General features: G+C 38.3%; 2 protein-coding genes across 7 annotated transcripts; one reads left to right on the top strand and one right to left on the bottom strand.

The window, feature by feature from the left end:
• Window positions 1-95,280: 95,280 nt before the first annotated feature.
• On the top strand, window positions 95,281-224,627 carry SPHKAP (SPHK1 interactor, AKAP domain containing; the record flags this gene model as incomplete). Of its 3 annotated transcripts, none has more annotated exons than XM_082841137.1 (12): window positions 95,281-95,312; window positions 128,593-128,698; window positions 147,575-147,682; window positions 183,479-183,538; window positions 185,512-185,646; window positions 189,746-190,001; window positions 191,941-195,709; window positions 210,226-210,411; window positions 212,222-212,308; window positions 214,575-214,627; window positions 214,715-214,899; window positions 224,484-224,627. In XM_082841137.1, the coding sequence occupies 12 exons, from the start codon at window positions 95,281-95,283 to the stop codon at window positions 224,625-224,627; spliced, it is 5,121 nt and encodes a 1,706-aa protein (XP_082697263.1). The 3 variants fall into 3 exon arrangements, with proteins under 3 accessions (XP_082697263.1, XP_082697264.1, XP_082697262.1); XM_082841136.1 differs by lacking the exon at window positions 95,281-95,312 and adding an exon at window positions 115,348-115,424; XM_082841138.1 differs by lacking the exon at window positions 212,222-212,308.
• Window positions 224,628-256,461: 31,834 nt separating this feature from the next.
• On the bottom strand, window positions 256,462-287,546 carry DAW1 (dynein assembly factor with WD repeats 1; the record flags this gene model as incomplete). 4 transcript variants are annotated; one of them, XM_082841132.1, is made up of 13 exons in its annotated part: window positions 256,462-256,529; window positions 258,725-258,887; window positions 260,964-261,040; window positions 268,421-268,535; window positions 269,327-269,429; window positions 270,340-270,446; window positions 271,966-272,073; window positions 275,881-275,980; window positions 276,607-276,729; window positions 279,052-279,110; window positions 280,479-280,623; window positions 282,404-282,476; window positions 287,492-287,546. In XM_082841132.1, the coding sequence occupies 13 exons, from the start codon at window positions 287,529-287,531 to the stop codon at window positions 256,495-256,497; spliced, it is 1,248 nt and encodes a 415-aa protein (XP_082697258.1). In that variant the 3' UTR covers window positions 256,462-256,494. The 4 variants fall into 4 exon arrangements, with proteins under 4 accessions (XP_082697258.1, XP_082697259.1, XP_082697260.1 ...); XM_082841133.1 differs by having other exon boundaries at window positions 280,479-280,662; window positions 287,492-287,531; XM_082841134.1 differs by lacking the exons at window positions 270,340-270,446; window positions 271,966-272,073; window positions 275,881-275,980 and having other exon boundaries at window positions 280,479-280,662; window positions 287,492-287,531.
• Between the last annotated feature and the right edge of the window lie 812 nt (window positions 287,547-288,358).

The raw sequence follows: 288,358 nt of genomic DNA, 5'->3' as shown, positions 1-288,358 counted from the left end.
TCTGAAATGTGCTAGAAGCTTGGCTCAGGATGGAATTACAAGTAGGGGCTTTACCGCTGTTTGAGCCAAATTCATTAAGCTCCTTTGAATCATCAGGGACTCACCTTGCAAAGAAGCACTGGGCACCCTGACTGAGCTTTGTGGGGACCCTATCCATGATGCATACAAATTCTGGGCACATTGGTTAAGGACATTTTGTGGATGGCAGCTTTACAATCCTGAGATCGTCCCATTAAAATTATAGTAAGATTATTTATACACAAACCTGCCAGCCAGATGGGTCTGATTTGGTTACACTGGGAGAGCCATTCCACCTGGGATATAATTTGAGGCATAGTATAAGGAGAAAGAGACTCATTTAAGCATCACTTCCATTGGCATCATTTCATGTAAAGGGATGTGAGCTCTGGTTCAGAATCCAAGCCTGGTGGCACTCTAGCTGAAACCCTTGTGATAGAGCCCGCCAGCACCTGGTGCTCAGTTACCCTGGGTGCATTTGTGCACCTGGCTGAATTTGTTCCAGCACATCTCCTGGGACAGGGGTAAGCCTGAGAGGTCTACTAGCAACCTTGTTATCCAGGCTGTACACCATAACAGCAATAGCCACACGAAAGGAGTACATTTGCATTTGCATTCGTTTTCAGGGGCCTCCTTTAGGGCAAGAAATCTGGATACTGACCCAAGAAGGAGTGTGTTTGCTTTGGAGCTTGTTCACTTCCTTGTGTAAACTGGGGTAGGGACCTGGCTCAAACCTGCTGATAGGACCACTGGATTCTGGTGTTCCTTTGTGGTGTAGGGGAGGAAAAATCATTTTCTCTCCATCCTTCTGTGTTTTGACTGAGACCCCTGTAATAATAGACAAATTAACAGAAGCAAAATAAGCAAAAGTTTAATAACATGTATACCTCCTGTATACATGAGAGATGTTACCAAACCAAACTTGGGTCTGCTCACCTGACACACAGCAAAGGCAAACTACTGACACCGAGCTGTGCTGAAGGAAAGTACAGCATTTACTGCAGGGCACCAAGCAAGAAAAAGGGGTAGCTAATGCGAAAAACCAGAACTCCCTAATGGCTCTCAGGGAACGGTTTTTAAAAGTAACATTTAGAGTGAGGGTTCCAGGGTGTGTGATTTTCTTCTCACTGGTTGGTGATGAGGTAATAGAGTGATGTTTTGGGAAGCTTAATCATCAGCTTTCTGCTTCCAACCACTCTGGGGTCTGTGTGCTTGTGGTCAGCGTATAGTCACCATCCTTCACCTGGGTGGCCGGGGGTGGGGTATCTTAGTTTCTACAGAAAAACTCTAAGATATGTGTCAGATTGTCATGTATATCACTTGAGGAGGAACTAAGACTCTGTCTTATTGTTAAACTATTATTTAAGCTATTATTACTTTTCTTACTTGACTGCTTTCCTTTGTTTCTGCATTCCCTCACTTCTCTAGTTAGTATCTGCTTGAGTTTGCTCTTTGGAACTCAGGGAGGGCCTAGGAGACTAAAGGCTTTTTCTATAAACATGAGTCAGGGGACACAGAGGGGCTTTTGTACCCGGGAGGACTCTGCAGGGTCCTGCTCAGTTTCAATCCCTCCTTTTCATTGATACTCCTCAATCCTGAGGGGAACAGGGGAGGGACAAGAAAAGGAATACAGTTTTGGATAGACAGGTTATTCATAAACTTGGCAGGAGAACTCAGTTTTAGAAAGACTCAGCTTCAGAGATACTCAGTTACTCCCAAGACGGGTCAAGACACCACCTGATAGCTGAGTAACTCCCAAGATGGGTCAAACCACCATCTTAAAGACTGTCTCCAGCTAAAAACACAAAATATGGGCATGAGAGAGGCCAGTTTGGGGAGGTAACCAGGAAAAGCACAATGAGCAAGTACATGGTTATTATGCAGACGTAAATCCTAGCTTTCTCCATTAGTAAGAGTTTCTAGAGATGTGGTCACCCTCCTCTTCCAGGTACAGAGAGCAAGACTCCCTTACAAACAGAGATTTCTCTTATAAATGTACATATCTCTTACAAAAGAGTAACTTCTTGGTTTCCACAGCTTTCCCTGTGTTTGCCATTTCCAAAACATAACCTTTTAAAATAATTCTTTTGCCAAAGGGGCATATTTTGGGGTAGCAATTTCTGCTCCTTTTAGTGGATTTTATTTTCTAATGTGACTGGCATCCACTCGGCAAAAGGCCTCTTTTCCTCTCTCTCTGAGATCCACACAGTTTCACTAGTGGATCCTGGGGCTATAAAAAATTCCAATCGCTTGCAAAAGTTTTAATGAATATGGTTTAATTAACTGATGTTTATAAACCAACAGTGAGGCAAAGCTGGTTGCCTTAGCTTTGCAGCTGGTATTGAGCTATTGTCTGAGCCAATAAAATCTGTATAATCATGATCTCTGAGAAATTTAGTAGGCATTCATCTCGGGCTATTATAAGAGGGTCATATTGCACAAGGACAAAAGTCATAAATACCTTGCATATTAGTTTCCTGTTAATGCTATAAAAAATTACAACAAAATTTAGTGGCTTAACAAAACGCAATTTTACTGTCTTACAGTTCTGTAGGTTGGAAGTCCTAAAATCAAAGGGTCAGCAGGACTGTTTGTTCTGGAGGTTGTAGAGGAGAATCCAGTTTCTTGCCTTTTCCAGCTTCTGCATTCCTTGGCCTTACAGAGGCTATCTGCATTCCTTGGCTCACAAATGCTTCTACTCATCACACCAAGTTTGCTTTTACCTTGACATTTCCTACTCTGCCTCTAACACTACTGCCTTCCTCTTATAGAGATCCTTGTGATTATAATGGAGATAATCTGGATAAACCAGGAAAATCCCCCATCTCAACATCCTTAATTTATTCACATCTGCAAAGTCCCTTTCACTTATTCACACACTTACTGGTTCTGGAGATTTGGACATGGACATCTATTGTTTGGTGGGGAGGGAATTATTCAGCCTACTGCACCTGGTAAGTTGAACAAGAGACACAAATAATAGTTCAAAACAACAATCAACAAGTGATAAAACGTGGCAACCTGGAATATACCATTAGGATTTCCCTTCAAGAAAGAACTTGCAAGATGCGCACTTTGCTGACAGCCTTTAGTTGCAGTACTTTCTGTAGCCACCACAGCTTTGGAGCAAATGTGAGGCTCTTCCTGGAAGATCTCCAGCCAATGACTGAACACAACAAGGCTACTAGAGCTTCTAGAGACATTTCTGCCCAACACAAGACTCTTCTAATAGGCAATCTTTGCTCTCAATTCCCTTTTCCACTGAGTGTGACTGTCAGACCTGCATCAAAGCTGAGAGTTTCCTTGTCTACTTCTGCTTTCTTCCTTCTTTCCTTTCACAGATGTCACATATACATCACAATCTGAAGGCTTTTCCTGCACCATCTTGAGTCCTTTGTCATGATCTTTCCCAGGCACCCCCTCCCCAATAAACCTCTCTATTCCTAACCCCATCTCAGTGTCTTCGTGTTGAACTGGCACAAGACAGTATATTAGGAGTGCCTGAGTGACCACTGGACTTTATGTGGTTTAGAAGTAGAGAAAAGTGTAGAATAGAGAAATTAGGTAGAACTTCATGGAAGGAGAAAGAAGTTGGATGTGTATTCAGAGGCTGTGTAAAATTTACATAAGCAGCAGAAAAAAGACAGGGCAATTTTGGCAAGAGGAACACAAGAAAGGGTGAGGGCAAACATAAGATATCCTTGAAGGACCAGAGATAGATCCCTCTTCCTTGGGGAGTTCCATTGCTGAAAGTTAGAAATGAAAATTCTTCATAATAAGCGATATGTGAACCCTGATGCCAGTGTCTGAGATGTCTATCAAGACATCTTGGTCTAAGCGCATCATTACGGGCTCACCTTAAGTTCTAAATATATAAGATTTACTTCCTTTGTATTTATTGCAGATTTTTATTTTCTTTGTTAATTCAAAAGAGGAAGCACACCTAAGGGGTTTTTTCAGGCAAAAGTGAGGCAATGTTTGTTACCTTGAGTGGAGTACAGAATATAGTGTTCTTTGAACCCCCTTTTCTAAATAATCTTAGAATGAGTCTTCACTCTTATAGACTTACACACTTCACGCTTACAGGGAGCAGGCAAAACATTATTTTGTTCCTCTCTTTTTACTGAAACAAAACCATGGCTGATCTAACTTCTAGGCTCCTCAGCTGTGAGGGAAAAAAAAGGTCATTGGGCCAAGAATTCACTCCTTGAATATTCCTTTTAAGATTCAGGAATTAGGTTCACAGTGACTTTATAAATATGGTGAAAACCTTTAGTTTTGAGTCTGGACTTTCCTATTCATGGATTATTCTCAGATTACATTTTCAAGTTAGTGTGTTCCTTGCAGAAGGCATGATACACTCAGTCCTCTTTTCAATTACTTTTATTTTGCATTAATGTCAAATTTTAATATCCTACCATCCCCTCCAAGCACACTCTTCCCCCCGTGTATATTTATCTTCCCACCCCAATAATTCTTACTTCTAGTGAAAAAGAGAAGGAATTCAGTGGCTAAAAGGAAGTCTTGGTGAGTTACAGGTTTCATTTTAACCTTAAGAGCAAGCCTGAAAATGATTCTCCCAGTGTATAAATTGAGTCCCAAAATAGTAACACACTTGTGCTGACAGATGGAGGTACGGATAGAGGAATGTGTACGGCGATTGCTGCCTGAAGCACTTCCATCTGTCACCAGGTCTCTGCTGCGTCTGTACATTCAAAACTACTCTGTCCACTAACAGGCAATTATACCTGCTTTCTTTCTTCACTCATTTTGCTATGAAGTGGACTAAATGGCCCACAAGGATCTCTGAAGCAATAATAATTAAAAATATAACCAGAGTTCTATCTCTCTGGAACTAAAAGTTAACCATTTTAAAATAACCTCTCATGATTTTCTCCAGATAACAAATCTAGGGGAAAAAAAGGTGATGAGTGGAATGGGGAGGGGGAGGGGAAGGAGGACAAAGAGAGAACAATTTCCCACTCAAGTGTCAAGAAACTATGCTTTCTTTCCTTAAAAATTCTTTTCTTTTTCTTCCCATCTATATAATAAAGAATAGCCATATGAATGTTAAAAATCTAATTTATTATTCTTATATGTAGGTAACATAGCAAATATGAATACAGAGTCTGCAACCAGATTATCTGGGCTAAATCCAGGCACCCACCACTACCAGCATCAGGACCTTGGGCAAATTTCTGAACTTTCTATGTGTCAATTTTCTCACTTGTGAGATGAAGCTTAATAAAAAGAGCTATTCCATTGGTCTGATGAGGGTCAAATCAATAAATATATGTAAAGCTCTCAGAGAAGTGCCTGGCACATGATCATCCCTGACAAACCTGGGCCAGGGCATCTAGCCTGTTGACACCAGTGCAGACCTGCCTGGGCCCCATAACACTTACTGAGACATGATGTGAATGCAGCAGTGGCTTCTGGTCACCACAACCCCAGGGAGGCTCCCCTAGACGACAGCACAGCATCTCCAGCCAGCCACAGCCTATCTGACCACAGCCCAAAGATGGCCGGCTAATTGTCAGTGCCCAGAATTTCTGTTTTCCTAATATAAGAAGTTTGTGATATTTTGGCTTTAAAAGACCTCCCTTGGTGGGATGGAGACACAGTATAGTCAAGATCCACACTGTTGGGTAGGCAATCCACACATGGGAGGATAATCACAATTGCAGAGATTCTCGCCAAGGAGTGAAGGGTCTGAGCCCCACATCAGACTCCCTAGCTCAGGGGTCCTGCACTAAGAAGACAAGCCCAAGAATATCTGACTTTGAAGGTCAGCAGGGAGAACAGGAAAGTTGTAGGAAACAGTGACTCCACTCCTAAAGGGTGCATGCAAAATCTCACATGCTCTGAGACCCAGCACAGAAGCAGTAATTTGAAAGGAGCCTGGGTCACACCCATTTACTGACCTTGGAGAGCTTCCCAGGGAAGCAGGAGGCAATTGGGACTCCCCCTGGGGACATAGTAATTGGCGGCAGCTATGTTGAGGAGCTCATTTTACCATGAGGATGTTGGTGCTGACAAGTGCCAATTTGTACTCCTCCCTCTAGCCTTTTAGTGCTGGGGGTTTACCTATCCACCAGTGGGCTTGCAGCCACTGCATGAGGCAGGTCCTGACAGCCAAATGGGCCAGGAGTCAATCATACCTACCAGCATGTCCACAGTAGTTGATCCCACCACAACAGAAGAGTCCAAGCAGTACATATAGAGACACACCTCCAGAGCATACAGCTTTGATGACCAAAGAGGAGAGTGCTGCTTGGTCCATAAGACATATCCTATATAGGTCACTTCTCAAAGATGGGGAAATGCAACTGAACTAACTAATGCATAGAAATAAATATAGAAAAGTATACAGAATGGCGAGACAAAGGAATATGTTTCAAATGAAGGAACAAGAAAAAAACTCAGAAAAAGAACTAAACAAAGTAGAGACAGGCAATCTACCCAGTAAAGAGCTCAAAGTAATGATCATAAAGCTGCCCAATGAACTATGGAGAAGAATGGATGGACACAGTAAGAAGTTTAACAAAGAAAAAATATAAATAAGAACCAAACAGAGTTGAAGAACATAAGACTGATAAATAAAATATGCTAGAAGGAATCAACAGTAAATTAGATGATACAGAGGAGTGGATCGGTCACCTGGAAGATAGAGTAGTAGAAATCACCCAAGGTAAGCAGAAAAAAGAAAAAAGAATGGTTAAAAATGAGGATAGTTTAAGAGACTTCTGTGACCACACCAAGTTTACTAATATTTGCATTACAGGGTCCCAGAAGGAGAAGAGAGAAAGTTAAAGGTGCAGAGAACTTATTTGAAAAAATAATAGCTGAAAAACTCCTTAATCTGAGAAAGGAAACAGACATTCAGGTCCAGAAAGCACAGAGTCCCAAATAAGATGAACCCAAAAAGTTCACACCAGGACACATTCATTAAATTTGCAAAAATTTAAGATAGAGACTTAAAAGAAGCAAAAGGAAAAGCAACTAATTACATACAATATAACTCCCTTAAGACAATCAGCTGAATTTAGGCAGATATCTGGGGGCCAGAAGGGAATAGCATAAAATACACAAAGTAATGAAAGGAAAAAAAAAAAAAAACTACAACCAAGAATACTCTACCTAGCAAGGATATCATTCAGGTTTGAAGGAGAGATAGAGTTTTACAGACAGGCAGAAGCTAAAAGAGTTCAACACCACTAAACCAGCTTTCTAAGAAATGTTACAAGGATTTTTCAAAGCAGAAGAGAAAAGACACCAACTAGAAACATAACAATTGCTAAAGGAAAAACCTCATTGGTAAAGGCAAACATATGGAAAAGAGAAGGGAGTTCCTTCAAAAAATTAAAAATAGAACTGCTGTATGATACAGCAATTTCACTTTGGGTATTTAGTCTGAAAAAAGAATAAACACTAATTTGAGAAGATATATGTACCCCCTTGTTCATTGCAGCACTGTATATAATACCTACGATATGGAAACAACCTAAGTGTCCATCAGTAGATGAATGGATAAAGATATATATATCAATGTTAGTCAAAAAAAAAAAAAAAGAAATCTTGCCATTTGTGACAAAATAGATGGATGGATCTAGAGGGTATTATGCTAAGTGAAATAAGTGAGTCAGAGAAAGACAAATATCCCATGATCTCACTAATATATGGAATCTAAAAAACAAAACAAACAAAAAATAATGAGAACAGATTCACAGAAACAGAGAACATATGGGGTGTTGCCAGAAGGGAGGAGGTTGGGGGTTGAGCAAAATAGGTGAGGGGATTGAGAGGTTCAGACCTCCAGTTATATAATAAGTCACAGGGATGTAGTATGCAGCCTAAGTAATATGTCCAATAAATTGTGATAATACAAAAGTATGGGAACTGATGGTTATTAGACTCACCATGCTGATCAGTTCATAACGGATGCAAATGTGAAATCATTATGTAGTTCACCTAAAACTAACATAATATAGTATGTCAACTATATTTCAAGGAAAAAAAAAATTGACCTCCCTCATTTCTCCTAACCTGAACTTCATCCCCAGATTCTGGACTCTTGTTCCAGACTTGGAAGTAAAACCCCTCTACTCAGTGAAGTCTTTGATCACTTGGTATGTGTGTATATATGTATGTATGTATGTATGTATGTATTTTAAAACTATGTAAAGTTTCAGCTTTTATTATTTGACAATCCATGATAAAAATTACGAGGATAAACAAAATTAAATATAATTGGAGTAGGTAAGTTTGAATTTCTCATCTGGAAAACAAACTTAATGAGTTGGTGATGGAGAAAATACCCAGGTGTTTGTACAGTTCTACCACACAGCTTATTCATTTCCATACAATTCAGCAGGGGAGGCAGAATGGGAAGGTAAGCCTTGATTAGGGGACCCATTGTTCTTCTGCTTTTTACTTATAAAATTTAGCTGCTCAATAGGAATATCAGTGCCTTGCATAGTTCTTAATTCTATGGAACACCCAATATGTTAGGCTTATTTGACATTCTGTATGGTAAGTACTATGTCCCTGAACAGTAAGAGTACATGGACAGGAACTTGATAAAAATAGATTTAAGAGGACTTTACAAAAAGTGTGTTGGGCCCATTAGAGGGAAGGAGAATGATATGATAACTAATGTTGTCACTTTCTTTCTGTGTCTCTTCAAAGCTCTCAAGCTTTCTGGGTACAATTATTCAACTTGGGAATTTGTTCACCTGTCCCCATCCAGACTGAAACACCTAGATGGATTGAGGGTGGTTGACAAATAACTGCTACTCGCTGTGAGAAAGTAACCACTGTGAAAAGATAAACAGTAACTCTCTTTCCTCTCTCACATATTCTATTTTCTCATTTTCCTTGAAGAGTTTTAGATCAATAGAACCCAAATGCCTTGGAATCATCCAAACAAGCAAACCAGAAACAGAAAATCCAGACAACCGTGGCTATAGCTATAAATTTACCTTTCTGTTTTTCGATTTCAAAAAACAAAAATAAAAATTTACCTGCAGAAGGCAGGACATTTCTAGATGTTGTTTGAAGTCATGCAAGCAATTCATAATGGTTTTTCCTACTAAGAGTAGGAGCAAGGCATAAAACTCTCTGGGTTGTGCAGAATGCGGAACAGTAAGCTAAATGCCCTCCTAATTCTAAAATTCAGTTATCTTATAAATGTACTCATTTGGCTTGTAGGTTGCGGGAGGCGGACCAAATCATTTAGCACAGGGTGGCCCTCCCTCCAGGCAGTCCTACTTCGCATCCTTCTAGCTTCTCCCCTCCATCCAAGGTCTTCTCCATAATTTCTGATCTCCCCAGTCCCAGCCACAGCCCTGCTGCTGCATGGGTCTGAGGCCCCTTCTTGTGCAGGTCAGCACTGCCAGGAAAGGGTCCTGTTTGAGCTCCCTTTGTGTATCACATACTTTTCCAGAAAAATTCAATTTCTTAGTTCTATATACACCCATTATGGATCAATATATGAAAGATGAGACATTTGAGAGGACACAACACATAGATTTCTAAATAAGCAACCTTCTCTTCTTATTCTAAAGACACAGGTAATATTTATGTCCCTAGAATTAGAAATACCTTTACAGTTTTTCAGAAAAATAAGTCCCCGAGTATAAATAGCCATTGACAACACTAGTGATGGAATAAGAGCTTCCTTTAAGAAGGTTAAAGACTCATATTTTAATATAAAACATATATAAAATATTTTTTCTTACAGTGTGTCAAACCATCTATATCTGAGTGTTCCCCTTGTATGTATATTAACTACTGAGACAAGTAAAAGCTAACCTTTGTTTTTGCAAAGGCTTATTGTGTAGCATAATGACCAACACATTCTAAGACTGCAATAAATACTGATAGAATAGATAAAGGGTTGGGATGAGCAACTTTCCAGCATCTTGCAAATATTTGACTTCACATTTTGACATACACTTTCATATTTACTTCTGATGCTTATGAATGTATACATTCTAGTTTATGTTAAAGGGCTTTAATAAATATACTTGTTTAAAGTATAAAACTAGTTTTAATTTTCACCAGTTATTTAAGATGTCATAATCATTATATGTAAAATCTTCATATCACAGTCAGAAGTCTCTATTCAGTTCCATTGACTTGTTTCACTTTCTTCTTTCCAAATAATTAATATACAATTTTAATACTCTAATGTGTAGTCAAAACAGAGTCCTGCTCCTATTACTTCTCATTTTCAGAACAACCCTGGATATTTCTGCATGATTATTTTTCCAAAAACTTTTAGCTACAATTTTTCTTTATGAAATCCCACAGAACAAATTCCTATAGACACTTTAACTGGAGGGCTTTGAATTTATAGACTAGCATAGGGAAAACTTCATCTTTACAAAAGTGAATTTTTCATTCTGTGGTCAAATATGTTTTTCCAGTGACTTTCATAACTTAATAAAAATGCCATCAGACTGAAGCCAAAATAGGACCCACCCTAGTCCAATCTTGACTATGTTTGGGGATGGATTTAGGAATGACAGTCTGAAAATCTACCTTAGACAATCCATTCTGTGAAAATTAGGTTGGTCAAAGACTTCTCAAATAATACTTCTGATAATAAAGGGTAAGCAAAATAATTTATAAAAATAGATTGCCATTTCATGCATCAGAGAAATATTTCAAAGATAAATTGTACCATAGGAAGATATTGCTTCTCTTCATGCGTGAAGCAATTACTGATTTCCATCCCTAATGTGCAGGGGGCTATTTTCTCCACAGTTGATTGAGATTTCACTGAACCATCCACATTTTGTCACTTGATTCCCATTAAGAACAACGACATGCCTTTGTCAAGAGGCTGTCTGGGGCTTATCTGGGCAGGCAGCTTGAGCCTTGGATCTGATCATAAGTAAAAGGCCACTAAGGGATTAAGCTGATCCCCTGGCCAGTAGTAACTCTGTTTTCTAACCAGCTGAGCTAACCAGCCGTGGGTATCTTCTACACAAGTCCCTCCTCACTCGTTTTGTGCCACCTAGAACTTTCTGAAATAAGAATGGATGCTGAATTCCTTTGATACATATTAATATTCGTTCAGAAATGTGAAATTCGACAGATTCAACAGGATGCAGTGAAACATTTTTTAAATGCCAGTTGTTGGAATTAGAAAACTAACACATGCTTATTTTAACAACTCAAACAATAATTGCTTGAATAATTTATATAGAAGCATTCAACTTAATGCCAACCTTCTGAAGTAAGCACTGCTATCTACTTGGTTTAGAAGCAAAAGCACATACACATATGAAGACATGGACTTTCCATGGATTTCACTTCAGGAAGGCCGAGGAGGAGCCACAAAATACGTATTTAAAGGGAGAGCAATTGTGGTGCATCCTGCATTGCAACGGATGAAGCCCATTGCCTCAGCTTTGGAAGTATTGGAAGTATTTTACGGCATTTTCCAAGTTCTGAGAAAAGGTTTGCTTTCTCTGTTTTAAAAGAAATGATATAGTCAACCAACAGGCTTTTTAAATTCTAGAATCATACCTCCAGAATGAGGAAATCCCTCTGTTATCCTCTCTGAGGAGCCAGAAGCCCTTAGCAAGTCTTTCTTCTCTTAGGTTGACTAGGTCCTCCCAAAACTCCCCTTAATCTTCCCACCCACAGGAACCCATGACATTTATTATCTCTCTCATTCATTTGACGCTTGTTCTCAGTCTTTTGAAACTGCTTGCATTATCTATTGTCAATGTTATTTAACATTCTGTAGGTCTTGTCTCATTAACTAGGACACAAATTTCCTGAGAAAAGGGACCTTGTATTTTACTTATTTATATTTGTCATAAAGTCCAAGACACCATTATGCTCATAACAAGCACTTGATAAGAAGTGATCTCAAAGTTCAGTGCACACACACACACACACACACACACACACACATATTTGGGTTTGAGTTTCACTTGGGCCAATCAAGAGCTGTGGAATTTTGGAAAAGTCACCCAGTTTCCTTCCGTTTTCTTCTTGATAATATCGGGATAAAATACCCATTTACAGAATTGTTGTCAAGGCTAAGTATTGCCTATAAATGCTTCACTATTTACTATAGAGAAGCCAGGTACAGATATAGTTGATAAATATTTATTGAAAAAAATATACCTAAGTTCCAGTTTATAATCACTAACATAATTAGGGCATAAGATTTGAAAATGATCTTAGAGATTACCTATCCTAATCTTGTTTGACAGATGAGAAAAAACCACGGAAATGACTTGTTTCAAACTACACAGCTAGTGTACTGCTATACATGTTTAATAGATTTTTTGTTAAATAAAACCTCACACCTTCCAATGTATTTACTGTTAGAATAATCTGCTTCAAGTCAAAAAATATTTTATTGGTAACTAACCTAGAGTTGATTATAATCATTTTAGTAGTCCCCTTGGTTGAGAATAAAAGAAGTATGAATAGACCATAAGTGATGAATTTGCTCAATATCCTTACCTGTTGAAGATGTCAGGTTGATGTTTTATCTTTGAGCTGTTACATAAATATCTAGGGCTAGGAAATGTGAATGTACCTGATGGTGAATTGAAAATTGTATTCACGTAACATCTAATGTATGCAGATTTTAAATATACATATGGTGAAATCATATCTCCCTGATGCTGAGGAAAAAATACACTTAAAAATGAACAATACCGTAGAGAGTTCCCATCTCCTTGTTATGTAATATTTATATAACTAGCTATAATACTGAAATATTTTTAAAAAGGAAAGAAAATGTGTGTCCGGTTTCTTCTGAATTTGTGATCGAGAGCCCTGGGCAAGGTATGTAGGGCAAGTGTGGAGTTGCTGGGGCCCCTGAAAGGAGAGGTGACTGTCCACCCATCTTGACAATTATCTACTTTTGCTTGCTTAGTCTTTATTTAAATCTGCATGATTAAAATACAGGCCTGCCAATGGAAAAGTGTTGGCTGAGATTTCTGACAACTGCATATTTAACTAGCCAGCAGTGATGATGAATATGCCACAATATCTGTCAGCACTTTCGCATTTGCCAGGAGGAAGAGCAAGAAAACTGCACTTTAAATATCAGGCTCAGAAAATCATTAGGCCATGGGTTCATTTTAATAAAGAACAAATAAGCTTTTCTGAAGGGAAAAAAAAAGGCTTCATCTTAGGATTTGCCTTTTAAAACTCTTTAATAGAATCATTGTAGGGAATCTTCATTATATCACCTCATAAATGCTGGCCTCTGAAATCAGATGGAAGATAATTACTGAAAGACTTACTACCATTTCAATAATTTTACAGAAACAATCTCTGTTTCCATGCCCAGTCTTCCTGGACAGGTAGACTATATTGTTTTCATTAGGGGTTTGGACAGTTCAGACACAAGAGGCACAAATGAAAATACATACCATCAAAGGATGACCCCAGGAAGATTCTCCCAACAAAACTATTAATTCCTATCTTAGATTCCTGCCACATGGCTGCTAAATATTTTTTTCATTTTCTTTTCTTTGTTTTTATAATTCAACATGAGTATAACATAAGTGATCTTTGGAGAAAAAAATCAAAGTGTTGAATGAAATTGGATTGAAGGTATAGACGAATGATACCAAATCCATCTTTCCCTCCCTCCCTCCCTCCCCCCTTTTTTTGGAAGACAGTTGGGGCAGGAAAGAAACCATTTAGTGCTTGAAGGCTGGCATGCAGGTAATGGCTTCTCAGATGGGAGAAACAGCTACTATAAAAGAGCTGCTGACAATGCCAGCACCAAACTTTGCCTGCTTCACAATTTTTCTCAGACCTAACAGTTAATAATATTTCTTTCCCAATAGAACATTCTATTCTCTTTTGAACTGCAGCTTGAGACAGTCTGGAAAATATAGATTCATTTAAAAGGGATAAAGGCAGCTATATTTTGTTTTAATGCTATAATTTTCTTTTCAAAAACAGGTGATAGTTACTAACGGCAGCACTCTCTATTTTCCTAGACAAAAAATGAATCCTAAATTCAACAGCCAAATTTAATTGAAAAACATAAGCTTCATTACATTATGAATTTGAGAGATTTATTACATAAACAGGTAATCTTTTCTCTATTTGCAGTTAAAGACATGACTATCCAGATGTTGTAGAATTCCAAGGCTGATATTGGGGGACTTTCAAATCAGGAGTTCATGGGGTTATTTCATATGGAAATAAGAGCACACTCTTTTCTTTTTGCATTTTTTAACTGTATGTGAATTATTCATAAGTATTAAATACTGAGATTTATTTTTCAGCATGAATGCACAAAAAAAGAGGGAGGAGAATGTGTCATAATCTGCTGAATTTACATCTTTACAAATAGCTTGAATTCTCAAAGAATTCTTGACTAAGAAAAGCATGACAATTTTAACATGTTTTTTTACTGAGTATTTCTGCGGAAACTCCTGGGCAGCTCATCAGCGTAAACAGATTCACAGAGGAAATTAGGTCTTTGTACCAAAAGTGAGATCTGACAAGTGTCAGAAACCACAGCACAGCTTTTCGTGTTTGTGTGGATGAAAGAAACAGAGAGAAATGCAGTGTCTGACCCTTTCTGCTAATCATTAAGCCAAACTCTTCTTTTTCCTGTTATTCCTCAGAGTTTTGGTGCCCGTGGAAATATATTTTAAATATCGGGGAGGTCACGTAAAAAAACCCTGCTCACCTGTCTCACCCCTGGAGATCCTACCTCAATAGATCTGTAGCTGTGCCTGGCAATCTGTGTTTCCCAAAGGCCACAAAAAATTTTGATGCAAGGGATCCCTAGACCAAATTGTCAACATCTCAAAAGCATAGTAAAAGCCTGAGATTTGAACATCATAGTCACAGGTGGAGAGGCGGGAGAAAAAAAAAATACCCTTTGTTAATTTTAACAAAGGCCTTCCGTGGGGGTTAGCATAGGTGGCATATCCTTGGATTGTAGGCAAAGAGCCGGAATCAGCTCCAACCGAAGTGACGAGTGCTCAGCACCGAAAAGCTCTCTCTGCTGATTGCAGTGACAGAGCTGGCAAAGATGCTAAAGTGCTGGTTGGGTTGGGAAGGGGGAACGGGAAAGCGGGGTGTGTGTGTGAGGGGGGGGGGTGCATCACTGAAGACAGCCACTGTGAATTGAAACTCCTCTCTTTCTCCCTCTCAGTACTCTGTAACTCTGGCCAGTGGCAAACGTTACCTTATTAGTAGTAATGCTTACATCGGTATAAAAATCTTTAAAAATGCAAAGTATTGTAAAGTCATTTCTAATCCTTGGTGTCTCCAAAGTACAAAGGTCAAGGACTCAAGCCCTAAGAATGTCAATATTCTGTAATTCAGAAGTCAATCAGAAATGAATTAGTTTGTGCAGAGTAAACACTTGGAGATTTTTTGATGGTGGCCATTCTGACTGATGTGAGGTGATACCTCACTGTAGATCTGATTTGCATTTCTCTAATGATTAGTGATGGTGAGCATCCTTTCATGTGTTTGTTGGCAATCTGTATATCTTTGGAGAAATGTCTATTTAGGTCTTCTGCCCATTTTTGGATTGGGTTTTTTGATTTTTTGATATTGAGCTGCATGAGCTGCTTGTAAATTTTGGAGATTACTTCTTTGTCAGTTTCTTCATTAGCAAATATTTTCTCCCACTCTGAGGACTTTTTGTCTTGTTTATGGTTTCTTTGCTGTGCAAATGCTTTTAAGTTTCATTGGGTCCCATTTGTTTATTTTTGTTTTTATTTCCATTGCTCTAGGAGGTGGGTCAAAAAAGATCTTGCTGTGATTTATGTCATAGCATGTTCTGCCTATGTTTTCCTCTGAGTTTTATTGTCTGGCCTTACATTTACACAAATAATTTAATAAAAATGAGTTGTTCCAACTAAAAAAAACAAAAAACACTTGGAGAGCTTGTCATGTAAGGTGGCAGGATTAACTTTCCTGGAGATTAAAAAGCCAGAGACACACTTAGTTATATGCCTTAAGATACACTAAATAGACCTCTATTCGCTGTTAAGGCAGTGAATCTGCCTAGAAGGTGCTGATACTTTCCTAAAGTTTTCCTTTCCTCTAGCTTCCTTGGACCATTTCTGTCCACCTAGCCCGCCCACAAGGATTACTCAACATCCGAAATAAGCAGGTGAAACTTAAGATTAGAATTTCTCTGCCTGAGTTGTTTCTTCTTAGAAAGAAATAAAGAATGTACTACGTGTGGTCCAGAAGTCAATTGATGATCAGATGGTGGTATTTCTGTCTTTGCGTTTCTTACTCAGGATACATGTGGAGTAGTTTTCCCCTTAGGAAAATTATAGGGAACAAAACATGGTGTTTTATTATGAGGGCACTTGAAAAATTCAAAAAGTTTCTGTTTAGCAGAATAAAAAGAGAACAGTGGAGGTGACTCTTGTGTGAGGCTGTGTAGAAGGGAAGGAATAATTGATGCAGATTTAGTTTTACAGTGGTTACATAGAAATTTCTCTCCTCTCCCCTACAGTCTAACTTCTTGGATAAAAGTTGATATGTAAGGTGGTGAAATAACACCAACTGTATTAATTGATTAATTCAATAAATGTGCATTGAAGGCTGGGTATGAGCCAAGCCCTTTTCTAAGAACTAAGATTACGTCAGTGAAGAAAACAAGAAAATAAGAAACGCCTGCTTTTGTGAAACTTACGTGCTAGTATAAGGATACAGAAAATAAATATAGTAAGTAGGTAAATAATACACTATGTGAGAATGTGATAAGTACTATGGAAAAAATAAGACAGAGTTACAGAGGATCAAATGAACAATAACTGCCTTTTGACCACATCCTCAGTCGGATGCTGTGTTAGATGTAAGGGATTCAGCAGCGTCCAAGAGTGAATCCTGACCCCTAAGGGGGGAGAGCCCTGGGCTGTGACTGTCATAATCCAGAGTTGGTCAAGATGAGTACATGGGTTGCCGCTCAGCCTTACCTGGCCATGGAGGGTATTCATCATGGATCATAGCACTGTTTCCCACTGGGCTGCCTAGCTCATCTCAGTACAGGGTTTCAGGCAGTTTTGACCCATGAGTCAGAGTGACACTTGAGAGTAACACGGTTTACAACCTACGTACAATCAGTGTAAGGCTAGAAGTTGATCAGTGCATGAATATATCAAAACAGGAGGTCATACCTGACAGAGAGAATGGACTTTATCCTATTATCCCATGCACAAAAATTAACCCTTGTTAACCTGCATTAATATTTTATAACATTTATTCAATACAGCTTTCTTTCAGTTATGTTGTTAACGTGGTTTATTACATTTTCTCTTGAGTGATGAATACTATCCCAGGGATAAATTATTTTCCCAAATAATACATATCTCATTAAAATATAATGCACCATGAATAAGTATAATCAAGTTTAGCAAAAATTCAACATAAAAAAAACTCTGTAAGTGTATACTATATGCCATAGAAGAAGGGCATCAGTTTGTCATATGATAAACTCTCTGACATCTTTTCCTCTGTTACTAAGAATACTGATGTCACTCCTTCATGTCAGATATTGTGTGATTCAGAGAAGGCATTGCATATATACATATACATAATAGGGAGGGGGAGAGAGTTAAAAGAATTAAGAGGCTATTATCACCAATCAATTAACAAGAGAATGGGACCTGGTTCCTCTTAGAGAAAAAAGAAAAAGAACAATAAACCATACTATCAAATAGTCAGTGGTGCATATCTGGGGCATACCCAGTTTTGTGAGGCTTAAAATTTATACAATTGTAGAGCCCTTTTTACAAAAAGAATACAAAATTATAAATACAAAGTTATGTTAGAAAGTGAGTTGTTATTAAGAATGAAAAAAGAAAATACAACAAAATTGCATATTTTATAAAGCTGACACATATCACAAATGTCCTAAAATTCATAAAAATAATATATTGTTATCAATTATGTAAAAGTGTAGTCACCAAAGGTCATCTCCTGGCAAGTAGAGCTGGACACAGAATTGTGAAATTAACAGCCACAAATACAGCATCATTGGCAGAGTTCTACTCCAAAATGTCTATCACCTTCCAATTAGTCATTGCCATGGTAATGTACAATGTTGAAGTTCATATTAAATATTTAATATTTTGACCTAGAAGGGAAGCATTTTTAAATGACTCTTGCCCACTAACAAGTTTAAACGAAATTTGAGGCCACTCAAATTATGGTAATCAGACTGACTAAGCCCAAATCCCAAATTTCTAATTTATTTGGGTCACAGAATATTGAAATTCTGTGTGGCATTTTAAGTTAATCTTCCACGGTTACTTTAATTTGTACAGTTTTCAAAGAGGATGTGACCTCTATGATTCTAATTTTAAAATAATCTTCACAGATATACAGATTTATTTTATTAGAGCTAGATTATGGAGTACATAATGAGTTAATTTTCAGAAGGTTTATGGATACAATCAAACTTATTTGGAAAATATAGTTTACAACTTTGAGTAAACAAATTTTAACAAATGCAGTTTTCTTTAAAAAGTATTTTCAGGGGCTTCCCTGGTGGCACAGTGGTTGAGAGTCCACTTGCTGATGCAGAGGACACGGGTTCGTGCCCCAGTCCGGGAAGATCCGACATGCTGCAGAGCGGCTGGGCCCATGAGCCATGGCCGCTGAGCCTGCACGTCTGGAGCCTGTGCTCCGTAATGGAAGAGGCCAAAACAGTGACAGGCCCGCGTACCAAAAAAAAAAAAAAAAAAAGTATTTTCAATTTTACTAATAGAATAAACAGTCTTTAAAACTTTTAAAACTAACCTGTAATTATACAAAAAAATTCTTCTCTCTTCTTGGAAAAGAAAACTTAGGTAGCAACTGAAATTTGTGGTTAAACAAAATAAATATAGATTAAAATAATTGCTGTGGTAATTTTATGTAAATATTCACTGACATTTTCCTTATCTGTTTAAACAAGCTATGATGGCTGAATATTTGTCTCCTGGAAGCACCTGTACCAAAAATCTTCCTTTGCTTTGAATTATACAAAGGCTTATGTTCAAGACTGAATTTTAAAATGCAGAGTTTATAATTTTCTATTTTTTGTTTTAATATTAGTATGTGACCCTCTACAAGTTACTTGAATTTTCTAATTCTCAATTTCCTTTCCTCTAAAATGTGATACTAGCAGTACTTATACTATACAAGTATTGAGAGAATTAAATGAGAAAGTAATTCATGTGAAGCATTTAACTCAGTGTTTTGAACATATAAAGTGCTCAGTAAAAGTTTGCTTTAAAAGTTAATTACGTATGGCTTCCCTGATGGCGCAGTGGTTGAGAGTCCACCTGCTGATGCAGGGGACACAGGTTCGTGCCCCGGTCCGGGAAGATCCCACATGCCGCGGAGTGGCTGGGCCCATGAGCCATGGCCGCTGGGCCTGCACGTCTGGAGCCTGTGCTCCACAACGGGAGAGGCCACAACCGTGAGAGGCCCGCGTACCACAAAAAAATAAATAAAAAGTTAATTACTTAACGATATAAATGAAATGTGAGGAGGATGATGCTTGAAATTAAAGGATGTAAAAATTGAGAGATTAATACAAAAAAGTAACTGAACAAGGAAGATAGTATAATATAGTGAAAAGATACACTGAAAGTAAAAAACCTGATGTTCCATTGCAACTAAGAGCCCTGAATTGTGTGAAATTAGAAATGTTACCGAACTACTCTGCAGCCCAGTTTGCTCCTCTTTAAAGGAAGGGACACTCGATATTTTCAAAATTCCTGCTAGTTCTGAAATTTAGCATCTCTCAGGAAGCATATAATATGTACCAAATGAATTTTATGGACCTTCTTGTTCTAGTACACCATCATTGAATATGGGCTGGTTGTATTTACTTATATTTTTGCATATTCTTTTTTCTTCCCTGAGGTATCAAGTTGCTTTGTTTTATAATTTCCTTTCTGTTTACAGAACTTCATTTAGCTATTCTTTTAGAATGAGTCTGCAGATGACAAATCCTCTTAGTTATTTTTCATCTGAGGATGTTTTAATTTCCTCCTCTGGAAGAATAATTTCATGAGGCATAAGGTTCTAGGGTGACAGTTCTTTCTTTCAGTTTTTGAAAAATATTGACCTCCATGGTTTCTGATGAGAAATCTGCTATCATTCAAATTATTTTCCACTACAGATAAGTAATTTTTCTACGGCCACTTTTACAATTTTATCATTGTCTTTTTTTTTTCTTGTTGTGGGGGGTTATTTTTTTTTAACATCTTTATTGGAGTATAATTGCTTTACAATGGTGTGTTAGGTTTTGCTTTATGACAAAGTGAATCAGCTATACACATACATATATCCCCATATCTCCTCCCTCTTGCGTCTCCCTCTCACCCTCCCTATCCCACCCCTCTAGGTGGTCACAAAGCACTGAGCTGATCTCCCTGTGCCATGCGGCTGCTTCCCACTAGCTATCTATTTTACATTTGGTAGTGTATATATGTCCATGCCACTCTCTCATTCATCCCAACTTAAAATTCCCCCTCCCCGTGTCCTCAAGTCCATTCTATACATCTGTGTCTTTATTCCTGTCCTGCCACTAGGTTCTTCAGAACCAGTTTATTTTTTTAGACTCCATATATATGTGTTAGTAAACAGTATTTGTTTTTCTTTTTCTGACTTACTTCACTCTGTGTGACACACTCTAGGTCCAACCACCTCACTACAAATAACTCAATTTTGTTTCTTTTTATGGCTAATATTCCATTGTATATATATGCCACATCTTCTTTATCCATTCATCGGTTGATGGACACTTAGGTTGCTTCCATGTCCTGGCTATTGTAAATAGTGCGGCAATGAACATTGTGATACATGACTCTTTTCGAATTATGGTTTTCTCACAGTATATGCCCAGAAGTGGGATCACTGGGTTGTATGGTTAGTTCCATTTTTAGTTTTTTAAGGAACCTCCATACTGTTCTCCATAATGGCTGTATCAGTTTACATTCCCACCAACAGTGCAAGAGGGTTCCCTTTTCTCCACACCCTCTCCAGCGTTTATTCTTTCTTTATTTATTTTTTTTTTGCAGTACACGGGCCTCTCACAACCGTGGCATCTCCCATTGCGGAGCACAGGCTCCGGACGTGCAGGCCCAGCGGCCATGGCTCACGGGCCCAGCCGCTCCACGGCATGTGGGATCCTCCCAGACCAGGGCACGAACCCATGTCCCCTGCACTGGCTGGCAGACTCTCAACCACTGCGCCACCAGGGAAGCCCTCCAGCGTTTATTCTTTCTAGGTTTTTTGATGATGGCCATTGTGACCAGTGTGAGATGATACCTCATTGTATTGTTGATTTACATTTCTCTAATAATTAGTGATGTTGAGCATCCTTTCATGTGTTTGTTTGCAATCTTATATCTTCTTTGGAGAAATGTCTATTTAGGTCTTCTGCCCATTTTTGGATTGGGTTGTTTGTTTTTTTGATATTGAGCTGCATGAGCTGCTTGTATATTTTGGAGATTAATCCTTTGTCAGTTGCTTCATTTGCAAATATTTTCTCCCATTCTGAGGGTTGTCTTTTTGTCTTGTTTATGGCTTCCTTTGTTGTGCAAAAGCTTTTAAGTTTCATTAGGGTCCATTTGTTTATTTTTGTTTTTATTTCCATTTCTCTAGGAGGTGGGTCAAAAAGTATCTTGCTGTGATTTATCTCATAGAGTGTTCTTCTTATGTTTTCCTCTAAGAGTTTTATAGTGTCTGGCCTTACAGTTAGGTCTTTAATCCATTTTGACTTTACTTTTGTGAATGGTGTTAGGGAGTGTTTTAATTTCATTCTTCTACATGTAGCTGTCGAGTTTTCCCAGCACCACTTATTGAAAAGGCTGTCTTTTCTCCACTGTATATTCTTGCCTCCTTTATCAAAGATAAGGTGACCATATGTGTGTGGGTTTATCTCTGGGCTTTCTATCCTGTTCCATTGATCTATATTTCTGTTTTTGTGCCAGTACCATACTGTCTTGATGACTGTAGCTTTGTAGTATAATCTGAAGTCAGGAAGCCTGATTTCTTGAGCTCCGATTTTCTTTCTCAAGATTGCTTTGGCTATTCGGGGTGTTTTGTGTTTCCATACAAATTGTGAAATTTTTTGTTCTAGTTCTGTGAAAAATGGTATTGGTGGTTTGATAAGGATTACACTGAAACTGTAGATTGCTTTGGGTAGTAGAGTCATTTTAACAAGGTTGATTCTTCCAATCCAAGAACATGGTATATCCCTCCATCTGTTGGGATCATCTTTAATTTATTTCATCAGTGTCTTATAGTTTCCTGCATACAGGTCTTTTGTCTCCTTAGGTAGGTTTATTCCTAGGTATCTTATTCTTTTTGTTGCAATGGTAAATGGGAGTATTTCCTGGCTGCACAGCCTCCCAGGATGGCAGGTGTGGATAGTGACCTGTGCTTGCCCACAGGATTCTTGGTGCCTGCAGCATCAGCCTTAGCATTTCATGCCCATCCCATCTCTGGTGTCCGCGGGGAGACAGCAGAGGAGATGGGGAGATGGCCATGGTTCACGCCAGTCTCTGAAGCTCATTTAGGTGGTGCTCTGAATCTCCTCTCCTTGCGCACTCTGAAACAATGGTCTCTTGCCTCTTAGTCAGGTACAGAGGTTTTCCCAGACTCCCTCTTGGCTAGTTGTGTGCACTAGCCCCCTCAGGCTGTGTTCACGCAGCCAACACCAGTCCTCTCCCTAGGATTTGACCTCCAAAGCCTGAATCTCAGCTCTCAGCACCCTCCCACCCTGGAAGGTGAGCAGACAAACCTCTCAGGTTGGTGAGTGCTGGTCAGCAATGATCCTCTGTGCCAGAAGCTCTCTGCTTTGCTCTTTGAACCCCTGTTGCTCTGCTCTCCTCCATGGCTCCAAAGCTTCCCCCCGGCCCACCCCCTGTTTCCACCAGTGAAAGGGTTTCCTAGTGTGTGGAAACCTTTCCTCCTTCACAGCTTCCTCCCAGAGGTGCAGGTCTTGTCCCTATTCTTTTGTCTCTGTTTTTTCTTTTGCCTTACCCAGGTACATGGGGAATTTCTTGCCTTTTGGGGAGTCTGAGGTCTACTGCCAGCATTCAGTATGTGTTCTGTAGCAGTTGTTCCACATGAAGATGTATTTTTGATGTATTTGTGGGGAGGAAGGTGATCTCCATGCCTTGCTCTTCTGCCATCTTAATGGTCCTCTCTATCATTGTGTTTAGCTTTAGAAATTTCATTTGTATTTGTCTTGCTGTAGATTTATTTGTTTGTTCATTTGTTTATTCTGTTTGAGGTTTGCCCTACTTCTTGAATATGAAGGTTTATATCTCTTGCCAAATTTTGAAAGCTTTCAGAAAATATGTCTTCAAGCACTTTTTCAGCTGAGACTTCATCTGGAGGCTTGACTAGGGAGATATCTGCTCTAAGGCACCCTCTGACTGAAACCTCTAGGCAACATCATACTTAATAGTGAAAGATTAAATCCTTCCTCCTAATATCAGGAACTAGCTAAGAATGACTGCTCTCTACACTTCTATTCAAAAGTGTATTAGGGGCTCTAGCCAGTGCAACAAGGTAAGAAAACAAAACAAAACAAATACACAAATTCGAAAAGGAGGAAATTAGGCTGTATTTATTTGTAGGAAACATGATCCTTTATATAGAAAACTCTACAGAATTTACACACAAAAAATGCTAATACAATAAATGACTAGTAAATTAAGTTTAGGAAAATTGCAGGATACTAAGTAAATATACAAGAAGCAAATGTATTTCTATATAAAGCAACTAATATTTGGAAATTTAAATAAATATTACTATTTACAATGGCATCAGACCATTTGAAATACTTGGGAATAAACTGGACAAAAGATTTGCAAGGACTGTACAATAAAAAGTACAAAATATTACTAAGAGAAATTATACAGGACCTAAATTAATGGGGAGATATTTTTTTTATGTGTCACAAAATTTATTATTATTAATACACTAATTTTACATGGACCCATAGATTCAATGGAATCCTAATCAGTATCCCAGCTAACATTTTTGAGGAAATTGATAAGCTGATTCTAATACTTGTATAGAAACTCAAAAGAACTAGGATCATTAAAACAATATTTAAAAGGTAGAGAAAAATTGGAGAGCTAAAATAACCTAATTTTAAGACTTCTTATAAAACTATAATAATCCATCATTTTGTCATTGATGTAAAAATAGAAAAATAGATCAATGGAATCTATTAGAGAATCCAGAGATAGACCCACATGAATATGGTCAATTTATTTTTAATAGAAATCTCAACATAATTCATTGAACATAATATAATCTTTTCACCAAATGATGTTGAACACTTGTGTAGCCATATGCAAAATGGCTTGGCCCTTATTTCACACCACATACAGATATTTAGTTGAAATGCATAATAAGAACTAAAACTATGCAAATTCTAGAAGGCAATAAAGGAGAGAATATTAGTGATTTAAGTTTAGCAAAGATTTCATAATAGGATGCAAAAAGCACAAATTATAGATTCATCAAAAGAAAAAATAACAAAAACTTTTGCCCTTCCAAAGACACTGTTATGAAAATGTAAAGACTAGTCAGAGACTGGGAGAAAATATTTGCAAAATATATCCAACAATAGACTTATATCTAAGCAATATAATAACACAAATGATTAATAGAAAGGTAAAGAAACTAATAAAAATAAATCTTCAAAATATCTGAACACTTCACCAAAGAACAGATATTCCACCAAACACATGAAATGGTGTTTAATATTTTTAGTCATTAAAGAAATGTAAATTTAAACCATGATGAGATATCATTTCACCCTTAGTATGTTGGCTAAAGTTAAAAAAAAAGACTGATTATACCAATTATTGGTGAGAATATGGAGGAGTTGAGGAACTGGGACACTCATATATATAGTGAAAATATAGAATGATACAACTACTTTAGAAAACATTTTGGTAGTTTCTTACACCATATGACCCAATCATTCCACTTCTAGGTATTTACCCATGAAAAATGAAAGAATATATCCACACAAAAACTTTCATGCAAATATCATTGCATTTTTTGTGTGTAGTAGCTAAAAGCAACTCAAATAGTCATCAATAGGTGAGTAACAAACATACTGTAGTATAATCCACACATTGGAATGTTACTCAACAATAATAAAAAATGAGCTACTAATCCATGCACCAATAAGAATGCATTTCAATATAATTATACTGAGTGAAAGAACCCAGCCAAAAATAAAAGCACATACTGTATGATATCATTTATATAAAATTCTATAAAATGTAAACTAATATCTGATGACTGAAAATATATCAATGGATGCCTGGGGACAGTGGCAGGGAGTGAAAGGAATTTAGGGGTGATGACTATGTTTATTAACGTGACTGTGATAATTATTTCATGGGTGTATGCATATGTAAAAATTTATCAAAGTGTACACTTTCAATATGTGCAATTTATTGTATTTCAATTATACTTTAATAAATCTGTCTTAAAAAACGTTAAAAAATACTACTTTAGGAGGTATATATTAGGAGGTGTATATCAATTTGCCTGGTAGTTCTTCTTAGCCAGATCTATCCCTCACAGAAAATTTTTGTAAATTTGGAGCTAACAAAATTCCAGGTAAAAACAAGCCTAATAAAATGCAGGTGTTCATCTCTAAATATTAACACCCTAGTTACTATACTTAAGAAAAAATACCACCTACAGATGAGAGGCTGATCATACTTCTTTTATTTGGCGTTGTAGTATTTACTTTGCTTTTTTTTTTAACTTGGCTAGTAGCAAGACGCAAATAGGAGGATGGAGGTCTTGAAGGAAACTTTTACATAAGATTTTTTTTACAGTCTGGCATCAGATTTTGACACGTGTTGTCTGTTAGCAATTTTCAAAGTTTGTGACATTCTTGAAATACAATAAGGACGCTGTCAATCTGTGCTTCAAAGTATAGAGAAGCCTGAAATATTTCAGATAAAATAGATAAAAATGCAACTGAACTTGTGAAAGTAGAATTACCATATTTTTATTTCAAAGATAAGCCATGAAAAAAGCTACTATTTATCCAAGGGGTTTCTATCAACCAGGACTCAAAATTATGTACATATATATTAGTTATATGTATATATTTTGTATATATATATATATATGCACACACACACATTTAATATCCTTTAAAATTACTACCTGAGTGACTATTTTAAGGGGATTCCATCTTACATTTCTACAGGGAATAATTTTCCTTTAAAAAGAAAATTATTTTCATATTTATTAGATATCAAACAGTTAACTGAAAACATGAACTAATATTTTAATTTTGAGGACCCTTAAAATAAATAGGTGAAAACCCTGTTAAAATTTTAAAATCATTATCCAAGCTTAATACCATAATCCATTTGAAGATAGAATTTAGACTAAAGTTCTACCAAATTTGTGTAAAATAAACTGATTGCTTCTTTAGACTATCAGCTGACACCATATTCTCCCATCGTGCATTTCACTGGCCTGTATACTAAAGCTGCCTAATGAATGCCTTCCCTTCAGTTATCAACAACTATGCTTTCTTCCACAAATAGTTTTGTAAGCCCCAGCATCATTGTCCTTACCTAGTGGCTCATCTTATCCATATCTAGATGATCTCCTTGCCAGGCAGGAGGATTGGGACACTAGCAAATTAAATAGATCTTGGTGCTTGTAGAAGTGATTTTGTACATATCAGGACATTTATAGAATCCCATAATCCCTTCTCAAAGTGTTTACCCTGCTCAAGCAACAATGATTTAGTAGAATTTTAAGTCTCTCTGTCTGGGTTAAACCTCTTCTCTAACTTTTGATAGCTCATTTCTCTAACACAATATTTCTCAAAGTATAGCCCAATCATATACATTAGACTTGACCAATCACGTACATCAGACTTGATCAGTGCTACTCAAAAAATGCAGATTTCTAGATCTACCACTAGTATCAATTTGAATATTCATTTTTTTTTTTTTAGTGTGTTACCTGTCTTCTCTTTATTTTTTTTTTAACATCTTTATTGGAGTATAATTGCTTTACAATGGTATGTTAGTTTCAGCTTCACAACAAAATGAATCAGTTATATATATACATATATTCCCATATCTCTTCCCGCTTGCGTCTCCCTCCCTCCCACCCTCCCTATCCCACCCCTCCAGGCGGTCACAAAGCACCGAGCTGATCTCCCTGTGCTATGCGGCTGCTTCCCACTAGCTATCTACCTTACGTTTGGTAGTGTATATATGTCCATGCCTCTTTATCGCTTTGTCACCGTTTACCCTTCCCCCTCCCCATAGCCTCAAGTCCATTCTCTAGTAAGTCTGTGTCTTTATTCCTGTTTCACCCCTAGGTTTTTCATGACATTTTTTTTTAAATTCCATATATATGTGTTAGCATACGGTATTTGTCTCTCTCTTTCTGACTTACTTCACTCTGTATGACAGACTCTAGGTCTATCCACCTCATTACAAATAGCTCAATTTCGTCTCTTTTTATGGCTGAGTAATATTCCATTGTATATATGTGCCACATCTTCTTTATCCATTCATCCGATGATGGACACTTAGGTTGTTTCCATCTCTGGGCTATTGTAAATAGAGCTGCAATGAACATTTTGGTACATGACTCTTTTTGAATTATGGTTTTCTCAGGGTATATGCCCAGTAGTGGGATTGCTGGGTCATATGGTAGTTCTATTTGTAGCTTTTTAAGGAAACTCCATACTGTTCTCCACAGTGGCTGTATCAATTTACATTCCCACCAACAGTGTAAGAGGGTTCCCTTTTCTCCACACCCTCTCCAGCATTTATTGTTTCTAGATTTTTTGATGATGGCCATTCTGACTGGTGTGAGATGATATCTCATTGTAGTTTTGATTTGCATTTCTCTCATGATTAGTGATGTTGAGCATTCTTTCATGTGTTTGTTGGCACTCTGTATATCTTCTTTGGAGAAATGTCTATTTAGGTCTTCTGCCCATTTTTGGATTGGGTTGTTTGTTTTTTTGTTATTAAGCTGCATGAGCTGCTTATAAATTTTGGAGATCAATCCTTTGTCAGTTGCTTCATTTGCAAATATTTTCTCCCATTCTGAGGGTTGTCTTTTGGTCTTCTTTATGGTTTCCTCTGCTGCGCAAAAGCTTTTAAGTTTCATTAGGTCCCATTTGTTTACTCTTGTTTTTATTTCCATTTCTCTAGGAGGTGGGTCAAAAAGGACCTTGCTGTGATTTATGTCATAGAGTGTTCTGCCTATGTTTTCCTCTAAGAGTTTGATAGTTTCTGGCCTTACATTTAGGTCTTTAATCCATTTTGAGCTTATTTTTGTGTACGGTGTTAGGGAGTGATCTAATTTCATACTTTTACATGTAGCTGTCCAGTTTTCCCAGCACCACTTATTGAATAGGCTGTCCTTTCTCCACTGTACATTTCTGCCTCCTTTGTCAAAGATAAGGTGACCATATGTGCGTGGGTTTATCTCTGGGCTTTCTATCCTGTTCCATTGATCTATCTTTCTGTTTTTGTGCCAGTACCATACCGTCTTGATAACTGTAGCTTTGTAGTATAGTCTGAAGTCTGGGAGCCTGATTCCTCCAGTTCCTTCTTTCGTTCTCAAGATTGCTTTGGCTATTCGGGGTCTTTTGTGTTTCCATACAAATTGCAAAATTTTTCGTTCTAGTTCTGTGAAAAATGCCAGTGGTAGTTTGATAGGGATTGCATTGAATCTATAGATTGTTTTGGGTAGGAGAGTCATTTTCACAATGTTGATTCTTCCAATCCAATGAATATTCATTTTTAATTAGGATGTAGGTGATTATTTGGCGTGCTGAAGGACTGAAGTCCTGTCCTAGGGTGCTGGATTCAGTTCCTCACTGTCTCACTCATACCTCATTCTACCGACGGTCTCAGTTATTAAGAGCACTTTAATATCAGAGAGACCACTGACATTTTTCAGTTCTAAGGAAATTAATTTAATTTAAAATAAAAAATGAGAGCAGGGAAGGAAATTCGTAATTCAGAACTTAGGGGTTTTTTGGAAAGAATATGTAATAGAAATCTAAGTCTTCTCAGTATAGGATTTGATTAATATTGCCAAATAAATAGCTTTTAAAAGTGTGTGAGAGAGAGAAAAACAGAAAAAGAAACTGAAGAGATCACCCTTTAGAGACAAGAACAGAATCAAAATTGGCTCTGTTGGTCTTTCAGTGAAAATTGAAATCCCAAATATGACCCCTTATATTAGGGTGCTACTAGTAGGCCTCTCAGAAGACATCAATCTTATTTCTTGAGGCATTTCTTTTTTAACAGCAGAAGTATATTTTTAGCCTTTTTCTATATTTACATTTAAAAAATATTTCTATGGACTCAAATATTGGTGTTGCACACTAGAATAGTATTCAGAGTTGAAATCTCACATGCGAACATTTGATATTTTTGGTTTTCAAAAGTCGAGAAAGTTCATCACATTCATTCCCCATTGGACCATCATGCTATCGTGAGTAAGATAATGCTATGAAAGATAATGACATCTTGGTTGGAAGATCACGACAGAAAGGTCACTCCAAAGAAAATAGTGGAATCTCCAAAACTGTGTACCCTTTGTACACTCTTGAAAAATCTGGTTGCTGTCTTTTGTTTTATTTTTAATCAAGAAAACACATTTTCTTCTTAGTTTTGATTATACTGTTTATCTAGTACTTAGCTTTGAATGAAGTAAAATGAGAACATAATTCTCTTCTCCCCATAAAATTATTGAATGTGAAATGATAGTAAAACAGTGCTGGATTATTTGTTGTCTCATATATGAATATCAAGGGAATGATAGGATAGTAAAGGAAAGAAAAATGTGATAGAGTGTGGAAAAATAGCACAGAATACTTCAAGACTTCCAAAATGGCAAATTTTCTGAGATTTAAAATGTCTTTTATTTCTGTCTTATTCTGAAGAGTAATTTTAACCTTCATATTCATGTTTTATTGAATAAAAATTCTGTTTCGCTCATATAAATGCCAGGTCTCTGTACTCAGCCATTGTAGTAAACAAAAGCTTAAATTATGGACCAGGATAGATAATGACTCAGGTCCAGTTCTTCCACTTAAAGCCATATGAACTTGAGACAATTACTTCAACCACTTTAGATCTAATTTTTTCTGAATAATAAAATAAGACTGTGCACTATTTCCTAGAGTCATGGTGAGGACTAAAGTGGGTTACATATAAAAATAACTACCACAGGCCCTGGCACATGGTAGGTACCACAGCTGTAAGTCTCTATCACTCTTAGTTCTTTGTAGGCTGCCCTCCTCTACTGATGCACAGCATCCTATAAAGATGGCAGAGAAAGCCATTTCATAATGATAGTTTTTACCTTTTATAAAAATATATTGTTTTAACTAGATTTCAAACGGTTAACTGAAGTAATGGCCTTTTTTCTCCCCATGATGATGTTGAATATGCTGGAGGTAAATGTGGCGCTACAGAAAAACTGTGCTTTACTATTAGCTGCCATTTGAGTAGGTACCATGTGGACAATGGTGTGTCTGTTTAACTTGTGTTCAACATTCCAGGATCACAATTAGAGCTTAGGCTGAATATTTTCATTGAAGGACTGAGAGCTTGTTCAGACTCTTTCCATGATTCAATATGTAAAGATACATTAAAAAATATCATGGGTTTAGGGCATGCTACTACATTGCCCAGTTCAACCAGGGAGTTAGAGTTTGTCTTTGTACCATAATCTCATACTTGGCGCCTGACAGTAATAGCTTTTCCTTCCACTGAATACAGAGAAAAGCTATTTTTCTTTGAAGTGTCTGTGATCCAAAACCTGGGCCTTGGCTAGAAATTATAGAAAGGATGTAATAATTCAGAGAATGCCTACGTGACCAGCTTCCAATGGGCTTCCCTGGGTAGAAACGTCTCATACGTGTGGCTGCATTTTGCTGCCGGAGAAAGTGCTCTGTGTGACCACTTGCAGGAAGGAGAGAGCAGAGAAAGGTGAATGCATATTTATCCACGCTCCTCCTGTATTGTTTTTTCCCTTGCAGATCCAGCTATGTATGTTTGCTGTGTTAATGTATAGAAGGATGTAATCTGGAAAGCAGATTACATTAATTTAATTTTGTAACCACTTAGTAAAATCTATTCTCTGCTTCTTAGATATATCTATTACTTCTCCAAATTGAGCAAACCCAAGGAACATAAAGAAAAGGAGACATAGTCCCCTTTCCAACTTAAAAGTGAGGAGTCCTTGCTCCACTTTATAGTATCCACATAACCAGCTTTGCTTTACAAAGTTCCAAATTTAAATGTACATTATTGGCTTCCATCCATATCACCAGCTCCCTTCTTCTCTAGCACTTTCCTCAAGTCTGACAGTTAATTACATCCACCTTTCATGTTAATTCTTTATTTTCCATCAACCTCTTCTTAAATACAATTTCCCACCTAAATGCCATGACCATTACCCTTTGTGCTGATGCGGGCTAAAATCATGTTTTAAAAATAGCAAAACGAATGTCACTCAGTAAAGTTAAATATATTATTCTAATTTTATTGTGCTTTTCTAGTGTCTCATAGAAATGTTAAAATTTTGTCAATTTTTTTCTTGTTTACTATACAAGTCATACTTCGGTTACTAAACAAGTCATATACAACATCAAACTGAAATCATTACAAAATAAACTTGAAATATTTTGACCAACTAAATATGTAATGAATGAGAATGACCCTGCCTAATTTTATTATGTAAATGAAAATGGACTGTGCAGAAAATAGTTGACATAGCAGGTCTTAGGTTGCTATCTTTAGAAGATTCTGCTTTCAAGGTTGGCTCTAGGCTTCTGACACTTTCCATAACTGATAGGGGTGTTTCCTTTGCCTAGACAGTTTGTACATACAATGTGACTTATGTTTAACATCTGCTGGGAGTCTGGAATTTTTCTAGTTGCTAGGCAGAGAATGCCTATGTGACCACCTTCCAATGGGCTTTCCTGGGCAGAAACATCAGAAACACGTGTGGCTGCATTTTGCTGCCAGAGGGAGAATATGCTCTGTGTGGCCACTTACAGGAAGGAGAGAGAAGAGAAAGGTGAATGCATATTTACCCAGATGCCTCCTATATTGTTCTTTCCCTTACAGACCCAGCTGTGTATGTTTGCTGTGTGGATGTAATAAATCTTAGGTAAAACATGACTTGGTGTTGAGACCCTGAGTTCTTTTAGCAAATCACTGAACATATGGAGGTCTTGGCGACCCCTGAAATAATGACCGCATTAAATAAAATACTCATTAGTATAAAATAAAACAATAAAATTTGCCCTTTTCAATCTCTTGAGACAGAGCCAATAATTTTTCCTCTCTTCTCCCATAATACATATGTTACTTCCCTGCTTAAAAACCTGCCTTTATTTGTAAATATTTTCTCCCATTCTGTGGGTTGTCTTTTCCTCTTGTTTATGGTTTCCTTTGCTGTGCAAAAGCTTTTAAGTTTCAGTAAGTCCCATTTCTTTACTTTTGCTTTTAGTGCCATTTCTATAGGAGGTGGGTCAAAAAGGATCTGCTGTGATTTATGTCAAAGAGTATTCTTCCTATGTTTTCCTCTAAGGGTTTAATAGTGTCTGGCCTTACATTTAGGTCTTTAACCCATTTTGAGTTTATTTTTGTGTATGGTGTTAGGAAGTGTTCTAATTTCATTCTTTTACATGTAGCTGTCCAGTTTTCCCAGCACCACTTATTGAAGAGGCTGTCTTTTCTCCATTGTATATTCTTGTCTCTTTTATTAAAGATAAGGTGACCATATGTGCGTGGGTTTATCTCTGGGCTTTCTAACTGAAAAAGGATTAACCTCTAAAATATACAAGCAACTCAAACAGCTCAGTATCAAAGAAACAAACAACCCAATCCAAAAGTGGGCAGAAGACCTAAATAGACATTTCTCCAAAGAAGACATATAGATTGCCAAAAAACACATGAAAGGATGTTCAACATCACTAATCATTAGAGAAATGCAAATCAAAACTACAATGAGGTATCACCTCACACCAGTCAGAATGGCCATCATCAAAAATCTAGGGCTTCCCTGGTGGCGCAGTGGTTGAGAATCTGCCTGCCGATGCAGGGGACACGGGTTCGTGCCCCGGTCCGGGAAGATCCCACATGCCACGGAGCGGCTGGGCCCGTGAGCCATGGCCGCTGAGTCTGTGTGTCCGGAGCCTGTGCTCAGCAACGGGAGAGGCCACAACAGTGAGAGGCCCATGTACCACAAAAATAAATAAATAAAAATCTAGAAACAGTAAATGCTGGAGAGGGTGTGGAGAAAAGAGAACCCTCTTGCACTGTTGGTGGGAATGTAAATTGATACAGCCACTACGGAGAACAGTATGGAGGTTCCTTAAAAAGCTAAAAATAGAACTACCATATGACCCAGGAATCCCACTACTGAGCATATACCCTGAGAAAACCATAGTTCAAAAAGAGTCATGTACTACAATGTTCATTGCAGCACTATTTACAATAGCCAGGACATGGAAGCAACCTAAGTGTTCATCGACAGGTGAATGGATAAAGAAGATGTGGCACATATATACAATGGAGTATTACTCAACCATAAAAAGAAACGAAGTTGAGTTATTTGTAGTGAGGTGGTTGGACCTAGAGTCTGTCATGCAGAGTGAAGTAAGTCAGAAAGAGAAAAACAAATGCCCTATGCTAACATATATATATGGAATCTAAAAAAAAAAAGGTTCTGATGAACCTAGGAACAGGACAGGAATAAAGATGCAGATGCAGAGAATGGACTTGAGGAAATGGGGAAGGGGAAGGGGAAGTTGGGACGAAGTGAGAGAGTTACATTGACATGTATACACTACCAAATGTAAAATAGCTAGTGGGAAGCAGCTGCATAGCACAGGGAGATCAGCTCAATGCTTTGTGACCACCTAGAGGGGTGGGATAGGGAGCAGGGGAGGGAGGGAGATGCAAGATGGAGGAAATATGGGGATATATGTATATGTATCACTGATTCACTTTGTTACACAGCAGAAACTAACACACCATTGTAAAGCAATTATACTCCAATAAAGGTGTTTAAAAAAAAAAAAACCTGCCTTTACAACCCACTGCACTTAAGATTCCACTGCCTCATGAATACCTACCTAGTCCCTCGCCAACCTCATCTCAGTTCCCTTGTTCCCTTGCCCACTGGAATTCAACCATATTCTCCATCCCAGAAGAGAGTCATGCATTACATCTACTCACCAGATGGGCCTGCTTCTCTCCTCCATTCTCCTATTGCCTTCACAAACGTACTGCTCTGCCACAGCCCTAAAATTTGTTTAATCTGAAGCACAGTTAGAAAAGGTGGGCATTGAATATTAAAATTAATCTCCAAATCTGGATGCTTTCTTCATAATTATTTATGAGCCATAAGAGATCTAAAACTAAATTCAGCTGGCAATCCCTTTATGAACTGCTGCCATTGGTATGATGTCTGCCAAAATGTCAGCATTCACAGTTTTTATCAGTTAAGATTTGTTGACTGAAAATGAAGGAACACCTGACTCTCCGTGGCTTAAACCATAAGGAGAGTATATCTTACCTACCATGAACTCTGGACCAGGTGGTTTCCAGGTTTCTGAGGAGCTCTACAGTATCAGACCACTGAGCTGGTACTTCTGCATTTCTCTTAGCCTTCCCTTTTTAGCTGCAATTAGGCAGCTGCTATCCCAGACACAACTATATTCATGCAGAAAGCAGGGGGTAGGTGATGTGTTGGTGGTTAAAATAGCTTTTTCTTCACAGGGCTGACTCTCGCTTTTATCAGGGAGTAGAGTCTTTCGCACAAGAGAACAGTCAGCTTATTTTATAATGCATTGGCTAAAAGTAGTTAGTCCCCTACGACAATCCTGCCAAAGATAAGTAGCATGCACAAGAGTGGCTTAGACCAGTCAGGACTTGTCTCAATGCCTGGAGGAAAGGCCTGAGCCTGTTGCTACTGAACAAAGTAGGAATTACATTAGCAGTAAATGTTGGGCAGGTCAGTTGTTCGGACACCATTTGCTTCATGATAGTCATCTGGAGTACTGATTAAAATACAGATCTTGGGCCTTAATCCCCAGAGTTTCTGCTTCAGAAGGTCTGATGTGGAACCAGAGAACCTGCATTTCTACTTCCCAGGTGATGCTGCTGTGGCTGCTCTGGGGACCACACTTTGAGAACTACCGAAGAAGACGAACATCAGCTTCTACCACAAAACTCCATACGTTCCAGGTGACGTCAAGTTTGACTGCTGGCTTATTGACAGTCATAGGTAAGCATTAATGCTGATCTCATTTGTAGATGTAGACAAGGTTTATCACTGGCCTCACCTACAGTTGTAGACAAGGGTTGATACTGGCCTCACATGCAGAGTAGAAACATGCATTGAATCAATGTCAATCTTCATAATTTTAAAATCAATTTTTTGATGTGTTTCATCATGTCAAATGTATAGGGAAACAAATTATAAAGTAACAAACACTTTATTTGTGTAAAACACATCAACTTTAACTCAAAATGCTGGCCAGCCCAGATCATTCAAAAAATCAAGAATTACTTTAAGAAATGTAAATGCAATAAAATATTGCATTTTCCCAAACTCCTGAATATGTAAAATGAGAAGGATAATAATGTTTTACATTTTCTAAAAATATTACATCCTGGAAAATAGAATCTTAGCATGGATTAACAATCTCAAAGCAATTACAGGAGTAGAAAAATCAGTTTACTGAATATACTTTTATGGGTAGAGTTTAGGGAAATTGAGAGAACATGTCTAAGAGACTATATAACCTATGCAAATAATGATTTGGATAAGTTTTTTTATTATAATAGGCAGATATGAAAGTGGTAGGTAACACTATTAACAAATGTCTATTAATACCATAGACTATCATCATGTATTTGTTGATTATGTATTATGTATTATCCAGTGTGGCAATAATGTCCTGTTATGTGTGTGTCTGGACAGTCTATAGAGGCAAGAAGGTTTACCCACATGAAGTGTCTAAGCAACAAGCAAAGTTACAACAAATAGATATTTCAATGGCCATAGGCCCAAGTATTATGATAAAGGGTATGCACATCCCTTGTAGTAGATGGAGAAGTCTTCACAGAGGAAAATTCTGCCTTAGATGGGATAGAATATTTAGAGTTAAGGGCAAGAGAGGAAATACCAAGTTAGGACAACAGAGAGGCGTAAAAATATGCCCAAAAAAATGCAAGAAGAAACCACTTTCTCTGGATAATAAGGATGAAGTTTGGCTGATTCGAGGATGAGAATTATAGTTATTAAGAGCACACTGGTTTTTGAACGCAGTGCTTATCATGGTGAACTACATATGTGAGTAAACAAACCTATGGTGAAAATCTATTCAACTAAGCGTTGTCACAGAGTAAATTTCTAAGGTTAAAATTCACAATGAAGGAGCAATTAAATGTGAAAATAAGTTCTATATAAAATAGAGATATTCTTTTCCGTGCCATAAGGGATTATCTTATAAACACACATCACATTTTACATGGGTTATAGGAGCCAAGTAGTCCCATCTGTGCTCCAGATATTATTAACCATGTTAGAAAGAACTCAAGTTCTGCCTGAGCCCTATATTTGGATAAACACTTATGATCCCATGTAACTAATTGCTCTTTTGTCATGGATACTTTTATCTTCCTCCTTATAAGTCCCATATTTTTGTTAATTTTTACTAGCACTTCCTACACATTGCCTGTATTCTTTACTTAAGAAATCTAGGCTAATATTATAAAATTGGTTTACATCTTATCATTTCAAAAGTAAAGAATCGTTGGAGGAGTGAGAGCAAGGGAAGTAGGGCTTTCTCTTTTCACTTTATGCATCTCTGTATTGTTGGGAAATTTTAACAAGCATTTACTATTTTTGAAATTTTTTAAAATATTATCTTTTTAACTGTGGTAAAATGTACATAACATAAAATTTATTATTTAACCATTTTTCATAGTACGATTCATTGCCATTAAGTACATTCACATTGTTGTGCAACCATCATTATTCTCCATATCCAGAACTTTTTCATCACTGCATACTGAAACGCTATACCCATTAAACAACAACACTTCATCCCCTTTCCCCTCACCTGTTAGAAACCATTATTCTACTTTCTGTCTCTATGACTTTGACCACTCTAGGTACCACAGATAAGTGGAATTGTACTGTATTTCTATTTTTGTGTCTGGTTTATTTCTCTTATCATAGTACTTTCAAGATTCATCTATGTTGTAGCATGTATCAGAATTTCACTCCCTTTTAAGGTTGAATATTCCATTTTATTCCTACACCACATTTTGTCTATCAATTCTTCCATCAATGGACACTTGGGCTGCTTCCACCTCTTTAGCTATTGTAAATAATGTTATTAAGATGGGTATACAAATATATGTTTACATCCTTGCTTTCAATTCCTTTGAGTATATATATTTAGCAGTGGAATATCTGGATCATATGGTAATTCTATGTTTAATTTTTTTCAGGAACCACCATACTGTTTTCCATAACAGACATACCATTTTACATCCCCACCAGTAGTGCCAAGGGTTCCAATTTTTCCACATCCTTCCTCATCAACACGTGTTATTTTCTGTTTTATTTTTTTTAAATAGTAGCCTTTCTTTTGGGTGTGAGGTGATTTTATTGTGGGTTTGATTTTCACTTTCCTAACCATTAGTGATGTTGAGCATCTTTTCAAGTGTGTATAGAGCCATTTATACACCTTCTTTGGAAAAATGTCTATTTAAATTCTTTGTAAAATTTTTAATTGGATTGTTATTTTGTTGGTCTTCATTCTTTTGCGTATGGATATCCAGTTTTCTCAACACTGTTTGTTGAAAAGATTGCCCTTTCCTCACTGATTGGTCTTGACAGCCTTGTCAAAAAACATTTGACCACACATGCAAAGGTTTATTTCTGTTCTCTCTATTCTATTGTGCTATATATCTTTCCTCATGCCATTATCACACCATTGTGATTACTGTAGTTTTGTAGTAAATTTTGAAATCAGGAAGTTTGAGTCCTCTTACTTTATCCTTTTTCAAGATTGTTTTGGAAAGTAATTACTTCTGTATTTTGCTATTTATTTTCTATATACCTTACAGACTTTTTGTCCCTCATTTCTTGCATTACTGTCTTATTAGTGTTTATTCGATTTTTTATCATGAAATTTTAGAATTCTCATCTCATTTCCTTTTTCTGTATCTTCTCTAGCTATTTTCTTTGTGGTTACTATGGGAATGACACAACATCTTAAAGTTTTAACACTCTTATTTGAATTTATACCAGCTTGATGTCAATCACATACAAAAGAACTGTACTCCTGTACAGCTCTATCCCAACTCCCTTTCAGCTGTCAAAGTCATAAGATTCCACCTTTATGCTTTGTGTGTCTAAAACATATACAGTAATTTTTTTAATGTATTAAGTCTCTTTAATTATGTATAAAACAAAAAGTAGTTAAACCAGAATTACAATAATTCTAGGGATGTACTAGTTGACCCTAATATTTATGCTGAGGATAAATATGTCAGCATTTATAAACTTTTTGACCTAGAAAATATGGTATGCGTATTTATGTTACAGTTAAATATGAAATGGCAGCTGAAATTTACAGTTATTTAAACATTGAATTATTCCCTCACTTGAAATCACATACTTAGTCAAAAATTTTTTAAATGTATTTAGAGGGCTCCCCTGGTGGCACAGTGGTTAAGAATCTGCCTGCCAAGATAGGAGACACGGGTTCGAGCCCCGGTCTGGGAAGATCTCACATGCCGCGGAGCAACTAAGCCCATGCACCACAACTACTGAGCCTGTGCTCTAGAGCACACGAGCCACAGCTACTGAAGCCTGCGCGCCTAGAGCCAGTGCTCTGAAACAAGAGAAGCCACCGCAATGAGAAGCCCATGCACCACAACGAAGAGTAGCCCCGGCTCGCCACAACTAGAGAAAGCCCGAGCACAGAAATGAAGACCCAAAGCAGCCAAAAAAGAAAAAAATGTATTTAGAATATTTCCTTAGAAAAATGTACTTTTATTTCCATACAAATAATGGTTGGGTCAAGTCACTCTAGCAAAGTAAATAGCTATACCTTAGTTTTAAATCTCTTCTCATAAAATGATTAGATTTTATCTTTAAAATTCAATAGTAATTTAAGACTTGCAAAATGTTTTCAATTTTATGATAAATGTTTTCAATATGTCTTGTGGTCTTAAGATCAAATTATAGGAAAATATATTAAATAAAAGTCACACACTGAAATATATATCACATTTGGGCTAGAATTCAGAAGGACAGTCCTGCTTCAAATGAATATTCTTCCACCTAAGTGTTACAGTGAGCAGTTCTTTTTTCATCAGTCTCCAGCTTTAATTACTTGCACCTGTTAAAAAGCTAATTCATTTCACAGTTTCCTTCTTCACTGTATTTCAAAACACAGGACAATATCAATAACTTAAGATGTTTTTATGAGACTTCTGGTTTAAATATGTTCATTTACACAGTTTTTATTTCAGAAAATTGCATATTTTGGGGGCAAGTAGAGAATCGCGTCCTGATTTTTAATTTAAGCATTCCTTACATGAGTATAAATGGAAAGTAGACTAGGAAGAAAAATCCTAAACCAGGATTAAAGAGTATTGTGTCCTAAAGGGAAATGCATCACTAAATCGAAATACAAAAGTCAAAAAGCAGCTACCAAAGTCACATAATTTTCATAGATAATATTGAAACATAATAAGATTAATTTCAAAAACTCTTGCATTCCAAAAAAATTTAGATCAGCAACACTGATGGCACATAAAAGAGATTGTTTTCAAGGCCCACCATTATAGACAGTAATGGTATGCCAGCCATAGCCACAACCCCTTTTCTTCTGAAAGCTGTGTTATACATGGAGGGGGAGATTCACAAAGGTGGTACTGCATAGTGATGAAGAGCAAGCACCAGGAGCCAATGTCAGGTATGAGCCTTTCTTGCTCTATGACCTTGATAAAACTTCTTAACCTCTCTGTGCCTTAGTTTTCTCCTTTGTCAACTGAGCATAACAATAGCGCCTACCTCAATGGCGGTAACAGTTAATTGGTCGCCATATGTAACACACTTACAAGAGTGCTTATTACATAATAGGTATTTTTTAAATGTAAGTTATTGTTATAGTTATTTTTACTGCAGATATAATTAACGAAGTTGAGTTCGTATTGGAGTGGAGTTGGCCCCTAATTCACTGTAACTAGAGTCATGAAAAGGAGAAATTTGGACACACATATGCATACAGGGAGAATGGCATGTGAAGGTGGAGGCAGAGATTCAGTGATGATCTACAGGCCAAGTCAGGCCAAAAATTGCCAGCAAAGCATCAGAAGCCGGGAGAGAGACATGGAACACATTCTCTCCCACAGCCCTGCCAACATCTTGACCTTAGACTTTTGGCCTCCAAAACTGCGAGACAATAAATTTATGTAGTTTAAGCCATCGAGTTTGTAGCACTGTGTTATGACAGTTCTAGCAAACTAATATGCTGTTCTAAAACTAGTAATATATAAATCCATCCATATTCTTAATTTTCAAAAGTAGAGGTATAGTGGAAAAAGGAAGATGTTCCCTGCTGTACTCCTGCAGTTTTACTGTTTGGTAAGTGGTTGCACATGCCATTTTGCTTTGTGAACCTTACCCAAGCTAGTGAGATGGCCTCCAAGTGAACCCTTGAGGGAGACTGGGGTTACCACTGGGCATGGAAGAGGAGACTTTGTCCACCAGGTGGAATCTTGAAGGGCTCCAGAAACTCATATCTACCACTTGAGGCTACCATGGACAGAGCCCTGGGTGTGAGCCCTTCTGAAAAGTCCATACGCACCTCCTGGGGTTTGAGGATGCTCATGAGCTCTACACTGGCACCTTCCTCTCTGGAGAATCCCCAGATGTTTGACTACTTTGACTTGTTTCTTAGGAAATGTATAACAATGTTTTTAAAAAGCTGGCTCTGGAGTCACATTACCCAGGTTGAAACAATTGTTTCACTTCACCCCACTTACTAGAGATGTCCTTTGGGCAAGATATTTAATGTTACTGTGTATCATTTTCCACATTTTGTTAAAGTTGGAATGATAATAATTGCACTTCTTTTATAAGTTTGCTGGAGAAATTAACTATAATGAAACATGTGTAGGATAGTGTCTGGCATACAGGAAGCATTCAGTAAATTCTAATTATTATTATTATACTGTAATATAATTTTCTAAACAAACCTGTATTCACTGAAATGTGGAAAAACCATCGAAGCTTGCTCAAATAATTCTCATGTAGATCTTCTGTGTTCAATAGTATGGCTGAATAGAGATATAGTCTTATGGCAGAAAATATATGTCTACATAGTTTCAAAAGAAGTAAGGAATTTCACCCCCAATCCTTCTCCTCATTTTATCACACAAGATTTATTTTTCTAATGTGATCTGGAATCAGATCAAGTAGCTGGGACTGAGCAGTGAACAGTGAGGGAAGAAGGGTTCTATTTAGGGCAGAGGCCAGCAGTGACTCAGTTAAGGAAGATGAAAACTGAGCCTTCACAGGCAGGTTGTAAAAAATCTGAGCCTGAGAATCCCATAATGAGTCACAGTGGGGAGGGAGGTGGAAAAAGACCCATATTGGGGATGTTCCTTGGCTATTGACAAAGCTGGGGCAAACCCTCTTTAGAAAAAAGTTATCCCAATTAAAGCATAATGATCTTCCACAAATGAGGTCCAAGCAATAAGTCTGCAAACGTCAACAAGCACCAAAAAAACCATGAGACCCAATACATGAGAAAGCCAACAGCAATATAAAATGATATTCTTATTTCTTCAAGGGTCAAAGGTATTGGAATTGTCAGGTCCAGGATATCAAACAGTTATGTGTGCAAGTATTACAGAAATAAAGGGTTTGAAGATGAGCATGCAATAAGAGATCATAAGAACAGATAGAATTACTTAAAAATAGAATATTTAGTAACATAAAAAATAAATGTTTGAATTAAAAAATTCAGTAGATATCCTAAATATCAGTTTAGAAATAGTTGAACCATTTAGTGAAATAGAGGATATAGAAGATATATCAGAAATTACAGAGAGAAAGATTAACATTGTATAATCTCTCTTATATATGAAATCTAAACAAACAAAAACTCATGGATACAGACAACAAATTGGTGGTTGCCAGAAGTGTGGGGTGGGAGTGAGAGAAATGGATTAAGAGGGTCAAAAGGTAAAAAGAAAAAAAAACCGTAGTAGATGGAATAGAAACTTAACTACGGACAGCACACAGCAAACATGATATTTACTGATGTAAAAGTAGTATTTCCACAAAGACAGGGAAAACAGGGCATTATCTTCTACCTCTGCTATCATTCTAAGGTATACTAAAAGTCTTACTAAATCAATAAAGTAGTATAGAGACTGAAAGGAAGGACTCAACTGTCATTATTTTTAAACAATATGATCATCTGAATAGAAAATGCAAGAAAGTCAAATGAAAAATTGTCAGAAATTACTAGACTTATAAGAAAGATACAAAATCAATTCACCAGGATTCTATTCATTATTGCCACACATACAAAAATAATAGTATACTTAGACATAAATATTATCAGAAATATGTAAGATATAAATAAAATTGTAAAAGTTTATCGAAGGACACAAAAGAAGAACAAAAGAAGTGGAAAGACATTCTAGCTGTTGAGAAGGTTTGTTACTGTATAGATGTCAATTTTGCCTCAAATTAATCTATAAATTCAACTCAATATTAATCAAATTTTTATTGAATTATTTGATTATTAATTGAATTCTTAATAAACTTATTTTAAACTTCATATGTATGGACTATTTCTAGAAGGGCAGAAGAAGCTGGTAACATCAGTCACTTCTTGAGACAGAACTGAATGATAGGTTATAGGAGAGACTTATTTACTCATTGTGTACCTTCCTGTGTCTTTTGCATATAGCACCAAGCGTATTTGTTCCCTAGACAACAAACTAAATAAAATTAAAACATAGGTTTCATATGGGGAAGGTCTACTTAAAAAAAAAAAGATGTTTTTTAAAAAAAGTGTAATGATATCAAATAGAAAAATATCCAATAAAAAAATTCATAACAAAGGTTTTGGTATTGAGGCAGAAATAGTTGACACATAAGTGGAGCAGAATAGAGAGTTAAAAACAGAACTGATGTATATATGGAAATTCAGTTTATGTTAAAGGTGGCATTTTAAATCAATGGGTTAAAGAATGGACTATTGAATAAATACTGAGCAGCATTCTTGGGATGATTAATTGAAACAATGTTTAAAAAAAACAGAAATTATACAGAATGTATCACATACAGAGTGGGGAAAATGGCAAATGTGAACAAACTTTAAGAGATATGAAGGCTAGAATGAGAATGGGGTATGTATATCTGAGGTTTCTTAAGAAAAGAGAAAAATGAGGCAGTATTTGAAAATATAAAAACTGCAAATATTCTAAACTGATGAAAAACATGACATATATATATATATATATATATATATATATATATATACATATATATATATGTTAAACCCACCCATGAAGATAAATTAAATCCTCAAACTAAAAGCATAAACATTGGAAAAAACAATTGGAAGCTAAGTAAACTTTTAATCTGCAGATGATATGATTATGTACATAAAACCCCACAAAAATCTACAAATTAGTAAAATAGTAAAGATAATTTAGAAACGTGGCTGGACATAGGATGGATATACAAAATTCAATTGCATTTCTAAATGCAGCAACAAACAGAAATTTTAAAAAATATATAGCCTTTATAATAAACAAATATTGAAGTATGTCAAAGCATTCATCTAATAAAAGATAAGTATCACCTATATCAAGAAAGTTATACGGTACTGATGAACCTAGTGACAGGACAGGAATAAAGACACAGACATAGAGAAAGGACTTGAGAACACAGCGGGAGAAGGGGAAGCTGGGATGAAGTGAGAAAGTAGCATTGATATACATACACTACCAAATGTAAAATGGATGGCTAGTGGGAAACTGCTGCATAGCACAGGGAGATCAACTCAATGCTTTGTGATGACCTAGAGGGGTGGGATAGGGATGGTGGGAGGGAGGCTCAAGAGGGAGGGATATGGGGATATATGTATGCGTATGGCTGATTCACTTTGTTGTATAGCAGAAACTAACACAACATTGTAAAGCAATTATACTCCAATAAAGATGTGAAAAAAAGTTATATAGTTTTATTTAAATATATTGTGAGACCTTAACAAATAGATATTTTATTTTATTAGAGAGGTAGAATCATTTTTCCATTCTCCATAATTTGATCTGAATATGCAATATAATTTCAATAAAAATCCCAATAGTATTTTATGTGAAATTTGACAAAATTATTTGAAAATTTATTTGGAAAAGCAAAGGGCAAAAGTATACTCAAAACATTCCTAAATTAAAAAAAAAAGAATAAAATGTGGCTCTGTCTATCAGAAATAAAAGCTTATAAAACTATAATAATTAATGTAGTTAATTTTAGTATAGGAATTCCCAAATAGTTCAAACACAGAGTCCAGAAACAATAATTATGATATATGATAGAAATAGCTTTGAAGATCATTAAGAAATGGAACAATTATTCAACACATGAAAATTAGATAATAGGTTGCACAACAGAAAAATGCACAAAGGACATGAAAAAAGCTTTATACAGAAGAGTAAATAGATATGGCTGACATATGAAAAGACATTCAATCTCATTAGTACACTAAGAAACGTGAGTCAAGATCACAATGAGATATGGTTTTACGTTCATTAGATTGACAAATACTTAGAAACCTGACAATGCTGATAAGGACAATGGAGCAGCAAAAACACAAGTACTCATGGAGATTGTAATCAGTACGACCACTTTGGAAAACACCTCATTTTCCATTTTGTAGCTGTGAAGACATGTATATACATGGCCCAGGAAATTCCTATCCTAAGGAAAATCCTGAATATGTTCGCCATAAGAAGGGTACAAAAGTGCTCCAAATGCTTAGGTGGCAAAAGCCCATCCACAGGAAAAAGAAGCAAATAAATTTTGTATAATCACCATGGAGTACTACACGGTGGTAAAAATGAATGGGTCTCATGTACAAATGACTTAGAGGAATTTTAGAAATATCATACTGAGTTAAAAATGCAAATCATGGGAGACTACATATGGCTCATTAAAAAAAGAAAAATTAATTGTTATATTGTTAGGCATAATTATATATATGATAAAATTATTTTGAAAAGCTGGGAACGGATAAACGTAAAATTAACGATATTGCTTACAGCTAAGAAAGAGGCAGGGGGAGAAGAGGAGGAACCCATGCACAGGTGAAAGTTGTTGTTCAAGGAGCTAAATTATATAATTACAAGGAAAGAAACTCTCTCACTTAAGAAACCTACATATTGGATTCCCATCCCTAAACATAGAAAAATTGAGCTAGTGGTTGGTTTCCATTAGGCATACTGGTAAACTCAGCTAAATGCTATAAAAATAAGAAATTATCCCTGGAAGTAGACATATCTGACTAGCCTCATGCTCTACCACATGACATAACAGCATAAAAATGCCAGTAAAATTCAGGGAAAAAAAAGACTTGCCTTCCCAGAAAACCTACTTAAAACGATAGTATTTTCCTAGTGTTTTAGCTGGCTTTTTAATGGAAGGCCACATGGTTTCAAAGGGCAGCTAGTCCACTAAAAGTATGCTGGCTCAAGGCTGCCATTATAAAGGATTGCTTTAGAATATGCACACTGTGATGAAAGTCAAATACAAAAAAGCATGTGATGACTCACTGGGTTGGCTAGAAACATCTGTCACTGAAATAATAGAATGTGGAAAGATGGAGTTCCTCCAAAGATAAAATAAAACTTTCTGTGGCCTTAAACAGGAATGTGTTCAGAATGCAATTGAAATGTCAGAATTTTTATGAGCAAATCTGCTAAAGCAACCTATAAATCATTTCCCAGGTTCAAGATTAACATTAAAAAACTTGGACTGCAGAAAGAGAAAGGGAACAAGGGAGTAAGTATTTACTTGCTAGGGGTCACTGGTTAAACTATCTTCTTTGTTATTTCTCTCATATTTAGGTCAATGTTTTTTCTCCTGTTTTTGCTCAGAAAATCATAGGAAATTATTCTTAATCTACCAGACCTGGGATCATGACTATTCTTTTCTCCAAAAATATTTATTTTAAATCACTTAGTGAAAATCCAGGCAGATATTTTGTTAGGCAAATAAGCATGATAAAAAAGTATTATTAGTCTCAAAAAAAGCACAAAATTCTGAACAAAAGTCAGAAGTCATTTTAATTTTTAACTGTATATATATATATATATATATATATATAATTTAAATCTTTTATGTTATCAATTAGCTCCAGTGAGAGTTCCAGTGCGCTCAATGCTACTAAAAGACCATCCAGAATCTGTGATGGAAATCTCTGCAGAAAATACATCAATTTCCTTCCAATTTTAAAAGTCAGCAGGTTATGGATATTTATTGACTTCATAGGTCAAAACATAACCATGAACATAGAGACCACATTTTGAGAAGTTATTTATGTTAGGCAGTCTACATAGGCTGATTTTTTGTCTATAAAACAACCCTTAAGGATCATTGTTATTAAGCCCACTTACAGATTAGGAAGCCCAAGCTCAGAAAGCTAAACAATTTACATGTACAGAATCTATGAGTATAAGCATGTAGATTCAAACCAAGACTGGCCTTATCTCAAGGCCAATACCAACTGAAGGGGTAAGAGGTGGCTCTGGAGTTATAACGGTTGGGTTTGGAATCAGAGCTCTGCCATTCACGAGCTGTGCAAACTTGAACAATTAGCTGAACCTTTGCATGTTTGTTTCCTCAACTCTAAAACAAGACAATAATAATAACACTCAATTTCTTGTAAAAATTAGAAAAAATCATATAAAGTGTCAGACATACAGGAGATATGCAAACAGTACGACTACTACTATTATTTTTACTCTCCCTAATCTTTCCAGTCATGTACCTAAAACTTCCTCTAACATAGCAGAACATCATTATCCACTCAGGTAAAGGAAGAAAATCATAACACAACAAAATAGTTTCAATACAGAATTTTCATCTGGAGGAATGTAGATCTAAAAGGAATTTAAATTATAAATAAACGTTTCCTGAACATTTTTCCTTTTACATGCTGAAAAACGTGATAAATACTTTTGAAGTCAGTTATTATATTTTGAAAAATGTAAGAGCTCAAGTTAAGTGGATTTTGTTCTTTTATTTGGTTAGTCATTAGTCTCCACTGGGTCACCTTCAAACTATGTGGAGCCTAGACCTCCCTCTTTGCTCTTGCCAGGAATCCTCACAACTGGATTCTCACTGAAATCACCCACAGAGCTTTAAAAACTACTGGTGTCTGGGTCCTCATTCCCAGAGATTCTGTTTAATTGTCTGAGATGAAACCCTAAAATCAGAATTTATAAAGAGGTTGTATGTGCAGTCAGGGTTGAGATTCACCACCTTGCCCATCCCTAAATAGCTTCATGATACACTTGCCATTGACTAATTAAAATTCCATGTGTATGTTAGAGTAGAAAAGAAAATTAGTCAACTGTACACTATAACTGAGGAAATTAACAGAATGTAGCACAAAAAGAGAGAAGGAAAAAATGAATGCAAGACTAAGAAACACAAAGGATAGAATGACAGGTTCGACATGCTCTATATTTCAGAATAAAAAGAAAAAGATGTTAAGGCAGGCATCAATATGGTTAAGAATTGTTGATTCTTGAAAGAAAATTAAAAATCTGCAGTTTGAAGAAGCACATCAAGTTGGGAGGGAGAATATGCTCTAAAGGACAGGATTTGACATCCTAAGATACATGTATACCCCAAAGGGGTCAAGATTTAGATAATAGATGGAATTTAAAAATATATATAGTTAACTTACAATATTTAGTTTCAGGTGTACTACATATAAATGGAATATGTTTGCAGTTTAGTTACAAATAGATAAAATACCATTAAATGCAGTAATAAAATGGTAACATCTGTACCAACCACTACATTAGGTATTTATATTTTCACGTCTGTTAAAAACCCTACAATAATATCATTGTTATCCCCATTTACAGTTGAGGGCACTGAGATTAAGCAGCATTAAGTGTAGGTGATAGAGGTTGAACATGGCCGAGGCATAATTTGAACCTAGATATATATGGCTACTGCAGCAAATGAGCCAAAGAATTAACTTTACTCTGAGTCAATGAGTGAAGAATGTCCTTTGAGAGATCACTGGTTATATAAAACAAAGAGAAATTGGATTTCTCTTTAAGTCACCAGTGCAACTCTTTGTTAAACTAGTAGAAAAGCAAACTTCTGCTCTTCTTTTCACGTGTGCTAATCTCACATATGATTGCTTAAAAGCTCTTTCATGGAAGAGCACACATCAGGCAGATAATTTCGGGAGAGAGTAAAGTTGAGATTACGTCATCCTACTCTGCTTATTTACTAGAAAGTTACATAACATTCAGGAAACACATGTGGGTTTTATTATGATTTTTTGGCAATATTTGTAAGGAAGGTGAGAGGCAATAAAATGGTTTCATTTTAATAGACCAAAAAGAGTTGAAAGTGAAGCGTGAAAAAATATTCTCAACAAAAAAATACAAAAAATAATTCAAAACATTACTGGGAGCCTTGCCATTAGTTTGTAGCAGTGCGTGTAGAATGGTTTTATTTAGTTAGTTACTTTTGAGAATTCATTGCACCTGGACACTTGGCATCTTGTAGTCCTGAAAACTGGATGGCATACATAAACGCTTCTGTAGATGTTAAAGTAAATTACATGTGTTGACGTTTACTGGCAGTAGCAATTGCTGATTATGTGTGCATTCAGAATGGATAAATGGGTCAATGGCAAACAATGATGGGTATGGAAAAGATGCCCTCAGTAGCCAGATGAGATTTCCCTTGCAACAAAGATCTCTCTGCCTCATTTCCTAGGGTCTGGAAGTAACCTGGTGCTCTTCCCCCTTCTTCATCCCCTGTCCCAGGTAGGCTGCATTACACAGCCCAGAGGGCGCCATTCACAGTTGAGTTGTGCACCAGGGGTGCCATTTATATAAACCATAATGTGGAAGGTCCTTCCTGCAATCACGCCACTTTGTGACCCTGACCGGGCTTCCTGCTTACCTTCCCAGTCTCTTCTGGCACCACACTGGCTCTTCACATTCTCACCATATTGGCCTCTTTTCAGGTCCCCAAACGTGCCATGCTTGCTCTGCCCTAGAAGCTCTGCATTTAAGCTCCTAACTTCATTCATTCAACAAACATTTAAAACAGGTGGTTGCTGGAGGGTAGGAGGGGTGGGGAGGATAAGAGCAACAGGTGAGGGAGATTAAGAGGTGCAAACTTCGTTATAAAATAAATGAGTAACGGGGATGAAATGAACAGTGTGGGGAATACAGTCAAGAATAATGTAATATCTTTGTATGTTGACAGACGGTAACTAGATTTATTGTGGTGAACATTTTGTAATGTTATAGAATTAGTGAATCCGTATGTGGTGCACCAGGAACTAACATAATGTTGTAGGTAAATTGTACTTCAAAATTAAGCAAACAAACTTGTAGAAAAAGAGATTAGATTTGTGGTTACCAGAAGCAGGGCATGATGGGAGGGGAAATTGGATAAAGGTATTCAAGGGGTACAGACTTTCAGTTGTAAGATAAATAAGTACTGGGATGTAATGTACACCATGATAATATATTTGACACTACTGTATGTTATATAAGAAAGTTGTTGAGAGTAAATTCTGAGTTCTCATCACAAGAAAAAAATTTTTTTCTATTCCTTTAATTTTGTATTGTGTGTCCAGATGTCATCATCCACATCTGTGGTAGCTCAGCTGCTGAAGGTCCTGCTGGGGGCTTATCATCGACAGATGAATTGATAAAGAAGATGTCGTATGTATACACAGTGGAATATTACTCAGCCATAAAAAAGAATGAAATAATGCCATTTGCAGCAACATGGAAGGACCTAGAGATTATCATACTAAGTCAAGTAAATCAGTAAGAGAAAGACAAATACCATATGATATCACTTATATGTGGAATCTAAAAAAATGATACAAATGAACTTATTTATAAAATGGAAATAGAATCACTGACATAGAAAACAAACTTATGGTTACCAAAGGGGAAAAAGGGGAGGGATAAATTAGGTGTTTCGGATTAACAGACACATACTACTATATGTAAAATAGATAAACAACAAGGACTTACTGTATAGTACAGGGAACTATATCATATATGCATATATATAACTGAATCACTTTGCTGTAAACCTGAAACTAACACAACACTGTAAATCAACTATACTTCAATAAAAAAATAAATATATATATATTTTTACCAAAAATAACATGAAGAAGCAACTATGGTAAGGAGACCCAGCATATTTTATATTTATTTATAATAGAAATATTATTTAAATTAGGCTATAAATAATTTTATTTATATATACAATAAATATACATCATTCTTTCCTATAAATACCCAGAGTTGTTAGGACAATCTGAGAGTGGCCAATCTGGGCAAGGCCACCCTTTGTTGATCTAAACAGCTCTCTAAAAACCTTGCATTAGCTCCCACCGTGGTAAAAGTGACTCTTTTACCAGCAGTGGTGAAAGCTGTGCAGCAGCCCCATGAACCATGAAGATCACCTTGCCAGTCAATGCCCATGTCATTGTTCCTTAGCAACTTTCTCTAGCGACAGAAGGCTCTTCACTTTCCTTTCCCGACAGCTGGATGTCAGCTTTTAGGTGGTTAAGCTGCCTCTCCCTAGTCTCAACTCATATAAAGATACACCTCGAATTCAATTTGGGCTGTATTCCTTTCATCTTCCTTTGCCTGGAACAATAATAGCATAATTCATCTATTATTTGTTTGGAGTATGTTATTTCATTATGGCTTAAGAACCATCATTCTGTATGCTACTGGCTTGTGAAATTATTATAATTCCTTCAGTGAACCTGTGTTAAATAAATTATTGGCAAGAACAATCTCAGTCTCTGAGAATGTGTGTGTGTGTGTGTGTGTGTATGTGTGTGTGCGTGTGTGCGTGTTTAGGTTCAGACGTTCAGCACCTGGTACGAACTATAGTCTGATCCTTGCCATTTTTTGATATGAAAATTAAACTATTTGACTTTATAAACATTAAATATATCATAATGAAATACAACTTTGTTTTTTCATTTAATTCTATTTCAAAGTTATCTCAGAACTCAGACCAGTAGCTAGATAAAGTGAATTCTTGTTAAAAAGAATGCTTTGTCTTAGAAAAGGAATCTCATAAACAAATGCTCTGCATCTATTTATGTATATAATATAATTGTTGATTCATCAAGTCTCAGTAACAGGTAGATTAAAATAATCAGAAGGTGATTAAAATAATCAACAAAATGAAAAAATACTGAAGTACTTGCATTAAAGAATTTTTTTGTACATCTCAAACTTACAATTAGAAAAGCACATATGAATATAGGTTGAAGAAAGATAAGAACTAAAAAGGAAGTGAGGAGGAACAAGCAGTAAGGAAAATTTATTGGAAGATAGGTAATTATTTTCTGATTCTTCCAAAATATATTCAAATATGTTCAGCTGCAGCATTAAAAAAATTTGCATTTCAAATTTGAAAATCTATGAAAGGAAATATATTTCTTTTTTCATACACAATTTTTGATTAGTTCAAATACAGGTGTTTTCATTAACCATGAGACAAGACTTAATGGGCATTTAATGGAACTGTGATGACCCAGAATTGGTACTCAGTAGCATTAAGTGAGCTGAAATGAGAGCAATCTAATGGTCATAATAAATAAAAATACTCAGAGGAAAATTCAAAAGAATATGACTGCCTTTGGACAAATGTTTAAAATCTTAAATATTTGCTTAATAATTAGACAAATGTTTATCATCATTCACAAATAGGAGCAGTGATAGCTATAGTTTCAACAATCAGCTCTATTCTCAAATCAACATGTGTCTAAAACTATTATATTTGGATATTCAAACTACATTTTACAAGCTTTCTTACTGTGCAATGAAACTGTGTATTCAGATACCCCTAATTTTTGTCTTTAAAATGATGGTCATTGCTTAAATGTCAAGAACAACATTTTAAATCCCCTAGTAGAAATATAGACGAATATCTTTTAGATTTTGGGTAAAGAAAGATTTTTTTAAACATGACACAATAACATTCACTGAGTGGGAATAGTAGTCAATTGTTTGCATTAAAATTAATTTTGTGCATCAAAAATGCTTTAAAGAAAATAAAAAACATGACTTACAAGCTTGTACACACAACCAAAAAAGGACTAACTCCAAGAACTTTAAGAACACTAAAACTCAATTTTAAAAGCACAAATAACACAATAAAAAGAAAAGTATTTCTAAAAAAATCAGTTCCAGGAAAAAATAATTCCATTAAGCTAAGAAACATCTCTAAGAAAAGATGTTTAACATCATTAGTGAAAAACTACATTATGAACACAATGACTTGTTATCATTTCATGAGATATAAGTACATACCATTCAGTTGGTAAATTTTAAGGCTGACAAAACCAAAGATTGAATGGGATTTTGAATCACAGAATCTTCTGTGCATTGCTACTAGAAGTGATAAATGGTGCAAGTACTTTGGAAAATATCATGTCAATATCTCCTAAAGTTGAATATTCATATACCTGAGGCCCAGTAATTTCACTTGGGAATATCCCAAGAGAAATTCTTGCACAAGAACCAGAGGAGTCAATAATGGTATATCAATAACATTACTGTTCACAACGATAAAAACTTCGAGACAACCCAAGTGTCCACCCAAAGAGAGTAAATGAATTAACTGTTCATACTCTGGAACACTGCATAATGGTCAACATTTATGAACTGTAATGACATGCGACAACAAGGAAGAATCTTAGAAAAATAAAAGTAAGTGAAAAAAAGAATCTGAAAAGATCAAAAGATTACATACCACATACTATTTTTATAAATTAAAAACAACTAAAATAAAATATACTAACTTTTTCAGAAGTATATATAGATGTACTAAATCTAGACAAAAGTGGAAGCAAAGGAATGATGGATTTTAGACTCAAGATGATGTTCATATCAGGTGGGTGGAAGCAGGATGGACTAGAAGGTTAGATGTATCAACCATTACATCAAGAACTTCACTTTTGAGTGATCAGCTTAAGGGTGCTTATTATACCATTAGAAGTAACTGATTAAATAAATACAAGGAGGCCATACATTGGCCAAATGAAGACAGTGTGCCATGACCATGAAATTTATAATTACCCAATTCTTGTGTACCTCAATTCCAAAGAATAAACACTATGATCCTTGTAGGGGCGGAGGGAACTAAGACTCAAAACAAAGAAATGGAGTAGGGCGTTTCAAACTGAGGACAACGTAAGGTATTGAAGATGGTTCTTTGGGATTTTCTACAGTAACATTACCAGCTAGCTTTCCTCCACCCCCAGGACCTCTGAGGTACCAGACACACTGATAGATGTGTTTACATGCATTATCCGATTTAATCCTTGTTACTTGATACATATCACTTTTTCCATTGGACAGACTAGAAAACTGACATTCAAAGAGTTTATTTTGCCTAAGGATCCAGCCCAGAATGTAGCAGAGATGACATCTAAGGGGAAGACAGAATAGCTATAACTGAGAGACCTTCAGGCAGTCAGATCAGGGGTCTTATAAAGGGATTGCTGAAAGGGAACAAAAGGCATTGCATTAATCAGAGTCCCAGCAGGAGACAGAAGATGTTTTCAGCTGAGATCGTGGCTCAGCCTTAAGGAATGGAGTATTAAAAGAGTTATGGGCAAGCTCAAAGAAATCAACGTGGGATGCTGAGAAAGCTCCCTGGGTCAAAGCAGGGTCATGGGATCTGGATAAGTTGATATGTTTGGGTCAGTCTCCTTGGGCTACTGACCAGGGCAGAGAAGGATGGAGAATAGATCTCAGGGAGGGGGGACAACAAATGGAGAGTAAACAGCACAGGCACCTTTAAAAGTTGCTGAAGACAACTTGGTTAGAGATTCCTTATCAGATAACTATTATACAAATACATATTGTTTACCCAGTCATTGGTCAATCAATCTTGCTTCTTCTCTCCTTTTTTTCTCCCAGGCACATACATAAATATTATGGTTCATTATTTGAAAATACATACTCAGTTTATGGTGCACATTAAGCAATACTTTCCCCTTTTACTTTTGATCCTGACCCTAAAGATCTAGAGAGCTCTCTAAGTTCTGTACTTATATCTTGTTATTAGGCAACCATACGATGATGATTTAATAGTATGGAATTAAGAATGGGAATACTAACATTCCAGTTAACATTATTGATGTTTTAATTTTGACATTTATTTTATGCTTCATGTGGGTAGAATAATTGATATAGGATTAGAAAATATTTTGTAACTCTAGAAAATAGTATAGTTTTGTAATCATTTTACTGAATAATAATAATTCACAGGAAAAGCCTTCATTTTTTCCCTTTCACTACATGCATCACTGCTCTATTGTAACTTTCTTCTTTATCTCTTGAATACATCTCAGGTAGATGTTATAGCTTTTTGATCACTCTAAGTTACAGTAGTCTCATTTTTGTGCTAATGCCAAATCTCAGATATAAAAGGTGCATTTATTTAAGTCAAAACTTCCTTTACACATCCAGTCCAAATCCTCCACCACCTGCAGCTCAAGCTCAGTCCAGCATTGGGACCAGTAGTGAGCTGAGGCAGTGAAATACTTTGATCAAGGAGATGAGAACAGTATGCCCAGGATGCAGGCAATAATACAACCAATGAAAATTCAGTTTTCTAATCACCGTCAATAAGCAATTTTAAACAATACCAGTAATTAAATATTCCTGTCCCCAAAAACTCTTCCAACATGTAAACACTCGCCAAGGTCACTGGCAAGTTTTAATAATACACATATAAGCTTCAAATGAGCACACGTGTCTTACTTTCCTTTAGTGAATATGGTATTAATAAATGTAGTATTCTACGTGGAAGCTAACTTGGGGAACTTCCAGTTATGGCGTCGACTCCTAACACACACAGCCTCAGAGACACACATTCGTTACAAGAGTAAGTTAGGGAAGTTTTGCCAGCTCGGTTAGGCACAGTTCACGTCTCCAAACCCTACATATTCTTGGGTGTGAGCAGGAGATTCAGTATAGTGGTAGCTGTATACTACCATAAGTGGTAGCTTGGATTTTTTTCTAAGTTATTTTTTCTTCCAATGTGAAGTTTTAGATGAGGCTATTCAGACACAAATTTGCAAACAGCCAGAATCAAACTTGAACAATGTACAGTGATACATTGGGCTTTAAAAATGTTCCTTGTGGAGAATGTCACTGACTATGTAACAATAAAATGTAAGGAAACAGAATTCATATACAGAAAATAATTTCCAAAAATGCCTGGAGAAATGACAAAAGGTGCTGGCCTTGCATTGCCAGAGATATCAAAAAGACAATGTTTAAATGCTTTGATCATTTCCACTAAAACTGGTCACTTGTTCTCAATCAATGAACCAAGTAAAGTCATTTAGCCATTTATTCTGCCTTTGCAGAAGAAAGAACAGGTGGAGGTTTCTTCCAAATATAACAGAAGTGTAAAACAAATTTTTGGCTAAGATATTTTAGTGGAAATGTTTCAACTATAGAGATATTCGATTGCTTCTAGAATTGACTCTGATGAAATAAAGATCTAAATAGTGTTGCGATTTCTGGAATTTTTATGAATTTCTGTCAAACATACTTATGTTTAAGACTTTTGTTAACTATTTTTAGATCTGTTGCTATGTGTGAAAGAAACATTTCATAATTAAAGTGATAAAATGCATTCATCAATCAGATATGAGCATATCTATGCAAAGAATAATTTTAACAGTCATTGAAAATTTGGAGAAAACTGAAATTATAATATTATTCATTACGGTGATAGACTAACATATTGGTGTAGGTTTTTTTCTTTTTAAAAATACAGTAATGTAATTTAAATGTATCAATCCATTACTTTTTCCTCTTTTGTATCTTAACATTTATTTTATTAATTTTTAATTTCTTTATTTTTTTTAATTGGCATGATTATGTACATATATATGAAATTCAATTAAAGAGTATTTTCACTTTCTGCATTTCTTTTCTTGCCATATAATTTTTTTCAAAAGTATTATTACTGAAAACAACGTTTTCATATGGAGGATGGTGTTAAAAAACGGATCTGGTCCAAGTGTCACTATCAGTTATATCATAGACAAAAATGTGCCTCTTTTTTCTTGAATTATTCCTCCTTGTTCTGTACTTCTTCTTCCATCTCATTACTCCTAGTACCTCCAAGGGGCGAAAAACAAGGTTAAAGAAAAGGACCAAAGTTCCCTGCTTCCTGTCTGCCTGTTGGAGTCTGTGCTTGATGTTTGATATCCTCTGGGAAACAGTGATGTTTCATGGGCTCCAGGACTAAGTTCCCTTGAGAAGCTCTTCTGGAGCTCTGATCTGGACAATTTCCTGATGTGGCCAACGTGATCTGTGACCATTATTTTATCACTCTCCCACCTTGACTTGTATTTGGAAGTATATACCACAGCCTTCCAAGCTGGAGTCTCCTTATGCTGGCAGACAACCCTCTTGGGTAGGGAACCAGCTGTAATTTTTGTGTCCACTAAGACCAAGGAAAATCCATGAATTCTTGCCATCACACATAGCAGGAATATGGGCTTCCTGAATGCTACTTGCTCTTCCTCTCCTGCTTACAGAATTCTCCAGAGTATCAGGTACCTGTCTTGGTGTTCATGTACGCCCCAACTCCAGGATGTGCCTATGAGGCTCTCCCCAAATTCCATGCACAGCGCTTTGCCCCACAGCAGGCCCATATATGCATGGGTGATTTTCTACAGCACGTTTCTATCCAGTAGTACAGGACTGGTCTCTTATTCTTGCTTGGAATCTCAGTCTTGCTCGGGGTTTTTTCGTTTTTTTAGGGGGGTTCATCATTAGGCTGTTTGTTCTCTACTGGTTAAGTCTACTGGTTAGGCCAGTAGGGTGGCGAGTCTCAGAACTGGTATGATCAACTTGTAGTATGCCGTGGGGTGAGCTCTTATATGGTCACATTAGCAGAGAGGAAAACTTCTCCCCTTTTTTAGCGTTGGAAGGAGGAGAGAGGCTTGTCCCATAGGGACAAGAGTGGCAGTGACTGTTGGACAAGTATGAACTCAGGAAGACCTTTAGGATGTTTAGGCAGGAATGGAGAGAGCTCCAGTTTCATGATTTCTGTTCTCTCTGTGGAGTAAAAGATGAGACTTTCTATGAAGGGTACAAGTGGAGAAGGAAATGGGTGGTAGATTTAAGAAGAATGAAGAAGTTTTGAAAAAGTTTTTTTTTTTTTTTTGGTAAAATGTGTAAAGATTGGGAGAGCAAGTTTATATGGGAGAACACATCTAATTATACAACTTGCTGAGCATCTATTTGCTGAGTACAAAATACTACCCCCAAAGAAGGAGGGTGCACAGGCTGAAGGGCTGACAAAGACGAACCTCAATTACCCAACAATGTCACTTTAGCTGGGCTGAGTGTTTATAGTTAGATACATGAAATTCCTGAGATTTTTCATTCAAATTATCCCAGACACTTCATTTTTGAAATTAGAAGGGTAGAAAAGAACATGATATGGACAATAAAATGAAGATATAGTTGCTTGTATTTAATAATGCACGTGTTCTTTATATTTTGATAATAATATGGCCTCTTAGACATCTTTATATATGTATGTGTGTATATATATATATACACATATATTCATATATATTTGTGCGTTAATATATGTTTATATATATATATTTATTTATATTTATATATGGTTTTCCTATACTGCTTTTAAAAACTAAAGCTATCAATTATGGTTTAAGGAGCCTATTAAGTCTCTTGAAAACATAGGTTAAGTATATCTCAGGTAGATAATTTGAAGGAAATGTTCTAATTTTTCAAGTCCAAGTAATCAATTTTCAGACAGACCTTCCTTTCTATTGTTTCTATTTAAAGAACACATCATGATCTCTTCTTAAATGCAGAGCATCACCTCTGCTATTTTTAATCTCCTAATTCTCGTTTCAATTGCTCAGTCCACAGCTTGACACATCTTTGGAAATGATCCCCTTGGTGGGCTTAGTATATTTTATAAAGGAGCAAAAAAAAAAGGCCTTTTATTTTCACACTTCATGTGTGTTTCCTACTCCTAGCTTCACAGTAAATAACAACCACTTCGTGTGCTATGAATGTAATCGATAGTCAAAGTTTTCCTCGTTTGCTTTTCATCAACAAGCAGCAGTGCACGTTTGCAACAGCAGAAATATCTGATTTTCACGCATAGGGAGGACAGGCAGAACTTTTATGTTGCTTGCTTTAGTGACATGCTACTATTATAGAAAATCTATTTGTTTCTGGTTGACTTCATTTGGTTTGCGGGGAGAATTTTCCTTTGTGAGTCATCTAATATGTCTCGCACATTACTTTCATTTGACATCTCATGTAAGACTGTAATTCCCATTTTCATGGAGGAATAATTTGCAGAGCAGCTTCCTGATGGTAGCTCAGCAGTTACATTCTAACCCTCCTGCCTACAGGTATATTTTCGTTTATGTTTGGCAGAAATATCACCTCAATTACCTATCGCTGCCCTATCTAAACTTGTCTGTTATATGTGTCTCCAAACAAAAAAAGATAAAATGAGGGAGCTCATCTCCTTTTTTAATTTTTTTTATTTATTTATTTTTTTGGTGCGTGGGCCTCTCACTGTTGGGGCCTCTCCCGTTGCAGAGCACAGGCTCTGGACACGCAGGCTCAGCGGCCATGGTCACGGGCCCAGCCACTCCGCGGCATGTGGGATCTTCCCGGACCGGGTTATGAACCCGCGTCCCCTGCATCAGCAGGTGGACTCTCAACCACTGAGCCACAAGGGAAGCACGGGAGCTCACCTCCTTTTAAGCAATAGGGTAACCAGAGTTATTACTCCATGTGGTTCTCAGAAACCTACATTCAAGCACTGAGTTCAAGTCCAAGGGAGGACAGTGGGAAAGCTCAAAGATTAAAATGTGTCCTATATTTTACACCGCGATTTGAGAGGTGGTTAGATGGGTGTGTATACATTTGCCAAAATCCATTGAATTTTACCCTTTAAAGGAGTGTTATATTATCTATGTGTTAGATCTCAATAAAGATAAGTTTTAAAGTTAAGAAAATTATTAGCTATAAAGATGACAGATTCTATGGAATATGCTTGTGTTATTTTATGAAATTTTTTGGGGTTTTTTTACCTTTAAAATAAAAAAGTGTGGCTGAAAATAATTGTGCCTGAAAAAATACCACATTCCTGATGTAACATAGAGTAATATAATTATCTTTTTGTAATTAAAAGAATTAATATTAAGAATTTTTTTTAAAAAAGAAAAACTAATGCTTGGCTCCAGTTCTGGTATCACCATTAAGGTTAATTTCTCTTTCTTTCCTCATCCATAAAATAGGAATTATATCTGTTTTACTAAGATCGCAAAATGGTAGTGAACATCACAAGAAATCATATGTATGAAACAACTTTATAAAATGACTCATAAATGTTCAAATCTGTAACTCATTTAATGATCTAATTAGATTATAAACCCTTTCTTGTCTTGGACTGTATCTTGTTCACATTGTAGTTTCCAGCAACTCTAATAACACAGTGAGTATATACTAGATGCTCAATAAATATCTGTTGACTGAATAAAGAAACTGACTCCCCCATCTTTTTACCACAGAATGCAATTTGAAGGAACCCCTTAGTTACATCTGCCTTTAGAAATGTATAAATTTTTTTATTAAAGTTTGCATATCAATCAGAATTTTTTTCTGTAAACCAGTGGGAACGTTTGTTCATTTCTCTGACTTCTTTCTATATAAAGTAAAATGTATCCTTATTACCAAGAAAATATCTAGCATCAGTGCCCAGGCTTAGCTGTGATATGAGCAGACCTTTCAATGTGGAGCACAAATGTTTGTATGCTGGTCTTCCAACAAAGAAGTACAGGGTATGAAGTTTTATCACTGTTGACTCAACAGACTACCATCTGTGCTAAAAGCTATTTTATGTTGGTCAGCAGGTTGTATTCTTGAGACATCCTATTCATGTCACCACAGATATTAGGAATATCTCAGACAGCTATTGAAAAATCTGAAACTGCATTCAAGATAAGGATGGATCCACCTGCCTCATGGAAATCAGCCTCCTGTGTCATCTTGTTCTTTAGCCGTAGAAGACAGTTTGATGCCCTGGTGAGTATTGCTTTGCCAAAAAAAAAAAAATCTAAATCCGGGATTTTACACGTTGTTCTTCAAGCAAAACTAGGTTGTGAATTAGGGAATGAAAGTAGTTTACAAATATACTAGAGCTGGCATTGACCTTCAAGTTTCCAGTCTGGGACACTGGGCTTTATGTTTCCCATGGGTGCATCTGCACATCTTCAGTAAACATAAATGGCTCAGTTAAAATGCTCCCCAGTCAGTGCTTAGACTAACAAGAGTTTCTGCTTGAGTGAAGTAGCGCAACGTCTACAGACCTCTACTCCCATGTAACCCTGCTATTCATGGAGATTAATTCCTGCATTTTGTAAAGAAATCTGGCATGATCAGTCAGAGGATGTTTTAAAGTGTCAAATGTGGTGATTTACAAGCACTATCCACTTAAAATCTCCTCTTCATCACCCCCAAATCCCCAACAAAAGACACGATGGCAAAAGTGAATGCTTATTGGCCATGTGACAATTTCCTGGGAGTAAATTTGTTTTGGTTAAAAGCTCATGAAGCTGAAAGTTGCACACAATGAAATATTTTTTCAAACTAGGCCAGAAATCTTTCAAGGACAGGTTTTTGGAAAGGTCTCTCACATTTCCAGATTTGAATGAATTGGGAAAATCTTGACAGGCAACCCTTAAGCTCAGCATCATATGTAAGAACAGTGCATTGTACTCTTTCCTCCCCTGTGGAGTCCAGGTTGGTTTATAGACAAGTATACGAATTTCAGAGTGAGCAACACATCCTGCTACCTTCACTGTCTGAGAATAATGCTTTCACTCAGTGTTCCAGTCTGAAGACTTGAACTGCTTAATAGATGATATCTCATCAATTTCCTTTGAGGGGGAAACCATTTAAAGGAATTTGTGGGTAGTGCCTATTGTACTAATTTGAGGGGGAGAAAGAGTTGAAAAAGAGTATTGTACTAAGTGTTCCCTGAGACTCTTGTTGTCTCCATGCCTCTTTCTAGTCTATTCCTGTGCTGGATAGTCTAACAATAATCCCAGCTCAAGCATTTATCTCACAGGAATGTCTCTAAACTCTTTCAGATCATCCTCACGTCACTGACCCCTTAGCTATACACTACAGTGTCATGGAAATAGCATTAGAATTAAGGTGAAAAGAGTTATTTTCTTATCCCCACCATTTACCAGATGCCAGACCCTATGCTGTTCACCTAAATGCTCTGGTATCCAGTATTCTCATTTATTCACTTATTGAACAAATATTCTTTGAGTGTCTTCTCCAGGCTCCGTACAGTGCTGGGTACTAACAATACAATGATTACCCTAAACAGATTATGGTAGCTGGTCTTCAAGATAGCTGTCATCAGTCTCTTCCCTCCCCACACGTTCATTTTCCCCATTGCAAGATGGAATCAATTTCCCCTCCCCTTGAATATAAATAAGCTCTAAATAATTGCCCAACAGAATATAATAAAATTGATATGGTGACAGATTCTGGGCCCAGGCTTTAAGAGACTGAAGACTTCTACTTCCTGCCTGTTGGACCACTGGCTTGTGGAAACTTGAGCCCATCATGTAAGAATTCCAACTATCCTGAGGTTCCCATTCTTGAGGAAGCCCAAAGCTAGCCATGTGTAGAAACTATGGGAAGAGAGAAGGGCAGGGATGGGGGTGGCAGGGGTCGGCCTTGGTCAGTCTCTGGCTACCCTAGCACCAGCACCATACTGTGTGAAGGTGTCTTCAGATGAGTCTGTCTCACATGACATTTGACTTCAACTATACGAAGGGCCCAAAGCATGACTTTCCCAGTGGAGTCCATCAATTCCCCAGACTACAGGGAATAGTAGTAAATTGGTCTTCTAAGCAACTAAGCTTTCAGAGGATATTTCCACAGCAATAGATGATGGAATACATACTTGCTGCCCTCCTGGAGCTTAAAGTTTAGTGAGGACAGTGGGAGACCAAGCAAATGATCGCAAAAATGAGTGTCATTGAGGGAAGGTGTATGGGCCTGGAACATACAAGAGAGGATCGGGACCAAGTTTGGGGTAAAATGTGTTACAGAAAAAGTAAAGCAACACTACAAGTAAAAACATTTTCTTTAATAATGTTTTCTATTTGGCATGGTATAGCCAAAAGCATAGGGAATTAGAGGTCAGAAATTGTGAGTTGTTGCGTCACTAATTAGCCCTGTAACCCTGGGCCCATCTTTTGGACTCTATAGATGTCAGTTTCCCATCTGAAAATGAAGAGATTATACTAACTGGTCTCTTTCCAGTTCTATGATTTAAATTGTATTTATTGCCTATAAAATTATTCCATGTTTAAGGATATGTGAATATATGAAGGGAAAAGGTATGTATCATATTTTTTAAGTTTATGAAAAATATTAAGCCAAAATTGTATATTCATGACATTCTTTGCAGTAATTTATCGCTCATGAACTATGTGTCTTTCAAAGACTAACAGACCATTCTTGGCAAAGTTACCAGGTATTTTGTTCTTTAATTTTCTAGGAAATATGTAAGAACAACTGATCACTCTGAGTCTTATCAGAATAAACTGTTAATACATTCTATAAAAGGTTGATTAGTTCCATTGAAACTAACTCACTGTCAGTTTCTGAGCTTCATTTCAAAAAAGGGCCTTAAAGTAATTATTGTTTTACACCTACTTATATGTAACTTCTATCCATCCTATTTAGAGATTTTTTCCTGAAGGAAGATGAATGTTATCAAGCCATATTATGTAAGGTTTTGTAGCCTCAGTTTAGGTAAAATTTCAGGCTCACCTAGATCCATCCATTATTAGAATTTACACGGATACGTATGAATAAATAGAAATGGATTTCTGCAGCACCATCTAATTTAAAGTCTTCTTGCTAGATGAAAGTGAGATACATATGAATAACACTTGGTGTCTATCTCAAGTAGTCTGCAGTTCACTGAAAATTCAAAACACTTATTCAAATAAGTATTTTGTAAATCTGGTAGTATTATATCATGAAAAGAATGAAGTGGGTTTCCCAGCAAGATGGCATAGTAATGGTAAAGTTCCAAACCCCATTTCCCAGGCATCAACTCTGAGACATAGCTTCAGGTTTAAACAAATGAAATCAGATTGAAGGAAATTATCAGAGGGGATAAAACAGCATATCAAGGTGGTAAAAAAAAAAGCACACAAGTTTTGTATTCATATACAATTAGGTTAGTGTTCACATTTTATATCCGTGATAATAATAGCAAGTTATATAAATATTCTGTGTCTGGTCCACATCTGTAAAATGAGAATGATATATACCTTCTTCACTGAGTTATTTGCAAATAGTGTTGTTGAGAAAATATCTGTATCATAGTTATCCTAATGCCTAGAATGTAGTACTATATAGATATTACCTACCAGGAAGATAATGTTGGTAACATTTCTAAATGATGAAAATTAACCTATGGTGGTGTCTGCAGCATTACACATAGGCAGCTACACATAAATAATCATGTCTTACGGACAAACCCAACGTCTCTGTTCATTGGACAGAAGAGACCTCTTGAAGTAGAAATTCACCAGTAAATTATGAAATAGTGAAGATTGCATTCTGGAGTCATCACCTGACTGATCTGGTAAAAAATTTTCTTCCAGTAGTCAGAGAACTAGTCCACCATTCTCTGATGTCCAGTATCTTCACACTAGTTCTCCTTTTCTCCAATTAAAGCTTACTCTCAGGTACAAAATAAAGAATTTTAGCACATATAGAGCTACCTTCCCACAGAGATTTCCATTTTAAATATCCCAAAATTCTAAAAGAAATGAGCAAATCTCATGTAGGCACCAGTTATTGAGCGAATAAAGAATTGTCAATGCTGAGAGGAAGGGAGATTCTTCCCCACACACCCTGAAAATTACATCTAATCATCTATAACTAAAAGCAAACTTACTTTGAGACTTGTGTTTACAATAACTAAAAAATAAACTGTCAATATAGTATGAAATATAAAGACCACTTAAGTTAATTAATGTGTAGTTAATGTATAATATTGTCTAGTTAATAAATTTTCATTGATAATGCTTCTGTTATTACAAGGTGAGTTCTTAGTTGAAGGGAAACAATTATGCAAGTAGTACAGGTTTCCTGATTCTAAAACTAATCTAAAGATAGAAATTCCAAAGCCTTCTGGAACTTTTTTCTTATAGTACATATTTCGCATCATTAAAGAGATGAAGTCCAAAAAGCTATACAATAGGTGTTGGATTTCACATCTCTCCTCTTTTTAAAAGCCTAACTTTTATAGAAATGAGAACTGTGTCTTCAAGTGTTGGAAAGAAGATGTAAATGTGTGTACATGCATGCTAAGTCATTGATCTCATGAAGAACAAAACCTGAGTGTTGATATGTGTGTGTGCATGCACACAGAGCTGCGAGTAAATGTGTACAAGTGATTGCTAACCTGATGGTTATAACAATAGGAAACATGCCATTTATCCATTCCCTAGTGGTTAACTGCACTACGTTAGCTTTTTTGCACACATTCTTTCTCTACTTTACAAACCACCTGGAGAGGCAGATACTATCTAGAAGGAAACTGAGAATAAGAGAAATTAATGAACTCCCCCAGAATCACACAGTAATGAGTTGCATATCTATGACTTAAATCCAGTGTCTGAGTTAGGGCTGCTATAAGAAATACCATAGACCAGGTGGCTTAAGCAACAAACACTTATTTCTCACAGTCGTAGAAGATGGGAAGTCCAAGATCAAGGCACTGGCAGATTCAGTTTCTGGTGAAGACTCTCTTCCTCGTTTGCAAGGGGCCACCTTCTCACTATGTCCTCACATGGTCAGGGGTAGAGGGGCTCAAGGTAGTGTCTCTTCTTATAAAGGCATTAGTCCCATTCATGAGGGCTCAACCCTCATGACGTACCTAGAGGGCTCACCTCCAAATAGTTCACGTTGGGGATTAGGGCTTCAGCATATGAATTTTCAGGAGTGGGGGGAGACATAAACATTCAGTCCATAGCATGCAGGTTTGACTAATTCCACAGACATCCTTCTCACTCTGCCATACCCTTTCACATTATTCCCTTCTGTTAATTAGTTTGATTATAACAAAAACAATTATTTTTTTTCATTTAGAAAAATATACATTCCTCATAATTGTTTTTTGATATCTTAATGATAAGATTTCACCTTGCTGTAGTTTTAAAAAGCCAAGTATGATTTCCATTCATCTAGAAACCATGCTAAGGCTGACATTAAGAATCTGCCTTATATTCCCAGTTAACTTTCAGTACTTTGTATTTTGCCATTAAAGATCAGTCTGAAAACCATTGCATGGGGAAAAAAATGCAAAAGTAGACTTATTGACTTAATACAGTGAGAGAGGACTCTCCAGGAGAACCTCAGTGTTACCCAAGACAAAAGAGAGAAGGAGGTGTTTTTTGTAAAGTTTGAGTTCCCCTGAAAGAGCCAGAAGGAGAGCAAGATCCATTCTTGATTCATTGTTTTTTTCACTCATTAAGTCCAACATTGATTAAGTGCCCACTGCATGCTTTAATATTGGATGAGACTTAAATTTGTTAAAGGCAAAGTTAGAGCAGCAATTGCATAATGTCTCATCTCAAATATGATAGCAATTTCAATCACACCATATAATTTTAAATTTTTCTACTCTGTTTTGGGAATATCATTGCTATATATCACATTGGATTAGTTTTAGATGTACAACATAATGAATTGATACATGTATATATTGAGAAATTTCAATATATACAATATGGCAATAAGTCTAGTTACCATCCATCACCACACATAGTTAGAATTTTTTTTTCTTGTGATAAGAACTTTTAAGATCTGCTCTCTTAGCAACTTTCAAATATACAATAAAGCATGGCTAGCTATAGTCACCATGCTGCACATCACAACTCCAGGGCTTATTTACCTTATAACTGGAAGTTTGTGATTTTTGATTTTTGCTGGTTACTATTTCTGAGGCAGCAATAGATGCGGTTCTAATTAGGAATTGGATACCGACATGTGAGAGAAGTTTAGCAATGGTATTCTAGTAATTATGGGAAAGCGAAGCAGGTCTGGGGGTATCATTGACAAGAAAATAGACCCCAAGAGGGGGTCATCATGGCATTTCACAGTTGATGAATGACCCGTGAGAAACGATGTTTCTTGTTAACTTTGCAGCTGGCTTTATCTACATCTGTCCTGGGGTCTGATTTATGAGCTGCTGTGTTTTCTTCCTCCATCCAACCTGATTTTCACTCTTTTAATCTAGGATAAGTATTTGTTCTTTCTGATTGTTGAGGTTATAGACTGTTTCTATTATATTGCTCTATACCATTTTTAGCATGTTCCATATTTTGTACAATTGCTTTTAGGATCGGGAGAAATCCAGAAAGTCTTTGTGAAGGAATAGTTAACCAGCAGTAATGAGCATAAAATGAATTTTCAATCAGCACTCCAGAAAAATAACTGTATTCATATTTATTAGTTATTCAGGTCTGCTGTTTGCACTATTAAGTAATAAATTTACATTTTAAATAATGTTTGATATGAACTGAATGGTTCATATATTTCGATCAGAACATTTTTCTAGGTTATTTTATTCAAAGAATCCAAATATTTTAAAAGGAAGACGAAAAAGAGGAAAGAATGGGAAAATAATAAGGTATAATGCTTTGCTTATTAGCACAGAGATGGTGTGACTCAAGAGCCATCATGGTGTATTTTGTCAATAAGTCCAACGTAAAAGACTTCTGCATAGCACAGTCCACAATCCACCTCTTGTTACTCGTGACAATCAGTAACCTTATGTATTTAGCAGCACATTCCAAATCTCAGGGTGACTGCAACTACATTTTGAGGAATTCCCAAAAGATGTATAATCCAACTTTCTTTCTGGATGTTAAAAGAAATGGACAGAAGCAAATCTGTTTTCTGTATTAGTGACTAATAAATTGACTTAAAATTCAATTTGGTTTTTTTAGGTCCTGAACAGAGCACTGAAATGTCTGAGGTATCTGGTGTGCCCATGTGCTGAGTAGACCTGTGGGTTCTGGTGGGCAATTCTTCTCATGCTATGTGTGGTGTCAGCAGGCAAAACTCTGCACCATCAACTGCTTGATGTCACCAACACCATCACGGATTTAATACCACCAGCTAAAAGACAGGACCCCGTTTGTTTTCCATGACAAAGGAAAGCTAAAATTGCCCTCTTTAGTGTGTTAAACCATCACTCTCTTTTCTTTCATCTATTTTCTCAAATGTTTGATGTATGAAGTAAATTCTGACTGCGGGGCTTTCAAGAGTTAAGAAAATGACACAAATCTTGTTACCAAGATATTTATCTAACTGGCAACTTGGCAGGAATACATAAAGTCCCAGTTCTTTAACTCCAAGATTTAGGACGAGGAAACGTAAACTTAACTATTTTTTATTACAAACTTCAGAGATGGACTCAGGCTTATTTTCTTCATAATATAATATTATATTCCTCTTTATATTTATATGCCTATCAATAATGAAGACTTCTTTCATACTAATCCATTTAACTTTGAATCTTTGTTTCAAGAAGTTATTTATCTTATGGGTTCCTGTGTTAGAAATTTCTTGCTCTCTTCATCTTCATAAATGCATTCTGTGTTTTCTAACACTATAGAATATATACAGAGGTCTTGCCATTCTGAAATCTTTTATTTACTTTGCATGTTTCAGAAACAACTCCTAATATCAGTCTTCCAAAAATAACAAAAAAGAATTATTCTCCCTTTCATGTCAATCTGCTGCATCTTCCTTAGAATCATATTTAAAGTTTGCATCCATTCTAGAAATTCTAGTTCACCGTTGAAAGTCACCTTCAAGTATTTCCTATTTCCACTATTGTTTTTGTTCTGTTTCATGTTCTATTCAGTTTTTATTCTTCCTAGAGACAGTCTTAGAATGCTATTTTTCTCTCACCATTTTCTGTACCTTAAGGAATTAGATTTGAGTTAGAGAAACTTCCAAGCTTTATCAAATGAGTTGTTTTGGAGATAGATAAGAATTTTAAACATTAACTTCCTATTCCTTTCATGGCATCACCTTAGACTCCTTTAGCTATTAATAGCAGAAGGTTTATTTGTACTTAGCCGATCCACACACTAGTGCAAGCAAACTCAAGTCATTCCAATGGTACCCTGTCTTCTTTCACTAGCTAGCACACTCACTACTGGTTTCAGAGAAAAGAAAATTGAAATCCTAGATAAGGAAAAGCATTGAGTTTTTACCTAAGCTATCTCCTTCATTTAAAGCTATTTGTTAAAACCCCAATTTTTTACTTCAAAGTTAAACTGGCATGGGCTCAATATTTTAAAATATATTGTCATAGTTGTTAATTCACTATCTAACAGAACTTCAGCCTGTTCTCCATTGTCTTCACTTTAGAAGGAGCGATAGAGGCAGCTAAGAGTAGAGGTAAAAGAAATGCAGAATAGCTAGAAAGGTGGAGGAAATAATAAGAACAAGAGGTGAGAATGGGAAAACCAAACATGACTTATCCACAATTTGCCCTAGACTGATTGGAAGGTGTTAACTGCAAAAAAATGACTTACTTTATACACTTTTATAAAGTAGTGAAACCATCAAAACATTTTCTTTGAGCAGAGAAACAACAACAAATCATTTCTCCGGAGCAACCCTGATTTTCCTGCTGTCATATATTGATACAAAATGATTTAATCCTATTCACATCAGTTGTTCCTGGTCAAGCACCTCCTCCACTAGGAGCCTTGAGGAGAGGAAGAAACACAAAATAGGGGCTGCAAAATCCCACTTGCTCTGTGGGATTTTGAGGATTTAACTATCTCTAATGTCTCTTTTTCATACTTAATCTTTTACTGTCTGATTTGTTGGGTTTGACCAGCATGCTTTGACTCCCACCTATTAACAGTAAAACAGTCAATGATCTTATTCTACTTCTCCCTTCACTTCCCCTTTTCCTCCTATGTTTTACTTGCATTCATTCCACTTTTTCAGAACGTGTATTTACCTGGCTGTCTCCCAAACATGTCACCAGCCTCACTGTAGTCATAATTCTACAACTATGTATATTAAATCCTTTCCATTTGTCTTTTAGCTGAAGTTTCTCCAGTTATTTCTTGGTAGGATGAAACTCACCATATAGTAGAATCCTTGGAAAAGGCTGATGTGTTTAGTATTCCTTGAGTTACTGAATATTTAAAGCTGCCTTTCTATAGCCTCAGTATTTCAAATACAGCTTTACTGGTATGACATTCTTGGCTCATGCTCTTTTTCTCTGTGTATCTTAAAAATGCTGCTCAGGGCTTCCCTGGTGGTGCAGTGGTTGGGAGTCTGCCTGCCGATGCAGGGGACGCGGGTTCGTGCCCCGGTCAGGGAGGATCCCACGTGCCGCGGAGCGGCTGGGCCCGTGAGCCATGGCTGCTAAGCCTGCGCCTCCGGAACCTGTGCTCTGCAACGGGAGAGGCCGCAACAGTGAGAGGCCCGCGTATCGCAAAAAAAAAAAAAAAAAAAAAAATGCTGCTCTACTGTTCCTTTGTCTTGTATTCAGTTCTTGAGAAATCTAATGCCAGCCTAATTTTTTTTTTTTTTACTTTATGAGTAGTTTGATCATTCTGTCTTAGGCCCTGAGGATTCTTTATGCTTTGTTCTTAAAGACTATGAGCTTTACTAAGGAAAGTCTTAGAGTTTATTTTCTCCAAGTCAATTTTCTCAAATGAGCTCTTTCAATATCTTATTTCCAAAACAAGTTTTATTGGATTATAGTTTTGAGTATTAGTTCTGGTTTTTTTTTTTATTTATTTATTTGCTTGCTTTTTTTCCTCAAGGATTCCAATTTCATGTATGTTGGAACTTCTTTTCCTGGCTTCCATTTTAACCACTTTTTTTCTGAACTTTTTTGTTTCTCTCTTTAATTTTCATTCTTCCGGCTCTTTTTCTATGTTTCTTTGATATACCTTATTAAATTTTCCTTGGAACCTGTTTTTCTTTGAGCCTTATGTTTCTGATATAGTTTGCTTTCTTTTAATCTTTTTTCAAATTATTCCTTACAGGCACTCTAAGTGATAGGGACAGAGTAAAGGGACAAAGTTGGTGATTAAATAGTTAACCCCACTAAGGCATCATAAGTAAAGGAAAAAGTATGGGAGACCCCTGTAAGTTAATGATCACTCAAGAAAGCAGGTTTGCTGAACCACAACACCAAGCAGGCTTGCTTAGCAACAAAACCATGCAACAGAAGCATGAGACATGCCCCAGAACATATTGTTCCATGTGGTGGAATGAGACACACATCCTGCCCAGTGAGCTCAGTAAGTTAGTTTCCCAGGACATGCTCCTCTGTGCACAATAAAAACAAAAATATAAGGAAAATGTGACATTGTACTGAAACCTGAAATGATTTACCATATTTTACTATATGTTGCCACCTTTTTGCTCATTTCCATCGTGCCATGACAGTCCCAGTTTGACCATGTAGGGACAGGAAAACTCCCAGGCCTGACTTGGAGGAGGAACTAATGATGTAAGCCTTGATGTCTACTCAAGAATGAGGACGAAGGCGGTCTTCCCCTCCCCACTTTTCCTTTGATCATAAAACTGTAGCCCTTGGGGCTTCCCTGGTGGTGTCTTGGTTGAGGGTCCGCCTGCCGATGCAGGGGACGCGGGTTCGTGCCCCGGTCCGGGAGGGTCCCACGTGCCGCAGAGCGGCTGGGCCCGTGAGCCATGGCCGCTGAGCCTGCGCGTCCAGAGCCTGTTGCTCCGCAACGGGAGAGGCCACAACAGTGAGAGGCCCGCGTACCACAAAAAAAAAAAAAGGAAAAAACTGTAGCCCACTAAGTTCTTGGGATGACACTTCCTTGTCCGCCCACTTGTAAGCCTCACAGCATCCTATTCTAATAAATCACTTCTTATCTATCACTTTACCTCTTGTTGGATTCTTTCTGCACAGAGATAAAAAGAACCAGAGCTCCTTGGAGCACCCCCACCGTGAGACGCATTTCTGTGGCTTCATAAGGACCCCCTGAAACAGAGGGAAATGTAAAAGAAAGGTAGCTAGAGTGGAGAGAAATAGAAGGCAATACATTGCAGTTAAATATTTTACTTTTACTTATTTTATCCCAAATATGACGTCATAAATCTCTACAAGGATGTGAAGAGGACCACTAATTAGAGGAGACCTGAAGGCTAAGATTTACTAACACCACAGTAATTCCACCTCTGGTGACAGCTGGTTGTCAACCACATGCAAAGTGCTTTGCATACATTCTCTCATCCGATAATTCTACACAAGAGAACAATCGTTTGGATACATAGGGTTATAATCCTCATTTTAGGATGAGGAAAATGAGGCAACTAGTGGTAAATCCCAAGTGCTAAACTTTGGCTTAGAATGCAATACCCCATTACTGGAAGGTATGTGTGTCTTCAGCCACTCTTCTCTGATGCCTCCCTGAAGTAGACACGAAATCACCCCCACTATATCCATTTATACCTCATTCAGCTTTTTCTGCCCTATTTGTTTCCAACTTTCACAGATTCTCCATCAATACTTTTTTTAAAAAAATCCTTTCTAGATACATGCATTGATTGGTCTGCCTCTGGTTCTAGTTCAATGTCTTGCTTACACATTTCGTTGCAATACATTAGAACGGAAAACACATAGGACTTTTTCCACCTTCACAGCCTTCATCGTCATATTAAATATTCCTAGAACACATAGCAGAGCTGTAAGAGATTATTAAAATAGCATAGGAACCAGCAACTCTTCAGCATCTCTCCCTGTCCTGAACCACCTTGCCAACTTACTGCCCCCTCTCCATGAATATAGAGGCTAAAAAATTAGAGGGAGAGGGAAAAGGATCAAGGATGATGATTAAATTGTTATTTCAAACTACTGGGTAACTTTAGTATTATTTTCTGAGAAGTGGAAGTTTGGAGAAGGTGACTGGGGTGTTGGAAATCTCTTAATGCCAGCACCTTCTCTTTAAAATGGAAACATCAAAAAGGAAGCTAAAAGTTAAGACAGGTATCTTGCAAGAATTAATACTTACAGCAAGAATTAATTTCATGCTTAATGGATGAAAAAAAAGAATTAAGGGAATTTTAATGCTTTCAATAATCCTAGCAACTTAATATTTTTTAACCAGGGAGAACATGGCAAAGGAATTTTAATCATATGACTTTTATCAATATATTTATTTGTACATAGAGACACTTATTTGATCATAATTGGTGTTGGTTTGTTTGTTTGTCTGCCTCCCAAACTAGGACATATGTTCCATAGAGAAATGAATCATGATTTCTTTGTTTACTGATGTATCCACAATACTAACTGCAATGCATCTGCATGTATTAGTCACTGTTAACTTATATTGAATGAGACTAAAACAATAACTTCAGCTATTAAATGTTATAATGAATATAAAATGTTTGTCAAAAATATATTGGATTCTGGATTATTTTAATATTGAGATCAGTAAGCACTTTTTTTAAATTAAATTTTATTTTTTTAATATCTTTATTGGGGTATAATTGCTTTACAATGGTGTGTTAGTTTCTGCTTTATAACAAAGTGAATCAGTTATACATATACATATATCCCCACATCTCCTCCCTCTTGCATCTCCCTCCCACCTTCACTATCTGACCCCTAGTAAGCACTTTTATTGCTGAAATTAACATTTAAATTTAAAAGTCCATTTTTCAGAAAAAAGTTATTCTTTTCTATGTCTCCCTTTATACTTACATAAAATGCAAATTAAGAGAGGCTTCTGAACTGCTTGGTGACTAGAGTGAGCAAAGGTCTATTTACAGGTGAGGGTTGAAAAATTACTTTCTTAGCATTATAGAATATGTGTTTGTACCACTTATTTCTACCTCTTGAAAAATCTGTGAGCCATCCTGGGCTGGGAAGTGGATTTATTCAACCAATGGCTCTACAACAGTGAAAAGTTGCCAGCTTCTCAGTGGTATTTCAAGTGTTCACCATACTTCTCTCTTCTTCAAACACATATCCTATAATGCCAAGAAAGTAATTTTTCAACCCTCACCTGGTACTTTTTTCCTGAGAATGTCCTGTAAGTAGACCTTTGCTCACTTAGCCTACCATTAATTTCTAGCAGTATCTAATTTCCTTTCCTTACAGTATGTATTTCTTCTATAGTTGTATTATACATATATATTATATATTACATTATATACACATATATATTATAGTTGTATTATACACATATATATACCTATAAAATCTATAGCAACGTTGCTATGTTTTTATATGAAGTACTTATGTCCAGAGAAAATGTAGCCCTTTTAATACATTAATGCAACAGTTTACAAATTCGTTCAGATAGTGTATGGGCTATTTCTAGGCACCATAGTCCCCTTTTCTAGAACTTCTAAAAATACCTTAAATATTATATATATACATACACTCTTAATCTAAATTTATTATATTTTTAAGTTACAAAAAATCTCTATATGAATAATCTCCTGTGGTAGGCTAAATAATGGCCCCCAAGAAGCTCTTGTCCTAATCCTCAAAACTTATATATATATGTTCCTTTATGTGGCAAAAGGGACTTTACAGATATGAGTAAGTTAAGGACTTGATATGGAAAGGTTACCTTAAATATCTGGGTGGGCTTAAAAAGTAACCACTGGGTTCTTATGAGAAAGGCAAGAAGGTCAAATGAAGGAGAAAGCAATGTCAAACAGAAGCAGAGATTAATCATGTGGCCACAAGCCAAGGAAAGCTGGCAGCCTCTAGTATTTGGAAGAGGCAAGGAATGGATTCAGATTCTTCCCTGGAGCCTCCAGAAAGAACAAGCCCTGCTGACACCATGATTTTAGACTTATGAGATTCTTATCTGACTTTTGACTTTGAAAATTATAAAATAATAAAAGTGTGTTGTTTTAAGCCACTAAATTTGTGGTCATGTGTTACAGCAGCAATAAGAAGCTAATACACTTGCAATATAAATTGTAAACTTTTGATGAAACCTGACAGCTGCCTTCTCATCTTTGAAGCCAAACTACCTTCTCTCTTTGCTCTACTAGCCCACCTCCTGGGTTCTTGCACCACTTATTTCTACCTCTTGAAAAATCTGTGAGCCATCCTGGGCTGAGAAGTGGGTTTATTCAACCAATGGCTCTACAACAGTGAAAAGTTGCCAGCTTCTTAGTGGTATTTCAGGTGTTCACCATACTCCTCTCTTCTTCAAACACATATCCTATAATGCCGAGAAAGCAATTTTTCCACCCTCACCTGGTACTTTTTTCCTGAGAATGTCCTGTAAGTAGACCTTTGCTCACTTAGCCTACCATTAATTTCTAGCAGTATCTAATTTCTTTTTCTTACAGTATTTATTTCTTCATCAGTTGTGTTATACACACAATTGGGATGAAAATTAAAACCTATCCTGACAGTTATATCTAAGAAAGAAGTACACTCAGCTTACCAGATCACAATAACTTTTAAACATTAAAGTTCCTGAATCTGAAGTGTTTCAGGCAATATTGTGATTTATTGGTATATTATATTCCTACGACTACAGTAACAAACAACATGAATTTATCTTACAGTCTGGGAGTCAGAAGTCCAAAATGGGTCTCACTGGGCTAAAATCAAGACCTTGAAGGGCTATATTCCTTCTGGAGGCTTTAGGGGAGAATCCATTTGCTTGCCTTTTCCAGATTCTAGAGGGCACCTTCATTCCTTGGCTCAAGACCCCTTCCCCCACCTTCAAACCAGCATTTTAGCATCTTCCAGTCTCTCTCTTTCCTTTCTGCCTCCCTCTTCCACTTGCAAGGATCCATGTGATTACACTGGACCCACTGGGATAATCCAGGGTAATTTATCCATCTCAAAGTTAGATTATTAGCAACCTTAATTCCATGGCAAACTTAATTCTCCTTTGATGTATAACCTAACATATTCACTGTTTCAAGGGATTAAGACATGGGCATCTTCTCTGAGGAGGGGATCATTATTCTGCCTATCAGAATTGATAAGAATATTTACTGGAATTTTAGTCATATCCTGACATTACTTAGCTGTAGAAACTTTGAAAAGCTAGTCCTTTTTTGTCCCATATGGGAAATTAAGAGTTCTGAACTAGCAACTCTTCTGGATGAAGCAGTGAAAGAACTATTTGTATTTGAAAGATGTAAAAAATCTAAAATAGATTCCATGCTATAAGCAAAATCTGTTTGGGGGAAAAGTGAGTTTCCAAAATATTCTGAAGTCCTACAAGGGACATTTTACTTACAACTAAAAGTCTAGAAGAATTCTCTTCTGAATAAAGGCTTCTCTGAAAATGTGAAAAACACATCCGTTCATACTAATAGCCAATATCTTTTAAGCTATGTTATTTCAAGTAGTCAACAATAAAAACAATAACTAAATTATTCACAAGTTACAGTCATTGTTCATTTGTCAGCATGCAAATTATTTTCCAAATCAGAGGGGGTTAAAAACACTACACAGAGTCTTTTTCAGAACTACTCCATAAAAGCAAACAGCAAGGCTATATAAATTTCTTTCTCTCTCTGTCTCTCTATAAAATCTCTCTGAATACCTACCTCAGAGTATTGTTACCAGGGTTATATTTGTCCAAGGTCACCCAGCTAGCAAGCAGTGAAGGAATGAAGCTCGAGCTTCGACCTTCAGAACAACACTGTTTTCCCCACAACAACGTCCCAAACATATTTCACTCTTTCATTAAAAAATGGAGAGAAAAAATCTAAAAGAATAAAAACAGGTGTCTATTGCCTTGATCAGTTAGGAGGGGGCCTCATCTGACCATTTCATTGATTATGAATCTTCATTTTGTTTATGGATTTCTGCCTCTATTTTAAGCCTTAGTCACTCATTTCTATCATCTGCACAACTTGTACAAAAAGGCTGGTAAGGGGCTTCCCTGGTGGCGCAGTGGTTGAGAGTCCGCCTGCCAATGCAGGGGACGCGGGTTCGTGCCCCGGTCCGGGAAGATTCCACATGCCGCGGAGCGGCTGGGCCTGTGAGACATGGCCGCTGAGCCTGCGCGTCCGGAGCCTGTGCTCCGCAACGGGAGAGGCCACAACAGTGAGAGGCCTACATACCGCAAAAAAAAAAAAAAAAAAAAAAAAAGGCTGGTAAGGAATGATGAGAATATAGTTCACCAAGAGCTTTTTATGGGTTGAGAGGTTCTTTGATTCACATCCGCAAGTGAGTTTGTGTTGATATGAGAACTCAATTTACTAGGCCAATATATAAAGTTGTATAAAAAGATAGAAAGAAAATAAACTAGGGAATAACTTTTAAAGAAGTTATTTGCTTCCTGAAATTTATTTTATTGTAAATCAGTACATAAGAGTTGCTAGCCAAATTTTATAATAATGGTATATTATGTTAATTAATCTTAATTTTATCAATTAATAGTAAATAATAATTAAATTAAGCATACATTAAGTACATGAGGATCTCTGAGTAATGGCTTTATTTGTCTGAACATGGAGAAGGTATTCCAGAGATGTTGGGTCTTAGACCTGAATAATGACAGAAGTGATGCCTGGTAAAAACAAAAGAGGTAGAGGATGGGAGGGTCACAGAGGCATGGAAGTAAATGAAAAAATTGACAGACACGTATTATTTTGTGTCATCTTGGCCTGCTGTGCTTGTCGATCAAGCATCTCCCAATTTGCTGCCTCCCAAGTTGGCCTCCAGGGCTTAACTCAACTTAACCAGGAGGAAACTGACCCAAGTACAACCCATGCTTCCAGGGCATGGCAATCACTAGCCTTGGGGTAGGGAGAAGACAGCTGCTCAGTTTTAAAACACCCAGACTGCATGGTTAGCTAACCAGTACATCTAGGAGCCAAAATTTGACTCATCCTATAAAATAAATTCACAATCTCTTAATTTTCTTTATTTTTGCATTAAAATAATGTTTCTTAGTCTTTTCTGATTAGAAAAAAATTTAGAATGTACAGATCAACACATAGTAAAATAAGTTGCCTATAATCCCACTACCCAGAAACAACCATTGTTAGCATTTGTATATAAATCATTCTAGTTTTCAGACATATTATTTCTTTAGAAAATAATAGTAGGTTTTGTTTTTTTTCACCTTGGGATGTAGCAAGCTGAAAATGTCCTCATTCCCACTATAAAGACAACAACAAAAGCAGTGAAATAACAAGTTTATAACTTTCATTAAACCCATCAGAGATCTAGAGCATTGGGTAACCAACTAGCCTAAAATTTAGGAAGAGACAGGTGCCTCAGAAATATACAGGGAAAAAGTATTTGTTTACCTGAGGCAGAAGCTGCCAGACACTAGTAGGAAAAATCCAGCTGGAATAGTTAAGGCATTGGTGGAGGCCAAGTGAGGTCTGGCAAGAGAGTGTATAGCCCCAAGAATTGTAGCTGTGTTGAGAGTTCTCACCCTCTTGCAGGCTATTCTCTATGGATCCCACAAAAATGTTTCGTAAGAGTCTGGAAAAATGTCCCTGTGGTACAGGCCTGGGGGAGAGGAACAACAGATGTCTGCAGAAAAGGCATGAAACCCACCACACCTGACTCAGAGAACAAAAATCTTAATATTGGGGGGAAGGAGGGAGGACAAACCTGCTATAACCTTATGCCCTATTGTAACCCATTGCAGCTGGAGAAATGAACAGAAAAAGTTTCCACCCCTGAGGAAGGAGCAGGAATATCATGATGGGTCTCAGAACTACAGCTGGGGGAGGGAGCCATGACAAAGTCACAGCCAGGAGACCCAGGGCCACAATGCGTGCTTGAGTCTGAGGCTTAATCAGAAGTGAAAGAACACCCCCTGCCCCTCCCTTCACCACCAGAATAACAAGTGTAGAGTACCAGGGAATGTGAAATACTGCTGGGGTAATTGCAGTAGCAAAGAAGCAGATCGGTAGGAAGACAGAACAAAGGGAAGATGTAAAGGTGAAGGTGGAAGAGGCACCAATAAAGCCATCTGATAAACCAGCCCTCGCCCTAGACACAAGGCATCATCACAGGCATTTGAAGATGGATTCTACCGCAAGCAGGGTGCAGAGGAAGGGGTAGGGTCTGCAGGACAGGGCCAGCTCTCTCTTCACCTGACAAGTTCCCTCATGGAACTTGGAGGCATATAAGAACCTGGCCTCCAAGGCATTATGAAAATACTTTAATCAAATATAGAGATAAAAACCTGTTTTATTTAAAGCTTCTTAAGTTACTTACTATTGGAACACAGGGCCTGGGGGCCTCCATTGGGGCACTGTCACAGGTACAGCATATGTCAGCAGTGTGCCTGGGCGGAAGGTGGCCTTACATAGGCTCATTCATCATGTTAGACAGAGAAAGACAAGATCTCCCAGCTTTGATCTTTTGGTTTTTGTTCTGTACTTTTTCTACAACACCATTCACTCTCCCAAAATTCACCTCATCTATTTTCAATACAAGTAGAATGCATGGTTTTCTTTCAAGGGGTCTTTCCAAAGGGAAGATTTGAAAAATCAATAAACGCCAATATTTTTCACATGACATATGAAACTTCTGTAAAATAGTGCACTAAATCTAACAAAGAGACGATAAAAGACAAGTGTCCAATTGTTGAACTTTCACCAGAGCAGTTTTAATTCTTTTGTATAAATAAAAAATACGATTTCATAAACACACAAGTATTTTTCACCATATTTTCTGTGTATATCAATATGAAGCCTGCACATTTTTTCTGAGTTGGTCCATAATATCACGTGGTAATTACTTCACAGGTATGGGGGTTTTGTTACTCACTGCCAAAAGCCACCTTAGCTATTCCACATGTATATGTTTTTCTAATACTTGGAAGTTATAAAGAATTAAACATTCAAAGTACATTTAACTCTGGTATAAGAAATACAATATTCCAGAAGGTAAGAAAACAACATCTTCCTTATGAGAATGAGTAATTCAAAACCACATTCCCCAAACTGATTTATAAATTCAGTGCAATCCTAATTATAATTCCAGCAAAATTTCTTATAGATATCTGTTATGGACTGAGTGCATACGTCTTCTCAAAATTTATATGTTGAATCGCCAGTCCCAATGTGACTATTTGGAGATATGGGTCTTTGTGCAGGTAATTAAGGTTACATGAGGTCATAAGAGTTGGACTTTGATTCAACAGAACTAGTGTCCTTACAAGAAGAGATAAGAGATATCGCTCTCCTTTTCTCTCTCATGCCATATAAGAACACAAATGAGTCGGCACCTTGATCTGGACTTTCTCGTCTCCAGAACTGTGATAAATAAATTTCCATTGTTTAAACCATGCAGTTTTTGATACTTTGTTATGGCAGCCTGAGCTGACTAACATACGAGTAATAGCTGACTCTAAAAATTTGTATGGAAAGCAAAGAAACTAGAATAGAATAGCCAAAGCACTTTTGATAATGAAAAGCAGTGTTAGAGGGTACACATTATACTTATTATTTTAAGACTTATTATGACTTACAGTAATCCAGACTGTATAGTACTGACAAAAGTATAGATACATAGATCAATGGAGCAGAACAGAAAGTACAAACATAGATGTACACAAATATGGTCAACTGTTGACAAATGTACAAAGGCAACTCAATGGAGAAAGGACAATCTTTCAAACATATTGTGTTGGAACAATTAGATATCATTTTTGAAAAACTTAACATTGACCAATAGCTTATTCTTTATACAAAAATTAACTCAAAATATGGTTATAGACCTAAATGTAAAACATTTAATTATGAAACTTTCAGGAAAAAAAATTTTTAAATTGGGTTAGGGAAACTGTTCTTAAATATGACTCCAAAATCATGGCTCATCAAATTTAAAAGATTGATAAATTATACTTTATGAAAATGAAAAACTCTGTATCTGTAAAAGATTCTGTTAAAAGAACAAAATACAACCTATAAACTGGGATAAAATATTCATTAATCATACCTCTAACAAAGTATTACATCCAGAATGTGTGTATGTGTTTATACAAATGCAACAATATTCCAATAAAAAATAAACCAACAAACAAAAATGGGCCAAGATTTGAACAGACACTTCATTAAAGTGGTGTGGACGGCAGTGAAGCATAGGAAAGCTGTTTAACACCACTTCACTAGTTAAATGCAAATTAAAACCGTGTTGACATAACATTACACACTCATTAGAATGGCTAAAATAAAGCAAAACTGACCCCACCAAGTATTGATGAGAATGTGGAGAAATAGAACTCTCAAACATTTCTGGTAGGCATGCAAAATGGTGTGATGGGTCTGAAAAACAGTTTTCAGTTGCTTATAAGGTTAAACATAAGCACACCCATGTGATCCAGAAATCCCCCTCCCAGGTATTTACTCTAGAGAGATGAAAACTTATATTCACAGAAAAAGTGGTGTGCCCATTTTATAACAGCACTATTCTTATTCTTCAAAAAAAGGGAAACAGACTAAATGTTCCTAAGTGAGTAAATAAACTGTGGTACATTCATACAATGGAATATTACTCAGCAATAAAAAGGAGTGAATTAATGATACATGCAATCACATGGATGAACCTCAAGTACATAATGCTAAGAGAAGGAAGTCAGACAAGTGATTAACATACCACTTCCATTTATGTGACATTCTGGAAAAAGAAAAACTTGGGAGATAGAGACGAGGTCAGTGGTTGCCAGGCATTCGGTTTGGGAGGAAGGTTTGACTACAAAGGTCTGAAGTAAAGGAAGTTTGGGGGTGGGGGTAGGAAAATGTTCTGTATCCTGATCGAGGTGGTTGTTACCTGACTTGATACATTTGTCAAAACTCATGGAACTGTACATCCTCAAAAGAAAGGGAATTTTACTGTATATACATTTAAAAAACAAATTTTAGAACTGTACCTAAAATCAAACCAACCAAATCACAAAATATAGTCAGAATCCCCCTATTTCTCACCATTGCATTGCTACCACCATAAATCAGGCAACTGCTTTCTTTCTTGCCCCTCTAGACTCTATTCCCACATCACAGACAGAATAAACTTTCGGAAACATAAGTCAGAAGTCACGCTTCTGCTCAAAACCCTCCAAAGACTCCCCATTTCATTCAGACTAAAACCAAAGTACCTAAAATGGCCTAGGAGGGACTTTTTATGATTTGCTCTTCCACATTTCCTCTCCTAAGATGCTCCTGTGTCCTATCCTACTCAGGTTTCACTGACTTCCTTATTGACTTGTCTTCAACACACACATTCTCTGGCCATGGGGCCTTTGCCCTTTTTCCTCCAAATATTCACTCTCCAAATATTCACTCCCATTCAGGCTTTCTTCAATGATCACCATCTCAATAAGGCCAAATTTGAACACTTATTTAATGCTAGAAGGTGCCCCTACCCAGTAATTGCAATTCCCCTGTTCAATGATTTTTCCCCTAGCACTTATCATCTTCCATTAAACTAATTTATTTCCTTCTAAACTAATTTATTTCTAAACTAATTTATTGATTTCTGTTTATTTCTATGTGTCAATCGTCTGTATCCTAATACTAAAATGTAAGCACCAAGAGGCAAGAGTTTGGGTACTTTTTATTTACTGACGTAACCTAAGTATCTAAAAAAGATTCTGCCATTTCATAGGAGCTTCATAAATATCTGTGGAGCAAATAAATAATTGAAAGCTATGGAAGTTTATAAGACTTACTGGGAACTCTTAAGAATGTATAAAAGAATATGACCCATTATACTATGTAATGACTTACATGGGAAAATAATCTTAAAAAGAGTGGATATATGTACATGTATAACTGATGCACTTTGCTGTACAGCAGAAACTAACACAACATTGTAAATCAACTCTACTCCAATAAAAATTAAAAAAAAATATGACCCATTAAAAGCAAAATTATATTTGTTCTACATGACCTAGCACTTTCACTAGCACTATCATGGCTTTCTCAAATGACAAGCTTTAGAACAATTCTATTCTAAGCCTGGCTGTATATCTAACTCATTATGAAACCTTAAGCAAGTCATTTTCTCCCTAGACCTGTTTTCTGTTCTACAAAATAAGGTGTTTGGAAAAAAGCTTTTCAAGAGCTGCTGTAGAGTTAGTAAAAATTCTTATAGACTTAGCACATTAGAATCATATCAGAAACTTCTATAAAATGCAGATGCCTGGGAAGGCGTCATCTACAAATGTTCTAATATAATTGATCTTTGTAGAGTTTAAGCATAGAGGTACAGCCAGGATTGGAAGCCACTGACCCAAAGCTCATGGTTCAACCATGTTCAAGAACAGTATTCCATGGATATGTTAGTGTGTTCAGGTTAAAGTTAAATGTGCATCACATTAAGTTGATCATATTGAGATGTATCTTGCTGAGTTGATCAATATCACCAATGCTGCTGCAGACACCAGGGAGGGATACTAAGAGGCTGCACAGACAAGAGTGACTGAAGCTGGGCTCTATGGGGGTGTCTTCCCATTTTACTGCTGCCTCTCCAAACTCCTTAAGCTGCTAAATACACCTCACATCTCACTTGCTTCCCTTCTAAACCTATATCCTTAAAGCTAAGTAGGTTGCTTGCTTATGCCAACACAGGTGGATATTCGTTATTTTCATGCACTCTTAGGAACGGTGCAGAACTTGAACAAAATCCTTTCAAGTTCTATGACTACCATTGATCGAATCTTGAATCTGAAACTTCAGAATCCTCACAATTAGCTGCTCAGACTTGTTGCAGAAATCTGAACCAAACCAACTGATTTCTGAATGTGTTTTGAGACCACGTTAAAAGAACAGCACCTGGCGCCCTCCTACACCCTCAGGAGCTCAAATTCTGATAGCCATCATCCAGCATCATATGCCTAATTGCACCCCGTTTTTCTTGCTCTCAAAATTGGTAGAAGCCTACATTTTGGAGAGCAGTGCCTCAGGCACCAGAATTGAGAACACTGGCAAAGCTAAGAAACTGGAAATGAAAATTTCAGCCAAACTAATGTTTTTGAGGTTTCCATGATGCCATATCTTCCATTTACATTTTTTTTAATATAAACTTCCCAACTATTTATTTTAACAGGATGCACAAAAAGTTACAAATATCCCCCATTAATTATTTTGGAACTTCATTGCTTAGTTGTTGTTGTTGTTTAATTGCTTTACAATGGTGTGTAAGTTTCTGCTTTATAACAAAGTGAATCAGTTATACATATACATATGTTCCCATATCTCTTCCCTCTTGCGTGTCCCTCCCTCCCACCCTCCCTAGCTCACCCCTCCAGGCGGTCACAAAGCACGGAGCTGATCTCCCTGTGCTATGCGGCTGCTTCCCACTAGCTATCTACCTTACGTTTGGTAGTGTATATATGTCCATGCCACTCTCTCGCTTTGTCACAGCTTACCCTTCCCCCCCCCATATCCTCAAGTCCATTCTCTAGTAGGTCTGTGTCTTTATTCCTTTCTTACCCCTAGGTTCTTCATGACATTTTTTTTTCTTAAATTCCATATATATGTGTTAGCATACGGTATTCGTCTTTCTCTTTCTGACTTACTTCACTCTGTATGACAGACTCTAGGTCCATCCACCTCATTACAAATATCCCAATTTCATTTCTTTTTATGGCCGAGTAATATTCCATTGTATATATGTACCACATCTTCTTTATCCATTCATCTATTGTTGGACATTTAGGTTGCTTCCATGTCCTTGCTATTGTAAATAGAGCTGCAATGAACATTTTGGTACATGACTCTTTTTGAATTATGATTTTCTCAGGGTATATGCCCAGTAGTGGGATTGTTGGGTCATATGGTAGTTCTATTTGTAGTTTTTTAAGGAACCTCCATACTGTTCTCCATAGTGGCTGTACCAATTCACATTCCCACCAGCAGTGCAAGAGTGTTCCCTTTTCTCCACACCCTCTCCAGCATTTATTGTTTCTAGATTTTTTTGATGATGGCCATTCTGACTGGTGTGAGATGATATCTCATTGTAGTTTTGATTTACATTTCTCTAATGATAATGATGTTGAGCATTCTTTCATGTGTTTGTTCGCAGTCTGTATATCTCCTTTGGAGAAATGTCTATTTAGGTCTGCCCATTTTTGGATTGGATTGTCAGATGCCATGATCACTTGCAATTGCAAAGCAGGAGAATGATGTTCTCCTTTGTTTTACAAATTAAGACTCTGAGTCTCAGTAATCAAGAAATTTTTAGGACTTTGAATGCACATAGATATTTTCTTTGTCTCTGAACAAGTTCTATACCCTAATGTGGGACATACAAATTACACACTGAACCACTTCCCTACAACAGTGATCTCTTTCCTGATACTTTAACTTTTTCTTTTCTCTTTATTTTTAAATGGAGAAATGTATATCATGCCTGTCACGTATCTTGGAAGAAAAGCCTCAATGTTAGTCAGTCAGTAATAAGTACAATCATTACAGATATTCATGCAGACGTGAGGAGACTCAGAGGAGAGTGGGGGGAAGAGGATGCTCACTTCTCAGATTTTGCCTTTGCCTTTGTACTCAACCTGGGAATGAATTGTGAAGTGCAAGATTTAGTGGGGCAAATCCTGCCTAGGGAAGAGGGAAAGTCATCACAATGAAGAAAATGTGCTCCAACTTTCTTTGTACTCCCAAGCCACTAAGTTCATTGTCACATTGGGACTGGGTCAGGGACAATGTCAGTAACAGTTCCCTCTGCCTCTTGCCCAAGCTCTTCCCCCTAGATCTCTGTACGTCTGACTCCTTCTGGTCTTGTATAAGCTTAATTGTTCCCTTTTTAGAATTATGTTCTCCAACCATTCAATCCAAAATTACCTTGATTAATTTATGCTGTGTATCATTATCTAAAAGTTTCTCATTTAGTCTGCCTCCTCCTTCAGAATATAACCTCCACAAGAGCAAGCAGTAACCTTGATATTCCTGTTACTCCTGAAGACGTACATTACCTATAATAGTACCTGGGTCACAGGGTATGCACGGTGGGTTTTTACTGATTAATGGGAACATGAATAGTCAGAGGAAAGAGTGAAAGTATGTCAATAAGTACAGTCCCTTAGAATCTCCATAATAGGGAGGGGCGGGGGCAGAGACAACTTGGGGATCACTGTAATAGTAAATCATGTCTCAGAAAGGAAGAACCTGGCAAGCCACTGCATTTGAGATGCATTTCCCGACCCACCACTCCAGCCTACCAAAATAGCTGATTATGGTAGGCAGAATAACAACCTTCCAAAGATGTTCGTGCCCCAATCCCCAAAAACCTGTGAATGTGTTACCTTACAAGGTCAAAAAGACTTTAGAGATGTGATTATGTTGAGGGTTTTGAGTTGAGATTATCCTGGGTTATCCACATGGCCCGATCTAATCGTGTGTGTCCTTAGAATTGGAAGAGCAGTGCAGAAGAGTGGGCCAGAGAGACGGCATGTAAGAAACACTTGACCCAGCATTACTGGCTTTTACCCTCCTTTTATGATGGAGGGACAGAGCCACAAGCCAAGAAATGTGGCAACCTCTAGAATTAGAAACACGCTTGAGTTTCCAGCAGAAAGAAAATGGGGACATTGGCCCTCTGACCATAAGGAACTGAATAACTGAATTCTACAAATAAGCTGAATCACCAGGAAATAGATTCTCCCTTAGAATCTCCAGAAAGGAGCAAAGCCTGCCAACACTTTAACTTTAGTTTAGCCTGATGAGATCAATATCTAACCTCTAACCTCCAGAACCGTGAACAGGTTTTTTGTTGTTTTGTGATATTTTGTGATAATATTTTACAGCAGCAATAGAAAGCTGATCACAACAGCCCTAAATCCGAAAAATATGGCAGAATGAGATGCAAGTAAAATAAGTGTACGCATGTGGTGGTGGAGTGCAGACACTTAGCCCCTCATCCATTCCTCTGATGTGTCCTTTGATCTGTGTTTCAAATTACATGGAGCTGATCTTTCAGAGACCTTCTTCAACAAAATATTCCAAAATTATTTTATTCAAGTTTTATTTTAAAGCATTGAAAGAATTTAAAGAGCAAAGCCATGATAGCACATCTCTTTATTCCACTGTGGTTAAGAGGGTCTCTCTCTCTCTCATCTCTATCTCTTTCTGTCTCTTACTCTTGCATTGCCATTGATTATGGACACTGAGAAGGCAATTTTTTTCTTTCTTTAATGGAGACAGTAAAATCTAGAGGAAAAGTCTAAATTTCCCTGTAGGATCTATAGTAGTTACTCCATGTAATGTACCAGTTGATAATATTAAAACAATATTTTCTAGAATTACCATACGACCCAGCAGTCCCACTACTGGGCATATATCCTGAGAAAACCATAATTCAAAATGACACATGCACCCCAGTGTTCATAGCAGCACTATTTACAATAGCCAGGACATAGAAACAACCTAAATGTCCATCAGCAGAGGAATGGATAAAGAAGATGTGGTACATATATACAATGAAATATTACTCAGCCATAAAAAGGAATGAAATTGGGTCATTTGTAGAGATGTGGATGGACCTAGAGAGTGTCATACAGAGTGACATAAATCAGAAAGGGAAAAACAAATATAGTATATTAATGCATATATGTGGAATCTAGAAAAATGGTATAGATGACCTTATTTGCAAAGCAGAAATAAGAGACACAGATGTAGAGAACAAATGTATGGATACCAAGGGGAAAAGGGGGGTGGTGGGATGAATTGGGAGCTTGGGATTGACATATATACACTACTGATACTATGTATAAAATAAACAACTGAGGGGAACATACTGTATAGCACAGGGAACTCTACTTAATACACTGTGGTGTCCTAAATGGGAGGGAACTCCAAAATAGAGGGGATATATGTATATGTATGGCTGATTCATTTTGCTGTGCATTAGAAGCTAACACAGCATTGTAAAGCAACTATATTCCAATAAAAATTAATTTAAAAAAACAATATTTTCTTTTCTTAATTAAACTTTTATGTTTATATAACTGTAGCTTCACATAGAGTGGTAAGAAAGAAAAGAGAGTTATCCCATATACTCTTTATCCAATGTTTGGTTCACATCCTCCAGAGCTTCCCAAATGAAATCTGAAACTGGCCCCTACACACAGGGCAAGGAGAGACAGAGGAAGGAGGCAGACCGTTATAGATTGGTAGGTGGCAGTGTTAATAAGCAAAGGAACTTACATATGAGAATTGTTTTGGGTGGGCTCAAGACTAGATCTCTGCACCTTACCTCCAGAATCTTAAAACTTTATACAGAAGCCTTAACTGGGTTCATTCACATATTCAGTCCAGATGGTCTCAACAATACCTTTCTCTCTCAAGGCCACATCCTTCAAAGGCTTTCACTGTGGCATCAGTGGGCAGAGTATACATTCCAAGGACAGGGGAGGGGGTGAGGAGGGTTCGATTGCCCAGGTCAAGTTCTCAGGTTAACCGGAGGTCAGGTCTTTTTGATAACCTCCTCCAACACCAATTTACTCCAATGGTAACATCTTGTAAAAATTATTGTTGGATATCACAGCTAGAATATTGACATATATACAGTAAAGATATACAATATTTCCATAATATCAAGGATCTCTCATGTTGCCTTTTTATATCCACACCCACTTCCCTACTGCTCCCATCTCCTCCCTGGCAACCATTAACCCACTCTCCATTTCTACAGTTTTGTTATTTCAAGTATGTTATATAAATACAGTCATACAAAAATGTAACCATTGTGATCGCTTTATTCACTCAGCATAATTCTCTGGAGTTTTATCCAGGTTATTGCCTATATTGATAGATTGTCCTTTTTTAATTTCTAAGTATTATTTCACGGTATGGATATACCAGTTTGTTTAGCCATTTACCCACTGAAGGACATCCGTGTTGTTTCTAGTTTTCAATTATTATGAACAAAGCTGCTACAAACATTCAAGTAAGGATGTTGTGTGAACCTAAGCCTTCATTTCTCTGAGATGAATGCTCAGGACTAAAATTGCTGGGTCCTGTGACTCTAGCATGTTTAGTTTTTCTGAGAAGCTGCCAGACTTCTTCCAGAGTGATTTCTTACAATTTGCATTCCTACCAGTAACGGATGAGTGATGAGTGACTCGCTTTGTCTGCATCCTCACCAACACTTTGTCTTGTCACTCTTTTTTATTTTAGTCATTCTGATAGGTATATAGTGAAATATCATTGTGGTTTTAAATTGCATTTCTTTAACAGATAGTAAGATTGAACATCTTTTCATGAGCTCATTTGTTATCTGTAAATTCTCTTCAGTGAAACGCCTGCTTCTGTTTTTTGCCCATGTTCTAGTTGAATTGTTTATTTTTTTTAAAGTTGAATTTTGAGAGATTTAAAAATGTATTCTAGACACTAGTCTTTTGTCTGATATCTGGTTTGAAAATATTTTCTTCCAATGTGTAGCTGATCTTTGTATCCTCTTAACAGGGTCATTCACAGAACAAAAAGTTTTAAAAGTCTAAGAACTTTTGCCTAGCCCTAGATCCCAAAAATTTCCTCTGATGTTTTGTACTAAAAGTGTTATAGTTTTATATTTTACATGTCAGTCTGAGATTTGTTATGAGTTAATTTTTCCATGTTGTGTGAAACTTGGTCAAGGTCCATTTTTTTTTAACATACAAATGTCCAATTGCTCCAACATTATTTGTTGAAAAGTCAGTCTTTCCCCTATTGAATTACTTTTGCAGCTTTTTTAAACATCATTTGGGCATATTTGTGTGGGTATATTTCTGGGTTCTCTATTCTATTCCATTGATTTATCTATCTATTTTTCCACCCATACTACAGTCTTAATTAATATAGTAACATGCTAATTCTTGAAATCAAGTAGACTGATTTCTACCATTTTATTCTTCTTTCTCTAAATTGTTATAGCTGTTTAATTCCTTTCCCTTTCTATATAAATTAGAATAATTTTGTCTATATCTACAAAAAGAAACCTGCTGGGATTTTGATAGGAATTGTGTTAAGCTTACATATGAATTTGGGGTGAATTGACCTTTTTACTATATTGAGTCTTCTAATTCATGAGCAAAGTATGTCTCTCAATTTATTTAGAGTTCTCCTGATTTCTTTCATCTGTATTTTGACTTTTCAGCTACTATTCCTGTATATGTTTTGTTAGATTTATAGCTCAGTGTTCCATTTTTTTGAGTAAATTTAAATGGCATTGCATTTTTAATTTCAATGTCCATGTGCTCATTACCAGTAAACAGAAATATAATTTGTTTCTGCATGTATCCTGCAACCTTGCAAGTTTTTATCTCTAGGCTTTTCAAATTTTATTATCATAAATTGCTTGAGATTTTTTACATAGACAAATTAGATATTCTCCAAGTAGGATCAGTTTTATTTCTTCCTTTCCAATCTATATGCCTTTTATCTCCTTTTCCTGTCTATTGCACTGGCCAGAATTTTCAGTGCTATGTTGAATAGGTATGGCAAGAGTTGACATCTTTGCCTTGTTTTTTTATCTTAGGGAGAAAGAATTCAATCTCCCATCATTAGACATAGGGTTTTGGCATTCATTTTTATTCAAGTTGAGGAAGTCCCTCTCTATTCCTATTTCTCTCCAATATTTTTTATCATAAATGGGTGCTCAATTTTGTCCAATGCTTTTTCTGCATCTGTTGATATGATCATGTGTTTTTTCTTTTTACTTGTTAATATGGTGGATTACATTGATTGATTTTCCAATACTGAACCACCCTTGCATCCCTGAAATAATCCCCACTTGGTCATCAGTGTGTAATTCTGTTTACTTGTTGCTGAATTCTGTTTGCTAATATTTTGTTAAGGATTTCCACATCTATATTCATGTGCTATGTTAGTTCATAGTTTTATTTGTGTCCCTCTGATATGGGTATCAAGGCATACCAACCTCATAAAATAAATTGAGACATATTTACTCCTCTCCTATTTTCTGGGAGAGATTATGTTTAATTAGTGTTAATTTTTTTTTCTTTAAGTGTTTGTAGAATTCTTCAGTGAAACCATCTGGGCCTGGAGATTTTTTAGGGAGGGATTTCTTTTATTATAAATTCAATTTCCTTAACATTTATAGGGCTATTCAAATTATTTGTTTCATATTGGGTCAGTTTAGGTAATGTATCAGTTTCCTATGCCCCCCATAAAAGAATACCATGAACTGGGTGGCTTAGAATCACAGAATTATTGCCTTCAGGTTCTGGAAACTAGAAGTCCAAAATTAAGGTGTCGGCAAAGTCATGTTCCTTCTAAAACCTGTAGGAGAAGGATCCTTGACTTTCTCAGCCTCTGGTAGTCCCAGACATTCCTTGGCTTGTGACCATGTAATTCCAGTCTCTGTTCCCATCATCACATGGCATTCTTCCTGTGTCTGTTCACATCATCTTCGCTCTGTGTGTCTGTGTCCACATTTCTCATTGTTATAGGGACATCAGTTATATTGGATTAGGACCCACCCCAATGACCTTATCTTAACTTGCTTAAACCCACTAAGACTCTATTCCCTAATAAATTCATATTGTGAAACACTGGGGTTAGCACTTCAACATATCTTTTTGGAGAGGACGCAATTCAAACATAATAAGTAGTTTCAGTTTGGGGAGGAATTAGTCAATTTCATCTAAGCTGTCAAATAAAGTGTGTGCAGAGTTTTTCATAGTATTTCCTTATTAATCTTTTGATGATTGCAGGATCTGTGGTGATATTCCATATTGTGACTGGGATTGGTAATTTGTACTGTCTCCATTTTTCTGTCTATCTTGCTATAAATTTGTCAATTTACTGATCTTTTCAAAGATGTAACTCTTCATTTCACTGATTTTTTCTACATTTTGTTTCAATTTCGTCAATTTGTACTCTTATCTTTATTATTTCCTTCCTTTTTCTTACTCTAGGTTTATTCTGCCATTTTTTTTCTAAGTGTTTGAAGTGGGAGCTTAGATTATTGACTTGAGAATTTTCTACTTTTCTAATATATACATTTATCATGATAAGTTTTCCCATCAGGACTGGTTAATTATCTCTCACAAATACTGATATGTTGTATTTTCATCTTCATTGAATTCATTGTGTTTTTTAACTTTCCTTGAGGCTTCCTCTTTGAGCCATGGATTATTTAAAAGTATCCTGTTTAGTTTCCAAAGGTTTGGATGTTTTCCTTTTATCTTTCTGTTCTTGATATCTTTGTTTCCATTTTGGTTAGGGAACGCTCTGTGTGTGATTTCAATTCTTTTACATTTGTTGAGGTTTGCTTTTTGCTTCAGATCTATCTTGGTATATGTTTAATGAACACTTTAAAAAATATATATTCTGCTGCTTTTAGGTGGAGTGTTCTATAAATGTTCATTAGATCCTGTTGGTTTATGGTGTTGTTTAGTCATTCTATATCCTTTATGGTTTTCTGTCTAGTTGTTTTATCAGTTGTTGAGAAAAAGTGGTTAAAGTCTGCAACTATAACTGTAGATTTGTCTATTTCTCCAGTCTGTTCTATGAGTTTGTTTCTTCACAGGTTTTGAAGCTGTTTTTTGTCATGTACACATTTAGAGTACCTATGTCATCTTGGTAGATTGACCTTTTTATCACTGTGTAACCTCCCTCTCTGTCTCTAGTAATTTTCTTTGCTCTGAGGTCTACTGTATCTGATATTAATATAGCCACTCATGATTTCTTTTGAATAATACTAGCATGATATATCCTTTTCTAACTTTCTTATATAGCTATATTTGAAATGAAGTTCTTATATACAGCATATAATTGAGTCATGTTTTTAATCCACTCTGCCTATTTTTGTCTCTTAACTGTTGTATTTAGACCATTTAAATTTAACGTAATCATTGATATATTAGAACTTAAAACTGACTTTTTTTGTTTTTTATTTATCTTTTTTGTTTCTATTTCCTTTCTCCCTGCCCTACCGTGTGTTACTTAACATTATTTATTTCAATTTGATTTATCTATAATATTTTGAGCATATCTATTTGTATAGCTTTTCTTAGTGATTTTTCTACATATTGCATTAAATACATGTAACTTATCAAAGTCTTCTGGTGGTATTAATTTACCAGTTTGAGCAAAGTGCAGAAACTTCATGTCTCTTATGTCCCTGTATCTTCTGTCCTTTATAATACAACTGTCTTAAATATTTCCTCTACATATATTTAGAAGTACATCAGACAATGTTATAATTTTTACTTTAACTGTCAAATATGATTTAGAAAACTCAAGAGGAGAAAGGAAACCTATTGTTTTATCATATTATTGCTCATCGTGTTTTGTTTTGTTTTGTTCCTGATATTCCAAGATTCCTTCCTTATAGTTTCTTTTCTGTTTGGAGAACCACCTTTAGCCATTCTTTTAGGGTAAGTTTACTGACGACAAATTTTCTTACTTTCCCTTCATCTGAGAATGTCTTGATTTCACCTCCATTTCTGAACAATATTCTCACTGGATACTTGATTCTGTGTTGATAGTTCTTTTCCTCAGCAATGTAAAAATGTTACATCACTTCTTGCCTCCATGGTTTCTGATGAGAAATCTGCTATTATTTGTACTGCTTTCCCTTATAGGTAAGGTGATGTTTCTCTACAATTGCTTTCAGCATTTTGTCTTTGTCTTTAATTTTTAGACGTTTGACTATGATATGTCTTTGTGTGGATTTCTTTGGGTTTATTATGTTGGGATTTTGCTCAGCTTCTTGAACCTATAGCTTTAAGTCTTTTGCCAAATTTGGGGATTTTTTTCAGCCATTTTTCTTCACATGTTCTTGGGACTGCGTTCTTTTCCTTTCCTACTCTTTTTTTTCTTTCTAGCATATATTCTCTCCTTTGTTCATATTGGATTATCTATATTGCTTATATTCCAGTTCACTGATTTTTCTTCTCTGTTCACTTTATTATGTTATTGAAATCATCCATTAGTGTTGTATTTTGATTACTGTATTTTCCAGTTCTAAAATTTCCATTTTTTTCTTTATGCATTCTATTTACTTGTTAAGACTTTTTTCTTCCTTTTTTCCTTCTTCCCTTTCTTTCTTTCTTTTTCTATTTCACATTTGTTTCAAGTGTGCTTTTAATTGCTCATTGAAGCATTTTTATTATGACTACTTTAAAATCTTTGTCAGAAATTTGTGACATCTTTGTCATCTTAGTTTATTGATTTTTTAAAAATTCCATTTGAAATCTTCCTTGTTCTTGGTAGGATAAGTAATTTTCTGTAAAACCTGCACATTTAGGGTACTATGTTAGGAGACTGTGAATCACATTTGTTTTTGTTGGCTTTGGTGACACCAAGGTAGGGAGGGAAGGCTGATACTTCCTGCTGGAGTTTTCACTGATACCACCTGGGCTGGGGGTTTGGGATACCTCCTAAGAGCCTAGAAATGGTATTAATAGAATGAATCTAGGTACCTCACTTGGCCTTTGATGGCATGGGTTGAGTGGGGCCACAAGACTTTTTTATTTAATGTTCTGCCAGACTGAAGCTGTTATTTTCTGCAGAGTGTCTATCTTTCTGAGCTGTCCCTTTCCTGGTCCTTTGGCTAAAGAGAAGAGGCTTTTTTTGTCTGCATTCTCAGACATTTCTGGTTTTGTCAGCTCCAAGTCTGGGACATCTGAGGCCAAACGAAAACCCCAGGAACTCACTATCTTGTCACTCTTGGGTCCCAAGGTCTCTAGTTTGCCCACCTTCTTCTGTCCATCCTTCTGTCTTCTTATGCTTGTTTTACAATCTCCAGAGCTTTTTACCAGGAGGAATTACCAGGAGGAATAGGGCCAAGTGCATGTCCTCCATCTTCCCATTTGTGGAAGTCCCGTAGTTTTCTTTAAATTTTATTTTTATTGAATAAAAAAAGATCATAATCAACAGCACCCTCATCTTAACAGTCATTTGCTATTATCAATGTCTTCCTTCTAAAAACAATTGTCATTTTTGCCCAAGGAGACACTGAAGCAGAAAATACAGATATTTTTGTGACAGCCCTTCCTTCCAGGGCCTGGTGCTGGCCTCTGATGGATGACCACTGTCATAGGTTCTGAAATCTCTGTGCACACAGGCTTCTAACAGATGAGGTATGAGTGAGTCACAATTAAGCAAAATGAGTTTGTTGCAGAATTGTGAGAACAGAATCTAGTCCAAGCAAAGGCAAAATAGTTGGCAGATCAAAGAGCATTGCTCTGAGTGATGAACCATTACATGGTAGAAGACAAATAAAAATAAAATTGAGGGAGGCAGCCAAAGGGGTGGTGCACGACCAGTGGGGAATGTAGGCATTGCCAGGAGTAGAGCCTCAATGTGGGAAAGTGGGTGAACAACTTCAGGGTTCAGACTGCTTTCCCAGAGAGAGAGACAGAGATAGAGAGAAGGGAACGAGACTTTGAGGCGGGGAGAGAGAAATTCTGTCGGAGTCACCTCTGCTGGGCACCGGGAGAAACAAGGAAAACTCAGAAGGGGCCACTGGCAACGAAGACTGGAGTTGCCTTGGAGGAGGGCAGGAGCCGGGTAGAAGGGTTGGAGCTTTGGCCAAGCGCACTCGCAAGATCAGAGCGGACTCCTGGGAGGAGACTATCTGGCGGTCGCAGGGTGCAACGCTTCCCCGCCCGGGAGGAGCGAGGCTCAGACAGCACCTTGCCGCGGTGGTCCCAGCCTGCGCGCCTCCGCGCCCGCGCGCGTCTGTCTCTGCGCTCTGGGAACCGGGTCCTAGCACCGAAGACTTCCCATCCCTCGCCCGCACTTTCAGTCTTTCTTCTCAACGCGCCCATAGACAATGGATGGCAACTCCCTGCTCTCTACACCCAGGTAAGACCTGCTTCCCCCTCTGCCCAACCCAATGCCCATCAATCTCCGTTCTCTGCTATCAGTCGCTCGCGAACTTGCCCTGCGGGCGCCGCGGTCTGTGCGGTGCTCGCGAGGAAACCGAGGACTCTGAACTTACAATTAAGTCCGGCCGCGGCTGTGCAAGGAGCTCTAGGGAGATCGAGGGCCCTGTCAACTGGCCCACAGGGAGCGGTGCTGGGTGAGCCTGCGAGCCAGAGCAGCACAGGGTGGGAGAGAGCTCGTGTCGGTCTCTAGGGCGGGGGCGCTGGGGAAGCCTGGAGCTTGGACTTTCTGTGGACCCAGCCTGGAGAGGTTTCGCGCCTTGTAGAGAGACAGGTTCCAAGGTAGGGATGAAAATAGGAGGGAGCAGGACCAGGGTAAAGTACCCCTACATCCCGTCCCTCTGGACCCGGGCGAGTGTCTGCGGTTGCTGGGCTGGGGAGACAGAGATGAGAGCGATTGCCCCTAACGCCCTACCGACCGGAGACCCTGGATAGAAAAGACCTCTGTCTGCCCCAGTCCCACCCGCCTCAGCTGCCCCCAACCTCCTGCCAGGCTGCGAGTTCCTCCTTAGCATCTCTGGCCTCCAGCGTTCCCTGACCACACCAGCCCTGGGGTCCGCACACGGGGGAGTCAGGCCCGCCACCTTAGACGCTGCCAGGGGGCAGCAACATGTTTTCCCTGCTTTGCGTTTCGTCCTGTCTCCTCTCCCTTTGCCTCTACTCCGCGGTCCTTCCAACTCAGTCCTTTGCGAATTGAAGAAACAGATTTTAATATTTCTACCCGCATAAACCTCAGGGGTGAATTGAGGCGATCACTGGTTGGGTTCCGCCAGCCGGGCAGGTGGCTTTTGCGCCCTTTGTGCTCTGCGCGGAGCGTGCGCACCTGAGAGCACAGGATGCTGCTGCCCAGGGGTGAAGGTGTCTCACTGCCGCCTGCACAGCCCCACCTTTCCTAGGCAAAAGGGACTTCGTGTTGGCCGTTCTTTTCCCCAAGCAAATGTTTAGGCAGCTTCCAGCCGCGAATCAGGCACTGGGATAAACATATGAAGCTCGAATTCTTGGAGAGCACTTAAATCCAACATCCACAGGCTGAAGCACACATGGAGCTGATACTATTCTGCCGAGTAGTCGAGCTGGCGGTGGGACTGAAGTGGGGAGTGGTAGAGGAGGATGGACACCGCTTATCAACCCTGTTAAAGACTGCCATCTAGAGGCTTGAAGTATTTATACTCCGTAAGGAAATAGAGCTTTCCCAACTCCACAGGCATTTCCTCTTTGAGCATCCCTTCCCTGGCGGGCTAGCAAAGGGCTCTAAAAAGATTTCTAAGCATGGCCTGAAGCTGCTTAAATCTCTGTGAAGCCAAACACGGTCAAACTACCACTAAGTCATTCCATTCCATCCTAATGTATGAAAAGGACAATAAGAAGCACAGGAATACTTCTTAAAACTTCAGATAGATGGATAGATAGATGATAGATATAGATAGACAGTCATTATTTTTAGTTTAAAGTGTGAGGCATTTGAAAGTCAAGCAAACTGGGGGTTCACTTTCTGCACTGTCTGTTCTACAGCCTGAGGTCTTTAGTATTGAAATGGTGAGCTGTGTGGTTCCAACATCCCAACAGAGACATTTTCGATAGGAGAGTGCTTGCTCTAAATCCAGTTTTGCTGATCAATACTGTCGTGCTCAAATCGGGATTATATATCTATTCAAATGCTGAGACATTTTCTAAAATATTAGAAACACATTATGCCAATAACTCCTTAAAATTATTTCTATTGCAGTACTCTAAAATGACCTTCTAAGGAGAAAACCAACGGCAATAAATTGCTCTGTATCTTGGAGTAGCCTGTAAAAATGTTAATATAGAATTAACATCAGCTGCAGCAAATTAAACCTTTTGAATGTTACTATTTATTCACCAAGACATGTCACATTTCTACAGCTCAGTGTAATAATTCAGCTACTTTATTAGGGTCCTTATTCATATAAAACGATTCAGTTCATTTTATCGCCTATTTCATTGACTACAAGAAATCCAATTTTCTTTCTATAATATTTAATTGATATGCCAAAAATGAACTAGAATTTTAAAGAAGTAGAAATATTATATTCATTGTACCACTTGTCCACAAAACTTTGAAATTTAGATAATTGATGACGATACTTTATACAAACTTTTCAAGAAAATGGCCGTCAAGGGGAAAATCAAATTGTTATGAATCAATATCTGTGCTGTGTCTAAATCTGAAATGTTTTCAGTATCTAATACAATTAAGCTGGTGATGATAGATCACTGCTTCTCTTGAGAATTATAAAATAATTTGACACTCTAACAATTGGGCAGATATAAAAAATGATTTTGTAATATATCAAGTTAATTATGGAATATACTTTTGTGTTGGATTTTAGATTTTAAATTTTTTAATGAATCAAAGATATAAATTACTGAAATTTTAATCACAGTATTCTGTGGAGATTGATCTTATAATTTTATTTGATTCATATACTTTAGAAATTTTGAAGGATGGTTTTTTAAAAAGGAATTATTTATGTTTTTTTGAGTTATCCCACTATATTACCTTACCTCTGTGAAAGCTCCAATGAGGTTTTACTTTGAATATTTTCATCTTTAAATGTGCAATGTTATGTGGATTACATTACAGATTTCTTAAAACCACTGTTTATCAAAGCTGGAAGGTGTCTCAAAGAAGGAAGCTGAGCTGTGGAAGGATGAAATTTTCCTGTGTTAGTTGCACTGTAGACCCAGAACCCAAATGTTTTCTGACTAGTAGTCTAGTTCAAGGAAGAAAAAAAAAAAAAAAGGGATGTTTTTGTTTTGTTTTGTTTTTTTAGATCTAAAAGTTTGGGTAAAGATTCTTTAGTCATCTCTTTTACAAAAAAGTTTATTTGATTTGCTAAGGTTACATAACTGGGAATTATGAAAATAAAACAGAATCCAGGATTCTCACCCAGTGTGTTCTATTGCTGTAGTACATTGTACTACAATACATAGTTACCTCTTACAAAAGGAAAGTCGATCTCACTTACGTTGGTAACTAGTGTGTGGATAGTAAAGTTGGTATTTTATTAAGTGTTATACAGTATATTAAATTATTTGATCATCACATCCCTGTGAGTTAATTATGACAGACATAATTGTCTCCACTTCCTTGTTGAAAAAACTTGAGGAAATTAAATGAAGAAAATAATTAGATTTAAATCTACACAGTAGTATGCAGCAGAGCTAGGTTGTCTACAAAGTTCTTCTGACTTCAAGTTCAGTTTTCTTTTTTGTATTGATTGAAAATCCACACTTTATTTTAAATGGGGGTAGAGGGGAAGAGATCCTGGTGCACAGTTTGGACAAACACTGATATCATTAGAACACATGGGGGCAGTCTAAAAGCCAGATCTTCGTTTAAAGCCAGCAAATGCTGAAAATACCATTTTTGCAAACAGAAATAATTTGTCACCTTGACCATATCTAAGCTTGAATTTGAAATTTAAGAAAGAAGTGATTTATTTTCTAAATCACTTGCATTTTTTATAATTTAGTTTTGTTCTTTTTATTCTGTTTGGCTTACTGGATTCTATTTCAGTAATAATGTCAGGTTTTTTATTGGAGTATAGGTGATTTACAACGTTGTGTTAGTTTCAGGTGTACAGCAAAGTGATTCAGTTATACATATACATATATCCATTCTTTTTCAGATACTTTTCCCACTTAGGTTATTGCAGAATATTGAGTAGAATTCCCTGTGCTATACAGTAAGTCCTTGTTGATTATCTATTTTATATATAGTAGTGTGTATATATGCTAATCCCAAACTCCTAATTTCCCCCCTCCATGGCACTCTGAATGAAAAACACATCAAAGACAGACTTTTGAAAAATAGCTATTTTGATTTAAATTTCCCATCAGTTGATTTTAACCAAGCCTAAGTTTAACCTGGCAATAAAGCTAAAGCCCACCAGAATCAAAATTTTGTCTCTAAGAATGTTAGTTTATGGGAAAAAAACAAACAATTTGTTTAATGGGGCGAGAAAGCCAATGCTATAAACTAGACTAAAGTCCTCCATCAACAACTTTTTATTGAAAGATTATCTGTTTTCAAGTTTAAATAAACAGAGAAATTCAAGAGTACATTTACATTTCTATTTATCAGAAACTCTCAGAAAAAAATTAATCTATCACTCTTAGCAAGTTGGGGATCAGGGACAAATATCAGATTCTGTCTTAAATCTAAACTTGAGATTATCCTCTATCTTGGAATGCATGTTCTTTACAAACTCAGGGCTGATGTGGCCACATTCCCCAATTTCTAATTCTCAGGGCAACACTGCCCAGGAGGTGCTATTTATTATAGAGAAAGAAACTAGAAATTAGAAAGTCCTGGCGCTCAGGACTCTGAGATCCTACATTGCTGAAGGGTAATAAACATCTGAAGAAGAGATGGAAACTGTAAAGGCAGTTTCCCATAGAAACATTATAAGAAGTCTTGAAACCCACCATGTATGCTACTTTTCACACCCTGACACTTTTAGGGGAACCACAGGATCTCCATCCCTGTGGTTCCTTTAGTAAAGTGTGTATCTGCTGCCAGACACTCAATTTGCAAATGAACTGTTAGAACTCATCTCATTAACAAAGGGCACCTTCATCTCATACTATTCATTTGAAGGGAGTTTTACTCTGTGATTGAAGGTTATGGCTATAAGGAATTGTAAAGAGGGGAAGAGGAAAAACTGGTGTATTGGATGTTCGGAGACCATTGGGAGATGTAGTGATTAATTCTGTTCTGAACTTAACGGTTGTGACTGTGGAATTAATTGCTTAACTTGTTGATTCTCCACCTCCTCCTGTTTACAATAACGTATGCCCTACACATACTGACCTTCTGGGTCCCTTTCACTTCTAACCGCCTATAATGCCATGACCTTTATTGTAGCAGTGACTCTCAACTGGGCATGATACGGATGAGCATCTCATTTTCCTGAAATATACAGGCAAAATCAAGGTATTAAAAAAAAAAAACAAAAAAAAAACGGGGCTTCCCTGGTGGCGCAGTGGTTGAGAGTCCACCTGCCGATGCAGGGGACACGGGTTCGTGCCCCGGTCCGGGAAGATCCCACATGCCGCGGAGAGGCTGGGCCCGTGAGCCATGGCCGCTGAGCCTGCGCGTCCGGAGCCTGTGCTCCGCAACGGGAGAGGCCACAACAGTGAGAGGCCCTCATACCGCAAAAAAAAAAACCAAAAACGAAGCAACACTCACCCATCCAAAAGAAAGTCCCGTTCAGAGAATGGGTTAGTTTGTTTTTAAATCCCCATCAACCTGAGTTTCAGAATGAACACAGCGTGGAGCACAGCCCTCAGCCAATCCATGATGGACACATTGATTGAGAAAGAAATAGACCTTTGTCATTTTAATCCCCTGGGAGTTTGGAGTTGTTTGATTCTGCTGCATCACCTAGCCCACTGTGCCTTACCCTGTCACCTTCAGGGTTGAAATGGTAGGTGGTCTGATGGGCTGCTGACTCGCTTGTGAAGGTTTCCAAAGGATCTCACAGCTTCTCTTCTTGCTCTGAACTTCAAAAATCCTCATCACTATCTAACAGTATGTTCCTGGTATAGTGATATAAGGATGGGGTTGGAGAAAGGGAGGAATGGAATTCACCCTAATTGTTGAATCAGTCAGGAACCAGGCCTTATAGACCAGTTCTAGGCAATAACAATAAATACAGTGACCTGTAGGTCTCCCCTCCTAAGGACATGGAGTGTGAATCTCCATCATCCTGATATCAATTCACACACCGCCCAGTTCACAGCCTCACACAGCTGGTGTTATTTAAGCACATAGTAGGGCATCATCTACACATTTAACTCGTGCAAATTCAATACTACATGTTCAATTTCCTTTTTTATTCTTCCATTTCTCTGCCTCTATTTCATTATTAAAAATATGGTAAGCTTACGTTTAACTTGTATTTCTATCACATATTGTATAGAAATCTATATAGTATGCACACACCAAAAAACAAAACTTTATTAGACTTTTTCGCAAAATCCAACATGCCATGATTTCTAAGCTTCTTAAAGGATTTTCAAAGGTTATTTTGACTCCACACAATTTTCAAGATAGACTATGACATTAGACCTGAAATCCCACATTAGCTGCTTCTCTGTTTCATAGTGATTGTCAAAACACTGGTTTTGGTAATATGTCTCCATGAGAAGAGGAGGACTGGAGAGTCAGGCAGGCAGCACTCTCTCCTGACACCTTCATGATTCTGGGATAGAGGAAGACCCAGTTCCTGCCCTCCTTGCATATCATCTTGGTGGCAGTTGGGCTTTGTGAGGAAGGAGACATACTAGGAAGTTGATACCCAGCACCCCACGACTAGATTCTCTTTTCATTTCCTGAGTGACCTCTTTCAGGCTAACCAAACAGATCAGTTCTCTTTCTGATTCTCAGCGCATTGACATGAAGGAGAGTTGACCCCTAACTTCTTAAAACAAGTTTTCCTTAATGAGAAATTTGCCTACAAGATACGCCCTTTGAAATATCACATCCCTTCCTCTCTGTGCTGAGGAAATGGGAATCCATCGAGCATGGGATGTTGGAGCTCCAGAGGACATTGGTAACGGTCACCTTGCTCAGCCCTTTTCCTTTACAGATTAAAAAACTGAAGTCAAAAAAAGTTAAATGAATTAATCAAATCATACACATATTTATAGAAGGGGCCAAGAATGAAATCCTGACCTCCTGATTCCTATACTTACCACTGCATTGGGTTTATTTAAAATAATAATAATAGTTAGCTCCAAAAAGTAGTTGGAAGCTCTTGGAATTTGGGGGTACAATAGAACTCGTTAATCACCTATGTCTAAATACCTTCCTTATTTTTCCTTAAGAAAAATAATATTTTTATGATTGCTCATGTCTCCATTTCACTTCAGCTGCCAGAAATGCCAGAAACAAGTTAAAAGTTTAATTATGACAACAGTGTAGGGGTTTACAACTTAAATATCTATGCTGTTTTTCACCATGATACTAACCTCTTGCCATAATGTCTATTTTCCTTAGCCCTGAGTTTTTTTTTTTTTTTTTTTTTTTTTTGCAGTACGCGGGCCTCTCACTGTTGTGGCCTCTCCCGTTGCGGAGCACAGGCTCCGGACGCGCAGGCTCAGCGGCCATGGCTCACGGGCCCAGCCGCTCCGCGGCATGTGGGATCTTCCCAGACCGGGGCACGAACCCGTGTCCCCTGCATCGGCAGGCAGACTCTCAACCACTGCGCCACCAGGGAAGCCCCTAGCCCTGAGTTTTAACTTACGTTCGACCATTTTATTGTGTTTGTATTTTCTGTCAGCTGTCATAATTTTTTAGTGGAACAAGATGGATATCCATTATTAAACCCATCATGCAGTCAATCAATCAGTTTCTTTATAAGCAATGCAAAAGAATAATGTTCCTCTGTATTAGAAGAATTAAATCGATTGTGACAAATTGGAACTCATAGGGATCAATGGTCTATTCATATTTAATTAGACTTTCTTTGATGACAGACTGTATCTGAAAAGTCATAAGCAGTTTCTTCAAAGTGATTATTAAATTACTAACATTAAAGTAAAACCAGCTGTTTTAGAATAAATGTAAAATAAAATGTGAACGTTTTGAGGGATGTAATTCTCAATTACTTATTAAACATGATGTTACACATTTATTTTAAATGTATGTGGATCCGTCATGAATATCAATTTGTATCAAGGGTATTATTACCTAAAAGTGCCATTTTTCGTTTGTACATTTTACATTTCGGACTACTTTGCTCAGGTATTAAAATGCATTAAATAAAATAATAGGAATTTTAAAATATTTAGTTTTGCTTCCAAAGATACAAGGAGAATTGATCATTTTCTCCCATACTTCAGTATTAACATAAGTTAAACAACACACTTAGTTGTTTCTGTCCTAAAAATCTATAATTTTGAACATAATGAAAAGAACAGAATAAGAATTCAATAAATGACTTCTGATACATTGTGCCTATGGATAGATTTATCTGTTCAATTACAGTTTGATCAGCCAGTTCTTCCACTTAATTTATGCAGACAAAAAAATTCAATCATTTATCTGGGTAATTCAGACCAAAAATCATATAAAAATAAAAAGTACTTGTTTACTTGAAAGGAAAGAATGAAACCTAGTGACTTGAATGCCATTTCATCATGTGAGGATAATTGGAACCTGGAAAAGGGCACATAAATTTCCTACAAAGAAGACTAAATGTCATTAAATAGTGAACAAAATATGTTTGATTAGAAATTTATCTTTAAGAATAATAAAATTTATAAAAATCAGTTCAATTTATCAATATTTTAAAAATAGAAAGTGTGAATTATGTAGCAAACAAATAATGAATCTGGTGTTGATCGGATTGGAAGATCATAATTTTTCCTTTAAAGTTGTATGTTAACGGGGCATTTTCTGTCACAATATCATAAAGAATGTCAGTTCTGTAAATATATTCAGTAGTCTCATCAGTTGTGCCAATTGTTTTTTTGTTTTTTTTTGTTTTTTTTTTTTTGCGGTACGCAGGCCTCTCACTGTTGTGGCCTCTCCCGTTGCGGAGCAACAGGCTCCGGATGCGCAGGCTCAGCGGCCATGGCTCACGGGCCCAGCCTCTCCGCGGCATGTGGGATCTTCCCGGACCGGGGCACGAACCCGTGTCCCCTGCATCGGCAGGCGGACTCTCAACCACCGCGCCACCAGGGAAGCCCCCAATTGTTCTTTTAAGTCTGATTCTCAAATCAGTCCCCTGTGAACTATCTGTCATGTCACGAACCTCACTGATTTTCTCTTCTTCCGATTTTAACTGATCTCGCTCAGACAAACTCTCCTCTGACGACAGTTTGATATGTGATAAAGAGTTCTCCCACATCATATTCTTCTCCTTTCTGAAATCCTGCATTTTATGCGAGATTTGCCATTTTGATTTATTAATGTTTTATTTAAATAAAACTCACAACATCTTAAATCACCAACAGGCAACTACCAAAGGCGTTGATGCCATGGGCAGAGATAAACACTCATGTTAGGCGGGGAGGGATCCTCTCTGGAGAGTAATTGTGAGCTGTCAGTCCATTCGTTAATGAAACTTTTGCTTTCTTATACAACGTTTTAACTGAAAAGACTGGAAAATGAATAACAAGGACACCTGATCTTCGGGGGGACAATTTCCAATGACTTTAAATTTACCAGATTTTCTCCAGTGAAGGCACTGCTGAAAATCTTTTCCATTTTTCCAAACATTATCTTATAGATGAGTAAATTTTCTAATGAAGCAATGCAGGTACAACTGACTATTTCAAAAACCTCAAACAATCTGCTGGAAAATTATCCACTGTAGTTAAGACTAAAGAGGTCTTTCTGTTTTCCAAAATATCTCACAATTATTAGTCCATTTTTACTACACAAGAAGTAATTTGAGTTGAATGAATGAAAAACACCAAACAGTGTTCCAAGATAAATGTCAATCCTTTTCTTCTCCCTTTCTATAAGACTACCGTGTTGATTAAAGTCTAAAAGGCAACAAGTATATCAATTGGATTAAAACCGTGTGGTAGGTCTTCTGATGGTGTCTGTGGTGACCAAGGCCTGGATGAAACAGATCCACATCTAATCCCTCACAGTCACCGAATCACTAATCCCTATAATGGGTCCCTTTATGCCTCTGAGGAGGGCAAAAAATGCTACCACAGAAACAAGCTTTTTTTGTGGAGGATTAGAGTCAAATGTAAGACAGATATAAGCCTTTAAAAACAAAATACATTCATTAATGTATTTATTTAGTACAGACAGTCCACTGTCTGCATCTGTGGCTACTGCACCCTCAAATTCAATCAACGGCACATCCTGTACTATGTTTATGATCCAAAGCTTGTTGAATCTGTGGATGCAGAACCCACAGATAAGGAAGACCAACCTTGGGACCTGAGCATCTGTGGATTTTGGTATCTGAAGTGGGTCTTGTAACCATTCCCCCCTCGGATAACGAGAGACAACTGTGTTGTATATTTGAAAATTGCTGAAAGAGTAGATTTTAAAAGTTCTCGCCACACACACACACACACACACACACACACACACACACACACAAAATGGTAAATGTAGACTGACGGACGTGTTAACTAACCTTATGGTGGTAACTATTTGTCAACATGTGCATATATCAAATCATATTACATTGTACATCTTAAATTTACACATTGTTATATACCAATTATATTTCAGAAAAGCTGGAAAAAAATACTGCCCACATTTGAAAACACTCATGTTGACTGATTATACGCATTATAATTAGGTACAGTTGTCTGTTCCGTATCTCTTATTCAATAAAGGAAGTAGAGGGGTATAAACAGAGAGAGAGAAGAAACAAATGTAAAAAATGGGGAGGGGCAGTTAGAATATGTCACTTAGGTACCTTAAGCTGCATCTTACATGGTGGGCACAAAAGCTGATGGAATTCAATCAAAAATATTTTGCCCCTAACATGTGCTAAGTATACAATAAATATAATTTTCTTTGTTTTTTAAAAAATTCAATCCCTATCTATCTAGTCTCCATATGACTCAATCAGCTTAATAATCAATCTCAGTCATTAAAGGGACTCTCTTCCCCTCTCTATGATCTCACAAGAATCCAAACCTACCAGAAAAAATTGGGTAGTGTCTGTAATTCCCCAATCTCTCATTGTTTCTGATGATATCTTGTTTTCCACTGACATGCAATCACTTTCTGTGCATTTTAAAAGTGGGACAACAGGATCTTTGCTTTATCTCTGAGCCCTAATACTTAATGACTCAGCTTCTGTCAGCTCAACATAGCCATTCCTTCCAGAGTTCTACCACCTTCTCATGACACTTACTCTAAGAAAGGCTGGGTTCCCTCTCTCTGTGGTTTCTACCAACCTCTATACCCTTCCTAACTCCTGTTGCTTCTCAAAGTCAAGTTAGTATAGAAACACATGATATATGTGTGCAACACAATCCCCGTTGTCAATATTAACAGTAAACAACTATTTTATTGAATTCTTTCCACTAAATATTGACTTTTGAGTGGATGCATGAATATAATTTATTAAAAATGGCCCATTTAGTGGTCTTGTTCAAGCTTAAACTAAGATAAAACTTACCAGTAGATAATCAAGGGGAAGAATCTGACTGATTTGGTCAATTGGTATAATTCAAATCTAAGAGACTTTTCCATAAAGTAGTACCTATGTCATAATTAATTACTGAAATTCACCTAAATTCTCCAACTGAACTCTTCTGATTCTCAAATGCAATTTTTAAAAGGCAACAAGCATGAAAAGAGTTTCTCATTCTGGGGACCTACTTTTTTTCCCCTAACCTCATCTGTTTGGAATGAAAGTGCATAGAAACAGCCAATCCCAGGCTCTGAAGCGTCTGATGCCTGACCCTACGTGGCTCAAGAGTAATTTCTTAAAGAAAGAATATGAATGGTTTACAACCAAAGTCTATCAAAAATAAAAACAGAGAGAATTCTGAGTAATTTTTAAACATCTTTCATCTGCTACTGACTCCTTCCCCTGGCTCACCATTTTTGTTCACGGATTGTACTTCTGAAGGAATATGAGTTTGAACCATGCTCTGATTTAATACAACACAGTAAATAGCAAACCCAGAATCATTTCTGCCTATGGTACTCACTACCCTACAAACAAGACATTGCAACTGATGAACACATACTTAATAGAAGGGCACAAAAGCTTGGAGGTAAAGGTGGCAAGAACAAAGAATCAAAGGTTCTAATCAGGTGAAGTTTGTAAAATTGGATTAGGTGCCATGAGGATTTGTGCTTCTGAGCAAATATCTCATAAACCTTTTTTTTTTTCTCATTGATGGCTGAAATTCATGTAGCAGGTGACAATTCAATCACTATCATTCGGAAGCAAAATAGCATTGTTTCTAGATTGGACCAATTCAGTAGCCTCTCACTTATATCTACTGAGAGTGCCGACCGTGTCTCACATAGACTCACCCTTACCTTCCTATCCAATCTTTCCTTGGCTTACATTCTCCCTCACTGTCTAAGCACCAGCTGCGTTGATCTACTTCTGGTCATTCCTACACGCCAGGTCTCTTTGCCTGGATGCCTTCCTCTTCTTTACCTGATTAATTCCTAGTCATTCTTTAGAAGCCAGATTCTCAGTGAAGCTTTCCCTGGGCTACCTTTACTAACTCAAAGCTTCCTCTAAAGATCACAGTTTACACTATAGTCTATTAATCGTGCAGTAGCATTATGTCTAAAAAAACAATGTACACACCTTAATTTAAAAACACTATTGCTAAAAATGCTAACCATCATCTGAGGCTTCATTGAGTCATCATCTTTGTGCAAGAGTAAAATCAAAGATCACTGATCATAGATCACCATAACAAATATATTAATCATTTAAAAGTTTGGAAGATTGCAAGAATTACCAAAATTTTACAGAGACAAGAAGCGAGCAAGTGCTGTTAGAAAAATGACACCAATAGACTAGCTTGACATAGGACTGTCACAAACCTTCAATTTGTAAAAGAAATAAATAAAATAAAATAAAAAGCAATATATGCAAAGTGCAATAAAATGAGTATGCCTGTATATTACAATATATCATTTAGAAGGTTCACACAGATCCAGCTAAAGACCAGTTGAATGTCATGATTATGGAGAAAACTAACATGATTAATACAGTATTCCACCTCCCCTACTTCCAAGCCCACAGATTCCACTGACAGTATCAACTCTCAGATTCATTCAAAACATCACACTAAGCTGAATTTCCTCCTCTCCAATCTATATTTTGACTCATTTCTGTCTTCCCTAAAATGATGGCTTTTATTAAAAGCCTTATCTTGCAGCTGAAGGTAGTGAATGTCACTTCCCTTTGCTTCCTTTCCTAATGAACAGGACTCTAATGGCTTCAGGCTCCTAGCTCCAGAACACATTCCCAGCAGCAGTCTCGAGAGAGATTTTAAATGCACAATTATTTGGAAATTATTTCCTCAGATATAGTGAGGATGGCATAGAAGTGAGGCACATGGTCTGTGATGAGAAATAAGGATAGAGAAGAAACCAAGAGCTTGACGATGAAAGACCCACAGTCCATTGACCAAGATGGACTTAACATTTCCCTCATCTTGACTAAACTTTAGTCATCATCTTTCTGACTCCAAGACCAGACTTATCTTTCCTTAGAGGTTTTTTTTTCTAGATAAATTATACTTTTAAATTCTTTCTCTGCCCCTCTGAGATATAAATCTTTTCAAAAGCCTCTTGCCAGTTTTACAACCCAGGAATGTCTTTCTTAAGGACCTGGAAGACTTCTGTTTGAAATATAAACTTCATGGGACATAACATGTCTATCTTCCAATTTCTTTGGGAGGGTAGGAGCCTGAATTCTGTGGGTACCTTGCTCCAAGTTATAAAACTATCCCACGTCACGGAGATATGAGAGTTTCTTTTTCCTTTGGGTAAGGACGATTAACAAAAATTATGGCTATGCTCCCACCACCAACCACCACCATCCCTGTTCTTAAAAAATTTCCACCCTTTCCTTCAATGGAATTGAGTACACACTGAATTCTGGTCTCTCTCCCCTATTGTAATCACCTTGAATAAAGTCTTTCTTACCTGTTTAACTTTGGTACAAATTTGCTTTGCGATTATGTTTAGGAATCTTGATTATGTCTAAGTTGTTAGTAGGACAGTGGTGGAGAGCTCAGACTTGGCGGTCCTACAACCTAGACTAGAATTCTGACTCTTCCACTGCTCATTTGTAAATTACTTCACCCCTCAGTCTGTTTCTTCATCTATGACACACGAGAAGGCATTGAATTCTTTCAGAGATAATAAGACTGGAAAGAAGGGAATAGGATGCAAGATGTATCTAGAGAGTAAAATTGGAAGGATTTGATAATCGATTAGATATGAGGGGTGAGAGGAAAAGGATTCAAAGATAAATTCCAGGTTGTTTTAGCTTGGAAATTTGGGGTTGATTGTAACAGAAAAAGCTGAGCTGAAAATTCATGGGGAAAGGCAGATCAGGTAGAAATAAGTTGACCTTGAGATAGGTGCAGAACGTATCGATGGAGATATCCCACAGGCTGCTGAGTATTCAAATCTGAAGCTCGAGGAGAAGTCTGGAGCGAGAGAATGAATCTAGACCAAGGTATCAGAGGCATGAGATCTCTTGGGTGAATTGGTTAGGTAAGAATAGCTCTCCTTTTCTCACTCCCAATTCTCATCCTCCTGAATTTTGAATATCTTGTTAAATATATATACTTTAATTTTCCTGGTGGGCCCCAGTTTCACTCTATAGAAATGGCAATAGAATTCAGTCTCTTGGACTTGGACTTTTCATGTTACTTAGGACACACCTTAAATTGGCCTCTGGTTCTTCCCACTCCTGGCTGCTCTCGCCACCTCCAGACCGGGACTGACTGTGGTTGGTCTCTTGGTCCTATTTTAAAGGGTAAAATAATACAAACTATGCTGGAAAAGAAGGAAGTAAAATACAATCACAATGATCTTACTTGTGCACATTTTATTTCCACATAGCCATCTGAGGTCTGAAAAAGAAGAAAGTAGGTGAAGAATGTAGTTAGTGGACAATCTGGACAATAAATAGGAAGTTGCTTGGTGATCAAGACTGAACATTAGCACTGATGAACAGTCTCCCTGTTGCTTTGCCCTTGTGCAGTCACAGACAAATCCGTGAGTGTGTTCTCCATTCTATCGCATAATTCCTGACCTCTTGCAAGCACATCAGTCATAATTAGTTTCAGTAAGCTTGGCATTTTGTTGTGCCCTTGGCATTTCCACATCAGTCTTGTGCATTTTGCAGCAGATTAATAACTATGGCTTAATAAAAAGCAGCTCTATTTAAAATTTGGTTTCTCGTTTTTCTTGGCAATTTTACTTTCCTTTCAAGAATCGTAACTATTCAACCTAGACAAAACAACTACTGCCCATCTGTGACCATCTAAAGAGTCTGTGAAAATGTTTCAGCCTATGTGTTTATTTCCACGTCTACCCAATGAAGCTGTCCTAGCAATTGTAAAACAACCAAACTCACCCAAATTCCAGGGGTCTCTGTTGGCTATCCCTGTCCTGACATACATATACTCCTTCTGAACTTTCTTCCATTGCCTTCCCCCCAAATAATACCTCCTTATCCCCCATATTAATAGGCCTATGTAATAGAAGCACATGCAATGAGGCAAATAAACTCAGAAATCCTCTGAAAGCAATTTCCATTAAAAAAATGTGAAAAGAGGATAACAGGTGTTTTATTGCAAGTTATCCAGCTGCTTTATTCTTTTCTCATTGTCCAGCTTTCTTTGAGACAGTGAGTGGAGAGCCCTGAAATATTCAGATATATATTCAATTGTTCAGTTCATTTGGCTATTCTCTTTCCATGATATTCAGTACACAACTCTTTGTGAACATTTAATTTACTTTTTTGTTGTTGTTGCTGTGTAGACAATGCTTCATAATGGAAAAATCCCAAGGTGTGGAATTGGAAGACTTGGAGTTAAGAGCATAGTCTTTGATATACTGTGTGACTTTGGCAAAATTGTTTAACTATCCTGAACTTGCATATTAATGTTTCCTGAATCACTTCTCATTATTTGTGTGCAGAAAAAAAAAAAAAACTAGGCAAGCTGTGTGAAAATATTCACTATATAAAAGTAATATTCAAGTGTGATTTTTTTCAGTCTCTTACATATTTTTACTTCTATATATTGCTTTTTTTTTTTTTTTGTCTTTCTCCTCCAATACAGCATAAACCCCAAGGTGGTGAGGAGTCTTGTATGTTTTATTCACTGCTGTATCTTGAGCTCTTCTCACAATTCTTGGTGCTCAGCAGCTATTTGTTGAAAGAATAAAAACAAGCGAATGCAGATTTGTACTTAGTTTTTTAATTGTTCAGAATGAATATGTTCCTTCTGCTTTTTCTGCTTACAAAGTGGCTAATGGAACTGTTAACATATCATTAGAAAGAAATCTCATTTTGATTGAATTTCAGAAGAAATTAAATGTTTGTGTGTTTCTAGAAGATCTTACCTTAGAAAATGAGAACTTCTGAAGTAAATCTGAGTCAATGACCAGAAGGTCTAGAATAGATAACTGTAAGTGTTTATTGATGTTAATTAGCTCTTGCACTTGTAATTTTGGTTGGTGGGATAAGCTTAAGTCCATCTGCAGTGGAGAAGAATATATCAGGAATACCAATATAAGTAAAGCTTCTTCATAATTCCTATTTGTGGTTCTCTCACAATCGACATGTAGCTACATTTGAGACATGCGTGTCAGATTCTTTGGGAAATCATACTGTAGACTCTATGACAGTACAGATAAAAGAGAGTAATCTTATTTCAAAGTAGGTCTTGAGGGGGAAAAAGAAGTCTTATTCTCTTAGCATATCTTAGCTTAATTCTTTCACAAGGGAAGACATTCCTCGCCATGGTGATCTTCTATATAGGACACGCTCAGTTCTGCTCTGTCAGGAAACTGACTGATGAACTAGATGGCTCGCTGAGTTCCCTCCCTGAGCTACAATGAACAAGTGCTCTTAAACTTTGAGTCTTTGCTTTGCCCTCTTTGTGTGTACCACACAGAAGTCCTATTTCCTGTCTGCAACTAGAATTTGCTATGAATATTAAATTTACAGGATTTCTCTCAGAAATATGTTTATAGCACTCTTGAGCACTTTAGAAATAGGGACTAATTGTGTTAAGCCCCTAAGCAGCCTGGACGTCTCTTTGCATAACCTCTCTAGCTGGATTTGCTCACTGTCTGCTCTCAGCTCACTTTTCTCAGTGGCATCTAACGAAGCAATAGTATAAATCTACTGTGCCAATGGCTATATTGTCCTAATAATGAGGAAACCTGTTCATCTGCTCAGCTTCACTAGAATTCTGTGCTCCACTTCCCCTAGAAAGGATGAAATGTGATTTCTAAGAACAAGCCACGCTTTCTTGAATCTTGGCTATTTGAGCATCTACAGAGTTATAAAATCTGAAATGCATATTTGTATATATATCATATTTTATGGTCTTTTTAGTGAACAACCTTTTTATGCTGCTATAATTCATATGTGGCCTAATATTTGAGGTTCTCATTAATAATAGTTGCATATAGGTTATAGCTATTGAATAATTTGTGTTCCAACTGCTTTATTCTCATCATCTACTTTTAGAAAGCAAAAAATTTTACTCTTATCAAGTTTTATCTCAGAAATAGCTACCGCTGAATGAGTGAGAAGAGTATTCACTGCTAACCTTCAAACAGAGATGCTGGTATAATTGGCTTCAAATTTTATCTATAAATTGTGCAAAGATATAATTTAGCCAGTAATATCTGTTATTACAATTTCTGAATTGTTGCTCAAATTAAAACTTTAACTAAAAATTTCCTCTTAAATATAAAAGCTTAGAGGTATACTATCAAAATCTCCCTAATATTCTTTGCACATTGAGAATGGTTTACATGTCGCTTGGCTCACATACTATTTTTCGTGAAGTGGAAAATGTAGACATATTTTTTTCTCTTGAAAGCCCAATGTATATAAGCATTATAGCTTGGGACCTAATATAATGAGCTTCATTTTTCTGTTTATATTAATTCATTCACTATTATTTTAGTTGAATGAACCCGTGAGAAAAGAGAAAATAGATGTTTGATTATTTCCTCCATTTTTACATCTCATTCTAAAACCTGATCATTTTAAAGTTGCTTTTTTTAAACTGAACTAGAGTGAAGAGCCATCTCTAATATGCTGGACTGTGCTACTCAACTTCAATTCGGGTAAAAATGTTTTTGTGGGGAAAGCAATTCAGATCTGGTAGGGAGGCCTTATGCATGCTACTTGAATTTTGTATGTGAGTCACTTTATTTAAGGTTTTTCTGCAAAAAGAAATCTACAAACACAATGACAAAGTATTGTTATAATGAATTTATAACACAAAAAAATAAGATTTAATAAGATTATTAATAAATTCACATACTGTGTTTTCTCTGCCTGAGCAGTTTGATATATCGTGTAGAAGTAAACCTCTAAAGTATGCTTGCTTTCCAAGAAAGAGATTGTGTGCTATTCATAACTATATATAAGTACCATGTTTTTCAAACTAAGAATCAAGACACCTACTCTACCAAGTATGTGGTTTTGAAGTACAGTTCAGCAAATGATTTGAAATCAGGTCCATCTTGAAAAACAGAAGTCATTTTAGCTAGACACAACTTTATTTTAAAATGAAGATGGTTTTATTTAACTTCTGAGGGGAACATATAATTATTATTACCTAATTATAGTATTATATAATAATTATCCGTGGTAATAATTATTACCATTGTTGTTATTTTTTTTGCTACAGCTTGTTGCTATCGCGAGAAATGTTTAACTGAGTAAGTAGGTACATTTGGGTCACTTAATTATCTACTTCCTTCTCCATCCAACTGCTTCTAATTCTTTATGAAAAGCTTTTCAGGAGATAGGTCAGTTTTTCCTAATTTGATCTTCTCGTCTGCTCACAAACATTATTAGATCTCTCTTGTCCCACCCTCATGTTTCTCAACCTTGAAATCTGTTGGTAATACTTTTCTTTCTCTGTGTCTTTCCCAACACCATGAGATAATTTTCAAGGCCTATCAGTTTTAACTCCAGTGATATTTTTAAAATTATTCATCATTGCTCTTGCTTAAAATGACTAAAATTGCTTTAAAATTTATTAAAGAATTGAAGAGTAGATAACTTAATAAATTATTAGCTAAATATCAACAGGCCATCAAAGATAGACAGAAAATCTTAAAAGCAGGCAGAAAAGAAGATACAATGCCTTTAAATGAAATTGACAATTAGATTGACAGCTGACTTCACAAAAGCATAACTGGGATGCCCAAGATAATGAAGTAATATCTTTGATATATAAAGGAAAATAATGACCAGTTTAGAATTCTATATTCAGTGAAAATATCCTGCAAGAATAAATACAAATATTTTCTTACAGACAAAAACTGGTAATGGTATTTCTCACTAAAAGGAAAATTGTAGTGCATTTTAAATATATCAAGCGGTTACATTAAAAGCGGGATGGGGGCGTCCAAGAGGGAGGGCGTAACTCATTCACGCCTTTTACCCCATGCTCCCAAATCAGGTGTCTCCTGCTGTGATATCTTTGATGTTTTACTGCCTTTGTTCTCTGGCATCCTCATCCACACAGTAAAATTTCCTTGAATTCTAATTAGGTACCAGTAACTACCAGCAATGGAGATGTGACGATAATTTCACCAACTCCTTCTGGTTTATTTTGTGCTCCAACATATAGTGATATTATTGGTTTTTTCATAGTTATAATGGCTTTATAGCCTTTGAGATTTGAGGTAATATACTATTCATTTTGACTGAAAAACAAAGAGCTAGAGCATGCCTACAGGTAAGCATTGTACAGAAAATTAATTACAAGGCTTTCAATGAAGCTGTAACAAATGTCCATAAAAATCTGTTGCCCCACTATTCTCTTAATATTAAAATAATAAGTTTGAGTAGCACAAACTGAGCTCCTCACCTATAGATACCCATAAACCAGGTTGGAAGTCTCTGAAAGTCTTATCTACAAGATTAATTTACCTTTTGATTCATCCAAGATGTGGAGCCCAATCTCAGACACACATCCAGGGTATTACCCAGGACAGACACTACCTGAAAATATGCATGCAATCTTTGAACCCTTTTCTGAGTTTCTAAAAATTATTACAACTTCATCGTCTAGCTATTTTTGTTCTTTTTAAAGACAGCTTGCTCTGCTGTGTCTTTCCCCTTCAATGATACTACAACTGGCTTCTTTTTTCCCCCCCACCCTTCTCCTCTCCTGCTTCCTCTCCAAATCTGCTCCTGTTTGTAACTCCTTTATTGTGGGTGTGGTCCTCTCCATCAGCCATGTGGGTAGTTGAACTAAACTCACCCACCTACCTCTCTGCTGCCTTGTCTGCCAGGAGACACTTCCAGGAATCCAGGTTGGTTGTGGGGGGTGGTGTCCAGGAGGACATACAGCCAAGTCATGACCGGGGCCTCTTCTTTCATGCCAGCATTCCATCTACCCCCTGGGCTCCCAGCCCTCAGATTTTGACCAGTACTTTGCAGGCTTCCTGGTTCATGGTGCCAAACTGCAAATTGTGCTGTGCACCTGACCTCTTTTTTAACATCAAATTTCACCCTTTCTGTGCCCCATCCCCTTGGGTTCCTGCTACGCTCTTCTAGTTTAAATGACTGACTCCAAGTCATTAGTAGGGATTCCATCATGAAGATTAGACAGGTGGTGGATATTTTCAGTTGGACAGTTTTCCTCATCCCTCCACTCACAAAAGGGGGATGTTTTTCTATTTCATTTTCAGGGAGGTCTAGGCCTGGTAGTGTGTTTGGTGATGTTCTCTATGATTCAAGTCCCCCTCTTCCCTCAAGAGGACCGTCCATCCAGTCTGGTGCAGCAGCACATCTCCTCCTGCAAACCCTCACCCTTGTCCGCATTGCTCTTCTCTGGACCCCAGGGTCCCCATGAAATGAGAGCACCCTGAAAAAACACAGTTCTTAAGAAAGTTAGCATGTGACCAAAGCAAGTGGCACCATGTGAAGACATCAGGCCTCGGGGAAAGAGCACAGACTGGGGTCAGGTTCATCTAGGCTTGGATCCCAAATTATGCCACTTAACTGTGTAACTCTGAGCAAACTCCGAACCTCTTTGTCTCAGTCTTCTTATGAATACAATAGGGTAATAACACTTCCCCTACTCTGAAGATATGAAGTGACAAATGTAAAGGTCCTGTCACAACAACTGGGATAGAATGGGTGCTCAGACAAGTGTACCTATTAATATTGACTGAGATTTTCTCCTTTCATTAATAGCAAACCTTGTACAGTAAAGTAAATAATATTAGTCCCATTTAACAGGTGAGAAAACTGAGGCTCAGCGAGATTAAGTAACTTTCCCAAGATAAAGCTAGTAAAGTGACAGCTGAGACCCAAATTCAAGTCTTCCAACTTCCAGCACATAGTAGTATTTTCACTACATCACATGTCATAAGGATATTTTTTTTAATTTTGACATATATATTTATATTAATCACAAATCTTCTCATATGGCATATTGTTTAGTGTGTAGATGTTCTTATATGTTTCTTCATTCTCTTGGTTTCAGATGTTGCAATTATAATTTACATGAATTTTTTCTTGATAAAAATATGACAGTTCCACTTATGGTTTATATCCATTATTTCTAGCTAAATGTTAGTTTTACTAACATTTGTATTTCAGGACTATAGACTCTCACAGACAAAAGCATAGAGATAGAATTAAAAGATCATGTTCACCTTTATCTGACAATTGGGGATAAATCACCAAAATTTTGGGGGTGCGTTTATTGATCCTGTCATATTATTGAGTGCTGACTAATTGGCAGACATGGTGCTAAGTATTTTGTAGGGTTCCATAGTGACTTAGATGTATAAATCCTAATGTGCTTACCACATGTCCGAGAGCAGGAATGATCCGGGAAATGTTATCCCCTCTGCCCCTTTGAAAGGAATATTATTCAACCTCATTCTAACACATGAGATGCTTCCTACAGGCTTTGGATATTTTAAAAGATAATCTAATATACCCAAAAAAGACCTCAATAAAAATTCTTTAAACTATTAAGATAGTTTCAGAAAGATGAAGCCATTAGCATTGGCTGTCCTTACCCATTAGGAGAGCAGGAGCTACTCCTTTTGAGGTGATCGGTATTTTGGCGTGATGATGCTATTTTAAACTGTGCAGGTAATGCCATCCAGCAGCTTCCAGGATCTTCTGCTCCTGATCTAAGTGAAATCTCATTATCCAGCACTTGCTCCATAGGACTGTCGAAGTTTAATTTCATTTGGCCAGTTACTTATACAGCCAACTATGAAGCCGTTCAACAGCCTTATCCCCCAGAGATATAAGGAAAACCAGATGTAGGCTCATATACAGCAGACCATGACAAAGGACTCTTCAGCATAAAAGCTTTGCCATGGAGGTTACCTTTGGTTAAAGGCAGCATTTGCTTGTTTTGTTGTTTTATTACTTCTAACAGTCAAATTAATCCATTTTCACTGTAGTAGCTTTGGTGGAACCCATGAGAACTCATCACTAAAATGGTAACCTATATGTTAAGATGGCAAATTTCATTTGACTTTGAAGGAAAAAAATTATTTAATAATCGGGGAAATTCCTTATGACTGTAAGTATAATAGATTTTGCATTTCCAATTTTTTTCATAAGCGCTAGATTTTCAGAGTTTACAGAGATCACACATTTTAAAATAAAGAATTCTTTTGAGTCACACACACACACACACACACACACACACACACACACACGTGTGAAGAATGTAAAGAATTTAGAAAATGTAGAAAAGAACAAGAAAGAAAATGTCACAAGTAATCCCTTTACCCAAAGATAAGTTCTGTTAACATTTTCATATGTTTCTATGCATATGAAACTATGTATACATTTGTTTTAATTAGCTCATTGATTTAACAAACATTTACTGAGCTCCTACTATATGCCAGGTATTATGTTTGGCCTGAGAATGCCTCATGAAAAACCGAAAAAGATCCCCACGTTTTTGGAGTTTATACCCAGCAGGTAATAAACCTGCAGGGGAGCGCAGGGAGGAGAGACCCACAATAAATAATAAACATAGTAAATAAATACATCCTATAGAATGTTAGAAGATGATGCTGATAATGAGAAAAATAAGGCAGGTAGGAGAGATGGAAACGCCAGGGATGGGGGGCCTGGCTGACAACAGGATGATCAGTAAAAGCCGCAGTGAGAAGGGGCATTTGGGAAAGACCTGAAGGAGGTAATACGAAGGGATTTTGCAGACAAAGAGCAGAGGGGCAGCAGTGTGCCTGTCCTGTTCTAGGACTAGCAAGAAGGCCAGCGTAGCCAGAGTGGAGAGAGGCAGGAAGAGTGTGAAGGGCACAAGGTCTCAGAGGTCATGGGATTTCAAGCATGTAGAGCCTTGTAGTCCATGGCAACGACTTACAATTGTACTCGAAGTGAAATGCAAACCTATGGCAAGGTTTTAAGCATAGAAATGACCGGATTAATCTTACATTTTAAAAGGATGCCACCTACGTCAGGAGTCATATTGTATAACATTTTGTGTTCAACTGTATTCATTCAACAGGGGAGCATTTTCCCAAGTCATTTTGTATTTATGAGGCATCATCTTAATATCTGCATACTAATTCCACCAATGTACCTATTAGTGAATGTATTATTTTCAGTTTTTCTCTACTCATGATATTGAGTTGAACATCCGGTACGTGAGTCTTTATCTCAGTGTCTGTTCTTTAGAATAGATTCTTGTAAGGGGCGGTACTGAGTAACATGTATGAATAAGAGTTGTGAAACGTATGTCCAGATTGTTTTTCAAAAAAGCCACGTACACTTATACCCTCAGAAGCAACATGTAAAATATGACATATTATCTTGATTGGCAGAATAGTATGCAAGTTTTCCTAACTTAGGAGACGAACAAAACTCATTCACTCACTTATTTATCAACAAAGACTTCTTAAAATCTATACTGTACAACAATCATTAGACACATCAGAATGACACAGGCCCATATTTTTCACACACAGCTACATTTCTTATCTTTCTTCTTTCACTCCTTTTTTCTTCATTAACCCACTTTCATACAACCGACTTTGAATGTAAATGACGAACATGCATGGCTCAAGCCAGGATACATCCCTTTTCCTCCCTCTCCTAATTTCTTATATCAGTTCCTCAATGTGATTTTTGATGATACCTGAAGCAGAGGCTTCACAGAAGCCTAACTCCCAGCATCTCAGAAGAAAGGGTTTGCCAAGCAAATGAAGGGGGCAAACAGAAACACAGAGGAAAAAATATATTAAACGCTTTAGAAAAATCATTCTTATGTATTTATTAGTCTTATTAAATTTTTTCAATTAAAGTAGCATTTAAGCAATACAACTTCTTTCCTCAAGAAACACTTTCAATTCAAATTTTCACTTAAGTCAGACTAGTCCTCTGTAAGCTTTGGGGCTTTGCTTCAATGATCTGAATATTTCCCCATGTTGACAAACATAAGACTGTGTGTCTGAACAGGCCATATATTTGTACAGCTTTAGACTAATTGAATGAATTTTATGTTCTCTTGGATTTAAAAAAGTTTCATCATTCTTTATTTTATAACCTCATGGTAATAGTCAAGAGTCAGCATAAGTATATATATATTTTAGAAACTCAGAACTGAGAACAGAAAAATGTCACTATAACAAGTATTTATGCATTTATTCAAAAGGCCTGCATGTATTATGTTTAATTTACCATCAAAATGTACTTAAAATCTAATAAGGAGACTCTTAAGAGTAAGTAAATGTACAGGGCTTAACACGGTATCATTTCCCAATTTAATATTGAGTGCTTTCCCTATGCCAACACTATGCTACTGCTTTACAAGAATAACCCCATTTAACTACCAGAACAGTTCCATGATACAGCTTGTATTATAATCTGCATCTTACAGATGAGGAAACGAATGCTCAGAGAGGTTTAAGTCACATGTCTAATTTCATCCAGCTAACAAGTGGTAAAAATAGAAACTTGAACCTATGTTTCTCGAATACCAAAGCACTAGGATTTGGCTACTTCGGGACTCATTTAGAGGTCATGGTCATAGAAGCAAAGGATTAGAAGGAAAATTAGAAGTTACAATGGAAAAAGCATGGTGTAGAGATAAGAGAAGAAGGACAAGTCTCAGATCACTTATTTACCAGTGAAATAAACTTGGATTACATTAACCTCTAATCCTTGATTTCCCATCTATAAAACAGATATAATTAAAAGACTGTGTAAAACACTCCATAGATGCTAACCTGCTATGCATTAAATGATGGTAATATGTTCAGAAGTAATACAGAGAAGATTGCATAACAGAACGAGGCACTTGCCCAGGTGGTTTGGTGGAAGAACAGAAATTAGCTGGGAGTGGAGGTGGTTACTGTAGCATATATTATTAAGTATCTGAACTAAAATCTAAATGCAGTGACATATATGATGTGTTTTGACCCTCCAAACAAATATCACCTAAATCATTTTTTTAGAAATAAAGCACTTTGGGATAAATATATACATAGTAAGCATCTAATGGTCTTCATGTATAAATGCATGTTCATGCAACACTAACTTAGCAACACTTTTTGTCTGACATTAAAATAATATTTTTGCACACACCATTTGTAGGGCATATGTTTTCAAAAGTCTCCCCCTAGCCCTCATTAACAGAAGGGGGGAAAAAGCTAAGCTATCTTGCTCTTTCACTTGGCTTGATCCTCTTTTCTGAACAAGGAGTTATATTTCAAAATTATTTCTTGGGCGTCTTGGTGAAGGCTGAGATTGTGAAACCACCTTTTAAGGTACAAAAATAAGCTCCTAAGGTAGTGATTAAATTCTTGAGGCCAGGGTCTCCCTGGTGGCGCAGTGGTTGAGAGTCCGCCTGCCGATGCAGGGGACACGGGTTCGTGCCCCGGTCCACATGCCGTGGAGCGTCGGGGCCCATGAGCCATGGCCGCTGAGCCTGCACGTCCGGAGCCTGTGCTCTGCAACGGGAGAGGCCACAACAGTGAGAGGCCCGCGGTACCGCAAAAAAAAAAAAAAAAAAAAAATTCTTGAGGCCATTATTTATTGTCACCTATTTACTCAGAGATAATATATGAATTTGCAAAGCACAGTATTCTGACCCACAGAATATTGTTCAGTTGAGCCCCTTGTTTTATGATTAATAATAAATGATCTGTTTATACTCTTTTTATTGTCATTTTTTAATAGTACCTCACAAAAAGTACACAAACTCAGGTCTGCCACATTTTCACTGATCTGAGGACAAAAAAATTAGAGTGAAGTTTGTCAACCATCTTTTCTTAAAAAGAAATATTCTTCATTCTTAATGTATCATAGTATCGTTACATTGTTTAAATGTCCCTTCTTTGAAGAATGAATGTGAGAGAGAGGTAGTAAAGGATTTTCTTTAAAGGTCCTTATTTGGGAAAATAAAAGCTTGGTTGCTTTATAATATTATTGTTGTTATTGTTATTTTACTGGTCCAGGAGATCAAAAAAGTCTGGAATTCACCATTCTACAGTTCTTTGGTCACCTTTAAAAATTAAAACAGGGCATAATGGTGGTTTTTAAATATTTTCAGGGTTGAATAGTCCTTTCTTGTAATACTTTTAGTAAAATCCTACAAAATTAATGAGGAGTTTATAGGTCTGCTAGTCACTGATAAGCTGGTGACATATTTAATTCTCATGGATGACATGATGAGAAAGCCATGCTCTGATGTCTCCAACCCAGAAAAGAAAAACATGAGTACAGAAGGAAAAACATGTGAATTTCTTACCAGAGATGGAACAGAAGGTTACACGGTGTAGAAGAAAAGCCTTGCACCAGACACTTGTTAGAAATGCAAGACATTTTATTTGAGCTACTGCAGTAAGCGAGAGAGATAACTCTTTATAGAACTGAGCTCAGCTCCAAATACAATGGGGACAATTGGGGATTTATAACCATTGGGCAGGGTGGGGGTTCAGTGGATAGAAAATTACTAAGAGGAGATATCAAGGGGAGGGGGATCCTTGCTAAAATGGCCTGACAGGATTCTTGCTAGCATCTGACCAAGGACTTAGATATTAAGGGTGAAGGATGAGGAACTTAAGTAGATATCAAGGGTGGAGAATTTTACTAAACTGACTTAGCAGGATTCTTTGCTAAAACTGGGCTCGGCAGACTAAGGTCAAAATCTAGTTGAAAAGATGGTTCAGAGGAACTTGACTAGAGTTTGGTCAAGGAGGGAGTGTTTGTCAATAGATTGGTCAGAAGATGAAGGTAAAAGAAACTAACATATCATGTGATTTTTAATACAAATCATTTTTTAATTAAATTTATTTAAAATTTAAAAAACAAAACAAAAACAGTTCACCTATTTCTCCCACCTACCTCTCCCTCTTGTTTTATAAAGATATAAATATAGATATAGATATATAGATATACACGCACATATGTATATGTTTTTAGATTCCACATATAAGAGAGATTGTACAGTATGTGTCTTTCTTTGTCTCACTTATTTCACTTAGCACAATGCCCTCAAGGTCCAGCCATGTTGTTGCAAATGGCAAGATTTCATTCATTTCTATGGCTGAATAATATTCCAGTGTGTGTGTGTGTGTGTGAGTGTGTGTATCCACCCATCCATTGATGGACATTTAGGATGTTTCTATATCTTAGCTATTGTAAATAATGCTGCAATGAACATGGGGTGCACATATCTTTTCAAACGAGTGGTTTTGGTTTCTTTGGAGAAATACCCAGAAGTGGAATTGCTGGATTGTATGATAGTTGTATTTTTAATTTTTGAGGAGCCAACAAACTGTTTTCCATAGTGACTGCACTAATTTACATTCCCACCAACAGTGCACAAGTGTTCCCTTTTCTCCACATCCTCTCCAACACTTGTTATCTTGTCTGTTTACTAATAGTCATTCTAACAGGCATGTGGTTATAGCTCATCATTGTTTTGATTTGCATTTCCCTGATGATTAATGATGTAGCGTATCTTTTCATGTACTGTCTTTTCATTGGCCATCAGTATTCAGATCTTCTGCCCACTTTTTAATTGGGTTGTTCAGTTTCTTACTATTGAGTTGTATGGGTTCTTTGCATACTTAGGATATTAGCCCCTTATCAGATACATGATTTGAAAATATTTTCTCGCATTCAGTAGTTTGTCTTTCCATTCTGTTGATGGTTTCCTTTGCTGTGCAGAATCATTTTAGTTTGACGCAGTCTCATTTGTTTGTTTTTGCTTTTTTTGCTTTTGTTTTCGGTGTCAAATTTTTAAAATTATCTGTGAGCTTACTGCCTATATTTTCTTCTAGGAGTTTTATGGTTTCAGGTCTTACGTTCAAGCCTTTAATCTATTTTGAGTTAATTTTTGTGTATGGTGGAAGGTTGTGGTCCAGTTTCATTCTTTGGCATGTGGCTGCTCAATTTTCCCAACACCATTTACTGAAGAGACTGTCTTTTCCCCATTGTATATTCTTGGCTCCTTTGTCATAAATTAATTGACCCTATATGTGTGCATTTATTTCTGACTCTATTCTATTCCAATGATCTATGCGTCTGTTTTTATGCCAGTATCACACGATTTTGTAGGTTTGTAATATAGTTTGAAATCAGGGAGTGTGATGCCTCCAGCTTTGTTCTTCTTTCTCAAGATTCTTGTGGGTTTTCAGAGTTCTTTTATGTTTCCAAAAACAAATCAGTTTTTGAAAGACTAACCTAAACCCCTGAGCTTCATCTAACAAGTTAATCCCTTTAGCTGAGGGTAAAAGAAGGACATTCACTTTAGCAAATTTTCATTTTGAACCACACAAATGTGTATTTTAAAATCCTCTAAATTCTAGGTTGTGACACATTGTTAAACTGGCTTTAACAAGAGCAACTTGATTCTTTGCTCAAAATTCCTTCTGATAGATGCGAACTTTTATTTTTTTTCCGAGTGTCGCAATTAGAGGATTTAGTATTAAAGCTCAAGAGTGGATATCCTTAACAGAACTGAGACAGTCAAACCAATTACTATATTTCACTGAAAGCATTCTTTAACTGGGGAAGAAGATAAGAAATCTTACCTTTTAGAATCTTAAAATTGTCTAACTTTCACTATGTTTATTAGACTCTCGCAACAATAGCAGCAGGACCCCTTTTCGTTAGAATTATCCTGGGAAATACTTTAGGTTATCTTCTCAGATGTGGCTTATCTCACCATATGTCACCACTGCAGAAAATTAAGCATTGAATTCAAACACTCTTTTGTGCATAATCTTTTGAGGTCAAACAGGATGCTCAGAAAGATAAGAAAAAACAACATTAATAAATACTAATTGAGCACCCATCACTGCACCAGACACTTGTTAGAAATGCAAGACATTTGCAACGTCCTAGGTTGTAAGGGGTCCCTAATCTTTCAGTATTTACAGCCTAAAGGGGGATACAGACAAACATTACATAATTATATATCATTTTGACAAAGGCTAAAACAGGATAAGGTTCAGGGTGCTGTTGGAACACACAAGAAGAGTGTCGATCTCATTTCTTGGGTTGGGTTGAGTGTTGGGAAGAGGGTGGGAAGAGGTGAGAGTGTATGTTTGTGTTTGTGCATTGGACAATGGAGGTTGGAGAGGAGTAGTGGCCTCTTTGGCAGAAAGAGGGAAGGGAGAAAGTACAAGAAGTGATTTATAGACTGAGACCCAAAGGATAGAGAAGGAATTATCCAGGAAGAAGAAAGGGGACTAAGAAGAGTGTTTCTAAAAGAAGTAACATCATATGCAACGGCTCAAGGGCAAAAAAGAATGTATATTTAACTTAATACATTAGATAAATGTTTCTCAAGCTTTAATGAGAATACGAATCACCTGAGTTTAATGTCAAAATACAGATCTTATTCAGAAGTTCTAGGGCAGGACCTGAGCTCCTGGGTATCTAACAAGCTTCCAAGAGATATCAATGCTGCTGGTTCATAGACCAAACTTTGAGTAGCAGCATATAAACAACTCAGTTTCCAGTAACTGGACACTTCACTCTGGTGAAATAACTGAATATTCCTTAAGCTATTTTCTGATGTGACCTACTTATTCACACTGCATGAATCATTAATGATTGCAGTGTGGTGACAGCTCAGGACTCGGGCAATTCATATATAACATTGCTCTACAAAGGAGTCTGCTTCTCTTCCTATAATATTTTTAAAGTCACTACTTTAAATTCTGCTTTTGTTCCTTCTTTCCTACCTTCGTCTCCCTCCTCACTGAAATGTATTTAGCAGTTTCAGCATGAAACCAGTCTGAAAGGATGTGTTTAATAAATACTGTCAACACTTGTCAAAATCAAATGAAAATGTCCCAGGAAAGTATTTGCAGCCATACCCATTAGGAGCAAGTTATAAGGCTGTACTGTATCTTGATAGCAGTTCTTTTAATGTCAGTTTGAACTCATTTTAATAAATGCATGAGTTTCATGTTCTTGCCATCTCTGTCTCATCCTGTAGCAGCAAATGTTCTGCTTCTCTAGAGACAACATTTTTGCAAATACTCTAAAAATTCCATTTCCATTCCAAAGACATGGGAACAGATTGGGCTGTGTTGTAGCCACCTACTGGAAATTTACATCCATGTCACATGATTTAAAAGATATGCCTCTCTAGATATATTTTGGATATAGGTATCAATAAATTGATTCATAATGTGTTTCAGGAGAGTGAAAGATGCATTGGCTTTGGTGCAAGGAGTTGCCTCACAGTTATTGTGAAGTAATGCACAGATTTTAGTCCCACTATGTGACTCTATTGCCTCATTTAATTCTTATAACAATAAACAAATATATATATATATATTTTTTTTTAATGCTATACATGCTTAGCCTTAGAACAAATGGAGTGAACCCTACAGGCAAGCAACAGTTTCAAATTCCCTTCTTCACCTTCATCTCAGACCAGGATCTCACAATCATCTTAAAGGCAGAAGGGCTTGCAGGATACATGTGGGTAGACTTGTCATTTCTTCTTCCCATTAGACTAGCTCAGCAGTTAAACTTTTATGTACATAGTAATTACTATAGCACCCGTGGCTACTTGCAGTCATATACATTGTGCTTCATGGGAAAACAAGGAACTTCCATGGGTGATCTTTCACTTTTCCCGATGTTCCCATTACTCCCTGATTTTGGAGCTACTCTCCCTAAGTTAGATGTGATTCCCCTTTAGAACGATCACAGATTGTTGAAGCTCTGTTTCTACTCTGTTTTATATCAGGCTTGTCTCCACCTTACTTCTCAGTCTGCCTACTTCCCACTCTCAGGACCGATAACCCTGCAAAGAGACATGGGAGGTGTCCTAACAGTGAACCTAAGTCCTTTGGTGGCCTGGATGGAGGTGATCCACCAGCTCACCAGAGTTGCCTAAGGGACACAGTAGCAAACAGGACATGTAGCTTTGTAGATTCTTCAGCCTGAACTCCTGCACATGGAGCTTTGGCTCCTAGAAGAAATAACATACAATTTCTCTGACTTGTGGGCCAAGTTATTACAGCCCAAAGTTAGCTTGGTCTGTGGTCCTGTCTTCCACGTGAAAATGATTTGGAACCTCACCTGTTTGGTGTTTGTGTAAAAGCCAAACTTTCCTGTGGCCAAGAAAGCATTCAGAGGGACATCTGCAGTTGCGTTTGAGGGAGAATCACACTTAATAGCGTAAAAAGCTATAACCTCACGTGTGGGAAGCCTGTAAAAATATGGCTGAAAACTCAGACTCTCTATGATATTTTGAAAGTGATGTCCATAGCTAGCAGGGACCACAGACTTTACTCCAAACATGTCATCTATAAAAGAAGAGACAGACCCTGAAAAGCTAGGCAGTATCCTGGCTAAGAAGTTATAGCCGGTATCGGGAGCCAGTTAGCTTTTGCATCCTTTCCCCCTCCCTCCCTCCCCTCACCTTCCTTCCTTTCCTTCCTTCCTTCCTTTTGCAACCTTTCACCAGTTCAACAAAAATAACATGGGTGCTATCTTTTCATTTAAATTATACTCATTCTATTCCTCAAGGTGGCAATTTCTCAGAAAATAATACATAAAGTTTAAAATAAAGCAGATCTTACTTGAATTATTCTTTGAAATTTTTACCCAAATATCTGATCTGTTACACAGCACCATCAGCAGTCATGTAAAAATGTTATTCTTATAATTAATAATAGAAATACAAACAGACTACATACATGCAATATTTGACTTATGGTTAATTGCAATGCAGTGAAAGTTGACTAATTCAGAACTTAAAGCATGAGGGTTATGTGTTATTCAGAAATACATTGTTTATTTAACTGATTTTCTATTGTGCTTCTCTTAAGAAAAAATTCTATATTTTGGGTTGATAATTGCATAAAGAATCATTAGACAGTATTCCAAAAAATGTATTTCAATGAATTGTATATATTCTATGTGGCAAACAACCATGAAAATAAAATGTGTAGACTTGAGATAACAGTACATTTTTTTAAAAACCCAAATTTGCATATTTTCAGAAGAAAAATATTTAGCCTAATTTAAATACAAAACAACCCTCTGAATCTTAATATTTCTAAATATTCTAAAAATATTTTCTAAAAATAATTTCAATTTATATCACATCTTGAGGCTGCAGAAATAATTTCAAATCTTTTAAAATATTTATACAGCCCCGTATATAGTCAAGCCCACCAAGATTTGACAGAAATAGGGGAAAAGGATATAAGTCTAGAATAATGGAGACAGAGAAGTTAAGATACCATCCCCAGCCACAGAGATTATAAAGAGATGACCTGTGTTTTCTAAAGCTCATGTTCGTTTCATAGTACCACCCTGCCTCCCAGTTAAAATTATGTTTTTCCCTCATTTTAAAAAATAAAATGAGTTGGGTTTGTTTTTTGTTTTGTTTTGTTTGTTTGTTTTGGTTTTGGTTTTTTTTGCGGTGCGCGGGCCTCTCACTGTTGTGGCCTCTCCCGTTGCGGAGCACAGGCTCCGGACGCACAGGCTCAGCGGCCATGGCTCATGGGCCCAGCCGCTCCACGGCATGTGGGATCTTCCTGGACCGGGGCATGAACCCGTGTCCCCTGCAACGGCAGGCGGACTCTCAACCGCTGCGCCACCAGGGACGCCCAAAATAAGTAATTTTTATGTGTCCATTTTGGCCGAGCAGAATTAATGTGAAAATTGAAAGGATATTACTTGGGTTTTAAAACTGCTTGCTTAAGAAAAGATGTCAACCCTGTTAGAAGTCATGCAGATGCACTGTGTCCATCCACCTACACTGGAAGGTGATGGGTCGCAATTTTATATTCACAACGGAATAGGTCATAGTGCTTCCACCAATTACAAAAGTGAAACCAACAAAGAGGCAAACATCAATGTCAGCAGGAGGGTTTGCAGTGTTCAGCACAATCTGAAAAGATGATTTTCCATAAAACCACATCATGCTTCTTTCTTTCTGAATATGGAGATGATTCACCAGAATGTGTTCTCTTTTGTGTTTTGGGGCACAAACAGCGAGTTGGAGTCACCCCTGATGTATGAGGTTCCGGAACTGCAGCAGGGCAGCGCCAGCGGCAGCTCGGGAAGTAGCTTGGGTAGCTCCATCACTGCGTGTAAGAAGGTAACACTGCCTAACACCACTCTCCTCTCACCGATTGAACTTGAACACTACTTTAGTTTGACTTTTCAAGCACTTCTTCTAAAGCAGGAACAGCAACAAAAACACACCACAAAATCACCCACAATTTGCTCCCCAGGACAACCCCCTGATGACATTCAAAAATCTAATTCATGGAAATGATCAGAAAACTCAAGCATTTCAGAAACGTCTGATTTAAAAATTCTAAGCCTCCAGTGCTTCACCACACCTCCAACTTTTTCTAGTAACTCTTTCCAAACATAGCCATGATTGACGGCTTCTTGGATCCCCTTGTAGAAAAATCTTCACAGGTTTTGAATGGCCCAACTTATTATATTAAGCTCCTAAGTCTATATCTAAGAAAAATTCATGGCTCCTCTCTTTTTGCTGTTTTCTTAAAGGGAAGGGTATGCCTGATTATTTTATTAGGAACAGAATTGCATTTCCTGGAGTATAGATTTTAGAACTGATAAACAAGTCTTGCTTTAAGACACTTGCAGAAAGTTGTCATTTGAACAACATAAAATCATCTAATTTAATTGTCCGATTTTTCCAGCCAATCCAACTTCAGGCCCAGAGATTTAAAGCCAAATGCCCACTTCCTCATCTAATGCTTTTATCACTATTTGATGCTGAATTCCAGAGAAAAGTGTGTTCCTTTTCATGAAAACTTAGAGGAAATCACACTGGATTAGTTCATTTATTGTTAAAACAAAGTTCAATTATAAAAAGTACTTATAGCTATAAATTAAGATAAATTCTTTTACTAATCATATTGTATAAGTATATATAATTACGTATACATAATGTGCATTATATATGTATATATATTTCAATTTATTGATTACTGTACCCAGTTAAGCAGCCTTATGTATTCTCTGCTTGTGTGATTTTGTATAGTTTTTAAGTACCAAAGAAAACAAATATCTTCATTAGAAAACATATATTGATTATAAAAAAAGTGGCATTAAACATAATTTTACAAAATATTTTTATGCATATATTCATAACCAAATATAAAAATATACCTGCCTGATTAATTAAGGATTCTTATTATCATGTGTTATATGATCCTCATAAAATTCTTATAGAGGATTCTGTACTATGAATTTCAGTTTTTAATGTAGAAAACTGAGGCACTACAATTCAAAATGACTTTGAATTACTTATGAAAGAACTAAAGCAGCAGGTTTTCAAGCCCTAGGTATGGTCTATTCAACTCTGTAACTCTATAAAGTCTTCACTGGATGCTATGTCTTTCATAAGGCTAAATGATTTTTAATTTATTCTAATTTTTAAATAACTCTATTTCTATTGATTAGAATTCCAGCGGCATTTAAAAGAAAGATTGAAGCCAGACTGCCTGAATTTGACACCCAGTTCTATAATTACTAGTTGTGTGATTTCAAGCAAATTACCTCTTCATGACTCAATTTGCTCATCTGAAAAAAGATAATATTACCCACTTCACAGAGTTGAGGTGCAGAGTCAATGAGTTTATAGACGTGAAATGTTTAGAACAGTGCCTGGCATATTGTAAGCACTCAAAATAATGATTACCTACAACTAATAGTATTCTAAAGAATGATTTTATCAACAAGTAAGCAGTGCCAGAAAAAAAATTCAATATTGGCATTACTGTGCTGAGAGAGTTAGTACTTTATTATCTGTTATCTCAATTATGCTTATTTCCCTAGAAAATAGGTAGTCATATTCATTTTTTTAAAATCTTGTCTGGAAGTTAATGAACTAATAGAACTGTTTGGGACTGGGCAGCTACTAGAAAAAGTAAAATAAAAATTCAGTCACCTATTCTAAATGATTTCATATATATATACATATATACATATATATATATGAATTTAAAGTTTTAAATATAATTCTACTCATTCCACAATTATTTCTAGAACAACTAGTATTAGGTTGAACCATATGAAACTGACTTTTTTATGGATCAAAAATGATCAAATAGGGGCTTCCCTGGTGGCACAGTGGTTGAGAGTCCACCTGCCGATGCAGGGGACACGGGTTCGTGCCCCGGTCCGGGAGGATCCCACATGCCGCGGAGCGGCTGGACCCGTGAGCCATGGCCGCTGAGCCTGTGCGTCCGGAGCTTGTGCTCCGCAACGGGAGAGGCCACAAAAGTGAGAGGCCCGTGTACCACAAAGAAAAAAAAAACCAAATATGGGTAATTCCATACAGTCCAACCCAAATACTTTTAAAACTTTGTTACATCCTGAGGAAAGATACAAGGATAGATCACAAATGGCCCCTGGTCTGGAAGAATTTACAGTCTAGTGTGGGAGATAATACTGGTTTCTCATGTGAAAAGTCAAACAGTAATTAATAAGTTAAATAATTATGTGAGGTAACTACACAGGCATATCTCAAGATAGACAAGTGCATCTTAATTTGGACTTTGAGGTATGATTAAGATTTGAATGAGTAAAGACATTATCCAACTAAATTTAGGAAGGACTGTTACAAATTAATGCAGGAGAAGTCAATACTTTTGAGTACTGGCAATATTTTTCTAATATTCATAGCACATTCCTTTCATTTTAAATATTCTCTTAAGCTTACATACTAATTGCATTTTAAGACAATTTAGTAGCCATATATGCCACGTGTTATACACCATGTGGGCTATAGCTGTTTTCCTTGCCTTCAAAAAAGTAGCTCACCTGTGTTTCTTCACTTCTTTGTATCAGGAACATGGGCCCTCAGTGAAAGGCATGAATATTGAGACTTAATTCCTTTATTTTATTATTATATATTACTGCAAGCTGATTTAAGTGATCATGATTATATTTTTAATTGCATTAATCACAGATAATGGGATTGGGGAAGTGAGGATCTATATGTTCACAAATGCACTATACAAAAGTGACAAAAAGAATAAGGGCAGCTCTGTCTTAGAAATAGCAAGGCTGTCCAGCTGAATCACCACTCTTCACAGTCAGTCAACCTTCTATAAGAGTAACATGGATAATTGAAGTCTATTGGTAATTCCCCAAACTCATTTCATGTAATAGCTTCATCTTCTTCCCCATCAAACCTTCTTATCAGAACTGATATATTGTTAAATTAATCAGTGGAAGAAATGAAACAAGGCTCCAGAAGATAATGCATTAGTTGAATAATCAGCCTCTGAAAAATTGCAAATTGACCGAATGTATTTCATGTGCCGTGTGCTTCACAGTGAATCTCTAAGGTTTTTGGGAATCCTACCCAGGTGCAATTTTCTTGTTAGGGAAAAATGGTCACTGGACACCATAGGAGTGAAAAAGCCATATCATCAGGAAAAAGACTTTGGTGGTCTTATTTGAAGGACTTATTAACTCCTTAATATATGTTTTTATCAGTAAGTCTTTCCCCAGAGCTAAGATTACCATATCATCTAGTCACAGTCTATATATACTCTCCTGGAATTTTGTGGATAGACTCCCCTTTTGCTCTCAAAATTTCCCTGGTATGCACAATGTTATACCATTATCCCAGCTCTAGCTTCAGAATTATTCTTTCTCTTCCTTCTCCCCTTCCTCTAAGCGCTAAGAAAGTTATCAGATAAATTCACACTGAGGTGTTAGTGATTGCTTAAAATAAAGCAAAAAAATTGCAATCACAATAAAATAGTGACTGCAAAAATAAGATCTATTTTTACTTAACTACTACTACTGCTAAACTAGTTCGATTGCCCCCTCCCTTAACTGACATTGACAACTGAGCTCATTGAGCCTGGACATGATTTCAGAATTCCATTTATCACAAAGCATCAATCCATCCAAGTTGGGATGTAAGCTAACCCCTATGTCACCCTAATTTAATGAGCACCAAGACCCAGGGGAAGTTTTAATATATGTAAAATAATGCATTTAAATGATAGTATTCCAAATATTGCCAGAAAAAAATTGAGAGAAAGAAAGAGAGCTGCTGGTGGAGAGGGAATACTGGAGCTCTCCGTGGCATCTCTTAAAATTGTATCTCACACGGACATTCCCTGATGTTTCCTCCTCTCATAGGACAATTCTTCCTTACAAGACAAATGCAACCACCTTTGTGAAACTGAATCATAGGGACTTTCCATTAAATGAGCTAAATTATTATAAATGTTATCCTTTTATGTCTGTTAAACACTAAGTGAAAGGTCCCTATATTGTCTCTATAATAAATCAAACTCTGTTATCTAAAGGGAGGTAGTGAAATGTTGTGTAACAAAGCTGGACTTGGAATCCAAAGTCCTGAGTTAAATTCCAGGTTTCTCTTTTTACTGTGTGATCTTAGGCCAGTGATGTAACTTCTCTGAGTCAGATGTCTTAGGGTTGGTGTGACGTTTATATACAGAAAGTTTTGTGTAAGTCCTTGGCACATAGTTGGTGCTCAATAATTACTAGTTCCAAGTAAATAATCTTTATACAAGGGCAAAATTTATATAAGTAAAATTTAGAAACGAATCTGGACGTAACATGCATTGTGCCTTCATTGTGTTGAGTATCTGTTAGAGTTTCCTCTAGTTTGAAAGAATTATAGTCAATGCCATATTTCCACAATAGCTGGACATTTTCAATGCATGTTTTACTTGATGGACTGAAGATTTGTAACTTGGGATATAGTGGAACCAAGTCTCTGAATAGGATTCATGTGAGGAAAGAATTGTTGGAGAAGAATCAATACCTCAAAAGCCTTCTATTTTTATGTCATGTTAATTAAATCCACCTTAAACTTTGACTTATCAAAGGCAGCAGGCTGATAACATTTCAGTTTCCCAGAGGCAAAGTTTGATCTTAATATGACATCTGATCAGCTCTCTGAAGTTTCAAGAGCATTCTTTGGTGTGACTGACCTCCTTTAAACTGACTTAAATTTGCTGTCGGGCTTCCCTGGTGGCGCAGTGGTTGAGAGTCCGCCTGCCGATGCAGGGGACACGGGTTCGTGCCCCGGTCCGGGAAGATCCCACATGCCGTGGAGCGGCTGGGCCCGTGAGCCATGGCCGCTGAGCCTGCGCGTCCGGAGCCTGTGCTCCGCAACGGGAGAGGCCACAGCAGTGAGAGGCCTGCGTACCACAAAAAAAAAAAAAAAATTTGCTGTCAACAGTGGCACAGATACATCTGAAGAACAGAATGGAAGCTCCTTGATGTTTCATCCTACTCTGTAATATACATTTTCATCTAAGCCCATATCATTTTGATGACATGTAATTAACAAAAGCAATTCAATTAATGTGTGCAGGCATGGGCATACAAACTGAGAAGCTTTTTCAGAATCTGATCCATATCTCTAAAGACATTTTTATTAGTCAGAATTATACTGCTCTTGGCCAAAAGGCTCAGTATTAATTCTAGGAAGTACATGATGGAAAATAGCTATAATATTCTGTATTTGTAGAAACTGTTTCTTTCTTTTTTTTTTTTTTTTTTTTGCGGTACGCGGGCCTCACTGTTGTGGCCTCTCCCGTTGCAGAGCACAGGCTCCAGACGCGCAGGCTCAGCGGCCATGGCTCACGGGTCCAGCTGCTCCGCGGCATGTGGGATCTTCCCGGACCGGGGCACGAACCCGTGTCCCCTGCATCGGCAGGCGGACTCAACCACTGCGCCACCAGGGAAGCCCTAGAAACTGTTTCTTTAAAGGAAGGAAGGGCTTTTAAAAATACATAACTAAATAAATAAAATTTAATACAAAGCCAGCATAATTGAGCCATAGCCACCTTTCTATAGAAGGAAGACACAAGGCTTTTCCCTCTGAAGTGTAAACTACTCAGAACTCTGTAAATACTCTCTTCTGATCAAGCAACCTGGTAGTGATTTTCAGGCTCAGATTTTTTTGTTTGTTTGTTTTGTTTTGTTTTTGTTTTTTTTGCTGTACGCGGGCCTGCCTCTCACTGCTGTGGCCTCTCCCGCTGCGGAGCACAGGCTCTGGACGCGCAGGCTCAGCAGCCATGGCTCACGGTCCCAGCCGCTCCGCGGCATGTGGGATCCTCCCGGACCCGGGCACGAAACCGCGTCCCCTGCATCGGCGGGCGGACTCTCAACCACTTCGCCACCAGGGAAGCCCCAGGCTCAGATTTTGATACCAGAGAATGGCCTATCCAAATATTGTTAAACTGCTAGGTGTCTTGTTTTATTGCCCTCCTGCAGGAGTAATCAGGGGCATTGAATAAACAGGGAGATTTTTAAGAAAAGAATTAGACAGTATGGACTTCCCTGGAGGTCCAGTGGTTAAGACTCTGCACTTCCAATTCAGGGGTCGTGGGTTCGATCCCTGGTCACGGAACTGGGATCCCACATGCCACGTGGTGCTGGGGAAAAAAAATATGTATCTATTATATAATATGTATATATAATACATATATATACGTTTTTTAGAAAGAAAAGTGTGCATTGTCCAGCAATAAAACGACCTAAAAAAAAAAAGAAATAGTTGTCTTACTAAAAGTGATATTTGAAGATGGTTAATATAGTAGTTCTAAAGATAATTCCTTAGAGCAAAGGGAGAGTGGAGTCTGGGATGCCAGGGGAAGCATAGCTGAAGTGGATAGGGAAGCAGGGAACAGAGAGGCAGAATCTGTATACAGGCAGTGGGAGGAGGGAAAAACGAACTCTGATGAGACACATTTGGAAGTCAAGGTCAATAGGTCTCCATGACATTGAGAGTTGAACAGAACCACGAACTCTGACTATTTGAACCAAGACATCCATGAGTGGTGGTGTCATTGAGGTCATTAGGAAGAAGAGCTAAGAGACAAGGTAGTGAGTTCACAGGTTCAGATTCAGCCAAGCTGCATCTAAAGAGCCAGCCACAGAATTCCCTCTGGGGGCCATTTCGCTGACTGCCTAAGGAAACTTCCTCATGTGCTGAGCCACACTGACATCCTGGAGGCTTCAAGGTTGCACTGAGGCCAGAACAAAGATGCTGCGGGCTCTGGTGGAGACTAATTTCCTCTGCCTTCACCAAAAGCAGGTTGAAATGATGAATGTCTTCTCTTGCCTTTAAAGCAGGCTGGTCCACACTGAACTTTAGAGAGGTGGGGCTATATGTGCTACATGGCGAGTTTATTCTTTGGAAAATGTCAATTCAGTAATCTTACATGGGAAACTTTGTTGCAAACCAGCAATTATGGCTCACTTTGCAGTTTGAATATGATTCAGCTTCTTACTTCAAAAGTCAAGACTTCTATTCAGGACTCCACACCACCTCTCCTTCCTGCCAACAATTGCTATATAGAGTACTTGAGACTCCAATATGCTAGTCTTATTCTGTTCTCTACAGCTCCGTTCCTTGAGCGTCCTTTTTGCTGTGTGTGAAGAACTCCTGGAAGGATTTTGCAGTGCCTTTCCTTTTCTTTCTTTTTTTTTTTTAACCAAAAAGTAGGACTCTGAAAACCCAGAATAGCTTAAAACATTTTGTGGAATTGAGAGTGATGTTGCACTATTGAAACTAGGCAAGTGATCTTTTTTCCTGAATTATTGCAATTACATCAAACCTTTATATTAGGTATTCAATATCTCTATCCAAAACTGAGAGGGGGTCTAAATTCTTTTAAATATCTAATCTGGCATTCAAAACTCTCTTTTCTCTCTGTGGGCCTTTAGAATATCTTACCATCCCAGGGTTCCCCATCACTAGCCTTAAGGTTCTCATCTCTTTCCCTCCAGTCCTCCATGTAAGCAACCCTCTCAGCCTTGTAGCCGGCAGTAAACACCATGTTCCCCACCAGTCCTAACAGCATCCACCTTCCCTGTATCTGGCCAGGCTCACCCTTCTGATAAAAGTGCCCACTTTTCAATTCTGCCAGAATGGGACGGAAAGATTTGGCTCAGATGAACTTGAAGAGTCCTCCATAGGGGCCTTCTGGCTCATGAATCTCTGGAAATGAGCCCTGTCATGTGCATGACCACATTTACCAGGCTTATCTCTACATGTTGAGACGGAGACCTGCCCTAAAAGATCCAGATGAGGGCTCACACTCTCCAGAATGAGGACTATCCAAGAAGCAGGTGTGAACCTTAGCAAATTATGTGTCCATATGCTGACATCTTAGAAGGTAGTTGTTCCCAGCAGCTTCTTCCAAGGAAGAGTCAAGACATGAGAAATGCCACTTTCTTATAATTGCCAAAGGCCAAAGGTACACATCAGTACTCAAGGGATAGGTGGCCAAATCCGCTGTCCCTTTGATGAACAGCAAAATCCGCGCTACTTACACTTTGCAGAAAAATCATACAAAGTCAATGGTAGGTCTAGATACACATCATGTGTTTTCCTACACGTGCGTTTTTTCTTATCTTTTGCTTCTCCTAACATTAAAAATCACATTTCCATCACTGGTCATATCAACATGACAGCATTATACTGCATCTAAATAGCAATTAAATAGCAATTAATCAGCTGTCCTCCATGTAGGTCTAATTTGACTCTCTTTAAATCAGACCATTCATAAATTATACTATAATAGCATTTCCTGAGTATATCTGTGTTTGAAACTCTTGTATTTTATACTTGAGACTCAAACTTGGTTTTCATTTTCATGTGGAGAAAGCTCTGATCAACTTTCAAAGCATTCTTCAGCCAGCCGACTGGCTGAAGTGTGATGTGGCAGAAGTAAACAAGCATGGCTTGATACTGCTGAATTGCCCTCTGTGCTCTTATACCTTTCTTGTGATTGCATTGATATACAATGTAGCTTCCAGGACAGAGTAATTGTGTGGCACAAGAAAAGCAGGGAGAGATCTGAAACTGTCTACCTAGTTCATTTCTTGCCACATTAGGATAAACTCTGTGCCTGGTTAATATACAAAGTCTCCAGATTACATACATGGGGACATTAATTTCAAAGAAGAGAGCCCTTTTGTTCGTGAAACATTTCCATTTTATACTCAGTTACTTGCATGTGTGACATTTGTCAGAAATATTTATAAATCAGTATATTTCATATTTATTTCCCAGAGGCAAGCTTAGTTCGATCAGGATTGCTAAAAGCATCCCATAGATAAGGACTCTCTCGCTATAAGAGTACAGTTTATCTTGAGGTTAGTATGTTTATAACGAGATATGAGAATGTCACCTTCTTTCTTCTCTGGGGGTATTCCCTCCCACCATTCTCCACAGTAAAGAGAGAAAGAATTGCAGATCCGCTGCTAAGCATTTCCTTCCCAAATTTCCAAACCATCTATGCCTTTGATCTGCTCCTTGACAGTGGAGAATTGCTAGTTCCAAGACCTTAAAAGAACTCCATTGTTTTCCAATACTTTTGTAATAATCAATTACAAGATTTCCAAACTGTACTAGGTGTCAGTCGTGTAATGCAAGAATGTTTCACATCCAACCAGATGATCATTGCAGAATATGTCCTATGAATAATCAAACATGATTATTCATACTTTGGAAACAGTTTCCCCCTTTTGTCAAAGGAGGCTAAATACATAAAACGTCAGGCAGTCAGCCAGAAGAATCATCATTAAAAGGAAAATGTTATCTTAACATTTAATTCAACCTTCTGAGAAACTGAGACGAAACCACTGAGTTTTCTATGCCACTTTTTTCCCTCCACACAATAATTTAATTTCCAGTTTGTTTTCTTGTCTCTTTTTAGGAGTTCAGTGTGCTTTAAATAAGCAATAGAGTTTCGCTGTGAGGTAATGAAAAGGTATCATATCCCAGAGTGGAAAACAAAAGATTACAGAGTTCTCCAAAAAGTTCGCTAAGGCACAGATTAACTCAACATAAAATAAGTGTGTAAAATTACACAAAATTATCCTTTGTATTTCTGCAGTGTCAGTTGTTACTTTTGAAAACGAAATGAAAAATGTTACTTTTTCATTTCTAATTCTGTTGATTTGAGTGTTCTCCCTTTTTTTCTTGATGAGTCTGGCTAATGGTTTGTCAATTTTGTTTACCTTCTCAAAGAACCAGCTTTTAGTTTTATTGATCTTTGCTATTGTTTCTTTCATTTTTTTTCATTTATTTCTGATCTGATTTTTATGATTTCTTTCCTTCTGCTAACTTTGGGGTTTTTTTTTTTGTTCTTCTTTCTCTGATTGCTTTACATGTAAGGTTAGGTTGTTTATTTGAGATGTTTCTTGTTTCTTGAGGTAGGATTGTATTGCTATAAACTTCCTTCTCAGAACTGCTTTTGCTGCATCCCATAGATTTTGGGTCGTCGTATTTTCATTGTCATTTGTGTCTAGGTATTTTCTGATTTCCTCTTTGATTTCTTCAGTGATCTCTTGGTTATTTAGCAGCGTATTATTTAGCCTCCATGTGTTTGTATTTTTTACAGATTTTTTCCTGTAATTGATAAAAGAGTGAATTTTATAGGGATGTGATATCTCTATGAAGAAAATGTTACCAGCAGTAGAGATGCCACTGTTTATTGCAGAGCAAATAGGTAATAATAGCTGATGAATAGCTGCCTTCGTTCTTCCCTAACATCATTCTTATCAACTCTCTGCCATCTTTACCACTCACTATGCAAATCTAATTGCCCTGCTCACATTACAATCTCTTTGTGTAAGAAAAATTTAATTGAGTTTCCTAGAAAACGGCTAGAACAGCAATAAGGGCCTGGAGATTCTTCTCTGAGGGATGCTCAGAACTCTATTAATGCACTTATCTGGCTTCCTTCATTTTATCGCTCCTCTTGCTTTTTCTTTCCTCATCTCCAGCGCACATTCATGAAAATGAAGTGCACCATTTGAAAGGATGATTTCTTTAGACGGTGTTTCCAAATCTTTTCCACATTATTATACATATTTTTTAAAATAATATTTGTTTGGAACTCTTGAATAAGCAGATGGCCAGAGGCGCTTGCCCTGGAATGGACAACCCAGGTTCTCTCCAGCCTCCAGACAGCTGAGAGAGTCAATGTCTCAAAATCCCAACACATCTTAACTTCTCTGAGTCTACCTGTTTGGGGTTGGGGGAACGATAAATCTCTGCTTTTGAAGAATGAGTTCATTGTTCTGATGACATTATTCAATTAATTTTAAGCACCATTCCATCATTAATCATGATACATACATTAGGTAAATGTAGCATTTTGTGTTTGAAATTTTTCTCTTTAAGGGCTTTGATGCTTCTTAACATCGTTATACTTACAATTATCAGAAAATAAAATCTGACAATATTTGATAGTACAGAAGTAGAAAATGGAAATTTGCTCAACATAAAAATTCTTTGTAACCTTTCCATAAAATCTCTGAGGAAAACAAAAGCCTTGCAGAAATAATACTCATATCATATAGTGGGAAGGACAAGACATGCGTGCGCATTCCAAAATTCTGAGATAAAAAATTGTTTTCATCATGAAGAAGAAACATTTGATAGGGAAAAGGGGTTGGTTTCAATTATATCTTGATAGCTGGGAAGGAACTTCTGGGAAAAAGTTCAGGGAGCTGGTGGAAAGATATGAGGAAAAGCATGTGCATTATAAAGTCTAGAAGTTGGAGCTCTTTTAGTAAGTGGGAGATTCTAGCAGAGGGTGTGTGCAGAGAAAGTATTGGCGACAAAGCCGGGAAAACACCTAAACTGGGCATAGTTCAGTATCCTGAACATTGGCGCTTAATACCTATTCATGAAATGATTAACAGGTGGGAGCTGAATTAGGTTCTGTCTTGAATACTAGGCCATAGTTTGACAATAAGCCCATAAAATTTGGGGCTCACTGAGCAAATATGTCCTTCCTTGTTCCCCAGGGCCTGGTCTGGTTTCCAGTAGGAATAGATGGTACAATGCTAATGTTTATTGGGTCAATTAATCAACTGAGGTTAAAGGCTTGGGAGAGAATTACATAACATCAGTAATCATATTTGTGACAATAATAGCTATTTATTATTCACTATTCAGTGTTTGTGAACACCTAGAGTAGTCAGATACTGTGTGTGTTTCGTATTTTTAATGTCTACTAAAAAAATTCCTCATTGTGGGTGCAACACCGACCTCATTTTGTAGGTGGAAAAACTGAGCCTCAAAGAGGTTAAGTGACCGCCTTAGGTTGCACAGTTAATTAATGGAAAAACCGGAATTTGAAACCAGGTTTGTCTTCAAAGGCTAGAACTTATCTCTGATTCTGGTTTCAGTAAGCTAAATGGATTTGAGAGGCAAGGGGTGAAGGAGATAGAAGAGACAGACCATTACAACGTTAACAATTGTAATTGTTAAGGACCCTGTGGGTGTCCAGCCTTCCCTAATTGCCCTTCCCAAGTATCATCCCATCTCTTCACTGCACCGTGTTGAATTTCTTTATACTACCTACCACGATTTATAATTAGAAGTGTATGAAGTGTATTTCAGTGCTCCTTTATTTACTGCTGGGTTTCCATGCCAGATTTTAAGTTCCATAAATGTGGAGATCGGGTCTGCATTATTCACTATTGTATTACCCAGAGACTAGTCTAGAGCATGTACTTAAATGTTAAGTGAATTAAAGAAAAAATTAGAGCAAAATATAAGACTAGAAACAGATAAAGAGGCGTTCCAGATGGCACAGACGTTTCAAGCCAGGGTAGGAGAGAATTGTTCTTCCATTAACCGCAAATACAGAAGTCAGGGAGTCAGGTTTCTTTTAAGGGCCGGAATTGGGGAGGGAAGGCTTTGGGTTTAGACACAAAGAGTCCAAGGTGACAGCAGGAGATCCAAGAAAAATAACTAACAGCTAGAACTGTGAAAAGCCAAGCTCTAGAGAAAGGTCAAAGATGAAGTCGTAGACCAGTGAGTCATCCCCCCAGGCGGGAATTAGTACCCAGAGAGTCAATAAGATCTCCGAGGAAAAGGGTTGTGAGGGGTGGAAAGAGCAACACGCTGAGGCCCTATGCAGAGGGGATACTCCCTTTTAGGGCATCAGAGAGGAAAGCTAGTTAGAAAGAGAGACATGTTCTCCCAACCTTCTCCAACATCCCCAGACAACTCAGACGCATCTTTCCACTTGACATGAGGGTCAAGTGCACAGTCTCAACCTTCCGCAGGTTGAACTGGCTACTCCATCCTGGGTGATCTCTGGCACGGATCGTCCTGATCATAGCACCTGCTTTCTCTATCACGGGCCAGTCAGCGCTTGTTCTCCCCTCTTAGAGTTTAATTCCCAAGGCACAGCAGTCATTTCGTTCATCTTAATATTCCCAGTGTCAAACATCAAAACAGTTCAATGAACCTCTGTTGACCGAATATTGAGTGAAGGAGGAGATGAGAGAAGCGAGAGGGGTAAAATACGAATGCAGCCCCACAAATAGAAATAAAGAGAAACCGCCAGGTGCTGTGCGGAGATCAAGACACTGCTAAGATGGAAAATGTGTTTTCTAAACTTCACTGCATTCTCATAATAAAAGCCATCCCCTATCAATTGCCTACTCGGTTAAGAGGGTAGTCCTTCATGAACCTTCTCTTATTTGAGCCTTGGAATAACTTCTTGAAGTGCCTGTAATCATCCTCCTGTAATAAATGCAAAAACTAAGTCCTGCAGAAGCTTAATGACTTGCCCAAGATCACTCAGTAAGTGATGAGATGGAAGAGAATATCAGCTCTGCCTCCAAACCTCTGTGACTAACCTTAAATTACTGTCTTCTCCAATCTAATTACTATTATTTTTTTCTGCCCAGCAATGTTTAGAGCTGTGTCCAGGTTACCAGGAGTCCATTTTCCCCTCCCCATGCCATATCAATACTAAATTCCTACAACTTGCTTCTCTAGATAAAAGAGGAAAGTCACTGTGCAAGAGAGCAGAACACTCTTTCTCCATTGCTTAGGACGCTCATGAAATTTTAAGAGAAAATGTGCCCTTGTTATTTCAAACTATTGAATGCACAGCATGTTTGTTATTAGCTCTTCATCTGAAATAATTGAACCTGCAGCTAAAAATAGCAGATAAATGAATGAGCCATTGAGAGCCTGGTGAGTTTTTCTCTTTCCCTCCCCGCCATCAGAAAGTGACTGTCTCAGCAGGGAGATTAGATTCATAAAGCTTCAAAATCATTAAATTCTCAAGCACATATTCTTCTTTCAAGCATTCCTCTTTTTCTAATGGCTTGGCTAAACCATTACACCAAAAGCTTTTCACGGGTTAAAATTGCTTAACGTATGATTCTAAGTGGTTTATTGAAACCTGCATTTTTATTTTCTTTGCTTATTTGGCTCTTAATGTATTTGGGAGTTGGAACAGCAGAAGGAATGAAAGGAGGAGGAAGGCAGAGAATTACTGAAGTTCCGTGTAGAATATGGCCCTTCAGATCACAGGATTTAATTGTATACAAAGGACAAACGGAGGCTGGGAGCTGCTGGGTAGCCTGACCACACAGACAGTAGGGTCAGGCTGGAGCTCAAAGCTCCTGACCACCCAGACCAGGCCTGTGAGGGAGAGATGGATAAATACATAGACATGTGTTTGGTAGAATCCAAGGATGAGAAATTATGTGATTTCACCAGCTTGCAATGGAGCCATGCCTAATGGGGGCTTTGGGACCAGAGAGCCTGGCTCAAATGCTAGCTCTCCACTAACAAGAAAATTATTGACCCCTCTAAGTCTGGGCAAACAGAATAATAATTTTTATAATAGCAAATGTTTATTGAACACTTGCTATATGCCAAGCACTGTTTTAAGCGCATTTCACATGTTAGCCCTCAAATTCTACCTCGTAAGTCTAGAAGTTTAATTCAGATAACATCTATTAGGGCCTTAGCCCAGAGAGTTCTCAATTAAATGTATTATTTTTTGGTCAATCATGAACGAATATAAGTATTAAATAATTAATAATCTCTAAATATCAATGAAATGTATTTTAATTATTGATAAGATCAAATAAACTATTTTTTAAATTATGATGAATAAAATTCACATTTTAAAATTACACCGTGAATGAATATTCTCATGAAAGATGTTCTCCTCAAAACATTTGTTCTTAAGCAATTGAAAGATTTAGGTGGCACTTTAAATTTCACTTCCTCGCTCTGACATTTCTGTTTCCTCTAAAGCAAAGATGGACCTTTGAGAAGACACTTAGGATCCAAAGGATATGGAATAGCCAAATGGGAAGTCTTTCTAGCATTTTCCACTGAGTAAGCAGGTCCATAAAGCTGTCGACTTTTTCCCCCCTCTTAGGATAGGGCAGAACAAGATCTTTGTATATGTTTAGTTATTATTTATGTTTAAAATAGGTGCAAAAAATGCCCTTATAGTAGAAGACTCAACATATTAATCTTTCTGTGCTATTTCCCTATATCAGAGAAGATCAACACGGGAGAAATCTGTTAGGTAGCTGACAATTCTCTCAGTCAGCCTCACCATGAGACAGTCTTTTTCATGGCCTTGGGAATCTTGCAGTGTGGAAGTGTCAGGGTGATGCCTTTCGGCATTTGCATCTCTGACTCTCTGCGTTTCACCTGGAAAATATGCCAGTCCAGCCCACCACTTTTCTGGAAGACCTAAGTGAATTGTGTCTGAACTCTGCCCCCGCTTAGGGCTGACTTAAGACAGGAATAATTCATAAGCTCCGATCAGGGGCAGTTGTTTTCTCCTGTTGACACACAGTTTGTTGCAACCATGATACATGTGCTTTGAATACGTTAGAATACAGAAAAGGTCCAGGGCCTAATTTCTGTGGAGTGAGCTTTGAAATGGCTAAGAAGGGATTTTTAGTCAGAGGAGTTATTAAACTGCATTGCAAAGTATTCTTAACTGGTATGTTCATTTGATGCTTCCATTTAAAATCTCTAACATTATTATGATGCAGAGTAAACGTAGTTATGTTTACAAAAATTAGAGGCACAAAACGCTTCAGAAACATACCCCAAATCACACCCATCTGCAGGGGTTATGCAAGGCAACATTGTTAAATGAGTTCACTCACAGACTTGGTACCTTCAAAACCAAATTCAAAGTCCAGCTCTGAGCAGCTTGGGGCAGGAACTCAAATCTCTCTGAACCTCAAGGTCTTCATCTGCAAAATGACAATTGCCATGAAGATCCTTCTCTTTAATTCCTACCTTATAGTACTGCACTAAGGACTAAATTTAAAAGTAATAGATAAATATATGAAAAATGTAACACATTTCCCAGCACATTCTAAGCACGCAAAAAAATAGTTGCTGCAACCAGTAATACTACAAAATGTTGAACTGAAGTTACACCTTAGGTCAGAATATTTGCTGAAGAAAATTTGTCTTCATCCATCTGAAATGCTTTCAATCCACTAATTTCAGGCAAAGGCTTCCAATTTTCTATTTTCCTTTGAAGTTCGTATCAAATAGTAACAACGAGAACCATGTATTGAGAGGATGACTTGTCATCTTGCATGCTGAAGTGTTTGACACTTGTCATCTCACTGAATACCCCAATGATCCCACCACCAGGTGGGTGTTACTCTCTCCATTCACGGGTGTAGAAACCTAGACTCAAGATTTTAGGCAACCACCTAAGGTCTTCCTGCTACTAATGACCAGGTTTAGATTTCAATGCAGTTAGATCACTAATGTCCAGTCTCTTAAATTCTATTCTAAATATGCTGAAAGTAGAAGTGAATGGCAGTGGAGGAGGTGGACTGAGAAGCTTTTTCTTCTTTAAATAAAGTTAGTCTAGATCAATGGTTCTCAATTTTATTTTTTTGGACTCAAAATTCCTTTGCACTCTAAAAATGTTGGGGACCTCATGAAGCTTCTGATTGTAGGGTTTATACTTATTGATATTTTCCATATTATAAATTAAAGCTAAGAAAATTTCAACACGTAAGCGATATCATATGATATTTGTCTTTGTCTGACTTACTTGCAGAATCAAAAAAAAATGATACAAATGAACTTATTTGCAAAACAGAAACAGACTTAGAGAACAAACTTATGGTTACCAAAGGGGAAAGGTGGCAGGGAAGGATAAATTGGGAGTTTGGGGTTGACATATCAATACTCTGTAATAACATAAATGGGAAAATAAGTTGAAAAAGAATAGATACATGTAAACTGAATCACTTTTTTGTACACCTGAAACTAACACAACATTGTTAATCAACTATACGTCAATATAAAATAAAAATTATAAAAAACAGCTTTTGCTATATACTAAATTGTATTTTCAGCATGTTTTGATGAAGTCTGATGCCACATAGAAAGAAATGAAAATACTGAAACTTAAAGAAGCTATATAAAGTTATAATTCATAGAAAAAAAGCTAAGAAAATTCTAAATATGTGTAATTTTAAAATAACAGTAACAATTTAAATAACCATAATTTAAAATTAATTAAAAATTAATTAAATTAAAATTAAAATAATTTAAAATTATTTTAAAATAATAACAAACACATTACATGTTAACATACATATTTTTATGGAAAATATCTATGTTTTCCAAAACAAAACACTTTAATGAGAAGAGTAATTTCATCTTACATTTTTAGCAAATCTTCTTAATATCTGACTTAAAAGAAGACAGCTAGACTCTCCTATTTGCTTCTGCAGTCAGCCTGTTACACCATCACACCTCGTGTGGACCCTGGAGAACCCCACTGAGTACTCGTGAGATAATTCGAATGAAAAGGGTGAATAAAATCTTAGTATTATAATAAGCATAGTTTGACTTCTGGACTCTCTGAAAGATCTCAGTGACCCCTAGGGGGTCCCAGCTCACACTTTAAGAACCACAGTTTAGATAAAATCTTGGCATTGCCAACTTGAGTCTGCAGTGATAACTGAAGTTCGTCATTCAATTACCTTCTCATCAAAGTGTCTCTTTGTACTGTTCTGGAAAAGAATGATGAAAATTTGTCATCTCCAGGAATAATAAACATTGAGTGGGAAAAATGTTTTAAAAGTAATAATATCACTTAGCTGAAACAAAAATGTTATAGAAAAATGTGTCAGACATATTTGGTTAACTCAACATGCAGAGACAAAAATTAATGTACTTTTATCTTTATAGAACAAAACAAGACAATCCTTCACTGTGCAAATGAAATGTAATTGAAGTGTCATTCTATTTTTGTGGCATTAACCAAACTGATTAAATGTGTTATATTAATTAAGTGAAGGTAGTTGTCAAATAGTAGCGGACATGTACCTTAATAAAGCAGAGGGTACCAGGAGAGCATTGGAGATCTTATATAAGATGAGAAAAATCCTATACAATATTTGAATAGAGTTAAGGCACATCAGAAGTTGAGTCATTTGTTTGTTTATGAGATTGAATCTTCAGAATGTTTTGGCTCAGAAATGCAATTTTTCTTCATTGCTTTAAAATCAAAGCCCAGAGACAAGGCATTTGTAAATCACAGTCGGTGTTGTTCATTTACGTATTGAAATTGATTTTGCTTTACCATACTGCTTCTACAAGGGAAAGGGTTGTTGTAAGACACTTACTTATTCCTAATCATTTTAAAATTTAATATAGTATCCTAAGTGTTCTAGAAGAGCTGTGCCCTATTTCACAGATATATTATCAAAGCTGAAGAACTAAAGAATCATAATTTCAGTAACAGTATTGCACCAAATGGAGAAACTGCATTTTTTTAATCGAAAATGTTCATATTGTAGAATGTAAAAGAGTTCCAACACTTCAATGAAGTTTGATTCCCTATTGCCAATTGAACCATACCCCAAAAAAATCACTTCAATGCAAATTATGCAAAAGTCACAGGTACACTGAAGTTTCCAGATGTTGAATTAGATGAGAGAAGAAACAACAGTATTCACTTCAATGTATCCCTCTAAAGTGGATTCCTGGTGGAATATTTTACACCTTCTAGAGGTGCTGTTATCCTGGAAGTTTTTTCTGATATCCAGATGCTCTGAGGCAAACAAAACACTTACGGATTCTTCAGAAAAGAGTTCCTCGTTTAAATAGAAAATCTTGCCAATAACACTGAGGAGTTTGTCTTGGTTCCCTCAGGTTCTCCGCAGCAACAGCCTGCTGGAATCTACAGACTACTGGCTGCAGAATCAGAGGACGCCGTGCCAGATTGGTTTTGTGGAAGACAAGTCTGAAAACTGCGCTTCTGTAAGTAAACACAACTCTGGGGATGCGGGCTGAGAAAGTGGGAAGTCGGGCGTATGTACTCCTACCAAGGACATAATCATTAAGTACAAGATTTGGAAAGCATCCTTTTGAAAATACATAACTGGTTTATACAGTGTTAACAAAATAACAGGCAGAAGCTCATGATTCTTCTGCTTTGCTCATTTCAACAGGTAAATTAATCTTATCATTTCTCTGAAAAGGAAAAACAATGTTTTCATTTTCAAAACTGACTGTGTAAAAGATTCAGAAATAGCATCATATGATGAGAAATAAAGCCTATTCAAGAGTGCTCTTGGATTCTTTTCAATATATTTTATAACTCCTACTAGTAGGTATTTTTCAACATGAAAACTGTGTAAAAATGTTCTACCATTCTTATAAGTTATAGTCATTATTTGAAAACATTTTCAACATAAGAAATATACAGGCATGCTTTTTAATGTTATATACTGGATCTGAGCTTTACGTATAAAACCCTCCTTTTCAAGGGAAGAGACGTCCTTATAGATAAATATTTCTTGTGGCTTAGAATGTAAGGGCGTATTGTTGATACGAGAAATCAACAACGCGATTTCTCCTTCCTATATGAAGTAGTCTGCTTCCTATATGTTCTACAAAACTATATGTTTCATTTTAACTGCAATCGCCTAGCTCTTATGGGGTCATGATTACAGAGACTGGGGGAGAATATTTCCAAAGAGGAGAGAAATGTAATTCTCATGACTAAGTTGAGAGCATCAGCTCTGAGCTATTCCTGGAGTAAGTTGCATGCCAGCATTTCTGTTAAAAGGAAAAAAAAGAGGGCTTCCATGGTGGCGCAGTGGTTGAGAGTCCGCCTGCCGATGCAGGGGATGCGGGTTCGTGCCCCGGTCTGGGAAGATCCCACAGGCCACGGAGCGGCTGGGCCCGTGAGCCATGGCCGCCGAGCCTGCGCGTCCGGAGCCTGTGCTCCGCAACGGGAGAGGCCACAACAGTGAGAGGCCCACGTACCGCAAAAAAAAAAAAAAAGAAAAAGAAAAAGAAAAAAAAGGAAGCTGAAAATGCGATGGAGGAGCTTTTTATATATAATGAGCAGAACCAGAACTGGCAGACAGAGGATGTAAAACATTTCACACTGCAGTCTCATAGCACAAGGAAAGCAGAGTCCATTCAACAGACTTAATTCAATCTCTTTGTTTAGGCAAAATGATTTTGATCCTGCTATTTTGGGGACTTTTCAATCCCTTGTCCAGAAAACCAGTTGATGCTTAAAAATCTTTGGCGAAAAACGAAAAAGGATTTAGGTGGCAAATAATTTAACAGCGATACCTTCTTTGCAAATTCAATTCTGAGACGAGGTGGAAAATTCAGGCATTTGCTGATATGGATCTCTAATCACACAGCTTTGAATTGTAAAAGGAAGAGAAATGGAGAGTAAAAGCTCTCAGCATCTACACTCTAGTCAAAGTTGTCATCAAAGCGGCTCCTGTATTAAGGAGTCTGCCATTTGGAGAAGGCACCAAAGTTGGGGCACAAAAAATGGTGTAATAAAGGGCAAAGAGGTCTTTTCTAAACTTTTTATTTTTGGAATCTATATTGCAGATCTACAATTAGAAATGGTAAATTTATAGCCAAATTTAAGATTACCATTGGATTTTCTTTCCTAAGTGTAAGAAAACTCTACTCACACGCCCCCAATCCCAATGAACTCAAATTTGAACTTAAAACTGTATGACTTTCTTCCTTAATTCTTTGTCCCTTTATAGTTTCAGATGACATCAGTGAGCTTGAGCGAGCTGATTCATACTGCCCTTATGGTTCTTTCTCTACTTCCCCAAAGGGGAAAAATCTAAACACAAGTAAAAGGCATACTGGAAGGTTAGTTTTCCTGCAAGAGTTTATAATAAATGAAACTGACACAAATGTTAAAAATTGTCTATGACTTTAAACTAAAAAAATTTCAGAATCCCTATGAAAAATGAACACCAATCTCTCAAAAAGTATCTTGTAGTTACTTTTTCTTAGTTTCTGAGTCATTTCTCTTTCTTACTTGGCACAGATTTCTAGGGTGAGGAGAAGAAACAGAATCCAGAGCTGGACATTGCTGAGGGGAAGCTATTATCTAGAGGAAAATAGAGTTGATCAACAGCAATGCTTGACAGGACAAGGATCTCTTGATCAAAATAGCCATACACAAGGAAGGAGTCACTAAAATGGTCAGGGGAAAAGGACTTAATTCCTTTTCAAAACAAATTATCCACAAAAGGATAACAATGAAGTTGTAATTTAAATTAAAAAAATAGAAATGTATTTTAAAATAATATCTTCATTAAAGTTTAATTTAAAAAATTAGTCTTATGAAATAATCCCAAATCTAAATCTGTTAACAAATAATCACAACAGATTCTGAGGAAACTGTAGCAAAGCTTTCCCATATTTTATTGCTTTATACTCTATTCATAACTCTGGGGTACCCCACCCTATGTTCATTGTTGCTTCTTTAACTCATTTCTTCCTGATCAAACTTAGTAGCCAACTTTTTTATATCCAGTTTTGATTGGCTTGGTATCCATCATGCTGAACTCCAAGTATCTGGATTTGCAGTTTCTTAGAACTAAGTGCCTCCGAGGACCAATGTTTTCTGATTTCAAGATGTTCATTTAGAATTTTTATTGAGGGACAATCTCAGGCATAGAAACCCTTCAGGGTGTTATGGGCATGGGTCAGTACAGCTGTTTGTTCTCAAACATCAAACAAGCTTCAAAAATAACTTTTGGTCGTTATCTCAATAAAGAACTGCTTTCATTTCACAGGTAAAATGAGGTGTCTTAGTGAAGAGCAGTTTGAAGCTGTCAGAAATGGGCACTCTGTAATGGCCTATATGGGAAAGAATCTAAAAGAGCGTGGATATATGTATACGTATAACTGATTCACTTTGCTGCACAGCAGAGACTAACACAACATTTTTACGCGGGCCCCTCACTGCTGTGGCCTCTCCCGCTGCGGAGCACAGGCTCCGGACGCGCAGGCTCAGCGGCCATGGCTCACGGGCCCAGCCACTCCACGGCACGTGGGATCCTCCCAGACCGGGGCACGAACCCGCATCCCCTGCATCGGCAGGCGGACTCTCAACCACTGCGTCACCAGGGAAGCCCTAACACAACATTTTTAATCAAGTATACTCCTATAAAAAGTTTTTTAAAATAATAAAATTTTTAAAAAAGAAATGCTATAGGCCAGCCAAACATGAAGTCTGACTTAGAAGGCCCCTGAAATTTACCCTTAAATTTTTTTCAAAAGATATCAAATATGAAAACTGTGGTTTTGTTTTTGTAAATAGAGTTCTCCAATCAAACTATACAATTTTAATTCTGATTTGCCATTCTGAGAAAAAAATCATATACCAACCTTCACCGTGTTCTTTTTTTAACCTAATTATTTAAAAGGGAAATGTGGAGGAGGATAATGAAATTGGAAGCCATTGTTCAAACCCAACAGCAGAAGCATTATCTTAGTAGAGGTCCTTAACATGAGTGGTAGGATTTGGACTTTTCAGAACCCTTGACTTTTTTAAATTAAGAACTAATTTAGGGCTTCCCTGGTGGTGCAGCGGTTGAGAATCCGCCTGCCGATGCAGGGGATATGGGTTCGTGCCCCAGTCCGGGAAGATCCCACATGACGCGGAGTGGCCGGGCCCGTGAGCCACGCCCGCTGAGCCTGCGCGTGCGGAGCCTGTGCTCCGCAACGGGAGAAGCCACAACAGAGAGAGGCGTGTATACCGCAAGAAGAAAAAAAAAAAAAAAACTAATATAATTACTTTTTAAGCCCCTATTGCTCTTTACTAGAATTTAATTTTTTATATTTCAAGAACCATCTTTTGGTTTAATGCTTCATTAAAATTACCTTGACAATTCACATTCTTTTTTTTTTTAATTTGAACAGACATATTTTAAAAAGAAATTGAACATATAGTTTTCTTTTTTTTTAAATTGGGGTATAGTTACTATTCATAGTTACAGTCAGACTCTTTCCTTACTGATCATTTTAAGACTTTTGGCTATCATCACCCCACAAGTAAATTATAGCCTCTAGACTGCATTTTAATCGATGAATCATGGCATTTGAAAATGTGTTACATTTACCATAAATTTGTAAGTAAATGAATCAGATTCTCAAGCAGCCTTCAACATTCCATACATGATATTGTAAAACTATGAAGATATTTGACAGCTGTTCAGTGGGACCTAGTCTATTCTGAAACTTAATAGAAAAGTTAAAGAAGAGACAAACACCCCACTTGATAAGCTGGTCTATGGAAAAATTTAGATTTACATGATTAAGGAAATATATAATTATAGAACTGTGAAGAGACATTTACATTATCTAGTCCAGATATTTACCAAGTTTTCAAACAACTTTTAAAGTTTTTTTTCCTTAAAAAATCAACTTTTCTACTTATTTTTTAATTCTTTAGACTTACAGAAAAATTGCATGAAGAGGGCAAAGAATTCCCAGATTCCCTAAATGCTCAAATATTACTGCATTAGCTTTACCCTCTCCTTTGTGCATGCATTCATTGATACATCTGTGTGTAAACACACATATATGATTCCTCTCTAAAACTTTTGAGAATGACATGATGCCCCTTTATCTCTACATACTTCAGTGTGAAATGTAAATATTTTAAACTCAGGTTGAGCCCAGAGTTGCAGAAACCCTTGTTTAGGCTACTAATTCAGTTCATTGACTTTGTTTACTGCCTCAAGGAATTACAGTGTAGATCTAAGCAATATTCTTTAAATATCTATTCAACGATTTTCAAAGAGAAGCTAAATGCTGCCTGCATTAAAGTGAAAAATCAAACAATGGTGGCAGAGTCAGCCAGACTGAACAAAACAGAAGCTCTAGATAAAACAGACAAAGCAAGTCTGCACTGAGGCAGTAGAGCTGGTCCATGTGACCTCATCTCACCCTGGGCAGTAGCTCTGGACACATTTTAAAAATCCAAGAGTCCCAGAGAAAACTTTTGAGTCTCAGTCAATGAGAGTTCCACTGAACCTTCCCAAGCTTCTAGAAGCCAATAAATTAGAAAGGACACTTTATTGGGAAGCATGACACAGAGGGATGGTAGAGAAAAGAGTCTGCCACCAAAGAAACTAGGTGGCTCTATATCCACGAAAGCCATATGGGAGAAACCAAAACCTAGAAAAGTGATCAATAAAACTGAGAAGGAGCTTTTGATAAATAATTTGAGGGCTGAACCTAAAGTGTGTGGACAAATAATACAGTAGTAATTTGGAGGTAGGTCTTCGACCTAGTCCATAACATTTATCAATGTCTTAGATCCTGAAACTATTAAAGAGAAATATTTTATAAGTTTATTTTGATTGAAAATTGAGTCTAAATTCTCTCTTATAAGTTGTGGGTAAAATGTTACATAATAAAAATTAAGATCATTGACTTTGTTTACTGTCTCAAGGAATTACAATGTATATCTAAGCATTAAGTAAGTGGATTGAGACTTCCAACAATTTATAATAGAAATGAAAGCTCACAATGTAATTATTAATTTAAAATATGCTTCAAAACTGTACATATTGTATGTTAAACAGGACATGTTCTTAGAGGAAAACATAGGCAGAACACTCTATGACATAAATCACAGCAAGATCCTTTTTGACCCACCTCCTAGAAAAATGGAAATAGAACCAAAAATAAACAAATGGGACCTAATGAAATTTAAAAGCTTTTGCACAGCAAAGGAAACCATAAACAAGACAAAGACAACCCTCAGAATGGGAGAAAATATTTGCAAACAAAGCAACTGACAAAGGATTAATCTCCAAAATATACAAGTGGCTCATGTAGCTAAATATCAAAAAACAAAAACCCAATCCAAAAATGGGCAGTAGACCTAAACAGACATTTCTCAAAAGAAGATATACAGATTGCCAAGAGGCATATGAAAGGATGCTCAACATCACTAATAATTAGAGGAATGCAAATCAAAACTACAATGAGGTATCACCTCACACCAGTCAGAATGGCCATCATGAAAAAATCTAGAAACAATAAATGCTGGAGAAGGTGCGGAGAAAAGGGAACACTCTTGCACTGTTGGTGGGAATGTAAATTGATACAGCTACTATGGAGAGCAGTATGAAGGTTCCTTAAAAAACTAAAAGTAGCACTACCATATGACCCAGCAATCCCACTACTGGGTATATACCCAGAGAAAACCATAATTCAAAAAGTCATGTACTGCAATGTTCATTGCAGCTCTATTTACAACAGCCAGGACATGGAAGCAAGCAACCTAAGTGTCCGTCGACAGATGAATGGATAAAGAAGACGTGGCACATATATACAATGGAATATTACTCAGCCATAAAAAGAAACAAAATTGAGTTATTTGTAGTGAAGTGGATGGACCTAGAGTCTGTCATACAGAGTGAAGTAACTCAGAAAGAGAAAAACAAATACTGTATGCTAACGCATATATATGGAATCTAAAAAAAAAAAAAAAAAAAAAAAGCGGTTCTAATGAACCTAGGGGCAGGACAAGAATAAAGACACAGACATAGAGAATGGACTTGAGGACATGGGGAGGGGGAAGGGTAAGCTGGGACGAAGTGAGAGAGTGGCATGGACATATATACACCACCAAATATAAAATAGGTAGCTAGTGGGAAGCAGCTGCACAGCACAGGGAGATGAGCTCGGTGCTTTGTGACAACCTAGAGGGGTGGGATGGGGGGGTGGGATAGGGAGGGTGGGAGGGAGATGCAAGAGGGAGGGGATATAGGGATATATGTATATGTATAGCTGATTCACTTTGTTGTACAGCAGAAACTAACACCATTGGAAAGCAATTATACTCCAATAAAGATGTTTAAAAAAACAAAACAAAACAGGACATGTTAATGGATTGAATGAAGGAAAGATAAGTCAAGGATAAGTCCTACGATTTTGGCATAAGCTCCTAGGTGGATGGAAGTTTCATTTACTGTGATGGGGAAGACTGAGGAGCAGGGGAACTGGTTGGAGGTAGGAGGAGGTGGTGATGCTGGGTGTCTCTCACTCATTCAAGTGGAAATCCAGCCTGGTAGTTGGATTACAAGTGGGAGTTTTTGGCAAGATCAGGAGGAGAGAGAAGAGATTTGAGGGTCTTCAGGGTGACCCTTAGAAAGTAGAGAAGATCAGTCACACCAGGAAGAATGTGTGGATGAAGAAAGGAGCTTCGGTGCTTTGTGACCGCCTGGAGGGGTGCGATAGGGAGGGTGGGAGGGAGGGAGACGCAAGAGGGAAGAGATATGGGAACATATGTGTATATATAACTGATTCATTTTGTTGTAAAGCAGAAACTAACACACCATTGTAAAGCAATTATACTCCAATAAAGATGTTAAAAATATATATATTATTAGAAAAAAAATTATACTTCAATTTTTTTTAATTTAAATAAATAAATAAATATTTAGTAAATACATGTATATCTTTGCACATTTTCAGGTTAACATTTTATCAAATGTTTGATTATTTTTGCAAGAGGTAGGATTTCTAGTATATTGCAAAAATTGGCATTAAAACAATCTCCTATTTCAAATGTTTAAAAAAAAAAAAAGAAAGGAGCTTATAACTGAGAGCTGGGGTTCTGATAAGCGCACATACAGGGATCTCTATCTTTCAGGGTCCCCTCAAAAGCAAGAGATTATTTGTTAAGCGTGTGAGCCGAGTTTCAAGTACACAATGAAGTATTTTAGTGGTATTTTTGCCACTAGAAATACAGACAGATGAATAGACCTGAGTGTAATTTTAAACCTGGGTGTTCAAACCATTTTTCAAATTTTTTAAAATTCCTTTTGACAGAAGAATGCATTATTATAATAGCTCAGATTTGGTTTGAGTTTCCATTTTCATACAATTTCTGCAATTACGGCAAATTTCCTTTGAGTTGAAAGCCAATCAGTCGAGAAAAACCAACAGCAATAAACAGTGTTTCTCATTAAAATACCTTTAAGCTTCAAGGATGTTGACTACATAATTTAGATATCTTTTTAGCAGAATTGTTTGGTTTAACTTGTCTTTCTTAATCCATTTTTCCAAAGTCCCAGGAAAACTAGTTAGAAGTAATAGCATTAATTTTTTTTTCACAACTTAGAGACTGAAGTTTAAAAACAAATAAATAAATAAATAAGAGGAAGAAATACAAAAGTGGGCCTGGCTAATGACCACCATAGGATGTCTGTTTTCAGTTCCAAGCCTCTGGAGTACTATTTCCTCTCTTTTATAACAATGAGACAAGCTCACCCTAGGCCTTTATTAGGAAATGAGACAGTGCTGCAGGCAGAATTCCTGCCCTTCCATCCTTGGATATTACCCTCTTTTTAAGGCCAGAGACAGCCCTCACTGTATATTCCAGACAGTACCTGGCATGTCTGCTGGCCCATAGCATCTGTGATGTTGGTGGAATTTAATTGGATTATCTGGAGTCATTCAATGTACTTGCCAGAAGCATCTGAATTGGCTGAAACGAGTGAAGGAAAGTTTGCCCATTGCTAAGTTATGCCTCAGGCTTGCTTTAATAGTATACAATGAGTTTAGCAGACAGTCTGTCAGCAGTGAGTAGGATAGTTTTGCTAAGTACCCAGGGATGAATTCTTCTGGGAGGGTTTCTCAACCTTCAGCACCATTGCCCTATTAAGCTGGATAATTCTTTGTCGCAGGGGCTTTCCTGTTCATCATAGGCTATTTAGCAACATCCCTGGCCTCTACCCACTAGATGCCAGTAGCACCTACTCTCCAGTTGTAACAACCAAAAATGTCTCCAGGTATCATCAACTTCCCCTGGGTGGGGAAGGTGGGCAAGGGGCAGCATCACACCCAGTTGCAACTGCTGCTCTCAAGTTTCTGAAATTTTAATCTCTAGTCTCCCCGAAGGTACCTCCTATTCATGTGTTTCAAACTGAGCTGCCGCCTCACTCTTGCACAGACGTGGAAAGGAAACAGCCTCTGCTTCCCCCAAAAGATCCCAGTCCTCTTGTAGCTCTCATCAAAGGCCATGGGCACTAGGAGGAAGGACTGAAAGTGAAAGGCTCACGAGACAGTCAAAGCCGCTTCAGGACACCTGCCTGTAGGTCAAGATCAATTAGTTTATGGCCCTAGCTTCTACCACAAAACAGAATTCAGTCCCACTTGGACGTCCCAGGCAACCAGTTTTTAGACTGAAATGTATCATTTTTACTTATAACTTATTTTCTTTCTTTTATCAAATATAATGCAATTTCAAAACAGAACATTTGAAAGCAGTAAGAAAGAAAAGCTCCCTAACTCTACTAGTTAAAGGATCTACTCTTGACACTGGTTATTTCCTTCCACACTTTTCCCCACAAGCTAAAAAGAGCAGGCATGTCAATTCACCTTGATTCCAAATGCTAATACAGGTCTTGGGTTGAAGATCTTCTAATATTTCAAAAGAAGTCAGAAATCTAGTTTTCTACATGAAATCTGATTTCTAAATGTTGGCCAGCAATAAAATTTTCTTTCTAAACAGACCACCCGTATCAGATGGAATCAGCTGGTGGGACTCGTTTGTGACACCTGTCATTTCACCTTGTGTCCACCTGGCCTCATTCTTGTTACCTGCTAACTTCTATTTGCATTTGAATTTAGGATCCCTGTCACTAAACAATCTCTTAAGTGCTTTCCAGCTCAAAAATTGTATGAGTCCAGGACCAAGTACATTACTAGAACTTCCTTTCTCATTACCTGAATTAGCTTATCCAAAATGTTACCACTCTCCACAAGCAGACAATACCACCCTCTGTGGCCTTATTCTCAGAGGATGATTTAGAAAATACAGTCTTACCTAACCTGGAATATAAAGGATAGTGGACATGAATTATACCAATTTATTTATATGTGTATATAAATATATAACGTGTATTCTATTGAAATATAGTATATATACAAATACATATTACATATATACACTATATACACATTATATATATATATATATTTCTGTTGAAATGTTGTTCTGGTAAGTAAGCAATTGACTTCATGAAGACCTAACAAAGAAAAAATGGTCCAAAAGATAAAAATCAATCCTGTAAGTACATTTGCCCCCAAACATCCAATTCAAGGTCCTCCACCGTCTGCCCTTTCCAAATTTGCCTCTCAGTCAGCCCTCACTTTCCCTCACCACCCTTTCCCTGGGTTCATTAGAATACTTGCCATTCTTCAAACACCTATGTCCCTTTGCCCATTGTGTTTCTGTACCCCAGGCTGCCCTGGAACCAGCCTGCTGCCTCAAAAATTCTTACAGACTTGTCAGCCAATCTGTGTTTATACAAAACAGTCATTTCAACTTTTTTGTCAACTTTTAATCTTTACTTATTCAGGACAAGTTGGGGAAAAATATTCCATTATTTCTTTCAGATTAATTCCTGGGGGACTTAACTGTAATTTCCTGCATTACTGACTTCACTGGGAACTGACAGCTAGTTTGTCAATTATTTCAATATTGTATTCCTTCAAAATTGCTTTGTCTCAAAAGAGAACAAATGTCATCATTCTTAATGAAAGTACTCTTCATCATAGCATTCTTACATGTACACATATATTTACATATATACTTCTCCTCCTTCCTTATAAATACGTATGTTATTCCGAATCCTCTTTAAAAAGCAAATATTAAAACAAGCAAAACACTTCCTTTGACCCTAGCTCCCTGTGAAACCACTCACCCCACCAGACTTAAAAACTAACAAAAAGTGTATTGTCTCTGGCTACTATCTGGCTACTATCTGGCTATCTTACCTTTCTGCTGAAATTGCTCTTATTTGTGACAGCAAATCCACTAACATGTTGTCACTGCTTATGTTCCTAAGCTTTGAGCAGAACACTAACTAAACATATACCCCACCCAGCTTCTGAAGACTGGCTATTTTTTCCATGGCTTCAGGAACATCATTCTCTCTTTTAATTATTTCCTTACCTCTAGGATCATTTCTTCTTTGTCCTATTCCTGGACTTCTGCTCCCCACAACCTTGCACTTAAATGTGGCTTTTCCCAAAGGTCTTTGCAAAAGCCTCTCACTGGATCGTTCATCCTTACCTCATGGCTTCAGCCACATCTTTATACCAATGACCACCATCTGAGGACTACAGACTTATTTCTAAGTGCCTGTTAGATACACCCACCTGAAAATCTAAAAAATAACCCATAGTCAACATAACTTGGGTATTATCCAAAAATATGTTCCTCCTCCCAAAATTTCTATTGATGGTTTTGTAATCTACACATTTTCCCAAGCTATAATCCTCCGAATCACACTCATCTTATTTTTCTCCCTCACGCTTCATCTCTAACTGGTTATCAAAAGTTGCTTTTGGGCTTCCCTGGTGGCGCAGTGGTTGAGAGTCCGCCTGCCGATGCAGGGGACATGGGTTCGTGCCCCAGTCCGGGAAGATCCCACATGCCGCGGAGCGGCTGGGCCGGTGAGCCATGGCCGCTGAGCCTGCGCGTCCGGAGCCTGTGCTCCGCAACGGGAGAGGCCACAACAGTGAGAGGCTCGCGTACCACAAAAAAAAAAGTTGCTTTTATTTTTCAGTTCTGGCTGTGCCTTTTCAGCCCCACTGTCACTATTTTATTGTTTAATGCCCCACATATTTCTTCTAAATATTTAATGTGCAAGAATCTAAAGGAAACACAGAAAGTAAAAATCAAAAAAACAAAGAAGTTCTTAGCAACCTTAAAAGTCCACTGATACCTTGGTATCTTTTTCTCCTGAATTCCTTTGTAGCATCAAATGTCTAGACTTACTTTAAGGTTCCAGTGGTACAAATAATTACATTACCAGTCCCCTACTACCACCCTCAGCGTCATATAATTCCTCCAGGCACTGCTGAGTCAATTCAGTAGCTAATTCAAGACCATGACTCTAATTTTTAATTGAATTAAAGATGAATTCCAAGGGAATCTGAATATGATTCACCACTGTTATCCTAGTTTTTAAAGTACTATGCTAAATGACAGGCCAATGAAGAAGCACTTTGACATTGGTACTATTTGACTCTGGGAACACAATCACAGTATGGATTTGACAGAGCCTCGTGGTAGCACCAAAATAAAATAGCTCTTGGTGAGTGTATTTACATCACATGTTAAACAAACAAAATGTACTAGAGTTCTCCTATTCTGCCAAGCTAAATGACTAAAGTACCATTGGTGAAATTGCAGAGCCCAAGAGCTGGAATAAACCTGAGAGGATATATTGTTCACTCCATTCACTTTTCAGGTGAGAAAACAAAATAGCAATGAGGAGGAAGATTGCTTAAAGCCACAGATTAAATTAATAGCAAAGCCAGGGCTTCCCTGGTGGCGCAGTGGTTGAGAGTCCGCCTGCCGATGCAGGGGACACGGGTTCATGCCCTGGTCCGGGAAGATCCCACATGCCGCGGAGCGGCTGGGCCCGTGAGCCATGGCCGCTGAACCTGCGCGTCCGGAGCCTGTGCTCCGCGACGGGAGAGGCCACAACAGTGAGAGGCCCGCGTACAGCAAAAAAAAAAAAAAAAAAGCTTGTTAAATAGCATTGATTTTTCAACTTTAAGGAATATAATTTCATCATCAGCCCACAAAATAGACCGTGAAATGTTCCCCTTGATACTGCATGAATTGATTCACAATATAGTTGCTGGCTGGAAGCTACTTAGACATTAAATGAGGTCTGGCAAAGGATGATAAATGTCAAATAGCTAAAACTGAGTCGTTCTCTCTAGTGCTGACTGCATAGCAAACCCAGTTGTCTATTTATGTCACTCATTTGTTCCAATAAATTATATTATCAACCTACAAGAGAATTTAGTCATGTATCCTTGAAATCACCAGCATGTTGTGTATTTTCTGTCATGGATAGATATATCTATATCAAAGAAAATTCTCTGGTCACTGCAATTTTCATCTAATAACATTAATAATATGAGGCTGGTGCAGGCTACAAAAACTGATATTAAAATTAAGGGCCATACTTTACTTATCACAACAAATTCTCAAGTGACTTGGCCTATGTGACCTCAAAGGTTCCTTCCAATTTTGAAGCCTCTTTTCAAATGCTTATTCATTGTTCTTGACAGTCCAGTATTGGAAGAAAGTGATATTTTGCTTGATTAGTGAAAGCAGCATAATTTTCCTACCTTTACTTTTTTGCACTGACCGTCAGTGTGGTGTTCTATTAACTCAGCAGACTGTTGTTGTTCTAATGTTTTAGTCTGAAAGCACATTCCGGCTGAATTTCTTAAGAGGCAAAGAACTAGGGATATATATTTGGTTTACGTTAGTAGCTGCAAAGGGAATTCATCAATCAGTGTCACAGGCTTTGAGCTATTCTTATGACAACTCAATTTTACTATTTTTTTTTTCCTTCAGTAACTTTGTCTTAAAGATGCCCTCTTCCCTCTATCCATCACAACCCTTTCTCACGCTTCATATGGGCAGAGATCTCTTTGATCTAAAGAGAAGTTATTCGAAAGCGGGAAAGCAAAGAATTAGACTTGAGCCCTGTTCATGTGCCTGGAAACTGAAGGGAGAATTGATTTGCTTAGGCAAAGTCCACTTGGGTTTTTAGTTTATGAAAGCACTTTTCACAACTAATCAATGGTGAACATTTTAGAAACTCCCTAAAATGAAGCCCCACAAGACATTTCAGATGACACAAAAATATGAATTCCTGTGGTGCATGAAAATTTACATCACATCATTTGTTTGAAAACAAAACCAAAAATATGAGTAGCTTATAATTAATAATATTTATGTATGAGTATTTTAAAAATGTGATACTAACAGACTGATGTTTTCTTTTTTTATTTTATTTTATTTATTTTTTAATTTTTTTAATAGATCTTTACTGGAGTATAATTGCTTCACAATACTGTGTTAGCTTCTGTTGTACAACAAAGTGAATCAGCCATATGCATACACACCTCCCCATATCCCCTCCTCGTGAGCCTCCCTCCCAGCCTCCCTATCCCAACCCCGTAGGTCAAAGACTGACATTTTCTTAGTGTGTTGATGGTTACAGGAAAAATTCATGCAGGCTTTAAGCCCCTTTCAAATTAGCTGTGCAGACATTTACTTGCCTTCTTATTTGTAGTCCTACTATTATTAACATCATCTCTTGTTTAAATTTTTTTTATTTTTAATACTAATTATCCATGCCAGGAAGCCATTAATAATACACGCTGCCCATGCAAGATGAAAAGGGCAAATAATAATATTTCACTGAGTTTTTACAGAAACCCTATGAAATAGCCAGCGTAGGTATTATAAGTAAAGAGATGTGTGTGAGTGTTGAAAGGTTAAATGTTTGTCCAGGAACATAGAGTGATGGAGTTATTGCCTGAAATCAGGTCTTCCAATTACATTTGCCAAGCAACAATTAACTGGGAAAGTAAAGTCTTATGATTTCACATCCTTAATTTTCTAGAGAAGCAATTGACAAAATACAGTCCTCAAGCCAAATCTGGCCCACTGTCTGTTTTTGTAAATAATTTTATTGAGACACAGTCACGTCCATTCTTTTATGTACTGTCTGTGGCTGCTTCCCCACCATCACAGAAGAGGTGAGGAAATGCAGCAAAGACTTTTGCAGGATAAATACTCTGCTTTGCATTATTGGTTTAGTACGGATAAAAACAAGACTATTTCTGTTCTATCTGAGGAATCTCTCAGGTCTGTTATACATCAAGTATTTGAAGGATATTACTTTTCACCATCAAGACTTTAATTCATTGATCTCTGCTTCCCATTACTTAAAACCATGAAATGTTCTGAAATTTTTATCAAAATGACATTTCCATGACTGTTTCCCACAAACTCGCTTATTCTTGTTTCACTTTAGTGTAGCCTTTTTGTGCCTTACCTCTTAGTGGCTTCCAACTTAACTACTCAAAGTGTCCTAAGAAATTACATGTTTCATAGCATTTTCTCCTGACTTACATTTGAGAATTAGACAGAAATATTGCCTTTTCTTTTCCCTCTGAAGAGTAATCTGGCATCTTTTAGGAGAACAATATTGCTTCCTGCATAAATCCAGCTTTTGTTTTTCTCAAAGCTGTAGTTACTGATCGTATTTTTAGTTCTGTAAACATTAATTTACCATCCTATTTTACTGTAGCCTGTTAATCACAACATACCACAGTCACAAAAGCCATGGTCATGGTCTTTGAGAAATATTTGATGTGTGCTGGGCAATTCAGAAAAAAGGACAAACACTTGTCAGCTCTTTAGAAAAGGAAAGCAAGTCCTTGGTAATTCAAAGAGGGTGTGATCAGAGGATACATTTCCCTATTTCTGGGCCTCAGATTTCATGAAGTAAGTTAGCAGGGGCATACGCATACACACCTGAGCCCTACCTAACTCATTATTAATTTGAAAACCAGACATATCTGTGTATACCAAAAGACAATGTACTAAAAGGTTACTACAGCCATGGCATAAGAGAAAAAATGCAGGTGTTATAGAAACCTTTTCATCTTTGAGGTCCATTTTATCGATGATATTCTGTTATTTGAATTTACTTCCATAATTATGTGCTTCCTCCCTTAATGAACGTTGTGCTACTCCCTGGAACCACAGTGGAGACTGGGATAGACATAGTCTCTGGCCTCCTGGATCCAAAATTTTCTTGGCTTTGGAATAGAATGGCCTCATTTTTTATGATAACATTTGTTATAACATGCTGAACAGAAACTGACTGGCAGGAATACTTGTTGAAAGAAAGAGAAAGAGAGAAAGAGAAGGAAGGAAAGAAGGAGGGTTGGAAAGAAGGAAGGGAGGGAGGGAGGGAGAGAGAAAGGAAATAAAGCAGTCAGGCAGGCTCAAATAAAATGAAGGCAAAGTCATATACTATAGGGGGTACTTCTGAAGACGTCAATAACTCAAGATTAACTTCTCATGGACATTAACATAGAATATAGATAATGGATGTGAGATTATATCAATTACCCCATTATAGAACATTTTTTACATTTAAATACACTTTTTAATCACAACATGTATGTACAGTAATTTTTGCATTGCTAACACCTCTTTCCAAATGGCCAAAAAATACCACCTGCCTCAGTGCAGACCGTTGCTTGGCTTGAGGTCATAGGGGCACATTATAGAAATTTCAGCCTTAAGGTTAATCTCCAGAAGTTTATCTTTGTCCAGCTGTAGCGTCATTTTTGCAAACTGAACAAGATGTCTGCCTTGATTTTTTTCCCTAGTTTTCTTAACATTGTCTCTACTATTTCATAGAGCTGTTCTCTCCTAAGTTAACTATACGTCACTGGAAATGGTCCTCTGGTCTTTCCCATGACACCACATCACTGTTAACTTCAGATTCAAAGGTATTAATTTTATGCAAAAAAAGAAAAAGATTTTAGATGATGGTAGGAGTACCTGCTAAAGTAACATATATCAGAATCACTCCCAGAGTGGTTGAGGATTACCTTCTCTGGTCGGTTTGTGTTATCATGAGAATTCATCATGGCAGAACGGATCATTCTGTCGCTCCAGACAGCTCTACTAGCCGAGAAACATGCTCTTTTTTGCAAGGGTGCAGAAATGAGTGTGATTTGTCTCTGTCAGAGCAATGTGCAACATAGAAACTAGAAATGGTGTGCTTATCACAGCCCTGGGATCTGAGTCTGCTGCCCGTGCACAATGTGGGACTCAGGGTGGCACCAGCTGGCCTGGAAGGCATTTTCTCTGGAAGGTGAAGGGGAACTTTGCATGGACAGATTCAAACAGGTTGACTGTGGTTTTAAGGGGACAGAGGGTCCCCTTGGATAACCTTTTTAAAAAAGGATAAACTTCCAAGAGACACAAATGATCATTTTCTAGAAAATGAATTACCTTGTGTCAAGGTGAGACCCATGGGAGAGAGACAAGAATGGAAGGTGCAAAAAGGATGCAACCTCTGCATGATGACGAGGTCAGCTGTGAGCACTGGGATCACAGTCTTGGAAGTTTCTGGACACAGGCATATTTCAGCTGGAGGTTAAACCGTATTTCATTAGAAAATCAATTGGGGACAAAATGCAAGGGAAAACATGAGATAAATGAAAAAGAACCACTTGGAGCTTCTCTGGATTTTATTTAATTGCCTAATTACTAGGAAAAAAAAGTTAAGCATACTTCTTTCCTTCTTTCTGGCACTACTACAGGTTTTTTTTTGTTCTTAGCCTCTAAAGGCATATTTAAGTTCTGCTGTGAATTATGCCCTTCCAACCTAAGCAGCAGGGGCCTCCTGGGATAAAGGATGCTATCCGAAGCTTCACGCCTCTGCTCCTGAGCCCCTCCCGCATGTATCATTCTGACTCAAAAGTCTTTACACAAACTATTCACACTTCTCCAAACCCTCTCTCCCCTACTTTGGTGGCTAATAAGCTCTTCATTATTCATGTCTCAGCTTAGTCAGCGTCTATCTGTCTCTCCCTCAAAGGCTTCTGGAACTTTGAGGTCTGCAACTGTACCTTCTACACCCATGTATCGTCACCCAGTACTATTCCTGGTACTTAGTTGACTCACAGTGAGAATTTTGAGTGCAAGTAAGGAAGTCATCTCTATAGTCTGGGGTTGGTTTACTCAGGGACAGATTCCTCCTGAGGGTCCCCTGAGGCAGCTTTGCCACAGATCCAAAGAGCATTCCTTCCTCAAATCAATATACTGCCTCTCTCCGGAGAACTATTATAATAACCCTACTGGGCTTCCCTGGTGGCGCAGTGGTTGAGAGTCCGCCTGCCGATGTGGGGGACACGGGTTCGTGCCCCGGTCCGGGAAGATCCCACATGCCGCGGAGCGGCTGGGCCCGTGAGCCGTGGTCGCTGAACCTGCGCGTCCGGAGCCTGTGCTCCGTGACGGGAGAGGCCACAACAGTGAGAGGCCCGCGTACCGCAAAAAATAATAATAATAATAAAAATAACCCTACAACTACGCTATAACTAGAAAGTAAATGGTATCCCTTGGAATTATACTGCAGGACACACTTGCACAACTATATCAACAGTCTTAACAGGAATCACAAACAAAATTAGGGGAGGGGGGCAAAATGAAATAACTGAAAAATCACTGCCAGAAATTAGAATTCTCCTTTGATCATATTTCTTCTTTTGGCAGTTAACCTCTGTACTCCCATTTGTAGCCAAACTTTTGAAATAGTTTAGACTCATCTCTTCAGCCCTGAGCACTCTATGGATACCGTTCTTTGCCAAGTTTATCAAGGACCAATAGACCATTTTCAGTATTTACCTTTCTTGAACTCTTGGCAATGCTGGTACCTCCTTTCTTGAATGAGTGTCTGTAAGGACTGTGAAAGCTGAGATTTTGTCCTACTTTCAAGCTGACTGTTACTGTTAAATGAATGCTTAGAAAAGACATGAGATTTCTGGGTCAGAGAAAAAGTACTTTATTACTCACAGCACAGCAGTAGCCAGAGTCAGTATGTTTATGTTTGTGTCAGTTTTTCTTTCTTTTTTTTTTTTGCGGTACGCGGGCTTCTCACTGTTGTGGCCTCTCCCGTTGAGGAGCACAGGCTCCGGACGCGCAGGCTCAGCGGCCATGGCTCACGGGCCCAGCCGCTCCAAGGCATGTGGGATCTTCCCGGACCAGGGCACGAACCCATGTCCCCTGCATCAGCAGGCGCACTCTCAACCACTGCGCCACCAGGAAAGCCCTGTGTCAGTTTTTCTTGCCTCCCAAGAACCACAGGGACGACACAGGTGGGTCCCAGGTATATGCCATGCACACAGTGAGTTTGCATCACAACCAAGGTATGCTGAGCGTGGAGAATCCGCTGATTTTATAGTGAGCCGCAAGCAAGCTTACTCTTTGTTGGTGGGGAAGGGAGACATTACTTCGTCTTTTGAGATTGCTTTCTGCAAACACAAGCCTGTGAAATGGCCCTGGGAAAGAGCATTCGGGGCCTTGCATTTTTGGTGTAGCCAACAGGAGCGCACAAGGATGCTCAGGGCTCATGGCGGATCACCTCTGCCAACACTGTCTTCTGTCAAGCTCTGTAGCCCCACACTTTCCTGGTTCTCAGGCGACCCAGTTCTCTTACTCTGCCCCTATGTGAGCATTTTAATGAGTTCTCTGTTGGTCCCTCCTTTCTTCTTGTTCTGCATACTCTTCCTCTTCATGATTTCGTGCTTTAATTAACATCTGTATCAGGGAACACAAACCCAAATGCCTACAGGGGTGAGGCAGGTAATGTAAATGAGTGACACACACCAGGAGGAAAGCCAGCATCTGCCAGAAATAGAATCACCTGCCATTCATTTTTACTGAACAGAGAGAAAGATACTTAATACAAACAGGATTGATACTGAAAATAACTTTAAAGTCAAAAATTTTTAACTATATACTCTAAAAATAGAAACATCACATTACTACATTTTTATATCGTAACTTACTAGAATTTAATCTGAAACTAAAAATCTGAAACTTTTTCTTCTACACAAGATGTCAATGGCAGGCTTTACATTTCAGTTTACAATGTGCAAGACCAAGTTCAGTCATGGTTCCTCTAGCTGGGTGTGATATTTACTTTTATTGCTTTCCATAATGGAAAACAACTGTTCCCAAACACAGGTACTGCCAAGGCTGGATACACCTGTGCTTCTTATACTTTAGGTAATTCCATCTTGGAAAGATAGAATTACTGTGTCCCAAAGTCATCATTTTTAGATTCCAGTACTTATGATTTTATGATTCTGTATTTCAGTAATATCCAATTCTTCCTTCACAATTGGAAATATTAAGAAAGAGAAATTGAGCAAAATTAATTAAATTTACTTGCAGCTTAACATCAACCAGAGAAATCTTTTTAAACATCAGCCTTCAAAACCATGGTGTGAAGAATGTGGTTCCGTTTCATTTGGGAAACTGATTTTAGCATATAAAAGTGGGCCAGGGCTTCCCTGGTGGCGCAGTGGCTGAGAGTCCGCCTGCCGATGAAGGGGACACGGGTTCGTGCCCCGGTCTGGGAAGATCCCACATGCCGCGGAGCGGCTGGGCCCATGAGCCATGGCCACTGAGCCTGCACGTCCGGAGCCTGTGCTCCGCAGCGGGAGAGGCCACAACAGTGAGAGTCCCGCGTACCGCAAAAAAAAAAAAAAAAGTGGGCCAGGTTATTCCTTCCCAAATGGCATCTGCAAATACCTACTTTCAGGATTACTGGAGCAGTGAAATCGTGCATTTTGGTAGCTATCCAGTGATTGGAAGAGTTGTACTGGCAACTTAAATGGCCAAATCTTTAACACAGTCATGAACCCATGAATAAGTCGATGTTTTGAACAGTTAAACTTCTCAGCACTTTGTCATATGAAGCCATCAGAACCATGTAGTATTGCATGTCCAGTTCATTCAGAAATCTCATCTTGACTCAAGCAATGGGAGCTTATTGAGTTGATGGAGTTAATTGCAATGTTCATAATGTCATCTAGTGTTAACTTCTTAACCAAAACAGACAAACAAAAACTAGTTCATAATGTACTACATGAACTAAAATTCTACATTCTTGAAAAAGGTTACCACCTGGTATGTTAGTTTTCTAATGTCTCACCAGTTTTGACTAGTCTACAATAAGCTGTTCAAATTCTCTCAGTAAAGTAGCTCATTTCCTGGTATTATGCCATCAGGAGAACTATATCCAAAAGTTCTCCGTAAAATCAAAATGATCAATACCGAGAACAAATAGAATTAACTGGTTGGTACTACATAGACAGATAGATAGATACATAGACAGATAGATAGATAGATAGATAGATAGATAGATAGATAGATAGATAGAAATCAATCTGTGCTTTGAGCAGATGCCACAAATAACTTTTTCCATGTAAATTATATAGTAAAATATCTGTCCTTCAGCATGCCAAGCAACATTATTTCCAGCTAGACTTCTGTTTGTAAAACCTGTTTCTGTTCAGAACACATGATTTCTGCTACACTCAATAGACTATTTAATAAACCTGTCATCTGTAAAAAGCAATTGCCCAGACAAGTTATTTCCCCTAATGCGTAACTAATTCCACAGAAGCATCAGTTATTTTACTCACATCCAAAACAAATGCCTTTAAAATTTCAGTCCGTTTTAACAGATCACAGTTGTTTCATCATGCATCTTTTTTTTATACCTGTGTAGTTCTTTATGATGGATGTTTCATAATATTATTTTATCATTTTGTTTTGTTTCTTTTAAACACAGATATACTCTGCATATCAAACATGGATCTAGCACTAACTTTCACAAAGAAATGGGCTCTCTACCATTTTTCTTAAAACTCACAGTCTTGGCATTTTTATTTCCCCACTTTTAATAAAGACGTGGGTACAGAGATAATTTTCTCTACTCTTAAAAAAATTACCATGCAAAAACCAATGACATGGCGTTTACCATGCTACCTCACTGTTCAGGATACAATAGGAAGTGATGGAAGACTCGCCACACTTAAAAGGATCTGGGGGAGACTGTCATATGGAAATGAAAGCTTTTGTCCCAGAGATTCTCTAGAGGTTGGAAATCCAGAGTTTTTATGAGAAATCACTCAATTGTTTCATGTTACCTTGAGTTCACTTAAAATACTACCAGTGCACACTGAACACATTTCCTGGCTATATTGTCTAATTCTGGAGTGAAAGTACCAGTTTGCAACGTGTGAACGGAACTGGGTGACACTCATTATACCAGGGCCAATAAGGCCAGAGTCTAGATTTGGTCACTATGAGATCCATTAGTTTTTCAAGGAAAATATTTTTTTTCTTTTCTTTTTCTTTTTTATAGAGCCACAGCTAATACTCTTTTCCAAAAAATTCATGCCTTGGATATTCAGAATGTAAATACCTTGACCCAAATATCACAGCTATCGCCAAGCAAAAATCCTTGTTTGGATCACATATTGTAAACTTCTGTTTACCAGGTCAATGGTAAAATTGAGACTCCAACTAGAAGTACTAATATTAATAAATAATAATAACACAATAATAAAGCTAATTGACTTAAGCTTTTATCCATGGAAATGTCTGCGTGAGAAGCTGCATAATGCAAGTGTCTGCTACCGCATTAGCTCTGAAGGTCTCAGCTGGACACCTGTATAAATTGCTTAAAAAACTCTTTTTCTAATTAAGTTATGTCTAACTATCAATGTTTGAAGCTCTGTAGAAATTTAATTCACCTTCTTCCTAAGAACTATTTTTATCATCAAAAAGGAAAACAGAAACCTTGGATGGGAGCAGTTTATCCCAGTGTCTCATACTATGTTGAATTAAAGTGGTGAGAGTGGGCATCCTTGTCTCATTCCTGATCCTAAAGGAAGTGCTCTCAGCTTTTTTCTTCATGGAGTATAATGTTGGCTGTGTGTTTGCCACATATGGTCTTTATTATGTTGAGGTATGTTCCCTCTATAACCACTTTGTTGAGAGTTTTTACCATAAGTAGATATTAAATAACATCAAAAGCTTTTTCCACATCTTTTGAGATGATCATATGATTTTTATTCTGCAGTGTGTTAATGTGGTATAGAGCATTGACGCCAGTAAGCTGTGGTCAGCATGCATTTAACTTCTTCTACCTGGTGGGGTTTCAGTATCTGCAGAACAACTCAAGGATATGCTCAGAAAATTACCTATAGACCTTGAGGAGGAACTAAAGGTCCTTGACTTTGTTTTATGACTAAACTATTATTATTTTGTCTTGCTTGACTGTTTTCCTTTGTTTCTGCATTTTCTCACTTTTCTGATTAAATTTGCTCTTTGGAACTATGGGAAGTTGTAAAAGGCTAAAGGTTTTCTACACACAGGATGCAGGGGACAAGGGGGTGGGTGGTTCCTGCTCAGTTTCTATAAGATAAAATTTACCATCCAGTCCATATGGTAGCACCTGAATGAATGTTCTTTGCTGTATTTTAAGTTTCATCACATCTAACAACAAGAATTGGAGGATAAAGTAGCTAATAATGAACCCATGTTTCAGATTCTGCTTTTCACAAGAAAAAACTTTTCTTTTCTCTCCCAGCCTTTGCACTCACTGGCTGGAATACGTAGCCAGCACATGCAGTTTCTTTTGCAACACCATGATGGCAGTTCAGTCTTGCCACTTGTATAAATCAGTTTAGAAAACGCTTGGAGAAGATCATTTTTTCAGTCACATTAAAAAATTGCAGAAGTGAATAAGCAAGGAATAAAATATGTTATAGTCACTGTGGAAAACAGTTTGGCCTCTTCTTAGAAGTTAAACATACACTTACCAGACAACCAAGTAATCCTGGACCTAGAGTCTGTCATACAGAGTGAAGTAAGTCAGAAAGAGAAAGACAAATACCGTAGGCTAACACATATATATGGAATTTAAGAAAAAAAAATGTCATGAAGAACCTAGGGGTAAGACAGGAATAAAGACACAGACCTACTAGAGAATGGACTTGAGGATATGGGGAGGGGGAAGGGTAAGCTGTGACAAAGTGAGAGAGTGGCATGGACGTATATACACTACCAGACGTAAAATAGATAGCTAGTGGGAAGCAGCCACATAGCACAGGGAGATCAGCTCGGTGCTTTGTGACCACCTAGAGGGGTGAGATAGGGAGGGTGGGAGGGAGATGCAAGAGGGAGGGGATATGGGGATATATGTATATGTATAACTGATTCACTTTATTATAAAACAGAAACTAACACACAACTGTAAAGCAATTATACTCCAATAAAGATGTAAAAAAAAAAAATAGTATCCCTGAAGTATCTTGGAGAGGTAAAGTTTGGAGTTATTTATTAGTTTGGTTTAATTATTTGCATTTTAAAATTAGGTTCACTATCATTTATTCCCAGTGATTTTAAGTGTTTAAATTACTTTTCATCTACTCTAAAATAATTGAGCTACTAAGACTACAAACATCAATTTCTACACTTTTTACATTTTCTTTGTGCAAATATGTATGACTTTAAGAAGAGGAAAAAGGTAACTTTATTACTTTAAAGGTGAAAAATGAGAAATAATTTTATGGAAGTTTAGTTGAAGAGTTAAAACATAAAATTCTACAAAATTTAAAACCATGCAATATTTCAGTATGCAATTCATGTTCAGTTTATCAAATCTATAGCATTTCATTCTAATGCCATAGTCAAAGTTGAACTGTCTCGTCATGCCTGGAGGAAGATTTTTGTCAATTAACTGATTAACGTTTCAATACTGATGAAAAGCACATTCTCAACTGACTTTTTAAATGTTTTAAAATAAAGCTAAGCCACGTATCCTTTTATACGCTGTACTGAGAAATTGAAATCATGCATTGGCTTCAAATGGTTGATCTGTATGTGTAAAAGTTTGTGTTTACTCATTCTCATTAAAGATCTTTACTTCTAAGAATAGAGGCTGTTTTCTCTCTAGATCTATAAGTTCTCTCAAACAGCACTATTCTTATTAAGGAACTAAATAAGCGATGATGATTAAGCAGTGGTTAATGTTTTTAACATGTCTACATTTCTGCTGTAAATTATAATTTTTTTTACTTGCATATTCATGAAATGGTTCCCTGTTTCATGTCTGTTGCAATCATCTACTGGTTTTATGACACATGATAACAACATCACCATAACAGTTACAGGTATTCAGATGAATTAAGTCATAAACACCTCTGGGAACAAGAATGAAGGCATTTCTTAATTAAATGTTTTATAGCCCTGAAAAATAAGGTAACACACTGTACTTGTATATATTTGGTTCCAAACATAAGAAATAAAGGTTTAGAAAAAATAATTTAATGTTTTTCATCAATAAATGTTTACATAATCGAACTAAAACAAATATTTATATCAAGTAAATAAGATTTGGGTAGCAGAGGAAGTAGCTACAAGGAACCAAATTTTAATTGCTTTACACTCATAAATAGCTGTTTTTTATAAGTATTCTACCTCAAATTATTTAGGTTATTTAGGTTAGACCTTATGAAATTTTTTTTGTATGAAAAAAATTAAAGAGCAACAATTTCAAATAGTTCACCCTTACAGACTATAACACAGAAAGCAATAAAGTGTCATCCAGTTTGCTCCGACATTGTTTATTTTGTATTTCATCTAATCTTCACAGAAATTCTGCAAATCAGATATATTTTATTATCCCCATTTTTTCTATGGCTTATTAAGACCACAAACTGTTAAGGGGTGAAGCCAGGATTTGAAGCTAAGCTTGTCTGTAGGCAGAGCACATCCTCCTGTCATTTCTGCACTACTGTGCCTCAAAGATGAGAGAATGGTCCAGCCAGATATGGGGAGCACATTGTCCCATTTACTGTGTCTGGAATTTCCTCCATTGTTATTTGGTGAAACCTATAAAATTTTAATATTCTGAACAATGACTGTGTCCTCTACATGAAAACAGGATTGTTTTGAAAGCTTTGAAAATTAGGTGGCTTTCTGCTGCATAGCTTACTTATTTCTTCAGTTCTTTGTTGTTAGTTCTTTTATTATGGCTGTTCATAGACTTTGAGGAACTGGTTTATTCCTGGCTTCCATGATTCAGGAACTGTCCTGCTCCCTCGATCATTCTTTTGCTTAGAGGATGCTTATCCAGATTAAGTAGAGTTAACCTTTTGAACTGAAGGCATCCAAGAGAGTGGTAAGAACTTATTAAACAAAAAAACAGCAGTTTGAGCACAATGAATTTCAAAGAGTGAGATGTGTAGAACCATCATATTTAACTTGATTACAGGTAAGAATTTCATGTTCTAGTCATGTTTTAGGATCAGCAAACAGATCTCATCTCCCACCTCCTGAGGTGCTGTTCATCTATCAGAAGACATAAATCCTCTGACTACTCCCCTCCCCTACACATGCTCCATGTACCCCAGAAAAAAAGATTTTCCCTATTAAACATGCTAGTGATTGCTGTGTGACTCTCTGAAACTTGGCTTAATTACGGTAGGCAAAGTGAAGACTTGAGAAATCATCTTGATCAGAAAGAAAACAGAAGTGTGCTGATGAGTAGAAGATACACCACCATCAACCAAGATGTCTATAATAATTCATCTACTTGATAGTTGATCAGCATTTGACTCTTCCTTGCCTGCATTATCCCAGGGCATGACTCCTGAGACTTCAGGAATGTATCTCAGCTCTTTGTGTATTAATAATCTAAATAAACTCTGTGAAAGAAGACGTAAGCAAGATGGAACCAAGTCTAATGTATTCTTTGTCCTTTCAATCTGACATAAAAAAAGATAAAACTTCCAGATAAACCCTGTTCTAAGGGAAAGTTGACTCATCCCTGCCCCCACCATCTTTGGGCATCATTTTTCCTTAAGATCACTCCTTTTTATTCGGAAGATGTGACAGGAGAAAGTTCTCATCGCCAAGATGAGAGATGAAAAAATTACAGTCAAAAATCATCTTATCTTATGATTCCCAAGTCCTCAGTTACCAGGGGAGATTGTGAAAAATTCGTATTTCCTTGGAAACAACCCAAATATCCATAAACTGATAAATTAATAAATAAAATGCAATATATATATGTGTATATATGTATATATACACACAATGGAATATTATCCAACAATAAAAAACAAACTATTTTTACATACTATGACATGAATGGACTTTAAAAACATTATGTTGCTCAGTCACCAACAAATATATATTTTGTTTCTAAAGCACATGATTCTTGTTACACTAAATGTCCAAAACAGGCAAATATATAGAAATAGAAAGTAGATGACTGGTTGTCTAGGGCTAGAGAGAGGGTATTCGGGGAGAAATAGAGATTGACTGCTAATAATACATTTTCTTTTGCGGATGATAAAAATATTCTAAAATCTATTGTGGTGGTGGTTGCACAACTCTGTTGATATATTAAAAACTATAGAAGTGGGACTTCCCTGGTGGTAGTGGTTAAGAATCCGCCTGCCAATGCAGGGGACACGGGTTCAATCCCTGGTCTGGGAAGATCCCACATGCCGCGGAGCAACTAAGCCTGTGCGTCACAACTACTGAGCCTGCTCTCTAGAGTCCACGAGCCACAACTACTGGAGCCCCCATGCCACAACTACTGAAGCCCGTGGGTCTAAAGCACATGCTCCACAACAAAGAGAAGCCACTGCAATGAGAAGCCTGTTCACTGCAACGAAGAGTAGCCCCCTCTCGCCACAACTAGAGAAAGCCCGCGTGCAGCAACGAAGACCCAACACAACCAAAAATAAATTAATTAATTTAAAAAAAACATAGAAGCATACACTTTAAATGGGTAAGTCATATGGTATATGAATTTTATCTCAATAAAGAGTATCTTTAAAATGGAAATTTAAAACACATGTTCTTTATCTGGTAAATGTATATGGTAAATGTATATCAGATATTGCATATAAGTTTATCCTCTTGCTCCAAAAGAAATGTCAAAAAACAAAAAAAATTGTGGGAAAATAAACAATTAATCTTGAGTAGCATCCTTATTTTTAATTTTTTAGGTTAGCAATAAAATTGGCTTGATGTATGGCTAGTTAAAATATCTGTCACTGTTCAGAAATCTCTATGCCTTTTCCTGTGTCTCTTATCACAAACTGCTTGAATAGCTACCCCCAAACAGCATTTCAAAGTTATTTTTAAAAAATATTGACAATGAAAAAAGCAGAAAGGTTTGACTGTCTCAAGTGTAAATAAAACTTCATATTTCACTTTGTGTGATTACTTCAATCATTTCAAAGCAATAATAACTGGATAACAAAGCAGTATCATTCTAAATAGTCAAGTCTGTCCCAAAATGTCTGACAGCTCTGTGACATAACAACATTGATGTATAAATTGTCATTTTAGTTATCATCAGCCTAAAGTACTAATAGGGAAAAAGCCATATTCTTAAAAAGATGCTTTTGGTCCTGGATCTAGCTGAAGACTTTTGGTTGGGGGAAGAAAGGAAGCAATTTTTACTTTGAAAGATTTGTGGATCAGCATTTTAATACCACCAAATTAAGAGATCTTATCATTGCCACATGGCCAGATGGTTGCATTGTTAGAAGCTGCAGAAATAAGGAATTGGATTTCTTCTAAGATAATACATATGTATGTATTGGTCATAGTAAACATTCAAATGCCTAGATGCCAAAGGCAATTTGACATCATGTTTTTTAACATTTTCTAAGCAGGATCTCCATAAGAATGATTTCCTTAATAGATTTTAGCTGAATTCAGGAGAGATGAAAACATACCTGGGAAAGAAAATCAAAGGTCCCACATCCTGGGCTAAAACTCCATTGTCATATATCCTTTTGCACAGGATTTGCCTTTAGTGAGTGCACCATGCAATGGCATTTCTCGACTGTTGCATTTGACTCTCTGAACAATCCAAAATGTTGACTGAAATGAATACATGATAAAATAAAACTGTCCACATACAATGTAAGTTTGAGTCTGACAATCATCACCAGTTCTTTTTCTGTGGGTCAATTCAAAGAGTCAAACATGAATTTTTTACGTTACGTATAGTATTGTTTTTGTTTGACTTAATTTGTATTGAAACAAAACCATTAAATACAGTTAACTTACAAAAGTTGTTATGAATTACAATCCACTTAAAATTATTGTTTCTTATTTTAATAAGGTTTAAGGTTAACCTCTTTCTCATAGTATTTTTTTACCAAAATATATCTTATATCAGTAATAAACCGTCATAGTAAAATTTTATTTTTAAACAGGTCTACGTGGTCCTCCATTTATGAAACTAGACTTATAGGTAAAATAAACAATTGAGATTCCTTGACTAAATAATCTATAAAAACTAAACAGAGAAAACAATGTATTGCCTACAAACATTAAAATGGTAACTATTTATGAATACCTTTGAAGAATATTTTATTAGATTATTTAAAAGTCAAAATTATAAAGTGGCATCATTTTCTCAGTGATTCTTATTCCGATAACATTTCATTTTAAAACCATAATAATGACAGAAGAGAGGCTTTGAATTTAAAAGTTATGGACAGCCACAAAATTAGCCTTTAGGCAAGAAAAGAGATGTTTGTGCTCTCTCGGTGATGATGTTGTGTTTTCATCTGCTACGGCTGAATATGTTTGCAGATGCTCTAAACAAGGGCATGTGCAGACACAGAGTGGAATGTACTTTATATGAAGAGAAAGGAACTTTCAGTCCAAGAAAAACGTTACTATCTTTTATGTGTATTTAGTACCAATTATGGTTCTCAACTTTTTGCCTATTTCTATTTTTTTTAGCAAATCCTTATTCACGGGATAAAGAAGCCAATTTAAGCACTTTAAACAATATCAATAACTGGATTAATATTAGCCCAGTTAATTATCCGATAACTTCTCTATTTAATCCCTTGCATACTTGTTGGAAGAAAACTATGTAATAAATAAGGAAAGTATTTATTTAAAATAACTTATTACTTATGTAATAAAATTATTACACCTATCACCTGTGACAGTGCTTTCACTTCATTCATGCATGTACATTTATCAGCAAGGATTTATTGAGCATCTATCAAGTGCCAAGCTATGCTAAGCACTAAGAATACAGTAATGACCAGGACCTGCCCTCATGAGCTAATAATCCAGTCAAGGCTGAAGGAAATGAACTGTGTTTAAAAGCAAAGGTAATTAAACAAACATGCCTACTTTAAAAAAAAAAAATCTTTCCCTGTATCATTTGACACATTTGGATTTGCACATTCAGGCATTTTACAGTTAACTCAGTAACATCACTCCAGATTGAGACAGAGTCAACACAGAGTAGTTACATCTTATTCATAATTGGCTGATGTCTCAGACATACAGCCTCAACCTCCCTGTCCACGGTGCTCTTTCCAGACCCTGAGGGACCCCTTTCAATACTCAGCCCATTAAACCGTAATGAATAATGTCCCAGGCTTTAATATTTTAATCACACATAACACTCACCCTAAGCCTCTAGAAATCTTAACTTCCCGTTACCAAGTTTCCTTATATCCTCCTGTAATAACATGGAAGCGGCCTCGTTCGTAAGAAAGGAAATACCTAACTCTAACCCACAGGTCTCCCTCAATTCTTACTGCACAGGAACTGTATCACAAAATTATGACTTCCTCTTTCATTTGACTCTTTTTAAAAAGTCTGCTATTATTACCAGAGTCTTTTATTGTGCTGAAAGAAAAGCATTTTGTCCACCCACTTTGATCTCACTCTGGAGTTTCTCAAGAAAGCTTCTCTCGCCTTGGACTTCACAGCCTCTGTCTTCTCCCTCTACTCAGCCTGTGCTTAAAACAGAGCCTCTTAGCATTACTCAACAGGTGCTGATCGGGGAAAACCATCCATGCACTGTTTGTGTCATTTTCCCTCTTCTGCTTTTAAATGTGTCCTGCCTGCCTTCCAAGCTTACTTCAAATCCAGCTTCTCTGAGATGCCGTTTGTGATGGGTCCCCTTTTCCCAACTTCCTTTACCAGCACACAAGCCTGTCACTTCTGTACCACTTCATGTTCATCGTGTTAGGGATGTGTTCTGCTTTCAGCAGACCATAACTCCCTGAGAGAAAGAAAAATACTTGTTTGTCTTCTCAGCACCTGACACCAAGCCATAAACCTCGGAGACGTAGAGCACGTAGTCCCCTCATCAACCTACACAACAGCTACCCCATACCCACCATTCCCCAGCCTTTCTGGACAGAGTCTTGTCTTATACTCTCCACTTGGAGTTCAGCAACGGAAGATGGCTAAATCTCAAGTAAACAGCCCACGGTCATAGAGGGTGAGCATAAGCTAAGAGCATTCTCATCACAGAGAACATTTCACCATGAAGCGCACTTACTGTAAAACTATCAAAGCTTAAAATTTAGGACTCCTTGGTTGCATAGAACCCACTCCCAGGTACTCACATGGTTGTATGTTTGTGTGATTTTCAAAGTGAAGACATTTTAACTGCAATTGTCTCCTTCCATTCAGACTCTCACTACATCTTATCTCTTCTCGTGTGGAGGGTCATCAGAGTGACCACAGACATGTGTGTGGTCTAGCTTAAGGAAAATTGAGTAGATTAGTGTCTACATGAGATATATTTATGTTGCTTGAGATCACTTTCATGTATAGTTAAATGACTGCTAGCCATCCACATGTAGGAATGGCTTCCTGAATGCCCCCATCATGGACTCAGCCAGACGTTGCTGCTTGAAGATTTTAGATCAGAGACAGTTTCACAATATGAGGTGTCCTACCATCCCCAATACCAGAAACATAAAATAGTAAAGAGAAAAGAAGGTTTATGTGCCAGAAGCTAGTCTGTGGAGAACTCTTCCAGTCACCAAACATGTAAAATTATAAATACGAGACGGGCTTCTCTTTGGTGCCTAGAAAACACAGAAGTCCTTTCCTGGTGGGAAATTGGATAATACAGCATTGAAAATTATAAATGAACCATGAACTTTTTTTTTTCTTTTTTAACAGGAATCAAACAAAAGAGAATTTATCCAAATTTTTATGTTTGTAGAGCACAAACTTGTAATGGTATTAAAATGAATGAATATATAACAAGCCATATAGGAAAGAAATTATGTAGTGGTTTCTCACTAAATTTGACAACACCTGGAAAATGTATAAGATATTATCAATAAAAGTTTGCGAAGTTGAAAAAACTTAAATCAACAGCATTAAAGAGTGAATTATCTTTCGATTCTCTTTAGAGAAAATGATGTCGCAAAACTGCTTTTATATGAAGAGATGATCAGAGTATGGGGCCAAAAATGTAGAGAAAAAGGATCATGGAAGTGCACTGGGCAGTTTACTAATTAAAATATCATTTTTCTGAAAGCTCTCATGTTTGTGGTATTTGTCAGTCTATTTTTATTTTTTAATTAAATTTTTATTGGAGTATAGTTGCTTTACAATTTTTTTAACGTTTTTATTGGAGTATAATTGCTTTACAATGGTGTGTTAGTTTCTGCTTTATACTGAAGTGAATCTGCTATACATATACATATATCTGCATATCTCTTCCCTCTTGCGTCTCCCTCTCACCCTCCCTATTCTACCCCTCTAGCTGGTCACAAAGCACCGAGCTGATCTCCCTGTGCTATGCGACTGCTTCCCACTAGCTGTTTTACATCTGGTAGTGTATATACGTCCATGCAACTCTCTCACTTCGTCCCAGCTTACCCTTCCCCCTCCCTGTGTCCTCAAGTCCATTTTCTAGTAGGTCTGCATGTTTATTCCTGTCTTGCCCCTAGGTTCTTCGTGACTTTTTTTCTTTTTTTTAGATTCCATATATATGTCTTAGCATATGGTATTTGTTTTTCTCCTTCTGACTTACTTCAATCTTTTTGACAGACTCTAGGTCCATCCACCTCACTACAAAGAACTCAATTTCGTTCCTTTTTATGGCTGAGTAATATTCCATTGTATATATGTGCCGCATCTTCTTTATCCATTCATCTGTCGATGGACACTTAGGTTGCTTCCATGTCCTGGCTATTGTAAATAGAGCTGCAATGAACATTTCGGTACATGACTCTTTTTGAATTATCATTTTCTCAGGGTATATGCCCAGTAGTGGGATTGCTGGGTCATATGGTAGTTCTATTTTTAGTTTTTTAAGGAACCTCCAAACTGTTCTCCACAGTGGCTGTATCGATTTACATTCCCACCAACAGTGCAAGAGGGTTCCCTTTTCTCCACACCCTCTCCAGAATTTATTGTTTGTAGATTTTTTGATGATGGCCATTCTGACTGGTGTGAGGTGATACCTCATTGTCGTTTTGATTTGCATTTCTCTAATGATTAATGATGCTGAGCATCCTTTCATGTGTTTGTTGGCAATCCGTATATCTTCTTTGGAGAAATGTCTGTTTAGGTCTTCTGCCCATTTTTGGATTGGGTTGTTTGTTTTTTTGATATTGAGCTGCATGAGCTGCTTGTAAATTTTGGAGATTAAGCCTTTGTCAGTTGCTTCATTGGCAAATATTTTCTACCATTTTGAGGGTTGTCTTTTGGTCTTGTTTATGGTTTCCTTTGCTGCGCAAAACTTTTTTAAGTTTCATTAGGTCCCATTTGTTTATTTTTGTTTTTATTTCCATTACTTTAGGGGGTGGGTCCAAAAGGATCTTGCTGTGATTTATGTCATAGAGTGTTCTGCCTATGTTTTCCTCTAAGAGTTTGATAGTGTCTGGCCTTACATTTAGGTCTTTAATCCATTTTGAGTTTATTTTTGTGTATGGTGTTAGGGAGTGTTCTAATTTCATTCTTCTACATGTAACTGTCCAGTTTTCCCAGCACCACTTATTGAAGAGGCTATCTTTTCTCCATTGTATATTCTTGCCTCCTTTATCAAAGATAAAGTGACCATTATGTGTGTGGGTTTATCTCTGGGCTTTCTATTGTCAGTCTTTTTAAATTTGAGATTTTTTTGTGATTTCTTTTCTCCTTCTAAATAAATAAATATTCACTTTCACATCTAATTTAGAATTTTGAATTTCATCATTCTTTTTCTAAAAGAAGGTCTCCTAAAATTGGATGTACATCAGGCCCTAAAAACCTCCCCTACCACTGAGCTGCAGAAATATATACAGACTAAATAATAAGCAAGTGGTTGCTTTATGTCTTGCTTTGTTTTGGTCTTGGCCCAGCTAGCAAGTATGGACGGTTTCCTCCAAATATACGTAGAGTTTCACATTGTAGCAGAAAATTAATGAAAAAATTGTTCATCTTCAGAAACTAAAGACAATATTGGAGGGCAGATAAGTGGTTATTATAGATGCTTTTCTTTGGTCTCTCTGCTTTGCCCTCTCCCACTGGGAAATAAGATAATAGAGCTTTGTGATGCCCAGGGGCCAGGTAATGCAATTTTCTTTAAGGTGAACGGAAAATTGTCTAATCAATTCAATAACTGTCATCCCAGCTGCATGTGAAGAAAAGTCCCTGAGTACTAAAGGATATTGAACCAATTTTCCAAGGGCAAAGTAACTATCATTATATGAATATTCTCAAACTCCTCTAGATCATGAATCCCTTCCAAGCATCACCTACTATTTATGCTTCCATTTGCATTGTCTGCAAAAGGACTCAGGCCTGAATCTTCCCTGTGTACCCATCTTATTAACCCAAAAGAAGAGAACCTCTAAATGAGAGTGAGGGTGGCATTTCATGCCCTTCCTTGCCCCAAATGCCCATCGAGTTATCTTAAGAAGAAATACTGTAGGATGCACTGCAAAGATATTTTGAGCCCAGGAAACTTGAAGAAATCTCCCAATACTTGGGATAAAGACAGTAGAGATCTTTACACTTCAGCAGTATATAACCATTTTAGTTTTTAAGGCCTTTCCCAAAATCTTTCAATTATAGTTCTTTTTCCCTCAAAAAGAAAAAGAATGGACTCTAAGAAACCATGACCTCAAAGGACTAACTGAAATCAGAAACCCCCATATGCTTGCAGGCATCTACTTAAGTCCAAACGTCTGACTAAATACCCAGATAATTAATGTTCTCATCCAGTTTTGTATGATCAAATCGACATGTTAGGAATAAAAACCTTTGAATGATTTTTAGTAAAATATTGTAAAACTTCATTTGCATGACCTCATTTAACATGAACCTTCCAGGACCTTATTTCTAACACTTTTCTTTCTCCAGGACTTTGCTGCAACCAGACTCTCTCCCTGCTTCTGTACAGGGCATTGCTCTTTCCTCCAAATATTACTCATACTATCTGACCTCCCAGGGACGTCAGCCTCTTTCCTTACCCACCAAAATCCTATTCACCTCTCAATAACGTATCTCGTCTCTTTGCAAATTTTCTTAAAATTTTCTTCTCACCGTTCCCATCTGAATGCCCATGGTGGTTTGTTTAATCTATGTGATGTGTTTAAATTGTACAATTCTTTTACTGTTGCTCTGAATTATTATTTAATCTTGTAGCTGTTGTTTTCATACTCTTACGTATTCAAACACTTATTTAAGATAGCTACAGAAGAGGTAAACTCTACAACAAGATGAAATACATTAAAATTAACTAAAACAATGAGACAGAGAAATCCATTGATCGTACATGATATGAAAAGTGGTGGAGAAAGGGAGCAGGAAATAAGAGGAAAGAGGGAAACAGCAAGAAGTGTTTGTTGCAATTATAAACAGAGGTTGAGAGTATTACAAATCTTTTTCCTATTTCATGAGATCTGACAACACTTTATAAACCTGAAGATTTTCCTGAGACTGTTACACTGGTTCCATACAAAGGGGCTTTGTTTTGTTTGTCGGGCCATGAAAGACGGAGGGCATTTGGTGGGATCAGTTGGAACTATGAGTAGGAATTGGGTGCAGACGCCCAAAGGTAAGATGGCTGTTTCTAGGCCAGATCAACTACACAAGATATGTACGACTCTCTAATCATTTGCCCCAAACTAATTCCTGCTTTCTTCAAAAATGACTGTCATGGGGCTTCCCTGGTGGTGCAGTGGTTGAGAATCTGCCTGCTAATGCAGGGGACACGGGTTCGAGCTCTGGTCTGGGAGGATCTCACATGCTGCGGAGCAACTAGGCTCGTGAGCCACAACTACTGAGCCTGCGCGTCTGGAGCCTGTGCTCCACAACAAGAGAGGCCCCCATAGTGAGAGGTCCGTGCACCACGATGAAGAGTGGCCTCCGCTTGCCACGACTAGAGAGAGCTCTCTCACAGAAACGAAGATGCAGCACAGCAAAAATAAATTAATTAATTAATAAACTCCTACCCCCAACATCTTTAAAAAAAAAATGACTGTCATGTTTTTCACTTAATTGACAATATTTGCCCTCTTTCCCAGGTCTGCTTTGTGAACCTGGATGTGAACAAGGATGCATGCAGTACAGAGCACCTGCAGCAGGTAGCACTGGGAACTGGGCTCTCTGGGAACTCACTTCAAGGACTGGCTGTACTGATGAGAGAACTAACATGACTCCACTTACATGATGCTCACTTTGTAGGAGACTCTTTAATTAGGTGGTTTCATCACAGCCCATCTCCCTGACCCCTTTCCTGCCACTTTCCTACACAGCTTGCCCTCCTTATATTTGTGAAACTTGCTTTCCCCAGTAGACAGATGCTTTCTCCTGCCTGCCAGTGCCTAGGAGTGGCTTTTCTACTCTTCCCTTCTCCACTCTCAAACACTCTGTCAGTGATGACTTTTCCAAGGTTTTTGCAAAACCCACTTGATACCAGCTAGCTCTTCCCTCTGCTTTGTCATTCCTGCTGCTTTCATCAAATGTTTTATATCTAACCTCAGTTTCCTAGCCCTACACTCATCTAGGACTCAAACTTTTTGCACTCTGCAGCAGCTAAATGTTCCAAGCTCATCCAAGGTTGTAAGATCCTGATGTAAATCCTTGACAGCATGCAACAACTTGAAGGCCCACTCAATCCTTCGGAACTAGAGCCTGTGATTACAGTGGGAAGGATTCATTCCCAAAGCTGAAGATGGTTTGATTTCACTATTTGGTGTAACGCTCTTTAATGAATAAAAGCACACCATTTGCCACTTGATTATCACACTATGGTAGACCTGCAGTTACTCAGTTACTCCCACAATGTTCTCTTCTTGATGATGCTGCACCGGAAGTTCTCCAGCTCAATTGCCCATACAGCTTATTTATTATTGACTTCCACTGAGCTCCAAAATATCACTCATCAGTGTAGTACTGGAGAGATCTTCAAAAGAAATTGTACATATAATTTCATTTGATGGAATTATGGTGCAGAGTACATCAAAGAGAGAGCAGGAAGGACCAAAGCAATTGACATCTTAAGAACTGTGTTTCCATCAAACTTTATGACATAGAAAAGACGCATTATAACTTAACAGCATTTTTTCCTACTCATTTCTCTGATTAATGTGATCTTCATGAAAACAAAACTGTTTCAGCAGTGATCTTTGGGACAGCTATTACAGTATTTAAATATGCAAATAGATTACAGATATTAATTTTTAAATATATGTGAAATGGAAATTTGGTAATATTATGGAAATCACATTTTTAGAATCTATAAAATGCATATGTAGATGTGTATTTCTAATTAATCTGTGCTGTGTATGAATCTCTTAGTATTCCCTGCTTGTGTTCTCAGGTTTTGATATTCTTTTGTTTGATATGTAAAAGAAAATTAAGTATATATGTCTACCACAATAAAAGACTAAAGCAAAAAGAAATAAAAAGAACATTGTATTTAACAAACTTAGGTGTGATTTGAGACCACCTTCTGCTATGCCTAAGGGTATACATAAACTGAATAAGCTACATAAAGGTGTTCAAGGAACTCATCTCATCTTCTCTGGATCTGAGGCTACTTATGAGTGAAAGGAAAGTAATAGTGGTACAATCCATATAGGGGTGTTGCAGTGATTGAAGATAGTGATGTAACATATGTACAGTCCTTAATGGTGCCTTGTAATCAATACATACAGAAAAATCAATGTTAGTAATTATTTTATTATTAATATTATTGTTGACTTTATTAGAACACATCATTATTAGTTAACGGGTTTCTTATTCAAGGATTTAAAGGAAAAAGTTCCCAAACTATCATATATAACTGTGGTGTCACAATAATCATTAAGTGTTTACTTTGGAAAGCTTAGAAGTAAAAATGTTTAAATCTTTATGTTTAGGAAATTTTCTATTCCCGTCTAAACCTTATGCTTCAATTTTATACAATCTCTTCTAGTAATAATCTTAATAGATTAAGTAATCTATATTATGAATTGTTACTGAGTATATTATTTTTGCAAGTAAAATAATTTTGGGGTAGTATTTTGGAAGTGAAAATAGAACATCTAAGCTAATAAAGATTCTTGTTCTACAGAAATTGGTCAATGTCTCACCAGATCTTCCAAAACTTATAAGCTCCATGAACGTCCAAAAGCCAAAAGAAAATGAAATTGTCCTCCTAAGTGGGTTAACATCTGGAAATCTCCAGGCAGATTTTGAAGTTTCGCAGGTAAGAAATATAAGCTCTTGATAACCTATTCACTAGTAATAAGTTATCTGTGGTCAGCTCTTGACACAAATCAGTACAAGGCCCAAATAGATGCTATACATAGACTCCCATAGCATAAGAATCAAAAATGTCCTTGTATTCAAGAATAGGCTTTACTTGTATTTCTCTTAAATATTGCCCCTCATAGCTTGACAGAGTTTCCCTTACATCAACTCCTGACATGTGTTATCTTCTCAAGTTTATGGTGCTGAGTTGCACTTAAACTAAAGCAGACACACTAGGCATTGGTTGGTTAGCTTGGTTTTCTACAAATCTACCGGATAATCAAAAACAGAATTGTCGTCTGTTTCAGGAACAATAGCCAAATTCTAATTCATACCTTGTGGTCCTAGAATCGCACAATTTCTTCTTTCCGGATACTATTTATTTCTTAGGATATATCAAACCAGCCAAGCTAATAAATATAGGATAGGGCTTCCCTGGTGGCGCAGTGGTTGAGAGTCCGCCTGCCGATGCAGGGGATGCGGGTTCGTGCCCCTGTCCGGCAGGATCCCACATGCCGCGGAGCGGCTGGGCCCGTGAGCCATGGCCGCTGAGCCTGCGCGTCCGGAGCCTGTGCTCCGCAACGGGAGAGGCCACAGCAGTGAGAGGCCCGCGTACCGCAAAAAAAAAAAAAAAAAAAAAAAAGGATAGCAGCCCCAAAGATGGAAATGGAGTTTCCTAGGCCCAAAAATGAAGTTCCCAGAATAAAAGAAGATTACTGAAAATAAAGTAGAATTTAAAATACTATTATTATCATTCAATCTACTAATGTTCATTATTATTAGATATATCATTATAACACTGAAGAAAACTTTAAAATTTTAAATTGTTTAACCAATTTACAGAAAAACACATGAAAGATTTCTAAAGACATACTATATAGAAGATCGCAAATTTTCTCAAATAAGATATGTTGATAGTGATAGTTCCAGTTTAAAATAATGAGCATGTGTTTTCCTCTAACAAATTTCTCTTCCTTGTGTTTTAGTTTTGCTGGAACGTTTTTAAATCTTCTTTTATTCTTTAATCCTTCAAAATATCAAAAAATTCAGAGGTCCACCCACTATTTCTTGCCGTACTCCAGATACTTAATGAAAATCTACACACAGCCTGTTACAATTTGCTCATCAAGCCTAGAACAAAATTCTTCCTCTTCAATCTAATGACACATTTCCTTAGTGAGAAAATGAATTGTTGGAAAAGAGAATAAACAGCTCTAAGTATCCTCTCTTTGTACTAGGCAAAACCATGATAACCAAAAGCAATTTTCAAAGCTTAGTTTTAAGAGTGGTTTCGGCTCCAGGCCTGTCAGTAACGATTTCTAATTAAACTCTCCATGAGGAGAGTTGGAAAGAACACAGGAATTGGAGTCCAGCAGACCTGGATTGCATTGCTGGCTCTTCCACGTTATATTTCTGTGACTTTGAAAGGATCGGTCAGCCCTTCTGTGCTTCTGATTTCTCATCTGTAACAGAGCAGTAGCAACAGACACCTCATAGAAAATTGTTTGCATTAAAGGTCATAAGGTATGCAGACACCTAGTAGACTATCATAAAAATTATATAATAATATCCGCCATTATTTTACAGGCTCCATTGTTTGCCATCATTTACCCAAGACTCTCAGGATGGTTATTTACTTTCAAGAAGATTGTAAAGAAAATATATTTTCTTCCTAAGGGTACCACAGCGGTGTAACATTGAATGTTTAATAACAACCTCCTTTCCCTAAGCCTATCTTGAAGTATTATTTAACTGCTCATCTTGCTTTCTTAACATTTCTTTTGATTCCTACCCCATTTCACTTTGTTATTTATATTTAGGCTAAATGATAGGAAATGACAATATGCAATAATCTTGACCTGCAAATCTGACAACTTCTTACGGTTCAACTTTATTTTTATTCATGTCTGATCTACTGGGAGTATGCTCCAACCTCTAGAGTAATTATTTGATTCATGTTTGTACTTCCCAGCATACCTTGCATATAATAGGCACTCAGAAAGTATCTATCAAATTTCACTTTAGTATATTATGTCTGAATTCAGTGGAAAGAAAATTAATCAAGCCAGCTCTCATTACTCTATAGCAGTGGGTCCTCACCATTTAGGGGAGCACAGATCCTTCGTGAATTTCATAAAATATATAGACCAATACTTCTCAAATGTTAATGCATGTTGGAATCACCAAAAGATTCCTTGAAAATGCAGATTCTGATTTAGTAGGTCTGGGGTGGAGTCTGAGATTATACATTTGTAACAAGCTCCCATGTGATGCTGAGGCTGCTAGTACACTACCCACACTTTGAACAGCAAGATTATGGACCACCTTCCTTGAGAACAGACCTAAGCACATAAGCACAGAGATAAGTTCTATTTCTGAGCCCCCTAGGGATCCCTGGACCCTTAGAGAATTTCTGAATTTTTCATTTTATAATCATCTGTCCTAGAATTACTCTAATTTTAATAGGCAATCAAAGAGATTGATAAATGATATTTATGTCAGAAAAAGATAAACTCCAGAAATACAGTATAAATGTCTATGTGTATGTGTTCTTCTGCATATACACAACCTCACCACTCACACACACACATACATTCAGACTCAAGGATTCTAAAATGTCAAGTTAACTAGGATGAGACCTAAGTAACTCCAACCACAGTCAGCATGTTTTAAATAATCCCATTTAGGACATAAAATATTTCCAAACATTTTGAATTCCATTTGAGATAAGTTTATTTCGCTTCCCTTTGTCCACTAACTGTTGTTTCCATTCAAATAATTTTCTCTTAAAAATTACTATAAATAAGCATATTGTTCCTCTTACAAGAATGTTTTCATTTTTGTAATGCACAAGACATGTCTGTGATTTACTATTAATCTGTGCGTGGGCAATCGAAACTTTTTTTTACTGCTATTCTAATGAATAACACTATGAAGAGTGAAAATGTGTAGCAGAGAATAGGGAGAGGGTCTGTAACCCTGGAACTGAACAGAATTAACAGGTCTCGGTGGGACACCAGCCAATGATTTGACCTCCTTCACTGCTGTCCCCATATGCCCATCCTTTAGACAGAATTCGTTCACTTCCGGGGGATTTCTTTAAATCTCATTTTGGCTACTTCTTCAAATGAACAATACAAATTATAAAGTTTAACTGTAATTGAGAAAATACTTGCTATCCATCTGAAATACTGGCAGAAATTGTATTGAATATCACCAAGGCAGAAAAAGATATTGATCTGAGAACCTGGGACTCAATTTAATCAAGAGGGGTGCCCAAGACAGCCTGAACTTTCCCCTCAGCTTGGTTAAACTTTAGATAGCCTTCCTCCTGACTCCAGGCCCTAAACCTCCCTTTTCTCAGAACATTTACTTTAGAAAACATCGTTATAAATTATTTCTCTGCCCCATTGAGATGTAAATTGTTTTAAAAGCCTTTTGCCAGTTTTACAACCCAAGAATGTCTTTCTGAAGGACCTAGGACCCATCTCTTTGAAATGTAACCATCAGCAAAGCTGGTGTCCCTGTCTCTGTGGAAGGGTGGGAGCCTGACTTCTGAGGGCACTTTGCTCCAATTTGCAAGACTACTTTCAGCAATGAAGATACAAGAAAGTTTACTTTTCCTTACCAAACGCAGATGGATGTCAATCCTCCTATGCCAGCTCTTAAAAACCCAATTGCCTTTTGTTTCAGGGGAGTTGTGGTCCAACTCTGTTCTGGCCTCTCTCTCCTATTTTAATAACTTTGAGTAAGGTCTTCAGTTCCTGGTAAATGTTGCCCAGGGCAATTTTTGCTTTGACAGGAGAGAACAAAAATATGTGATATAATTAGTCTATTTTCCACTAAGTCAAACTTTCCCCCGGGTACCCTGTGTTCCCCAAGCACCACTTGAATTTTTTTCAAGCAGTTCATCAATAAAAGCCCAGAAAATATTCCAAATATTTTAAAGGTCCCCATTCCTTCTAACAGGAGAGATTGATAGAAGAAGAAAGGTCAGAGGGAATGGTTTTATATTTTCTCTTTTAACAAATGCCTTTTTCTCTCTCTGCTTTCAGTGTCCTTGGTTGTCAGATATCTGTTTGGTCCAGTGTGCAAGAGGGAACAGACCAAACAGTACCAACTGCATCATCTTTGAAATCAACAAATTTTTGATTGGTCTGGAACTGGTGCAGGAGCGGCAGCTCCACCTGGAAACAAACATCTTAAAAGTGGAGGATGACACAAACTGTTCCTTGTCTTCAATTGAAGAAGACTTTCTTACCGCATCCGAGCACTTGGAGGAGGAAAGCGATGTGGAAGAATATAGGAATGGTGAGAACTTTCCAATAAAACGAATGTGCATCCTGAAATTAGTCACCCTATAAAAATGTCTGGGTTAAATTTCAGAAAAGTTTCAGGCCATATCAGTTTGGCTGACACATCACAACCTTCACTTAAGGAGTTTAAAGAGGGAGAGAGAGTAAGAAAACACTAGTGGGGATGCTGACAGAGGCACTTTAACAGATTTAATGGTTAGATGGCCCCATTCTCCCTAAAGATGCCTTAGGGATGCTGAAGGAAATCTATGTGTTTTAAAACAAAATCCTCCTGCCTGCCAAGAGATGGAGACTATCACTTGGAGGAAAGTTAACGTCCCTAAATTTTCCATTAAAACCATGTATTAGTTGAAACTGAGTTCGATTGACCTAAATCCTAGCACTGCCTCTTTGAGGCTGTGAAACCTGGGGCCAGTTACCCAGTCTTTTTGAGTCCCTGTTTCCTTGTCCACAATTTGGGAGTATAGCAGTGCTCTTAGCACTATTATATTTAACCATATGTTTGTTATATATATATCATTTAACCATACATATTTATTATATTTAACTATTATTGTTGTCAGTACAGAAGGAAATAACCCAGGAAAGTGCTTAGCTTTCATTTATTCATTCTTTTTTTTTAATTAGAGTATAATTGCTTTACAATGTTGTATTAGTTTCTGCTGTACAATGAAATGAATCAGCTATATGTATACACGTGTACCCTCCTTTTTGGACCTCCCTCCCACCCACCCCATCCCACTCATTTAGGTGGTCACAGAGCACCAAGCTGAGCTCCCTGTGCTTTATAGCATGTTCCCACTAGCTATCTATTTTACACATGGTAGTGTAATATGTCAATCCTAATCTCTCAATTCGTCCTACCCTCCCCTTCCCCTCCGTGTCCACAGGTCCATTCTCTACGTCTATGTCTGTAGCTCAGTGAACAATGGGTTCCTCTTCCCACAGAGGAAGGGATACCCCATATGCTGTTGCCACTGTCCTTGGGGCAAATCCTGTGCCAACTTTAGAATAACTCTTTCAACAAGGCCATGATTTAGGAGACCTGAACGTCCTCCCTTCTCCTCCTGTACCCACTGGGAAGCTTCAAGACACAATTGTCTGTGTTACTTTCTCCCTGAAACATGGTGACCAGTCCTCAGCTCCCAAATGCCCTCCCGCACTCTAGCTAGCACTTGCATTTGTAGCCCGCATTGAAAGCGACTTTGTTGAGTGGCAGTCCACAATGAAACTCAAAAGACTTTTCAGATTCATTTTTCTTAAAGAAACATTCAAAATGCTATTTAAAAAAAATAAAGATACCTGATTCTGTAAAGCATCTTTAGGAATTAAATGTTATTTTAGACTCATGGAAACCTGCTATCTAAAATATAATAGCAGGTATATTATACAGCACTTAAAAGAAACAAGCTATTCATGAAAAGATAGGAAGGAAAATTAAATGCATATTAGTAAATGAAGTAAGCCAATCTGAAAAGCCTGTATTCTAGAAAAAGCAAAACTATGGATACAGTAAAAAAGATCAGTGGTTGCCAGGAGTTTGGCAAGGGTGCAGATGGTAGTCGAAGGGATGAATCGGTGGAGCACAGAGGATTTTTTGGCCAGTGAAACCAGTACAACACCGTAATGATGGATATATGCCATCATACATGTCTAAACCCATAGAATGTACAGCAGCAAGAATGAACCCTAAGGTAACTGTGGACTCTGGGTGATTCTGATGTGTTATTATGGGTTTTTCAATTGTAACAAATGTACCACTCTTGCGGGTGGAGCTCATAATAGAGAAATCTACACATGTGTGGAGGCAGGGGATATATGAGAAATCTCTGTATATTGTCTCAATTTTAACCTAAAACTGCTCTTAAAAAAATGAAGTCTTAAAAAAGAAAATAAATAAAAAGTAATAGTGGCCCTCATTTTCTCTTCACTAGGTTATGAAGATATAAATGTCTCAGACAATGCTTTGGAAAATAAAAAGCCAAAGGAAGCCACTCAGGAGGAATGGAATTACAAAAAGGAAAAGTTACTTTATGCTTTGGAAGATCAATATGTTAGCAAATATCATACACCATTGATTAAAACAGAAGGATCTCTGGGAAAAGTGGCAGAAGATACAAGTTTGCAGAGTCTAGATCCCTCAACCAAGCCATCAGAGTGGAAAGGTGAAGCTGTGGGGAATGATAAGCCAACCACAAATGATTATTATTCAGAAAATTTTAAAGGTCAAGAGGGAGAATCACAGGCACTATGTATTCCAGGCAATGCTTATTTCTCAAGGATGGTTAAGAGAGATGGACCTTCTGCATGTGATACTTTCTCTGAGCATGACAGCAGTTTAGACCCAGGAGACCATGAAGACGGGACAAACTCTATTCTTCCCATAAAAGATGGAGAAGCCACAACCGGCGATTATGCTACGAATTTAGCAGAATCTGTGTTGCAAGATGCTTTTATTCGATTATCTCAGTCTCAGCCTACGCTACCCCAGGACTCTGCAGTCAGTGTTTCTCTAGGAAGTGCACTGCTCCCCAGTGGTTGCTCCACAGAAGATATCGTGGTCCCTCGGTCATGGAATGAACTCCCCAAAATTGTCATTGTTCAGAGTTCAGAAGGCAGCGTTGCTGGCCCTGAGCCAGGTACCTCCTCAGGGCCCAAGACACAAGTCTCACTTGAAACTTCAGGCATCCTCTCTGGAGAGAACTCCAGCAAACACCCCCAGAGTGCTCTAGAAGTAGCATTAGCTTGTGCAGCCACTGTGATTGGAACCATCTCCAGTCCACAGGCCACAGAAAGATTCAAAATGGAGCGAGAATCCCTGGTTTCAAACCATCCACTGGGAGGAAATGAACCAGTGCAAACTCAGTCATCTCAAGTATTTAAGGAACACTCCATCAGCAAATATTCCTTCCCATCTGCTCTGTGTGGCATGACTCAGGTGGTAAGCGCTGTTGCTGTCTGTGGCCTGGGTGAAGCAGGAGAGGCGAAGTGCCCTATGGCTTCAAGTGGCTTCTTGTCTGCAGCTGAGGTGTCTGCAGCAGTCCCCCCACTTTGTGGTTCAGTGACCAGGAAGAGCACGGAGCTGGGGAATGAAGCCATTGCAGAGGCGTTGCTCAAGGAGGCCACTCTGGTCTTAACAAGACCTGATGCCTACAGCAGCATTGGAGACCTCATGGAATCAATGCATAGGAGAATCACAGAAACTGTTTCAAAGCCTCAGACCTTGTGCTCAGAAAATGTCCTTGGGAATGAACTGGCACAGACCCTGTCTAATGTTATCCTGAAGCATTCCATTGATGAAGTTCACCAGAAAAATAAAATAATTGACCCCAGCAATGGCAGGCACTCATCTGAAACCCTGGACGCCTTAATGGAAAGTACAAATCAGCTGCTCTTCAATGTGATATGCGTCACTTTCAAGAAGATGAGCCGCCTTGTACAGCTTGGTGAATGTCCCACCATCCTTTCTGAGGAGACCATCAGAGGGAGGGAAACCGAACTAGACTCTCAGCCACCTGATCAGGCCACTTGTCAAGCATGGACAAAGGCCACTGACTACTCCAGCAGCCATCCGCTCAGCAACCTGCAGAGCACCAGTCTTGTTATCAACGATCTTGTAGATGATGAGCGTCCAAAGCAAGAAAGCAAGAGCCCAGAGAAGCCAGGCCTCTTCCAGGACCCCACACTGCAACCTGAATTGTCCTGTATTCCCAGAGAGTCTGTTAAAACAGCCCCCAAGGAGATATATCTGAAGGGAATGGTGGAAGAGGATACAAAAATCCCTCATCAACAATCCAGTCACAATGAGAATGAATGCAGAGCCCCTTCAGAGGGAGAAATGACACCGACCGTCGGCACGTACATCAGTTCCCAGGACGTTGAGGACAGCATCAATCCAAATGCTCCAGAAAAGTACAATTGTGCCTCACCTCTAAACAATGAAGTTCAAGGTAACCTGTCTTTGTTAGGGAACGATTTGCTGCTTCCTGCTCAATCCCTGCTACCGGCAAAACACCCAGACATATACTGCATTGCAGACTTTGCAGAAGAATTAGCAGAGACCATTGTTTCCATGGCAACTGAAATAGCAGCGATTTGCCTTGACAACTCCAATGGAAAACAACCCTGGTTCTGTGCATGGAAAAGAGGGAATGAGTTTCTGGTTACCCCCAATGTATCCTGCCGATCCTTGAAGAGGAAGAAAGAGAGCCAGGCCGGTGGGGCCACTGTGAGGAAACACAAGCCACCACGACTCAGCGAGATCAAGAGGAAAACAGATGAGTACCCGGAACTTAAAGAGAAGCTGATGAACAGGGTTGTGGACGAGTCGATGAACCTTGAGGACATCCCAGATTCTGTAAACACTTTTGCAGACGAAGTGGCAGCCAAGATCGTGAACCTCACAGAGTTCTGTATGGTGGACGGTGTCTGGCAAGCCCAGAGCTATCCTCGGAGTCGGTTACTCAGTGGAGACAGGTGGAACCGGCTGAAGGCCTCCAGCTGTGAGAGCATTCCAGAGGAGGACTCTAACGCCGGGGCGTATGTGAATAGCCTGGGTTTAATGAGTACCCTAAGCCAGCCAGTTAGCAGGGCCAGCTCCGTCTCCAAGCAGTCGAGCTGTGAGAGCATCACCGATGAGTTTTCCAGGTTCATGGTGAACCAGATGGAAAACGAAGGAAGAGGGTTTGAGTTACTGCTGGATTACTACGCAGGCAAGAATGCCAGCAGTATTCTGAACTCAGCTATGCAACAGGCCTGCCGGAAAAATGACCACCTCAGTGTGAGGCCAAGCTGTCCCTCAAAGCAGTCCAGCACCGAGAGCATCACCGAGGAGTTCTACAGGTACATGTTGAGGGACATTGAACGAGAGAACAAAGACGGTGCCTCCTCCGGACGAAGCAGCCAGGACTGGACGACTGGCTTGCTGTCGCCTTCTCTGCGATCCCCGGTGTGTTACAGACAGTCATCCATGCCCAGCAGCAGATCCCTGGGCGCCAGGCTGGCGGTGAACGTGCCCATCAAAGCCAACTCCTTAGATGGCTTTGCTCAAAACAGCCAGCAAGATTTCCTCAGCGTACAGCAGGTCAATAGCTCTTCCTCATCGGGTCTCTGCAAATCTGACTCTTGCTTGTATCGGAGAGGTGGGACCGACCAGATCACAGACATGTTAATTCACGAGACGTGGGCAAACTCAATCGAAGCCCTCATGCGGAAGAACAAAATTATAGTGGACGACGCCCGGGCAGCTGATGCTGAGCCTGCTTCCGGTGGCTCTTTCTTGCAGGTGGAGAAGTGTGCAAGCAGATTGGCTTCGAGCAGAGTGCAAAGTGGGCCAGCTCTGCTTGTTCAGGAACCTGTTGATTACCCGAGGAAAAACTCCATTACTGAAAGCAAACATCCCCCACTGTCGTCTCCAAGCAAAGCTGCGCCTCTTGCAAATCACAACAGTTTAGATTCTAGAAAGGAAACTTCCTCGTGCCAGGATGCTGTCCTTCTAAGCCACACCAGGCGATCACTTTGCTCAAGGGAAGTGCCTTTAATTCAGATTGAAATAGATCAGAGAGAAGAATGTGTTGGAGAACCTGAACACGTCCTTTCCAAACGCAGCCCCCTCGAGGAAGCAGAAGAGTGCTTGAAAGAAGAAAAGGTCCCACATGTGGCGAGGGGTGGAGACACTACTGTGAATTCCTGCCAAAACCCTAGGTGAGTCAATGACCTCTTAGACGAGATAGGGTGCATGGGACTGGAGTTTGCATCTTAATTAGTATTTATTCTAAATCTTAGGGGCTTACTGACACAAGAATTGAATTTCTGAGATAGTAATTGACCTCCCTGGGTTACTATACACTTATAATAGAAAGATGGAAGGTTTTTTAAATAATCTCTAAAACAAATTTGACTTATGTATATAACAGAAGAAATGAGGTATCATTCTCCCCATTACAATTAATCTCCCATAGAATGCTACCTTCTGAAATTAATTCATGGCAGTTTTCAAGCAAAGTAAGAAAATTACATCAACTTGTCCATTTAAAAACAGTTAAATGTAAATAAATTTTAATATTGGAATCTGACATTAAATATTTTGGTATCATTTTTCTCCAGGGTCTCTCAAGTTTTTCTTTTTTGTCTTATTCTAAAGGTCTTTGCAAGGACACCATGTCCCAGAGTGCTGGCCCTTTAGATGCATGGTATACCATGGTAGCATAAGTGCAAAACAACATCATCAGCCTTAGAAATTTGAGAGCTGAATCTTTTTCCAAAACATAAGGACTAAGTATTGAATATATTTTTCTTTGTGGAGCAATATAAAGAATTGTTATGAAACATGATCTCCACTAAATAACCTTGAAACCATCACTCTAAGCCATTTTGCTGATCTCTGCCTCAGTTTACTCACCTGTTGGGGGGAATAATAGTAATAATTACATCATAAGAAGATTCTTAAGGTTTAAATAAAGAAATGTACACAAGCCCTTACCTCAGTGCCTAGGCCATTATAAACACTCAATAAATGTTTACTTTATGGTTGTTGTTGTTTGGGGTTAAGGTATATGGTTGCCTTTATTCCAGGAGATCTTTTTCCCAAGAGAAACCTGTTATGAACGCCGTGAGAATTTTATTAAAACTACAGAATTCTCAGGATTTGCAAAAGGGGAAATTAGTTATATTTAGATCACATTTTCTAAGCTCAGAGTTGTTATCAGGGGATTTGACATGTCAAAATAGCTAAACATGGAACTCAATTCCCTGTGAAAGACTTCCTACCCTCTTATACACAAGAGAGAGGGAAATGATACAGGCACTCTTGATTGTTTGGAAGTGGGGAGGTGTCATGTCCTGAAGATATTTTTAGGCTATTCTCTGAGGGACATTTTCATAATTCTTACTAAAAACTTCATAAAATCTCAACATGATGAAATAAAAATCACATTCTTACTTTCTTGTTATTTGAAACAGAATTCAGAATTCATCATGTCAGGCCCAAATAAAAATACCTATTGTATTTTAGGCTAGCACATTTGTCCAGGTACCAAATTATATCAATTATAAAGAGCTTAAGGGTGATTTAGGATAACCTAGTTCTTGATTTGGGGGAAAATATTATCCTACTGGTGAGCAGCGATGTGTTCTTAACTCAGCCACCTTCTCTGAGATTTTTGAAAAGCACTTACCTAACTTTTTGATAATTTGAGACCACAAGGTAATAAACACCAGACTGAGAATTTTGAGCATTCCCATGTTGCACTCACAGACCTAACATAATTTTTTTAGAAATATATTTTATGTCGTGTATTCATTTATATTTGCTTCAAGAAAAATAATTATTCATCCAACAAATATTTGCATGCTCACCTGTGATACGCACTGCCCTTGGGGCTGCAAGCACAGAAGAAAATAGAGATTTAGTGTCTGTTTCCATGGCTCCTGCACACCAGTGCGAGAGACAGACAAGATGCATGGAAAAACCCTTTGGGAAAAGTGTGTGATGTAGAGTGTGATGAGAGGAGAATAAAAAGAGGAATGTGGTAGAGAGTTACCTTTTGGGGGAAGTGGCCACTTAAGACAGGATGTTGGCATTTGAGACGAGACCTAAAGGAAGAGACAAAGGGTGCCAACAAAATGAAGAATTGAACTGAAGGACTTGTATCTCTAGCATTGTGGTGTTCTAGCTAGAAACTAGTCCACCCACCAGAAAAAGGACATGATAAGAAAACATATCTTTCTGAGCAGAGCTCAGAGTAGAAGAGAAATTCCCCTGAGCACTTATAAACACAGCTTGCCTTAATGCATGTTTGGGGTTCTAATTTGCACCATCTGCGTGATGTAGGAAACCACAAACTGGTAAATTACCTTAAAGCAATCTTAGGTTAACAACACTGTGAGACCTTGGCAGAGGCAAAAATAAATCTCTTGATATTTAATCCCGAGTCTCAAAGGATTTCGATAGATAATGCCTATCAAATATAGGCTCAGAACTTCAAATTTCAAGATACACAGGAATCAAGGCACTATAAGAAAGACTCACAAATATCAAAGTAGAATTATCGCTAGCAAAGATTGCAGATGTGGGGATGCTCAGATACAGAATATAACATATTTTAAATATTTGAAAACTTAAGGTATACAAAACAGAAGTGGGAAAAACTGCAATCAAAATAGAATGAGGTAGAGTTGGGCTTCCCTGGTGGCGCAGTGGTTGAGAGTCCGCCTGCCGATGCAGGCGACACGTGTTCGTGCCCCGGTCCGGGGAGATCCCACATGCCGCGGAGCGGCTGGGCCCGTGAGCCATGGCTGCTGAGCCTGCACGTCCGGAGCCTGTGCTCCACAACGGGAGAGGCCACAACAGTGAGAGGCCCGTGTACCGCAAAAAAAAAAAAAAAAAATAGAATGAGGTAGAGTTAAAAGTCAGTTAATTACTACAAGAGATAAGTATAATCATTGAAATTAAACATTGCTAGATATAAACATAATTATTTAAAATTAGATTATTGGAATCAAAACTTTAATGGCATATCTGCAGAGAAAACTATAACAAAAGATAAATGTTAAAGGACTACTGTCTCCACCCATGATGGAGTAATTGAAGCTGAACTTGTTCTCCCTCTGTAAATAACTAGAAAAGTGGACAAAATATATGAAACAACTGTTGTCAGACATTTCACAACAAGCAGCATTCTGAGATAAGGAAAACAAACATGGTGAGCTTTATAATAGTCCAACTTTCTGCCTGGATTCCCTTTTTTTTTTTTTTTTTTTTTTGCGGTACGCGGGCCTCTCACTGTTGCGGCCTCTCCCGTTGCGGAGCACAGGCTCCGGACGCGCAGGCTCAGCGGCCATGGCTCACAGGCCCAGCCGCTCCGCGGCATGTGCGATCTTCCCGGACCCGGCACGAACCCGCGTCCCCTGCATCGGCAGGCGGACTCTCAACCACTGCGCCCCCAGGGAAGCCCCTGGATTCCCTTTTCAGACAGAAGTACAAAGAGGACAAATCTGAGCAGAACTCAGTGGTCACTCAGCTGAAGATTGAGAGATTGGAGGGCGCTATCAGAGAAAGAACTCCAGAAGTCTGTAGAGGGCTCCCCTCGAGTCTGTTACTGAACCTTAAGCCATGCATGTATAGGTGAAACTCCATGAAGCTAGAAAGCTGTAAGCTAACAATGCCACAGGCTCACACAGGACTAGGAAAAGTTTAGTTCCAACCAGCCACAGTGGAGAAACCATGTTAAACATATGCAGGATTTAGCAGAGACCCTGAAAGAAATCATACCGTAGAATTAGGGCTAAACTATCCCTGAAAAATAAAAACTGATCTGAACTTGCCTTAACAAAACTTGAAGAGAAACATTGAAAAATCAGGCTGAACTGAAGCTAATTTAACCTAGAATGAGTCCAGTAGTCTTTAAAGAAAGACAACAAAATTCAGCACTCAACAATATAAATTTTCAGCTTAACGTCCAGTTAAGCTGAAAGATTTTACACATTCAAAGAAGCAGAAGAATGTCACCCATAACTGAGACAATAATTATTCAATATAAATATACCTAGAAATTACAGAGATGATGAAATTAACCAATAAAGACTTTAAATAACTATTATAAATATGCTTCAAAATTTAAAGTACACATGATTATGAAAGTTGATGAAAATGATAAACTTATAAATCAGGAAGTACAGTGAACTCTAAGCAGAACAGACAAAAAGAAAACCACATCAGTGTACATCACAATCAAATTATTAAAAACCAGTGATAAAGGAATAGTCTTTAAAGCAGCCTAAGGAAGAAGAAACATTACATACTGGAGAACAAAAATAAAAGTTGCAGCTTTCTACCGCAAAAAATATAAACTAAAAGACAAACAATGACATCTTTACTGTGCTGAAGGAAAAAAAAAACTCCCAACCTAGTGCTTTTTACCTAGTAAAAAATAAAGGCTATTCATGAATAGGAAGACTCAATATTGTCAAGATGCCAATTCTTTTTAATCTGAACTATAGATTCAATGCAGTCCCTTTCAAAATCCCAGCAACTTATTTTGTGGATGTTGATAAAATGATTCTAAAGTTTATGCAGAGAGGCAGGAGACCCAGCATAACCAGAATATTAAAGGAGAAAAACAAAATCAGGCTGACGCTACCTGACATCAAGACTTACTACAAAGCTTACAGTAATCAAGACTGTGATACTGGTAAAAGGGTAAATAAATAGGTCAGTGGAACAGAATACAGAGCTCAGAGATAGACCCACACAAATATAGCCAACTGATCTTTGGTAAAAGATCAAAGGCGATACAACAGAAAATAGTTTTTTCAACAGACAGTGCTGGAACAACTGGACATCCACATGCAAAGAATGAATCTAGACACAACTCTAACACCATTAGCAAAAATTAACTCAAAATAGATCATAGACCTACATGTAAAAGGCAAAACTATACAACTCCTAGAAAGGAACGTAAGAGAAAATTTAGGTTACCTTGCTTTTGACAATGACTTTTTAGATACAACACCAAAGATATGACCTATAGAAATAATTGATAAACTGGACTTCATTAAAATTAGAAACTTCTTGTCGGTGAAAGACACTGTCAAGGAGACCAGAAGACATGCTGTGGACTGGGAGAAAATGTTCCCCAAGACCATCTCTGACAAAGGACTGTCATCCAAAATTTACAGTGGCAAAAGACTTGAACAGAATCCCCATCAAAGAAGATATACAGATGGCAAATAAGCATATGAAAAGATGCTCAATATCATATGTCATTAGGCAATTGCAAATTAAAACAAAAATAAGATACAACTACACATCTATGAGAATGGCCAAAATCCAAAACGCTGACAGCACAAAACGCTGGTGAGTATGTGAAGTAACAGGGACTCACAGTCATTGCTGGTGGGAATGCAAAAATGGTACCGCTACTGTGGATTACAGCCTGGCTGTTTCTTACAAAAATAAACATACTCTTACTATATGATCCAGCAATCATGATTCTTGGTATTTACCCAAATGAGTTGAAAACATATGCCCACACAAAACACCTGCATACAAGATTTCATAGCAGGTTTATTCATAATTGCCAAAACTTGGGAACAACCAAGACCTGCTTGAGTAGTTCAATAGATGAATAAGCTCTGGAACATCCAGACAGTGGAATGTTATCCAGCACTAAAAATAAATAAGCTATTAAGCCATGAAAAGACATAGGGGAAACTTAAATACACATTATTAAGTGAAAGAATCCAATCTGAAAAAGCTACATACTATATGATTCCAACTACATGACGTTCTGGGAAAAGGCAAAACTGTGGAGCCAGTGAAAAGATCAGTGGCTGCGAGGGGTTTAGGAGGGAGGAAAGGATGAATAGGTAGAGCACAGAGGATTTTTAAGGCAGTGAATCTATTCTGTATGATACTATAATGGTGGATACGTGTCATTATATATTTGTCCAAATCCATAAAATGTACAACACCAAAGTGAACCCTAATGTAAATGGTGGACTTTGGGTGAAAATGGTGCATTGATTTCAGTTTATGAGTTGTGACAAATGCACCTGGTACAGGATGTTGATAGTGGGGGAGGCTATTATGTACACGTGTGGGCAGGGGACATGGAAACTCTCTGTTCTTTCTGCTTAACTTTACTGTTAACCTAAAACTGCTTGAAAAAAAATAAAGCCTATTTTAAAAAATAAAGCTAACTAGTAATTTTTATACAACAGAATTTTAGAGAATATGCCAATAGGAGATTTGCACAATAAGAAGTGTTAGCGGAAGTTCTTAGGCTGAAGGAAAATAATGCTGATTGGAACTTGGATGTACACAAAGAAACAAAGAATCCCACAAATAGTAAATACAAAATATTTTGTTAATTTTAAAATTTCTTTAAGAGATAATTATTTAAAACAAAAAATATTGCTTTATGACATGATGGACTGAAATATATGTCAATTATGGCACAAAGGATAGGAAGAGGAAATGGAAGTGTAAAAGTCTTCCTTTCTAAGTGAATTTGTATAATGTAATCTGAAAATTGACTGTAACAAATTGACGATGCATACTGTAAACCCTGAGATAACTACTAAAAAAGTAAAACAAAAAGCCAATAAGTCAATTCTGGAGATAAAATGGAATGGTAGAAATTACTTAGTTAATCCAGAGAAATGCAGGAAAAGAGGGAAAAAGTGACAAAGAATAAATGGGACCAATAGATAATAATTTAAACCCAGGCATATTGATAATTACATTAATTTTTTAATGATCAAAACACTCCAATAAGAAGCAGAGATTGTCAGGCTGAATAAAAGGGCAAACCCTACCATAAACCATCTATAAGAAATGTGTTTCCAATATAAAATAACCGATAGGTTAAAAGTAAATGAATGGAAAAAGAAATATCATAAGAATGATGGAGTAGCTATATTAATATCAGATAGAATCAACTTCAGGATAAGGAATTTTGTCAGGGGAATTTTATCAGGAGTAAAGAGGGATATTTTATAATGATAGAGGGGCCAATTCATCACGAACACATGGAAAATGTATATATGTAATCACCTAAATAATAGAACTCCAAACTACATGAAACAAAATCTGATCGAGCTGGAAGGAGAAATAGACAAATCCACAGTTACAGTTGGAAATTTCACACTCTTCTCTCAGTAACTGATAGAATAGTAGACAGAAAGTCAATAAGGATATACTACAAGACTTGAGTAACATTCTCAATCAACTTGACCTAATTAACATGTATTAAGGACGCCACCAAATGGCAAAATATACATTTTTTTCAAGTACACTTGAAACATTCACCAAGATGGACCATTAGGCCATAAAACAAGTCTTAATAAATTTAAAAAGAATTAAAAAAAATTTTAAAGAATTAAACTCATATAGAATATGTTGTCTGACCACATGGAATTAAAATAAAAATCAATAACAAAAAGATGCCTGGGAAATCCACACCCCAAAAAAATTTGAAAATATTTCTAAATTATAAGTTGGTCAAAGAATGTCACAAGGGAAATTAAATTTTTAATTGAATGAAAAGGAAAACATACCATATAAAAACATATGTATACAGCTAAAGTGCTTAGGAAAGAAATTTTTCTTTATTTTTTATTATTTTTTTATTTGTTTAACATCTTTATTGGTGTATCATTGCTTTACAATGGGTGTGTTAGTTTCTGCTGTACAACAAAGTGAATCAGCTATATGTACACATATATCCCCATATCCCCTCCCTCTTGCATCTCCCTCCCACCCTCCTTCTAGGTGGTCACAAAGCACTGAGCTGATCTCCCTGTGCTATGTGGCTGCTTCCCACTAGCTATCTATTTTACATTTGGTAGTATACATAAGCCTATGCCACTCTCTCACTTCGTCCCAGCTTACCCTCCCCCCTCCCCGTGTCCTTAAGTCCATTTTCTATGTCTGTGTCTTTATTCCTGTCCTATCCCTACATTCTTCAGAACTTTTTTTTTTAGATTCCATATATATGTGTTAGCATACCGTATTTGTTTTTCTATTTCTGACTTACTTCACTCTGTATGACAGACTCTAGGTCCATCCACCTCACTACAAATAACTCAATTTCGTTGATTTTTATGGCTGAGTAATATTCCACTCTATATATGTGCCACATCTTTATCCATTCATCTGTTGATGGACAGATGCTTCCATGTCCTGGCTATTGTAAATAGTGCTGCAATGAACATTGTGGTATGTGACTCTCTTTGAATTATGGTTTTCTCAGGGTATGTGCCCAGTAGTGGGATTGCTGGGTCATATGGTAGTTCTATTTGTAGTTTTTTAAGGAACCTCCAAACTGTTCTCCATGGTGGCTGTATCGATTTACATTCCCACCAACAGTGCAAGAGGGTTCCCTTTTCTCCACACCCTCTCCAGCATTTATTGTTTGTCGATTTTTTGATAATGGCCATTCTGACTGGTGTGAGGTGACACCTCACTGTAGTTTTGATTTGCATTTCTCTGATGATTAGTGATGTTGAGTATTCCTTCATGTGCATGTTTGCAATCTTATATCTTCTTTGGATAAATGTCTATTTAGTTCTTCTGCCCATTTTTGGATTGGGTAGTTTGTATTTTTGATATTGAGCTGCATGAGCTGCTTGTAAATTCCGATTACTCCTTTGTCAGTTGCTTCATTTGCAAGTATTTTCTCCCATTCTGAGGGTTGTCTTTTTGTCTTGTTTATGGTTTCCTTTGCTGTACAAAAGCTTTTACGTTTCATCAGGTCCCCTTTGTTTATTTTATTTTTATTTCCATTGTTCTAGGAGGTGGGTCAAAAGGATCTTGCTGTGATTTATGTCATAGAGTGTTCTGCCTATGTTTTCCTCTAAGAGTTTGATAGTGTCTGGCCTTACATTAAGTCTTTAATCCATTTTGAGTTTATCTTTGTGTATGGTGTTAGGGAGTGTTCTGATTTCATTCTTTTACAGTTTTCCCATCACCACTTATTGAAGAGGTTATCTTTTCTCCATTGTATATTCTTGCCTCCTTTATCAAAGATAAGGTGACCATATGTGCGTGGGTTTATCTCTGGGCATTCTATCCTGTTCCATTGACCTATACTTCTGTTTTTGTGCCAGCACTCTACTGTCTTGATTACTGCAGCTTTGTAGTATAGTTGAAGTCAGGGAGCCTGATTCCTCCACTCCATTTTTCTTTCTCAAGATTGCTTTGGCTATTCGGGGTCTTTTGTGTTTCCATACAAATTGTGAATTTTTTTGTTCTAATTCTGTAAAAAATGCCATTGGTAGTTTGATAGGGATTGCATTGAATCTGTTGATTGCTTTGGGTAGTATAGTCATTTTCACAATGTTGATTCTTCCAATCCAAGAACATGGTATATCTCTCCATCTGTTTGTACCATCTTTAATTTCTTTCATCAGTGTCTGTAGTTTTCTGCATACAGGTCTTCTGTCTCCTTAGGTAGGTTTTTTTCCTAGGTATTTAATTCTTTTTGTTACAATGGTAAATGGGAGTGTTTCCTTAATTTGTCTTTCAGATTTTTCATCATTAGTGTATAGGAATGCAAGAGATTTCTGTGCATTAAGTTTGTATCCTGCTACTTTAACAAGTTCATTGATTGGCTCTACTAGTTTTCTGGTAGCATCTTTAGGATTCTTTATGTATAGCATCATGTCATCTGCAAACAGGGACAGCTTTACTTCTTCTTTTCTGATTTGGATTCCTTTTATTTCTTTTTCTTCTCTAATTGCTGTGGCTAAAACTTCCAAAACTATGTTGAATAATAGTGGTGAGAGTGGACAACCTTGTCTTGTTCCTGACCTTAGTGGAAATGTTTTCAGTTTTTCACCATTGAGAACAATGTTGGCTGTGGGTTTTTCATATATGGCCTTTATTTTGTTGAGGTAGGTTCCCTCTATGCCTGCTTTCTGCAGGGTTTTTTTTATCATAATTGGTGTTGAATTTTGTCAAAAGCTTTTTCTGCATCTATTGAGATGACCATATGGTTTTTCTCCTTCAATTTGTTAATATGGTTTATCACATTGATTGATTTTCGTATATTGAAGAATCCTTGCATTCCTGTGATAAAACCCACTTGATCATGGTGTATGATCCTTTTAATGTGCTGTTGGATTCTGTTTGCTAGGATTTTGGTGAGGATTTTTGTTTCTATGTTCATCAGTGATATTGGCCTGTAGTTTGTGACATCTTTGTCTGGTTTTGGATTCAGGGTGATGGTGGCCTCATAGAATGAGTTTGGGAGTGTTCCTCCCTCTGCTACATTTTGGAAGAATTTGAGAAGGATAGGTGTTAGCTCTTCTCTAAATGTTTGATAGAATTCGCCTGTGAAGCCATCTGGTCCTGGGCTTTTGTTTGTTGGAAGATTTTTAATCACAGTCTCAAATTCAGTGCTTGTGAGTGGTTGAGTGGTCTGTTTTTATTTTCTGTTTCCTCCTGGTTCAGTCTGGGAAAAATGAACAAACCTATAAATTTCCCTCAAAAGAAAATGGAAACTAGTATTTTAGATATAATCACTATTCATTCTGAATCCCTAGTTATGTGACATGGGATATGAGATTTACTGTAAATAGAGTGGGAAATTGAGATAAAATAAAATATACTGACAGATTCATTTTTAAGCTGGATGTTTAATGTCAATCATTGAGATTTAACTTCTGATTTAGTAAGGAATATCCTATAATGAATTTTTTTAATAACATAAGGTCCTAATTCAGTAAGGAATTAGTCCAGGAAATTATTTTTTAACCAAGTAAACAAATGGTTTAGGAGCCCTCCCCTTTGTGCTGAGTATTTGCCTCATTTCCACTTTGGGGAATATGTATATTGTTTCTATTTGTCATCAGCGAATTAACTTATCTTTCATTTGAATTTAGTTAAATTCAGTGAATATTCCTTTGGCTACATCCATTCTTCCCCTTTCTATCTGCTCAATTAAGAAAAATCTCAACATTTGTGAAAGAAAAATCAAGCTTATTAAGGATCTCTTTTCACCAAATGTTAGCAACAGATCACACTAGAAACAGCCACACCTCAAAATGGCACCTTTACAGATACTTTGAGAAGGAATCTTAGGGACAATATTTGGTGTGCTATTACCTATGTAATTCATTCACATATCAAGGGGATATTTAATCACACCAAAAAAATTATACATTTGAAACTCTACACTCTATACTAGAACTCATTTTAGCAAATATTGTAAAAAGTACAACCATTTTTGGAGAAAGGATAACAGCACTAATTCTAAGATTGAGGAAAATTATGTAGATCTTTCTGTAACCGATCAAATGTTTTGCATAAAAGTGATCAAGTGTCTTAAGTTGTATTTCCTGGGAACAGACCTTGAGAAGGAGAGTTCAGGCAAATATATATAATTTGTTAAGGAGTGCTCGCCAGAGAAAAGTGTACATACATGGGTAAGAAGGAAGGAAAGACAAGAGTGGACAGAGGGAGATGGTCCCCCCCAAATACGTTTGCACCTGAGGACACAGCGCATCCTATAGGAAACCCTGAAGCTGGGATGGTCTGTCATGTTTAGTGCAAATTGAGGCAAGGGTGGACTTTTATATCTCTGTGTCAGCTGGTCATTGGGGTGCTCACTGGGATAGGGTATAACCCTGGCAAGGCGATTCCCAATCTGAGGACAGCTCTCAGTGTGGACTGGTAGCTGCCATTACTCTCTACAGCCAGTGCACAAGGGCCAAGAAAAGCATTCCAGTCTCCACTCACCGAGTTACCATATTTTTCATTGTCAACTGAGAAATACACTCTTGCTTTTTGTTTGCAAACATTAATGTCCTTCTCTTTATGCTATTAGTTTTTGATGAGCCTATGGAGAAAAGTCTCCATGAATCTGTTCACATTTCTGTACATTTGGCTTTCTGAGCAAAGAGCACTGGCACCTGGACTGAAGGTTGATCAAATACTAACCCTGAAGATAGAGGCTTCTAAAGAGATACAGTGATGCATTTCCCTGGAGCTGTTTAATTATATTCCAGGGTAGTGCCATCTCTTCCTCTCCACAGAAAAGATTTGAATGTGTTTCTAATCTAGAGCAAAGTGCTCTCTCCTCCATCATGTCTCTCTCTCTCCCTGGAGAAAAAGAGAGGCAGATGTGTCCAGGCATGATAATTTTGAGGTTCCTCTCCTGTGGTGCAAACCTCACTACAGGTGCAGTGTGCAGTAGGGAATTGGGGCACAGAGAATGAATGCAAGCTGCTCTGTGAGAAAAGAAGTGGTCTGATCTCTAATCCAGAGCACTTGTGTGTGTGTGTGTGTGTGTGTGTGTGTGTGTGTGTGTGTGTGTGTGTGTGTCACTGTGCCAGGCAAACAAATGGAAAGTCAAGCTTATTAAAAACCTGCTTTCACCAAGTGTTAGCAGTAGAGTGTGATAGAAACTGCCACACCTCAATACCGTAGTTATTCAGAATGCAGTTAGTGTGTAAGAAAGATCTTTCTCATATCTTTCCACATAAGACTTAACAGGTAGGGCTATCTAAATTTGAATATGGTTGTACTTATGAAGCTAGGCAATTTTAACAATAACATATTCATCTAAAAAATATTTAATGTGTTCACAGCTCTACTCCAAATACATAAAAAAGTAAAAATCTCTTAATAATGTATGGTATATACACTAGACTGCAAACTAGGAAGCATTAAGTGCTACCAAAAAGAAAGAAAGACAGACTAATTGCTTTGATCATTCAAGAGAGAGATGGCCCTAGTGAGAGAGATTAAGGACGACTTCAGGGAGGTGAGAGCATCTTGGCTAAGGAATAGTAAGAAACAAGGATCAGGAAAGAATGTTATTAGACATATGATTCTTAATGAATTATATAATTTACTAATAAAGAATAATATATACTTACATATAAGCACTAAGATAAATGCATTAAATGATTTTATTTTCTAGCTTATTTCTTCTAAACACCATTATGAGGTTAGTATTCTTATTTTTCTTGGAAAGTTTTATTAACTTGTCCAAGTTGAATAGACAACACGTGGTAGAAGTGGAAGCTACAGCACTGGACTGCAGGAACAGTGCTCAAAGCACCCTGGTCTCCAGCATTTGGTCAGAGGAAGCAACGGGGCAAAGGTCAAGAGGCAGGAAATGTATGGCACATTTGAGGAGAAGCAGAGAGTCTGCTTTTACTCAGTAATGAACTAGAGTCAGACAGATAAAACTGGATAGGCAAGGCAAGACCGTGAAGGAAAGAGTTTAGCTTTAGGAAGCTCTTGAAGGTTTTTGACAAGAAAGGCCAAAGATATGCCTTGAGAACGTTAATTAACATTAACCTGGCATATGTGTGAAGAAGGTTTTGAAAGAGGAAGAATAGTCATGGCTGAACTGTTAGGAGGCTGACACAATATAGTCCAGGCAAGAAGTCAAGGTTCAGCGCCCAGGAGTCTCAAAACTTGAGATCCGATGTCTGGTACCAACTTTTGTTGTAACTTCAGGTAAATCATTCCACCTCACTGGGCTTTGGCATCCTAATCTACAGGAAATCTGTGAGGTTCCTTCCAAATCGAAATTCTAGAAATTTAGAAAGACCTAAATTAACATAACTACCTGAGCACAGAGACAGAGATAAGTATGTGAGAGAAACTTTAGAGATGGGACTGAAAACATAGCAAATGATTGAATGTAAAGGTCAAGGAAAAATCAGAAGTTTTCTGCAAGATTTTAAGCCCGGACACTCAGAAAAGTCAATGAAATAAGAAATACAGGAAGAGGATGGGAGGGCAATTAGAATTTGTTTTACATAGGTCGATTCTGAGATGTTAGTGAGACAGAATGGAGATGTTCCGAAGACCAACTGAGGAAAAGAGCCCCAGAATCAGGAAGAGGGGCCCTGCCTGGAGCTCAGATTTGGAAGCTATTTTCACAGGCAGAATAGATGAGACTGCATAGGGACAGACTGGAAAGGAGGGCAGTGAATCAATCAGAGCTGGCTATACTATGTTTAAAGGACAAAGAGAGAACCAGGTTCCAGCCATGGAGTGTCCAGAAAGGCAGAAATTCATGGGAAGCCAACGAGGAAAGGTTTCAAAGAAAAAAGCTTGTCAGATCAAAGGTTAAATGCTTGATATAAAAAGGTGCTCATCCAGAAAAGTGATGCTGACATAAATCAGAGGTTTCAGAGGGAGAGGATGGGGTTAAAAAAAAAAAAAAGGCGGCTGCAAGTACAAAATACGTATAGAGGCATTTACAGGCAAAATGGTTTTGTAAACCACTAGAACTGGGCTGGGTGTTGTTCTCCCAACATCGTCCATATGGAACTTGCATTAGAATCACCTGGGGTGGTTGTTTAAAATGCAGGTTTCTGGGCCTTCCTGCAGAACCCCTGAATCGTAATCTCAGGGGAAGGATGCTCTGGGTATATTTATTTTAAACACCACTGCCCTTCAATAATTCTTATGTATGCAGGCCAGGTTGCTTCAACATGTTTTTTAAATGAATGGAGGGAGTCAGTAGAAAGAGATCAAATGAAGAAATAAGAAAGCTGATAGAGAGTAATCTTGAAAAGGCAAAGTGGGACCTAGGGCATTGGCAGAGGATTAGCCTAAAAGAAAGTTTCCATCTATGTCCTAGGACATCCTGCTGACTATGGCAGAGATCCATGCTCAACAGAGCATGCAGTGAGGTTCCCCTGAAAAGGTCAGTCTTGTGCCTGCACTCTTAGTAATATCTTACCCTCTACAGTGACAGCCCTGATGCCAGAGATGTACCAGAGGCTGAAGTCTCAACAGAAGGCAGAGCCCCCGATGAGTTCTCCAGCCCTCCCGGCAGCAGTGGAGAGAGCACGGACAGCTGGTCCCAGCTCGCCAATGAGGAAGAAAACCCAGATGACACCAGCAGCTTCCTGCAGCTCAGTGAGCGATCCATGAGGTACCTGCTCTTTAAATGACTTACCAGGGAAACAGGTCTCAACACAGATTCCAGAAATGCATTTTAAGCATTCTCTGCAAAGGGTCCCTAATAGAGCAAAAAGGAAAGACTGCCCATCATAATTTGTGCTGAGAGCTATCTTAATATCCAGTTATGGTTTCAACTAGCTTGGCCAAGGTTGAGAGTCATCTGTGTTCCCTTCTCTGCAAGCTCCAGCTAGTGCATTCAATGATGACAACTGTGAGTTTTTAAAGAAGAGCTGCTATTACACCTGGTGTGTGTGATACTTTCTTTCTGGTTCATTTGTATTTCAGATGCAAGACAGGCTGGGTTTACATGAGGCGTTTCCATACTGTGTTGTGTTGTTTGACCTGACTGTTCCTCCCCTCTGTATTGTTGCTCTAGAAAAGCTAGAGAGGTGCTAAAGAGAGATCAGATTTGGGAGGACCTGAGCCAATCAGGAGACATAAACTAAAAACTAGTCCTTTGTGAGGTGAGAATGAAAAGAATCTTCATGTTTCTACCCAAAATCTTATTTGATACTGGGCCAACAAGTCCACAGACTTTCCAGAAAGGCCAGTTGGAAAGTGGGTTTCCGATGCATCTGGCTGTATGGCTCCTTGAAAATGTTACTTCTGACAGTTCAGTCTGTTTAGACTTAGGAAAATTTCACAATGTTAAGCGATTTATCTAAAATTTCAAAAACTGGTGGGAAATGTTATCCTATAGAGATAGAAAGCAAAGAGAATTTGAATCTCTGGACTTAGCATAAGTTTATACAGTTAATTACCTCCAGAGCAATGTTTGAGTCATCAGATTTCAATCAGTGAAGACATTCAGTACCCCACATGAAAACCAAGACAGGAATTTGAAATGAGGGGATTTAGTTGCTTATTCATGGAACTCCTGACGGAAGACTGTCCCATTACACGATATCCCAGCACTCACTCTTTGAAAACCTTACTTGAAGAGATGTCATTGGAAAATAGAGAAGGTATGAGAAAATATAGTGAGTTTGGTGAAATTGGATGCATTCCATTTTGCAAGAACCTAAAAATGGGCTCAACTCTTCTGTGTTTCAGTAAACAAATTCCAGGCTAGTAACTAGACCATATGTTGACTGTGCATCCTACAAAAATGTTGCAATATGTGATCCCTCCTTCTCTACAACACACAAAGCATCAGGTGTTGCTACTTCTCAAAGATTTTAAGATAGAGTTATAAAACTCTGGCATTGCCCAACTTTGTACTTGTAAATTCTGTAGTCCCTCAGGAAAAAAAATGAGACAAATGCATGTCCTATGGAATATCCCTGACAAAAATCCCCCGAATGGCAAAGGGAAAAGAGAACATGCATCGCTGGTTTCTGTCAAAAGCCAAGAAGCAGGCAGATAAGCATTCCCGTATCTTCCCCCTCAGCCAGCGTTCTCAGAAGTATCTTAGTCTCTGGAGGTATACTCAAGGTGTCTCTTGCTGATGGATAGACATGCTTACTGTCACTAGGATGGGGAAGAAAGGAGTCATGCTGATTGTCACCCACTAGGTGTGGTCCACCAGGTATGACCACTGCAGAAATTACGAAACGTTGATGATGATGATGATGATGATGATTGGCTTGAGCCAAAAATGTCTTTTGTTGTGTTTTCCCCTGATTTGGTCAGAAATAAAGATCAATTCAGGAGTCCTAGACACTAAGCAGTATTCTTCTGGGGACCAAAGGAAGAACCTCTTAGAATGGTGGAGCAGCAGTGTCAGCAGTGTGGCCAGGTGGTGGACACTGGCATTAATGTGTAAACTTTTGCTTTGTCAGCAATGGCAACAGTAGTGCCACTAGCAGTCTTGGCATTATGGACCTGGACATTTATCAGGAAAGCATGCCATCTTCTCCCATGATTAAGTAAGTAGCCACTGAGATGCAGTGATTGTGAGACCACTACTCCGATTCCATCTGGCCATCCATTTTGATCATTCAAGTTGTTCCCGACCACTGGTTTCATCATGTCTGTCCTGCTGAGGTTCCCAGACATGTATGGTTTCATGTCACTGGAGTAAGAACTCAGGTCTGCAGTAGTCTCACCCTTCCCACCACCTGCCTTCTGGATTTCAATTCTGCCTCCTATAATATAATCGTTAATATATATATATATATATATATATATATATATATATATATAAACGTATATATAATATAATATAATGTAATCATTTTGGATAAAGCTTATCCATATAATCAGATATGTCCATTATATGGACATATATCCATATAATGTCATTTTACCTAGTTGGTCACAGAGAAACAAAAATCCATTTAAATTGTACTATGCCAACCAGCAAAGACTATTGTTCAATAGAATATAGTGTGAATGGCTTTTCCTTTACTTGTAGACACCTGGGATTATTGCCACTAATGAGTCTAATACCAAATGGCACCGTGGTGGAACGTGTCATTTTTATATATGCTCCCCACAATATGAGGACCTTCTAAAAGACCAAGGGAAAAAAGTACAATATGTGTGTCCTAAAATATGGTGCATAAAGGGAGGGCAACATGAGGTCAGGACTATATCTAGAGTTTGTGATTGTCCTGGAAAATTAAATGAATTGAAACCTATTTTTGACCATTATGACTTATTATTTGGAGATTTCTGAAATTTCAGCAAAATGAAAATGAAGTATAGGACTAAAGTTGCTCCCTGATCTATTTTTTCAATTATTATCTATAGCTAAATCATATTTATTTCACTATTTAATCAGGTATCCTGCCTGCGGGAATATTTCTCAGTGATTAAAGGTTGCAGTGCATTCTTTATTGTTCCACACAGCCATCATTCACAGGTAGAGATGAACATAAACATTATCTTGGGTTTGATTTGTTTTTTAAAGGAGGCAAAACAAACAAAAACACTTTGGGGTAAATTTATTTTTCTCCTACAGGAAACATTTGTTTAGGTATTTTGTCCATCTTTCTCCCCAGTATGAGCCTAGGACCCCACAGACTACAGATAGAGAAAACCAAGACCACCTCTACCCATATCAGCATTCTGCAGCTCCATAGTAGTAGAAATTGTACCTACCATATGTCATTTCACTTATGTCACTTGGATAGAGATCTAGCAGAAAATCTAGACCCTTGGGAAATTGGCCATTCTTCTACAAATAATTAGGTGTTCATGAAAGAACAATTACACTTTCTCTCGACATCAGGAATACAATGGGATTAGCCAGATCTTAGCAGTAACAGAGAATATAAGGGAGAATCCTCTCGCATAGAGACACATTTTTAAGAGCACCTGCAGTTTAATTTCTAGACCAGACAAAAATACAGAACAACCATGGGCTTCCCAAGATGGTCACTTCCTTTCAGCTGTTGGGTCATATACTCTTATTTTAAAAGCATTCACTGAGTCCTCCCACTATTTACAAATCTCCCTAATAAGTACTCACTATGTGAAAGCACTTCAGATGTTGAACATGACTATATTTAATGAAATCCTCACTTCCATTATGAGTATCTAGTTCTAAACCACCCCCAGCCTACTACATCTTCCCAGTAAAAAGAAAGAAAAAGAAAATTTTCAACTAATTGGGATATTTTGTCACCCTTCTTAAGTTCTAAAGTTTGTGATTGTCTTTTCCCTTATTTCAGGTCAAAGAACCAAGTATAGGTAGAAAAATATTTTCCTAAATGAAAATGCAAGTTTATGTTGCTATCATAGTATAGAAAAATATCATTGTCTCAAGATGGAAATATATGGTTCTGTAAATGACAAGCAAATACAGAAGAAGAATAAGTCCTCAAATCTGATCTAGATACCTACAAAATCCTTCCTTGACTGTTCAAACCTGTGAAGGTTTATGGAAAGGAGGTCAAGAAGAAGAAAAGATTGCATCTCTCAGAGTCTCCCACACCAATTATCCCAACTAAAACCATGCAGTTTATCTAGCCTTTATTTTAGGGGTAGTGTTATTCATTGCAGACCCAGTAGTCCTACGTAATAGCCACGTTGGTATTTCCCTAGTATTGGTTTAGTTTATTCCACAAAAACAATAAATATATGAAACTTCAGAAGCTTTTAGACCAATAAGACCCATCACCTCATCTAGCACTTACAGCTTGTTCTTCCTAAACATTACCAACCATATATTGTTGTTTTCTCCCGAAGTGAATTAGTAGAAGAAAACGAGATTCTTAAAGGACAGTCAGAAAACATAGAGGGTAAGCCACGTTCCCATAATTTTGAGACACAATTTGCCTGTGATCTTCGTATGGAAAGTATAGTAAGGCAGTTGTGTCTGTATTCAGAACGTGCCTCTGGAATGCCAGTGGGAAAGGCCAGCCACCAGGGGAGCCTGCTGGTGATCAACTTTGACCTGGAGCCAGAATGTCCTGACACTGAGCTTCGAGCCACTCTGCAGTGGATAGCTGCCTCTGAACTCGGGATCCCCACTATCTACTTTAAGAAATCTCAAGAAAACAGAATTGAAAAGGTACCGTGTTCCCTGTTTGTATACCATAAGGCTTTGTGTTTTATCCCTGCTTAAAACTCAGTAAATGCCCAGTTAACCCATTTAAATTTTTTCCTTGACTTTTCACCTTAAAATTGTGATTAGAACTTTGAAACCTTCCACCTGCATAAATATAATCATGATAATTCTTTGACCGTCAGTTTGTCTTAGCTAGTTGGTGATGATGAGAAAGTAAATTGAGGAGACAGGATAGTTTTCTAAGAGTCTTATTTTTGTGTGTGTTTCCTCACTCTGGAACCAACCTCTTCATAACATTCATTTAAATAAAAAGTAGAGAAGGAAATGCAAAAAGGATTCTTCAGTTAATTTTAAGTCAATCAAAAGGGAGGCTATCTGGTGAACCTAATCTAATCGAATGAACCCATTAAAAGCAGAGAGTTTTCTCTGGCTCGTGGCAGAAGTAAGAGAGACTGACAGCATGAGAGCATGAAGGGACCGCATGACAAGAAATTGGGCAGCTTCTAGAAGCTGAGAGTGGACCTCAGCCAATAATCAGCAATGTGAGGCCACCCTGATAATTAAACTATGGCATGGCGTCAAAGAGAAGGCATTTTTAATTCCCTATGGGACAGATTTGCATTGGATGGGCTTTCTCATTATTTTCTCCACCTAGAAATATAAAGCTAAGAAATAGATCCCTAGCCAACATCTAAATTAATAGCAACTCTAACTCCCTTTCTCTAAGACCAGACATTTACTCTTGTAGAATCTCAGTTATTAAGATTAAAGCAAGAATCCATCTACCAACGTCTTCAAGCTCAATTTTCCATAATTTAAAAGTATGTTTTTAAAAAATTCAAATTAATAATAATGTTGCTATATTGGTTTTCTATTTCTGTGTAACAAACTGTCACAAATTTACTAACTTAAAACAACAATACCCAGCTCTGTTGTCAGAAGTTTGGGCGACTTCCATGCTCTCTACTGAGGGACTTACAAGGCAGAAATCAACATGTCAGCCTGGCTGGGCACTTATCTGGAAACTGTAGAGAGAAATGAGCTTCCGAGCTTGTTAGGGTTGTTGTCCTAACTGAGTTCCTGTGGTTGTAGGACTTAAGTCCCCATTTCCTTGCTGACTATTGGCTGAGGTCCACTCTCAGCTTCTAGAAGCTGCCCAATTTCTTGTCACACAGTCCCTTCATGCTCTCATGCTGTCAGTCTCTCTTACTTCTTCTGCCACTAGCCAGAGAAAACTCTCTGCTTTTAATGGATTCATTTAGATTAGGTTCACCAGATAGCCTCCCTTTTGATTGACTCAAAATTAACTGAAGAATCCCTTTTGCCATTTAAGATAACATAATAAGGGCATAATTATCTCATTCTATTCATGGTACTGAGGATAAGGGCAGAAAATCTTGGAAGCTGCTTCAGGATACTGCCTATCACTGCCACTGTGCCTTCTTCAATGTCTTATAGTAACTTCCACATACTCATTATACTTGTTTGTCAACAACGCTGTGAAAAGAGCAGAATGGATATTATTGTCCCTTTTTTACTGATGAGCAACTCAGTACTCAAAAGCTAGTCCATGAGAGAGTCCTCAGATAGTGATATTTGAGCTTAGTGGTAGAACCCCACTTTCTCCACAGATACCTGTCAGTAGTGCATCTCTCTCAAGTTAGATTGCCTTTGAGTTACAATCTAGACTTTTTAAAATGTGTAACTGCATTTTAACCCTCACTGCCAGAATCCTACAGCCTGAAATTAAAGGTCCTCTACCTTTTGCTCAGGCACATGGTAATTAGATCAGCGTATATATGTCTGCATCCCCAGCCAATGGGATTGACTACTGAAAAAAATCGAGAAGGAGACCTAGTTTATTTTCCATGCCCTCTTCCACTTCAGCCTCTCTCTCTAGCCAGTAATTCATATTTCTCTTCAGGCCTAGAACTGCCTACAGCTCTATGCTCTCTGGATCTAGATACGATCCTATGCTTGGCATACCTTTATTTGCAAGGTGATGAGTGGTTTGCTATTTAATAAGTTCTCCTTCCACCTTACCATCCAGCCTGCCTAGTGCAAAGGATGCAGTGAAAGAGCACTTCACTTTTGACCCCTCCCTCCTGCCATACACAATCCCAAGACCCCCTGCCATGGGGAGGAGAACAAGAACATTCTCAGCCAGAGTACATTCTCAGTTTCCTGGAAAAATGAAAGGCAGTTTGGTTTCCAAATGTATCTCAAGCCTCTCCCTGAATAAAAGCATTACCTGGTGCATTTTCAGATGGTCTCTTAATGGAGTAGATTTTTATACAATCCACCATTTTGAAGAAACAACGTAACACTCTATGTGAATATATGTCTCATAAATTCCCCTTAGATGAAAGGACAAGGAATATGTCATTAACACCTTAATTATGTACATCATGCTTTGACACAATATTTATTTATCCCCACTGATTTTCAGTTCTCAAAGAGGATGCCTGTCTTTGCTCATAACTATTTTTTCTGAGAATATAAATGTTCCACTAGTGTTATCAAGATAAACATTAATGATGTTTCACTCCTGTTTAGCATCAGTTCAAGGAGGTTATTTCCAAGTAATGTAATTTTATGGACTGAATCTTCTAACAGTTTTTCCCCGAGTCAGTTAGGGTTCTCTACACATAGTGGCTTCTCCATAAAAGGGCACTTGCCTGTGCCCAGTTCTATGACAGAACTGGTGAAATAAAGCAAACCGTTATGTAAAATTTTGACATCCTTTCTTTTACCGATAACACATTTGAAGACCTCATTCTGATTGTTTTTAAATTAGCCAGGAAGTTAAGTGGCCATTTTCAAGTGGTGTGGAAGAGAGATTGTGGCTTCCTACCGAGGAGGCTGTGTCACTTGAGAGCAGCAGTGTCTCATTAGCTCCTCATTGGCTTGGAGAAGATTAAAGAAACGTCTCTGTTAAGTTCAGCAATGACATTCCCCCACTGTCACTAGAGTATGAAACACCGTTCACAGATACATACCCTGAGTCCCTATCTGTGTAAATTCTGAATTTTTTGGATAAACTAATTTAGCCAACACACCTCCCTTGATGGTGGTCTCAAGCATGAGCTAAAATGACAGAGGATATCATGAATGAATACTGAAGCAGCTCATCCTTCCCACCACTGCCGGTGAACTTGGCCTTGGAGTTAAAGGGCACCTAATGTCAGCTTATAACTACCTCCAGCCTTATTTCTATTCAAAAGGCAAATTCCAAACATTCTGGGTGCCCACTGTACTGTCACTCCTCTCTGATAAATGACACCTTTTCAAGCTTTCTCTTTTAGTGTTCTGTCTAATCATTAAAATTCCAAGTCCACTTGAATGTCGTACATTCGGAACATTCATGAAAAGTTTATCGAATATGTACAATATTCCAGCCACTGTTCTAGGCTCTGGGGACACGGGGAACAAGAGAGACAAAATATCCTACCCTTTTGGAGTTCACATTCCAGTCTAGGAAGGACCCAAGATAGGGAGAACATAAACCAAGAGGCTGAGGTTGTAAAGACCAGATGTGAAAGTGATGGGAGCTTATTCTGGACAAGGAAAACGAGAAGCACGCTGAAACGGTACTTCTCACCCTGTGGCCATGAGCCAAATGCACAGAGTCACCTGGGACCCTTACTTACCATTCATATTCCTAGACCCCTTCTTGGAACTCACTTTCTAAGAGTGGGGCCCAGAGATATGCATTTTTAACAACTTTACTCAAGTACAGTGATGCTAACGAACACCAAAATTTGAGACTCCCTTCCATAAGAAATATCTTGAAGGAGTGGCAGAATTTGAGGTGACTTTAAAGTATGCTAAATTCCAGAGGAAAGACTGCTGAGAATTCCAACACCTGAAAATCTAAAACAGTTTGTGAATTTAATTCACAATGACCTTGACATCAATTAAATTTAATCTACTTAATTCAAAGCAGGGATGGGGGGAATCTTGAGAGCAATTGTTTTTAAAAACAGATATCAACTAGCTAATTGTTCTGCTTTTTTTTTTTTTTTTTTTGCGGTACATGGGCCTCTCACTGTTGTGGCCTTTCCCATTGCGGAGCACAAGCTCCGGACGCGCAGGCTCAGCGGCCATGGCTCACGGGCCCAGCCGCTCCGCGGCATGTGGGATCTCCCCGGACCGGGGCACAAACCCGTGTCCCCTGCATCGGCAGGCGGACTCCCAACCACTGCGCCACCAGGGAAGCCCTGTTCTGCTTTTTTGAAGCCAAAGCATTATTTTCTCTAGCTCTTTTACTTCTGTTTAAATTCAATGAGCTTCTGTGAGCTAGAATGGGCTGATGACTGGCCTCGCAATAAATCAGGTGCCTTTCTCATCTTTAAGCTCATTTTGAGAATTACTTCCTTTTCTTGAAGGCAGTGCATAGAACAGAATGTGCAAAGAGGAAACAGATGTAAACTTACCTTCCTAAGAAAGTGGGAGTCAGGAGAGGAGTGGCCTCGCCTTTAATTTCTTATTCTTTTCCATATGCAAAGCAGTGGGAAGAGAATGAGAGAGAAAACGTTGATGGCATTTACTGTTAACCTAACTTTCCCCAAAATACTACACTTTAAGTCTCAGTTTTGGAAAAAATACATGACAAAGGAAGGAAAAATAAGGAAGAATTAGATAACTGTCTTAGCTCAGGCTGCTCTAACAAAACACCATATATACACTACCAAACGTAAGGTAGATAGCTAGTGGGAAGCAGCCGCATAGCACAGGGAGATCAGCTCGGTGCTTTGTGACCGCCTGGAGGGGTGGGATAGGGAGGGTGGGAGGGAGGGAGACGCAAGCGGGAAGAGATATGGGAACATATGTATATATATAACTGATTCATTTTGTTGTGAAGCTGAAACTAATATACCATTGTAAAGCAATTATACTCCAATAAAGATGTTAAAAAAATAAATAAATAAAATAAAATAATGATAAACAAAAAAAACACCATAGAGAGTGGCTTGAACAGCAGACATTTTATTTCGCACAGTTCTGAAGGCTAGGAAGTCTGAGATCAAGATGCCAGCAGATGCATTTCCTGGTGATGGGCTTCCTCCTCTCTGTGCCCTCATGTGGCAGAGAGAGAGCTCTGGCATCTCTTCCTCTTCTTATAACGGCATAAATCCCACCATGGGAGCCCCATCCCCATGACCTTATCTAAATCTAATTATCTCCCAAAGGCCCCCACCTCTTAATGCCATCATATTTGTGTCTTAGGGCTTCAATCTATGAATGGGAGTGGGGAAGGGGGGGGACACAAACATTCAGTCCATAATAGATATTGTCTCTTCATTTGTGAATGTAAGAAACTGTCTGCCTTGAACTGAATATTTTGTCATTGTTCTCAAATTCAGTGTGTGCGAGAATCACCTGGCGAGCTCTTATAGACCACAGTGGGTGAGCCAATTAAATCAGACTCTCCTCTTGCGATGAAACCCAGGCTTTGGGGTTTTCTCGAAGTCCCTGGGGGTTCTAGGGTACAACCAAGGCTGAGAATCACGACTCTACAGGCCATAATTGCAGGAGCAATATAAAGACCAGCTCACTTGTGCTTAATCAAGTAGAATTCACCTTGGAGCAAAAGAAGGTATCTGCTTTCAGAAATCTAAGTTGAATGTTTTCAAAAACCCATACGACTTGCAACAACTCCCATAGATTCCACCATATGATTTGGTAAACAATTAATCTAATTTAGTAAATGCACCTGAGAATATACAAGGCATCTACCATGTGATACTTTTCTTCAAATGAGTCTACCAGTGATATACCATCACAGGATAGAAATTCTTCTAGTTACCTAAGACGAAACATTTGTTCATGGAAATGCCAACTATGATACCTAGGAAGGGAACCTAATTATTATTGTTTGTGAAACAGCAGGAAATGAAAATTGGAAATTGGAAAGAAAAACTCAGATCTCTGACACAATAAAGCTGATTATGAAATTCCCAAGTCAAAAACATGGACAGATACAGTGAAAGATCTAGAACCAGCTGCTAAATAGAATGCAGTTTTTCAAGGCTGTAGTAATGAGCTGGAAATGTCCTTTTCTGGTTTCTTCACAATCTTAGCTTCATTTTTGTCTAGAATTTTTTTTTAAATGAAGGAAGAAAAGAAAGTGTAAGACCTTCCCTGCTCATCAGCCCCACAGATGGTTCAAGGTCTCGATGTCTGAGATGAAGTCATCATGGCCTAAAAGCATGCTATATTTAGTGGGGCCAGATCATTTTTAAAAATTGCTTTATTGGGATATTGCCTGGATTTAGAAATCATGAGACAGATTCTAGTGTGTGACCATTCGACAAACTACTGACAGAGTGGCCTAGGTGACAGGGCACTTTGACAACTTTGGCCAGTCAACAACATGTTATGGTCATCACCACAGTGGGAGACCCTGCTTCAGCAAGCCCCAAATAGATGGAAAGTAGCTAATCTTGGGCTTCCAGAAAGGTCTGAAGCAGACAGCCTTCTGGGAAAGGTTTAGCCAGTATTGGCATCGGCTCTAGAATTTTGATTCTTTCTCAGAGCAATACCTGCGAGATAAAAGTTGGGAATAAGATGGTGGCCCAGTGAACCAGTGTGTATAGAAAGAAAAAAGAAAAGTGCTAAGGCTAATTTTCTGTTTCTGTTTACTTTATATTGACTGTTTCTTTTATAAGACATGTTAAGGAAGAGCAAATGCCCTCAAGGGATGAGTCTAGCCTAAGACCACTTATGACCCTGGAGGGAAATCTTGAAGCCAATGAATTATGAGCCTCTCTCAGTGAGACCTCAGAAACTTGATGTTCAAGTCCTCTCCACTAGGAGCATCTAATTTCTAGACTTCCAGTAAGAGCTGGGAAAGTCTGATTAACCAAATCATGCAAAGACATCCTAGCCTTTCTCCCCCTTTTCCTGAGGCCTTATGTTTTTACCACTTTGTCCAATAGAAAACATGCCTGGGATCTTTCATACACACCAAGAAACAAGTAACAGCTCACAAAATTATTTTTACGCCTCTCTGTAAATTACTAGTAATCACCTGTAATGTTCCCCTTTCTGAGGGTATTTGTGTTTTGAGCAAAGCCTTAACCTAAAGGATTAAGCTGTCTAAAATTTCAGATCTAACAGACAGAAAGCTAGGCAGAATTTTGAGGGAAACCAGACAACTAATAGTCTCTGAAATTCTATCACTGAGACTGATGGAGCTTCCATGGCTGTTACAGTGACCAGTGAAGAGAGGTCCTAGGCACCTTACCCCCACAATACACATGCCCACTCCCAGGCACAGTGTGATGAGACACCTGTCGCATGACCAGCTTTGACTCTCCTCCTTGCCTACTACCATTGCACCAGACTAGGCTCTGCCCAGCCTTTGCCTAGATCCATGGCCCCCCAATCATTTTTTGGAGCATCCTATCAGTAGAAAATTATTGAGTAAGAAGCCCCAAGATGTGCATGCTAATTTTTAACTATATATGTGCAAATACATTATATAAAACTCAAGAATGAATATTTAGACAAGGTCCGTCTTCAATGATTCTGGATGTCACTCCATATTTCAAATAGCCTTCTTGATCTTTTTGAATGCATTTGATGCATTTGACTCACATTTGGTTGTTCATCCCTTTTGTCATTCTGCAAATATTTATTGAGCCCCTATTAGGTGCAGACACTAGACATAAAGAGGTGGCTAAGACGATGTCCTTTCCTGGGAGATTTACTCTCTGTAATATGGTTGCCATCGGCTTCCCATTGGTCTCCTTTTTTACATCATCTTTTAGATGATGTTTATGTTTCCATGTATTAAAAGTTAAGCGTTTTATTTTCCAGCCTAGAGCATTGCTTTTTTCTGATTAAGCCAACACAAGGCGAGTGAGTACAATAAGGCACTGATTTCTGTAACTGTGCAGTAGTTGGTGCCGCCACAGCTGGGAGAAGAAACGTAATTTAGTAGTAGCTCTCTATAAGACAACTTCTCAGCAATTGAAATGAATTAGCAAATGCAAACTGAAGAGCGGGGAGGAAAACATCTCCCAATAATATCTGGGTTCCTAGCTAATCAGGAAACGATTGGTGTTCAGCTGAGAGAGAGAAAGATCAAAGATTGTCTTGTTTCCTTCTATATATTACATGAGTAAAATGATTACAGAACTCTTACCCAAAGGGAAGAAGCTTTCTTACAAAAGAGCATCTTTTGAGATAAAATCTGCTTGTATATTAAATTATATAAAATCTAAACTTTCATTTTATTTTTATTGTAAATTATGAAGAGATTGTTATCTTAAATAATATATTGAGTTAACCTTGGAGGTTCATAAAATATGAAGAGATTATTGTCTTAAGTCATATATTGACTCTTGAGCTCTGTGGTTTCATTATAAAAGTACCCGTATGGCAGACTTGCTAGTCTTATGACATTTATAATGAAAAAAGTTAGCATTCCACTTTCCGGCTGATCTTGAGAGTCTGAACAAATGCGAAATGAGCAGAGGAAAGACATTCTAGAAGGAAACATTGAAGAAATAGTAACTAAACTACAGCCCTCATCTTTTGTAACAAATAGGTTTTTCTTCCTCATTAAATGATACTGGATTCCCAGCTTATCCTTTCTCCCAGTGTTCCAAATAAATATCAATGGCTTATTCTCCTACGATCAAAATGCATGGGGTGCAATAGTAGACAGAGCTTTGGGCTGGAGTGTTAGAAGACCATGCATCCTACTGCCAACTTTTCATCTCACAAACCCACAGTTTTTCATCGTTAAATGCCTGCTTTACAGGGTTGTTGACCGAATTAAATGAGATAACATGCATGAAAGTAGATACTTCCTGCAGGTTTGGGCTCTTATAATCATTAGTTTGCTTTATACGTATCTGACTAAGGAGTTTGAGAAGCCTTCATTCTGGGCTTCATCCCACGGTTTCACGAAGGGAACCATCTATAATGCTTTTCCCACCTTCCCACCCCCAACTCACAATGCACCTGTAGTCATAAACTTTCTACGTTGTGGCCAACTGAAGCTGGCACCATTAACCAGGTGACGAATCTAAGATGTTTCCTCAATCTTTGCTTTTCCTGTTCCAATGGAAAGCCAGTGTCTCTCGAAACTTGATGAAGAGGGAGGGCAATGTTCAAGATGGACTGAGGAACCAGTAAATAACCCTACCCAAAAGTGTAACACAGTTTATTTGGCCTAAATGTATACATCCAATGAGAATTTATCTGTGACACCGACAGAAGGGACTGGGAACCATGCTCTACAGTCCTGTTAGAGAGAGTCCAACCCCGAGGAAAGCAGATCTGAGGAAACTCTTCAAATATCTAAAAGATAGACCGTGGCAAGAAGAATTCCATGTAGTCTCCCAAAATCGAAGGATGGCAACTGCTGTGAGGAACATTTCAGTTCAGTTGAAAGAACTCGCTAATTATCTGAACTGTCTAAAAAGAAAATAGACTGTCCTAGAATATAGTGTGCTGTCACTAGAGATATTAAAAAATAACCTGGAGAGCCACTGGCTTTGGAAGAGCGTTTGAACAATATAACTTTGAGGACCCTCTGTGATATGTGAGCCTAACCCTGTGCTTTACTTTAGTTTCTAGATGTCGTGCAGCTGGTTCATCAGAAGGCCTGGAAAGTGGGAGATATCTTTCATGCAGTTGTTCAGTACTACAAAATGCGTGAGGAGCAGAAGGATGGGACCCCGAGTCTCTTTGACTGGCTCTTGGAACTGGGATAAGGCGGCTCTGCCTTTAGGGTACCCCTTCCTTCATTCCAGCTTAGATCACAGTGGTTTGCTCTAAATTTTCTCAAAACATCACATTAACAGAGCTATGAAAAAATCTGCTGTTCAAGTCTGCTGCACATCGAATAAATCTGAGGAAAAGCAAAATACCAGTCTGTACAAATCAATACAACTGGTGGGTAAGTTCAAAGGAGCTTGTATTAGAATGGCTGGAAAAAAAACAGAATTTTAATGGGCCCAAATGAAAAACTTATAACTAGGCCCAAACTCCAGGAAAGTTGCACTTACATATTTTTAATAATATAAAATGTTATGCAATGTCTCCAATTATGTGAATCGACTGGAAACAAAGTCACTGGTCAAAATCATTTTATAAACTCTGCTGTAATGTTTATTTTACTCTTTTGAGCAGATTAAGGGGTCTGTCAGCCCAGGTAAATACTTAAGATATGGGCAAAACATTTCCAAAACTTTGATATAAAAGCTTTCCAGCTTCAGACCATTATCAGTGGTTATTAACAGAAATGCAAGAGTATTATCAGTGTCCCCTACCAAGGTGATTTCATTTATTCACTACAGCCCACTGATAAATATTCCACATCTCCCAATAATATCTGGGTTCCTAGCTAATCAGAAAACGATTGTGTTCAGCTGAGAGAAAGATCAAAGATTGTCTTGTTTCCTTCTATATATTACATGAGTAAAATGATTACAGAACTCTTACCCAGAGGGAAGAAGCTTTCTTACAAAAGAGCATCTTTTGAGATAAAATCTGCTTGTATATTAAATTATATAAAATCTAAACTTTCCTTTTATTTTTATTGTAAATTATGAAGAGATTGTTATCTTAAATAATATATTGAGTTAACCTTAGAGGTTCATAAAATATGAAGAGATTATTGTCTTAAGTCATATATTGACTCTTGAGCTCTGTGGTTTCATTATAAAAGTACCCGTATGGCAGACTTGCTAGTCTTATGACATTTATAATGATGGATGCAGGATTCGACATAACCAGTTAGGATCATAGACTTCCTGATTTAAGGATACTAGCATTTAATTTGAGAGAAAGAAAGTATTATCACATTTAAGTATTTTAAAAACAGGGATTTACTCTTTTGAAAAATAAAGGTATCTAACTTCTCCCCAGTAAGTCTTCTTTACCTTCAACTAAATGAGCTAGACTGGCTTTTCTCTTCTTGATCAAAGAAAGTGGTTATTAAAGATTTCCTGAGATACTATGCTCTTACACTATTTTTAAGATTGTGAAGTAATTTTAAATGTGAACAAGACCCCACCCCATCAATGCTGGCCTTGTGTGTCATCCACATTGACAAGAAATTGACATTTCTTGAAATGTCAAGAAAGCTTCATTGGAAACTCTATTTCCTCCCTACCACCAACGCCAGGAATCCTTTCCAGGACTCTTTAGGCATTTATTATTAAAAATAGTCCAAATTTAGATTGTATGTTTAATTTGACACATTAAACAAATGTCAAATCTTAACATTTATCCACCATCTCAAACTGAAAGTTCTTCATGGTATTAAATGGAAAAGGATATGTTTATTTTTTCCACAACCCCAGAATATTCTGTGTAGATTTTTGTTGTGCTCAAATGAATGTTTACTTATCCTACAAAGCACAAATACTGAATTGTAATCATGTGATGAAATTATATTTGTTGTACCTAAAGTTGCAAACTAATCAATAAATTTTTGTTGCCAAATGGTTGATCATTTTTTCTCCAAGAGCTTAAGCGCCTCAGAGAAAAAAATAGTCACGGTGAAATTGGGTGAAGGTAGATTTATCCCTTAGACAAGTGTTACAGTTCCACTTTCAATTTTTGAATACGAAAATATTCTTTGAATGGCCATCATCAAAAAATCTACAAACAATAATGCTGGAGAGGGTGTGGAGAAACGGGAACCCTCTTGCACTGTTGGTGGGAATGTAAATTGATACAGCCACTATGGAGAACAGTATGGAAGTTCCTTAAAAAACTAAAAATAGAACTACCATACAACCAGAAATCCCACTACCGGGCATATACGTTGAGAAAACCATAATTCAAAAAGAGTCATGTACCACAGTCATCATTGTGGCTCTATTTACTATAGCCAGGACATGGAAGCAACCTAAGTGTCCATTGACAGATGAATGGATAAAGAAGATGTGGCACATATATACAATGGGATATTACTCAGCCATAAAAAGAAATGAAATTGAGTCATTTGTAGTGAGGTGGATGGACCTAGAGTCTGTCATACAGAGTGAAGTAAGTCAGAAGGAGAAAAACAAATACTGTATGCTAACACCTATATATGGAATCTAAAACAAACAAAAAAATGGTTCTGAAGAACCTAGGGGCGGGACAAGAATAAAGACACAGACGCAGAGAATGGACTTGAGGACATGGGGAGGGGGAAGGGTAAGCTGGGACAAAGTGAGACAGTGGTATGGACATATATACACTACCAAATGTAAAATAGATAGCTAGTGGGTAGCAGCTGCATAGCACAGGAAGATCAGCTCCATGCTTTGTGACCACCTAGAGGGGTGGGATAGGGAGGGTGGGAGGGAGACACAAGAGGGAGGAGATATGGGGATATATGTATATGTATAGCTGATTCACTTTGTTATAAAGCAGAAAGTAACACACCATTGTAAAGCAATTATACTCCAATAAAGATGTTAAAAAAAAAAAAGAGTAAGGCTAAGAGCTAAGAAAGGCCAAATTATTGGGAGCTTTGTAGATGGCTAAGTTACAGTTGAAGGTAGCAAAGGACTAATATTTTTTAAATTTGACTTTTAAAACTTACTTTTTCTGTTCTGTGGACATTGGGTTATCTTGTGCAAAACTGATAGCAGGAACACCACTTAGCAGAATATTTCACCCCACTGTATTGAGGCATGCTGCCACCTAGGCACAGTGGGTGAAGAAATTTAATTTTGTCCATTGTGTAAATAATGTGTATCCCAAGCATTTGGAAGAGTGTTTGGCACATAGGACTCAATAAATATTTGTTGAATGAATAATAAAGTGAACTAACAAATGAAAAAAGAAAATATTCTTTGACTAAGTTAGTTAGGATCAGTAATATTTATGTAAATCAACATTTCTCAATCTTAGCACTACTGGCATGTGGGGCTGGATAATTCTTTGTTGTGGGGATCTGTCCTGAGCATTGTAGGATGTTTAGTAACTCCCCCTCACGGGCCTCTAAAATTCTCCTAATATAGCATTTCCTGTGGGGCAAAATCACCACAGGTTGAGGACCTTTAGTGTAAATAATGCCTTGAAGAGGCAGAGCCTGAGGCTCTAGGAGGAGTTAAGGTAAAGGACGACGTCTCTGTAGCCCCTAGTGTGGAGAACCCCAGTAGGAACATGAGAACCAGGCATTTTCCCCCTACCCTCCCAAGACTGATGGTCTGTGGCCTTTACAGTAAGTCTTAACAACAGGAGAACTAGTCAGAAGACAAAAAGGAGTCTACAGACCTGGGGTAAACCAACCTAGATGCAAGTAAACTAGAGGTAAATTTTCAGTCTTAGAAGTAAATGGACCAGTGTTCTTTGACCAGTGTTCTCAATAGAAGTTATTACGACAAGGATATATTGTATAGCAAAAAAAGGAATGTTATTCAGGTAATTAACAGTAAGGATAATAACACATCTACTATTCTCAACAGTTTCATTAATTGCAATTTTTATGGTGATTTTCCAAAAGGGAGAACGAAAATACAGAGAACCTAAATCATCCCTACAATGCTTAAAACAATGAGTGGCAAAAGTGGAGTCTGTTTTCCTAATATCTATATGAAAACTGGACGATAGCGTAGATATAGCTGAACAATTGTGTCAATATTTTAATTACAATCTGATGTTTTCCAAGTACAAAGTCATATCCGGTAAAAATCACAATGCATCTCTTAAAATCAAAATGATTTTATTGAGATTAATTTATGTATGAGACTATAAGCGTGTGTGTGTACCGATATTCAGAAACTTAGACAATAAAACAAATATATTTTCTTTTTTCTATAGGATAATTATGCTTGCAAACAAGAACACTCATTATAAACACCAGCCCACATAAATAAAAACATATTCAATCTCAAAAAGTATTAGATTTTATAGAAAGAAAGTATTGAGATTCCTGAGCACTTTATTTTATTCACTAATAAGAAGGCTGGGATATGCTTAGGTAAAGGATTCTCCAGTCAGCCAGAGGACAATGTCAAATAAAAATAAGACTCTGGGAATTCCCTGGTGGTTCAGTGGTTCGATCCTTGGTCGGGGAAGCCGCATTGGCGCAGCCAGAAATAATAATAAATAAAAAGAAATAAACAAACTCTGGACATTCATAAGGAGAGACTTTATTGGAAAGGATTATTACAAGAAGGGGAAAGGGACTGTTGCAGCAGGAAGGAAGGAGGACTGGTGTCTATTGTAAAGATAAGCTCCAGCTGTGAGATCTAAGAGTGTCTCGGGGGTTGGCAAAAAAGCGGTTTTCTTTCACAGAGCAGAGTAAAGGACTAGAGAGAACCAGGTGTGGAAAGTGAGATGAACAAGGTGAACCAGTGCAGGTGGCGGGCACGATGGGACAGTAGATCAGAGAACATGTTATCCTGGGCTCAGCCTATTCCCAAAGGGGCTCTTGAAGGAGAGGCTGTATGCTGGACCGAGCTGAGGATGGGTTAAATTTCAGCAGCCTGGAGAAAGGGGAGAAACTTAACTAAAGTTTGGTTAACAAGCGTTTTGCTCTAATTGATCAGTGGGTGCAAATATTTCAGCTAATCATTTATGAGACAAAGAATGGAAATTCGGAGGGTCTTTGTGTACAAAGGGGGCGTCCATGAGTCCGAGGCTCAGAGCTCAACTCCTAGGAGCCAGTCAAAGGCAAGACCTGAAAACAGACCTCTTTTAGGAAGAGGTGTGCAGGGTGTGAGCACCCAGGCCTCCCAGGTTAACCATTCCCTGTACTAGCACATCGCCATCTGCCTTCTAGCATGGTAAGTTGAATACCTGTGTCTCCATAGATGACTGTATGCTCTTTGAGGATGGAGCCATCTTTAACTCACCTGTGGATTTGGTCAGAGTCTCTATCACAACGCCTTGTCCAAGGCAGATGTCTAATTGAACTGATAAAGCTAACGGGCCTTGGGTAACTGAGGCTTTGGTTTACATCTAGTGATGTTCAACCATTAGTTCAAGAAACACAATTTTACTTTAATGTTTTCCTTAGTTTTCCAGAGACCTGGTTTATTAAGAGTCTCAAGACTTTTTATAAAATTACTTTTGGACTCATGCAAGTGAAACTTTCTAAAAATACTTGCCTTTTATTTTAGTTGCATTAGAACATTTGATCACAGAAAGGAGAATGTTTTCCTTCTGTGGTTTGGGGATGAATTTAAGTGATATCCAGGACATTATCAGCAAGACTTGAAGGCCAATTGAGTGCAGACAGATCTGAACAAAATGCACAGGAGGAAGAATCTTTGGACCTCCCTTCCTATCAAGAAATACTGTCTGTGCTCAAACAAAATAAGTGCTAATCCACTGTTATTGTTGCAAGAATCCTTTGACCACTTAAATTCTTCATTTCCTGAAATAATCCCCTCAGAAATGCCCCTTCAAAGACTCATATCCAGTTTCACTTCTTTTCAGTTTTCATATCTCCTTCCTATTTCTTCCCCTTCTGTCCTTCAGAATGGCTTTTCATTTAATATGTATCAACAATTATTTGTTTGCCTTTGGAAGGTTCCCACTGCTTTGTTGAACTCTGTCCCTTTTTCTACTTTACTCCCTGCTCTGCCTGTTTCTGGTACAGAATGTTGCAGGAACTCCAGATTCTACCATGATGCTCTGAGCGCCACAAAACCCAGGTGCAAAGATTGTTTCACAGCAGATTGTGTTGTGTCTGAGCTGAACCCCTGGCCCAAATCCTTATACACACACAACCCTTCCTTCTCTGTCACATCACAAACAGTAGCACGTGGCACAGATAACGTAGGAGCATACATTCTGTTTTCCTTCTTACAGAGGAAAGCAGAATGAATCAAATCACCATTTGCTGAGATAGAATAAAGACGGATGATACCAGGAGGGCCTCTAGTTTTCAGTGCACTGGATTCTTCTCCGTGGTCACGTATGCCCTTTGTGAAGGTTACTATCGCCTACTCTTTCAAACAACGGGACAGTTAATTTAAACCTAGCAACATTTTTAGTGAAAAAGGCAGTAGACCACATATTGACCTTTCGTGACACCCACAGAGATGTCTAATAAAGCTTCACCAAATTAGTTCACTTATTTCCTTCTTTCTTAATTTTTGACATCAGCATCTCCTTTTAAATTTTTTTTTTTTTTTTTTTTTTTGCGGTACACGGGCCTCTCACTGTTGTGGCCTCTCCCGTTGCGGAGCACAGGCTCCGGACGCGCAGGCTCAGCGGCCATGGCTCACGGGCCCAGCCACTCCGCAGCATGTGGGATCCTCCCAGACCGGGGCACGAACCCGTGTCCCCTGCATCGGCAGGCGGACTCTCAACCACTGCGCCACCAGGGAAGCCCTATTCTTAACATTTTTGTGGTACAGGCTTCTCTGAAAATCTGAGGAAAAGTGCACATACACAATGCGTGAACGACCTGTACAGTTTGGGGGGATGCAGTTTTCATAATCCTGCTGTAGACTCTATATGTCTAGAAAGTAGAGCTCATGTCTTCTCCATTTGCTGTCAGCTTCTAGACCCTCCCTCTGGTGCCTAATCTATCATGGTGTCTAAGCAATCCTTAATACATGTTCATTTAAAGAAACCCCATCCTCTAGGAACTCATGTATTTTGAGAAAAAACCCATAAAAGACTCAGATTCTAACCTCAGAAAATGTTATTTAAAGACATTTTTTGTATGGAATATGTGCACGTTAAGGAAAGAAAGAAAGAAAAAGAGGAAGGGAGGGAAGGAAGGAAGGGAGGAAGGAAGAAGGAAGGGGAAAAGAAGGGGAAGGAAAGAAGAGAAAATGAATTTAAAAATCTATATAACTCTTTAAGAAATCTACTACTTTTAAAGTAGTAAAATTCTAAATCCAGCAGAAGTACAGAGTTGAGTTCACATAACATACGTCATGGCTAATACACAACAAGATAAATGTTCACACTGGCTGTTTAACGCTTCAGCGAAAACCCTGGCTCCTAAATTCATGGCTCCTAAAGAGGTGTCCATTCAACTCCAAGAGCTTCTAGTTTCTCCTCGGCTCCTACGGGATGATTGCCTGATGTTAATCCCCTAATCAAATCATGTGAATTTGTTCTTCCTTCATGTAGATTTGCTGAAAACAGTGATCACAGTTTTAACCACCTGCCACTCAAAGCAGATGTAATGTATTACTTTTCATTAAAAATGCACCAATTACAATTGTTAAGATAGTAAATTTAATATTTTTTACCATAATAAAAAAACCATTCAAAAAATGCATCAGTTACAACAGAACTCCTATTCATAGCTCTGAAAAAATAATAAGCTGTAACTTCTTATGCCCGTAACAGCCTCTTAGTATCGAACTAAGCATTTCTTGACATTCCATCATAGGCCTTTCTAGGCCCAGTATCCAACTCACAGAAAAGAAAGCCAAGAAAAAGAAATCCAGCAGAATGTCTGGCATTCTGATAGGTGTTCATTCCACGAATATTTATTTTGGACTAGACATGACACAAGGAAATGCAACAGAGAAAGACTAGTTCCTTGGCATTTTAGAATTTCCATTCTAGCAAGGATTACAGATGACAAGCCATAATAAAAATACAGTATATATTGGGACTTCCCTGGTGGCGCAGTGGTTAAGGATCCCCCTGCCAATGCAGGGGACACGGGTTCGATCCCTGGTACGGGAAGATCCCACATGCTGCGGAGCAACTAAGCCTGTGCGCCACAACTACTGAGCCTGTGCTCTAGAGCCTGTGAGCCACAACTACTGAGCCCTCACACACCACAGCTACTGAAGCCCGTGCGCCCTAGAGCCCGTGCTCTGCAACAAGAGAAGCCACCGCAATCAGAAGCCCGCACATCGCAACAGAGTAGCTCCCGCTCGCCACAACTAGAGAAAGCCGGCACACAGCAACAAAGACCCAAAGCAGCCAAAAGTTTTCTTAAAAAGAGGGCTTGCCTGGGGGTGCAGTGGTTGAGAGTCCGCCTGCCAATGCAGGGGACACGGGTTCGTGCCCCGGTCCGGGAAGATCCCACATGCTGCGCAGCGGCTGGGCCCGGGAGCCATGGCCACTGAGCCTGCGCGTCCGGAGCCTGTGCTCCACAACGGGAGAGGCCACAACAGTGAGAGGCCCACGTACCGCAAAAAAAAAAAAAAAAAAAGAAAGAAAGAAAAAAATTAAAAAAAATAAGTATATAAAATAAATTTAATTGAGCATATAACATCAGTGAAAAGTGCCAGAAAAACATAATTAAAAAGCAGAGTGAGAGTTAAAGAGTGATGGAAAGTATCCATTTAGAGCATGCCTAACCCCAGAGGTTCCAAGTTCCTCTTTAGGTAAATTTGCAAGTTTTTAAAGAAGTTGAATATTATCACTTGAAATGTTCCCTCACCATTTATTTACTCACTGGTCAATATAAACACATAATTTTTGTACTAAGTAAGGAGGTTGTGACAAGGTCAGCTGTTGTCTACACTTCAGCAACTGAGAGATACTGAGCTAACCTGTCACCATCACAACGTTGACAAATGCCTCTACTGGGTGACGGTGAGAACAGGGTTGAAGAGTTAATTTTACTCCAAAGAGCAGAATTATTTACAAAACAGAAACAGACTCGCAGACACAGAAAACAAACTTATGGTTACCAAAGGGGATAGCATGGTGGTGAGAGGGGAGGAGAGATAAATTAGGAGTTTGGGATTAACATATACCACTACCCTATATAAAATAGATGACCAACAAGGATCTACTGTATAGTACAGGGAACTATCCTCAATATCTTGCAATAACCTATAATGAAAAAGAATATATAGGGAATTCCCTGGAGGTCCAGTGGTTAGGACTCTGCGTTCTCACTGCTGAGTGCTGAGGGCCCGGGTTCGATCCCTGGTTGGGGAACTAAAATCCCACCAGCCAGGCGGCACAGCCAAAAAAAAATTTTTTTAATAAAATTAAATTAAAAAAAATAAGAAGAATTAAAAAGAATATATATATACATATATATGTATAACTGAATCACTTTGCTGTATGCCTGAATCTAACACAACATGGTAAATCAACTCTATTTCAACAAAAATTTTAAAAATAAAACTTTTTTTTAAAAAAGAGGAGAAGTCTGACGGGAGCCAATATATCCCTATTCTTTGGGGAGTTTTTCCTCTCACCCCCATGTTTCTCAGACTACGTATTTTTCCACTTTCAACTAAGATCTCAGTACATTCCACCCTGGCGTTTTCTGACCTGTGTCCAGCTCTTGCTGCGCCCACCCCCATCCTGGCATGTTGTATTTACTTGCCCTTCAGGAGCCCATGGGTGGATGACTTGTGAGCACACTGTTGCCTGAGGCATGGGGCCTCCTCTTTTAGAATGTCAAGGGCAATACCGTCATCCTCAGAACTCCCTGACTAATGAATATATAACATTTAAAAATAAATGAATTTATCCTTGGGAGAAAATAAATTTTCCAGACTCAACATTGGAGGTCTGGGTAAGCGCTTAAGTTGGAGGATAGACGTCCACTAGCATCTGACTGAAGTCTGAGCCTCAACTTATGATTCTCGAAACAGAGGGCAGCCTTGGCATTAAGCTCCCCGGTGCTAATTCACCAACATTTTACTAATGACTACTCCCTCTCTCTTTCTTGTTCAGGTCCATGTAAATCATTTGCGCATGGAAAAAAATTATGGCCCTAATTTTGCAGGTGAGAAAATTGAGATTCAGAGGTGTGAGGGGACCTAATCAAGGTATGAAAGAATAATAAGAAAAATAGCATTTGCTCCATGTGCCAGACACACATTAAGTGCTCTACGTATATTAACTTATTTAAGCTCCTCAACAGCCGTATGAAGTAGGTATTGTTATTATCATTTCGTTATTGAAGAATCTGGAACATGGAAAGAAGAATTAGCTTGTTTAATGTCACAGAACTAGAAACAGGATTCATCCCAGTCAGATTAACTCCAGAGCCTGCACTCAACTTCTGCTGCAAGGTTTCAAATTGGCATAAATTGGAGGCATGAGAAGTGAGAAAGGTCAAAAGACGGACAAGGCAGAGGGAAAAAGAAGCAGAGTCACAAACCACTAGTCATCTTTATCGGTTCAATGATATATTTTCTCAGCTACCATTATGCCCCCCAAATAAAGAGAGAACAAACAACAAAACTCCGCGTTACTTACTTGACATTGACAGAAATGAAGGCTGGGAAAGTGGAGTTGATGACTATTCAAGAATCTGGGTTAACTATTTAGAGTACCCCATGCAAGGAGACTGTACTTCTAGATCATTCACACAAGCTTCCTCCAGGTAAAGACGTCATGTAACTGCAAAATGTAAAGATGTCCTCAATCTGGATAAACACCAGGTTATAAGATGTTTTCCAAAAGTTTAAAATGGCAATAAAATTTTCTCTTCAACCACCAAAAAGAAAAACAAAAAGTATTTGGCTTCTCTCACAGCGCTTTCAGAAGCATTTTTTAAATGTTATGTTATAGTTAACTTTTTAAAATGTTATATTAAACATTCTCAACCAATACTGCCATACCCTTCATCTGTTCAAAATAAAAGTTAGTGAGCTAAAGAGCAGAATTGTTCAATGGAGCCCAGAGGAACTGCGTGCCAGCCAAATTTTCAGCATGGATAGAATGAACACCACAGAGACACACTGGGAGATGAATTTTTAATTCTGTTTTTAGAGCTTGACTCCAGAAGATGGCAAGAAAAAAGAAAAAAAATAAGTAAGAGTGTTTTCAAAGAAACAGATGCCAAGCCTGACTCATGATGGGTCTGGGGGTTAGAGGAACCTCTCTTAACGCAGGCCGTGAGGAGAAGGGTAGGCATGATTGAGTGACCACAGCATACAGTCCTACTGGTCACCAATTACATGCTGGAAGTGACACCTGTCCTTTCCTTATCTGGGCATGAGCAACTTCCACTGACTGTGAGGAATGGAGGAGATCCTTGGCATGCAGCAGCCCAAAGAAAACTTGTCCACACCACCCAGGGCAACCTGGGTCATCGCCAAATGGAAGGAGATGATTATCACATATGGTGGCCCCAATGTAGTGGAAAGTTTTGGTGGCCTATTCAGCAGCCTTCCTCTCCTTCTTACCTGACTATATGCAGGAATTCATGTTCCTCCACATTCCACCCCAGGGCTTGGATGAATGCAAGCCTGACTAAGTCCATTGGGGCCAGCCTTCCCTTATTAGAATCCTTATCAGTTCAAGGGTAGATTTGGGACCTAAATTGCCTAAACTGAAGGGAAGCAATTGTATAGAGGGTTCTCTTTCTCTCTCTCTCTCTCTGTCTCTCTCTACCTTTCTCCAGCTCCCAAGAAAAACTGAACAGGAAAGCATTTCCCTGGCTGCTTCTGGCAGCCAACTTGCCGATGTAAATGGTTTATTAAACAATCTGAATTACATGAGACAAACAAAAACATGATGCATTTTTAAGTTTCTTCAACTACTAGGCCAACTGTGTTTTGTCAAATATCTTTTTGCCATCCTATTACAAATCTAGGGCAGATCCCACAGTCTCTGTTCTCTTTCATTACTAAAATCTCCAGCCAGTCTAATCCAATTTGTAGCCTGGCTCTTGTGTGTGATTTAAAGCTCATTCCCTTCTGCTAAGCCCCAGCTAGGCTTTGGCCTGAGGAGCTTGAATTTAGAAAACAGACAGTGTCTGCTATTTTTTTGTTCTTCCTCCCCTACTTTTTCCGGTTCTGTCTTTGCCAATGCTGGGCACTGGGGGATGGAAAGGAAGCAGGGCAAATGTTTCTCTCTTTATCTGGAGTTCAGCTGCAACGCTCTGTTGACTATGATTGTTTCTCTAGTTAATATCACCCTATTGATAATACCCTTTTTGGGGCAGGAACGCAAACATCTCCTCTCCCCATGGGATACATATGTGAGTGTTTTGGAGAGCCCTGTGGGGTCCCTGTGAATATGCCTCTGAATAGAAGACACAACTATAATTTCAGCTTTACCTTTTCTCCCTGCAGCCAGTGGCCTTCCCCCATGTGGTCTCTCTCTCTCTCTCTCTCTCTCTCTCTCTCTCTCTCTCTCTCTCTCTTTCTCTCCCTCTCTCTTCCCAGCCCCCATCCAAGCCTCTTGCTCTTGGTTCCCAATACCTCTTACCCAATAGACAACCCCATGGGTAGGGTACCATCAAAACAGCTCGAGCACAGTCATCTACCACTATGTCTGCAATAAACTTAGGCGAACTCATCATGCCGAACAGTAAGAACCTTATCTGCACCGAAGCTGTTCCTCTTCCTCTCTCATCTAAGCTGAGTCTTTTCTGGAATTTTCTTCTTCACTCAGATGTGCTTAGGGTAAAATCATCTAATCAGCTTTCCAAACAGGCAGCCATTCAAAAGTAAGTAAATCAGAATCCCTTCCTTACAGGGTGATCTTGGTTAGTCTTGCTGCCCCCTCCTGTGATTTCAAGGAAAGGGAAGGAAAAATACCCCCCCCCCAACAAGTGGGACATGGAAAAAAGCACAGGCTGATGACCCATTAGTCATGCAGCCAAGAACAAAGGGGGGGTAGCTGAAGTGGCTTGAGGAATACAGCTCTGAAGCCATGTTCTTCTCATTTCTAGAGATCAATTTTTCTCATTTCTAGACACAGGATTTCAAAACTGGCCAGTTAAGTAGGAGATGCCTGTTCCTTTCCTTCTCCCTCCCTTCCACCAACTTGTTGGAATAATTAAAACCAAAGAAGCAGGACGAACTACATAATTTGCAAGCCTCAGTGCAAACTGAAAATGCAGGGCACCTTGTTCAAAAATCGTTAAAAATTTCAAGATTGCAACAGCAGAGCCTTAAACCAAGTGCAAGTCCTTTCTAAGTGTGAGGCCTGTGTGACTGCCCAGGTTACATGATCCAGTGCATCCAGAGCCAGAGCATTAGGCCAAAGAGGACCATCCTTGAGCCTTAGTGTCTCATGGGGTTTGCCTTGTTAGGTGTTGACCTTGCTTGGGACCCATCACGCCTTCCTTCTTTTTTATTTCCCCCTTTTGGAACAGAAATGTCTATACTATACAGGTCCCAACGTTGTGCTTTAGAACCATACAACTTGTCTGGTCTCACAGGTTCACAGCTGGAGAGGAATTTTGCCTCAGGATGAATCTTACCTCAAGTCTCATTCATATCTGATTTAGATGATATTTAGATGAGATATTAGTCTTTTGACTTTAAAGTTGATGCTGAAATGAGTTAAGACTTCTGGGTCTATTGGGATGGAATGGATATCTTTTTTCATGAGAAAAGGACATAAATTTGGGGACGCTACAGGCAAAATGCTACAGATTGAATATTTGTCCTCCCAAAATTCATATGTTGAAGCCTAAATCCCCAATGTGATGCTACTTGGAAGCAGAGCCTTTGGTAGCTAATTGGATCATGAAGATGAATCCTTCATGAATGGGATTAGTGTCTCTATAATGGAGACGTGAGAGAGATAATCTCTCTCTCTGCACTCAACCATGTGGAGATATAACAAGAAGATGGCCATCTGCCAACCAGGGAGCATCCCCTCACCAGACATCAGACCTGCTGGTGCCTTGATATCAGACTTTCAGCCTCCAGAATTTGAGAAACAAATATTTGTTGTTTAAGCCCCACAGGCTATGGTATTCTGTTACAACAGCCCAAGCTGACTAATACAACTTCAGAGAACTCTGATGCTCCCATCTGCCTTTCTATCATCACACTCACACACACATTTTGAGAAAGAGAGATAGCATTGGATAGGCATAGAGTTACAGTGAGATAGCTTGAGGGTTCAGCTGGAGAATAATGACTTTGAGGTTCCATGTGGCCTGTGCCTTAAATCCCAGATCAGATTTGGAAAAGCAGAAATGGAAGTGGTGTTGGGAAAATAATTTTAAGCAAAAGGAAGAGAGTAGGCAATGGGATGGGGTCTCAAAGTCAAGACAGTATAGGACACAGAGATGGGTGAATGGAGTACTTATGATTTGGAAGTGGTTGGAGCCAAAATTTGGAAGGTCTTGAATGTACAACTAAGATGCAGGATCCATCGAAGCAAGGTGGTGTTTTATGTGCATTTGTTCTGTAAGTAGGTTACTTGTATTTTCTATTATCCTAGTATTCTGATTATAGGCAAATTATTGCTGAAATTCCAGTTGCTTAAAGCAAGATATGGATTCTGTGATTCAAGTCATACTTTAATAAATGACAAGCTTCTGGTAATGTCTGCTTTATTCATGATAGGAAAGGGCAACAGCCGAAGGACTGCTGGATTTGGAATAAGGGAGTCTAGCCTTGACACTTATTTGTCACTGATCATCTGTGTATCTTTGGGAAAATCACTAACCTTTCTGAGCCTCAGTTTATTTGTCTATAAAATGAGCATCAATATACATTCACCACAAGGTTGTTGTAAATATTCAATTTGACAACACTCGCAAACACGCTTTGTAAGCAGCAAGGCTCTATCCAAGGTACAGTGTCAATGTAATTCCTGAATCCTTGATTCTATTTCGCAAAGGTCGCACCAATTGATGCCTGCTTGAAAATGACATAGAAGTCTGCTGAGACAGAGTTAAAACAGGCTAAAGTATTTATAAATCTAGTTTTCAGCTGGGCAAAGTATACTTTGACAGGTGATTCTCAGGGGAAGCTTTCAACTGTCAAGTCCATGGGCCCATGAATAGAACCCATAATTGAGGGTAGTCAACTTTAGCTGGAAGTACGGTTGCTAAGATCTTGGAGAGCATAAGTCTCCAAGTTTTTTTAATAAAACTTTTATGTAACATTTCTGCATTTATACTCTCCTATTCCCTATATTTTCCAAGTCTCATATCTCGGCTCCATGAAAATACAGGTTTCTGTTTTATTTTGAAAGAAAGTTGATAATGAAGCAGTTATGTAATCACCCTTCAGTGTGACACAGCTATGGTCTGGTTCCTGTGGTTTTGTGGGCACGAATTTTTAGACACTATTTACTCCAGCCATAACAGTTCCTTTCCATTACCCCACAAGTGATCCATGATCTTAGAGAACCTTACACCAGCTGTTTTCTCTGTTTGGAACATACATTCTCCCATCATGGATTCTTGGTAGTGGATCTTCTAGCATCTATTTTTCCCATGCCATGGACTCCCAATTTCCATCCTTGTATCTGCTTGTTTAAAGGGAAACTAATACCTGCCCAGCCTCCAGGGGTTGGCATATGACCTAGGCTAAACCAATCACTGCTTTCTATTTCCTTGGCACCAGTGGTTGACTTAGGGGTTGAAATACAACTGAGCCTAGACAGTTCATCAAGGGTTGATTGACTATTAAGGTCTAACTACTCTAGATGTATCAGGATAAATGGGCTCATTTGCTTTTATTTTTCCATTTTTCTAGCTTGTTCACTAAGCATTTGTTTCTTGCTCTGTCAGACTTCTAAGTCTTTCAGTCCAGACTGCCTTAAGGTCACTTTGTATCTTATCCATTTCTTTTTATTTATTTCAGTCGTGGTTTGGTTCAAACTACCCAGCTCACCATTACCTAAATCATAAATTCAGGGGATGGTAGACTAAGAGAGGTCAGAATTCTCAAACTTTAAGACACGTACAACTCATCTGGTACCTTGTTAAGTGGTGGGATTTTCAACAGGAATGCAGATTCTGGTTCAGTAGGCCTAGGGTGAGGACCAGAATTCTACATTTTTTTTTTTTGCGGTACGCGGGCCTCCGCGGCATGTGGGATCCTCCCAGACCGGGGCACGAACCCGTGTCCCCTGCATCGGCAGGCGGACTCTCAACCACTGTGCCACCAGGGAAGTCCAAGCAGGCCTTTTTGTGTTCAAATCCCTGTTCTGTCATTACTAGCAGGGTCATTTTGGGCCAGTTATTTAGCTTCATAAATTCCAGGGAGTCTGTGAAGACTAAAAGCAACAACCTTTACAAATTACTTGCCACATATTAGATATTTAATAACAATTTTAAATATCTTTATTTTTTCCTTCCTTTATTACCAATAACTTAAAAATACAGCTGGATCCCAATCACAGCTTTATCCAATTAGGACTGTGATGATAGATGATCTGGAATATTTGGACAAGAGTTGCTCAGAAAATCAACAACACTATTGCATGAGAATTCAAAGCAATTGGAAATGTAAGTTCTCTTTCTTCTCTTCACTCCATTTTTAGAAAACCGATGCACCAGGCTGGGAGCAGTGACTTACTTGGTCACGCAATTCCAAAGTTGACATAAACAGACTTGGGATAATTAACTAATAATTTTTTTTCTTATTTAATAACCAACGGAAAAGATAATCCTTCCATATCCTCAAAGTAGGTAATTCTCTGATTCTTTTTGATCAATTCATAATTGATCAAAAAGTTTTATTGTTTAGAGATGACACAAATGACAAAATATGAATATAATTTTCTCCTATATTCCCACTCTAACCAGTTCAGACATATTTATTAATAATCACTGGTGAAAACATAATTCACAAAACAAATCTTCCTAGAACAATAGTGCTTTAATTTACGTCTGCAATACCACATGTGGTGCTTGTCCGGCATCCCTGGAAATAATAATTCAGCATCAGTGTGCTACGTTTAGAATTAGAATACACTTTAAATACTGAAAAATACATTTTTCAAGTTACCCTCTCAAAATGCCCTCAATTAATGAAATTCTGAACTCAAAGAAGAATGCTTTTTTATAATGGGAATTATTAATGTAGGCTTAGGAAAAATGTGTTTGATAACAGATACTCGGTTGAGTATACAAACATCTACAGCACCAGCATTTCTATATAGGATGGGTAGTTTCAAAGGAAAAAGAGTTTATCTTGAAGGGAAAACATACTATTAAATGACACCTCACACAGCTGGGTTTGAGACCTGCAGAAGCTTGTAGGTCACTGGTAAGATCCTAGAGAGGCCCTGACCTCAGGGCTATCTTCCCTTTCCCAGGTAAGCCTCCATTCTTCAGGGCTATGCAGATCTGGGACCTGCTCGGGAAAGTGCTGGCCAGTGGTATTTATCTGACTAGGGAACTGCATTGGTGATTCGCCACAGAACTTGGCCAGGTTATTTGCAAACTGACTTTTTAACTGGGTAATCTCTGAAAGGTCCTTTTGCTTTTTTATTGGGTCTGAAGAGGTGAGGGTCAGTGGTACTCTGTGGTATCAAAGGAGCTTTTCTTTACTGATGCTATCATTGTGGTTGGAATTACAAAGCTCTCATGGCTGCAGATGTGGGTGTCCCAGCTCTGCTCCTACAACCCAGAAGTCACAAGTCCGTGGAGCTATAGACCTGCAGAGCTAATGAGCTGAGAAGCACCTGCCCAGATAGAAGGATTCGACCCACTACACACACACACACACACACACACACACACACACACACACACACACACACATCGAAAAACAAAGAAAACGTAGTATGTGAGTTCTCCAAACCATTTTTAAAGTCTTTGTTGAATTTGTTACAATATTGCTTCTGTTTTTCATGTTGTGCTGTTTTGGCCACAAGGCATGTGGGATCTTGCCTCCCCGACCGGGGAACAAACCTGCACCCCCTGCATTGGAAGGCGAAGTCTTAACCACTGGACTGTCAGGGAAGTACCTCTCTGAATATTTAGTATGTCCTTACTATATGCCAGTTATTGGGCTCAAGGCAGAGATAGGGAACCAAATCGACTAGATCTTATTAATGAGCCATCCAAAGGGAACAGCTGCCCTGGAGAGTCACCTAGACCCGTAGCAGACTTTGCATAAGTGAGAAATAAATCTCTGTTTTATTAACTTCCTGAGAAGTGAGGGGTTTTATTTCATTGTAGCTCACCGGTATCAATTCTAATTAATGATTAACACATAATACTTGCCCTCAGTAGGCTTGCAGTCCAGGAAGGTGATCACGTCAAGTATTTCAGTGGCTTTAATAAGAACCCATTTTTTTAACTAAAATAATTATTTCTTTCTAATTTATTATTTTTACTTCCAAAAGTGATGAAAAGATCATTTCAATATCAAAACACATATAAAACAGGACAGCTAAAAAAGTCAAATCTATTTAGAGCAGTTTTTCTCAACTCTGGCTACATAGTGGAACCGCCTGGCAGGACATTTTCAAAACGTCAGTTCCGGGGCCCTAATCTCCAGAAATTCTGATTTAATTGGTCCATAGTAGGGCCCAGTCACTGGTATTTTTTAAAGAGCCTGAGTGCGACACTCAAGATTTTGATAGTTGATTAAGCTCCTGGGGTAGGTTGTCTTTTAAGTTCAGCCTTAAAATTAAATATTAAATTGAAATCTAAGCTTCCAGCTAGACAAAGGAATATGAATTTTTTTTTCTCCTTCCTGAATCTTACCATGATACTTTTCAGTGATTTGTTTCCTGTTCTTTCCTGTGATGGTCCATCAGTTTTATGTGTCATCTTGGCTTGACAACAGTCCCCAGCTATTTAATCAAACACTATGTAGCAGTTGCTGTGAAGGTACTTTGTAGAAGTGATTAAAGACACAATCAGCTGACTTTGAGTATGGAATATTATCCTAAATAATCTGAATGGGCCTGATTCAATCAGTTAGAAGACCCTAAGAGCAGAACTGATGCTTCTCAGAAGAAGCAGAAATTCTGCCTGTGAACAGCAGCTTCAGTTTGTGCCTGAGAGTTTCACCCTGATCATCCTGTGCCCTGCCCTGAGGATGTCAGACTTACCACAATCATATAAGCCAATTCCTTGTAATAAATCGCTTCATATATATCTCCTACTGGTTGAACTGTGACTAATACACTCCCCAAGTCCCATTAAATTATATATTCTACAGACAGAGGTGTCTGTGTTATTCATTATGAATCCCAGCACCTAGCATCATGCTTGGTGCATAACAGGCACCAATGAACACTTGTTGAATGAATGAACAATATGGTTGGAGAAATAAAGCAGGCAACATAAAGAGTGGACCATGAAGCATAATAAAGGCTGTGGAATTCTGCCCGAGGAGCAGGAACATCCCGCCATGGAGATCAGGGAAGATGTGCAATGAGCTGATTTTGAAGGTTGGAGATCGGGGCAGCAAAAGTATAAAGACTGGAAATGGCATATTCAGACACATTGGATGAGCTGGACTAGACAAAGAATTCATGTAAGCAACAGATGAACATGAGCTTTGAAAAATAGATCATGACCAGATTTCCATGATTAAATGCAGAACTTTATTCTTTCAGCTGATGATCTCTCTCTCTCCCTTAAAGATTAGAAAACCTTTCTCCAAATGCACTTTACTTGTAGGCTAAAATCAGGAAGAAAAACAGTGGTTTTTAAAATTATTTTCCATTATGGTTTATTACAGGATATTAAATATAGTTCCCTGTGCTATACAGTAGGACCTCGTTGTTTAGCCATCCTATATATAACAGTTTGCATCTGCTAATCCCAAACTCCACGTCCATCCCTCCCCCACCTACTTCCCCCTTGGCAACCACAAGTCTGTTCTCTATGTGAGTCTGTTTTTTAATGAAAAAACAGACTGGTTACAGAAAGATGTGGAAGACAGGGTTCTGTGTGTCCAGCTCCTGGCTCACTGGCATGGATGCCTTTAAGGAACCTCTAAAGAACGACTAATGTTCCACAAACATCATCTGAAAATCAGTGTTAAAGTAATTGGCCATATCAGTCTTCATTCACTCTATTAATCAGTCAATGATCAATCAGTCATTAACTGTTTAGAGCACTCTACTACGCCACATTCTGGAGAAGCAGTGCAGATTTCCTTTGCAAGCTTGCTTGGTTGGCCAAAAAGGGCGTATGCGTTTTTTCCTGAATATATTCAGGAAAAAACGCATACGCCCTTTTTCACCAAGTGCATCGTTGTTGACGTTCTGCCTCTTTTCCTATGCTTTAAATGCAATTCCAGTCTAGAGATATAGAGATACCATCGTATGATTAAGAATCGAAGTTATGATATTGGATGAGGTTGTCCAGGGAGTATAAGTAGAATTAGAATTAGTGGTGGACCACGCTTTGGTAGAAATTGATATTTAAGGGACTGGCAGACAAAGCAAAGTTCATAATGTAAATTAAAAAGAAAAAAAGACCAAAGAGGGAAAGTCTAGACAAAATTGAGTTTCAAGCAGTAAAGTGTGCTCAGGGGAAATTAAAGCAAATACAAAAGGCAGCTCACGCCTACTTCCTGCACTAGTGGATGTAAAGTGCTTTCAACAGGGCTTGGCCTTTAGCATGTGCTCAACAAACATGGGCTACTGGCTATTATTCTACTGAATTGGATGCACAAACTTAACCATGAGGGAGCCCGCAATTTTTCCTCTTACCACCCCCTTGAATGTACCAACCCCAAAGCCCTGCCTTGAAACTCTCAAGATTCTCAGAGTTGAACACAGACCTGTCTTCTGGTGGTGGAAACAGCTTGAGAACTTTCCAGGCATGACTAAGGTCCTAAGAGGCAGCCTTCCAAGGACTTTGAGGTTTATTCCAAAGACAATCTGTCTCTGATAGAGACAGAGTTTTATAAAAACTGTGGCTCTGCGCTTACTAGATTTTTCTCTTCCTTGAACTTGTACCAGAGCCCTGGGGAGAGGAGGCAAAAATAAAGTGCTCCGTCACAGAAATATCTAAAACACTGGGGCAATGGCAAAGCTGCTTCATAGCCCACGCTGCAAACTGCAACACAGAGGCAGTGCCAAAAGTTAGCATCTTCACGTGAAGTGGAACAGATTCTAAAAATTGGGATATAAGAGAATGTCATCTATCAGATGAGAGAAAGGTGAGGGTCATGGTGGCAGGAGTACTTGTCACCTTGCCTGCATCCTGTCTTGAAAGAGGCAGAAAGTCTGACAAATCCAAAATGGCCCAAGGAGACTTTAAAGTCTATTTGCTTGGTCTGTTTTGAAGTGCAGGCTTTCCGCTTTTTTTCCCAACCCCTTCATTTCCAACACCCTGGACTCTTTCCAGCCAAAGATCTTCTCACTACCCAGAAGGTCTTCTACTAAGAAAGTCCTCTAAAAGACTTTCAGTTTTCTCTTCTCTTGGTGGTTAATTTCTTCATCGTCTGTCTTTATTCACTGCATTGCCCATACCTCACAGCAAACCAACACAATTATTTTCGCTTGCATTCTTGAGTTTGAACTCCTGTTCTTGTGTCCTGGTCTCTCTGCAAACCCCAGGCCAGGACCAGTTTAGGATGTGCCTTCTGCATACCTGTGCTGTGTGGCCAAGCACCAAGGGTGAGAATCACACAATCACAATGCAAATGGTTACAACGAATCCACCGTCTCCGACCTCGGCTTTCAGTGTTGCCCACCAGCCCTTTGTGAGTCTCTTCATTGATTATCCAAAAAAAAAAAAATTGTCAACATCCATCTCTAAGCACCTCATTTTCAGCAGATGCCCTACAGGAACCAAGATCATTAGGCATTAATCAGCTAGGTCTTTGTGTTGCTACTGCCTGACACTCAGAGCCAGGCCTTGTTCTTCTCATAAACAACTTCACAGAACATCGACATCGGAAAAGGCCACTCTGTGTTCAGGGTGGATCATGAAAAAAAACAAAACTACTCTATTTTGTCTGAACACAGACAAAATATGAGCATTGTTCAAGCCACAAAAATGTGGTAAAAACCAAATGTCCCCTTCTCCTAGGTTATGTGAATGACAGCTGCTCCTTTACCAATTACAACTTTAGCCTTGCATAAAATTTATGAAGATATCCAATCATAGAGTTACCCCACTTCCTGACAGCATCCAATCTAGAGAAAAGTCCCTTAACACTTCCCAAAAGAACCTAACACAGGCCAAATTTTATAATAAATCCTTTCTAACATTCTTTTTCTGAAACACTCCATGTTTCCCCACGGGAGTGCCTTCTCTCTCCAAGGAACAATCACCCCAAATTGTTCAAATACAGGCATATCCTTGCTGGTCTTTGTCGTTGACAACAGTAATAAGATTTACTGTTATTATCACTTTCGTTAGTTTCTGTGCTAACATGTGCTTTACATGTGTGATCCCTTTAGTTATTTGACGACTGATGATTTTACCCACTGTAGACATGAAAACACTAAGACTGAATGAAATTTAAAAGCCATCCAGGTCATAGATCCAGCATAATGGGTAAGGAATTCAGGAGGAATTCAGGAGTCCGGCTCAGGAGCTCATACCCTCAAGGATTTTAGAAATGACAAACTACAAAGTTAGCAAAACCGTTCTCTTTCCCACATCCTCTCCTCCAGTCTCGGAACAGGAGCTGGTTCTCCTTTCACTGTCAGCACTTCCCTCTGTCTGTTCCTTGACCACCTCTTCTGTCTCCTTTGACACCTGGTTCCAGCAAATTTTCTTCTAATTTTTCAACCTTTCTTTCTCCGCTAGAATCATTTCCCCAGTCTAAAATCATGCATAAGCCTCCTTCATCCTAAAAGCAAGCCACAGTTACCTCCAATGATCCCATGGCCCCTTCATCTTTTTCATCTCCAGCACATGTTCTGGAAACTCTGGTCTTTATTTTCAAGAATAATGACTTAAAATTATAAAATAAACATGCATGAATCGAATTGGGAGGAAGATCTTTTCTAGCTCGGAGGAGTGAAGGTGGGTAGGAAGAAAATAGAAAATATTTTTCTATTATCTAATATCTAATATCTATCTAATATCTATTTCTAATATCTGGGGTATATACGAAGCATTGGAGGGAGGATTTCCAAGCTAGAGATACAGGAAGAGGAAGTTTAGGGTAGGGAGGTTCTGTAAGCTGAATGTTTATGTCTCCCCAAAATTCGTGTATTGAAAACTAACCCCCAATGTGATTGGTATTAGGAAGTAAGGCCTTCAAGAGGTAATTAGATCATGAAGGTAGAACCCTTATTAATGAGATTAGTGCCCCTATAAAAGCGAACCCACAGAGGTCCCTTGCCCCTTCTGCCTGTGAGGACACAGCAAGAAAACAGCCATCTGTGAACCAGGAAGCAGGTTCTCACCAGATACCTTATCTGCTGAGCCTTGAACTTGGACTTCCCAGACTCTAAAACTGTTAAAAAAATAAATTTCTGTTGTTTATAAGCCATCTAATCTATGGCATTCTCTTACAGCAGACCAAATGGGCTGAGACAGTAGGTGAAAGGAAAATCACAGGGAAAGGAAAGTCTGGCACGTCTGTGAGACCTGATGAGTAGTCTAGTTATCCGCTGTATCAGTCTGCTCGGGCTACCACAACAAAACATCACAGACTGGGTGTTTTAAACAACAGAGAATTATTTCTCACAGTTCTGGAGGCTGGAAGTCCAAGATTAGCATGCAGATAACCATCTTCTTGCTGTGTCCTCACATGGTCTTTTCTCTGTGCACGAGCTGCGAGCTGCGTTGGTATCTCTTTGTGTGTCCAAATTTCCTCTTTGGACACCAGTCAGATTGGATTAGGGACAATCCTAAAAACCTTAACTTCATCACCTCTTTAAAGGCTTTATCTCCAAATACAATTACATTCTGAAGTGGATTAGGACTTCAACATACAAATTTTGGGAGGACACAGTTCAGCCCATAACACCTGGGGAATAGGGGAGCAGGGAAGATTAAGGCCAGAAATGTAGGTTAAGGCCAACTCACAGATGCCTTGGAACATAAGAACAAGAAATTGGAACTTCCAATTTTTACTCAGTGAACTATATGAAAGCCTGACCTGATAGCCTTACCTCACTGGACTGTTCAAAGTTGAAGGCGAAACCCACTAATATGACTCATTTACTAATAATTATTTCTATATATTATAAGGTATATTTTGTAGCAACTGAATTCCCTATAAAGAGGCTTGTTTTCAGATATATAGATTCATATACTTCTATTTATATCCTCCTCCTTCAAACCAAATGTAAAAAGACCCTAGAGATATTTAAAAGATTGTTTGAAACAAAATGTGGACTTATAGCCAATGCTTAAAAATGTTTTTGATTAATACTTGTAAGTAAGCATCAGCTCAAATGCTTAAGAAAGCAGCTGAGGCTATTCTAAATATAGGCCAACTGCCTTCCCCAAAGGAGTCAGTAAAACCTGAGTGAGTGGCTGAGAGAAGCACATTTAGAAGGGAAATCTCTGTGCTGCAATGTAGGCAAAGGGCCTTCACAAAGGCAGAGAGGCTGCCCTTGCTCTCACCAAGGACAACTCATGCAAGATCACTTTTTCCATCACACAAGGCAGCACTGATTCCATCTCTCAAAGGAGAAGTGGAAGGTCAAGGACACTTATTAACTGCCAACTATACCACAAGCCCTGGGCTAGTTTTTCTCCATGTGCATTATCTCATTTCATTCTATTATTTTCTTTCCATTTTATAGATGAGGAAACAAACTCAGAAAGGTAAAATGACTTGCTCATAAGAAGAGAATAACAAGTTGAACACTGTCTTATTCCAAAGTCCACTCTCTTTGCCACACACCATGTTAAGTGGGTTTTCTCTACCACGACCATGTAGGTTAAGGTATCATCAGCCTTTGTTTGAAGCCCACCATCTGCCCTCTGCAGGAGGACCCCAGGATGCAATAATGGTTGTGCGCCACTCTCAAGGATCTGTTTGAGGACACACCTGGACAAAAAAAAATCTCTCAACCTGCACATATACAGCAATTTATTAGGTTGAACCATATGAAATTACTTTTTGTAAATCAAAAGTTGTCAAAATTTCATATCGTTCAAACTAATTGTTTATTCATGGTAATAACCCAAGAGGTAATAACTATAACCACTACTCTACTTAATGTTGGAGATTTTCTAGCCTAGAGAAGAATTGTTATTTTCTTCTTTTACATGTTCTTTCGCTCCAGGCACACCTAGAAAACAAGTCTCCTCTTGCCTGGGGGAAAACACCCAGTGTCTTCCTCCACTCCAGGAATACGCACTTCTCTGGGAAAACAGGGAAAAAACCACATCTTCACTGAACAGAACTTCAGGCATTCCCCCTTGAATTGCTATTTCCATAATTAAGGATGAGAGTGTGTCCTAGAAATATTTGCAAATAACAAGGTGTATAAGATGAAGAAAAGTACTAGAGCAGGAACCACACCACAAAAGATTCCAAGGGAATCATTGCACATGCAGCATAAACCCACACCCAAAATATTACAGGTCTACGCACTGGAGGTGCCAGTGGGAAGTGTGTCTGTGATCACCTTTAGTGAAGGGGCGCTGGCTTCTTTGATCGACACTATGAGTAATTAAAATTCAAATTTAGGGTCATTTGTCAACTCCTCCAATATGTATGAATCACTGAAATTTTAATAAGCACATCCGAACACCCTGGGGGAATATTTCCACTTTTAAGATATTTTTAAGAAAGAAGTATTTAATAAATTTCCTCTAATTTTTCTAACACAAATATCTTATCTTCCCAAATACTGAGAGGAGAGTTTCAAGAAGAATTTAGAAATTCCACTTAATTAATGGCATTTGCTTCTTCTTCCTCCTCAACAGTGACTCCTATGGCTGTGAATGCTGGATGAAACTTCACTTAGAAGTTTACAGCTTTGCAAAGAGGGAAAAATACTGAAAAACTGGGCTAATTCAGAGCTATGACCAATACATGTTTATCAAGCTGAACTAAAACTTTATTCTCATTCCTGAATCCGTAAGAATTTATGAGAGATGAACACTCAAAATATTTGCTGCATTTATTCTACTCCTCATCAGTTTCCTAGGAGAAGGTAAATTGGAAGATTTTTATATCTATTGCAGAGATGCCCCAAACCATAATAAATTCATGAGAAAATTTGCCTTGAATATGCAAATTCTTTCTTAAGTCCTTTAAATCCAAGTCACTGAAGCAGTGTCTACAGATAATATTAGCTGCCCATTAATTACATGTTCATGAGGTATCAGGTTCTTTATGTGTCTATTAACTTATTTAATCCTCACAAACTCCCCACACACTATTATTAGTCCCATTTTCTAGATGAGAAAACTGAGTCAAGGAGCGTTTGAATTCTCAAGGTCCCACATCCAAGAAGTAGTTAAGCAGGATATTAAAACAGGCATTTTGATTGCAGTCTATGTTTTTAATCACTAAAATACTGTCACTCATGAGAAACTGGCTCTAATGGCAGCCACTCACCCCACCAAATAACCTTTATGACAGTGTAATGGCAACAAAGCACCTGCTCCCCCAACATCTTCCAGGAAGTGGCCATCACAGAAAACCCTCCACCCGCAACACTGAGTAATCCTTCTTTCTTTGGACATGTCCCCAGACCGCTTTCTTATCCCCTTTGCAGCTAACCAAGGGCTGCCAGATATACCTGAAGGCCAATTAGACAGTCACCCCATTTCCAAAGCTGCCACCTTAATGGAGCACTTGTCAACCAGAGACTATCTCAGTATTTCATCTTTCTACTCTGTGAAACTGACTCTCCTTTGAAACTTGGAACTCCTTCTGAAATGAAAGTGACAGCAGATGGTTTCCCGTCATTAATAATTAGCCTGTTAATTTAGTCTCAGACTTTTTTGTCTTTGATAACCAAATACCAAACCAGTTTGACCCTTCTGATTTACAATTACATTAAAATAATAAAATTCAAAGTATTCACAATCCTTAGCCTCTTAACCCACTGAAATTACAATCAACTTTATTAAAACCTAAAACAATAGATCAAGTATTACTATCAAAAGACATAATTGAATGTTGGATTCCTTGATAGATTGTGTCATTATAAAATAAATAATTATACCTTGGTTTCCAATAGAGGGATCTATAGAGAAAAATAGAACTATCTTTTATTTATTATTACTGGTTGGTGTTCTCATAAATGTATGGAAAAACGTCCCTACGCTGCATCAGAATCGATGAGCCATGCCACTTGCCTCAGATATGCCAACATGGTCCTAAGCTTTAAGCCACACCACACTCTGAGCATTGTTATATAGCCCCAAGTAACCTGATCTGTAAAGAACAAAGAATAAAAAGTTTACTTTTTATACTCTTCATTTGCAGCTAAAAGAACTTATTTGCCAAAAGATAAACACTGCCACCTGCTGAGATAAGAGGATACAAGTGTGTAAGCTTATACACTTTTAAAACTCAGCATTTCCTACTTTTCACTAGTGAGAGCAGTAGAAAGTGTTTTCTTCATTTCTCAGTAAAATACAAGGTCATCTGACTTGTGGTGATTACTTGATTAGATCTCACAGTCCCAAGAAAATAGTAGTAAAGGCAACTTTTGTTCAGAGATTCATCCAACATTTCCCAAAAGGTAGAATAGATAAGTCTGTCCTCATTGTATTTACAGCTTTCATATAACTTTTCTAGGATTTCCATCTCTTGCATACTGCAGATAAACTCATTTTTCAGTTCTAGGCAATACAGCCTAAAACTCCAAACTCAAGAGGAAATTTAGGAATAGAGAGAAACTGATGGTTTTGCCTTGCCTTGCAGAATTTAAGGAGCCCCCGACATGCATACGCACACACAAACACACACAACTTAATCATTTCCCCTCCATGTTCTAAGCCAGTATCCATCCTGGGGATTTCTTATAAATACCAGGGTGTTTAAGAGGGAAGGAGAAGAAGGTGTGGGAGGGGAATAAAAAGGGGTAAAGACTCAAAGTTATACCAGCTCCCTGGTGCAGCCTTCCAGATGTTATGATGACTTGACCTCAGAGGCCTGTGAAATTCCACTGGATTTACCCTAAAAGAGTAGGGAAATCCTAAAAGTGGCATTCCCAAACATAGACTACCCTCGTGTAACCAAACCAAAATCATAAAACATCAAGCCATAAATTTTTATGAGAAAATTTTTGAGAGCTTTTCTAATTTCAAGAGCATCAAATACAACTCCCTTTCTAGCTCAGATTTTATGTTATAGTAAGGGAGTGTTTTCCTATCATCATTCAATCATTATCATATGATCTTGGGGCAAGCCACCTTTTCCCTCTCCTAAACATGTGTTATCAGCTCTAAATTTAGGTTCTAATTATTCCTACTTTGTTCCTCATCAAGAAATGAACTGATTTTTGCAAAAGTCTTGTAAACTGTAAAACATATAAACATTTGGAATTTTTTCTGTCTATTTTAGAAAGGAATAATCTGATAGAGCAAAAGGAAGCCAATATCATTTAGAAGACTGTTTCAGTTTCTAGTGCAGGGGTAATGAGATTATAGATTACAGATTAAAATGGCAGTAAGACTGGAGAGCTAGGATTTGTTTTTTAATTGAGGAAAGTGTTTATGATTGGGTGGGTGGATAGAGAAAATAAAGGAGAAAAAGTGAGAGATGATTCTATCGGTAGCAGAAATAGAACTGCTAAGATGGTATCTAGCATGTGGAAATAACAGGGAGAGAAGTAAGAAGTTCTCTTCTGGATTTGATGAAATGAAAAGAGACAGCAAGATACTTAAACTAAGAAAATAGTGTCAGCCATATGGCAACTAGGAAGAATACACAGGACAGACGCCAACCAGGATGGCAGAGGGGAAAGCCCCAAATGCCGGGTCCTCGTGTCATCATGTCACTGCATAGCCAACTAGGGGACTAACTAACCTTGTTTTAACCATGTGTTTTGTTACTTACAGACCAAACCGAGATAACAGTGAAGTTAAACAAAACATAAAATAATCTTGGTAAGATAACTAAAATTATTGTAGGAATTCTGAGTCAGTTTACAAACCTGTTTTTGAAAAGGAATATGTCTTTTAACATCGTAATAGCTTTTTTTTTTTACTTCAAATCTCATCCCTTTCGAGACCCAAGAAAGGTAAATTAAGAGTAACGGAAGCAGTGGAAAAACACAGGATAATAAATTCACTTGTAACTTAAAGATTATAGATGTGTTTTTAAGTGGCAATGTAAGACTTTCATGTATAAAGAGCATTGCTTAGTTCTAAAAGCATTTATTTTGCCTTTAAATAAGACATTATGCTAAATCATGAGCTATTGCAGTTTTACATATGAGTTGTTAGAAAAGATATTCCATTTTTATGAGCACAATTCACTCATAAAATTCTATATGAAATCTAAATATATGAGGATAGATTAAGCCATAATCATCTATATTAATGATCTCACGTCTCAGCTCCTCTGTTTGAAAGAAAACCTCTACAAGTGTTAGCGCAACTTTGTGTGCCCAAGGCACAGCGAGACCAAACAAACCAAAACGTCGGAGTTTGGAGCCACGCAAGGAGACGGGTGGCTCATGTCCTACGAAGCCCTGAGCTCCCCGAAGGGTTTCAGCAAAGCACTTTTAAAAGCCAGGTTGGGGCAGGGGCGGGTGTCGAAGCGTGTGTGACCAGCTGGGCACAGTTCTCTGATTGGCTGCCGGTGAGGTAACAGGGTGGTATCATTGGGGTTCACATGTTCGGTCCTTAGCCTCCAGGAGGCCTGGGGCTCTGTGCTCAAGTTCATCAAGTAGTTAATATCTTCCATTTGGTGGAGGCGGGGAGAGGGAGGTGGGTCACATCTGTGAAACAACTCAGGAAATGTGCATCAAATACTGCTACCTAGGTACCACAGAGAGGAGCTAAAGCAGAGGATGCGGGAGAAGGCCTGTCCTGGGAAGGCCCCATAGGGTCCTGCTTGGTTACAAAGGGACAATTATTCCAAGACTCTTAAGTGTTCATTGATAAAAATTTGATTTACAATCCTCCCTAAGATACCTCTAATACATTAAACAAGTTATATTTCAACTATGATTTCTGAGTAAACACTGTTCTTTCCTGAAAGACGTGTTTATATATGAAGCACAGTTTATTTAAAGAAGACTGCTAAGTTATTGATCATAATAACAGGAAACATTATCCTCATGCTTGCCATGTGCCAGATATTCCTAATCCTCAAGACAACAACTATCATTGTTACCACTTTCCAGATGAGAAACCTCAGAGTGGTGAGGCAACTTGTCCAAGAATGAAGAGTTGGAATGAGAATATGTACATAGACAATCTGACTCAAGACCCTACACACACTTCACTGTACCTTACAATACCCAGATGAAAGTAAAGCCCGTATAGGTAGTGAAAAGTGCCAGAAAAGAAGCTTTCGATTGCCAAGGCTTCCATTTCAAAGACATCCATCTCAAATAAATGTATTGCCAGCTGTACGGCACATACACTAGCTAAAAAAGACAGATCAGGGGCTTCCCTGGTGGCGCAGTGATTGAGAGTCCACCTGCCGATGCAGGGGACACAGGTTCGTGCCCCGGTCCGGGAGGATCCCACATGCCGGGGAGCGGCTGGGCCCGTGAGCCATGGCCACTGAGCCTGCGCATCAGGAGCCTGTGCTCTGCAACGGGAGAGGCCACAACAGTGAGAGGCCCGCGTACCGCAAAAAAAAAAAAAAAAAAAAAAAACCCGGATCAGGAGCCAGGCCACCTCACCCATGGACTTCCTCTTTCAGAAAGCCCTGGGTGACCTAGAGAACGAAACACCTGAGTGACCCCGACTCTTCCCTTCCCGTGTCCTAATTCCCACCCTTATGTTTTAAATTCACCGATGAAGTGTGAACCCGTGAACCCCCATGCTTCCCTCCCTCCACCTGACCTCCTGTGTGGCCCTTGGGTGTGACTTGTACCCTACAGGACTTGTGTGTAATAAACCTTGTTTTTTTTTTTCAAAGTTCCCTAATTATTGTTGCTGAGGTGCTCTTGCAATCATGTTACCAAGCGCAAGCTCCTTCAACAGGCCAGTAAATCGGGGGAGGAGGTGTTGGGGCAAGGAGTAATGGCTTAATTCAGAAAGCTGGAATCCAAGAAGATGGCTGCAGGAAAGAAGAAATTAACATATCACCTCCCCCAGTCTGGCAAAACCAGGAGATATTTGCAAAACTTATGGCCCTTTTTACTTTACCTCCTCACCTCCCCCTCTCCCTGTTCCGTAAAAGAAACTAGCATCCAGACCCTGGGATGATGCTTCTCTAGGACTCTAGTCTGCCACACACAAAATGGAATACTACTCAGCCACAAAAAAGAAAAAAATCTTGTCATTTGCCACCACATGGATGAGGCTTGAGGGCATTAGACTAAAATTAAATGTCAGACAGAGAAAGATATGTGCCATGTGATCTCACTTATATATGGGATCTAAACAAACTAACAAACGGAAAACACTGAACTCACATGGAGAACAGAGGCACAACGGGTGAAGGGGGTCAAAAGGTATAAAATTCCAGTTATAAAATAATTAACTTGTTGGTATGTAATACACAGCATGGTGACTATAGTTAATAAAACTGTATTGCATATTTGAAAGCCGCTGAAAGAGTAGATGTTAAAAGTTCTCGTCACAAGGAAGAAAACATACATTGTAAACATAGATATGCACAAAAAATTCACAAAAATTCACAAAACATTTTCTCCAAAAACTTTATTCAACAGAAATTATAATAATAGGCTTCAAAGTAGAATCTAGGAGACACGTTGTTACATTACTCATTTCATTTATCAGTATCGTGATGCTATCAAGAAAGAAAACTGAAATAACCAGTGACATTTGCCACACAGTATGCTTGTTCCTGTCATCTCTACCAAATAATATCAAGGAATGATATAAGTCCATCAGCTTTAATGGTCGTATCTGTGAAGCTAACGACAGTGTATGAAAGGTTGACTTGTGGACAAAGAGAAAACATGACCTATCACAATAGCTCGCTGTCTGGCTGTGATGCCAAGCGGCAAGTTTCCTCATGGACTGGCTTTCTTCAATCAGCGCCATATCCTACAGGTATTATCCTTGCTACCTAATAAAGCAAATTTCACAAAGTTAGTTTTCTTTATTTTACTCACTTAGCTCTCTCTGTTTTTACAGGTTGACATTTTCTGGGTCATTGTCAATGATCAGTATGTTTAATATGCTAGAGCCTCGGTGCCCAGCTGCAGAGCCCCTCAGCAGCTCAGGCGTTTGGGGGGTGGGAATCTTTTTTTTTTTTTTTTTTGCATTTTTCCATGTCAGTCATAAATTGGGCAAGTTCACATTCTACCTACGCACCCCTGCGAGATTCATGGCATCTGAGAATTGGAGAGGACTGGAGAATGCAGCCACATCGGCCGTCCCTCTGCTTATCTCCCCACCCCACCTTCACACATGGCCACCAGGTGGAAATATGGTGACTTTGAACATCTCCAGGTTTGAGTGACTAGCTTATGAGGGGGCAGCCAATCCCACTTTGGAACGTCTCAAAATGTCAACAGATTTTTCTCATCGTCGGTCAGAATGTGAAATTTGCATCCTCCCGCCCGCCCCACGACTATGATCGACACTCTTCCAAAGCAGCCTTGATACAACTCCTCCCCCAGGGACGCCATTCACATTCTGCCTGTGGGAATGATGGCCCTGGTACGGAGCAGTGCTGGGCGCTGCTGCTTCTCTCAACCTCAGCGGCCAGGCAGGTACCATCGATAGAGGAAGTGTGAGGGCTGCACGGAATCGGGAAAGCCTGTGAACACCGCACATTCCCCGCAAAGGCACCTCGTATTTTTAAAAGTGTCATGACCACACCGGACAGTTTCTTTCCATTTAGTGACTCTAAACCCTCAGGCAGTCCACTAAAAAATGCATGCAGTTAATCACACCGGGGTCTGACAAGAAATAGGGCAGATCAGTTCAAACCCAGTGCTCTGCTAAAGGCCAGGCAGACGTGTCACCCCCATTCTCATAAGCGCTGGCATCTAGTGGGTCAGTATTTAGCATGTTGGTGCTTTGGGAAATACTAAATAAATCGATAATATCTTAAAAGAGCTCAGGCATTTGAAGGCCACCACTAAAACAAGGCACAATCAACACATATTCCTTCCCTAACTCTCAGGGTCTTCTGTGGTTGAGGGGAAGAGGTACTGCATAGCTGACCCGGCTTAACATGAACGGTGTAGACTAGGAAAGCCTGGCCCTCAGCTCCTGTGCTTCCTGTCACAATCTCCCCCCTCCTTCCTCACTGTGAGAAAGGATCCAACATTCTTTGTTATGGCCTTGTCTTAGGAGTACCTACGTTTTAGTAACACTCGCTAACCGTAAGCCCAAAGGAAGTAATCTGCAATTTTAGAAATTATCCATAATTAGGTGGAAAGGGGTGGTATTTCAGGGCAAAGGGGAGATTATTCTCAGCACCTCTAAAGTTATATGATTAGGAAGCTACCTAATCAGCCAATATATAAAGCCAACTTTGTATATGTGACATTTCACTTACTAGACTAGTTAAGCAATGTGAAAATCTTCTGGACACAATGAGAATCACTAAGAGTTAGGCAGATTCGCCCCTCTGTGCCTTCTGAGGGCATCCCTACCCAACACCACTGTAGCATCCCACTCCCTGCCAAGGTTTCCTCCAGAGGCAGTGCACTAACGTAGTGCCACATTCTTGTCATTTTTTTTCCCCTTTCCACAATCTAAATTAACCTGATCTCAATCCAGTTCTTATAAAATATCGCTAATATAATTTATTCACAATAAATCATTAATCATTGAAAAATTGCTCAATATGTGTTCTTTTCCCCCAATATTAATGTGTCACGAGGGGACATCCAAGGAGAAAACAATTTCACTCAAAGAACAAATCTCTAATGGGCTATAAATCCCACTGTGAAGAACTCAGGTCCTGACTTGTTTTAGTTACTAACATTTACTGCCGTCAACTGAGTATTGACCATCTGATGGACTGTGCCTGGGGAAATGTAGTAAACAGGAAGAAGGCAGGCTACTGAATTCTTACTTCGCCTGGAGCAACTGAAACTGAGAATTCATAAAGCCTTACAGTCAGTGGCAGAGCTCACTCCTGTGGTTCTGCAATGCAACTAAAATGAAATAAAGGACATAAAAGGCACCAAGATGAGCTAGGGACCCTGGTGGGGATGGGGGTGTCTCCTTTTGGTATCCAGCTTCGTAACTCTAACAGCCAATTTGAAAGGAAAACTAAGTCGATGGTGTTTATTTCTCCCCTACCTGTAATGATTATGTCACCTTTATAGTTGAAAGCACATGAAAAGATTTCATCTGTGTGTCCCTCAAGAACCTGGAAGCACTGACCCGTCTGAGCATCCCAGATTCTAGCTGTTTTGTCAGAGCTGCCAGTGAGAAGACGGTTCCCTTGGGGGCTGAAAGAAATCTATAAGCAAGAAAGAAGAAAAGTGACCACAGGTTTGTGTAATTTGATTCCCACTATATTTTTAATCAGCAGAAAGGGGACATTACTAAGTACCTGTCACCTTCTCAGCCTGGTATTTATTCTTACATAGAACAGTTCCTTCAGGATGGGAAAAATATTGCAGGGACTAATACATGAAAATTAAAATCTAGACAGTAAAGTTTGATTGCCCACCCGTCACACACGGTTCTAAGGATAAAAACCAAAGCTCCGTCATACTTTGAGTGTTCCCCACCCAGCTTCTTTCCAAAGGCTCCTGATGCCAATCTCCCCACGCAAACCAAGAGGCAGAGCCCTGGTGTGGATGAGAACCCAAGCCAGGCATCTTCATACCCACACCTTGATGTCACCGCTGCAAACCAACTTTCTGTCATCACAAGCATAGGGATCGTCCCTCAATCTGTGGTACAGAATGTCAGGGCCACTAAGGGAGGACTTTCTGTCTGCTGCTACTTAAAGCACAGAACTTTCCATCAATGTGTCCTGAGAGCCCCTACATGCCAGGCATCGTCACATGGTACCTGAGCAGCAGAGAAAAGTGTTCCTCTGGACATCATGCTTATAACCTTTTCAATTTGGGCCACTTCCTCTGTAACTGAAGGGTTGATGAGGGCAAGTCCCAAGGCCATGGCTTTTTTCATCACAGTGTCACTAGGGCCTAGCATAATGCCTAGCACAGTGGGAGCTTTCAAAAAGTATTTGCTGGGCTTCCCTGGTGGCTCAGTGGTTGAGAGTCCGCCTGCCGATGCAGGGGACACGGGTTCGTGCCCTGGTCCGGGAAGATCCCATGTGCCGCAGAGCGGCTGGGCCCGTGAGCCATGGCCGCTGAGACTGCACGTCCGGAGCCTGTGCTCCGCAACGGGAGAGGCCACAACAGTGAGAGGCCCACATACCGCAAAAAAAAAAAAAAAAAAAAAAGTATTTGCTAAGTGAATGAACGAATGAATGAATGAATACCTTAGCTTGGCACCCCATAGAAATGCCATCACTGGATGGCAATTCAATAGGTAATATATACTTAACAAGCATAAAATGCAGTAATATAGTTTGAGAACTCTATTCACACACACACACACACACACACACACACACACACACACACAAACGTGCGCTTATTGAGTGTGACACACCAGACTCTCAGCAACATGGCCTGGGCTCCCTCTGTGGCCTGTCTCCCACGGTCACACATCCCATCCCTCTTCCTGCCAGTCCCCAAGGCCTCCCAGCCTGTGAAGAAGATGTGTCCTGCACAGTCTCAGAGACCAACCCTGATGGGCAAGGGGGCAGTGGCCACCAGCAGCAGGTGCAAAGGCAGGAGATGGGGAGACAGCACAGCAGCGGGCGGCCCCGGGCTCCAGCAGGAGCCTGCAGAGACTCGAAACCATCAAGCTGATAGTTTACAAGGAACGAGAATCTGTCTCGGGTGTGAGACCAAAGAATTGGGCCAAACTAGGGGCTGAGAGCCACCAGTCCCAGCCTTCAGTACGATATTCTGAGGACACATCTAAACCTCAGATCCCGATTGGATGGCCCTGCTCTGTGCGTAAGCTTTTGGGAGGAGCTGATATAAAATCCTAAACTACAGCTTTCAAGTTTCAAAATAGGTCATTTTTAACTTCGTTAAGTGTTAAATGTTTCCAGGAAATACTTCCTCAATTGCATCTAAGCTACAGGACACTTGATATTTGCTGTGCAGCGTGTCTTTTGCGTAATATAAACTTGTGTGTTTACTAGAACCAGGAAAAAGACTTTATTAGCTTCTTAATAGCTTTAATAAGTATTTTTAGCTAACAGAATCTTTTGCTCATGGCTGAGGAGAATGCTGTTTTATACTTTGTAAAAGGTTTTAGAAATCATTTATTATGCTGAGTTTCAGGACACTTTTAAAAATAAAGTCTTTAGGTAACTGATTTCTAGAAAATGTGAGATAACTGGCCAAACCTTGGTACCATCAGTGCCAATAGACCTATTTATACTAAGCCAGCTGCCTATTTTTTTGAAAATAAATAAATTGCTCCAAATGAGAAAGCAACTCACCTTTGAAATTTCACCTACATGGCCTTCCAATTTGGTAATGCATTTTCTCGTGGCTGCACTGAAAACTCTTGCTGTTCCTTTTTGAGAGGAGTTGAGAGATATATAAATTCATCTGAAACACAGAACTTTGACCACATGCCCTGAATTATCTAAATATCTATCCCTCTGACACACACACTCTGTGCTAAGTTTGTCTTCTTGCCTGCGGTGAGAACCAGCCACTTAATACTTAAAATGCAAGCTGGTTCCACTGCAGGAGAAGAGAGTGAAAAGGAGTCTCTCTAGCCCCAAGCTTATTAGAAGAGATACTGGGTTCCAAGGTAGATGGGAATGGGGAGACAGGAATCCAAAAAGAATAAAGTTTTTAAGAGAAAAAAGGGGAATTAAAACAAGTTCTGAGAGGCTGAGGATGAAATAAACAGCAAGACTAACATCACACACCAAATATGAGTCTAGGGTTACAGAAGATCGAGAGGCCTTCCTGAGAAGGAACAGCGTTCACTACTCAATGAATGAAGAACAGGCACTAAGAAACCCCTTTCAACAGAAAAGGCTAAGAGAATGGTTTGTTCCCTATCGGGTCCCCAATGCCCAGAAGTGCCAAACTCATAGTAAACACAATAAATAGATGTAGGATGGACGGATGGATGGAGGGTAGATGGATGGGTGGATGGATGGATACATGAAGTACAATAGTAGATACATTTCCTTAGAATTAAGGAATAGAGGAGTTGGGGCTTCCCTGATGGCACAGTGGTTGAGAATCTGCCTGCCAATGCAGGGGACACAGGTTCAATCCCTGGTCCGGGAAGATTCTACATGCTGCGGAGCAACTAAGCCCATGAGCACAACTACTGAGCCTGTGCTCTACAGCCCGTGAGCCACAACTACTGAGCCCGTGTGCCACAACTACTGAGGCCTGTGCGCCTAGAGCCCATGCTCCACAATAAGAGAAGCCACCACAATGAGAAGCCTGTGCACTGCAACGAAGAGTAGCCCCTGCTCGCCGCAACTAGGGAAAGCCCACACAGCAACGAAGACCCAACGCAGCCAAAAATAAATAAATAAATAAATGTATTTTAAAACAAAAAAAAGGAATAGAGGAGTTAAATAAGCATAGAAGGAGAAAAACAGAAGTAGTAAAATTGCTGTCAGAAAAAAAATTAAAATTTATCTGCCCAGGTGAAGGATGCTGTCTCACCACAAATTATAGATTACATCAAGGTAAAATTAGCAAGGATAGGGAATTGTCAGACAAAAACTGTAGACAAAACAAAAATTGTAGACAAAACTGCTATGTTAGAATTCATATGATTAAAATATGATTAAAATATAAAACTTGCAACTTGGCTGGACATTTCAAAAGCCTTAAAGAAAAGTGATCCAACTGTTTTAAGAGTTTGTTAATAAGAGAGATTGGTTCAAGATAGCGGAGTAGAAGGACGTGTGCTCACTTCCTCTTGCAAGGGCACCGGAATCACAACTAACTGCTGAACTATCATCAAGAGGAAGACACTGAAACTCACCAAAAAGATACCCGACATCCAAAGACAAAGTAGAAGCTGAAATGAGATGGTAAGAGGGGCGCAATCACAATAAAATCAAATCCCATAACTGCTGGGAGGGTGACTCACAAACTGGAGAACAATTATACAACAGAAGTCCACCCACTGTAGTGATGATTCTGAGCCCCACATCAGGCTTCCCAAGCTGAGGGTCTGACAACAGGAGGAGGAATTCCCAGAGAATCAGACTTTGAAGGTTAGCAGGATTTGATTACAGAACTTTGACAGGACTGGGGGAAACAGAGACTCCACTCTTGGAGGGCACACACAAAGTAGTGTGTGCATGAGGACCTGGGAGAAGGAGCAGTGACCCCATAGGAGACTGAACCAGACCTACCTGCTAGTGTTGGAGGGTCTCCTGCAGAAGCGTGGGGTGGCTGTGGCTCACTGCAGGGACAAGGACACTGGCAGAAGAAGTTCTGGGAAGTACTCCTTGAGGTGAGCTCTCCCAGAGTCCGCCATTAGCCCCAACCAAGAGCCTGGTAGTCTCCAGCATCATCGGGTCGCCTCATGCCCAACAACCAAGAGGGAGGGAACCCAGCCCCACCCATCAGCAGACAAGTGGATTAAAGTTTTACTGAGCTCTGCCCACCAGAGCAACAGTCAGCTCTACCCACCACCAGTCCCTCCCATCAGGAAACTTGCACAAGCTTCTTAGACAGCCTCATCCACCAGAGGGCAGACAGCAGAAGTAAGAACTACAATCCTGCAGCCTGTGGAACAAAAACCACATTCACAGAAAGACAGACAAAATGAAAAGGCAGAGGACTATGTACCAGATGAACGAACAAGATAAAACCCCAGAAAAACAACTAAATGAAGTGGAGATAGGCAACCTTCTGAAAAAGAATTGAGAAGAATGATAGTGAAGATGATCCAGGACCTCAGGAAAAGAAAGGAGGCAAAGATCGAGAAGATGCAAGAAATGTTTAACAAAGATCTAGAAGAATTAAAGAACAAACAAGCAGAGATGAACAATACAATAACTGAAATGAAAAATATACTAGAAGGAATCAATAGCAGAATGACTAAGGCAGAAGAACAGATAAGTGACCTGGAAGACAGAATGCAGGAATTCATAGCCATGGAACAGAATAATAAAGAAAAAAGAATGAAAAGAAACGAAGACAGCCTAAGCGACCTCTGGGACAACATTAAATGCAACAACATTCACATTACAGGGGTCCCAGCAGGAGAAGAGAGAGAGAAGGACCCGAGAAAATATTTGAAGAGATTATAATTGAAAACTTCCCTAACATGGGAAAGGAAAGAGCCACCCAAGCCCAAGAAACACAGAGAGTCCCAGGCAGGATAAACCCACGGAGAACCATGCCGAGACACAGTAATCAAACTGACAAAAATTAAAGGCAAAGAAAAATTATTAAAAGCAACAAGGGAAAAATGACAAATAACATACATAGGAAAACATAGGAAGAACACTCTTTGACAGAAATCACAGCAAGATCTTTTTTGACCCACCTTCTAGAGTAATGGAAATAAAAACAAAAATAAACAAATGGGACCTAATGAAACTTCAAAGCTTTTGCACAGCAAAGGAAACTCTATAAACAAGATGAAAAGAAAACCCTCAGAATGGGAGAAAATATTTGCAAACGAATCAAGGGACAAAGGATTAATCTCCAAAACATATAAACAGCACATACAGCTCAATATTACAAAAAAACAAACAATCCAATCAAAACATGGGCAGAAGACCTAAATAGACATTTCTCCAAAGAAGATATACAGATTGCCAACAAACACATGAAAGGATGCTCAACATCACTAATCATTAGAGAAATGCAAATCAAAACTACAATGAGGCATCACCTCACACCATTTAAAATGGGGATCATCTGAAATCTACAAACAACAAATGCTGGAGAGGGTGTGGAGAAAAGGGAACCCTCTTGCACTGTTGGTGGGAATGTAAATTGATACAGCCACTATGGAGGACAGTATGGAGGTTCCTTAAAAAACTAAAAATAGAATTACCATAGGACCCAGCAATCCCACTACTGGGCATATACCCAGAGAAAGCCATAATTCAAAAAGACACATGCACCCCAATGGTCACTGCAGAACTATTTACAATAGCCAGGTCATGGAAGCAACCCAAATGCCCATCGACAGATGAATGGATAAAGAAGATGTAGTACATATATACAATGGAATATTACTCAGCCATAAAAAGGAATGAAATATGGGTCATTTGTAGAGACACGGGTGGACTTAGAGACTGTCATACAGAGTGAAGTAAGTCAGAAAGAGAAAAACAAATATCGTATATTAACGCATATATGTGGAATCTAGACAAATAGTACAGATCAACCGGTTTGCAGGGCAGAAATAGAGACACAGACGTAGAGAACAAACGTATGGACACTAAGGGGAGAGAGTGGGGTTGGTGGGGAGGTGGTGGTGGGATGAACTGGGAGATTGGGATTGTCCTATGTACACTAATATGTATAAAATAGATAACTAATAAAAAAATAAAATCTTTAAAAAATTTTTTTAAATAGAGAAAAAATTTTTAAAAAGAGTTTGTTAATAAGACAAAGAGATCCAGTATAGATTAGTACATTAAATTTTACAAAAGCATTTTTAAACTTCGTAAAACATAAAAATAATATAGCCTGAAATTGTAGTTTTTTATAAGATAGAAATATGAATAAGACACCAAAAATTTCAGCCTTGAGAGTAATTCCAGTGAAAATGAAAAAGGTGATAAATATAAAAAAACAGATTGTAGCTGCACAGGCAACTAACTCTGTTGAATGAGATCTAATTTTAAGAAGGGAATGAGGAGCAAAGACCAGAGATAAATAAAAAAAAAAAATTGCTCTAAACATCAAGACTTAGGAGGGACAGAAGGAGAAGAGGTTTACAAAACAAAGAAAAGAAAAAGAGTTTTTTGGAAGTAATGTGTTACCGAACAAGGAAAGAATCACTGCTAGGGCAAATAACAGATGATAGAAAGAACAAAACTAAAAGAATCAAGCTTATATATTATTCTCATCCATCCATCAGCATCCTGATTCCTTGTCCCTGCTTGTTTCTTCCCTCATAGCACTGACCAACTCCTGGCATTCTATATAATCTAATATTCTATATAAAACACATGCACAGTATCATTTATTGTCCCCCTGTCTACAACTTAGCTCCAGGAGGAAAGAGATTCCCATCTCTTTTGTTCATTGATATATCCTATGCTCCTAAAACTATTCCTGGCACAAAGTAGGTACTCCATATATATTTAGTGAATAGAGTTTTTGTATAAATGAGAATGATATTTAAAATGAAAAGGGCAGATTAATTATAGTTAAGGGATGATTTTTAAAAGGAAAGATCTGTGAGAAGATGAGAAAGTAAATAGTTTAAAAAATAAAATTCTCCAGATTCAGGGTGTTTATATTCCAGGATGTAAAAAGGACATGTACGTATGATTAAAGGACCATGTTTGAAAAGTCCTAGTGAGTAAGAGAACGAGCATGCAAATATAATTTTGAAAAGGGAGACAATAATAAAGACTGTAATTAAAATGAATCACTGGCAAAATTCTGCAACTGATTATAACACAAAGTAACTACTTAAAAGTATGTTAGTCACCAGGAGCAAATACAGGCAAAGAACAAGTGAACAAATCATGCCTGGGAAAAGCATTCCATTTTTGCCAGAATCTCCTAAAGGGCTGTTAAGGAATCTACACAAGCACGATGTCAAGTCACATATGGTCATTAAGAGAATTAAACATATGTGGAGCATCATATGTGATTATCAGAGAGGTGACTTAGAGTGGAGGCTTGCTCATGTTGTCAGGGAAATGACACAGTCATACAGCAGCATGACATGCATTCACAGGAGGTGACACAGACATAATGTCACGTGTGGTTATCACAGAGATGATGCAGACATAGGCTGGCGTCAAGCATGGTCATGAGGGAGATGGCGCAAAGTCTAGGATCAAATGTGGTCATCAGAAAGATGATGAAGATAGAGTGCAGTATCGTATGTGTTCATCAGGGAGATGACCTAGACACAGCATAGTGCCTTACATCGTTGATGAGAAGATGACATGGACATAGTTTAGAATCAAGGAGATAGACAGAGTGTCGCATGATACCTGACCATTGATAAGATGATCCAGATGTAATGCAGGATCGTACACGGTAGTCAGAATGTTGATGTAGACACAGTGTGCACTGTGTGAGGATATCAAAGAGATAATGCAGCCATAGTATACCATGATGTGTGGTTCTCAAGAAGATGAAAAGACATAGTGTAACATTGTACAATAATACATCCCAGCAAGCAGATAATGGAGACATAGTGTATAGTCATCTGTGGACTACAGGGAGGTGGCACATACAGAGTGTAACAACATATGTGGTTATCAGCAGGTGACACAGATACACTGCAGCACCATACATGGCCATCATGGATATGAAACAAGCTATATCATCACACACAGTTGTCTAGGAGATAATGCAGAATAGGGTAGCACTCCACATGATTGTGAAGGAAATGACATAGACATGGTATAGCATCACCTTTAGTTTTCAAGGAGATTACATGCACACAGACATTCATAATACGGGATTATCAGAGAAAAATCTTATTTTAAATATCATACATAGTTATCCAAGAGATAATGCACCTAGAGTCTGTCATACAGAGTGACGTAAGTCAGAAAAAGAAAGACAAATACCGTATGCTAACACATGTATATGGAAACTAAAAAAAAGAGAAAAGGTTCTGAAGAGCCTAGGGGCAGGACAGGAATAAAGACACAGATGCAGAGAATGAACTTGAGGAGATGGGGAGGGGGAAGGGTAAGCTGGGACAAAGTGACAGAGTGGCATGGATATATATACACTATCAAACGTAAAATAAATAGCTAGTGGGAAGCAGCTGCATAGCACAGGGAGATCAGCTCGGTGCTTTGTGACCTCCTAGAGGGATGGGATAGGGAGGATGGGAGGGAGATGCAAGAGGGAAGAGATATGGGGATATATGTATATGTATAGCTGATTCACTTTGTTATAAAGCAGAAACTAACACACCATTGTAAAGAAATTATACTCCAATAAAGATGTTAAAAAAAAAGAGATAATGCAGTCATAATATAGCATCACATGTGCCTGCCAAACAGACTTTGCATATATAGCACTGCATCATATGTGGTTGTAAAGGTGACAACACAGACATACTATGGCATCATATAGTGTCATCAGTGAGATAAACAATAGCATAACAACATACATATTTACTTTAAAGGGATGTAGATATAGCATAACTTAATTTGTTACTGTCAAGAAAATGATGCAAAGTATACAACTATACAGTGCTGTCAAGTAGATGATTAGACACAGTGTAGCATCAGACTGTGGTTACCAATAAGATCAGACAGACATGGTGTAGAATCCTAAGTGACATTCAGGAAAGTGATGTATAGCTCATTATATATGTTCATCATGATGATTCACTAGACATGTTAGAGCAGCGCATGTTATAAAGGAGACAATGCAGATTTATTATAGAACCATCAGTGGCAGTCAAGCTGATGAGAACAACATAGTGTAGCATAATGCATGGTCGTTAGGGGGAGATGACCCAAGATACACCAATATATATAGTTATCAAGGAGATGAAGATCTAGTTTAACATCATATGTGGCTGTCAAGGAGGTGATGCAGACATTCTATAGTATCACATGTGATTATCAAGAATATGATAGAGACCTAGTGTACTGACGTACATCATAGAGATGAGGCACATGTGGTTTCTATCATAGCTGGTCACCAGGGAGATGACCTACAGTGTAGAATCACACGTGTTTATCAAACAAAACATAAATCTCTCCATAAATTAAATGTACCGACGATTACCTACCATCAGCCGAAGCCGTTGCAATAAGCTTTCCAGTGTAATCAAAACAGCTGTCTAGTATTTCATCACCATGGCCTGTCAATGTCGCCACACATTTTCCATCTGTAGCATCCCACAGCTGAAATTTTTTTTAAAAAAGAAGAAGATGACAAAGACTATGACTTCCTATCTAAAGTGCAAAGGTGGCCAGAAGTAGTCTTTACGACATGTTTATGGCTGGCTAAATTAACTGTGCCAAAATCATGTGTATAGTTTTCACATGTTTGTTCATTTTACCTTGATTCATGACCGGAGACCACAGCCAACCATCTAACAAGGCACACTTTGGACACAGAGAAGACCAAGGACAGACATTTAGAACGGGTAGACAAATCTGCCACTACATTAGGAAAAAAATCTCCAAGTGCATGCTTCTCTGATTGGAATGGAAGCATCCTCTTTTCATGCAAAGGGCATCAAATGGTAAAGAGCTTGATCTAAAACTACAATACTAGAAAATGAAAAGCACATTAAGATTATAATACATTTGGTATATAACCTATATATCTAATAATAATTCTAGAACATAAGCTCTTAGCAACAGAAACGTAAAGGCATTGTGTTGAGACTTCGTGAAGTTCACTCTAATCGAAGTTTAATAAAGGAATAGAGGGGCATTAAACAAAAATAACGCGCCTTTTAAAATAATAAGATCTTTCAACACACTTAAATCAACTAAAACTATTTTACATCATAATTTCTTCAAACTTGGAGAATCAGAAACTTGAAATTTAAAAACTACCAATTGTTGATAAATTAATATCTTAATTTTATAGCACCTTTAAAATTTGTTAATGTTGCAATGAATACCTGACACAGTATAAAGTACAGACGTAAGAATTATAAAGCAAAGATATTTCTTGAGCTCACCATGCAGGTTCTGTCCATAGAGCCAGTTAATATCAGAGAGCAATCCCAGTTGAATAAGGCACTGCTGATCTCAGCACAATGCCCGATTAAGGTGTACACCTTCCTACAAAACGGAAATGGTTCAGACTGGCGAAAGATTCCTCAGTCAAGAATGTGTACAAAGAATGATCTCAAGCCATTGGTGTAAGAGTCTGAATTTTACTTTTCACAAAATAATATCTATGATGACCAATCAAAGATGGCTTAACTGTAGCTCCAAAAAGAGTCAACTAGGCTACTAATTTCATTTCAGCAAAAAATATACTTAAACTTTTAACAACCCAAGATAACAACATTACTTAAGACAACACTTCAGAAAGGCATGGATAAAAAATAATAAAGGTAATCTGAAGTTCTAGAACTATTTTTACACCAGATAGGTGGACCCCTTGGTTGTTCAGAAACTACCCATCAGTCGTCTGAGAACCCTTCCTTCCCTCTCAGTTCTTGTTGCAACCATGTTGATCGGTACCCCTGATAATTGGTCCCTCTGTCAAAACGCAGACAAGTCCAAGAGTGGAGTTTTCCAACAAAAAGTAGGCTAATTTAGTTAACTTCTTAGCAACTAGAACCAAAAATAATTAGGAAGGAAGTTGAAGTTCTTGGACAAAATTAAATCTGGGTCATTAGCCATGATTTTATTTATTCATGATACCCATGCCTACCATAATGACAAGCCATTGAAATCTGATTACATAGTACATGGAATAAATAATAGCTGTGTAACCAGGCTATTGTTAACATTCTCCTTTTATGTTACTGTTTGGCATTATTTCCTCAGAATTCCAAGGAAGCATATATTTTTGGTGGATCAGAAAAATCATTAAAGAATGAATTAATTTGCTTTCAATGTGTCCCTATTCCTATGGAATCCAAGGTAAAGAATAGATTTAACATTAAGCTGATAAATAACAAAGACTTTCTTCTTAATCTTCTGATGCAGGTTAAAAAAAATTCTTAAAAATCAAGAATACCTTCCAGTATCAGCATCCCACACTGTAACTGTATGATCGAAAGACCCCGTGATGATTCTGTTTCCTGAGGTGTTAAAGGACAAAGAGATGATTTCAGCTGAGTGTCCCTAGAAAAAGACCAGATATCATCATGCATACCTGTAGATGAAACGATTTCTACAAATGTATAACATAATAGTCTAAAAGAAAATGCTAAAAAAGGCAAAGCTCTATAGGGAGAAGAGAGATCAGTGGCTGGCTGGATAGGGAGAGACTGCAAACAAGCTGAAATATGTTTATGTGCTCAGAATTTTAATGTTCAGCTCCATTTAATTTTAATAAAGGACACGTGTAGAGCAGGACACGCACCTTCCAACGCTCTTAGGCATTTATCTGAAAGAAGAGGCAGTGAAGAAGCGTGACCCACAGAAGTGATGAGTACGAAGATCAGGAAAAGTATACTTGCATGAATAAAACGAGGCTCTCTGATTTAAGAAAGAAAAACTCTTGGTGTTAGTTAAAAACACTGATTTTCCTCTTTTATTCTAGTCCATTTTAACTTTTTCTAGAAGGAGAACTTCTAGAAAAAGTTCTCCTAGAAAGCGGATCCTATTTTTTAAACCCATTTATAATCTGAAAGAATAAAATAATGTGATTTCCCATCCAATTGTCCCCACTGATTGCCACAGAGCATCACACTTTTTTGCTTGGTAGTTTTCGCTGAGGCGGGAAGAAGTGGAGGGTAGCAGTCATAGGATGGTTCTGGACGGACATGTGGTGGCGACAGACGGGGCCCCTGCCGAACCACACCACCAGCATCCACTCTGCGGGCAGTGCCCTTTGGCCTTGTCACTTCCTGCCCCTTGCCCCTTATACTTCAGACTTTGTAATACCAGAGGCTTCTAAGGCTGGAGGTTAGAAAAGAAGGGAGTTTCTTTAAGAAATCTTCTGGCAGGTTCCTCCACTTCTGCCTCTTCCCAAAGGCCCCAGCCTCCATCTCCTTTGCTTTTAGCCAGGTAGGTGACCATAGGTTTCAAGCAATAGTTGGTACGGCTTACAGACTGAAGTTAGTCAAAATAAAAAGCCCATCTGGGCTTCCCCAGCACGTCCATTTAAGTCTTTGGGAATAGTCAGCAAACCAGCTGAAACACTCTTCTACTACAGTCTGAAAACCAATCGCTCAAAAACATCTTCTAACTTAGAGTTCATTTTGTAATAAATATACAAATAAAAACAAACACAAGGGACTTCCCTGGTGGCACAGTGGTTAAGAATCCGCCTGCCAATGCAGGGGACACAGGTTTAATCCCTGGTCTGGGAAGATCCCACATGCCGCGGAGCAACTAAGCCCGTGTGCCACAACTACAGAAGCCTGCGTGCCACAACTACTGAAGCCCGCGTGCCTAGAACCCGTGCTCTGCAACAAAAGAAGCCACTGCAATGAGAAGCCCGTGCACCGCAACGAAGAGTAGCCACCGCTCGCCACAACTAGAGAAAGCCCGCGCGCAGCAACGAAGACCCAACACAGCCAAAAATAAAAATTAATTTATTTATTTATTAAAAAAAAACCCACAAGTAAAAGGCTTACCCAAAGGAATAGCTAATGAAAATGTAAAACTCTTGATGTTATTAACATTAGTAACATACTGTGAGAGTGAACACTTCCTCTCCATTCTGAATGTCCCACAGTTTGGCTGTTGTGTCCATACTTCCAGTAGCCACCAATGTGCTTTGAGGATTAAACGATAAACACACCTGAATTACATGAAACGAGAGAGATGTTAGAAAGATAGAGTTTTAAATTGTTAATTCTAATATAGAAAAGCTTGGAGATGTGACTCTCTCAGCAGATTCAGCCTAATTCTTTGTACAGATATGCAGCAAAATACCAGATACGAGTAGCCATTTATCTGCAGGTAGATCCTGACGCATTCTCCTCTTGAGAAGAGGCTGCTGTTCTCCCACATCACCCAGCTCAGGCTTGGAGAGGCACTGGCTCCCCTTAGTCACTTCCAGACCATAGAAGAACAAGAACAAAAGCAAAGCCCAGCTCCTTTAGATTCATGCTATCTGGCTCCCATCTTTTTTTTTTTTCGGCCACGACACGGGGCATGTGGGACCTTAGTTGCCCAACCAGGGATCACTCCCACGGCAACACCCTTACCTTGATGTCACCTTTACTAGAAGATTCACTACCAATACACCAGTCTCTAGTTACAATTTCCCAATACTTCTACTTTCTCTCTTCCTTACCAAGCCTCCCCTCCAACCTCCCCATAGGATACCTTCCATTTCATGTAAACCCCTCTCTTTTCTCCTGGCCCATTATCCCCCATTCAAATGACACCTGGAAGCATCACTCCTGCCAGCATCCTAAAACTCCAGTCCCTGTCTTTTCACCTGCACTCTTCATATAACTCCTAAAAGCTTGTATCAATCTGGGATTTTATCTCTCATTTGCCTGCCCTACCCTCAAACAAGGCAGTTGAAGAAAACAGTATAGCAGGTACTAGTGTGTTCATTCATGTCTTCTGTCCTCAGCTGTGGCCTCAGTAGCTTTCCCTATTTTGTCTAACACGCCTCGGATTCAATATATTCTCCCATTCCCCATTTTTGCCTCCGCTCCCATCCTCATTCCTCCTCAGCAGATAACTTGGCCTCCTAACACTTCCCTGAAAAAACTTACCTATCAGTTGAGAACTTCCTCCCCTGGCCCTCACTTTCCTTTCCTCCAGTCTCAGACTCAGAGGGATCACTTTGCCATTTTAAGACACTATGTTCCCTGTACACCTAGGAGGGATGAGCCCACCAACTTTTCCTTCCCTCTAGAAGGAGCTAGATCCTTTCCAGTGGCCTATAAGTATGCTTGAGCTCTTCCCACATGAAAACAAATCCTCCCTTGACTCAACATATCCATTTTTTAACTACCTTTATTTCCCTTTACAACCAAATTCCTTGGAAAAATAGCCTACCATCACTCACTGCCCATCTTCCACTCTTCAACTCTACTGGAACTCCATGTGCAGTTGAGAGGCTTGTTGGTCTTGATCATCTCACTTAACATTCCTGAGGTTCTCGATATTTTCTTCCTTCTTGACTGCTTTGATAGTGCTCTGCTTTTCTTCTCTAACTTCTTGTCTCCTTTATTGTATCTTTTAAATTCTTCTCTTCTCCATCTTCCCAAGATCCCACCAGTTTTCTCCCTACAGTCCACCTTTCCCTTTGGGAAATTTCAATTGTTCGGTGGTTTCTACTGCCACCCAGATGCCGGTGACTCACACATCCACGTCTTTTGCCCAGATCTCACTGCTCGGTTCGGCCCCAACGAGCCAACTGCCAAATGGACGCCTCTGTTTGGCCATCACGCAGGGAGACCTTAATCACTCTGTCTAAGACATGCAAATCACACAAAGAATCCTGCTTCTCTCTTACGCACAGACTTGGTGAGTGGCGCTGCCAGCTGCCTGAGGCTGAAATCAGGGAACCGCCCTAAACGCTTTGTTTGCTTCATGCCTCGTGTCTACTTGGTGGCCCAGTCCTCCTCCTTCCGCCCCTGGCCTCTCTCACATTCGCCTCACCAGCCTCACAACAGAGCTTTGTCATCTTTGCTTGGGTGGCTACAAGATCCCCACTGGCCCATACTTCTGATATTATCCGCTGCCCATTTCTCCTTCACAATGGCAAAAGAATGATCTTCCCAAAATGCAAAGCTGACCATGCATGCCCCTTCCCAGCTGAAAAGTCTCAACAGCATGGCAATATCTCCAGGATGAAGTCCCCATTCCTTAGCATAGCATTTAAGACCCTTTAGAAATCTACAAGAAGGCCTCCCCTGCCTCCCTCACTTCAATCCCACAAAGGCTGGGATGTGGCTTTGCAGGGTTACAGGTGTGCCAGGCACTGGCACATTTAGCCCAGACAGCTGGGCAGCACCAGAGATCCCCGCCAGTCACCTCTAACTGTGGGAGCGGCTCTTCCCAGCGTGTGCATCTCCGTATGAGCACCTTCTGTGCGCGGAAGGCTGGGAAGCGCTGCCCTGGACGCTCAGAGCCACTTGAGTTCTAAGCACAAACCACGATTACACACCTCCTCTGGGCGTTTGCTGCTGCAGCTCCCTCTGCCTGGAACGCACCTGCCACCTCTCTGCAGAGTCTTTCCTGAATACCAGTCCTGGCCACGGAGGCTTGGCCACTCCCTCTGTGCCCTCACTGAACTCCCCGCCAACTTCTAGCCCACCTACAACACATCTTTAAGCTTATCCATGGACACCTCTACTCCCTCTACAAGACTGCAAAATCCCTGGGGGACCAAGAACTACATCCGATTCTGTTTGGTACCCCACACACATAGGCCAGGGCTTCACACAGTCAATGCTTAGTAAACATTCATTGGATTGATGTTGTTGACTACGAAAAATACGAAATGTCTTCCTAGGAACTATAAATAAAGAAACCTTTTCAAAATTCCAAGGGAGTATGAAAACATGGCCACACTGGAGAATGAGGATTCTGTCTTTCTTATGACCCTGGACAAATTACTTAAGCTCTCTATGCCTCAGCATCCTTAACTGTAAAATGGGGAAATAGCTACCCCTTACGGCTGTTATGAGAAACAACTAAGCTAATATATGTAAAGGGCTTAGGACGGTGCTTCAGGCATGTTGAGTGCCACTAAAGGGTCAGTTACAATTTCTAACTGCAGTATCCCCAGTGTTTAGCAAAGTACCTTGAACATAGCGTGAGCTCTTGTTGGATGAACATACGATGAATTTGAAGGATGAATATAAATAAATTTTTATTCCTAAAATAAGTAGACTGTTTATTTTTAAAAGCTATCACTTGTTCTATAGGGTGCCAATTATCTCACTAATTGTTATAAGATGTAACACAGAATTGGCCAAGGACAAGGGCTTCCCAATAGTGAGAGCCATTTCGAGTATCAAACTATTTATGCAAATTTGAGTTCTAATTATATCCAGAAAACAATCAGCTTAGATATCTTACATGATATAAAAAAGTTATTTTAAAAGCTACTTTAAGAACTTCGTCAACCCTCATCACGTCAGTCCTCTAAAGACAAGTCAGTGAAAGAGGAAAAGTCAGGTTGGATATTGTGTTCATATACTTATCCCATTGTTTGCCTACTTAGTCAAAGCAGGATATGGGTCTTTTACAGCATCGGCAAGATATTAAGACTAGAGTAGTTTATAAATTATATCAATACCACCATACATGATACATAGAAACTGAAAATATCAGATAGGCTTTACAATTAATTATAAAGGTATAGCCACTGCTTTTACAATGGAATTCTAAAAAGAAATAACAATGATGTGATGTGCCAGTGTAAGTTCATCAGTTGTAATATACGTACCACCCTGATGGGGATGCTGATGATGGAGCATGCCGCGGAGGGGAAAGGTGAGAAATCTTTGTACTTTTTACTCAATTTTCCTGTCAACCTAAAACTGCTCTAAAAAATAAGTTCTACTGAAAAAAGAGGAAAGTAAAACAAAACAAAAAGAATGACAACATAAAAATATAATAAAATAAATATACTCACTATTTCTGCTGTATGACCCCTAAAGGTATGGTAACAGTTTCCGGTTTCTACACTCCATAGTTTACAAGTCTTATCAAAGGATCCAGTGGCAATTTTGTCACTAAGATTTAAAAAGAATATATATGGAATTTGGAAACAAATTCAACCACAGTATTTGATATACTGAATTAAGAGAAGAGATATTAATACATGGATCTCTATCTACTCAGAAGTTTATTTCACTTTTAAAATAATAACCTATCCAGTAAATCAACTATACTCCAATATAGAATAAAAATTTTTTAAAAATAAAATGAAACAACAAGCAATCTTATATCTATTTCAGTGAACTCTATAACAAAATAGAGTTCTAATTTTTGAATAGTATCAGTTTCCATGTTCAGCCCAGTGCTATAAACATCAGCAGGAACTTGCTGTCAGAGAGCTCCCAAGGGCAGAGAGTCAGCCCTGCAAAAGCCTGAACCCTTACTCACCTCTTTACTACTGTGTGAACCTGGGAAGGGTATCTGAACTTTATATACGTTATATGAAACCAGCAATACCTATCCCAAAGCTCCTTTAAGCACTGAAGAAGGTATTTAAGAGGTTTTCAAAGCACATGTCAGGCACTCAATAACTTTTAGTTCTTTGTCTTCCTCTTTTCCTTCCCCAATAGATAGAGGGAGACATGAATAAAAGAATGAATGGATTAATAAGGAATAACTGAACAAGTGAATGTCTTTTTACCCATAAGGATTGTTGAATGCTACAGCATAAACCACATTCCTGTGACCCTCCAGGGTGTGAAGTTCCTCTCCAGAGGCAGTGTCCCAGAGTTTGCATGTCCGATCATAGCTTCCTGTGATAAAGCTAACACAAGCAATATAAATACACCACAAGGTGAAACTAGCAATGTGTTAATAAAGACCTCATTGCTTTTGCCTGCAAAATTATAACCCCATTTACCTTGCTTTTTACAATGGAAGTTGTGAAGGCAGAACAAACAAATTGGGAGCAATATCTAACCTTTGACCTGGAAACTTTCCAATTTTAACCCAAACCCAAAAAGGAGTTACTAGTTACTAAATAAAATAAAGAGTAATCCTTCCAATAATCATTCTTACAATATAAATAGTTATATCATTAAATAATGTTAATAATCAGTAACATTTTCTGAAACTCTAATATATCTCAACAAATAACATCATTCTTCCCGTTGGTCAGACCATAAAGTCTTAGCATCACCTTTGATGCCACTCTTTCCCTCACATCCCACACACAATCTATCAGTAAATTCTATCAGCCCAGTCTCAGAATACATCCCTAGTACATCCCTTCTCACCAGCTCCATTGTCTCCATCTCTTGCCCAAACAAATAAAAGCACCTTCTAATAGGGCTTGACTCACACATGTCCCTTACAAATCTATTTCCCTCACCAAAATTGGATTTATTTTGTTTAACCTTCCTCAGATGGCTTCCCAGTGATCTAGAGGAAAATTCAAACTTTGCTTGTGGTCCGCAAGGCCAGCAGTCCTGGCTACACCTGGGACCTCAACTTCTCCCGAAAGCACACCCTGATCAGCCACATTCCCCTTCCCACTAGTCTCTGAAGAACTGTATTGTTTCTTTCATACATGCTAGTTCTTCTACCCGCCTGGTTTACCACCATCATCCCTAGGCCCTGGAACATGAGTGACACACTAAGTGTTCAATAAATATTTGTTTAATATTTAACAATCCTTTAACGTGACTATTCTACTATAGGAATCGTTAGTATCAATATATTGACCTCTAATAGCTTAAATTAAGAGTATCTTAGTTATTCCTTAAATACTCCATTAGGAAAAATATTTCCCAAGCACAGAACAAAAAGCACAAAATTGAAAAGCCAGTCTTAATGACAAGTGGTTATGATAAAAGGTGAAACAAATTCTGATCTACACCCAACTAAACAGCAAGGCTGACAAGGCAGTATATCTGTGGTTCTCTTCTAGGCATTTTCCTCCTAGCTTCTTGGGGAATGTAAATTGGTATGGTCATTATGCAACAGAGGATGGTGGTTACCAAAAAAAAATAAAAATAGAACTACCATATGATCCAGCAATCTCATTTCTGGGTATATATCCAAAGGAAACAAAATCAGGATCTCATAGCGATACCTGCACTCCTATGTTCACTGCAGCATTGTTCACTATAGCCGAGATATGGAAATAACCTGAATATCTGTCAAAGGATGAATAGGTGAAGAAAATATGGTGCATATATATGTTTACAATGAAATATCATTCGGCCATGAGAAAGAAGGACATCCTGCCATTTGCTACTGCATGGATGAACCTGAAGGACATGATGCTAAGTGAAATAAGCCAGACACAGAAGGACAAATACCATATGATCTCACTTATATGTGCAATCTAAACAACAACAAAGTTGAACTCACAGAAGCAGAGAGTAGAACAGCAGTTACCAGGGACTGGGGAGGAGAAATGGGAAGACATTGGTCAAAGGGTACAAAGTTGCAGTTACATAGAATGAATAAGCCTAGAGATCTAACGTACAGGCATGATGACTACAGTTAATAATACTGTATTGAATGCCGGAAATATGCTGAAAGAATAGATGTCAGGTGCCCTCATCACACACACAAAAGATGGTAACTATGGAGATGAGATGTTAATTAACTTGACTGTAGTTATCATTTCACTATGTATATTTATATCAAATCATCCTGTTGTATTCCTTACATGTATACTTTTATTTTAAAACTTTTATCCCTTGATTATTAAAAATTAGAAATAAAGAATAGAAATACACAGAGACTTACACATAGAAATAAAGAACCAGAACACAGAGGATTTTAGGGCAGTGAAACTGCTCTGTGTGATCCCACAACAGTGGGTATATGTCATTATACATTTGCCAACCTGCAGAATGTACAAAACCAAGAGTCAACCCTAATGTAAACTATGAACTTTTCATGATAATGATGTGTCGCTATCAATATCGGCTACAACTGTAACAGATGCAGGTCTTGGTGGGGGACGCTGATGGTGAGGGAAGCTGTGTGCAGGGGCACAAGGCAGACGCTTTATAGGAAACCTCTGTACCTTCTGCTCAGTTTTGCTGTGAACCTAAAGCTGCTCTAAAAAATAAAGTCTAATAAACTGTTTTAAATAAACAGAGAACCTTACCATGAGCCTGATTTATTAAGTGCAACGTTAGTCAATGGCAGTATATGTGCTCTGAGAACCTTCAATGAAAGAAAACACCACTTATTTTAAACTCAAACAAAATTTTTCAGTTCATTCATTTTAACTGCAAACCAATGAAGACACTCAAATGTGTCTTAATTATACATAATAAATGGACAATATCAAATATCTGAACATATAAGAAAAACTACATTGGACCTTCTATTATTAAGACTACTAACACATTTGGTGGTTACAACTAATTACAGAAACATAATAGGATCTGTGTTTTCCATCAATTTACCTTTAGATAGATTATGGCTATAAAATACCAAATAGCACTAATTTATATTTTCTTTCACATATTGCACATGGTTTTGTATATATGCATAAACAGTGTGTATATAGGAAATAAACTAAATATGTTTCAAATACAGATTTACAATGTAGCATTACTTTTTGAATCTTAAAGCTCCTTCAGAGTCAGGATACGTTGTGTTATTTATCTTTCCATCCCTACATTGTCTAGCACATAGGGGACGCTTAATATTTATTGAATGAATATACTTAAATTGGATCGTCTGTTTATGGACAGAGTGACTGGCTAGACTGGGATGGTCCCAGTTATGTGTACTGCCAGAGTGTAACTATTAATAGTGTCCTCTTTCACTATCAAAAATGTTCCCTTTGGTGGATAAATTACAAGGTCATGCGTTATAGAGCTCATATTTGAAGTTAAATAGTGCCACCTACTGGACAAAGAACTATTACAAGAATAACCATCCTCTCGTGAATGGAACAGATGAATACAGATTGCCTGAATATTTTGCATCAGACAAAATATGCTGAGTATTTAATAATAAGTCTACTTAAGTCATAACAAATAAAATCAGTGTAATATAAAGCAATTCTAGAATAAATCATTAAATTTTGTTAAATAATAAAGAAAAAAATAAAAGCTGTTCTTGAATAAATGACTACATTTGTTTTAATTTAGTCACCAAAATACTACAGGAAAATAAGCATATTTTCATTGAATTAAATTATGCAATCCATGTCAATAAATAATTTGCTAAAATATAGTTTAGTTCACATGGAAGCAGAAAATTTGAAATATTGATCCACCATGAAACATGTCTTAATATTACTCTAACTGGAAAAAATTTTAATTATTCAATAACTTAGATTATCCTTTAGATTATCATTATAAAGAAGAGTTAAAGTTACTAGTACAAATCTTTATTGAAACTGTTAAGAAGTAAATTTTTGAATTTCATTCATTCATTCAACGAACATTTATTAAGACTTAGCAAAAATATATGAGGAACTGAGGAAAAGAGAAAACATGATTTGTACTTTACCTCAGATTAATAGAACACCAATTAATTCATTGAAGTTCTACTTAGTATCTTTAAAACAGACATTACCTTAAAAAGATAGAATTTGTGGTTGCTGTACTGTCCGAGTTTATTTTGTAACCTCTGTATTAAAAGTTTGACCTGGTTTGCTCGTGAAGCTGTGATTAGAGGTTCTGCTTTCTGTATCTCTTCTACTAAGGCATTGACATCTGTACTGAAATTCACCAAGAACAAAAAAGTTATTTTTGTCTTTGTCAAAAATTGCATATACATTTATTACATAAAGGATTATATAGCTTTATGACGCATAAGATTTATAAAATGTCAACACCACCATCATTTTTACCAAGAGATTTCTGGGGGAAAAAAAAAACACAGAAATCACTGAAGAGCACTGTGTCACAGATGAAAGCTGCTTGGGTTCTCTCCAATGCCTTTCCATGAACTGAGATTTCTCCTGAGGAAGGTGTACAAAGATTCTCAATTGCTTACCTAAGAAGGCCAAGTGCATACTGCTTCTGAACAAGAGCTCTTTTTATTTATTTTTTTCCTGTTTCTTTTTTCTTTTAAATGAACATATATTAAATGTGCCCACTCCTACTATACTTTGCACCTTACATATGTTCTGTCATTTAATCCTATAACAACCCTCTAACTTAACGCGTTTTCACAACTATTTTAGTGATGAAGAAACTGAGGCTCAGAAAGGTTAGGTTTGCAATATTTTTAGGGAAAGAGAAAGTACCTAACCAAAAACAAACATTCAAAGAATTACTATTATTATTATTATTAGATTTCTTATGGGCTATAACATTATGTCCCTGAGAGAGAACTGGGGTGAAAAGTACAGGTTCAAGTTTTCCCCAGTATTCAAATAATCTACAGCAATTATGGTAAATTTTGCTAGTCCAGAATAATATTAATTCAAGACAAATATTAATGTCTGTATACCACAAAACATCCAAAATAGGGTCATTTTGCAAAACATGTCACAAATGCGTATTGAGAAAGGACTCGGGGCCCAGCTGCCGTGAAGGAGGTGGTGGTTGGCTGACAGCCTCCAGCTGCAGCTTCTTCAGGATCCATGTTAGTGTCTGAGCCCACGGCTTGCTCTTATCCACAGCCCTTGGCTGCTGGCTAGGCAAGGGGGCCGCGCAAGAGCCTGGCCACTTCTGCCCCGTAAGGGGGTCCTCAAACCCCCTTTGCAAGCTTTGTTCCGAGCTCCCCCACAGGCTGGAGAGACTCTTGTCAAACCTGCATCATCATCAAGGTTGATGTCTCCTCCTGCCCAGACGTGCCTCATCCTCTGATCTGTCCCAGGTGTCACTTCCCAGTAACCTTGTACCCACCTACTTCTGTTTCAGCATCTGCTTCCCAGAAATGTGAAATCTGATAAGCATCCTCCTTCTGTTCACAGATAAACACAGGCTGAGCTCCAGTTTTGTGCAAGGTACTGAGCTAGGAGACCATTCATTCAACTAACATTTATTACCTACCATAGGTTGAGTCCTGGGAGTGGAGGTACGGTCCCAGCTCTCAAGAAACACAGTCTTTCAGAATAAAAGTGAATATTTGGAATGGAAATGAATCAGAGATGTTTCACAATGATGACTTTGAAAAACTCAGTTGTCAAAACAGTTATACTTACATAAGAATTAAAAAGATAATAATGCCTCTTGGAAAGGTTTCCAACAAATGTTATGAATCAAAACAGATTTCCAAACGAAAAGGTTTATTTTTTTTCTTTTTAAATATGGTTGGTTTGGGAAGAAGAAGAAGAAAGATTGATGATCCTTTTTCTACTTCCTCCTCATTCAGCAAGACATTCAAATAAAATTCAACAAAACAAACAGGAAATAATAAACCCCGGAACAATTTAATTAGTAATGCATTGTCTGTAGCTTACGCAGCTCATCCACACACCATCCTATGTCAGGGTCTCCCCATCACAATTTTGGATATGAAATACATATTGCATTATATAGCTAACTTACCTGGTATGGAGATCGAGCAGATCTATGGATTTGGTCTTTAGTTGTCCACTTTCTTCATATTCCAACATAATTCCTAAGAAATAAACAAATATTAAGTTATAAAACACTTATGATCACAGCCTATGCCAAAAGTTAACCTACTTTGACATAATTTTTTCATTTTTGTTTTTCCATTTTTCTACATAAAACATACGCAGTGATGTCTGATTTCAAAACAAGATGGTGTAGACCCACTTTTCCTTGGTCTGTCCTCTAAATACACTTGAAATCATTCAGCAGGCAATGCTAAAATAATTGAAAGTTGGATAGAAAAAGGTGGATGGATAGGGGCCTCAGGATTTGAGGAATGACAACACGGTGAGTTCCCTGGGTTTTCTTTTCATTTCACATGTATCCCAACAGTGGGGACCAAAAGGACTGGCAGCCTGAAACCACCGAAAAGCACAGATATCAAAACATCAAAAAACAACAAAAAAGCTTGCTTTCTGTGGCCAACGGACAAGGAAAAGAGAAGTCAGACAAAGTACTGATGAGGAACCCTGAACTGCTCCACCACGGGGGCCCCTGCAGGCAGTCCCACCCACCAGTGGAAGCCCTGGGCTGTCCCAGTCCCCACTGCAAAGCTCGGCCCCAGTGCAGTCTCATCTGCCTGCAACAGCTGGAGCAGCAAAGCCACAGACCTTCACATATCCCTGCTCCTCAGCTGCTGTCTGAGGGGGCCATCTGATCTGCCTACAGCAGCATCAGCGAAGTCCCAGGACCTCCCAGACCCCATTCCACAGCAAAGCACCAAAGCAGCGTCTCCCTGCCTTTCAACCAGTGGCACAACCAGGCCCAGGGGCTTGTCCTCCACCCCCAGAAGGTCACACAGTGAGAACAGGCACACTGGGGACATACCTTCTGCCCCTGCAGGTGGCACCAGAGAAGACTGAGCAGGAGTCTTGCTAAGACAAAGCAAAGCAGGAGTCTTACACCAGAAAAACAAATTAGACCAGAATAACATGGCAAAAGCTCAGAAAACTAAAGTATCACTGTAATTAAAACCCACAGAAGCAGACCAGAACCTATGTACTAAACCTAAACATGGTGACGGCATGCCAAAATAGATGTAGGTGGGATCAAGAGTCTCCAGGATACAATAAACAGTCACTCAGGGCTTCCCTGGTGGCGCAGTGGTTGAGAGTCCGCCTGCCGATGCAGGGGACGCGGGTTCGTGCCCCGGTCCGGGAAGATTCCACATGCCGCGGAGCAGCTGGGCCCGTGAGCCATGGCCACTGAGCCTGCGCGTCCGGAGCCTGTGCTCCACAACGGGAGAGGCCACAACAGTGAGAGGCCCGCGTACCACAAAAAAAAAAAAAAAAAAAAAAAAAGTCACTCTTCACAATAAGAACCAGAGAAAGACAATCAATAAATGCCAATATGGAGATGAATCAGATACTGGAACTAATGACAAGGATTTCAAAGGAGGTATCATAAAAATGCTTCAGGGGCTTCCCTGGCTTTCCAGTGGTTAAGACTCCACACTTCCAATGCAGCGGGTGCGGGTTCAATCCCTGGTCAGGGAACTAAGATCCCACAAGCCACACGGCACGGCCAGAAAAAAAAAAAAAAAAAATGCTTCAGCAGTCGTTTACAGATTCACTTGAAATAAATAAATGAAAAATCTCAGAAAATAAATAGAAGTTATTGAAATAAATCAAATGGGAATTATGGTATTATGAAAAATACAGTAACCAAAATGGAAAACATGCTGAATAGGCTCAGTAGTAGAGCAGAGATGACAAAGCATAGAATCAGTGAACTTGAAGACTAAGCAACAGAATATATTCAAGCTGAACAACAGAGAGATAACAGACTGAAAAAAATGTGAACAGAGCCTCTATCATACCACCTCTATGGATATGGACCAGCGGACTTGAAATGTTTTGGCCTCAGGACTAATTTACACGTTTTTAATTATTGGGAATTGGGGGTTTTCTAATACTTTCCACATTAAAATTGAAATTTTAAAAACATATTTACTAAATTGTTGTAAAATAGCAATAATAAATTCATAGTATGTTAATATAAATAGCATATTTTATTGAAATAACTATATTTACTCCCCTCACCCAAAAAAATGTAAGAAAAGTAGCATTGTTTTACACTTTTGCAGATCTCTTTAATATCTAGCTTAACTAAAGACGGCTGGATTCTCATCTCTGCTTCTGCATTTAAGCTGTTGCTATAGGTTGTTTTAGATATAAGAAAAAATCTGGGTCATACACAGATACGTAGTTGGAAAATGGAGGAATATTTTAATCAGTTTTTTGTGTAATTTTGGATATTCTTCTTCGATACTACTTTAAAACTCAACAAATGGTAGTTTTTATAAAGACTGGTTGCAATTCCGAGTCTGAAACCACATCAATGAACTCTTCAGACCCGGTTACATTAAAACCCATTGGTCTATCTCACACTTTCAATTTCTTTTACCACATGTGATTTACAACATCATGCGTCAGATATTTGAAAAATGTTAGTTTACTGAGTTCTAAATGTGCGCATATTTCATCATACAATATCCAAAAAATCACATTTGTTAATACCAATATCTATCATCAGAAAACTCTTTTACTGTTGGTAAGTTGTTAAGCTTATGATTTAGATACAAATTTCCTGGTGTTCTAATTCTCGCTCTGAAAGCTCAAATTTTATCACTGGCAAGAAATATTGACAGTTTTGCTTGAAAATTTCAGACTCACTTTGTTCATTTTCAAGAAAATGTCTGCCATACATACAAGTATGAAAACCATGTTTATTTCTGTCTTTCACGTAAAAACGGTGTTCCATGAAAAAAATGGCTAGTTCATCTTTCAGCTCAAACACGTGCACAAGCACATTCCTCAAGATAAGGATCGTACATCACTTTGCAGCAGAAGCACCTCAGGAGAACTCTCTACTTCATCACCCAGAAAACACGTACCCACATGTCAGTATTTCACTACGTTAATAAGTGTTATTGCTTCACCAAGGACATTCTTAAGTAAAACTAAGGGCTTCTGGGTGTTTGTGTGTTTGTCTGTTTCTCCTATTGCAAGTGTGTCAGTGAGGAATACAATGGCCATTGTTAGAGGTCGGTGCCACTGCTTGATTTGTAGTCAGGCACCAGCAGTTTCACCTGCCATTGCTTTTGCACCACTAGGGCAAATATCTACACCGTGAAAAAAAGAAAATGATATCTTAGTGTTATTACAAAAAGGGATTTGACATTGAGGCCCCCAATGAAAGGATCTGAGGGCCCCAAGAGTCCCCTTACACTTTGAGAATCACTGCAACAGACTATAATTTGACGTAATAGACATGATTCCAGCAGCATTTCGGATCAAGAGAGAACAGGAAACTCTGTCAAAACACTGTATTTAGGGGCTTCCCTGGTGGCGCAGTGGTTGAGAGTTCACTTGCCGAAGCAAAGGACGCGGGTTCGTGCCCCGGTCCGGGAAGATCCCACATGCCGCGGAGCGGCTGGGCCCGTGAGCCATGGCCCCTGAGCCTGCGCTCCGCAACGGGAGAGGCCACAACAGTGAGAGGCCCGCGTACCGCAAAGTCCCATGACAAGGAGCACAAAGTGTGTACAGAGTAGACCTTGAGTAAATGTGCTGATTGATTGATACGTACAGTCTGGAATTCAGTCACTAAGGTAATATGCTTATTAAGTATGCATTTTTCTTTTTATACTCAACACACCTTGACTTAGTCATTCTGGTGCGTTTAAAATAAAAATCAATGTGGTCCTTGTCGGTGTCTTCCCTTCCAGAAACCAATATTCCACCACATCACTAATCACCTCCTATCCCTCCCCGTTCACTTCATTCCTAAGTAACCAGAAAGCATTATGACTCAGCAATTTAAAAGTTTAAAGACTTCCTGAGGGCTTCCCGGGTGGCGCAGTGGTTGAGTCCGCCTGCCAAAGCAGGGGACGCGGGTTCGTGCCCCCGTCCAGGAGGAACCCACATGCCGCGGAGCGGCTGGGCCCGTGAGCCGCGGAGCGGCTGGGCCCGTGCGTCCGGAGCTTGTGCTCCGCAACAGGAGAGGCCACGGCAGTGAGAGGCCCGCGTACCGCAAAAAAAAAAAAAAAAAAGAAAAAGAAATCAATGTGGTCCTTGTCGGTGTCTTCCCTTCCAGAAACCAATATTCCACCACTAATCACCCCCTATCCCTCCCCGTTCACTTCATTCCTAAGTAACCAGAAAGCATTATGACTCAGCAATTTAAAAGTTTAAAGACTTCCTGAGGGCTTCCCGGGTGGCGCAGTGGTTGAGAGTCCGCCTGCCAAAGCAGGGGACGCGGGTTCGTGCCCCGGTCCGGGAGGATCCCACATGCCGCGGAGCGGCTGGGCCCGTGAACCATGGCCACTGGGCCTGCGCGTCCGAAGCCTGTGCTCCGCAACGGGAGAGACCACGGCGGTGAGAGGCCCGCGTACCGCAGAAAAAAAAAAAAAAAAGAAAGAAATCAATGTGGTCCTTGTCGGTGTCTTCCCTTCCAGAAACCAATATTCCACCACTAATCACCTCCTATCCCTCCCCGTTCACTTCATTCCTAAGTAACCAGAAAGCATTATGACTCAGCAATTTAAAAGTTTAAAGACTTCCTGAGGGCTTCCCGGGTGGCGCAGTGGTTGAGAGTCCGCCTGCCAAAGCAGGGGACGCGGGTTCGTGCCCCCGTCCGGGAGGAACCCACATACCTCGGAGCGGCTGGGCCCGTGAGCCGCGGAGTGGCTGGGCCCGTGAGCCATGGCCGCTGGGCCTGCGCGTCCGGAGCCTGTGCTCCGCAACGGGAGAGGCCACGCCGGTGAGAGGCCCAAGTACCGCAAAAAAAACAAACAAACAAACAAACAAACAAAAAACTGAAAGAGTCTTTTTAAAACTTTTGAGGAACAGAGTCCAGCATCCGAAGCAGTGAGGGGCCCAAGTTAGGAAGCACCAGGCTTCCCGTCCCACAGGGATCACTCGTTCTGGACCCCACCTCTCGGGTTCCCGCACCCTCCTCTGCCCCAGACCCTCCTAGTGCAGGTTCTCACAAGAGGGCAGAGCGGGGCCCGGCCTGTACCTGGCGGGTAATACCGGAGCAGGAGGCCCTTGAGCTTCATTCTCTCGCCGGGGAACCACCAGCCAACTGACTTGGTCGTCATGGAAACGGCCAAACAGCGGAAGGCGCCGGCGCGCATGCGCGCGCGCCGCAGAAAGCTCCCGGGACTCGGGGCCTAGAGCCCAAGATCTTGGGGTGCATCCTGAAGCTCAGGCGTCCCGGGGCTGGCGGGGGGGAGGGGGTCCGGGATATGCTCGGGCGCAGAGCGCGCCCTGCCCTCCCCCCCACCCACATCTGCCTCGGGGTTCCCGAGAGCGGGCGCCGGGTTCCGGGAGCCGCTCAAGGAGTGCGCTCCTGCCCGCGCCGCGGCCACCGGAATCTACACCCTTTGGTGTCTGGGGTGGGTGGGACGAGGGCCACTCGTGTCTTCAGTAAGGGAGACCTCACAAGGGGCGAGGCGCGGCCGAGGACCAAGGGCCTCAGCTACAGTCTGGGCCACACGCACTTTAACCCATTGGGTTTCCAATACTGAAGGGTGGGAGAAATATCCCGCGCTCGGTTACTGTTCTCTGCCCCTCATGCCCTGTCCCTGTCCTCACAAAAGAAAAATGACCTCGACGTAATCGCCTACATTTCCAGTGCCATGCACTGCGCCAAGCGCTCTATCCGGTATACTCACAGTCCACCCAAGGTCACAGGAGAAGCAGGTGGGAAGGCAGACGTGTCAGAAGCCTATACCTGGAAGCCTCCACCTATGGAGGCTGCACCTATGCTCCTAACCCTGGGTTTAAGGCTTTGGAGGCCTTCTTTTGACTTGTTCTGTTTCTTGCCAGCATGGGTTCTTTGCCTGGCATGTTGAGTTTCCATCAGGAAGACTGTGGATGGGAA

Source organism: Leucopleurus acutus (assembly GCF_964270905.1).
Source record: "Leucopleurus acutus genome assembly, chromosome: 6".
Classification (NCBI taxonomy): domain Eukaryota; kingdom Metazoa; phylum Chordata; class Mammalia; order Artiodactyla; family Delphinidae; genus Leucopleurus; species Leucopleurus acutus.
The sequence above is the reverse complement of the archived record's forward strand: the minus strand, read 5'-3'. Positions and strand labels throughout refer to the sequence as shown.